Source organism: Triturus cristatus, chromosome 1_2 (genome assembly GCF_964204655.1).
Source record: "Triturus cristatus chromosome 1_2, aTriCri1.1, whole genome shotgun sequence".
In the NCBI taxonomy this organism is placed as follows: Eukaryota; Metazoa; Chordata; class Amphibia; order Caudata; family Salamandridae; genus Triturus; species Triturus cristatus.
Window position 1 is genome coordinate 1,198,018,138 of NC_140580.1, and position 288,358 is coordinate 1,198,306,495.

At 48.4% G+C, this 288,358-nt stretch overlaps 1 long non-coding RNA gene across 1 annotated transcript; it reads left to right on the forward strand.

The window, feature by feature from the left end:
• Positions 1 to 11,946: 11,946 nt before the first annotated feature.
• LOC146869032 (uncharacterized) lies at positions 11,947 to 211,374 on the forward strand. The gene is made up of 5 exons (XR_014965476.1): positions 11,947 to 12,052; positions 12,477 to 12,537; positions 210,553 to 210,616; positions 210,710 to 210,936; positions 211,035 to 211,374. It is a non-coding gene; the product is annotated as an uncharacterized LOC146869032 (long non-coding RNA).
• The last annotated feature ends 76,984 nt before the right edge of the window (positions 211,375 to 288,358 follow it).

The window sequence follows — 288,358 nt, forward strand, 5'->3', positions numbered from 1 at the left end:
GTTTTTTATTTCTAAGAAAGATGGGAAACTCAGAACTTGTATTGACTACCGTGCCCTCAATCAAGTCACCAAGAAAAATCGTTACCCTCTGCCTTTGATTGCGGAACTTCTGGATCAGGTCAAGGAGGCTCGTATTTACACTAAATTGGATTTGGGGGGGCCTACCATTTGGTTAGGATGGCTGAGGGAGATGAGTGGAAGACTGCATTTCGAACTCGCTTTGGCTTGTTTGAGTACTAGGTCATGCCCTTTGGCCTGTGCAACGCTCCCGCTGCCTTTCAGCACTTTGTCAACAACATACTTCGAGAATTCTTGGATCGTTTTGCTGTCGTGTATATCAACGACATCCTCATTTTTTCTGCTAACATCGATGAACATGTCATCCATGTTTGTGCCATTTTTAAAAGATTGTTGGAAAACCAACTTTTTGTTAAGTTGGAGAAGTGTGTCTTCCATGCGAGTCGAGTGGAATTTTTGGGATTCATTTTGTCACCGGAAGGTGTGTCTATGGATGAGTCCAAGGTGAGAGCAGTTAAAGATTGGCCTTCTCCTCGGAATGTCAAAGAGGTTCAAAGATTTCTGGGCTTGGCCAATTTTTGTCGACGCTTTATTCATAATTTTTAGGCTAGTCCCATCACTCGATTGTGAAAGAAGAAAGAAAAATTTGTTTGGAGCATGGAAACCGAAGAGGCCTTTCAATTACTTAAAGACACTTTCACTTCTGCACCGGTTTTATTGCATCCTGTTTTAGGGGAGCCATTTTGTGTCAAAGCAGATGCTTCTAATTTGGTTATTAGAGGAATCCTATCGCAAAGACATAAGGAGACTGGTCAACTTCATCCGGTATCTTATCTATCTCGTAAATTGACCGCTGCTGAGATCAACTATTCAATTGCTGACAAGGAGTTGTTGGCTGTAAAAGATGCATTTCAGGAATGGAGACACTATTTACTGGGTGCAAGACATGAAATCACAGTTTTCACCGATCATCGAAATTTACAGTTTCTGAAGTCAGCCAGAACTCTCACCCCCAGACAGTTAAGATGGTCTCTCTTCTTCGCAGATTATAACTTTTTCTTGACCCATAAGCCAGGATCAGCCAATGAAAGGCAGACACCTTGTCTCGTCTGAATACAGAGGAAGGGAGCGAAATCTCCAAAGAAGGACATATCATCCCCGAAGAAAAGATTGTTGGTACAATCTTGTACTCCGAGTTTGAAGACAAGCTCCAAAAATGTCTTTCTGAAGCTGAGTTGCTAGATTGTGTCGAAGTTGGAACCGACAGAGAAGTCAAGAAAGGAAAACCTTACTATATGGGAAAACTCCATGTACCAAATGAAGAGTTATGCCTTGAAGTCATTCAACTGTGCCATGATAATCCTTTAGTGGGACACAAAGGAGTGAAAAAGACATTGGATCTCATAAAACGAGAGTTTTGGTGGCCAAACATGTGCAGGATGTGGCATCTTGCATATTGTGTGTCAAGGGAAAGGTCAACAGACAGGCTGTGCAAGGGATGCTTATGCCTCTCCCCGTGGCCCCTTATCCGTGGCATACTGTCTCAATGGATTTTATAGTTGAGTTACTCTCCAGTCAGGGGTATTCTACTATTTGGGTAGTTGTGGATCATTTTTCCAAGATGAGCGATTTCATTCCGCTAAAATTCATCCCCAATTCCACGCAGTTGGCTACTTTATTTACTCAACACATTGTAAAATTTCATGGGATCCCGAAGGTGGTGATTTCAGATCGTGACCCACAGTTTGTTTCACGCTTTTAGAGATCCTTTCGGAAAAGTTTAGGAGTGGATTTTCGGTTATCTACCGGTTTCCATCCCGAGACAGATGGACAAACTGAGAGGGTGAATCAAGATCTGGAGCAGTTCTTGCGTTTGTATCTTATGGATGAAGAGGGGGAGTGACCATCTTTGATTTGGGAAGCAGAATTTGCCTATAACAACTCTGTACACTCCTCCACTGGTTATTCCCCTTTCTTTTTGAATTCGGGTAGATATCCTAATATGTTTGTGGGTAAACCCGATAGTGATGTGCCAGCTGTTGAGGAAGTAGTTCAGGATTTGCAGAAGGCCTATCAGATGGCTACTGAAAATGTAGTGAAAGCTAAAGACTCTTATACAAGGCAGGCAGACAAGAAAAGGACAGAAAATCCAGTTTTTTAGTGTAGGAGAGTAGGATCTGCTTCTTATGGTTACCCCCATTTTTTGCTGATGTTTCACTGTTTTTCGACTTTAGTCTGGTTGGGACCCTGCTATTCACTAGGACCATAACACTCCTAAAAGACCCACTTTTATCTATTTTAATTACCCAGACAGACCCAAAAATAAAGGGAAACTGGGGATCTGCCTGAGGTATTTTATCTAGTTAACCCCCTCTGTCTTTAACATATTAAAAGCACTCCCAACACTGTGGTCGAGCCCACCCGGACTTCTAGGGGTCTGGGTGACCCGATGATGAAGAATGACACCACTAGGGTGTGTGAGGGTAACTTAAAGAAATACTTATCTCCCCCACGATCATGGTTGGATTAGGCACAACCTTTATTTCAGAATCTTTCACTTTCCTCTTTCCCTCAGATTTTTGGATCCTTCTCTAGGTCCATTAGAGTATTTTTTTTGTGAATATAGCCACTCCTGGGAAGCCATTTAAAATGACACAACAGGTCTGCTACATCAGCCTGTGTAAGGTGGTGTATGCACTCCTTACTGAGATATAGGTTACCTATATCTCTTCATATCACTGCACATGTAAACCTATCAGTCACCCATATGGCAGGCCTTAACAATCCTGAAGGCAGGGTGCTGGATTTCATGTGAAAGGGTGCCAATGCATGAGCAGAGCCCCTCTGCAGCTTTCGTAACCTTTATTCCGGGATTGTTTGTGATGCAGTGTGAGAAAGTGCCATCTTTCTTGCATGGTATGCCCCCACTTTTTGCTGAATTGCTGAATGTACTTTGACTGAGTGTGCCCTGGACTCCTGCCAATCAGGTACAAAAATAACTACAAAATATCAGCAATGCAGGTGATGTTTCCTGTTCTTTATTCCTGTATGTCTCCAGGCTGAAAGATCTCTTAAAACAATGGCAGCCGACACGTGTTTCGTCGCAACATGGGTAGTATCCCGCAACTTTTTCAAGGATGCAGCAGCCTTGAAAAAGTTGCGGGATACTACCAATGTTGCGACGAAACACGTGTCGGCTGCCATTGTTTTAAGAGATCTTTCAGCCTGAAGACATACAGGAATAAAGAACAGGAAACATCAACTGCATTGTTGATATTTTGTACTTATTGTTGTACCTTGATCTATCACTTGTAAAGTTACTGTTTGGACGAGTGCTGGGGATTTGCATATAAACCTTGAAAGTTTTTGTTGACCTTGGTCACAAAGATTGAATTTTGAGGAGGTCAGTGGTTCTCCACACCCTGCGAGCACCGTCACCCAGATATAGATATCTTCATTACTTATTAGTGATTTTCTTCTTAGTGGCGCCCATATACCTACAAATATACCACTGTAGCTAGCTCTGATCCTGCCAATCAGGTGCCCAGGGCCTATGTTCCTTCCCTAAAACACAAAACACAAATTGGCAAACCCTGGCCACATGTCAGCCCCTGGTAAATGGTACCCTAGGTACCCAGGGTCTTGTGACCAGGGAAGGCCTCTAAGGGCTGAAGCACTCATTGTGCCACCCTTAGAGGCCCTGTACCCTTACACACCCACACTGCCCTTGCAGGCTGAGTGTCTGGATACAAGACAAAACAAAGAGTCGACATGGCACACATCCCTGTGTGCCATGCCCACCACCTACACTGCCATGGCATACATCAGCCACCCCTCTAGCTGGGTGCCCTATGGCAATGGTGTGGGCACAGGAGCAGGAGCCCTGTGCCCCTACAGTACCCAGGTCCATTCCTGGGCACTGTAAGTGCAGTGCTGCCATTTAAGAGTATATGGTGCTGGGAGCTCGTCAAACACGAACTCCACAGCACCATAATGGCAACACTGAAGACTGAAAAGTTTGGTATCAAACTTCTCAGCACATTAAACCCACACTGATGCCAGTGTGGGATTTAATGTAGCAAGCACCCCAGAGGGCATCTTAGAGATGCCCCCTGAAACCTAACCTACAATCCACGTCTGTTCTGAGGCTGCCTAGGCTGCCACACAGCAGACATGTTGCTGGACCCCTGGGTAGGAGAGACCCATCTCTCCTGGGTCTGCAACAATGCACATCCTGGGCAAGGTGCTAAATCTCCTCCCCAGGGATGGGCATGGGGAAGCTTCAAAGGCATGCTGCCTCTGTGAGCTTCCCCAAGCCACTGCAACCCCCCACTCTGGCGGGAAGCTTGGCTGGAAACCCAAAATAAGGACAGGGTCTGTGCCAGCCTGCCAACCCCACCCCTCAGGTGGGGAAGGCGAGGTGAAGCACATCTCCGGGCTTTCGCCATCTTGAATATGGGAAGCCCTGCCCAATCAGGACTAGGCTACTGCCCCCCTCCCACAGGAGAGAGGCAGGATAGGGGGTGTACCCACCCCAGGATAGGGACCCATTGGTCCCTGCTCTTCACCTACCTGTAACACCCCTAAATCTAGTATTTAGGGGCACCCTGAACCTTCCTTCCCCAGATTCCAAAACCTGAAGAAGAGCTAGAAGAAAGAAGACCTGCCCTGCAGCTGCTAAGAAGAGGAAGACACCAACTGCTTTGGCCCCAGCCCTACCGGCCTGTCGACCCTCAAACCTGCTCCTGCTCCAACCCGGCATCTCTTGTGGCCAGCAACCTTACAAACCCCGGAGGACCTGACTACCTTTTGACTCTCAACCCCTGGGAATCCCATGAGTAGAGGCTCTACTCAAAATCTACTTCTAATCCCTGGCAGCAGCCCGGAACCGCAAACCCTTCACACTCTGCACCCGCCAAACCTGGCCTGTGCCGGAGTGAACAAAGACCACGAGGACGACCCCACGGCGACTGTGACCCCAAGTCTGGCACCCAAGGACCTCCCTCGACACTCCTGAGAAGCCTGCAGCCTCAGAACCAGGTGCCCCCCCAACCGATATAAACAGAGGGTAAAATGTCCCGACACCAAAAGGCCCCCCTGCACCCGGCGCCCTGCGGCCCCCTGTGCCCAATCCCAGGGTACCTAACTATCCTCCAACTACCCAACTTACCTCTCGAAGTGGTGGTGGCACCTGAAGAATCTTCGTCCCCAAGCTTGCAGTCTTTTTCTAAACCGGAGATCTCCCATTGAAATCAATTGAGCGCCGGAAGGCTCAAAAGCACCCTGCACCCAGCCGCCCGAGTGGCCCTGGCAGTGCAACCTCTACACCTATCTACTTCCCCACTTGCCCTGAGTAAGTGACCTGGAGCCCAGCTCCCACAGCCGCGTGGCCTGCTAGTTAGCAGCCACCAACCAAGGCCCCCCTACCTCTCATAGGATAAAATTGGGCCTAACTCTCTCTGCATCCGGCCGCCCTTGTGCCGCTGAGGGTGAACCAACTGTACCTTCCTGACACTGGGAGACCCCTGAGTCTATGCCCAGAACCTTAACTCTGCCAGTCGAGTACTTACCTTTAAACCGATAACTCAATTTTCTCCATAGGGTAACATTGACTGGCTTTTCCTGAAATTTCTTCTAAGTGTGGACTTTTCAAAACTTAAAATATTCACCAAAAATCAGCCGAGCAACGAAAACAAAAATACTCACCTACTCTAAGGTGGGTTCCCAGTGCTGGATCTTGGTGCCCAGCACTGACTCTGAAAAATACTTACAACTGTACTTACCAGTAACCCAATTTTCTCCCATAGGAAATCATTGACTGTTTTTCTGTGAAATTTCTTCTGTCAATTTCTGCAAACTTTAAAAATTCGTTAAAAATCGTATAATTTCTGAAAATGTAATTACTTACCTGTTTTGGATAAAGGTCCCAGTACTGAGTCTAGGCACCCAGTACTGGATTACAAAAGTAACGAGAACATACTATACCTGCAACTTGAATTTTCTGCCATAGGGAATCATTGACTGTTTTCTATGAAATATTTTATAAGTGTCAGCTTTTAAAATAGCACAATATTGTCTAAAAATCATCACAGTAATTAAGTCGACTTTTATCACTTGATTCCAAGTATTGACCCAGGACTGAATCTAGGATCCAGTCCTGGAATTCCAAAAGTAATCCTAAAAGTAATCTGTGGCAAATAACTTGAAACTTCCATTGAACTCAATGCATTATTGTGTTTAGAATTGTGTTACCTATTGCAACCACTTGTAACTTTCTACAAAAGTCAATTGCATATTGCAAAAGTATTTATATAAACCATCTCATTCTGAGAAAGTATATTTTAATACCTATTGTTGGTTCTAAAATAAAACAAGCATATATTTTTTATATATAAACCATTGGCCTAGAGTTCAGTTATTGAGTGTGTGAGACCATTTGCTGGCTGAGTGTGTGCAACAAATGCTTTACACTGTCCTCTGACACTGCCTTACTGCTCGACCAAGCTACCACTTTAGAGAGTAAGGTTATATCTAACTTTAGCCTCTGCCAAACCTCTGGGGACTGTGGACTCTGTACACCCTGTACCTATTTGGGAACAGTATATACAGAGCCACTTTCTCACATGCAGCCAAACCATATACTCTTAAGTGCATTATAACCTCGCGGTAAATGCTAACTTTGGAATGGCTGCATGGAAACATGTCATGTTTGGTGTCAAACACCTTAGAATCATACCCCCACACCAGTTGATTCCACCCTACTAGAGGGAGAAACATTACAGCACCGGTATACTCGGTACCAGCTTAACAGACCCTGGCATCACAAAATGGATGCTGCCAGCCACAGACATGAGTCTGCCCTCCTGCTGCTGGACGAAACTCTGGCAAGGGAGGCCTGGACAATAGGTTTCCTGTCACAGGGAGGTGTAACCACCTCCCAGACAGGCTTTAGTGTACTGGGGCTGGGTGGGTGCACTCCAAGAGTGCTTTGATGTCTGCACTGTGGGCACATTTGGTGTCCCTGTGCATAGTCCAGCTCAAACTGGTTGCAGGGGCTACCAGCCCCTGCTCTGGCGTGAAACTGGACAAAGGAAATGGGTGTAGCCACCCCTCTTTCCTGATCCTGCCATAGGTTGGTCCCCAGAGTTTGTCCCACCCCTTCCTTGGGTATAAAGTAGGAACCCCTGACTACAGGACTTTAGATTTACCTAGACAAAACTCTGCTGCAGAATCCCAGAACTTCTGCTATCTACACGACGTTGAATGACCGAAGAATCTCCCTTGGAGTAAAGGAGTTACTCCCCTGCAAGGCAGGCACCAAAGATGCATCTGTCCGGTTTGCATCGACGCTGCTCCCGAAGGACACCGACAATTTTGCAACACAGGAGGTGGGTTTCCAAGCTTCCCTGAGGCCGATCCATGCTCTCAGCAACTCTGAGATCCAAAGCCCTTGTAGGAACCGTGCAACTCGAACCCCTAGACACCGCAACCATTTGCAGCAGCATATGCTTCTTGGGGATCCCTGAGGCTGTGCTTTGGGCTACTTATAGTCCAGACCCTGAGCAGTGATTCCACTGAAGATTGCTGGCCTACACTCCTTGAGTGACCAGTGGGCTGGTATCTAGTGATTCCACTCGAGGTCCCTTCGCAATTCCTTGTCCGTCAACTTGTGGGTCCCTGAGAATGGTACTCCTACTTTCAATGGGCTTTCCTGATTGCTCTAGACGTGCCCACACTCTCCATCACTTGGGGAGTCCACAGGACGTTGCTGGTCTACACCAAAGCCATTTTCTTCTCACCTTGTGGGTTGCAGTTGCCAAGGCTTGTTGGTCTCCAATCTGGAAACTGACCCCCCCCCAGCACTCGACATCCTTCGTGGGACAGCTTGCCTGTGGATTGTGGTTGTTGTCAACACCTCCTGGTCCCCGTGGCAGTGGAGTCAAGCTTCACCTCTTCGCACCTGAAACACCCGACATCGGTGGGCATTTGTCTATCGTGCCCCTGGTCACTGGCAAGTGATCGCACCGGACACTTCTACTTTCCATAGCAGAAGCACTTTGCAGCACATCGCCACTGAAATCAACGATGATTCCCGACACCATTTGACACCTATTCACCCGGCTTCCCTGGGTGAGGTAACATGAGTAATCCGGTGCTCCTGTGGGTGCTGGCCCTAGAACTCCCTAAGTCTAAAGGGGGTTGCTCAAATTCCTCTTCTATGTGTCCTTATTCTTTAAAATTCCAACCGCGACTTTCCTATTGAATTGTACGGGGCTCGCGGCTGTGTTCTCACACTGCACACGTCCCCCGTTGGTCTCCTGTGTGTAGGAGAGTAGGATCTGCACTTATGTTGCCCCCACTTTTCTTCTGATGTATACACTGGTTTCTGACTAAAGTCTGGCTGGGTCCCTGCTAATCAGGGCCCCAGTCTCACTGATCTCTCTAAAACAACTTGGTGTGCATATTAGATGCACTAGTGATTGGATACTGTGGTACCTTATGAGACCCTAGTATATGGTACCTTAGGTACCTAGGACATTGGTACTTCACAGGCCTACCAGGGGCTGCAGCATGTATTATGCCACCCCTGGGAAGCATTCACAATCTGACACCACAGGCCTGCTACTGCAGCCTGTGTGAGGTAGTGTTAGCACTCCTCACAGAGGTATAGGTTCCTATATCTCACCATACACACACATATAAACCTATCAGTCACCCCTCTTGCAGGCCCTAACAATCCTGAGGGCAGGGTGCTTGGTTTACTATGTGAGGGGGTGCTTCTGCATGAGCAGGACCCCTCTGCAGCTGGCAGAGTCTATTCTCTGCTGCTGTTTGTGGATGCGGTTAAACCATATACTCTTAAGTGCATTATAACCTCGCTGTAAATGCTAACTATGGAATGACTGCATCAAAACATGCCGTGTTTGGTGTCAAACAACTTGGAATCATACCAACACACCAGTAACTGGTGTGGGAGTATGATCCCACCCTTCTAGAGGGAACGACATGTACCCACTGTACTAAACGGTAGAAATCTTCTAGAGCCCTGGCATCACAAAATGGATGCCACCAGCACAGACACTGGGCTGCCCTCCTGCTGCTGACCGAAACTCGCAGTGGAGGAAGCCCAACAAAGGGTATCCTGTCACAGGAAGGTGTCACCACCTCCCAGACAGGATTTAGTGTATTGGAGATGGGTGGGTGCACTCTTAGAGTGCTTTGAAGTCCTGCACTGGGGGAGCAGTAGGCTCCTCTGTGCATATGCCAGCTCAAACCGGTTCAGTGGCTACCTGCACCTGCTCTGGCGCGAAACTGGACAAAGGGAAGTGGGTGTAACCACCCATTACCCTGACCCTCCTAGAGGAGTGGTCATAGAGCTAGTCCCTCCCCTATCTTCACTATAAGATACCAAGCATTGCCAATGCAATTCAGATTAACCCTGGACGACGCTCTACAAAGAAGAATCCTGGCCCTTCGATGTTCCACTATCTCTGGAAGACTGAAGAATCTCCCTTGGAGTCAAGGAGTGACTCCCCTGCTTGGCAGGCACCAGTGACTTTGATCAACGGTTGCAAACTTCACCGCTCCTGCCGGAGTCCGAAGTCCCTGCGTCCCCTGAAGCAGGTTTCCTGACCTCTCGACGGCCATTTTGAGTCCCCAGCAAAGCTGTGGCATCTGGACCCCACGAGTGATGAGGAACAACAATACCAGGGAACCGTGCACTGATTTCAAGTGCAAGCCCTAAACAACGTTCTATGAACTTGTGCTTTCGACCATCTATAGTCCAAGTCCCTAGCAGGTCTGGTACCAAAAATCAGCAGCCTACCCCGTCCCGAGTGACCGTGGGCTCCTATGGAACTTTTCCTGTAAAGGCGTCTTTGCAGTTGCTTGCCTGTTGGTTGGTGACTCACCCGAAGACTTTCTCATCAACTTCAAGGGCTCTCCTGATTGCTCCGGGCCTGCCCTCACTTACCCTTGCTGGGTAAATCCATCAGACCTTGCTGGTCTGCATCACCGTCAATCTTCACTCCACACGAGACTTGCAATTGCCAAGGTTTGTTGGCTCCAATCCATTTGTCAATACTGTCATCAGCTGCAGACATTATGGGACCCTCTGAATCCAGCTGCTGGTCATCGTCAATCTCTCCTGGACCTCGTGAGCGAAGAGACAAATCACCATCGACGACCTGAAACGACGCAACATCAGTGGTCATCCATCCTGCTGGCCACCGGTCACTGGCAAGTGACTTTGAACACTGTCCCCTCAATTTTCAGGTCCTCTTCAACTCCAATCCATCTTCGGATTCCAGCGGACACCTCTCCAGTCGTCACAAGCAGCAAGTCTTCAGTGATCTCCATTGAAAACAGCATCGCGACCTGACACCAAAAGACACCTATGCACCCGGCTTCCGTGGGTGAGGTAACTTGTGCACTCCGGTGCCCAAGTGTGTGTTGGCCCTCGAAATACTTACCCTGTAAGTGGCTTGCTTGTTGACTTCTCCGAAGTGCCCTAAAACTTTAAATTACAAACCGCGACTTGTGCCATTGAAACCAATAGGAAACCCGCGGCTGTGTTTAGACACTGCACGCGTCTCCCGTGGGCTGATTACTTACCTGCTAACACTGCAGAAGTGAAGCCCCAGCGATTCCCAAGGCACTAGGCCTTTTCATTTTGCAAGTCGAGTTTGTTAAAACATTTTCTTAGTATATGGTCTGGTACGCCCCTAGGGCTACAGCCATATTTGTGCTTAATTTATTGAGAAGTGTTGACATTTGAATGTGTATCTGGGTTCTAATCTCATAAAGAGATTAGTAGAGTGTATCTAAGAATAAATACATATATATTTGATATATATATACCTGTGTGGTGTCCTTTTCATGTGGTAATTCAAGAGATTATAAGGTAAAACAAGCTGCTTTACATTCCTCAGAGACTTAGCCTGAAGGCTGCTCTCCACAGCTACCACTAGGATAGCTTTCTTTAAAAGGTTGTCTTAAACCTATCTACCATAAGAGTCGAATTGGACTGGTGCAAGGTGGCCACTATAACTAGTGACCAGCATATGCCAGGCCAATTTCTCTCATTGGTGGGCAGCATGTGGGATTCCAGCTTGCCATTGTTTTACCAGAAAATCTCTATTTGAATTACTAACTGAAAACCACTAAAGGTACTCAAGGTACATATAAAGTCAAGCTAGTATCAATAAGTTCTACTGAACTTAGAGCTGTTGGTGAAGGCCAATACACGCATGACGAAACACTACTTGGAACAGGGTCATACTGAGAATGATCTACAGTGGGTGGTTATTGATAAACCCAACTATGACGTTAATATGGGCCCTTTGGAAACCGTATTATTTCGTCGGGAACAACGTGGGGTGTTCCGTACTAAAAGCCACATTAGTGGCTTGAATGAAGAAATCCCATGGGGCTCTTTATAACCTTCCTTGGTCTATCAATCTCTGACACGAATTGCTATTTGCTTGTATTCTACAGTTCGTTTTACTTTATGAACTTATAAGTCATTGTGATCCCATTTGACCTATATAGAAAATATTGAATACATATTACGACCTTTTTTCATATTTGATGATCAGGATGGTATATTTGGCAGTTTTATCACAATTTCTCTTGTGTGATTGGGATAAACTACAATTCCCAAGTGCCCCGTGACCCGTTAATAAGAGCCTGCACTTCCGGGTACATTTTGACATCGTGGGCATTAGAGTAAATTGTTCTGAGGATTTATACACACTTGGTTTCCATATTCGTCTTTTATGTAGAATATATTTTAAAACTCTTTTCTCTATTTGCTTAATGGGACGTTGTTATCAGGTTTTACTATAAGAATTCCTTGTTGTGCTGTGATAAACTACACTACCCAGGTGCCCCGTGACCCGGAAGTGAGATCTTACACCTCCGGTTGCATCTCGACATTGCAGGTAGCAGTGAAACGCTAAAAGGGATTTCTACACACTTGGTCTTCCCCCTTTGGAGTGTTGCCACGCATAGCCTTGACACCGTTTATCGCCAGGTAAATGGAGGGGTGGCGGTTTACTGTAACCCGTATTTAGAGGACGTCCGTATTTTACAGGTCTATTGATATTCAGGATGACCTCTGAGGTGCTATTTTATTTGTTTGCTATGTTGTTTGTTTGTTTTTTGCAGATAGTTTTACAGGTACAATTTCCTGGGTTTTGGTCGATGTTATGTATATTAGAGACTCAGTTTTGAGTACTCGTATATAGTGAGGACATTTTCGGTCTTCCCCCTCTTTTTTAAAAACACATTTATCATTAACCAGGTTATCATTAACCAGGAGATAGATGATACGATGTTGTTCATCCGTATACAACATATTGAGGTTATGTCTAGATGTGTGGACATCTTGTTAACATGATCTGGTGTGAAATGTGACTTGCCGTTTCTCATGTAATTTTTATTGATTCTACTTTTAGAAAACTGTGATCTGAGAGCACACTCCCCATAGGGAAGAGGTAAATTAACATTACCCCCTAGGTGAGTGTTTTTTGGTTTTGGTTTTGTTCCTTTTTATTTGAGGCTTTATTTGTTCAGAGTGTTGTATATTAATGTGCACACTTTCTAAGCTTTAGAAACCACGTGCGAAATGTTATATTCACGTGGTGTTGGGTGCAGGGAACTTTGCAATAGTGTCTATATTAATCATGTTACATATATGTATTTTTTGTAGACATTGTACCTGACTGAAGCTGGTGTCTTTGTCCAAGATTCACCATATCCAATTAAGTATGGTTTTCTTTGTTTTCATTATTCGGTTCAAACACAGAGTGACAACATCATAGGTCCTGATGAATGCCGTGAATTAATATTCAAACTGGCAGAAACATGTTGACCACTGATAAATAGGATATTTTTTCAGTCCTTTATCATATGCTTTTACCTTAGCCCATGGGGACTATTATTTTTAAAAAAATTGTCACCCAGGAGCTAATTTTAATGCACTTTTTTGTTTTGTAATGTGCACTCTGTCCCTTACTCCCGTTGCCTAAATTGGTTACTCTGAAAAACACCTCACACTCCTCTCATTCTGTTGAAGAGAGTTGTAGCCCACACTGTCTACCTTGCGGTGGCAGTGTGCAAGAGGGGATCCAATGATGAAGCATGTCACCCTTGGGTGAGTGAGGGTTCTCGTCTTTATAAACTAAGACTTCTGACTCTATTGCGTTTTTTTCTCTGCTAATAGACACAGTAGTGACTTTCTTAGGTCACTATTATTTCACCACCCTTGTGAGATACACGGTGAAGGGATAAGCACACCCTTGCTACAGCTCAAGCTAGGTCCAGTAGGCCTCAACTAGTGTAGGTAGTACAACACTGCACAACACTAGTATGTCTCACCAAGGTGGAGCCAGTGGGTCCACCTCATCTCAGTACAAAGATATAGCCTACACTGAACTGAAGGCCTTATGCTTTGAAAGACAACTGAGGGTGGGCAGGAGTCCCTCATCACAACACCTGATAGATCTGTTAGTAGCAGATGACCTGAAACAAGCTCTAGGAGCAAGTGGGTCTGCATCAGGGAGTGGGTCAGCCATAGGCTCTGGGTCTGATGATGAAAATCAAGATAACCTGGAGTCTGTGATTGAAGGGCCAGGCCCAGAAGGGTCTGAAAGGAATAGAGGAACTCTCCCTAAGAGAACTGACAAAGTGGGAAAAAGGCCTAGGACCCTCTCAAGGGACTCTGACCATTCATACCACTCTGGCAGAGAATCTGTTCACCAGAGGAACTCCACCTATCCCAGGGAGTCCTCCTCTGAAAGAAGGTTCAAGATGCTCCAGTATGAGGAAGCTAGGCTTGCCCTCAGAACCAAGCAATTGGCCTTAGATAGGGAAGCCTTCGAGCTCCAAATAGCTTCTAAGAAACAGGGGTTAGATACCCCTGGTGGCAGCAACAGTGTCCCTAGAGGCAGATATTACATTCCAGACCATAGGAACCAAGGTTGTTCCTCCCTACCAGAGTGGGGATGATATCCACAAATGGATAACTGCTATGTAGAGGGCCTGTAAAGTTCAACAGGTCCCCCAGACGCAGTGGGCAGCAATCTTGTGGCTCTCCTTTTCAGATAAAGGTAGAGACAAGCTCCTCACTGTTAGAGAAGAGGATGCTAATGATTATGAAGCCCTGAAGAGTGCTTTGATAGATTGGTTTGGCTTAACCACTGAACAGTACAGGTTGAAGTTCAGAGACACCCAGAAAGCACAGACTCAGGATTGGACTGACTTTGTTGATTGTGCAACCAAGGCTCTAGAAGGTTGGCTGGTTGGTAGTAGAGTAACTGACTTTAAGGGATTGTATAATCTTATAATGAGAGAACAGATCCTTAATAATTGCCAGAACCAGTTGTTGCATCAGTACCTGGTGGACTCTGATCTGACCTCTTCCCAAGAATTGGGAAAGAAGGCAGACAAATGGGTCAGAACCAGGGTGAGGCAGAAAAACCAGAACCAAGGTGGTGACACTAAGAAGCAAGATCCTAAAGGCTCAGAGAAAGGTGGGGATAAATCTAAAGATCAGAAGTCTTCACAATGGCCCCAAAAATCTGCAAGTGGTGGGGAGTCACAATCTGCAAAGGGAAAAGGACAAAAGAAGCCCTGGTGCAAATTCTGTAAACAGAAAGGGCACTGGACTTCTGACTGTACAAAGTCTAAAGACCAAACCACCACCACTCCAGTCCCTAAGGCAACTGTTCCCCCTAGTGCAGTCATTGGTGGAAGTAATACTCAGAATAAGGGTGTAGTAGGGTTGACCCTGGGTTCTGATGTGGACTCTGGCCTAGTCAGAGTACCAACACAGGCATTGCTAGTTTGTGAGGGAGACCTTGATATGTCCTTCCTAGTGAGCCCCAGTAATCTGGGCAAATACAAACAGCAGCCTATTATAAATGGCAAACAGGCTTTGGCATTTAGGGACACAGGTGCTAGTGTCACCATGGTGGCAGAGGACCTAGTGGACCCTGCACAGATCATCCTGGGTTAACTGTACCAGGTAACCAATGCAAGCAACACCAGGACCAACCATAGCCTGGCAGTTGTGAATTTCTCCTGGGGAGGGGTAACTGGCCTCAAAAAGGTAGTAGTCAGTGCAGACCTCCCTGTCGAATGTTTGTTGGGCAATGATCTGGAGACTTCAGCCTGGTCTGAAGTAGAATTATGGACTCATGCTGAGATGTTGGGCATACCTGCAGAGGTATTTGCTGTGACCAGGTCACAAGCCAAAATGCATAAAGCTGAACCAGCTCTGGATCCTGAAACTATGGACCAGATGCTACCCAAGAGGAGGAGCAGTAGGGTTAAGGCTGGGCCTTCCCCTCTGTCTCAGATCTCAGATTCCCCTCCTGAGGGAGGAGAAGCAGAGCCTGAAGAAGGAACTGTCCCAGAGTAACTTGAGCCTGGTCAGGTTGAGTTCTTGGGGGCAGGGGGACCTTCCAGGGAAGATCTGAACAAAGAGCAACAGTGCTGCCCCACTCTTGAACCCCTCAGACAGCTGGCTGCTGCTGAGGCTGCTGGAAGTGCTAGTGGGTCCCATAAGGTTTATTGGGATGAGGGGCTCCTATATTCTGAGGCTAGAGATCCTACCCCTGGAGCCACCAGGAGGCTGGTAATTCCTCAGAAGTTTAGGGGGTTCCTCTTGACCCTAGCACATGACATCCCATTGGCCGGACACTTGGGCCAAAACAAGACCTGGGACAGGCTTATACCACATTTTCATTGGCCACACATGTCTGAAGACACCAAGGAGTTTTGTCGCTCCTGTGTCACCTGTCAAGCCAGTGGTAAGACAGGTGGCACAACAAAGGTCCCCCTGATACCACTACCTGTGGTGGGGGTTCCCTTTGAAAGGGTAGGGATTGACATTGTTGGTCCCTTTGACCCACCAACTGCATCTGGGCACAGATTTATACTGGTGGTAGTGGATCATGCCACCAGGTATCCAGAAGCTATACCCCTGAGGACTACCACAGCTCCTGTGGTAGCAAGAGCCCTCATTGGAGTTTTCTCCAGAGTGGGGTTCCCTAAGGAGGTCATCTCTGACAGAGATTCTAACTTTATGTCAGGATATCTAACTGCAATGTGGAAGGAGTGTGGTGTAAACTACAAATTCACTACTCCCTATCACCCACAATGCAATGGGTTAGTTGAGAGATTCAACAAAACCCTAAAGGGAATGATTAAAGGACTTCCAGAGAAGCTTAGGCGAAAATGGGACCTTTTACTTCCCTGCCTTCTGTTTGCATACAGGGAGGTTCCTCAGAAGGGGGTTGGCTACAGCCCTTTTGAACTTCTGTTTGGGCACCCTGTTAGAGGACCATTATGTCTGGTGAAGGAGGGATGGGAGTTACCTCTCAAACCTCCCAAACAGGATGTAGTGGACTATGTACTTGGTCTCCGCTCCAGGATAGCAGAGTATATGAAGAAGGCCACTAAAAACCTTGAGGCAAGCCAAGAACTCTAAAATGCTTGGCATGACCAAAAGGGTGTCCTGACTGTTTACCAGCCAGGCCAGAAAGTGTGGGTGTTGGAGCCTGTGGCCCCAGCAGCTCTCCAGGACAAATGGAGTGGCCCCCATACAATTGTTGAAAAGAAGGGAGAGGTCACCTACTTGGTAGATCTTGGCACTCCCAGGAGCCCCCTTAGGGTGCTCCATGTCAACAGACTTAAGGCATATGTGGACAGGGCTGACATGAGCTTGCTCATGGCAACTGATGAGGACCAGGAGGAGGAGAGTGACCCTCTCCCTGACCTGCTCTCACAGAACCCTGATGATGGGTCAGTTGATGGTGTTGCTTTGGCAAGCAGCCTCACTGAACATCAACAAACTGAATGTAGACAAGTGCTACATCAGTTTAGACATATGTTTAGGCTGACCCCAAGTCAGACTTCCTGGTGCACCCATGAGGTGGACACTGGAGACAGTCTGCCTGTAAAGAGTAAAATCTACAGGCAACCTGACCATGTCAGGGACTGTATCAGGACTGAAGTCCAGAAAATGTTGGAGCTAGGTGTTATTGAGCCTTCAGATAGCCCTTGGAATAGCCCAGTAGTCCTTGTTCCAAAACCTCACACCCAGGGTGGTAAGAAAGAGATGAGGTTTTGTGTTGACTACAGGGGCCTCAATGCAGTCACCAGGACTGATGCCTACCCAATACCAAGGGCAGATGAACTAATAGACATTTTGGCCTCAGCCAAGTATCTCAGTACATTTGACCTTACAGCAGGCTATTGGCAAATCAAGTTAGCTGATGATGCCAAGGCTAAAACAGCATTTTCGACCCCTGGTGGGCACTATAACTTTGTGGTAATGCCCGTTGGTTTGAAGAATGCACCTGCCACATTTCAGAGGTTGGTGAATAAAGTTCTGACTGGTATGGAAACCTATTGCTCAGCTTATCTTGATGATATTGCTGTCTTTAGTTCCACCTGGCAGGATCACCTGGTCCACCTCAGGAATGTACTGGAGGCCCTGCAGAAAGCAGGCCTCACTATCAAGGCCACTAAGTGCCAGATAGGGCAGAGTCAGGTTGTGTACCTGGGCCACCTTGTGGGTGGAGGCCAGGTTCAACCATTGCAGAGCAAGATCCAGACCATAATGGAATGGGTAGCTCCAACCACCCAGACACAGGTGAGAGCCTTCTGGGGCCTGACTGGGTATTACAGGAGGTTTGTTAAGGGATATGGATCTATAGTGACCCCCTTAAATGATCTGACCTCCAAGAAAATGCCAAAAAAGGTTCAGTGGACAGCTAGCTGTCAAAAGGCATTTGATGACCTCAAGCAGGCAATGTGCACTGCCCCCATCTTACAGAGTCCAGATTACAAAAAGAAGTTCATTGTTCAAACAGATGCTTCAGAGCTGGGTGTGGGAGCTGTACTGTCTCAACTTAATGATGAAGGTCAAGACCAGCCAGTAGCTTTCATAAGCAGAAGGATGACCCCTAGAGAGAAACGTTGGTCAGCTATTGAGAGGGAGGCCTTTGCTATGGTGTGGGCCCTGAAGAAGCTGAGGCCATACTTGTTTGGCACTCACTTCATAGTTCAGACTGACAATAAGCCCCTCCTATGGCTCAAACAGATGAAAGGTGAAAATCCTAAACTGCTCAGGTGGTCCATTTCCCTACAGGGGATGGACTATACAGTTGAACATAGACCTGGGACCCAACATGCCAATGCAGATGTACTCTCGAGGTATTTCCACTTAGAACATGAAGACTCAACTGGTCAAGGTTAGTTTAATGTCCCTTCGTTTGGGGGGTGGGTTGTGTAGGAGAGTAGGATCTGCACTTATATTGCCCCAACTTTTTTTCTGATGTATACACTGGTTTCTGACTATAGTCTGGCTGGGTCTGTGCTAATCAGGGCCCCAGTCTCACTGATCTCTCTAAAACAACTTGGTGTGCATATTAGATGCACTAGTGATTGGATACTGTGGTACCTTATGAGCCCCTAGTATATGGTACCTTAGGTACCTAGGGCATTGGTACTTAACAGGCCTACCAGGGGCTGCAGCATGTATTATGCCACCCCTGGGAAGCATTCACAATCTGACACCACAGGCCTGCTACTGCAGCCTGTGTGAAGTAGTGTTAGCACTCCTCACAGAGGTATAGGTTCCTATATCTCACCATACACACACATATAAACCTATCAGTCACCCCTCTTGCAGGCCCTAACAATCCTGAGGGCAGGGTGCTTGGTTTACTATGTGAGGGGGTGCTTCTGCATGAGCAGGACCCCTCTGCAGCTGTCAGAGTCTATTCTCTGCTGCTGTTTGTGGATGCGGTTAAACCATATACTCTTAAGTGCATTATAACCTCGCGGTAAATGCTAACTTTAGAATGACTGCACCAAAACATGTTGTGTTTGGTGTCAAACACCTTGGAATCATACCCCCACACCAGTAACTGGTGTGGGAGCATGATCCCACCCTTCTAGAGGGAACGACATGTACCCACTGTACTAAACGGTAGAAATCTTCTAGAGCCCTGGCATCACAAAATGGATGCCACCAGCACAGACACTGGGCTGCCCTCCTGCTGCTGACCGAAACTCGCAGTGGAGGAAGCCCAACAAAGGGTATCCTGTCACAGGGAGGTGTCACCACCTCCCAGACAGGATTTAGTGTATTGGAGATGGGTGGGTGCACTCCTAGAGTGATTTGAAGTCCTGCACTGGGGGAGCAGTAGGCTCCTCTGTGCATATGCCAGCTCAAACCGGTTCAGGGGCTACCTGCCCCTGCTTTGGCGCGAAACTGGACAAAGGGAAGTGGGTGTAACCACCCACTACCCTGACCCTCCTAGAGGAGTGGTCATAGAGCTAGTCCCTCCCCTATCTTCACTATAAGATACCAAGCATTGCCAATGCAATTCAGATTAACCCTGGACGACGCTCTACAAAGAAGAATCCTGGCCCTTCGACGTTCCACTATCTCTGGAAGACTGAAGAATCTCCCTTGGAGTCAAGGAGTGACTCCCCTGCTTGGCAGGCACCAGTAACTTTGATCAACGGTTGCAAACTTCACCGCTCCCGCCGAAGTCCCTGCATCCCTTGAAGTGGATTTCCTGACCTCTTGATGGCCATTTTGAGTCCCCAGCGAAGCTGTGGCATCTGGACCCCACGAGTGATGAGGAGAAGCAATACCAGGGAACCTTGCACTGATTTCGAGTGCAAACCCTAAAGAACGTTCTACGAACTTGTGCTTTAGACCATCTATAGTCCAAGTCCCTAGCAGGTCTGGTACCGAAAATCAGCGGCCTACTCCGTCCCGAGTGACCGTGGGCTCCTGTGGAACTTTTCCTGCAAAGGCATCTTTGCGGTTGCTTGCCCGTTGGCTAGTGACTCACCTGAAGACTTTCTCATTGACTTCAAGGGCTTTCCTGGTTGCTCCAGGCCTGCCCTCACTTACCCTCGCTGGGTAAATCCATCAGACCTTGCTGGTCTGCATCACCGTCAATCTTCACTCCACACGAGACTTGCAGTTGCCAAGGTTTGTTGGCTCCAATCCGGTTGCCGACACCGTCATCAGCTGCAGACGTCATGGGACCCTCCGAATCCAGCTGCTGGTCATCATCGATCTCTCCTGGACCTCGTGAGCGAAGAGACAAATCACCATTGACGACCTGAAATGACGCAACATCAGTGGTCATCCATCCTGCTGGCCACCAGTCACTGGCAAGTGACTTTGAACATTGTCCCCTCAATTTTCAGGTCCACTTCAACTCCAATCCATCTTCGGATTCCAGCGGACACCTCTCCAGTCGTCACAAGCAGCTTCCGTGGGTGAGGTAACTCGTGCACTCAGGTGCCCAAGTGTGTGTTGGCCCTCGAAATACTTACCCTGTAAGTGGCTTGCTTGTTGACTTCTCCGAAGTGCCCTAAAACTTTAAATAACAAACCGCGACTTGTGCCATTGAAACCAATAGGAAACCCGCTGCTGTGTTTAGACACTGCACGCGTCTCCCGTGGGCTGACTACTTACCTGCTAACACTGCAGAAGTGAAGCCCCAGCTATTCCCAAGGCCCTAGGCCTTTTCATTTTGCAAGTCGAGTTTGTTAAACCATTTTCTTAGTACATGGTCTGGTATGCCCCTAGGTCTACAGCCATATTTGTGCTTAATTTATTGAGAAGTGTTGACATTTGAATGTGTGTCTGGGTTCTAATCTCATAAAGAGATTAGTAGAGTGTATCTAAGAATAAATACATATATATTTGATATATATGCCTGTGTGGTGTCCTTTCATTTGGTAATTCAAGAGATTATAAGGTAAAACAAGCTGCTTTACATTCCTCAGAGACTTAGCCTGAAGGCTGCTCTCCACAGCTACCACTAGGATAGCTTTCTTTAAAAGGTTGTCTTAAACCTATCTACCATAAGAGTCGAATTGGACTGGTGCAAGGTGGCCACTATAACTAGTGACCAGCATATGCCAGGCCACCTTCTCACACTGTGTCACTGCCTTGGGTGGTTCCTTGTGGTCCCAGCGATTCTAAATGCTCTAGGCACTGTGTCTAGTCAAGTCGTGGTTCTTATACCACTTTCTTAATATATGGTTTGGTCTCCCCCTGGGGCCCATTGTATATTGTGCTATTTACTGTCGTTTAATAACTGTATTATTGTGTGCCTTGCTCTCTAACTTCATAAAGAGGTTAGTAGAGAGTGTTTAGAAATAAACACATATATTTTATATATATACCTTGTGGGGTTCTCCTTTCATTTAGTTATTCAAGAGGTTATAATCTGGAAAACCAAGCTGCTTTACACTCCTTCAAGACTTAGCCTGAAGGCTGCTCTCCATAGCTACCACTAGGATAGCTTTCAATAAAGGTTGTCTTTAACCTATTCATCAATAAGGGTTGTTTGGACTAGTACAAGGTGCCCACTAAAACTAGTGAACAGCATATACCAGGCCAGCTTCGCACATTGAGCCTGGAGATGAGGTTTGGATCTCCACTCGAAACATGAGATTAAAGGGTAACAGGAAGTTTCAACCTAGATTTGTGGGTCCATATCCTGTGGTTAAGATGGTAAACCCAGTCAGTGTAAAGATTAAACTTCCCAGTAAACTTAAAATACATCCTGTGTTTCATGTATCCTTAATAAGCAGAAATCCACCAGAATTAAGAAAAGATGTACTTCCAGCCCCAGTTCAGGTGATGTCAGAAGAAGGATATGAAGTAAAGAGAATCATTGATTCCAAGTTCAAGAAAGGAAGGTTATTTTACTTGATTGATTGGAAGGGATTCGGTCCTGAGGAGAGATCATGGGAACCCAGTTCTAGTGTTCACGCCCCTAGATTGATCCGGGAATTCCATAAAACCAATCCTAAAAAGCCAAAAAAAGGAGGTGGAGGGTTCTTGGTGGGGGGTCCTGTCAGGACTGGGCATCTCCATTCCCTTGTACAGTCATCATACCCTAGTTCCAAGCTAAAACAGGTTAAAGTCAGGAAGAAACCCCTACTTACGTGGAGACAATTAGTGGCACAGAGTTTTCAGGCTTATTAGACAAAATATCCTTTTACCACTCTCGGCGGAATACCAACATGGCGGCCACCATAGTGTAGTAGTTAGCGTTCTAGTTCTTTTGGGAGAAGACTGAAGTTATGCGGTCTCGCGCTCCTATTGTGCTGCGCACTTCAACCGCAGGGGCGGCTGGTGACATTTGAAAATGGCGGGGCGTAAAAGTGCTGGAGGAAACATGCAAAACTCACGTTTAACATGGGCTCCTATGGCAGCTCTTTCCCTTCCTCGACTTTGCCAAAAAACACCCTTCCCATCGATCGATTCCTCCCAAACTTCCTGCACACCCATCAATTCCACCTCCCTGCCACTCACAGCAGCCCCGTTCCTGTCGATCCACTGGAACCCCCTAAAAAACACTTCTCCACGCACCCCAACACCGCCCATTGGATAACATTGCAATCCGGGCCTTCACAAAAAATGCTCTTTTTTCGCACTTCCACTACTTCGATCATCTTCAAACTCACTGGAACACTAGTTGCAGCCATTCCCAAGAATCTCAGCAAGAATTACACAAATCCATCCACTGGAAGGGGTACGACTTTTCACCCAAAAACAAGCCCCCCGCAAACCCACAAAAACACCCCAAAATCAGCCAAATCTGGATGGAATTTTGCAAAACCACCCTAAAACCTTTCCAACACCATTATGCACGAACCTGAATCGGGCCCTGATCCCTAGACTCCGGGAACCCTAGCAAATTTCAACCCTAAACCCTAAACACCACCCCAACTCTACCACGTAACCCTAAACACCACCCCAACCCTACCACCAGCAGCGGGAGAACTGAATTAAAATAAAAACAAAAACTTACCTGACCGCCTCTGCTCCTGGTCCGCATTGGCGCCTCTGCCCCCTTCAAACCGGAACACCACGTCAGCACTGGAGTGGCAACCCCTCAGCCAATCCTGGCGCTGCTGCAGCGCCAGGATTGGCTGAGGGCACAGCTTACGCTACGCCCGCCGCCTGCCCATTAGGAGACCGAGGGGCTCCTAATGGGCATGCGCAAGGCAGTAAAAATACAAGTACGCATGACTGGGCACGGGCTAAAAATTACTCTCCATGCCCACCCATGCGCACTTGTGCTGCCTTTCCCTGGCTTGTCTGACAATGCATGTCAGTCAACATGACGCCGGACCGCCCACGGTCTGACGTCATGCTGACTGACATGCATTGTCAGTTCTCCCCACCCTCAGCGTCTCTGAACTTAAGTAAACTAAGTTCAGAGACACTGAGGAGGGAGCTGCGGGCACGGGCGGGTGCGGGGGCGGGGGTCGGTGCAACGCCCCAACGCCCCAATGGACGCACCGCGCCTGTTCAACCGTCAACTAAGGAGGAGTAGCGGTGTTGTTCTTTGGCTCTTCGTCTTGGGTGACAGAAAAGTTCCTGTGAGGAGCGGTCTGTTTCTTATTTCTTCAGCCTTCCGTGTTGCAGTAAGGAGGGCAGTTTTTGGGCCATTTAGAGTTTTTTCCGTCGCTGGAACCACAGGTATTTTTTGGAATATTAGTCTCTCCATTGTCTGGAGAAGCTACTAGAGCACCAGCTAAGCAACCAATTTGCTGGAGTTATTTTCGTGAACATTCTAAGAAACTATCTTTCAGCTAAGCGTACTTAGGCACATTAATTACTACTAATCCTTGTAGTCTTCTCAAATGAGAACTCACCTGAGAACTTACAAAATAATATTGTAACCTGCATTTTTGAGACTGTCAACTAGAGCTCTTTAGCACACTCTCTTTGGGTTGCGAATGCTAACAGCGCTACAATAATCATTCTACTTCTACTAACTGAATAATTCATCTCAGCGTTCAGTGAAGTAGATATAAATATATATATTTATACTTACCATCATAATCTTCAATTCGATTCCTGCAGAGTGCGGAGCAGTAACTACAAAGAACAAACCAGACTGTGACTAATTACTGACAAGAATAACAAAGCATAATTTTGCAAGGAAATTACAAATAACACGACTAATAAGAGAGGAGCAAAATCCACTGTTTTTACAGGTAAAAGAAACAGTTAGAACCCTGGAAGGGAAGATTAGATTTAGAGAAAGGTCTGGTTGGGAAGGGGCAGTGGGAAGTAGTAATTCTGTGCTTTGTATTTACAGATGTTAGGAAGACCGCAGTCAGGTATTCCAGTAAAAGTGGCACCGCAGTGGCAGTCTCTCTTTACTATTTCCAAAACGGGGTACAGAGTTCCTCAAGTACAGGAAGGAAGAGATAAGGATAAAGGTGGAGGCAAGATTCAGCCACCAATTAATTATCAAGAAGTAATCAGTGGAAGGCCAGGGAAGCTCCCTTGGTGGGACTAGAGCTCTCACACACCCAGCGAGCTGGGTGTCATGCTTCATCATATGAGCACTGCCCCTCGTCAAGTCGGCGCTGCAATCCTTGACGGGCTCCCGAAACCGGGGCTCTTTACCGGGGATCTTTTGTTCCTGCCGATATGTGCTTGGGGGTGAGGGGCCTAGTGTAATGGATGTAGCAGGAAATGGAAGTTAAAAAAGGTTAGTCAGTCCTAATAATGCTTTATTCAGAAGGTAGACTACCCTATTAAAATGGTGTAGAGTGGCTAAGTCCTAGAAATGAGGTGTCTAGACGTGAAGCTCTACTCTAAATGATCAACATGTTTCTTGCCATATATGTCTGGAGGATCAGGGCAATTCATCAGGATCAAAGGCTGTCTACATAAAAGTGGAAATGTGAACTCTACATACCACGTCCTAGGTTTCTGACCTGTAAAGATAAAATAACAACGTGAAGACTAAAACCAATATCATCTCTTCGTCTTGTACAAAAATTGTCAAGAATGGTGTTGCAAGAATCACCGTGCAGGACGTGAGTAAAACAGAGTAGTTATTGGTGCACTATTTCAAAGGACCAGTGAACGTGAGGGGGGGGGGGGGTTAAAGTCTATAGCTATTAATTAGCTGGTGATGCTCTAAAGGACAAAAGGGAATCACTCACCTAGTGCGTTGACTAGACAAGCTAGCAACGGAGCTGGCGGCTGTAAAGGACACCAATTGGGTCCTGGAATAAATGGGTACAGGAATTAATAACGTGGTTTGTAGTGATGCCGACAAGGCTTAATATAGAAGTCAGCGTCTCACGCAATAGTTACACAATGGTTCCATCCAACCCAAGACACGTCCTGACTCAATTCAGAACAAAACGGACCGGAGCCCAGGATCAAGGGTCTACCGTGGTTCAAGGTAACCGGCATGATCGATTTAGGGGGAGAAGTGTCATGAGGTCGAGGTAGCCTTCAAGTGAATAAGGTATCGGGAGTCTGGGAACAGAATGTACTCACCAGCGTCGAAGAACGCTTATCCGGAAGACCTACCTAAACCGCCAGGGACCGGGGTGGTGAGTAGCGTATGCCACCACGGCTAGATATACTCAAAATGAAAGTAAGCGTGACGTGCTAACAATGCGCCGTCACGTGGCGTGGTGACGTGTTGAGTTGCTAAGTGATAAGCAAGGACGCCGGGGCGTGGAGGAGTGTACGCCTCCATGGAGTCTTAGTTAACGTCAAATAGGACGTTACAGGTTGCTAGGTAACGTGAACGGAGGCGTCACGATATAGTATTGTAGTGAGGGGGACCTCACAGGGTACGCAGACCCATTCACAAGTAGTAGTGCAAGATGTTCGGCATCAGGTGTGTGTAGATGCCACACTCCGCTAAGTTACGCCAAGGAAACATATGTATTAAGCGATTGGACCAGATTGTGTGTGAATGGGATCCTATAGCGTATCTAAAGTTGATCTATGGTGGTGTCAAGTACTGCAGTGGTTTCGGAAATAACGTCGTGATAAACCACTAAAAAAACAGTGTCACTATCTTAATGACTGGTGTGTAATCGCGGTGTAGACCAAAAAATGCCACAGTCGCTTGTTAGGGATGCGCAAAATGTAGTGCAGGACTGTGTATTGTGTTCGGTCTAACTACAGGTCTTAGGAGTAATAAGCCAGATATCGTGTGGACTGTTAGCTCAGTAGACTATACAAGTAAGAGAAAGGTAGTAATATCATATTAGGAAGACAAGGTGGTATGGGCCATTAATTCACTGTCAATGATAGTTGGAATAACTGGCCTTGGTGTCTCAGTGTCGACGTATGCATAAGTTTCTCAATCTCCCGGTGGCAGCATCCAAATTATGGAATGGTACTCCATGGGATGTCGTCATTAAGGCCTACAGTGTCGCATGAAAGTCTATGCACCCATCTTTGTTCAAGCCTGTACAGAGTGGTTTTAGAAATCTGAGTGTGGGATTCTAGTATAACCCAATGTAATGAATCAGGGGAATGATGTGCCTCCAAGAAGTGCCTGTAAAGTTTGGTCGTAGTGCGTTGGCAACGTATGCTACTCCTGTGCTCTATTATGCGAGTTTTGACTGGTCGCATGGTCATACCTATGTATTGTAACTCACAAGGGCAAGTGATCAAATAAATACATTGTTTGGTGTTACAATTGGTATGTTTCTTGATACTCCATTTGAAATTGGCACGTAGTGTGACTTCCTTGGTAGTTGTAGTGAAATCACAGACAGTACACGTACCGCAGGGAAAATGACCTTTGACCGGTGGTAAGCCCCAGAGTGTAGTCTGTGATGGGATAACATTTTTCTTCGGTCTAGTGTGAATCAACATGTCTCGCAGGCTACAAGTCCTTGTGTAGGCAAATCTGGGTCTTGGTATCTTTAGGTCTCCTGTATTAAGAATCCCCCAGTGTTTCAGAATGATTTTCTTGGTCAGAGCGGAGTTGGGTGTGAAGGAGGTGACACATGTCATAATGTCCTCGGGTGGTTTGTGGTGTACCTCTAGAAGGGACTCTCTAGGATTGTTGAGGGCCCTCTTCATTGAGTCTTTAATCACCTTGTGAGGATAACCCCTAGTCATAAGGTTAGTTGCTAAAGAGGTAGCTTCTACCTTGTAATCTTTAGTTGATGTACAATTACGTCTAATACGTAGGAATTGGCCAACGGGAAGATTATCTCGAAGGGCTTTGGGATGGTGGCTTTGGTATAGAAGGAGGCTGTTGCAATCTGTGGATTTTTTAAATAAGCTTGTCGAAAGCTGTCCCTCCAATAGCTTGATGTTTAGATCCAAGAAAGCAACTATTGTGTCTGAGATGGTGTGGGAAAACTTCAGGAAAGGGTTCTGTTGGTTGATCCACTGTACAAAGGTGTCACAATTATCAGTGGGACCACTCCAGAAGATTAGAATATCGTCAATGAACCGTTTCCAGAGGACTAGATGTTGATGAAACGGATTGCGATCAGTGTTGATGATTTGTTCCTCAAAGGCTGCCATATAGAGGCAGGCCAGGCTGGGAGCAAACGTACTCCCCATTGAAGTACCTTGGCATTGGTGGTATAGTTGCCCCTGATATTCAAAAAAGTTTTCAGTCAGTGCTACGGAAGCAAGGTCCATTACAAACGTGACCGGAGTTGGGGAAGACCATTCCACTGAGTTTAAGGCCGTTTCTACTACTGTAAGGGTGTCACCCTGAGGGATATTCGTGTAGAGGGCCTCTACGTCAAGGGTTATAAGTAAGTTGATGCAAGTGGGGTCTTCTATTGAATCAATTATTTTGAGGATATCTGTCGTGTCTCTGATGAACGATGGTATGTTCCTCACCATGGGTTGAAGGAAATGGTCCACATATTTGGATAAAGGCTCAAGTATTGAGCCAATCCCTGAAACTATGGGTCTCCCTGGGACCAGACTGGTACCTTTGTGTATTTTGGGCAAGGTATAGAAGTATGGGGTCCTAGGTTCTGTGGCATTCAAGAACAAGAAGAACTAGTGGTTAATTTATCACAACGTGGTCTGTCAGACCTCGAGACATCACTACTACAGAAGGGGTTAGGTTTTGTACCCACCCCTAAAACTGATAAGTTTAGAGATGTTTGTGAGGTTCAGAAATTGTTCCGCAAAATAAGACTACGGTCATACTTCTTGGACAAGCCAACCAACCAGGAGGAAGACTCAGGATTGAGTAATCCATCCACTTTTACACCTCACAATGCCATGATCCCGGTCGAAATCTTAACTTTTGAGAAGGCGGTACTGAAGGACTTAGCCTTATCTCCTTCCCCTACCCCTTTCCACAACTTATCTAAGAACGAGATACAAACGGCAAACACTCTCGCCAGTGACGAATCTATAATCATCAAACAGGCGGATAAGGGTGGAGCAACTGTGATCCAATCTAGAGATGACTATGATGTGGAATGCAAACGACAACTAAACAATGATAGGTACTACGCCCCTATCTCCGTTGATCCAACACCTCGCCTCGCTAATACCATTTCGATATTAGTTCACGAGGCACTTGCCAATGGGTGGACATACAAGAAAGAAGCAGCATTCTTGAATGCCACAGAACCTAGGACCCCATACTTCTATACCTTGCCCAAAATACACAAAGGTACCAGTCCGGTCCCAGGGAGACCCATAGTTTCAGGGATTGGCTCAATACTTGAGCCTTTATCCAAATTTGTCGACCATTTCCTTCAACCCATGGTGAAGAACATACCATCGTTCATCAGAGACACGACAGATATCCTCAAAATAATTGATTCAATAGAAGACCCCACTTGCATCAACTTACTTATAACCCTTGACGTAGAGGCCCTCTACACGAATATCCCTCAGGGTGACACCCTTACAGTAGTAGAAACGGCCTTAAACTCGTTGGAATGGTCTGCCCCAACTCCGGTCACGTTTATAATGGACCTTGCTTCCGTAGCACTGACTGAAAACTTTTTTGAATATCAGGGGCAACTATACCACCAATGCCAAGGTACTTCAACACTGATCGCAATCCGTTTCATCAACATCTAGTCCTCTGGAAACGGTTCATTGACGATATTCTAATCTTCTGGAGTGGTCCCACTGATACTTGTAACACCTTTGTACAGTGGATCAACCAACAGAACCCTTTCCTGAAGTTTTCCCACACCATCTCAGACACAATAGTTGCTTTCTTGGATCTAAACATCAAGCTATTGGAGGGACAGCTTTCGACAAGCTTATTTAAAAAACCCACAGATCGCAACAGCCTCCTTCTATACCAAAGCCACCATCCCAAAGCCCTTCGAGATAATCTTCCCGTTGGCCAATTCCTACGTATTAGACGTAATTGTACATCAACTAAAGATTACAAGGTAGAAGCTACCACTCTAGCCACCAACCTTATGACTAGGGGTTATCCTCACAGGGGGATTAAAGACTCAATGAAGAGGGCCCTCAACAATCCTAGAGAGTCCCTTCTAGAGGTACACCACAAACCACCCGAGGACATTATGACATGTGTCACCTCCTTCACACCCAACTCAGCTCTGACCAAGAAAATCATTCTGAAACACTGGGGGATTCTTAATACAGGAGACCTAAAGATACCAAGACCCAGATTTGCCTACACAAGGACTTGTAGCCTGCGAGACATGTTGATTCACACTAGACCGAAGAAAAATGTTATCCCATCACAGACTACACTCTGGGGCTTACCACCGGTCAAAGGTCATTTTCCCAGGTACGTGTACTGTCTATGATTTCACTACAACTACCAAGGAAGTCACACTACATGCCAATTTCAAATGGAGGATCAAGAAACATACCAATTGTAACACCAAACAATGTATTTATTTGATCACTTGCCCTTGTGAGTTACAATACATAGGTATGACCATGCGATCAGTCAAAACTCGCATAATAGAGCACAGGAGTAGCATACGTTGCCAAAGCACTACGACCAAACTTTACAGGCACTTCTTGGAGGCACATCATTCCCCTGATTCATTACATTGGGTTATACTAGAATCCCACACTCAGATTTCTAAAACCACTCTGTTCAGGCTTGAACAAAGAAGGGTGCATAGACTTTCATGCGACACTGTAGGCCTTAATGACGACATCCCATGGAGTACCATTCCATAATTTGGATGCTGCCACCGGGAGATTGATAAATTTATACATACGTCGATACTGAGACACCAAGGCCAGTTATTCCAACTATCATTGACAGTGAATTAATAGCCCATACCACCTTGTCTTCCTAATATGATATTACTACCTTTCTCTTACTTGTATAGTCTACTGAGCTAACAGTCCACACGATATCTGGCTTATTACTCCTAAGACCTGTAGTTAGACCGAACACAATACACAGTCCTGCACTACATTTTGCGCATCCCTAACAAGCGACTGTGGCATTCTTTGGTCTACACCGCGATTACACACCAGTCATTAAGATAGTGACACTGTTTTTTAGTGGTTTATCACGAAGTTATTTCCGAAACCACTGCAGTTCTTGACACCAGCATGGATCGACTTTAGATACGCTATAGGATCCCATTCACACACAATCTGGTCCAATCGCTTAATACATATGTTTCCTTGGCGTAACTTAGCGGAGTGTGGCATCTACACACACCTGATGCCGAACATCTTGCACTACTACTTGTGAATGGGTCTGCGTACCCTGTGAGGTCCCCCTCACTACAATACTATATCGTGACGCCTCCGTTCACGTTACCTAGCAACCTGTTACGTCCTATTTGACGTTAACTAAGACTCCATGGAGGCGTACACTCCTCCACGCCCCGGCGTCCTTGCTCATCACTTAGCAACTCGACACGTCACCACGCCACTTGACGGCGCATTGTTAGCACGTCACGCTTACTTTCATTTTGAGTATATCTAGCTGTGGTGGCATACGCTACTCACCACCCCGGTCCCTGGCGGTTTGGGTAGGTCTTCCGGATAAGCGTTCTTCGACGCTGGTGAGTACATTTTGTTCCCAGACTCCCGATACCTTATTCACTTGAAGGCTACCTCGACCTCATGACACTTCTTCCCCTAAATCGATCATGCCGGTTACCGTGAACCACGGTAGACCCTTGATCCTGGGCTCCGGTCCGTTTTGTTCTGAATTGAGTCAGGACGTGTCTTGGGTTGGATGGAACCATTGTGTAACTATTGCGTGAGACGCTGACTTCTATATTAAGCCTTGTCGGCATCACTACAAACCACGTTATTAATTCCTGTACCCATTTATTCCAGGACCCAATTGGTGTCCTTTACAGCCGCCAGCTCCGTTGCTAGCTTGTCTATTCAACGCACTAGGTGAGTGATTCCCTTTTGTCCTTTAGAGCATCACCAGCTAATTAATAGCTATAGACTTTAACCCCCCCCACGTTCACTGGTCCTTTGAAATAGTGCACCAATAACTACTCTGTTTTACTCACGTCCTGCACGGTGATTCTTGCAACACCATTCTTGACAATTTTTGTACAAGACGAAGAGATGATATTGGTTTTAGTCTTCACGTTGTTATTTTATCTTTACAGGTCAGAAACCTAGGACGTGGTATGTAGAGTTCACATTTCCACTTTTATGTAGACAGCCTTTGATCCTGATGAATTGCCCTGATCCTCCAGACATATATGGCAAGAAACATGTTGATCATTTAGAGTAGAGCTTCACGTCTAGACACCTCATTTCTAGGACTTAGCCACTCTACACCATTTTTAATAGGGTAGTCTACCTTCTGAATAAAGCATTATTAGGACTGACTAACCTTTTTTAACTTCCATTTCCTGCTACATCCATTACACTAGGCCCCTCACCCCCAAGCACATATCGGCAGGAACAAAAGATCCCCGGTAAAGAGCCCCGGTTTCGGGAGCCCGTCAAGGATTGCAGCGCCGACTTGACGAGGGGCAGTGCTCATATGATGAAGCATGACACCCAGCTCGCTGGGTGTGTGAGAGCTCTAGTCCCACCAAGGGAGCTTCCCTTGCCTTCCAATGATTACTTCTTGATAATTAATTGGTGGCTGAATCTTGCCTCCACCTTTATCCTTATCTCTTCCTTCCTGTACTTGAGGAACTCTGTACCCCGTTTTGGAAATAGGCTTCTGGGGCATGTACATTGGACCTCCTTAAATAAAGCCCCCTGTCCCCCCTTTTTGGATTGTTAGTCTCTCTATACTCCCATTACCCTTTCCCACCTCTTGAATGTGAGTTGATTTTATTCAGCTGCAGTGGAGTTTAGGAGTTGGGAAAAGTTCTTCTGATCCTGTGGAAGCAAGGTTCAGGTACACGGCTCTGACACCCACTTTTTGCTGATGCATCACTGTTTTCGACTTAGACTGGGGTCATGAATAGCAGGATCCCAGTCAGTCTATCTGCTTTCTCCTCTAAATTGATTTCATGTACTTTAGGTACTCTTCAGATTGGATACTGGGGTACCCTTATCAGTCCCTAGTATATGGTACATCATGTACCCAGGGCATAGGTACCCCAGAGGCCTCCCAGGGGCTGAAGCATGTATGGTGCAACCCCTGAGAGGCCATTCAAAATGACACCACAGGTCTGCTTCTGGAGCCTGTGTAAGGTGGTGCATGCACCCCTTATTTAGATATAGGTTCACTATATCTATTGTAAATCACTGCACATATAAACCTATCAGTCACCCCTATGGCAGGCCTTATCAATCCTGAAAGCAGGGTTTTGGGTTTTATGTGACAGGGTGCCCCAGCATGAGCAGGGCCCCTCTGCAGCCTTTGGAACCTATTTTCCGGGGTTGTCTGTGATGCAACCAACCATATATATTTGAATGCATTATAACCTCGCGGTAAATGCTAACTTTAAACTGGCTGTTTAGAAACATTTCATGTTTGGTATCAAACACCTTGGAATCATACCTCCCTGCCAGTAACTGGTGGGGAAGGTATGATTCCACCCTTCTAGAGGGACTTATGTGAAACACCAGTACACCTGGTTGCAGCTTTCTCAACCTGGGCATCACAAAATGTATGCTGCTAGCCACAGACATGAGTCTGCCCTCTTGCTGCTGAGCCAAGCTCGAGCAGAGGAAGGCCTGACAATAGGTTTCCTGTCACAGGGAGGTGTGACCACCTCCCAGACAGGCTTTAGTGTATTGGAGCTGGGTGGGTGCACTCTGAGAGTTCGAGGGTACCCTGTATTTACAAACGGGCAGTACTTCTATGGGTAGTACCTTCGCTCCTAGTGTGGCAGGACTCTATGTCTACGACTTTGAGAAGAAGTTCATCCTGACCACATCCAACCCCTTCTCTAGAAACATAACACTATGGCGCAGGTACATCGACGATGTACTCCTAGTATGGAATGGACCCCAGAATGTTCTCAATGAATTTTTCTTATGGATAAATACCTGCGATGACCATCTCAGATTTACTCACTGTAGTGACACCCAGTCCTTAGTCTTTCTGGACGTTGTGATCACTATAGAGAACGGGGCCCTTGAAACCCGCACACACTACAAACCGACTGCGAAAAACAATTTACTTAGGTTTGATAGCTTCCACCCTAGGCCCCTCAGGGAAAACCTCCCTTTCGGACAATACCTCAGAATTAGGAGAAACTGTAGCAAGAGCTCTGACTTCCGCTCCCAAGCTAATGACCTGTCACTCAAATTGTCAGACAGAGGATATCCCGAAAAGATATTGGCAACTTGCAAAAAACGGGCTGCTAATCAGAACCGTGAGGCACTGTTGGAACCCAATCTGAAACAAGTGATGGACACGCCTCTTACGTGCGTCACCACATACAGTACTATCTCGAACCAGGTCACAAGGACAATCAACAAACACTGGAACATCCTGAATACAGGCAAGCTAAAATGGTAAAAACCCTTTTTCTCTTTCAAGAGAGCAAGGAGTATTAAAGATGCATTGGTACACACCAGACCAAAACAACCAGAAACACCAACAAGATGTACTGTCCTTAATTCATGGGGACTACCTAACATTACAGGTCATTTTCCATGCGGTGACTGTAGCGTGTGCCATCTCACCACAGCCACAAAAACACTATCCCTAGAACCTGGCAGAGAATGGTCACAAAGAAAACATACAAACTGTAACACCACTAATGCAGTATATTTAATTACCTGCCAATGTGAACTTCGTTACATAGGGATGACAACAAGGAAAGTGAAGCAGAGGATCTGTGAGCACAGGAGCACTATTAGATGCAAAAAACAAACCACGCGTCTAACAGAACACTTTCTTCAACACAATCACACACCCAACGATATGCGTTGGACGATAATTGAAACTGTGACTGGTACCAACACACAGAAATATCTGTATGAAAAAGAACAACGCTGGATACACAGATTGTCCACCCACAAACATGGTATGAACGATTGCATACCTTGGAACTCTGGGCTGAACAAATAACCTCATTGTGCCTTGTAATTTTAACTGAATTACTGTTTTCCTCTCTGTAGCATTCCTCCTACGTGTGGAAGGTCCTATTCCATGTAAATATATGTTTAATAATCACTCTTGACTCCCTTTATTTTCTCACCTATGACTAGCCATTCACCGGCAGAAATCGACCTGTCGCTTTAAAAATTGTCTCCTCACTCCAGGCCACGCCCACTAGTCATGTGACCAGGAAGTGAGGAGTATTTAGTTGAAGCCTTGCTGCCCATTCAGTAACATCCGGGCGCCTGGGGGAAGCACAGCAGGTTTGTGGCAGGCAGTCGGTGAGCTGAGGTAAGAGTATGTAGGGAAGAGCTGGTGGCCACGCACACGTGAGGCACTTAGAGTTAAGTGTTCTGACCATTGCCGCCCGTGTTTTGTGTTTCTTGTCCAACAGTAATGCAGCACCGTCTGTCTCCCTTATGAGCCCATGACACGATTCGAGTAAGAATCGCGAGTGAGTCTTGAGTCGTTTCCTTTTTCCACCGTGTTCTGTTTTTAAATAATTTCCTTAGCGCACGCATGTCACAAATAGAGTTTTTTTCACGTGCGTCTTTGTCCGCTCTATAGAATCACACATCAAGTATACTCACAATTGCTGTGTAGCCGTAAGACACCCACGATTTCCACAATGATTTAGTGGGTTGATGCTAATCTCGCATAATATGGAACGAATGCTCGGTTCCAACAACCAATGGTAATTACATGGGGCGCATAACTCAGAATGAGGTGATTATATGCGCACAAATGAGAGTTCACACGGAAATGGGCACTGTTCATTCTAATACTAAATGGATCATTTTCTGATTGCCCAGAACTGTATGTGCTTTTTTCAGGTTCATCTGTACACAGAGGACTCCTTGAACCCTTTTTACCATCTTCGCAAGTATATGTAGGTGGCACACAGACGCTCCAGGGTTGGATGCACCTTAGTGCGTGTAGACCGCCCGGTGTGTCGATAGGTCCTGACGAAAACCTGTGATTATACTCTAAGGTTGAAACATGTAGACCGTCAATATTTGGATAATACTTTAGGTCAAATTAAACCTACATTAGTATTACACTTCACCACTTTTTTAATCGTGACCCTGCTGCTCCATATTAAATTTGTTAGGGAGTACAGTAGGATTACTTTTAACTTTATTTCACTCACTCACACACGTCACTTACACGTACTGATATAATAACAAACCTGCTCCGCTGTAATCAGGCGTGGAAGCACACCCGAGTGGTATTCGACTGCTCGGGTGGACCCCGATGATGAAGCATGTCACCAACCAGGTTGGTGAGTGAGGGGTTTCATAAAAAAGAAATATTTTCTCTTTTTACTTCTCTGAGAACTCTCTAACAGACATAAGGTCTTTACCTTCTCTCATTTAAGGATACCCCCTTCTTTGTTTATTTTGTGTACCTCAGGGGACTGGGAGTACCCCTTACAACTTAGTTGTGAAATCCCTTTCTCTCTCTTTTGTTATATTGCACTCTGAGAGTGCCAGAAATTCTGCTCTGGGGGCACATTTGGTGTCCCTGTGCATAGTCCAGCTCAAACCGGTTGCAGGAGCCATTTGCTCCTGCTTTGGCGCGAAACTGGCAAAGGACATGGGTGTAGCCACCCCTCTGTCCTGACCCTCTCATAGGTGGGTCCCCAGAGTTTGTCCAACCCGTTCCTTGGGTATAAAGTAGGAACCCTGACTACAGGACTTTAGATTTCACCTGGGCTAAGCTCTGCAAGCAGAAACCACATACTTTGATGGTCTACACTGTGCTGGATGGCAGAGGAGTAAAGGAGTTACTCCCCTGTAGCAGCAGGCACCTTAACGCATCTGACCGGTTTGCATCTCCCGAGCTCCTGAGGACTCTGAAGATTTCTGCAACACAGGAGGTGGGTTCCCGAGCGTCTCTGAGGTCGATCTGTTCTCTCAGCAATCCTGAGTCCAGTATCCCCCGTTGGGACCGTGCAACCCGAACCCCTGTGCACCGTGTACTTTTGCAGTAGCATATGCTTTTTGTCAATCCCTGAAGCTGTGCTTTGGGCTAAGTGTATTCCTTACCCCGAGCAGTATTTCCACCGAAGATTTCTAGCCTACGCTCCACGAGTGTTCCGTGGGCTGGTATTTCGTGATTCAGCTCGAGGTCCCTTCGCGATCCCTGGTCCATTGGCCTGTGCGTCCTAGCAAGGGTCACTTTGAATTTCCTTGGGCTTCCCTGGTTGCTCCAGATGTGCCCTGGCTCCCCATAGCTTGGAGAGTCTCCAGGACCTTGCTGGTCCTCACCGTAACTTGTTTCCTTTACCCGCATGGGTTGCCGTTGCCAAGGCTTGTTGGTGTTTAATCCGGACACTGACCCCCCAGCACTCGGCATCCTTCGTGGGACAGCTCACCTCCGGACTTTGGTCAACATCGACATCTCCTGGTCCCCGTGGCTGCAGAGTCAAGCATCCTCTCTTCTCACCTGAAGCACCCGACATCGGTGGGCATTCGTCTATGGAGCCCCTGGTCACCCTGAAGTGACCCAGACCCTGTCCCCTCTGCTTTCAGGTTCTTCTCACCTCGGATCCAGGCTTGGATTCCACCGGACACTTTTCATCTTCCCGGCAGCAGCACTTCTTCGCATCACGCCATTGAAAATGACAAGGGTTTCCGACACCATTTGACCCTATGCACCTGGCTCCTCTGGGATAGGGAACACGTGTACCTCGGTACTTACAAGGTGTAGGAAGGTGGAATCTGACTGTATGGATTCCCACAGTTTTTGCCTGGTGTTTTGCTGGTTTATGACTTAGTTGGACTGGGATCCTGCTATTCAGGCCCACAGCCTAGCTGCTTTCTCTGTAAAATGGTTTCCATGTACATTAGGTACATATCTAATTGGATTCTGGAGTGCCTTATAAGCCCCTAGTATATGGTATACTATGTACCTAGGGCATAGGTACCTCAGAGGCCTACCAGGGGCTGAAGCATGTATTATGCCAACCCTGGGAAGCACTCCAAAATGGCACCACAGGTCTGCTACTGCAGCCTGGGTAGGATGGTGCTTGCACCCCTCACTGTGGTATAGGCTACCTATATCACTACCATTGCACACACATATAAAACCTATAAGTCACTCCTGTGGCAGGCCTTAACAATCCTGCAGAGTGCTTGGTTTTTATGTGAGAGGGTGCCCCTGACTGAGCAGAGCCCCTCTGCAGCGTTCGGATTACCTCCTCTGATGCTGTTTTTGGTGCAGCCTGACCATATACTCTTAAGTGCATTATAACCTCTCTGTAAATGCTAACTTTGGGATGGCTGCACGGAAACATGTCGTGTTTGGTGTCAAACGCTTTGGAATACTACCCCCGCCAGTTCTGGCAGCGGGGGTAGCATTCCACCCTTCGAGAGGGAGAGACATGTTTACACTGGTCTAACCCGGTAGGACATTCTAAAGCCCTGGCATCACAAAATGGATGCCTCTGCCACAGACACGGGTCTGGCCTCCTGCTGCTGACTGAAACTCCGGCAGGGGAGGCCTGGACAATAGGTTTCCTGTCCCAGGGAGGTGTAACCACCTCCCCAGACAGGCAGATGTGTATTTGGGCTGGGCGGGAGCACTCTCTGGTGCTTTGAGGTCCTGCACTGGAGGCATACTTGGTGTCTCTGTGCATAGTCCAGTTCAAACCGGTTGCAGGGGCTACCTGCCCCTGCTCTGGTGCGAAACTGGACAAAGGAAATGGGTGTAACCACCCCTCTTTCCAAACCCTCCCATAGGTAGGTCCCTAGAATATGTCCAACCCCCAAACTTAGTATAAGTATGGGAACCCAGTCCTTGCGACTTTAGATTACCTTGGATGAAACTCTGCAACATATATCCTGGACCTTCGACGTTCTACTTTGCTTAGAAGACTGAAGAAATCTCTCTTGGGGTCAAGGAGTGACTCCCCTGCATCATTGAAGCTTCCGCCGGACGCCGAAGTCTTTACATCACTAGAGGTGGATTTCCAGACTTCCCCGAGGCTACCCTGAGTCCACAGCAAACCTGAGGCCCATGGCTATCGTGGGTGATGTGGAACCGTGACCCCTGGACACCGTGAACTTTTGCAGCACCATTATCTTCTGGGACTTCCTCGAAGTTGTGCTTTGGGCTCTGAGTAGCCCCAGCCTTGAGCACCTCCTGCATCGAAGATTGCTGGCCTGCACTCCACGAGTGACCCGTGGTCCTGTTTCAAGTGCGTCCGCTTGAGGCTCCTTCGTGATTGCTAGCCCGTTGGCTAGTAGGTCCCCACAAAGGCAACTCCTCTTCTAATTGGGCTTTCATGGTTGCTCCAGACGTGCCCCGACTTACCCTCACTGGGTGAGTCCATCAGACCTTGCTGGTCTGCACCGCAGTCCTTTCTCTGATTTCCAGTGACTTGCTGTTACCAAGGCTAGTTGGGTCCAATCTGGTCGCCGACACTGCAGCACTCGACAGACTTCGTGGGCCAGTTCGAATCCAGCTCCTGGTTGTCATCGGCACCTCCTGGACCTCGTGGCTGAAGAGTCAAGACACCCATCAACTCACCTGAAGCACCCGACATCTGTGGTCATTGGTCCATCCTGCCCTCGGTCACTGGCTAGTGACCCAGACTCTGTCCCCTCTGCTTTCAGGTTCCTTCCATCCTAGATCTAGGCTTGCATCTCTTTAGACACTTCTCCTCTTCACGCCAGCAGCACTTCTTCGCCAGCTTCCATTGAAATCGATGACGCGACCCGACACCAAAATACACCTATGCATCCAGCTTCCCTGGGTGAGGTAACACGAGTACTCCGGTGCTCCCGTGGGTGCTAGCCCTAGAACTTCCTAAGTCCAAAAGGGTTTGGTCCTAACTCGATTCTAAGTGTCCCTAATCTTTAAATTTCCAACCGCAACATTGCCCATAGAGGCTAACGGAAACCCGCGGTTGTGTTTACACACTGTACACGGCCCCCGTGGGTCCCCTGTGTCACTACCTTGGGTGGTCCCTTGGGGTCCCAGTGATTCTACAGGCTCTAGGCCTTGTGTCTAGTTCAGTCGTGGTTCTTATACCACTTTTTTGGTATATGGTTTGGTACGCCCCTAGGGCCCAAACGTGTATTTGTGCTATTACTGTTGATTGCGAACTTGTAAATTAAGTACTTCAAACTCCAGCCTCATAAAGAGGCTAGAGGGGTGTGTTTTTATCTTAAATACATATATTTTAAATATATACCTGGTGTGGTTGTATTTTCATTTGATCATTCAAGAGATTATAGACTGGTTTACATTCTTTCAAGACTTGGCCTGAAGGCTGCTCTCCATAGCTACCACTAGGATAGCTTTCAATAAAGGTTGTCTTTAACCTATTCACCATAAGGGGTTGTTTGGACTGATGCAAGGTGCACACTATAATTAGTGGACAGCATATATCAGGCCAACTTCTCACACAAGGGTGCTGGCCTTAGAACCTTCTATGTTCCAAAGGGTTTGCTTGAAGTCTTCTCCGAAGTGTCCGTAAACAGTAATTTTCCAACCGCGACTTTCCCATAGAGTTGTACGGAGCTCGCATCTCTGTTCTCACACTGCACCCATCCTCCGTGGGTTCCCTGTGGTACTCCTTTGTGTCCCAGCAATTCTACGTGCTCTAGGCACTGTATCTAGTGAAGTCGTTGTTCTTATACCATATTTTTAATAGATGGTTCGGTCTTCCCCTGGAGCCCGCTGTGTATTGTGCTATTTACTGTCGTTCCATTGATTAAGTAGTCTGGGTCTTGTGCTCTAATCTCATACAGAGGTTAGTAGAGAGTGTTTAGTAATAAATACATATATTTTATATAACACTTGTGTGGTTTTCCTTTCATTTGGTCATTCAGGAGGTTCTGATCTGGTAAAACGAGCAACTTAGCTCCACCCTCACCAGAGACAACCACACCTGGACAACTGATGCCATCGACACAGCCAGAGAACTCCACACCTGGATCTCCAACTGTGCAGATGAGTTTGCCCCGCTACGCAACCCCGACAGTCAACGCCCCAGGAAAGTCGCTTGGTTCACCACCGCTCTCCAAAAAGCCAGACGCACCTTCAGATGCCTGGAGAAGAACTGGAAAAGCACCAAGACAACCGAAAACCACACCACCTACAAGGAAGCCATGACGGACTACCACAACCAGATCAGAGCCACCAAGAGGAACTTGATCCACAACAAAATCCTGTCCAACTCCACCAACTCCAAGGAACTTTTCAGTGTCATACAACCCACGCAGTGAAGCCACAGAGATCACCCCATCTCAAGACCTCTGCGACAAGCTTGGAACCTATTTCCACCTCAAGATCAAAAACCTCTACGACATCTTCATCGACCATCCACCAGGCGCCACAGACGGCCCCCGCCCCCCAGAAACACCAGCCAGCCCACCATCTCCAACTGGACACCGATCACGGCCGAAGACACCGCCTTGACCATGAAAAGTATCCACTAGGGGGCCCCCACCGACCCCTGACCCCCTGACATCTACCACAGAGCCACGGCCGCCATCGCACCCAAACTACAACGCACCATTAACACCACCTTCAAAACAGGCACCTTCCTAGACGACTGGAAGCGTGCAGAAGTCAGACTCCTGCTCAAGAAGTCCTCAGCTGACCCCACTGACCTCAAGAACTATCGGCCCATCTCGCTCCTCTCCTTTGCAGCCAAAGTTGCAGAGAAAACAGTCAACAGGAAACTGACACGATTCATTGAAGAGAACGCCGTCCTTGACTCGTCCCAATCTGGATTACGAAGCACCCACAGCACAGAGACCGACCTACTCGCCGTCACAGACGACCTCAACACCCTGCTGGACCAAGGCCACTCCACAGCCCTCATCCTACTCGACCTATCAGCGGTCTTCGACACCGTCTCCCACCATACACTAGTCGCCAGACTACACGACGCAGGCATACAAGGAACAACCCTGGACTGGATCCGATCATTCCTCACCGGAAGAAGCCAAAGGATCAGACTCCCACCCTTCCTCTCCAACTTCACGAAAATCACCTGCAAAGTCCCACAGGGTTCCTCCCTGAGCCCCACCCTCTTCAACATCTACAATGCCCCCCTCTCAGCCATCGTCCGACAACACGGCCTCAACATCGTATCCTACGCCGACGACACCCAGCTCATCCTCTCCCTCACCAAAGACCCCACCACTGCCAAACTCAACTTCCAGAAAGGAATGCAAGATGTCACAGTCTGGATGACCAACAGCTGCCTGAAGCTCAATACTGAGAAGACAGAAGTCCTCGTCCTCGGTACCACCCCTTCTGCATGGGACAGCACCTGGTGGCCGACCGCCCTCGGAAGCCCCCATACCCCCTCAGACCACACCAAGAACCGCTGCATCGTACTCGACTCATCACTCACCATGAACTGACAGGTCAACGTCGTCACCTCCAGCTGCTTCAACACCCTCCGCATCCTCCACAATACCTTCAAGTGGATCCCCTGAGTCAAGGAAGACAGTCACTCACGCACTCATCACCTGCAGACCGGACTATGGAAACGCACTCTGAACCGGCATCAACAAGTTCCTGCTCCGTAAACTCCAGACAATACAGAACACCGCCGCCAGACTCGTCCATGGCATCCAGCGACGCAAACACATCAGGCAACACCTACGAAGTCTCCCATTGTTCCCAGTGGAGGAAAGAGTCACTGTCAAAATCCTCACTCACACCTACAAATGCCTACACAACAACGGACCCAAATACCTCAATGACAGAATCAACTTCCACGTACCCAAAGGAAACCTCCGATCTTCCTACCTCACACTGGCCGCGCATCCACAGAGCCAGAGCAGGTGGAAGATCCTTCTCTCACATTGCAGCCAAGACCTGGAACAAGCTACCGGCAGACATCAGATGCGCCCCCTCCCTGAACACCTTCAGGAAGACCCTCAAGACCTGGCTCTTCGGCTAAACAGATCTGCGGACCTACCCCCTCAGCGCCTTGAGACCCTTACGGGTGAGTAGCGTGCTTACAATTCCCTGATTGATTGATAAAGAGTTCCTGGGGACACGGATGCAGTTTAAGAGCAGCTTGCAGGAGTGAGACAAGAAGAGGTCCTTGAGACGCAGACGCAGTGTACGATTAGCTCGCAGGAGTGAGATAGGACGATGTCCTGGAGATGAAGTTTAAGACCAACTCGCAGGAGTGAGACGGGAAGAGGTCCTGGAGATGCGGATGCAGTTTAAAAGCAGCTCACTGGAGTGAGATGGGCTAAGGTCCTAGAGACACGGACACAATGTAAAAGCAGCTCACAGGAGTGAGACAGAAAGAGGTCCCAGAGACGCGGATGCAGTGTAAGAGCAGCTCACAGTAGTGCGAAGGGATGTAAATATCAAGGTACTTATAGAGCACACTGTCACCAGACGGCCACCTTGCAGTGTCGCCTTTTGCGGTTTCCTGACGCTGATACTCATACCGCTGTGGAACCCCTCCTGGCTTTCCCTGTGAAGTGTCCACTCCTGGGCACCCCCAGGGTGAAGCCAGGCATCCTTAGCGCTGTTGGGGCCAGTGTGGAGGCTAAGCAAGCTATTGCCCAGAGTTGCAGCGTGGGGCCTGTGATTAGAATAGGCACCGAGGCGAGAATAGACAGGTCCGAGGAAATTGAGCCCGAGCCCCGCCGAGGCGGGAATCGAACCCTGGTCCCTGGCCAGAACTCTGCTTCAGGGTCTGCCGCTCTACCCATTGAGCCACACTCCTCCACAGATAAGGGATAAGGGAGACATGGATGCAGTGTAACACCATCTTACAGGAGTGATATGGGAAGAGATCCCAGAGAAGCAGACACAGCGTAAGGGCAGCTAAAAGGAGTGAGACTGGAAGAGTTCCTGGAGATGCAGAGTAAGACCAACTTGCAGGAGAGAGACGGAAAGAGGTCCTGGCGACGTGGATGCAGTGTAAGAGCAGCTTTCGGGAGTGAGATGGAGTAAGGTCCTTGAGACGCGGATGCAGTGTAAGATAAGCTCACTGGAGTGAGATGGAAACAGGTCCCAGAGACGCAGACGAAGTGCAAGAGCAGCTCACAGGGGTGAGACGGGTAGAGATTCCGGAGACACAGTGTAAGAGCAGCTTCCAGAAAAGGTGCTAGAAATGCGGATGCAGTTTAAGAGCAGATCACAGAAGTAAGACGGGATCAGGTCCTGGGGACGCGGAGCAGTGCAAGAGCAGCTCCCAGGAGTGGGGCGGGAAGAGGCGGACACAGTGTAAGAGTAGCACGCAGGAGTGAGACTGGAAGAGATCTGGAGACGCAGACGCAGTGTAAGAGCAGCTCGCAGGAGTGAGACGGGAAAAGGTCTTAGAGACACGGACACAGTGTAAAAGCAGCTCACAGGAGTGAGACAGGAAGAGGTCCCGGAGAAGTAGACACAGTGTAAGAGCAGCTCACAGGAGTGAGACGGGAAGGTGTCCTGGAGATGGGGACGCAGTGTAAGAGAAGTTCGCAGGAATGAGATGGGAAGAGATCTTGGAGACGAGGATGCAGTGTAAGAGCAGCTAGCAGGAGTCAGAAGAGATAAGGTCCTGGAGACAAGGACGAAGTATAAGACCATCTTACAGGAGTGAGATGGGAAGAGATCCCAGAGAAGCAGACACAGACTAAGGGCAGCTAAAAGGAGTAAGACTGGAAAAGTTCTTGGAGATGTAAAGTAAGACCAACTCGCAGGAGTGAGGCTGGAAGAGGTCCTGGAGATGTGGAAGCAGTGTAAGAGCAGTTTGCAGGAGTAGGACAGGAAGAGGTTCTGGAGACCTGGACTCAGGAGTGAGACAGGGTATGGTCCATGAGACGTGGATGCAGTGTAATATAAGCTCACTGGAGTGAGAAGGGAAGAGTTCCTGGAGATGCAGAGTAAGACCAACTTGCAGGAGAGAGACGGAAAGAGGTCCTGGCGACGTGGATGCAGTGTAAGAGCAGCTTTCAGGAGTGAGATGGAGTAAGGTCCTTGAGACGCGGATGCAGTGTAATATAAGCTCACTGGAGTGAGATGGGTAGAGGTCCTCGAGACGCGGATGCAGTGTAAGAGCAGCTCACAGGAGTGAGACGGGTAGAGATACCGGAGACACAGTGTAAGAGCAGCTTCCAGGAGTGGGACGGGAAGAGGTCCTTGAGACGCGGACACAGTGTAAGAGTAGCACGCAGGAGTGAGACTGGAAGAGATCTGGAGACGCAGACGCAGTGTAAGAGCAGCTCGCAGGAGTGAGATGGGAAAAGGTCCTGAACACCGATGCAGTGCAAGAGCAGCTCAAAGATGTGCGGCGGGAAAAGGTCATGGGGACCTGGACGCAGTGTAAGAGCAGCTCAGAGGAGTGAGGCGGGAAGAGGTACCAGAGATGCGGAGGCAGTGTAAGAGCAGCTCGCAGGAACGAGACTGGAAGAGGTCTTGGAGATGCGGACACAGTGTAAGAGCAGCTCGCAGGAGTGAGATGGGAGAAGGTCCTGGAGACCTGAACGCAGTGTAAGAGCAGCTCACAGGACTGAGACAGGAAGAGTTCCTGCAGACATGGATGCAGTGTAAGAGCAGCTCACGGAAGTGAGACGGGCTAAGGTCTTAGAGACACGGACATAGTGTAAAAGCAGCTCACAGGAGTGAGACAGGAAGAGGTCCCGGAGAAGTAGACGCAGTGTAAGAACAGCTTACAGGAGTGAGACGGGAAGGTGTCCTGGAGACGGGGACGCAGTGTAAGAGCAGTTCGCAGGAATGAGATGGGAAGAGATCTTGGAGACGAGGATGCAGTGTAAGAGCAGCTAGCAGGAGTCAGAAGAGATAAGGTCCTGGAGACAAGGACGAAGTGTAAGACCATCTTACAGGAGTGAGATGGGAAGAGATCCCAGAGAAGCAGACACAGACTAAGGGCAGCTAAAAGGAGTAAGACTGGAAAAGTTCTTGGAGATGTAAAGTAAGACCAACTCGCAGGAGTGAGGCTGGAAGAGGTCCTGGAGATGTGGAAGCAGTGTAAGAGCAGTTTGCAGGAGTAGGACAGGAAGAGGTTCTGGAGACCTGGACTCAGGAGTGAGATAGAGTAAGGTCCTTGAGACGTGGATGCAGTGTAATGTAAGCTCACTGGAGTGAGACGGGAAGAGGTCCTGGAGATGCAGGTGCAGTGTAAAAGCAGCTCACAGGAGTGAGACGGAAACAGGTCCGGGAGACGTGGACAAAGTGCAAGAGCAGCTTGCAGGAGTGGGACCGGCAGAGATCACGGAGACGCAGTGTAAGAGCAGCTTGCAGATTTGGCCCTGGAGACGCGGAGTAGTACAAGAGCAGCTCCCAGGAGTGGGATGGGAAGAGGTCCTTGAGATGCGGACAGAGTGCAGGAGCAGCTCACAGGAGTGAGACCTGAAGAGGTTCCAGAGACGTGGACGCAGTGTATGAGCAGCTCAAAGCAGAGAGACGGAAAGAGGTCCTGGAGACCTGGACGCAGTGTAAGAGCAGTTGACAGAGATGGGAATAGGTCCCAGAAACATGGACATAGTTTAGGAGCAGCACAAAGCAGTGAGACGGGAAGAGGTCCTGGAGACCTGAAAGAAGTGTAAGGGCAGCTCATAGGATTGAGATGGGTAGAGGTTGCGGAAACATGGGCGCAGTGTAAAAGCAGGTAGCAGCAGTGACACAGGTAGAGGTTCCACAGATGCGGATGCAGTGTATGAGCAGCTTACAGGAGGAGTTAGATGGGAAGAGGTCCCAGAGATACAGAAACAGTGTAAGAACAGCTCACAGGAATGAGACGGGAAGAGGTCCCGGTTGTAGGAGAGTAGGGTCTGCTTCACATTGGTACCCCCACGTTTTGCTGGTGTTTCACTGTTTTTCGACCTTAGTCTGGCTGTGGCCCTGCTAATCAGGCCCACAGCCTAGCTGCTTCCTCTCTAAAATGGTTTGCATGTACATTAGGTACATATCTAATTGGATTCTGGAGTGCCTTATAAGCCCCTAGCATATGGTATACTATGTACCTAGGGCATAGGTACCTCAGAGGCCTACCAGGGGCTGAAGCATGTATTATGCCACCACTGGGAAGCACTCCAAAATGGCACCACAGGTCTGCTATTGCAGCCTACATAAGGGTGTGCTTGCACCCCTTACTGTGGTATAGGCTACCTATATCACTACCATATACAGACACATATAAACCCATAAGCCACTCCGATGTCAGGCCTTGACAATCCTGAAGGCAGAGTGCTTGGTTTTATGTGAGAGGGTGCCCAAGCATGAGCTGAGCCCTTCTGCAGCTTTAGGAAATACTTCCTTATAGCTGTTCTGTGATACAGCCATACCATATACTCTTAAGTGCATTATAACCTTGCGGTAAATGCTAACTTTGGGATGGCTGTATCAAAACATGTCGTGTTTGGTGTCAAACGCTTTGGAATACTACCCCCCCACCAGTTCTGGCGGCGGGGGTGGCATTCCACCCTTCTAGAAGGGAGAGACACGTTCACACTGGCCTAACCCGGTGGGACTTTCTACAGCCCTGGCATCACAAAATGGATGCCTCTGCCACAAACACGGGCTGGCCTCCTGCTGCTGACCGAAACTCTGGCAGGGGAGACCTGGACAATAGGTTTCCTGTTCCAGGGTGGTGTAACCACCTCCCCAGACAGGCAGATGTGTATTGAGGCTGCGCGGGAGCACTCTCTGGTGCTTTGTTCAAACCGGTTGCATGGGCTACCTGCCCCTGCTCTGGCGCGAAGCTGGACAAAGGAAATGGGTGTAACCACCCCTCTTTCCAAACCCTCCCATCGGTGGGTCCCTAGAGTATGTCCAACCCCCAAACTTAGTATAAGTATGGGAACCCAGTCCTTGCGATTTTAGATTACCCTGGATGAAAATCTGCAACATATATCCTGGACCTTCGACATTCTATCCTGACTAGAAGATTGAAGAAATCTCCCTGGGGGTCAAGGAGTGACTCCCCTGCTTGGCAGGCACCAAAGAAGCAACTGACCGTTCTGCATTGCTGAAACTCCCGCCGGACGCCGAAGTCTTTGCATCACCAGAGGTGGATTTCCAGACTTCTCCGAGGCTACCCTGAGTCCACAGCAAAGCTGAGGCCTGTGGCTATTGTGGGTGACGTGGAACCATGACCCATGACCCATAGACACTGTGAACTTTTGCAGCAACACTATCTTCCTGGTCCTCCTCGAAGTTGTGCTTTGGGCTGCGAGTAGCCCCAGCCTTGAGCACCTCCTGCACTGAAGACTGTTGGCTTCCACTCCACGACTGACCCGTGGGCCAGCTTCAAGTGCGACCGCTTGAGGCTCCTTCGCGATCACTAGGCCGTTAGCTAGCAGGTCCCCACAAAGGCAACTTCTTTTCTAATTGGGCTTTTCTGATTGCTCCAGAAGTGCCCTGACTTAGCCTCACTGGGTGAGTACCTCAGACCTTGCTGGTCTGCACCGCAGTCCTTTCTCTGAATTCCAATGACTTGCCGTTGCCAAGGCTTGTTGGGTCCATTCTGGTTGCCGACACCGCAGCACTCGACAGACTTTGGGGGACAGCTCGAATCCAGCTTGTGGACTTCGTCGATATCTCCTGGACCTCGTGGCTGCAGAATCAAGACACTCATCAACTCACCGGAAGCACCCGACATCTGTGGGCATTGGTCTATCCTGCCCTTGGTCACTGGCTAGTGACCCAGACTCTGTCCCCTCTGCTTTCAGGTTTCATCCATCCTAGATCCAGGCTTGGATCTCTTCGGACACTTCTCCTCTTCACGGCAGCAGCAGTTCTTTGCAGGCTCCCATTGAAATCGACGACGCAATCCCACACCAAAAGACACCTATGCACCCGGCTTCCCTGGGTAAGGTAACTCGAGTACTCCGGTGCTCCCATGGGTGCTAGCCCTAGAACTTCTTAAGTCCAAAAGGGTTTGGTCCTGACTCGATTCTAAGTGTCCATAATCTTTAAATTTTCAACCGCGACATTGCCCATAAAAGCTAACGGGAACCCGCGGTTGTGTTTACACAGTGCATACAGTCGCCGTGGGTCCCCTGTGTCACTACCTTGGGTGGTTCCTTGGGGTCCCAGCGATTCTACAGGCTCTAGGCCTTGTGTCTATTCCAGTCGTGGTTCTTATACCACTTTTTTGGTATATGGTTTGGTACGACCCTAGGGCCCAAACGTGTATTTGTGCTATTACTGATGATTGCTAACTTGTGAACTAAGTACTTCAAACTCCAGTCTCATAAAGAGACTAGAGGGGTGTGTTTTATCCTAAATACATATATTTTGAATATATACCTGGTGTGGTTGTCCTTTCATTTGATCATTCTAGAGATTATAGACTGGTAAAACAAGCTGCTTTACATTCCTTCAAGACTCAGCCTGAAGGCTGCTCTCCATAGCTACCACTAGGATAGCTTTCAATAAAGGTTGTCTTTAACCATTCACCATAAGGTGTTGGTTGGAGTGATACAAGGTGCCCACTAGAACTAGTGGACAGCATATATCAGGCCACCCTCTCACATTGGTGTGCAGCGTGTGGGGTTCCAGCTTGCTATTGTTTTACCAGATAATCTCAATTGAATTGATCAACTGAAAACCACTAAAGGTACCTGAGGTACATATAATATCAAGCTTAGCTACAGTAAGTTCTACTGAACTTAGAGAGTTGTGTGTTAAGGGATAGCACACCCTTTCTACAACTCAAGAGAGTTTAGTAGGCCACACTAGTGTTGGTTGTGCAATACACCACACCACATTAGTAATGTCTAACCAGCCAGGAACCAGTAGGTCCCTACCAGGAACCAGTGAGCTCCTTCCCTATAAATATGAGGATCTCTCCTTTGCTCAGCTTTGGGCCTTATGTTCCATTAGGAAGCTGAAGACAGGCAAAAGTCCATCCGCCCAGCATCTCATAAAGATACTTAAGCTGGATGATATCACAGGGCCTAGTGGGCCTGATGGGGTAGACAGTGTGGGTGGGGGAGCACCTGAGTGTGGGCCTAGGGGTGGAAACTCCCCTGACCCTACCTCTGATGCTGACCAGACTGGTGACAATGACCAAACTCTGGTGAACCCAGATCTCCTGAATGAGGATGAGGAGGATGACAATAATGCTCCTTCCTTTATCCCTCCAGGTAGACTTGACAACAGGGCTAGAAGGGATAGATCTCTGTCAAGGAGATCTGTCCAGTCTAACTCCTCTATAGGTACCTCTATCTCTTCTCACAGAGGGAGGGAAACCTCCCAGGAGAGGAGAGAGGGACTGCTGAAGTATGAGCAAGACAAGTTCAACCTCAGAAAGCAGCAGATGGCCTTAGATAGGGAAGGCCTAGAGCTCTACAGAGCTAGTAAAAAGGAGGGACTAGAGTCCCTTGGTGGCAGCAATTTCCCTAGAGATAGGGAGAGGTCTTATGACCATAGAAACCTAAATAAGATTGTCCCTCGCTAAAAGAGTAAGGATGACATTCACAAATGGATAACTGCCTTGGAGAGGGCCTGTAAAGTACAAAAGGTCCCTCAAGGGCAGTGGGCAGCAATCTTATGGCTCTCCTTTGCAGACAAAGGTAGAGATAAGCTCCTCACTGTAAGAGAAGAGGATGCTGATGATTACCAGGCCTTGAAAAGCGCACTAATAGATGGGTTTGGCCTAAACACTGAACAATACAGGTTAAAGTTCAGAGACACCCAAAAGGCACAAAATCAAGACTGGGTTGACTTTGTTGACTGTGCTGCTAAGGCTCTGGAAGGTTGGTTATTGGGCAGTAAAGTGTGTGACTTCAAAGGATTGTACATTCTGATAATGAGGGAGCAGATTCATAATAACTGTCAAAATCAGCTGTTGCACCAGTACCTGGTAGACTCTGATCTGACCTCTCCCCAAGAATTGGGAAAGAAGGCAGACAAACGGGTCAGAACCAGGGTGAGGCAGAAAGTACAGAACCAAGGTGGTAACCCAAAGAAGCAAGATTCCAAAAACTCTGATAAAGGTGGGGACAAGGGTAAAGACCAGAAGTCTTCTCAAGGGCCCCAAAAATCTTCTTCAGGTGGTGATTCACAGGCTAACAAAGGGAAAGGCCAAAAGAAACCTTGGTGAAAAATCTGTAAGCAGAAAACTCACTGGACCAGTGACTGCACCAAGGCCAAAGAAAATACTCCAGCCCCCACCAATGCCCCTAAGGTACCTGGTCCCCCTAGTGCAGTTACAATTGATGGTGGGAATACACAGAATAAGGGTGTAGTAGGGTTGACCCTGGGTTCTGAGATGGACTCTGACCTAGTCAGAGTACCAACTCAGGCTGTGCTTGTCAGTGATGGGGGCATGGATATGTCCCCCTTTGTGAGTCCCAGTAACTTGGGCAAATACAGACAGCAGCCTTTAATTAATGGAGTAGAAGCTTGGTCATTCAGGGACACAGGAGCAAGTGTCACAATGGTGACAAAAGATCTTGTGGATCCTGGGCAGATTATAATTGGTGAAATGTACCAAGTGACCAATGCTAGCAATGTCAGAACAGACCATTCTCTGGCAGTTGTTAACTTCTTCTGGGGAGGGGTAACTGGCCTTAAGAAGGTTGTGGTAAGTGCCGACCTACCAGTATAGTGCTTGTTTGGCAATGATCTAGAGACTTCAGCTTTGGCTGAAGTGGAGCTCAGGACACATGCAGAAATGTTAGATATCCCTGCTCATGTCTTTGCTGTGACCAGGTCACAGGCTACAATGTCTAAAACTAGACAGACCCTGGATTCTGGAATAATGGACCAGGTGCCTCACAAGAGGAGGAGCAGTAGGGTTAAGGCAGAGCATTCCCACCTGACTCAGAATGCTGATCAGTCACCCCAGGGAGATGATCTTGAGCCTGAAGAAGGAACTGTCCCAGAGGAGCTTGAACCTGACCAGGTTGAGTTCTTGGGGACAGGGGGCCCTTCCAGGTCTGATCTGAGCCAGGAGCAGAAAACCTGCCCCTCTCTTGAAACCCTCAGATAGCAAGCTGCTGATGAGGCTGCTGGGAATGCTAGTGGCACCCATAAAGTTTATTGGAATGATGGACTCCTATACTCAGAGAGTAGTGACCCCAAGCCTGGTGCATCCTGGAGGTTGGTTATACCTCTGAAGTTTAGGGGTTTCCTATTGACAGTAGCCCATGATATTCCCCTAGCAGGACACCTGGGCCAGAACAAGACTTGGGACAGAATTGTTCCTCACTTTCACTGGCCCCACATGTCTGAAGACACAAAGGAGTTTTTTCGCTCCTGTGTAACCTGTCAAGCCAGTGGCAAAGCAGGTGGCACTACAAAGGCCCCCCTGATACCACTACCTGTGGTGGGGGTGCCCTTTGAAAGGGTAGGGATTGACATTGTTGGTCCCATGGATCCCCAAACAGCATCTGGGCAGAGATTTATACTGATGGTAGTGGATCATGCCACCAGGTATCCAGAAGCAATTCCCCTAAGGACCACTACAGCACCTGTAGTGGCAAGAGCTCTCTTGAGTGTGTTCTCAAGAGTAGGCTTTCCTAAGGAGGTAGTATCTGACAGGAGCATACTTCATGTCCAGTTACTTGACTGCTATGTGGAAGGAGTGTGGAGTGAACTACAAGTTCACCACACCCTATCACCCACAATGCAATGGTTTAGTTGAAAGGTTCAACAAAACCTTAAAGGGCATGATCAAAGGACTCCCAGAGAAGCTTAGGCGAAAATGGGACCTGCTCTTGCCCTGCCTTTTATTTGCATACAGGGAGGTGCCTCAAAAGGGGGTTGGCTACAGCCCATTTGAACTTTTGTTTGGACACCCTGTCAGGGGTCCATTGTGTTTGGTGAAGGAAGGATGGGAGTTACCTCTCAAGCCCCCAAAGTAAGACATAGTGGACTATGTACTTGGTCTCCGCTCCAGGATGGCTGAGTACACGAAAAAGGCAAACAAAAACTTTGAGGCTAGCCAGGAACTGCAAAAAGCCTGGCATGACCAAAAAACTGTACTGACTGTTTACCAGCCAGGACAGAAAGTGTAGGTGTTGGAGCCTGTGGCCCCAGCAGCCCTCCAGCACAAATGGAGTGGCCCCCATACAATTGTTGAACAGAAAGGAGAGGTTACCTACTTGGTAGACCTTGGAAACCCTAGGAGTCCCCATAGGGTACTTCATGTCAACAGACTAAAACCATATTTTGACAGGGCAGACATGAGCTTACTCATGGCTACTGATGAAGGACAGGAGGAAGAGAGTGACCCACTCCCTGACCTGCTTTCTCAACCCTGATGATGGGTCAGTTGATGGTATAGCCTTGGCAGGCAGCCTCACTGCCCAGCAGCAAACTGACTGCAGAAACCTTCTCAGCCAGTTTAGACATATGTTTTCTCTGACTCCAAGTCAGACCACCTGGTGCACTCATGAAGTGGACACTGGGGACAGTCTACCTGTGAAGAATAAGACCTACAGGCAACCTGACCATGTCAGGGACTGTATACGGACAGAAGTCCAAAAGATGTTGGATCTGGGTGTGATTGAACCCTCAGTTGGCCCTTGGGCTAGCCCAGTAGTCCTGGTACCTAAACCTCACACCAATGGTGGGAAAAGAGAGATGAGGCTCTGTGTAGACTACAGGAGTCTCAATGCAGTCACTAGGACTGATGCCCATCCCATCCCTAGGGCAGATGAGCTAATAGATACTTTGGCCGCAGCAAAGTTTCTAAGCACATTTGACCTGACAGCTGGCTACTGGCAGATCAGACTAGCTGATGATGCAAAGCCAAAGACAGCATTTTCTACCCCTAGTGGGCACTATCAATTTGTGGTAATGCCCTTAGGTTTGAAGAATGCACCTGCCACTTTCCAAAGGCTGGTGAATCAAGTCCTTACAGGCCTGGAAGACTTTAGTGCAGCATATCTAGATGATATTGCTGTCTTTAGCTCCACCTGGAAGGATTACCTGGTCCACCTGAGGAATGTTTTGGAGGCCCTGCAAAGGGCAGGCCTCACTATCAAGGCTACTAAGTGCCAGATAGGGCAAAGTCAGGTTGTGTACCTGGGCCACCTTGTAGGTGGAGGTCAGGTTCAACCATTGCAGAGCAAAATCCAAACCATAATGGAATGGATTGCTCCAACTACCCAGACTCAGGTGAGAGCCTTCTTAGGCCTGACTGGGTACTATAGGAGATTTGTCAAAGGGTATGGATCAATAGTGACACCCTTGAATGACTTAACTTCTAAAAAGATGCCCAAAAAGGTTCAGTGGACAGCTAGCTGTCAAAAGGCATTTGATGACCTGAAGCAGCCCATGTGCACTGCTCCCATTCTGCAGAGTCCTGACTACTCCAAGAAGTTCATTGTCCAAACAGATGCATCTGAATTGGGGGTAGGGTCTGTACTGTCACAATTGAATGATGAAGTTCAGGATCAGCTAGTAGCTTTCACAAGCAGAAGGCTGACCCCTAGAGAGAAACGTTGGTCAGCCATTGAGAGGGAGGCCTTTGCTGTGATTTGGGCTCTGAAGAAGTTGAGGCCATACTTGTTTGGTACTCCCTTTTTTTGTTCAGACAGACCATAAGACACTTTTATGGCTAAAACAAATGAAGGGTGAAAACCCCAAACTGCTTAGGTGGTCCATTTCCCTACAGGGGATGGACTTTACAGTGGAACATAGACCTGGGAGTAGCCATGCCAATGCAGAGGGACTCTCAACGTATTTCCACTTAGAACATGAAGACTCAACTGGTCAAGGTTAGTTTAATGTCCCTGCGTTTGGGGGGGGGGGGTGTGTAGGAGAGTAGGATCTGCTTCCCCCACTTTTTGCTGGTGTTTCACTGTTTTTCTACCTTAGTCTGGCTGTGGCCCTGCTGATCAGGCCCACAGCCTAGCTGCTTCCTCTCTACTATGGTTTGCATGTACATTAGGTACATATCTTATTGGATTCTGGAGTGCCTTATAATCCCCTAGTATATGGTATACTATGTACCTAGGGCATAGGTACCTCAGAGGCCTACCAGGGGCTGAAGCATGTATTATGCCACCCCTGGGAAGCACTCCAAAATGGCACCACAGGTCTGCATCTGCAGCCTGGGTAAGGGTGTGCTTGCACCCCTTACTGTGGTATAGGCTACCTATATCACTACCATTATACAGACACATATAAACCTATAAGCCATTCCTATGGCAGGCCTTGACAAGCCTGAAGGCAGAGTGCTTGGTTTTATGTGAGAGGGTGCCCAAGCATAAGCTGAGCCCCTCTTCAGCATTCGGAAATCCTTCCTTATAGCTGTGATACAGCCATATCATATACTCTTAAGCGCATTTTAACCTCGCGGTAAATGCTAATTTCGGGATGGCTGCATCAAAACATGTTGTGCTTGGTGTCAAACACTTTGGAATACTACCCCCCCGCCAGTTCTGGCGGCGGGGGTAGCATTCCACCCTTCTAGAGGGAGAGACATGTTCACACTGGTCAAACCCAGTAGGACTTTTACAGCCCTGGCATTACAAAATGGATGCCTCTGCCACAGACACGGGTCTGGCCTCCTGCTGCTGACCGAAACTCCGGCAGGGGAGGCTTGGACAATAGCTTTCCTGTCCCAGGGAGGTGTAACCACCTCCCCAGACAGGCAGATGTGTATTGAGGCTAGGCGGGAGCACTCTTTGGTGCTTTGAAGTCCTGCACGGGGGCACACTTGGTGCATAGTTCAGTTCAAACCGGTTGCAGGGGCTATCTGCCCCTGCTCTGGCGTGAAACTGGACAAAGGAAATGGGTGCAACCACCCCTCTTTCCAAACCCTCCCATAGGTGGGTCCCTAGAGTATGTCCAACCCCCAAACTTAGTATAAGTATGGGAACCCAGTCCTTGCGACTTTAGATTACCCTGGATGAAACTCTGCAACATATATCCTGGACCTTTGACGTTCTATCCTGACTAGAAGACTGAAGAAATCTCCCTTGGGGTCAAGGAGTGACTCCCCTGCTTGGCAGGCACCAAAGAAGCAACTGACCGGTCTCCATCGCTGAAGCTCCCGCTGGATGCCGAAGTCTTTGCATCACCAGAGATGGATTTCAAAACTTCCCCGAGGCTACCCTGAGTTCACAGCAAAGCTGAGGCCCGTGGCTATCGTGGGTGACGTGGAACCGTGACCCCTAGACACCGTGAACTTTTGCAGCAACACTATCTTCCTGGTCCTCCTCAAAGTTGTGCTTAGGGCTCCAAGTAGCCCCAGCCTTGAGCACCTCCTGCACCGAAGATTGTTGGCCTCCACTCCACGAGTGACCCGTGGGCCAGCTTCAAGTGCAACCGCTCAAGGCTCCTTCATGATCACTAGCCCGTTGGCTAGCAGGTCCTCACGAAGACAACTCCTTTTCTAATTGGGCTTTTCTGATTGCTCCAGATGTGCCCTGACTTACCCTCACTGGATGAGTCCCTCAGACCTTGCTGGTCTGCACCGCAGTCCTTTCTCTGAATTCCAGTGACTTGCCGTTGCCAAGGCTTGTTGGGTCCATTCTGGTCGCTGACACCGCAGCACTCGACAGACTTTGTGGGACAGCTCGAATCCAGCTCGTGGACATCGTTGACATCTCCTGGACCTCCTGGCTAAAGAGTCAAGACACCCATCAACTCACCGGAAGCACCCGACATCTGTGGGCATTGGTCCATCCTGCCCTTTGTCACTGGCTAGTGACCCAGACTCTGTCCCCTCTGCTTTCAGGTTCCTTCCATCCTAGATCCAGGCCTGGATCTCTTCGGACACTTCTCCTCCACTGCAGCAGCAGTTCTTTGCAGGCTCCCATTGAAATCGACGACGTGACCCGACACTAAAAGACACCTATGCACCCAGCTTCCCTGGGTGAGGTAACTCGAGTACTCCGGTACTCCCATGGGTGCTAGCCCTAGAACTTCTTAAGTCCAAAAGGGTTTGGTCCTGACTTGATTCTAAGGGTCCCTAATCATTACATTTCCAACTGCGACATTGCCCATAGAAGCTAACGGGAACCCGCGGTTGTGTTTACACACTGCATACAGTCCCCGTGGCTCCCCTGTGTTACTACCTTGGGTGGTTCCTTGGGGTCCCAGCGATTCTACAGGCTCTAGGCCTTGTGTCTATTCCAGTCGTTGTTCTTATACCACTTTTTTGGTATATGGTTTGGTACGCCCCTAGGGCCCAAAAGTGTATTTGTGCTATTACTGATGATTGCTAACTTGTGAACTAAGTACTTCAAACTCCAGTCTCATAAAGAGAATAGAGGGGTGTGTTTTATCCTAAATACAAATATTTTTAATATATACCTGGTGTGGTTGTCCTTTCATTTGATCATTCAAGAGATTATAGACTGGTAAATCAAGCTGTTTTACATTCCTTCAAGACTTAGCCTAAAGGCTGCTCTCCATAGCTACCACTAGGATAGCTTTCAATTAAGGTTGTCTTTAACCATTCACCATAAGGGGTTGGTTGGAGTGATACAAGGTGCCCACTAGAACTAGTGGACAGCATATATCAGGCCACCCTCTCACACTGGTGACGGGGACGAACTGTAAGAGCAGTTCGCAGCAGTAAGACCGGAAAAGGTCCTGGAGTAGAATATGAATTGTACCTATATAAGGGCATAAATCGGGAAACCTATATACGGAATCTAAATCTACACACAACACCCACTCCAGTTTCGTATGAACGACATTACTAAATCCTAAACATACTAAACATGTCTAAAAGAGAGTATTGCATGATTATCTAAAACATGCTAAAACATATCTAAAAACATATGTCCTAAAAATGCATTACAAAACCATTGCTATGCATAAGGTGCTGTACATATTAAAGCAATGTTACATTCTTAGCATAAGGTCACATTGGAATGCGAAATGAATGAACCATAAATATATACACATAATGAAATGGCTTGTTGATACAGAAGAAAAAAGGCCGAAACCATTTCATATCAGGTTACATAAATCAAATATTGTATATGACAAGGTGGCATAATGTCCCTGGAAGATATTCAAAGAATTCTGTTCTTTATGAATAGTTCTACTATAAGCAGATTACTGTGCCAAAAATGAGAAAAATAGAAATTTGGAGAAAAAAAAAATAATCATAGGAAAAAGTTCCAAAGTTAGTCCCTTGTCTGAAAAGAATGAAGGCCAATTCAGAGTGTCTTCAGAACACTGTGTGCCTGAATCAAAAGTCATTGTGCGTGAGCCTGGAGAAAACGTGAAATCTTCTAATCCTGTATTCAAACTTCGTCTACGGTTGTAGGTGAAAGTTGGAATACCTTGTTTAGAAATTAACTGCACATAGATGTGAACTATTGCCTTCAGCATTGGTTGCATCAGCAATGTTCGAATCGGATGTTACCTGCATGCTTGATGTCTCATCTCGTACCTCAGCAGTAGCAATTTGCGTCTGTGAGATCTCAATGAATGCCGTCATCAGGATTGGTAGCCGCTGGGGACAACACAGAGCATGGGCCGTAACCTGGTCCAGCAGAGTATCGATATCCGTAGACATGACTGATGGGAGTGTTAGACAGATGTCTAGCACGCATTCTTCACCGCAGAGCAGGCAGCGTAGAACAGGTAAGATGCAATCTTGCCAGATTGGTCTGAATGACAGAAACCATGTGGTGTTTAATTCTCGTAGACGAGGTAAACCCAAAATTTGGACGATGCGCTCACGACACTTCATCTCCAATAGAGCTCTCTCCATGGTGAATTGGATGTCGATATTGAGTTGGCTTGCTATATCGTAGCAGTAGGAGCAAAAATAGGATCCCTGTAACGAGTGCTAAACGGAGCGGCAGTCCGCCAAACACAGAGTGCACGAAGTTTAGAAAAATTCTGAGGACTGCTTGAAAAGGTGCTAACAATCCTGCACACACGGTCTTAAATACATGTACAATACCGCTCGTATCAGACATGTTTAAGATATGATCTAACATTTCTGAGAAATGTACAGGGCAGTTTGCATACAAAAGGGTATGTATCTCCGCAGAAATCCTTGCGACTTGGAGATCATAGGTTTTTCTGGCCGAGGTCAGTGGCACTGTTTTTTGTAAAAGAATGGCTTTCATTTTGCTTAGAGTATCAATTTGTATAGAAGAGATGTTCAGTGAAGGCCATAAAGACGACTCCCTGACTGTATCTATTTGAGGAAACAAGACTTGCATACAGCAAGTGACCCTGGATGTAACCGTTACTAGATATGGGATACGTGGCAACATGCCGCATCAGCTGTGATCATTCAACATAATGTAACTCCCGTTAGAAAGTTGGCCAAAAATTGGATTAATCACTGCAGCCGGTGAACCTTGCAGGTGACAGGATAAGTTTGTAGTGGAACCGTCACAGGCCCCGTATAAGTTAATACCCTGACAAAGGAGTGAACCGCTTAGTGTGTGTTCACAGTTTTCACCGCCAAGAAACACTTCACATTCCATACTCCAACATCTATCGGTGTAAGGTAAATCCCAGGATGTCTTGATGTATCCTTTACCCAACCTTTCATATTTGCTAACTGATATATGTTTTAGGCAATATTGAAAATGGAAAGTTGTAACAGGAAGAGTTATTTTACCATGTATGATCCACTCAGTAGCTAGTTTTTCTGCCAATGTGAATGGTAATTTCTCCACTTTTTCAATGCTCAGTATAGTGTAGTCTGCTTCCCTTTGTGCCAGTTTGATCTGTTTATCAGTGAGATTGAATTATGAAAACAGTGACGTCGAGTTGATTAAACGCCAAGGCACATAGCCTGCACGCACGTTTTGTAGCGTCCAGCCCAATAGCATGATAGAACGTAGCTGAGACTGACCATGTTGCAACATGACCAAGTCTTGTTCCATGATGTCTATGACAGAAGATACAATGCTGTCCAATGAATATATTCTGGACGACAGAGTCGTTAACCCATTGTCTACTACAGAGAGAGTTTTCTCTAAATTAATACGATCAATTTCTCGTATTCGTTCTGCAGTGTCTGCTTGGGTAACCTTCCATGCTTCATTATAAGCTGCGTAGATACCGGCATATATGAAACGTTTTTGACGCGGTTTTCTTGGTCCTAGCAAGAATTCCCTAAGGTCTGCGCCTTCTTGAAGTAAAGTTAAGTGTTGTTTTACATCCTTCAGTGTAGCTTTCTGTAGCCAGTCAAGACAAAGTTTCCCTACACTGTATGTTGTTACAACCCCTGGATGCTGTCTTCGAACAGAGCGTGGGTCTGGCCTATTGACAGGTATTCGTGTCTGTGGGCCAGAGCAACCATCTTTTCCATTCTGGATCTGATCTGTTGTGATGCAAAATATTATGTACCTTGACCTCCCCGTGTGTCGTGCTATTACTTGCAGGTGCAGGTATGGACAGAGTGTTCATGTCTTTTATCTTGGCTAACCCAAGGCATGACGTTTGCTGGACAGTGTCATTCAAAAACATAATTTGCTCAGGGATGATACAGGCTCTAAACAAAGCTTCTACCACCTGGACTTGCCAATCTTTTGTACCCCAGACAGTCTTTGTCTCAATGTTGTCTCTCCAATAGTCGTAAACCTGTCTAGACAGTTGGGCAATAAAGGTTGCAGAATAAATCTGTTTTGTATTTGTTAACATATTTTTTGTTCCTGTCTTGTTCACATTTTTAAAGTAAAACGATTCTGGACTTGATAAGTTGAAACCTGAAAAATATGGAAACTTCATTGCAAATGTTTTTGAACTACCCTTTTGAGGTGTAGGACAATGTTCCCATTGGTTATACAGAAATACATTTCTAGGTGTTGCAGATTTATGCAAGAAATGATGACCATAGTGGTTATAACAATACATTTGTTCATAGTCTGATGAACCTTTTAAATATTCATGATTTGTGAATACTATAGACATCTCTAGATCAGACATCATGTTATTAACAGTCTTGAAGTCCCAATCATCAGAAAAGGTACTAGAGGTAATAAAGTCACTTAATGAAATCTTGAATAAGTGTGGAATCTTTAAATGTTCCGACGGCCCAAAAATGTCATATTCAGTTTGGTCCCAAACTATACCATCATGTATAGGAACGGCTGTGATATTCACTGCTGACAAGTCTCTTGCTTCATGATGGAATGATTTGTGTGGCTGGAGAAGTAAGTTCACTCTTTGACTTGCTGTGTCCATTTGAATATATCTTCCACTTATCAGCATACCCAGAGTTATTACCAGAGCTAACCAAAGTAGAAAGAAGAATATTCCCAAAATAATCCATATTTCAACCCATGGTGAAACTAGATAAGTCTTTTTCAGGAGATGTAAAAAGTCTGTTGCTTGTTCTTTGAAAGTTCTTTGTGCCGGCGTTGTTTCAGGTTCGCTGGGTTCCTCAGAAAATGTATCAAAGTTAATGAAATAGCCAGAGGCAGTTCTGTCAATGGTTGGAATTGCATCAGGATTTGTTGAAATCGCTGGAACCAGTTGATCACTTGTTACTTCGTTGTAGGTGTATCAGGACGAACGGTTATTTGGGTTTCAAGAGGGACGAGTTTCTGGCATTTTTGCTTAGTCCTTTATTTCTCACTGTAGAATCTTCAAAGGTGATGAGTCTCTCAGTTTGAACCTCTTGGATTGTAGCTAGAGGAGTGCGTCTGCTACATTGGCGGACTCCACTTGGCCTACTGCTTAGTATCGGCCACATAATGTGGTTTGTTCAGGTCGATGGACACAAATCTTTTCTCCTTTTTACCAGCAAGGGGCGGCAAAAGTACTGTTCTTGATCCGTGAATTGCTAGGACAGGTACTGGTTGTCTGTATGAAGGCCCAAATTCCTTCTTATCCGCGATCTTTTCTGTGACTAGATCACCAACTTTTGGGATCCAGACAGGCCTTGCTGGGACAGCCGGTTTTTCCTCAGTGATGGTTGGATTCAGGATCACGTTGCTGTGTTTTGTTCTCAGTTCATTTAAGTCCTGTAAAACAGCCAAACGATCTTTGATATCAAATTTCTTATTTTCCATCCCTGTGCCTTGCATATCAAGGTCCGGTCCCAACATTCTAGTTCCAAATAGAACTTCATATGGAGTGACACCCCCTAGAGAACTTCTTGGCAAGTTATTAAGTGCGCCTTGGACCCCATAAAGGTGTTTAACCCACCCATGACCCGAACCTAAAACCCTAGCTGTTATAGACTGCTTTATGTCCCGTTTTTTTCTTTCCACAACAGAATTTCCCTCAGGATGTAATAGAGAAGAATACCGCAATGCTATGCCCAAACTGGCCATGGCTTCTTTGTAAGCCCGAGAGCTAAACACAGGACCATGGTCAGAATGTAGTGTGTCAATTGCGTATGTGCCGATAAAGACTCGCAAATCTTTTATAACAGTTCGAGCGTCAGCCGAGCACTGAGGCCGCATCCACAGGAACCTAGACTTAGTGTTTGTGGGATTGCATTTATCCAAGAGGATGCCTGCATGTAGATAGTCTAATACTATCTAATAATGGTGTCTGAACTGGGCTGGCTATGTAATCAGGTATCTGGTGGCGTCTTGTACTGCGATCTCTATTACAGTCTATGCAGTTATTGATGAAGATATGAATCAGTGTATTGATTCCTGGACACCAGTACATCTCTTTTAGATCTAAAATTGTTTTAGAGATCCCCTGATGTGTCAGACCCTCTCCCAGATGAGCTTCGTAAATCAAAGCTGCTCGTCGTTCCATGTTTGGAATTACTTTGTCCCGCACTCCAGGGATTTGAGCAAATGGAACGCTGTTCACATCAATTATATATGAGTATTTGAGTGGAAATTCTTTAGGTAACGCTGCACCGCTGCCTTTGCTTGAAGCATTGACAGCCAGCACTGTCTATTTTCGTTTTTGAACGAGTGATTGCAGCTACGGAAGCCGTTTGCACAGCCCCTTTTGCGGCTTCATCAGTCAATGAATTCCTTTCAACGTGAACGCCATCACGTTGATGACTCAGCTTGTGAATCACGTGAGTGTTTTGTAGTCTGTTTCGCAACTGAACTACTTGTTCCCAAAGCATCTTATGCTTGATTGTGCCACCTTTTGCATCTTTGAAACCATTTTAAAGCCAATTTTGTAAATATTCATTGTAAGATTGAACACAGTAAAAAGAATCACACACTATGAGTGTGGGGAATTCGCGGTCCGTATTTTCAAGTGCCATCTTGAATGCTTGTAGTTCAGCTCACTGAGCTGTACAATCTCCTAGAGATTGCGTTTTTGTGACCATTGGTCTAAATTTGCCATTGCGCATACAACCTTTAATGATCGCGCCTGCTGCACTGTAAGCTTGTATACTCCTCGTTGCGGGTTGTGCAGATCCGTCAGTATAAATTATAAATTCGTACTGATCAAGAGGGAGAATTTCAATAGGCAGAGGACATTCATGTTCGTATTGCAGGAATGCTTGTGTTTTCAAATAAGGATCAAAAACATATTCAACATCAGTTGCAGCAAGAGAATTAACCCACTGTATCCATCTTGGATGTAAAGCTTTTGCATTCAGAATGCTCGCTTTAGTAACTGCCTCTAAGAGTGGTACAGGAGTCACAACCATTATTTGTTTCCCCTGTGCTAGGGCTCTTTCTTTTGCTACAGCGGTTTGAACTGCTGTCAGAATTTTTTCTGTCGATGTAAATTTCATTTCTGCCTGCGTATACAAATGTGATTTGTATGCAATTGGTACTTTTTTTCCTTCGTTAAAAGTTAAGTAGGTGAATCGTCATTGACCCGTCATGATTCGGATCACTAAGTTGCATACGTTTACGCGTGTTTGCAAGTGTTTTGTTGCGAACATGTCTGTTTGAAGTGAACGCAGAATTTCTGTGTGTTCTTGTGTCCATGTTGTGGCTTTGAAATCAGGTTTGATTAATTCGTAGAGAGGTTTAACCCTCTCTGCGTAGTTTAGAATGTAAGTTCTTCCAAAATTCAGGAAACCTAGATTCAACTGTAAGTTTTTCAGCGTTTTTGGAGGTTAGAGCAGCGCACACTTTTCTAAAAAGTTCACTGCCAGGCTTTTGCCTTCACTTGAAAGTTCATATCCTAGGAAAAGGATGTTGAGATGGGCAAATCTGGACTTTTTAAAGTTGAATTTGTAACCCTCAGAGGCGAAGCCCAATATAATGGTGTTCACCCTGTTCAAGTCCAGGTCATCGTCTGTCAGATGTATATCGACGACATATGACAATGCCTCGTCATCATAAATTTGTAGTAACTCTGTTACTCTTCCTGAGAATAACCCCGGGCTGTTCTTGAACCCCTGTGGGAGTCGACAAAATTGACGCTGGGTCCCCATTATTGAGAAAGCGGTCAAATATCTACTTTCAGGTGCAATATTTTGACAAAAGAAACAATTTGAAATGTCTAATGTTGTTTTGTACTTTTTTCGCACAATGTTATTCATTAATGCTGTACTGTGTGCATTTTGCACTGCAAATATTTTACAACATGAGTTTAGGTGTCTGTAATCCAAAAATAGACGATATGTATTGTCTGGTTTGGAGACAGGAAACAAAGGATTTTTCATTGATGAGGTGCCTGTTTCAATTACCCCTTGGTATTCAAGTTGATCTAAGATCTCCCGGACCTGTTTTTTATCTTCTTGCTTAACTGGGTACTACCTTTGTGCAGTTGGTTGATTTTTTAACTGGATTTTGTGGTGAGGTGAGTCCTCATCCCATCCTTCATGATTCTTATATAATGCTGGAGCCTGGGACACTGCCCATTTCCTGGCATAAGTATGTTTTAAATGTATTGGAACATGGTTGGAGAAAGCTGGCATAATGATGTCCTCGCCATATGGGCACTCCCTGACAAATTCTGGTGGCCAGTCTCGTTCTGCTAGAAGTATATCATAACCCCTTGAAAGATGTTCCCAAAAGAGTGCTTTCACTTTTCTTGGTATGTCTCCCTCCATCCGGAGTGTTATTTCATATAACCTATGCGGAGAACTAATCCTGGTGTCTGCAGTTTCAACTTGAATGTCCTCATTCATGTCCACTGTCTTCAGAAGCCCCTTCAGGTTCTGGCGAGCTACTTTAACTTCTGCTGCACTATCCAACATTGTCTGAGCCCATTCTCCATTCTTGTGTTATGTTCTCAGAATCCTCGGCATGTCTGATCTTCAGACCTGCTACCTTCTTTTTGGAGAATTGAGGTTTTGGTTTGTTTTTCCGAACGTATTGATCGTCTTTGGACTTCACGCGTTCTTCTTTGTTCTCTGACCATCCTCTTCTTTCAGCTGTCTGTGATGATATCTGAAAGGTACGAGGGGAACGTGTATCAGTATCTTGATATCTGTCAGGTTTTCTCAAATTATCCCTATTCCTGAGGTTGTACCTCCTTTCAGAGGGCTCCTTTTGAGGAGACCTACCTCGGGAATGACAGCGCTTTTCTCTGGAAGGCTGTTTGTTATTTTCCCACTTCTTTTTAGAAGAGGTAGGAGTGTTTTTAGGAAAGACCTTATCAGGATTTTCAGACAGTTGTGGTTTAACTGGTTTCCCTCCCAAACTGTCTCTATCTAATTCTTCATATGATTTTTCAATTATTCTGGCTAGTTCTTGTGGTTGTTCTGTTACATCAAATTCCCTTAATTTCTGGCGGATCGCCACTGATGCTGCTTCTCCTTTAATTTTAGATAATATTATTGTTGAGACCTGGTCAAAATTTTTAAGTAACTTCATACCTAAATTCAGTGCAGGCTCTGCCCCGTATTCATTTTGAATCTGTTTCAGGACATCGGGTATTACCGCCATAGATGGAACACCATGTGTTTTTGTGTAGATAGCAGCAAAGACTGTGCCCCAAGTGGTGCAGTCTTCCCGATGTGGTGTGATCCCCATTGGTAGACAGATTATTAGAATTCTGTGTTTCTCATAAGGGCTAGTATTAGGAAATACTGCTTCGATTTGAGTAATTGTTTGAGCTATCCAGAATGGAATTTGTTCACGTTTTGTGGGCATTTTACCCATGACTGTGTGTAAAGTCTGTGGAGTAATTTTTTATGTATTCCCCTGATGAGGGGCTGGATTTTGAATGGTTAAAGGTGGTTGGACTGTGAAAGTCTGCATGAAATATTGAACTATTTGTCTGTAGATTTTGATCAACTCCTTGAGTTGAGCAAGTAAATCTACGTCTGACATTTCTTCAATGTCAGGATGAGGTGTGTAGCCGGCTAAAATCGGCCATGTAGCTCCTGGTCTACCTAGTGGACCGAGCCTGGTAATGTGAGTGTAATGTTTTAGGGCGCCTTTAAACCAGAGATTATGCTCCTGGTATGTGAGTGGAATTTCAATATCCTCAAAAGGAATATATTCCTCCGGTGGATCTTCTTTGTAGAAGTGAAACATTTTAGTTACTGGATTTGATTCTGGGAATACTATCCATGGATAGAATACCTTTGTCTGGTGAGATTCATGTGCCTCTATAACAAAAACTGCTCTACCACCTCTTGGTGTTAGGCCATGTTTTATAAGTTTTAGAGTGATGGCTCTAAATTTGGATGGATGATTATAGCATCCTCGTCAGATTCTTGAAATCCAGTATGATTAAAAGCTGCTGTGACTTGGTCAGCCACAGCTCCACCAGTATCGGTGTTTGTGCCGTTTTCGGGCATTGTTTAATGAAAGTTTTCAGAGCAAGTTTCAAGTGAACAAAGATAAGGTGCACAATATTTTGGAACACTATCCTTCAACGTTGAACAAACCAAGCAACTAATACATAGGATTTTTGTCCTACTCAGCTATGGCGGATATTATCCCTACCCACTCCAGACGTCTTATGGAGTATTATGAGTAGAGGGTCTCTGAGAAAAGCACGACTGAGTTACTTCAGTATCTAGCGTTAAATTAGTGCCTTACCAAACCGTTGGGCGACATGTAGTGTAGTTCCTATATCCCTGATAGGCTCTGCCCATTGGAATAATATACACTATAGATTTGACATAGGACTGAGGTCAGTATGTCTCTATCGAGTACATTAAACTTAATTACTTGTGTGTGCCAGCTAACTCAGAGGTCACTAGAAACTTCTCGAATATACAAGAAGGGATTCGTTTCTGACAACCGCATAAACATGACAACTTTGTTTCCCTTAGAGTCGGAACAATCTCAGAACCGTGGAAACAATAGATAACAGTTTCACTCAGTCAATCGTGCATGCTTCGTTTCTACAGAGTTACAGAGAAATAGAGAGATGGGCGTTTCAATAAAAAGGGTTTATTGAACAGTCTTATTTCTCATGCAAGAGAGATGAACTGCTACAATCGTAAGACAGGCTACGAAGTACCATATATACAGAGTTAGCAGTAAGATAAAATAATACTGCAATAGCATGGATTGTAGCTATGACATATATTCATAAAATACATACATAAATAACACAAGCTAAAATGTGATACTCATCTGATGCTTCTAAATTGTTCTACCCCAGTGTACCTAACCTAAGTGTAGTATGGGGTAAGAAGTAGGTGCTGTTTTCTAAAGTATAGCTAGCAATAGCTATAGTTTTGCCAAGAGTTGCCAAAAGTTTCTCTAAGATCTAGTCTGCTCCATACCTTGAAATGTGCGAGGTTGGAATCTCTTTTCCGGGACTCGATATCTAACACCCCGCAAGGGGTGTCAAAAACACTGGAGCTGGATTCTCTGCGAAGAGGATGACAGCGCCTGGTCAGTGCGTCAGGCTGGAACTCGATTTCCTTCTGAACTTGCCGTGGCGAACCGCAAGTAGGCAGTCAAGCTGGATCGTGCCTGAACCGTGGTTTGCCAGGGCAAGTGCAGGTATATTTATACCTTGAAGGTGTTGAGGAATGCCTGTATTGACGTAAAAGTCGGGCATCGGAACGTCATGAATGAACCCCTAAGGAATAGATGTTCATGCATACTAAATGAGTTCTTGGAGAAATCAATTTCCAAGCACGGGGAAATTCCTAAAGGCTTAAGAGTCTGGTTTTCCAAGAACTCGTTGTGACGTGGATGGACAGATGTAGGAGACCATGCCTGTACTTGGTTAGCATGGACAATGCCTAAATAAGGGCTGGATTTCCTATGCCTAAATAAGGGCAATATGAATTGTACCTATAGAAGGACATAAATTGGGAAACCTATATACGGAAGCTAAATCTACACACAGCAACATGGATGCAGTGTAACAGCAGTTTGCAGGTGTGAGACAGGAAGAGGTCCCAGAGACGCAGATGCACTGCAAGGGCAGCTCGCAGGAGTGAGACGGGAAGAGGTCCTGAAGATGCAGTGTAAGACCAACTCACAGGAGTGAGACGGAACAAAGTCCTGGGGATGTGGATGAAGTGTAAGAGCAGATTGCAGGAGTGAGACAGAAAAAGTCCTGGAGACATGGACGCAGTGTAAAAGCAGCTTGCAGGAGTGAGACTGGAAGAGGTCCTGGAAACGTGAACGCAGTGTAAGAGCAGTTTGAAGAAGTGAGACAGGAAGAGGTTCTGAAGACATGGACGCAGTGCAAAAGCAGCGCACGGGAGTGAGACTGGGATAGGTCATGGAGACATGGACTCAGGGTAAGAGCAGCTCGCGGGAGTGAGACGGAAAGAGGTCCTGGAGATACAGGTGCAGTGCAAGAGCAGCTCACAAGAGTGGGACAGGAAGAGGTCCTGGAGACGCGGCTGAAGTGCAAGAGCAGCTCACAGAAATGAGGTAGGAAGAGGTCCCCGAGACACAGATGCAGTGTAAAAGCAGCTCGCAGGAGTGAGACGGTAAGACGTCTCGAACATCAGACGTAGTGTAAGAGCATCTCACAGGAGTGAGATGGGAAGAGGTCCTGGAGACACAGACATAGTGTAACACCAGCTCGTAGGAGTGAGAAGGTAAGAGATCCTGCAGACGCGGACACAGTGTAAAAGTTGCTCACAGGAGTGAGACGGGAAGTGGTGCCAGATACGTAGATGCAGTGTAGGAGCAGCTCGCAGTAGTGAGAGGGAAAAAGGTCCTGGATAGGCAGAGGCATGTAAGAGCAGCTCGCAGGAGTGAGACCAGAAGAGGTGTAGGAGATGTGGATGCAGTGTAAGAGCAGCTGGCAGGAGTGAGACAGGGTAAGGTGATGGAAACGTGGACCCACTGTAAGATCAGCTCACTGAAGTGAGACTGAAAAAGGTCCCGGAGATGCCCATGCAGTATAAGAGCAGCTTGAAGGAGTGATAAGGGAAGAGGTCCAGGAGACCATATGCAGTGTAAGAGCCGCTTGCAAGAATGAGACAGGAAGAGGTCCCGGAGAACCAGATGCAGTGTTAGAACAGCTCACAGGAATGAGACGGCAGAAGGTCACAGACACGGATTCATGTAAGGGCATCTTGCAAGAGTGAGACGAGAAGAGGTCCTGGAGACAAGGACACAGTGTAAGAGCAGTTTGCAGGAGTGAGACCAGATTAGGTCCAGAGACGCGGATGCAGTGTAAGAGCAGCTCGCAGGAGTGAGATGGGAAAAGGTCCTGGCGACGCGGATGCATGTAAGCGCAGCTCTCAGGAGCGAGATGGGAAGAGTTCCTGGAGACGCGGACGTAGTGTTAAAGGAGCTCTCAGGAGTGAGAATGGATATGGTCCTGGAGACGCAGTCGCAGTGTAAGAGCAGCTCGCAGGAGTGAGACAGGAAGGGGTCCCGGAGACGCGGAGGTAGTATAAGAGCAGCTCGCAGGAGTGACAAGGCAAAAGGTCCTGGAGACGCGGATGCAGTGTAAGAGCAGCTCGCACGAGTGAGACAGGAAGAGGTCCCAGAGACGCGGACGCAGTGTAATAACTGCTCGCAGGAATCAGAAGAGAAGAGGTCTTGAAGAACAGAAGTAGTGTAAGAGCATCTCACAGGAGTAGATGGGAAGAGGTCCTGGGGACACGAACGCAGTGTAACACCAGTTCGTAGTAGTGAGAAGGGAAGAGATCCAGCAGACACAGAAACCATGTAAAAGCACCTCCCAGGAGTGAGACGGAAAGTGGTCCCAGCGACGTAGATGCAGTGTAAGAGCAGCTTGCAGAGTGAGATGGGATAAGGTCCTGGACATGCGGACAAGCTGTAAGATCAGCTCATAGGAGTGATACGGGTGCTATACAGGTGCCATGTTCTGATACGGGAAGAGGTCCTGGAGACCTAGACTCTGTGTAAGAGCAGCTTACAGGAGTGAGACGGGAAGAGGTCCAGGAGACCATATGCAATGTAAGAGCAGCTTGCAAGAATGAAATGGGAATAGGTCACAGAGATGCAGATGCAGTGTTAGAACAGGTTGCAGGAATGAGATGGGAAACGGTCACGGATACGCAGATTCATGTAAGAGAAATTTACAGGAGTGATATGAGATAAGGTCCTGGAGATGTGGACGCAGTGTAAAAGCAGCTCACAGGAGTGAGATGGGATAATGTCTTGGTGACGCGGATGCATGTAAGAGCAGCACTCAGGAGTGCAACAGGAAAAGTTCCTGGAGACGCAGACGTAGTGTAAAAGGAGCTCGCAGGAGTGAGAAGGGATAAGGTCCTGGAGCCATAGTCGCAGTGTAAGAGCAGCTCACCAGACTGGCACAGGTCAGAGTCCCGGTGACGCAGAGGCAGTATAAGAGCAGCTTGCAGGAGCGACGAGGGAAGAGGTCCTGGAGATGCGGATGCAGTGTAAGAACTGCTCGTGGGAGTGAGACAGGAAGAGGCCGCAGACACACAGACGCAGTGTAAGAGCAGCTCACAGGGATGAAACGGGATAAGGTCCTGGAGACGTGGACGCAGTGTAAGAGCAGCTCGCAGGAGTGAGATGGGAAAAGGTCCTGGAGACGCGGACGTAGTGTAAAAGTAGCACATAGTGATGCCCGCACTGTAAAGACTGCATACCGCACAGAAGGCTTGTTCAGATGCATGTTCTGTCAGGAAGCTTGTTCTGCACTGGCAGCGTCTGCTGTACAGGTGTCTTGTTCTGTACAGGTGTCGTGTTCTGTCAGGAAGCTTGTTCTAAACTGGCAGCTTCAGCTGAACAGGTGTCTTGTGCTGTACAGGTGTTTTGACCTATACAAGTGGCTTGTTATCAATCAATCAGGGGGTTTAAAGCACGCTACTCACCCGTTAGGGTCTCAAGGTCCTGGTGGGTCAGGGGTGCAGCTCTGGTTCAGCCGAAGAGCCTGAAGGTGTGCATAGTAGGGGGGCATCTGATGTTGACTGGAAGCTCGTTCAAGGCTTTGGTTGCGAAGTAGGAGAAGGCTCTTCCACCTGCTCTGGTTCTGTGGATGCACGGATGTTTCTGCCAGGGCGAGGTCGGCGGAACGGAGGTTCCTTTTGGGTACGTGGAAGGAGACTCTTTCATTGAGGTGGTTGGGTCCGATGTTGTGGAGGGATTTATAGGCGTGGATGAGTAGCTTTAAGGTTACTCTCTTCTTGACGGGGAGCCAGTGGAGGTCTCACAGGTGTTGGGTGATGTGGTCATGCCGCAGGATGCCGAGGACGAGTCTGGCCTCGGTGTTCTTGATGGTCTGGTGTTTGCGTAGCAGGGATTTGTTGATTCCATCGTAGAGGGTGTTTCCGTAGTCCAGTCTGCTAGATATGAGTGTGTGGGTGACGGTCTTTCTGGCTTAGGGGGTATCCACTTGAAGGTCTTGCAGAGGATGCGGAGAGTGTTGAAGCAGGTGGAGGCGACGGCATTGATCTGTCGGGTCATGTTGAGGGAGGAGTTGAGTATTATCCTGAGGTTCCAGGCGTGGTCAGTGAGAGTGGGGGGATGCTGCCGAGGGCGGAGGGCCACCTGGAGTTGTCCCACGCAGAGGGGGAGGGTCTGAGGACTAGGACTTCTGTCTTCTCCGAGTTGAGTTTGTGTTGACAGCTTGTTCTACACTAGTGGCCTGTTAAACCCTGACAGCTTGTTCTGCACAGATCTCTTGTTCTGTACAGGTGCCTTGTGCTGTACATGTGTATTCTTCTGTACAGGCTCCTTGTTCTGTACAGGTGTCTTGTGCTGTACAGGTACCTTATTTTGTACAGTTGTCTTGTTCTGTGCAGGTGCCATGTTCTGTACAAGTGTCTTATGCTGTACAGATGTCTTATGCTGTACTGGTGTCTTGTTCTGTACAGGTGTCTTGTTCTGTACAGGTGTCTTGCACTGCAGAGACAAGTGGTTAGGTACTGGCAGCTTTTGTACAGGTGTCTTGTTCTACAGTGGCAGCTGGTTAAGTACTGGCAGCTTCTTCTGTAATGGTGTGTTTTTCTGTACAGCTGTCTTGTTCTCTGCAGGTGCCCTGTTCTGTACAGGTGTCTTGTGCTGTACAGGTGTCTTGTGCTGTACAGGCATCTTGTTTTGTGCAGGTGCCTTGTGCTGTACAGGTGCCTTGCGCTGTACAAGTGCATTGTGCTGTACAGGTGCCTTGTGCTGTATAGGTGTCTTGTATTGGAGAGGTGTCTTGTGCTGTACAGGTGCCTTGTGCTGTACAGCTGCCTTGTGCTCTACAGGTTTCTTGTTCTGTACAGGTTTCTTGTTCTGTACAGGTGTCTTGTGCTGTACAGGTGTCTTGTGCTTTACAGGTGCCTTGTGCTGTACAGGTGCCTTGTGCTGTACAGGTGCCTTGTGCTGTACAGGTGCCTTGTTCTGTACAGCTGTCTTGCACTGTACAGGTGTCTTGTTTTGTACAGGGGCCTTGTTCTGTACAGGTACCTTGTGCTGTACAAGTGTCTTCTTCTGTGCAGGTGCCTTGTGCTGTTCAGGTGTCGTGTTCTTTACAGGTGCCTTGTGCTGTACAGTTGCCTTGTTCTGTACAGGTGTCTTGTGCTGTACAGGTCCCTAGTGCTGTACAGGTGCCTTGTGCTGTGCAGGTGTCCTGTTTTGTACAGGTGCCTTGTGCTATACAGGTGTCTTGTTCTGAACAGGTGCCTTGTTCTGTACAGGTGTCGTGTTCTTTACAGGTGCCTTGTGCTATTCAGTTGCCTTGTTCTGTACAGGTGTCTTGTGCTGTACAGGTGCCTTGTGCAGTACAGGTGCCTTCTGCTGTGCAGTTGTCGTGTTTTGTACAGGTGCCTTGTGCTGTACAGGTGTCTTGTTCTGAACAGGTGCCTTGTGCTGTACAGGTGTTGTGTTCTGTATAGGTGCCATGTTCTGTACAGGTGCCATGTTCTGTACAGGTGTCTTGTGCTGTACAGGTGTCTTGTGCTGTACAGGTGTCTTGTTCTGTACAGGTGGCTTGTGCTGTACAGGTGTCGTGTTCTGTACAGGTGCCTTGTTCTGTACAGGTGCCTTGTGCTGTACAGGTGCCTTGTTCTGTGCAGGTGCCTTGTTCTGTACAGCTGTCTTGTTCTGTACAGGTGTCTTGTTCTGTACAGGTGTCTTGTGCTGTACAGGTGCCATGTTCTGTACAGGTGCCATGTTCTGTACAGGTGCCGTTTGCTGTACAGGTGTCTTGTGCTGTACAGGTGTCTTGTGCTGTACAGGTGTCTTGTTCTGTACAGGTGTCTTGTGCTGTACAGGTGCCTTGTGGTGTACATGTGCCATGTTCTGTACAGGTGTCTTGTGCTGTACAGGTGCCATGTTCTGTACAGGTGCCTTGTGCTGTACAGGTGCCTTGTGCTGTACAGGTGTCTTGTGCTGTTCAGGTGCCATGTTCTGTACATGTGCCATGTTATGCACAGGTGTTTTGTTCTGTACAGGTGCCTTGTGCTGTGCAGGTGTATTATGCTGCACATGTGTCTTGTGCTGTACTGGTGCCATGTTATGTACAGGTGCCTTGCGCTGTACAGGTGTCTTGTGCTGTACAGGTGCCATGTTCTGTACAGGTGTCTTGTTCTGTACTGGTGCATTGTGCTGTACAGGTGTCTTGTGCTGTACAGATGCATTGTTCTGTACAGGTGTCTTGTGCTGTACAGGTGCCTTGTGTTGTACAGGTGTCTCGTGCTGTATAGGTGCCATGTTCTGTACAGGTGCCTTGCGCTGTACAGGTGCCTTGTTCTGTACAGGAGTCTTGCTCTCTAAAGGTGCCTTGTGCTGTACAGGTGCCTTGTTCTGTACAGGTGCCGTGTGCTGTACAGGTGTCTTGTGCTGTACAGGTGCCATGTTCTGTACAGGTGCCTTGAGCTGTACAAGTGTCTTGTGCTGTACAGGTGCCATGTTCTGTACAGGTGCCTTGTGCTGTACACTTGTCTTGTGCTGTACAGGTGTCGTATTCTGTACAGGTGCCTTGTGCTTTACAGGTGTCTTTTGCTGTTCAGGTGTTGTGTTCTGTACAGGTGTTGTGTTCTGTACAGGTGCCTTGCACTGTACAGGTGTCTTGTGCCGTACAGGTGTTGTGTTCTGTACAGGTGCCTTTTGCTGTACAGGTGTCTTGTGCTGTACAGGTTCCATGTTCTGTACAGGCGTCTTGTTCTGTACAGGTGTCTTCTTCTGTTCAGGTGTCTTGTCCTGAACAGGTGCCTTGTGCTGTACAGGTGTTGTGTTCTTTACAGGTGCCTTGTGCTATTCAGTTGCGTTGTTCTGTACAGGTGTCTTGTGCTGTACAGGTGCCTTGTGCAGTACAGGTGCCTTGTGCTGTGCAGTTGTCATGTTTTGTACAGGTGCCTTGTGCTGTACAGGTGTCTTGTTCTGAACAGGTGCCTTGTGCTGTATAGGTGTCGTGTTCTGTATAGGTGCCGTGTTCTGTACAGGTGCCATGTTCTGTACAGGTACCTTGTGCTGTACAGGTGTCTTGTGCTGTACAGGTGGCTTGTGCTGTACAGGTGTCGTGTTCTGTACAGGTGCCTTGTTCTGTACAGGTGCCTTGTGCTGTACAGGTGTCTTATTCTGTGCAGGTGCTTTGTGCTGTACAGGTGCCGTGTTCTGTATAGGTGCCATGTTCTGTACAGGTGCCATGTTCTGTACAGGTACCTTGTGCTGTACAGGTGTCTTGTGCTGTACAGGTGTCTTGTTCTGTACAGGTGGCTTGTGCAGTACAGGTGTTGTGTTCTGTGCAGGTGCCTTGTTCTGTACAGGTGCCTTGTACTGTACAGGTGTCTTGTTCTGTGCAGGTACCTTGTGCTGTACAGCTGTCTTGTGCTGTACAGGTGCCTTGTGCTGTACAGGTGCCTTGTGCTGTACAGGTGCCTCGTGCTGTACAGGTGTCTCGTGCTGTACAGGTGCCATGTTCTGTACAGGAGTCTTGCTCTCTACAGGTGCCTTGTTCTGTACAGGTGCCGTGTGCTGTACAGGTGTCTTGTGCTGTGCAGGTGCCATGTTCTGTACGGGTGCCTTGTGCTGTACAGGTGTCTTGTGTTGTCCAGCTGCCATGTTCTATACAGGTGCCTTGCGCTGTACAAGTGTCTTGTGCTGTACAGGTGCCATGTTCTATACAGGTGCTTTGCACTGTACACTTGTCCTGTGCTGTGCAGGTGTCGTATTCTGTACAGGTGCCTTGTGCTTTACAGGTGTCTTGTACTGTTCAGGTGTTGTGTTCTGTACAGGTGTCGTGTTCTGTACAGGTGCCTTGCACTGTACAGGTGTCTTGTGCCGTACAGGTGTCGTGTTCTGTACAGGTGCCTTTTGCTGTACAGGTTCCATGATCTGTACAGGTGTCTTGTTCTGTACAGGTGTCTTCTTCTGTTCAGGTGTCTTGTTCTGAACAGGTGCCTTGTGCAGTACAGGTGCCTTGTGCTGTGCAGTTGTCGTGTTTTGTACAGGTGCCTCGTGCAGTACAGGTGTCTCGTGCTGTACAGGTGCCATGTTCTGTACAGGTGCCTTGCGCTGTACAGGTGCCATGTTCTGTACAGGAGTCTTGCTCTCTACAGGTGCCTTGTGCTGTACAGGTGACTTGTTCTGTACAGGTGCAGTGTGCTGTACAGGTGTCTTGTGCTGTACAGGTGCCATGTTCTGTACAGGTACCTTGTGCTGTATAGGTGTCTTGTGCTGTACAACTGCCATGTTCTGTACAGGTGCCTTGTGCTGTACAAGTGTCTTGTGCTGTACAGGTGCCATGTTCTATACAGGTGCCTTGAGCTGTACACTTGTCTTGTGCTGTACAGGTGTCATATTCTGTACAGGTGCCTTGTGCTTTACAGGTGTCTTGTGCTGTTCAGGTGTTGTGTTCTTTACAGGTGTTGTGTTCTGTACAGGTGCCTTGCACTGTACAGGTGTCTTGTGCTGTACAGGTGTCGTGTTCTGTACAGGTTCCTTGTTCTGTACAGGTTCCTTGTTCTGTACAGGTTCCTTGTTCTGTACAGGTTCCTTGTTCTGTACAGGTTCCTTGTTCTGTACAGGTGTCTTGTTCTGTACAGGTGTCTTCTTCTGTTCAGGTGTCTTGTTCTGAACAGGTGCCTTGTGCTGTACAGGTGTCGTGTTCTTTACAGGAGCCTTGTGCTATTCAGTTGCTGTTAGACCTGGCCCCTTGGCGTGAGTCTCCCTTCCACTTTTTGTCACTGTGCCTCATGGGTTTTTATGGTGTTGGCCACTCAGAGCACTGTGCCACTGCCAACCAGTGCCACAGAGCAACTGCTCCCTATGTAAAATGTATATGATGGTTGGATTCCATGATTGGCTTATTTGGTTTACTATCAGACCCCAGTAAAATGCACCAGAAGTGCCAGGGCGTGTAAATACAAATGCCGCTGGTGGGCTTGCAGCACTGGTTGTGCCACCCACAGAAGCAGCCTGGTAAAATGTGTCTAGGTCTGCCATTGCAGAACCTGCGTGCAGACTGGTACTGACATGTTGACTGGGCAAGTGCACACACTTGCCAGTCCCTAAACCTTCTCTTAACTTCATATTAGTCACCGCTATGGCAGGCCCAAGGGCAGGGTGCATTGTAAGCATAAGGTAGGACACACCATGATGTGTGTGGCATGTCCTAATAGTGAATTACAGCCATTTTCGTTTTTCACTATTGTAAGGCTACCCTGTTCTCATAGGCCAGCATGGGCTGTTAAGATTCTTACACCCTATGATCCTAACAGGCCCAGGGAACATGGTAGAAAATCGAGTTTGGTATGCCTGAACTCAGAATAATAAGGTACATCTTTTAGTAAGGTTTATTTTAATATTCTGCGTTTGCAAATGCCACTTTTAGAAAGTTGGCCTTTGCTTGCCTAACCATTTCAGCCCGCCTCTGCGTGATGTGTATCTGCTGTGTGGCTTGCGTGAGTGACAGGGCTGGGGAAACCCAGATGGGCAGGGCTAGGTAGCCTGGTGGTGAGTAGGATGATTGACAGGTAGATGGGTGGGAGGAGTACACCTGGACTCTGAATAGGACTGTGCTCTGCCACCACAATGCCGGGAAAAAAGGCAATAGGAACAGCCCGCATTGTTATTGCCCGATTTCTCTCATCGATGTGTCAGCGAAGGTGTTAGGACGGGTGGTTCTAAATCGATTGATCGATTGGGCTGACGAACAACGGGTTATAAGTGATCTACAATTTGGTTTTAGACCTGGAAAATCTACTACCGATCAATGTCTCAATCTGTATCTGATCTCAGCCAAATACACATTAGTTAAGCAAGGAACGATGTATTTGGCGTTCATGGACCTGACCGCGGCCTTCGATAGAGTTAATCGAGGGAAATTGTGGCCGATTATGGGCGGGCTGGGTGTGGATCCAGGGATTATTAACATTTTAAAATCATTACATTCACACACCACGGCAGTGGCCCGACTAATCAGGTGGGGAATATAACAGAACCCTTCCCGTGTTCCAGTGGGGTCAGACAGGGTTGCATATTAGCTCCTTTTTTGTTCACACTATATATAAACGGTCTGGACCGGGAGTTAAGCATGCTACAGGTGGATACCCCTAGGATAGGTACTCGGGGAATCCCGGTTCTGCTCTATGCAGATGACGCTGTACTCTTAGCTCGTACCCCTAAAGGTTTGCAGGTTTTAATTGATGGGTTCGTGTCATTTATGGAGAATTTGGACTTATCGCCTAACCTGGCAAAGTCATATGTAATGGAGGTGGGGAAAAAAACAAGCAAACCCTATAAGTATACAATTGGATCGCATCAGTTAGGAAAGGTACAGTCCTTTTCATATCTGGGGATTTTATTTGATCATCAATTAAATTTTAAATATCTAATTGAGGATAAGTGTCGGGTAATGACCAGCTGTACTGGATCCATAATGAGCTTTGTGCACAGGTTAGGTCGCTGGTCCCCTGAACAGATACTAAGATTATATAGTGCTATGTGTTGGGCTAAAGCTCTGGATGGAAGTGAGGTGGGGTGCTTTACCCAGGCTACACAGATGCAAATTGAAGAAAACATATATTTTAGGCGTCTGTTAAAAGTACCTCAAAGCACGCCAGCCCACATCGTGCATGAAGAACTGGGTGCCCGATACAGCAGCGACAGTATGGCAGTCAAACCTTTAGTCTGTTGGATAAAGATCTGGGCAAACGAGGAGGCGGCTTTTAGTAGGCAGGTTATAGAAGATTGCCTTTCCCTGGACCACGGGCTAAAAATTCCCTGGCTTAAATATGTGAAGGAGACTCTGGAAAAAATTGGTTCTGCGATCTATTTGCCAACCCTTCTAAAGTGGGTATGAAAGACAAGTCTTTGGTTAAGGACCAGTTTTTTAAACATGCATTAACGCTCTGAGAAAACACAGAGCTGGCCAAGCAGTCGGTCAGGGAACACCTAGTAGTTAGGTCTGTCAGAGGCATTGAACCACACCTGTCTTGCATAAACAGTGCTCACAACAGATTTTTAATGACTCGCTTCAGGTTGGATCTCTTGCATCATGTGTTGGCGGAACCGACACGGTTCACAACTTCCATAGAAATGAAGGGGCCCTGTGGCTGCGATCATAGATCTCCTCAGGACACCCTTCATTTCATTTTATGATGCCCTTTTTTCTCTTACCCTAGGAGATTCTTCCTGAAGGGAATTCTAAAGAAAGCCAGATTTAAACAGGCACGGGTGGCACTGTTATTTTTAAAACTGGCCCCAGATACTCTTACACTGTTTTGTATTGTAAACTTTTTAAGGGCTGCATTTAGACTAAGGAACACAAGGGGTAATGGTAACCTGTAGCTTCTCTGTTATAATTACCTATTGTTTTATGAATGATCTTCATAATTAGAGATGAATTGGTTGGATATGTGACAAGGGTTTTTTTTTTAACGTTCAGATGGAAATTGTATCACATGGTTTGGAAAAAGAGGGTATTTATTAATTTTTAACTTGTACCTGTAACCAGCCTTGATAAATTTGGTTGCTTTTATGGTATTTTTATATATCGTATAAAGTTCTATGAATGAATGAATAGGACGATTGACAGGTAGATGGGTGGGAGGAGTGCACCTGGACTCTGACTAGGACTGTGCTCTGCCACCACAATGCCGGCTCCGCCCCCTGTGGAGCGTCTGATGACTCTGCCCTGCACCCTGAATGAAGAAGCCTGCATCGCGTCAACAAAGTGCTCCAGAACTGGACTGAACTAGGCAAGGGCCCCCCTGGCCTGGGAGAACAAAAGAAATGTAGTATAAATGTAAGAGCCCTGCTCCTAAGAAACTAGATCCTGCTACAAGACTAACCTCTGCCTGAGGGGAAGGAACCGGGAAAGCTGTAGGAGGAGTACTGTCCCTGACCTGGGGGATTGGCCTGCAGTGGTTGCCTTGCTGCTGAAGGAGAGGAGAAAGATTGTTGATAAACTTTGCTTCAACTTGTGCTGTTTAAGGTCTCCAAGGGCTTGTGCTGAGCTTGCCCCCTGAACGAAGTCCCAGGACCAGTGGACTTCACCCCCCTTGAGAACCGCCGTTCTCCCCGTGAAGCTGACGCCGTGAAAAGTGTGCTCCTCTCAACTCGGCGCGTACTTTGGCAAGACTGTGCCCCCCTGCCCGGCCCGAGCACCGCGACTAAGGCCCCTCGAGCCATAGCTCGCAACGTAAAGGAAGGACTTTGTGACACTTGCTATTTGCCCCTCTCCGCATCGTACCCCTTGTGCGTGCCCCCCTACCCTTGCTGAGGGCAGGCTGTGGTGTGTAGAGTGGTGGGTATGAACATTGTAGATGAGGCCAGGAAGCTTCTAACAAGGAAAAAACGCCATGGTAATGAAATTTCCCCGGGCTGGTTCGATAAACAATGCACGAAGGCTCACACTCAATTAAAAAAGGCCTTGCATAACACACCGAGGTGCAGGGACGAAATAAGGAAGGCAAGATCCCTATACCAGCAAGCACAACAAAAGCGCAGGGCATCTCTAAAAAAGGAGCTATGGGCAGCCTTACATGAGGCCTGCATGAATAAAGATAATATTGGCTTCTGGAGAGCGGTTAATGCCCCTTTCTTTGATAACAGAGAGACCGACATTGTAGATATGGCGATCAGTGGCGATATGTGGGTAAACTTCTTCTCGGGTCTCTACGGGGAAGAGCCCCCGGATGATAGAACCCGCGATACAACCACACATGGAATGGATGCTTTTATGGATTGTTGGCCATTTCCTTTAAATATTAACATTACACTAGAGGAAGTCACTAAGGCTATAATCGATAGTGTCCCTGGAAAAGCACCAGGCCCGGATGGCATTCCGGTGGACGCCTACAAATCTAACTTAGGCTTGTGGGCTCCACTTTTAACAAATGTACTAATCAGTTGCACCCGCCACGGGCCAATTCCCACTTGGGAAGACGCCATAGTGATACCAATATTTAAGAAAGGGAACAGGAATGAGCCGAAGTGCTATCGCCCAATATCCCTATTGGATGCTTTTATGAAAATGGCAGGCAGGGTCATTTTAAATAAGCTGGAGACGTGGGTCCAAGAGACAGGTGTTTTATCAGTGTTCCAATATGGCTTTAGACCAGGCCTAGGGACGATAGAACAGGTTCTGAACTTGTCCTTGATAATTGATAAATACACCAAAGCTAAGCAGGGTAATCTTTTTCTTACTTTCGTGGTTTAAGCTCCGCGTTTGACTGTGTTAAACATGCCATGCTGTGGGACACCCTTAAACATCTGGACTTGGACCCGTCCCTGTTGTCGTTCATAAGGGAACTATATAGGGGGCAGGTGCAAGGGTACGGTTTGGGAATCAGGGAGAATGCTCAGCCAGGTTTCCCATAAAAAGAGGGGTAAGACAGGGGTGCATTCTTGCCCCCCTACTCTTCTCCCTCTACATAAACAACTTGGGACAGTACCTGAGTGAATTCCAGCATGATTATCCATCTATCAAGGGCATTCCCGTTCCCATCCTACTGTACGCAGATGACGCAGTTATCATGTCACGGACACAGTTGGGCATGCAAAAGTCGGTTTTTAATTTTGTAACCTATATGTCTGAGCGGAGTTTAAATGTTAATATTACTAAGACCTTTACTATGAGCTGTGGGCTAAAAACGAAAAAGTCATGCGTCGTTTTTATTGATGGCAAAAAACTTTCAACTACAGACAAATTTTCATACTTAGGCCTAACTGTGGATAGGGGAGGCTCCTGGGTAACAGCTAGAAATAATAGAAAGCTGGCCATGATGAGAGCTATGGGAGCTGTCACTAATTTTGCTAAAAAACTAGGAGGGAGACCTGTCCCAGAATTATTGACTATTTATAAATCCAAATGCATCTCAACGGGCACATATGGGGCAGGTATATGGGGCATTGAAAACGTGGACTATTTACAACGTTGTGAAAATTCTTTCCTGCGTTACCTATTGGCGGTTCCTAGCTCGACAGCCACCTATTTGTGCCATAGGGAACTTGGCCTAGCATATATTTCTGACATTATAAAGATTACTCCTCTCTTGTTATGGCATAAAATATGGGTCTCGAGGGAGACGGGTTTCAACAGGGATGTGATAACAGACTGTTTAAAGCTGAACGGGGTGGCAAAACTACCATGGTTTAGTTTTATAAAGAACATGACACAGGCGATTGGCCACCCTGAATACTTTTACAACCCCAGTTGCCTGGAATCCGTCTCCAGGAACTCCCTTAAGACACACTGCATGAAACATCTAGAGAATGAATGCTGGACCATGGAGAGCAAGAAGAAAACTGTTATGGCAAACCACCTGATGTGTACCTCTATAGGTCTACAACCCTACCTAATAGTGGTACAAAGCAGCTTTGCTCGTATGCTTCTGGCCCGTTTCCGCAGTGGGTCTCTTTTTTAGGTTGGTTACTTTTCCGGAGGCCAATGACTGGTCTAAACGTCATCCAATATGCCCCTGTGACGACACTTCCATCTTGACGACTATGCATTGCACTTTATTTTGTAAATATTATGCTGTCCCAAGGAAAATATTTGTATTGCCTATACTGAGAAGCTGGAAGCTAAAACAATGTAGACTAGCCTTCCTAAAATTACAGATGCTGGAAAATGAACTAGTCATTGCTGCCATCTCCTCTTTTTTAAAAACCATTTTAAGATTTCGAAATACCATGTGAAAAGGAAAAAATTAGCAAATTTAAGGCGCGTCACCAACTCTCTGTTTTTAAATATGTATCTTTGTTTTTATAATTGATTGTATTTTTTAGCTTAGCATTGAATATCGTTTAACCTTGAATAATTGTACATATGACTAAATGTGTTTTACCTTGTGCTTTCATGATTTTATGATCTAAAATTTAATAAAGCTATTTTTGATTTGATTTGATTTGAGTGGTGGGTACGCGGCTCCCCCCGGAGCGTACTGCCTGCATCGCATTGCGCTGAGAACAAAGGCGCCGCTCTCAAGGTACGGCTCGAACGCCGCTACGAAGAGCCAGCGCACCGTACACCCGCATTGTCCCCCTGAGCATCGCGACTGAGGCCCCCTTCGAGGCGTAGTTCGCACCGCAATTGAAAGGACATTGCGCCGTACAAACGCGCTGGGATTCACCGCATCGTCCGTGACGAACTTCTGAAAGATAAAGGTACTGTGCCCCCTTCGCACCGTAAGGTGTACGCATCGCCCGGAGCGTCTGCAAACGCTTGTGAGCCCCGCAAGCCTCTTCCAGTCATACGAACCGCACGACGCGCACGAAGCGCACAGAACTCCTGAAATAAGCTTAAACTCAAGAACTACTTATTGCAAAGTATTGTGGGCCCGTCTTAACGTTATTGGGTTTTGTGCTAAATCTGCTTATACATAAAAGTTATTATTGCCCAGTGTGGAGTCCATTTGTGGGGGTGTCATTGAATTGTTGTATGTGGTCCCAAATGCTTAACCATTACGCCTAAGATAACGCCTTGTCTGCTCGCGCCAAGCTGCCTAGAGGGTGAGCAGGGGTTATTGTTAGAATGTAACCCCTTACCCTGACTGGAGGAAAGGTTCCCTGCTTGGCACAAGTACCTACATTGGTGGTCAGCGGTGAGGATTCTGAATTTGCATTTGTGATTTATGTACAGCAGTTTTTTGTAACGCCACATAGTGAGTTCAGACCCATAACGTAGCCACATACTTTTTTTAATTTTCGTTTTGCTGGAAATCGCCATTGTTGGAAGAAACCATGCCTGATTCAGTCATTGTGGAGAGAGCAGCATCTGTCGTCTCTGAAATTGAGGATGTTGAATGGGAAGAGGAGAGACTAGAGAGCTACGCCAAGGCCCAGCTGAAGGGCTTCTGTAAAAAGTTCAAAGTTACCATTGTTGGATGTAAGCTCAAGGCAGATCTACTCAAGGCGCTGAGTGCCTGGATTGAGTCAAGGGCACCTGGAGATGTGGTAGTTGTTGAACCAGCAGAAAGCGTCCAGAGTTTTGGAAGAGGCCTGTCGCCAGGAGAGTTGGCAGACAGAAAAGAAACCAGGATGCATGAAATGGAGATGGCAAAACTTAAATTGAATGGGCAACTGGAGCTGGAAAGCAAAAAGCTGGCTCTGGAAGAGAGAAGAATCCAAATGGAGCATGAAATGAAGTTGAGAGAATTAGATCTGAAAGCTAAAAGTTTAGAGTCTACTCCCTCTGGTGGCAGCACACCGTCAGTGCAGGCAGAATCAAGAGTGTACATACCCAAGGATGTGGTAAAGGAATTTTTTAAGAATGATGACATAGGGCAGTGGTTCAAGGCCTATGAGGTAGCCATGTCTTCCCACCGGGTCCCTGAGAAACATTGGGGAGCGGGGTTGTGGGGACAGTTCCTTAGTGAGGGGAGGGACACATTGCTAGACTTACCTTCAGATGTTTATAATTCTTATCCCCATATGAAGGCAGCATTGATGACTAGGTATGGGTTGACCCCTGAGTTGTATAGACAAAGGTTCAGGGGTTGCACAAAGATTCCTAACAGCCTGTATGTGGAGTATGTAACTTTTTTTGCAGAGCACTGGATGGTTGGGTGAAGGGTAGCAAAGTTGATGATTTTCAAGGGCTTCCTGATTTAATGGCATGGGAGCACTTGTCCAGTAATTGTTTTCCTGAGCTACACCAACACCTGATTGATAGTAGGCTGATTAACCCTAGAAAGCTTGCTGAGGAGGCGGACCGCTGGGTCAGTACCAGGGTCCACAAGGGTCACGTGGGAGATTCTGCCAAAGGTGGGCAGGGTCCCCAGCAGAGGAGTGGAGGGGACAGGGGTAACCAGAGGGAGTTCCCAAAAGGGCCCCAAAGTAATCCCCAAGAGAACCAAGGGAAAGGTTCTCAGCCTCCCCCACCCCAGAAACCGACCGGGGCCCCAACAGGTCCACCTGTTCAAAAGGGGCCCATAAAATGTTACAAGTGTGGTACCATAGGGCATTATGCCTCTGATTTAAAGTGTCCTTTGTTTGGTAAACCAGCACCCCCTGGTGCCCCACCCCGGCAGATGGCTAGTGTAGCCTTGGGGGAGGAGAAGGCAGTCCAAGGTGGGTGAGGTCCCGCAGAGACGTCACTTGTCTCATTAGGAGACTGGGAGATGGTCCCCCAAACCCAGCTGCCTGATAACACTAAGAAATACAGGCAGTGGGTGACCCTTAATGGCCATAGGGTGGAAGCTCTGAGAGATACAGGAGCCAGTGTGACAGCTGTCAAGTGTCACCTGGTGTCTCAAGAGCAGGTTGTCCCAGGAGCATTCTATCCAGTTGTTGCCGCTGACAACACAGAGAGTCACTGCAAGGTGGCTCAGGTTCCCTTTGAGTGGGGCGGGGGGTCTCTGGTACTCTTCAGGTAAATGTGAGGCCCGCCATGCCTGTAGACTGTCTGTTAGGGAACGATTTGGAGAGCTCACCTTGGGCTAAGGTGTAGCGGAGTGCTCACCTGGAGATGTTGGGTATGCTGGATTGGGCGTGTGTCACCACATGGTCCATGGCAGCAAGTAGAGGTACTCAAGAGGTCCTGGAGCCTGAGAGGGAGGCCCAGGGACCGGCCTTGAAGAGAAGGGGCAGGGGTGCGGGAAACCGGCCCCTGAAGTTCCCACGGCCCAGGAGGAAGCAGACCTTGAGGGGGATGCCCTGGAGCCTGCCGGGGAACAGATAGCTGAACTGGGGGACCTGCCTGAGCTGACCCATTGGCAGCAGGAAGGAGGCCCCTCCAGGGAGGACTTTTGTAAGGCACAGAAAGAATGCCCTTCTCTCGTGGGTATGCGGCAGCAGGCTGCAGACCAGGCCGCAGGTGATCAGTCTGGGTCACATTTCATTTACTGGGAGAACGACCTCCTATATAGAGAGCCTAAGGTTGCTGAGCCTGGGTCAGCCCGTGCGCTGGTGGTACCCCAGGACTTCAGAGCCTTCCTACTGGGGTTGGCTCACGATGTGCCATTGGCAGGACATTTGGGGCAGGGCAAGACCTTTGAAAGGCTTGTCACCCACTTTTATTGGCCTCAAATGCGCAGGAGTTCAGACACTCACAGCAGGACCTGTCAGACTTGCCAGGCAAGTGGAAAGAGTGGGAGGAAGCAGAAGGCTCCTCTCCAGCCATTCCCTATGGTCGGTACCCCATTCCAGCAAGTGGGGATTGACATTGTGGGGCCCCTGGACCCCAGGACAGCCATGAGCAACAGGTTTATCCTGGTCCTGGTGGACCATGCCATCCGGTACCTGGAAGCCATCCCTCTGAGGACAGTGACGACCCCCGTGGTGGGACGTGCACTGATGGGAATTTTCTCTAGAGGGGGATTCCCTCTAGAGGTGGTGTCTGACCGGGGTACCAATTTCATATCCAAATATATGAAATCCCTTTGGCAAGAGTGTGGTGTAACCTACAAGTTCACCACACCTTATCACCCCCAAGGAAACGGGTTGGTTGAGAGATTCAACCGTACCCTCAAGGGCATGATAATGGGTCTGGAAGAACCCATGAGGTGTAAGTGGGACATCCTCTTGCCATGCCTTCTCTTTGCGTATATTGAGGTGCCACAGAAGTCTCTAGGGTTCAGCCCCTTTGAGCTCCTGTATGGCCACCCAGTGAGAGGACCTCTAAGTCTGGTCAAGGAAGGCTGGGAGCAATCTCCCAGGAAACCTCCCTAGAAGGTATATAGCTACATGGTGGCCTTCAGGAATCAGACTAGGCGATTCAGGCAACTTGCTGAGGCAAATCTGGAAGCCAGCCAGGAGGAGATGAAGTGTTGGTACGACCAGAATGCCACTCTGGTAGAGCTTCAGCCTGGACAGAAGGTGTGGGTCTTGGCCCCGTGGAGCCTTGTGCGCTCCAGGCTAAGTGGACCGGTCCCTTTGAGGTTGTGGAGCGCAAGAGTCCAGTCACCTATTTGGTGGACTTGCGGTCTCCAAGGAACCCCTTAAGGGTCCTTCATGTCAACCGCCTCAAGCCCCACTTGGAGAGGTCCCAAGTGGGCATGCTCTTGGCAACAGATGCTGGGATGGAAGAGGAGACCGAGCCTCTTCCTGACCTCCTGTCAGCCCAGGAGCAAGATGGGTCAGTGGATGGTGTCATCCTCTCTTCCGCCCTGACCCCTGAGCAACAGAATGATTGTCGCCAATTGCTGGGGCAATTTTCTGATCTGTTTTCCCTGGTTCCCGGTGTCACTGATTGGTACGTCCATGATGTGGACACTGGGGATAGTACCCCCGTGAGGCACAAGGCCTACAGGGTGACTGAAATGGTGAGGACATGCATCAAGGAGGAGGTCTCCAAGATGTTTGCACTCTGGGTAAATGAGTCCTCCAGCAGTCCTTGGGCCAGCCCAGTGGTCTTGGTCCCAAAGGCTGCAGCGCCGGGAGCCACACCCGAACTCCGGTTCTGTGTGGACTACAGAGGACTCAATTCAGTCACCAGGACTGACGCACACCCCATCCCCAGAGCTGATGAGCTCATAGATCGGCTAGGGGCCGCCAAGTACCTCAGCACGTTTGATTTAACGTCTGGGTACTGGCAGATCGCCTTGACCGATGGGGCCAAAGAGAGGTCAGCATTTTCCACCCCAGATGGGCACTACCAGTTCCGGGTCATGCCCTTCCAGAGGTTGGTCAACCAGGTGTTGGCTGGGCTGGATTCGTTCAGTGCAGCCTACCTGGATGACATCGCGGTGTTCAGCTCCACTTGGGAAGAACACCTGCGCCACCTCTGGGAAGTGTTGATGGCGCTGCGCAAGAAAGGCCTCACGATCAAGGCGAGTAAGTGCCAGATCGGGCAGGGTTCCATGGTGTTCTTGGGGCACCAGGTGGGGAGCGGCCAGGTGGCGCTCCTCCAACCCAAGATAGAAACCATCCTGAAATGGGAGTCGCCCAAAACCCAGACGGAGGTGAGAGCCTTCCTAGGTCTCACCGGGTACTACAGGAGGTTTGTCAAGGGGTATGGCAACATGGTTGCCCCCTTGACAGCGCTGACTTCTAAGAAGCAGCCCAGGAAAGTGATTTGGACTGACACCTGTCAGAAAGCTTTTGAGGCCCTGAAAGCTGCTATGTGCACGGCGCCCGTGCTCTTGGCTCCCAACTTCTCCAAAGAGTTTATCGTTCAGACAGACGCTTCAGAGCATGGTGTGGGGGCTGTTCTTTCAATAGATTAATGAAGAGGGCCTAGATCAACCAAGCAGGAGGTTACTTCCACAGGAACAGAGATGGAGTGCTATTGAGCGTGAGGCATTTGCTGTGGTCTGGGAACTGAAGAAGCTAAGACCCTACCTGTTTGGCTCTCACTTCCGAGTTCAGACAGACCACAGGCCCCTCAGATGGTTGATGCATATGAGGGGTGAGAATCCAAAGCTGTTGAGGTGGTCCATTTTCCTACAGGGTATGGACTTCACGGTGGAACATCGCCCTGGGACAGACCACACCAATGCTGACGGTCTGTCCAGATTTTTCCGCCTTAGTGATGAGGAACTCACTGGGGTAGGGTAGTTCTCCCCACTTTTCAGCTGGTGGGGACACGTGTTAGACCTGGCACCTTGGCGTGAGTCTCCCTTCCACTTTTAGTCGCTGTGCCTCATGTGTTTTTATGGTGTTGGCCGCTCAGAGCACTGTGCCACTACCAACCAGTGCCACAGTGCAAGTGTTCCCTATGTAAAATGTATATGATGGTTGGATTCCAAGATTGGCTTATTTGGTTTACTATCAGACCCCAGTAAAGTGCACCAGGAGTGCCAGGGCGTGTAAATACAAATGCCGCTGGTGGGCTTGCAGCACTGGTTGTGCCACCCACAGAAGCGGCCTGGTAAAATGTGTCTAGGTCTGCCATTGCAGAACCTGCGTGCAGTCTGGTACTGACATGCTGACTGGGCAAGTGCACACACTTGCCAGTCCCTAAACCTTCCCTTAACTTCATATTAGTCACCCCTATGGCAGGCCCAAGGGCAGGGTGCATTGTAAGCATAAGGTAGGACAAGCCCTGATGTGTGTGGCATGTCCTAATAGTGAATTATAGCCATTTTCGTTTTTCACTATTGTAAGGCTACCCTGTTCTCATAGGCCAGCATGGGCCGTTAAGATTGTTACATCCTATGATCCTAACAGGCCCAGAGAACATGGTAGAAAATCGAGTTTGGTATGCCTGAACTCAGAATAATAAGGTACATCTTTTAGTAAGGTTTATTTTAATATTCTGCGTTTGCAAATGCCACTTTTAGAAAGATGGCCTTTGCTTGCCTAACCATTTCAGCCCGCCTCTGCGTGATGTGTATCTGCTGTCTGGCTTGTGTGAGTGACAGGGCTGGGGAAACCCAGATGGGCAGGGCTAGGTAGCCTGGCGGTGAATAGGATGATTGACAGGTAGATGGGTGGGAGGAGTACACCTGGACTCTGAATAGGACTGTGCTCTGCCACCACAATGCCGGCTCCGCCCCCTGTGGAGCGTCTGATGACTCTGCCCTGCACCCTGAATGAAGAAGCCTGCATCGCGTCAACAAAATGCTCCAGAACTGGACTGAACTAGGCAAGGGGCCCCCTGGCCTAGGAGGACAAAAGAAATGTAGTATAAATGTAGGAGCCCTGCTCCTAAGAAACTAGATCCTGCTACAAGACTAACCTCTGCCTGAGGGGAAGGAACCGGGAAAGCTGTAGGAGGAGTACTGTCCCTGACCTGGGGGATTGGCCTACAGTGGTTGCCTTGCTGCTGAAGGAGAGGAGAAAGATTGCTGATAAACTTTGCTTCATCTTGTGCTGTTTAAGGTCTCCAAGGGCTTGTGCTGAGCTTGCCCCCTGAACGAAGTCCCAGGACCAGTGGACTTCACCTCCCTTGAGAACCGCCGTTCTCCCCGTGAAGCTGACGCCGAGAATAGTGTGCGCCTCTCAACTCGGCGCGTACTTTGGCAAGCCTGCGCCCCCCTGCCCGGCCCGAGCACCGCGACTAAGGCCCCTCGAGCCGTAGCTCGCAACGTAAAGGAAGGACTTCGTGACACTTGCTATTTGCCCCTGTCCGCATCGTACCCCTTGTGCATGCCCCCCCACCCTTGCTGAGGGCAGGCTGTGGTGCGTAGAGTGGTGGGTACGCGGCTCCCCCCGGAGCGCACTGCCTGCTCGCATTGCGCTGAGAACAAAGGCGCCGCTCTCAAGGTAAGGCTCGAACGCCGCTACGAAGAGCCAGCGCACCGTACACCCGCATTGTCCCCCTGAGCATCACGACTGAGGCCCCCTTCGAGCCGTAGCTCGCACGCAATTGAAAGGACATCGCGCCGTACAAACGCGCTGGGATTCACCGCATCGTCCGTGACGAACTCCTGAAAGATAAAGGTACTGTGCCCCCTTCGCACGGTAAGGTTTACGCATCGCCCGGAGCGTCTGCAAACGCTTGTGAGCCCCGCTCGCAAGCCTCTTCTAGTCATACGAACCGCACGATGCGCATGAGGTGCACAGAACTCCTGAAATATGCTTAAACTCTAGAACTACTTATTGCAAAGTATTGTGGGCCCTCCTTAACGTTATTGGGTCTTGTGCTAAATCTGCTTATACATAAAATAGTTATTATTGATAAACCCAGTGTGGAGTCCATTTGTGGGGGTGTCATTGAATTGTTGTATGTGGTCCGAAATGCTTAACCATTACGCCTAAGATAACGCCTTGTCTGCTCGCGCCAAGCTACCTAGAGGGTGAGCAGGTGTTATTGTTAGAGTGTAACCTCTTACCCTGACTGGAGGAAAGGTTCCCTGCTTGGCACAAGTACCTACCTGGGCCAAACAGAGAATCTGGATTCTAACAGTTGCCTTGTTCTGTACAGGTGTCTTGTGCTGTACATGTGCCTTGTGCTGTACATGTGCCTTGTGCAGTACAGGTGCCTTGTGCTGTGCAGTTGTCGTGTTTTGTACAGGTGCCTTATGCTGTAAAGGTGTCTTGTTCTGAACAGGTGCTTTGTGCTGTACAGGTGTTGTGTTCTGTATAGGTGCCATGTTCTGTACAGGTGCCATGTTCTCTACAGGTACCTTGTGCTGTACAGGTGTCTTGTGCTGTACAGGTGTCTTGTTCTCTACAGGTGGTGTGTGCTGTACAGGTGTGTTCTGTACAGGTGCCTTGTTCTGTACAGGTGCCTTGTGCTGTACAGGTGTCTTGTTCTGTGCAGGATTCTTGTGCTGTACAGCTGTCTTGTGCTGTACAGGTGTCTTGTTCTGTACAGGTGTCTTGTGCTGTACAGGTGCCTTGTGCTGTACAGGTGCCATGTTCTGTACAGGTGCCTATTGCTGTACAGGTGTCTTGTGCTGTACAGGTGCCTTGTGGTGTACATGTGCCATGTTCTGTACAGGTGCCTTTTGCTGTACAGGTGTCTTGTGCTGTACGGGTGCCATGTTCTGTACAGGTGCCTTGTGCTGTACAGGTGTCTTGTGCTGTTCAGGTGCCATGTTCTGTACATGTGCCATGTTCTGTATGGGTGTTTTGTTCTGTACAGGTGCCTTGTGCTGTACAGGTGTATTGTGCTGTACATGTGTCTTGTGCTGTACTGGTACCATGTTCTGTACAGGTGCCTTGTGCTGTACAGGTGTCTTGTGCTGTACAGGTGCCATGTTCTGTACAGGTGTCTTGTTCTGTACTGGTGCATTGTGCTGTACAGGTGTCTTGTGCTGTACAGGTGCATTGTTCTGTACAGGTGCCTTGTGCTGTACAGGTGTCTTGTGCTGTACAGGTGCCAAGTTCTGTACAGGTGCCTTGTGCTGTACAGTGCCTTGTGCTGTACAGGTGTCTCGTGCTGTACAGGTGCCATGTTCTGTACAGGTGCCTTGCACTGTACAGGTGCCACGTGCTGTACAGGAGTCTTGTGCTGTACAGGTGCCTTGTGCTGTACAGGTGCCTTGTTCTGTACAGGTGTCATGTGCTGTACAGGTGTCTTGTGCTGTACAGGTGCCATGTTCTGTACAGGTGCCTTGTACTGTACAGGTGTCTTTTGCTGTACAGCTGCCATGTTCTGTACAGGTGCCTTGCGCTGTACAAGTGTCTTGTGCTGTACAGGTGCCATGGTCTGTACAGGTGCCTTGCGCTGTACACTTGTCTTGTACTGTACAGGTGTCGTGTTCTGTACAGGTGCATTGTGCTTTACAGGTGTCTTGTGCTGTTCAGGTGTTGTGTTCTGTACAGGTGTCGTGTTCTGTGCAGGTGCCTTGCACTGTACAGGTGTCTTGTGCCGTACAGGTGTCGTGTTCTGTACAGGTGCCTTTTGCTGTACAGGTGCCTTGTGCAGTACAGTTTCCATGTTCTGTACAGTTGTCTTGTTCTGTCCAGGTGTCTTGTTCTGTTTAGGTGTCATGTTCTGAACATGTGCCTTGTGCTGTACAGGTGTCGTGTTCTGTATAGGCGCCATGTTCTGTACAGGTGCCATGTTCTGTACAGGTACCATGTTCTGTACAGGTACCTTGAGCTGTACAGGTGTCTTGTGCTATACAGGTGTCTTGTTCTGTACAGGTGGCTTGTGCAGTACAGGTGTCGTGTGCTGTACTGGTGCCTTGTTCTGTACAGGTGCCTTGTGCTGTACAGCTGTCTTGTGCTGTACAGGTGTCTTGTTCTGTACAGGTATCTTGTGCTGTACAGGTGCTTTGTGCTGTACAGGTGCCATGTTCTGTGCAGGGGCCTTTTGCTGTAAGGTGTCTTGTGCTGTACAGGTGTCTTGTGCTGTACAGATGCCTTGTGGTGTCCATGTGCCATGTTCTGTACAGGTGCCTTTTACTGTACAGGTTTCTTGTGCTGTACAGGTGCTATGTTCTGTACAGGTGCCTTGCGCTGTACAGGTGTCTTGTGCTGTTCAGGTACCATGTTCTGTACAGGTGCCTTTTGCTGTACAGGTGTCTTGTGCTGTACAGGTGTCTTGTTCTGTACAGGTGTCTTTTGCTGTACAGGTACCTTGTGGTGTACATGTGCCATGTTCTGTACTGGTGCCTTTTGCTGTACAGGTGTCTTGTGCTGTACAGGTGCCATGTTCTGTACAGGTGTCTTGTGCTGTACAGGTGTCTTGTGCTGTTCAGGTGTCATGTTCTGTACATGTGCCATGTTCTGTACAGGTGTTTTGTTCTGTACAGGTGCCTTGTGCTGTACAGGTGTAATGTGCGGTACAGGTGCCTTGTGCTGTACTGGTACCATGTTCTGTACAGGTGCCTTGTGCTGTACAGGTGTCTTGTGCTGTACAGATGCCATGTTCTGTACAGGTGTCTTGTTCTGTACTAGTGCATTGTGCTGTATAGGTGCCATGTTCTGTACAGGTGCCTTGTGCTGTACAGGTACCTTGTGCTGTACAGATGTCTCGTGCTGTACAGGTGCCTTGTGCTGTACAGGTGTCGTGTGCTGTACAGGTGCCATGTTCTGTACAGCTGTCTTGTTCTGTACTAGTGCATTGTGCTGTACAGGTGCCATGTTCTGTACAGGTGCCTTGTGCTGTACAGGTGTATTGTGCTGTACATGTGTCTTGTGCTGTACTGGTACCATGTTCTGTACAGGTGCCTTGTGCTGTACAGGTGTCTTGTGCTGTACAGGTGCCATGTTCTGTACAGGTGTCTTGTTCTGTACTAGTGCATTGTGCTGTACAGGTGCCATGTTCTGTACATGTGCCTTGTGCTGTACAGGTACCTTGTGCTGTACAGGTGTCTCGTGCTGTACAGGTGCCATGTTCTTTACAGGTGCCTTGTGCTGTACAGGTGCCTTGTTCTGTACAGGTGCCGTTTGCTGTACAGGTGTCTTGTGCTATACAGGTGCCATGTTCTGTACAGGTGCCTTGTGCTGTACGGGTGTCTTTTGCTGTACAACTGCCATGTTCTGTACAGGTGCCTTGCGCTGTACAAGTGTCTTGTGCTGTACAGGTGCAATGTTCTGTACAGGTGCCTTGCGCTGTACACTTGTCTTGTGCTGTACAGGTGTCGTGTTCTGTACAGGTGCCTTGTGCTTTACAGGTACAGGTGCCTTGTGCTTTACAGGTGTCTTGTGCTGTTCAGGTGTTGTGTTCTGTACAGGTGTCGTGTTCTGTACAGGTGCCTTGCACTGTACAGGTGTCTTGTGCCGTACCGGTGTCTTGTTCTGTACAGGTGCCTTTTGCTGTACAGGTGTCTTGTGCTGTACAAGTTCCATGTTCTGTACAGGTGTCTTGTTCTGTACAGGTGTCTTGTTCTGTACAGGTGTCTTGTTCTTTTCAGGTGTCTTGTTCTGAACAGGTGCCTTATGCTGTACGGGTGTTGTGTTCTTTACAGGTGCCTTGTGCTATTCAGTTGCCTTGTTCTGTACAGGTGTATTGTGCTGTACAGGTGCCCTGTGCAGTACAGGTGCCTTGTGCTGTGCAGTTGTCGTGTTTTGTACAGGTGCCTTGTGCTGTATAGGTGTCTTGTTCTGAACAGGTGCCTTGTGCTGTACGGGTGTCGTGGCCTGTATAGGTGCCATGTTCTGTACAGGTGCCATGTTCTGTACAGGTACCTTGTGCTGTACAGGTGTCTTGTGCTGTACAGGTGTCTTGTGCTGTACAGGTGTCTTGTTCTGTACAGGTGGCTTGTGCTGTACATGTGTCGTGGTCTGTACAGGTGCCTTGGTCTGTACAGGTGCCTTGTGCTGTAAAGGTGTCTTGTTCTGTGCTGGTGCCTTGTGCTGTACAGCTGTCTTGTGCTGTACAGGTGTGTTGTTCTGTACAGGTGTCTTGTGCTGTACAGGTGCCTTGTGCTGTACATGTGCCATGTTCTGTACAGGTGCCTTTTGCTGTGTACAGGTGTCTTGTGCTGTACAGGTGTCTTGTTCTGTACAGGTGTCTTGTGTTGTACAGGTGCCTTGTGGTGTACATGTGCCATGTTCTGTACAGGGGCCTTTTGCTGTACAGGTGTCTTATGCTGTACAGGTATCATGTTCTGTACAGGTGCCTTGTGCTGTACAGGTGTCTTGTGCTGTTCAGGTGCCATGTTCTGTACATGTGCCATGTTCTGTACAGGTGCCTTTTGCTGTACAGGTGCCATGTTCTGTATAGGTGTCTTGCTTTGTACTGGTGCATTGTGCTGTACAGGTGTCTTGTGCTGTACAGGTGACTCGTGCTGCACAGGTGCCATGTTCTGTACAGGTGCCTTGTGCTGTACAGATGTCTTGTGCTGTTCAGGTGCCATGTTCTGTACATGTGCCATGTTCTGTACAGGTGCCTTTTGCTGTACAGGTGCCATGTTTTGTACTGGTGCATTGTGCTGTACAGGTGTCTTGTGCTGTACAGCTGCCATGTTCTGTACAGGTGCCTTGCGCTGTACAAGTGTCTTGTGCTGTACAGGTTCCATGTTCTGTACAGGTGCCTTGCGCTGTACACTTGTCTTGTGCTGTACAGGTGTTCTGTTCTGTACAGGTGTCATTTTCTGTAGAGGTGCCTTGCACTGTACAGGTGTCTTGTGCCGTACAGGTACCTTGTTCTGTAAAGGTGTCTTTTGCTGTACAGGTGTCTTGTTCTGGGCAGGTGTCTTGTTCTGGACAGGTGTCTTGTTCTGTACAGGTGTATTTTGCTGTACAGGTGTCTTGTGCTGTACAGGTAGCTTGTTCTGTACAGGTCCTTTGTTCTGTACAGGTCCCTTGTGCTGTACAGGTGTCTTGTTCTGTACAGGCCCCTTGTTCTGTATAGGTGTCTTGTTCTGTACAGGTGTCTTTTTCTATACAGGGGTCTTGTTCTGTACAGGTGTTTTGGGCTGTACAGGTGTCTTGTTCTGTACAGGTCCCTTGTTCAGTACAAGTACATTGTTCTGTACAGGTGTCTTGTGCTGTACAGGTGTCTTGTGCTGTACAGGTGTCATTTTCTGTACAGGTGTCTTGTTCTGTACAGGTGCCTTGTGCTGTACAGTGCCTTGTGCTGTACAGGTGTCTCGTGCTGTACAGGTGCCATGTTCTGTACAGGTGCCATGTTCTGTACAGGTGCCTTGCGCTGTACAGGTGCCACGTGCTGTACAGGAGTCTTGTTCTCTACAGGTGCCTTGTGCTGTACAGGTGCCTTGTTCTGTACAGGTGCCTTGTTCTGTACAGGTGTCGTGTGCTGTACAGGTGTCTTGTGCTGTACAGGTGCCATGTTCTGTACAGGTGCCTTGTACTGTACAGGTGTCTTTTGCTGTACAGCTGACATGTTCTGTACAGGTGCCTTGCGCTGTACAAGTGTCTTGTGCTGTACAGGTGCCATGTTCTGTACAGGTGCCTTGCGCGGTACACTTGTCTTGTACTGTACAGGTGTTGTGTTCTGTACAGGTGCATTGTGCTTTACAGGTGTCTTGTGCTGTTCAGGTGTTGTGTTCTGTACAGGTGTTGTGTTCTGTACAGGTGCCTTGCACTGTACAGGTGTCTTGTGCCGTACAGGTGTCGTGTTCTGTATAGGTGCCTTTTGCTGTACAGGTGCCTTGTGCAGTACAGGTTCCATGTTCTGTACAGTTGTCTTGTTCTGTCCAGGTGTCTTGTTCTGTTTAGGTGTCCTGTTCTGAACAGGTGCCTTGTGCTGTACAGGTGTCGTGTTCTGTATAGGCGCCATGTTCTGTACAGGTGCCATGTTCTGTACAGGTACCTTGAGCTGTACAGGTGTCTTGTGCTGTACAGGTGTCTTGTTCTGTACAGGTGGCTTGTGCAGTACAGGTGTCGTGTGCTGTACTGGTGCCTTGTTCTGTACAGGTGCCTTGTGCTGTACAGGTGTCTTGTTCTGTGCAGGTGCCTTGTGCTGTACAGCTGTCTTGTGCTGTACAAGTGTCTTGTTCTGTACAGGTGTCTTGTGCTGTACAGGTGCTTTGTGCTGTACAGGTGCCATGTTCTGTGCAGGTGCCTTTTGCTGTAAGGTGTCTTGTGCTGTACAGGTGTCTTGTTCTGTACAGGTGTCTTGTGCTGTACAGATGCCTTGTGGTGTCCATGTGCCATGTTCTGTACAGGTGCCTTTTACTGTACAGGTTTCTTGTGCTGTACAGGTGCTATGTTCTGTACAGGTGCCTTGCGCTGTACAGGTGTCTTGTGCTGTTCAGGTACCATGTTCTGTACAGGTGCCTTTTGCTGTACAGGTGTCTTGTGCTGTACATGTGTCTTGTTCTGTACAGGTGTCTTTTGCTGTACAGGTGCCTTGTGGTGTACATGTGCCATGTTCTGTACTGGTGCCTTTTGCTGTACAGGTGTCATGTTCTGTACAGGTGCCTTGTGCTGTACAGGTGTCTTGTGCTGTTCAGGTGTCATGTTCTGTACATGTGCCATGTTCTGTACAGGTGTTTTGTTCTGTACAGGTGCCTTGTGCTGTACAGGTGTATTGTGCTGTACATGTGTCTTGTGCTGTACTGGTACCATGTTCTGTACAGGTGCCTTGTGCTGTACAGGTGTCTTGTGCTGTACAGGTGCCATGTTCTGTACAGGTGTCTTGTTCTGTACTAGTGCATTGTGCTGTATAGGTGCCATGTTCTGTACAGGTGCCTTGTGCTGTACAGGTACCTTGTGCTGTACAGGTGTCTCGTGCTGTACAGGTGCCTTGTGCTGTACAGGTGTCGTGTGCTGTACAGTTGCCATGTTCTGTACAGCTGTCTTGTTCTGTACTAGTGCATTGTGCTGTACAGGTGCCATGTTCTGTACAGGTGCCTTGTGCTGTACAGGTGTATTGTGCTGTACATGTGTCTTGTGCTGTACTGGTACCATGTTCTGTACAGGTGCCTTGTGCTGTACAGGTGTCTTGTGCTGTACAGGTGCCATGTTCTGTACAGGTGTCTTGTTCTGTACTAGTGCATTGTGCTGTACAGGTGCCATGTTTTGTACATGTGCCTTGTGCTGTACAGGTACCTTGTGCTGTACAGGTGCCTTGTTCTGTACAGGTGCCGTGTGCTGTACAGGTGTCTTGTGCTATACAGGTGCCATGTTCTGTACAGGTGCCTTGTGCTGTACGGGTGTCTTTTGCTGTACAACTGCCATGTTCTGTACAGGTGCCTTGCGCTGTACAAGTGTCTTGTGCTGTACAGGTGCCATGTTCTGTACAGGTGCCTTGCGCTGTACACTTGTCTTGTGCTGTACAGGTGTCGTGTTCTGTACAGGTGCCTTGTGCTTTACAGGTGTCTTGTGCTGTTCAGGTGTTGTGTTCTGTACAGGTGTCGTGTTCTGTACAGGTGCCTTGCACTGTACAGGTGTCTTGTGCCGTACCGGTGTCTTGTTCTGTACAGGTGCCTTTTGCTGTACAGGTGTCTTGTGCTGTACAAGTTCCATGTTCTGTACAGGTGTCTTGTTCTGTACAGGTGTCTTGTTCTGAACAGGTGTCTTGTTCTGAACAGGTGCCTTATGCTGTACCGGTGTTGTGTTCTTTACAGGTGCCTTGTGCTATTCAGTTGCCTTGTTCTGTACAGGTGTATTGTGCTGTACAGGTGCCCTGTGCAGTACAGGTGCCTTGTGCTGTGCAGTTGTCGTGTTTTGTACAGGTGCCTTGTGCTGTACAGGTGTCTTGTTCTGAACAGGTGCCTTGTGCTGTACGGGTGTCGTGGCCTGTATAGGTGCCATGTTCTGTACAGGTGCCATGTTCTGTACAGGTACCTTGTGCTGTATAGGTGTCTTGTGCTGTACAGGTGTCTTGTTCTGTACAGGTGGCTTGTGCTGTACATGTGTCGTGTTCTGTACAGGTGCCTTGGTCTGTACAGGTGCCTTGTGCTGTAAAGGTGTCTTGTTCTGTGCTGGTGCCTTGTGCTGTACAGCTGTCTTGTGCTGTACAGGTGTGTTGTTCTGTACAGGTGTCTTGTGCTGTACAGGTGCCTTGTGGTGTACATGTGCCATGTTCTGTACAGGGGCCTTTTGCTGTACAGGTGTCTTATGCTGTACAGGTATCATGTTCTGTACAGGTGCCTTGTGCTGTACAGGTGTCTTGTGCTGTTCAGGTGCCATGTTCTGTACATGTGCCATGTTCTGTACAGGTGCCTTTTGCTGTACAGGTGCCATGTTCTGTATAGGTGTCTTGCTTTGTACTGGTGCATTGTGCTGTACAGGTGTCTTGTGCTGTACAGGTGACTTGTGCTGTACAGGTTCCATGTTCTGTACAGGTGCCTTGTGCTGTACAGATGTCTTGTGCTGTTCAGGTGCCATGTTCTGTACATGTGCCATGTTCTGTACAGGTGCCTTTTGCTGTACAGGTGCCATGTTCTGTATAGGTGTCTTGTTTTGTACTGGTGCATTGTGCTGTACAGGTGTCTTGTGCTGTACAGCTGCCATGTTCTGTACAGGTGCCTTGCGCTGTACAAGTGTCTTGTGCTGTACAGGTTCCATGTTCTGTACAGGTGCCTTGCGCTTTACACTTGTCTTGTGCTGTACAGGTGTTCTGTTCTGTACAGGTGTCATTTTCTGTACAGGTGCCTTGCACTGTACAGGTGTCTTGTGCCGTACAGGTGTCTTGTTCTGGACAGGTGTCTTGTTCTGTACAGGTGTCTTTTGCTGTACAGGTGCCTTGTGGTGTACATGTGCAATGTTCTGTACTGGTGCCTTTTGCTGTACAGGTGTCTTGTGCTGTACAGGTGTCTTGTGCTGTACAGGTGCCATGTTCTGTACAGGTGCCTTGTGCTGTACAGGTGTCTTGTGCTGTTCAGGTGTCATGTTCTGTACAGGTGTTTTGTTCTGTACAGGTGTTTTGTTCTGTACAGGTGCCTTGTGCTGTACAGGTGTATTGTGCTGTACATGTGTCTTGTGCTGTACTGGTACCATGTTCTGTACAGGTGCCTTGTGCTGTACAGGTGTCTTGTGCTGTACAGGTGCCATGTTCTGTACAGGTGTCTTGTTCTGTACTAGTGCATTGTGCTGTATAGGTGCCATGTTCTGTACAGGTGCCTTGTGCTGTACAGGTACCTTGTGCTGTACAGGTGTCTCGTGCTGTACAGGTGCCTTGTGCTGTACAGGTGTCGTGTGCTGTACAGTTGCCATGTTCTGTACAGCTGTCTTGTTCTGTACTAGTGCATTGTGCTGTACAGGTGCCATGTTCTGTACAGGTGCCTTGTGCTGTACAGGTGTATTGTGCTGTACATGTGTCTTGTGCTGTACTGGTACCATGTTCTGTACAGGTGCCTTGTGCTGTACAGGTGTCTTGTGCTGTACAGGTGTCTTGTGCTGTACAGGTGCCATGTTCTGTACAGGTGTCTTGTTCTGTACTAGTGCATTCTGCTGTACAGGTGCCATGTTCTGTACATGTGCCTTGTGCTGTACAGGTACCTTGTGCTGTACAGGTGTCTCGTGCTGTACAGGTGCCATGTTCTTTACAGGTGCCTTGTGCTGTACAGGTGCCTTGTTCTGTACAGGTGCCGTGTGCTGTACAGGTGTCTTGTGCTATACAGGTGCCATGTTCTGTACAGGTGCCTTGTGCTGTACAGGTGCCTTGTGCTGTACGGGTGTCTTTTGCTGTACAACTGCCATGTTCTGTACAGGTGCCTTGCGCTGTACAAGTGTCTTGTGCTGTACAGGTGCCATGTTCTGTACACGTGCCTTGCGCTGTACACTTGTCTTGTGCTGTACAGGTGTCGTGTTCTGTACAGGTGCCTTGTGCTTTACAGGTGTCTTGTGCTGTTCAGGTGTTGTGTTCTGTACAGGTGTCGTGTTCTGTACAGGTGCCTTGCACTGTACAGGTGTCTTGTGCCGTACCGGTGTCTTGTTCTGTACAGGTGCCTTTTGCTGTACAGGTGTCTTGTGCTGTACAAGTTCCATGTTCTGTACAGGTGTCTTGTTCTGTACAGGTGTCTTGTTCTTTTCAGGTGTCTTGTTCTGAACAGGTGCCTTATGCTGTACCGGTGTTGTGTTCTTTACAGGTGCCTTGTGCTATTCAGTTGCCTTGTTCTGTACAGGTGTATTGTGCTGTACAGGTGCCCTGTGCAGTACAGGTGCCTTGTGCTGTGCAGTTGTCGTGTTTTGTACAGGTGCCTTGTGCTGTACAGGTGTCTTGTTCTGAACAGGTGCCTTGTGCTGTACGGGTGTCGTGGCCTGTATAGGTGCCATGTTCTGTACAGGTGCCATGTTCTGTACAGGTGTCTTGTGCTGTACAGGTGTCTTGTGCTGTACAGGTGTCTTGTGCTGTACAGGTGTCTTTTGCTGTACAGGTGCCTTGTGGTGTACATGTGCCATGTTCTGTACTGGTGCCTTTTGCTGTACTGGTGCCTTTTGCTGTACAGGTGTCTTGTGCTGTACAGGTGCCATGTTCTGTACAGGTGCCTTGTGCTGTACAGGTGTCTTGTGCTGTTCAGGTGTCATGTTCTGTACATGTGCCATGTTCTGTACAGGTGTTTTGTTCTGTACAGGTGCCTTGTGCTGTACAGGTGTATTGTGCTGTACATGTGTCTTGTGCTGTACTGGTACCATGTTCTGTACAGGTGCCTTGTGCTGTACAGGTGTCTTGTGCTGTACAGGTGTCTTGTGCTGTACAGGTGCCATGTTCTGTACAGGTGTCTTGTTCTGTACTAGTGCATTGTGCTGTATAGGTGCCATGTTCTGTACAGGTGCCTTGTGCTGTACAGGTACCTTGTGCTGTACAGGTGTCTCGTGCTGTACAGGTGCCTTGTGCTGTACAGGTGTCGTGTGCTGTACAGTTGCCATGTTCTGTACAGCTGTCTTGTTCTGTACTAGTGCATTGTGCTGTACAGGTGCCATGTTCTGTACAGGTGCCTTGTGCTGTACAGGTGTATTGTGCTGTACATGTGTCTTGTGCTGTACTGGTACCATGTGCTGTACAGGTGCCTTGTGCTGTACAGGTGTCTTGTGCTGTACAGGTGTCTTGTGCTGTACAGGTGCCATGTTCTGTACAGGTGTCTTGTTCTGTACTAGTGCATTGTGCTGTACAGGTGCCATGTTTTGTACATGTGCCTTGTGCTGTACAGGTACCTTGTGCTGTACAGGTGCCTTGTTCTGTACAGGTGCCGTGTGCTGTACAGGTGTCTTGTGCTATACAGGTGCCATGTTCTGTACAGGTGCCTTGTGCTGTACGGGTGTCTTTTGCTGTACAACTGCCATGTTCTGTACAGGTGCCTTGCGCTGTACAAGTGTCTTGTGCTGTACAGGTGCCATGTTCTGTACAGGTGCCTTGCGCTGTACACTTGTCTTGTGCTGTACAGGTGTCGTGTTCTGTACAGGTGCCTTGTGCTTTACAGGTGTCTTGTGCTGTTCAGGTGTTGTGTTCTGTACAGGTGTCGTGTTCTGTACAGGTGCCTTGCACTGTACAGGTGTCTTGTGCCGTACCGGTGTCTTGTTCTGTACAGGTGCCTTTTGCTGTACAGGTGTCTTGTGCTGTACAAGTTCCATGTTCTGTACAGGTGTCTTGTTCTGTACAGGTGTCTTGTTCTTTTCAGGTGTCTTGTTCTGAACAGGTGCCTTATGCTGTACCGGTGTTGTGTTCTTTACAGGTGCCTTGTGCTATTCAGTTGCCTTGTTCTGTACAGGTGTATTGTGCTGTACAGGTGCCCTGTGCAGTACAGGTGCCTTGTGCTGTGCAGTTGTCGTGTTTTGTACAGGTGCCTTGTGCTGTACAGGTGTCTTGTTCTGAACAGGTGCCTTGTGCTGTACGGGTGTCGTGGCCTGTATAGGTGCCATGTTCTGTACAGGTGCCATGTTCTGTACAGGTACCTTGTGCTGTACAGGTGTCTTGTGCTGTACAGGTGTCTTGTGCTGTACAGGTGTCTTTTGCTGTACAGGTGCCTTGTGGTGTACATGTGCCATGTTCTGTACTGGTGCCTTTTGCTGTACAGGTGTCTTGTGCTGTACAGGTGCCATGTTCTGTACAGGTGCCTTGTGCTGTACAGGTGTCTTGTGCTGTTCAGGTGTCATGTTCTGTACATGTGCCATGTTCTGTACATGTGCCATGTTCTGTACAGGTGCCTTGTGCTGTACAGGTGTATTGTGCTGTACATGTGTCTTGTGCTGTACTGGTACCATGTGCTGTACAGGTGTCTTGTGCTGTACAGGTGTCTTGTGCTGTACAGGTGCCATGTTCTGTACAGGTGTCTTGTTCTGTACTAGTGCATTGTGCTGTACAGGTGCCATGTTCTGTACAGGTGCCTTGTGCTGTACAGGTACCTTGTGCTGTACAGGTGTCTCGTGCTGTACAGGTGCCTTGTGCTGTACAGGTGTCGTGTGCTGTACAGTTGCCATGTTCTGTACAGCTGTCTTGTTCTGTACTAGTGCATTGTGCTGTACAGGTGCCATGTTCTGTACAGGTGCCTTGTGCTGTACAGGTGTATTGTGCTGTACATGTGTCTTGTGCTGTACTGGTACCATGTTCTGTACAGGTGCCTTGTGCTGTACAGGTGTCTTGTGCTGTACAGGTGCCATGTTCTGTACAGGTGTCTTGTTCTGTACTAGTGCATTGTGCTGTACAGGTGCCATGTTTTGTACATGTGCCTTGTGCTGTACAGGTACCTTGTGCTGTACAGGTGCCTTGTTCTGTACAGGTGCCGTGTGCTGTACAGGTGTCTTGTGCTATACAGGTGCCTTGTTCTGTACAGGTGCCTTGTGCTGTACGGGTGTCTTTTGCTGTACAACTGCCATGTTCTGTACAGGTGCCTTGCGCTGTACAAGTGTCTTGTGCTGTACAGGTGCCATGTTCTGTACAGGTGCCTTGCGCTGTACACTTGTCTTGTGCTGTACAGGTGTCGTGTTCTGTACAGGTGCCTTGTGCTTTACAGGTGTCTTGTGCTGTTCAGGTGTTGTGTTCTGTACAGGTGTCGTGTTCTGTACAGGTGCCTTGCACTGTACAGGTGTCTTGTGCCGTACCGGTGTCTTGTTCTGTACAGGTGCCTTTTGCTGTACAGGTGTCTTGTGCTGTACAAGTTCCATGTTCTGTACAGGTGTCTTGTTCTGTACAGGTGTCTTGTTCTTTTCAGGTGTCTTGTTCTGAACAGGTGCCTTATGCTGTACCGGTGTTGTGTTCTTTACAGGTGCCTTGTGCTATTCAGTTGCCTTGTTCTGTACAGGTGTATTGTGCTGTACAGGTGCCCTGTGCAGTACAGGTGCCTTGTGCTGTGCAGTTGTCGTGTTTTGTACAGGTGCCTTGTGCTGTACAGGTGTCTTGTTCTGAACAGGTGCCTTGTGCTGTACGGGTGTCGTGGCCTGTATAGGTGCCATGTTCTGTACAGGTGCCATGTTCTGTACAGGTACCTTGTGCTGTATAGGTGTCTTGTGCTGTACAGGTGTCTTGTTCTGTACAGGTGGCTTGTGCTGTACATGTGTCGTGTTCTGTACAGGTGCCTTGGTCTGTACAGGTGCCTTGTGCTGTAAAGGTGTCTTGTTCTGTGCTGGTGCCTTGTGCTGTACAGCTGTCTTGTGCTGTACAGGTGTGTTGTTCTGTACAGGTGTCTTGTGCTGTACAGGTGCCTTGTGGTGTACATGTGCCATGTTCTGTACAGGGGCCTTTTGCTGTACAGGTGTCTTATGCTGTACAGGTATCATGTTCTGTACAGGTGCCTTGTGCTGTACAGGTGTCTTGTGCTGTTCAGGTGCCATGTTCTGTACATGTGCCATGTTCTGTACAGGTGCCTTTTGCTGTACAGGTGCCATGTTCTGTATAGGTGTCTTGCTTTGTACTGGTGCATTGTGCTGTACAGGTGTCTTGTGCTGTACAGGTGACTTGTGCTGTACAGGTTCCATGTTCTGTACAGGTGCCTTGTGCTGTACAGATGTCTTGTGCTGTTCAGGTGCCATGTTCTGTACATGTGCCATGTTCTGTACAGGTGCCTTTTGCTGTACAGGTGCCATGTTCTGTGCAGTTGTCGTGTTTTGTACAGGTGCCTTGTGCTGTACAGGTGTCTTGTTCTGAACAGGTGCCTTGTGCTGTACGGGTGTCGTGGCCTGTATAGGTGCCATGTTCTGTACAGGTGCCATGTTCTGTACAGGTACCTTGTGCTGTATAGGTGTCTTGTGCTGTACAGGTGTCTTGTTCTGTACAGGTGGCTTGTGCTGTACATGTGTCGTGTTCTGTACAGGTGCCTTGGTCTGTACAGGTGCCTTGTGCTGTAAAGGTGTCTTGTTCTGTGCTGGTGCCTTGTGCTGTACAGCTGTCTTGTGCTGTACAGGTGTGTTGTTCTGTACAGGTGTCTTGTGCTGTACAGGTGCCTTGTGGTGTACATGTGCCATGTTCTGTACAGGGGCCTTTTGCTGTACAGGTGTCTTATGCTGTACAGGTGCCTTGTGCTGTACAGGTGCCTTGTGCTGTACAGGTGTCTTGTGCTGTTCAGGTGCCATGTTCTGTACATGTGCCATGTTCTGTACAGGTGCCTTTTGCTGTACAGGTGCCATGTTCTGTATAGGTGTCTTGCTTTGTACTGGTGCATTGTGCTGTACAGGTGTCTTGTGCTGTACAGGTGACTTGTGCTGTACAGGTTCCATGTTCTGTACAGGTGCCTTGTGCTGTACAGATGTCTTGTGCTGTACAGATGTCTTGTGCTGTTCAGGTGCCATGTTCTGTACATGTGCCATGTTCTGTACAGGTGCCTTTTGCTGTACAGGTGCCATGTTCTGTATAGGTGTCTTGTTTTGTACTGGTGCATTGTGCTGTACAGGTGTCTTGTGCTGTACAGCTGCCATGTTCTGTACAGGTGCCTTGCGCTGTACAAGTGTCTTGTGCTGTACAGGTTCCATGTTCTGTACAGGTGCCTTGCGCTTTACACTTGTCTTGTGCTGTACAGGTGTTCTGTTCTGTACAGGTGTCATTTTCTGTACAGGTGCCTTGCACTGTACAGGTGTCTTGTGCCGTACAGGTGTCTTGTTCTGGACAGGTGTCTTGTTCTGTACAGGTGTCTTTTGCTGTACAGGTGCCTTGTGGTGTACATGTGCCATGTTCTGTACTGGTGCCTTTTGCTGTACAGGTGCCTTTTGCTGTACAGGTGTCTTGTGCTGTACAGGTGTCTTGTGCTGTACAGGTGCCATGTTCTGTACAGGTGCCTTGTGCTGTACAGGTGTCTTGTGCTGTTCAGGTGTCATGTTCTGTACAGGTGTTTTGTTCTGTACAGGTGTTTTGTTCTGTACAGGTGCCTTGTGCTGTACAGGTGTATTGTGCTGTACATGTGTCTTGTGCTGTACTGGTACCATGTTCTGTACAGGTGCCTTGTGCTGTACAGGTGTCTTGTGCTGTACAGGTGCCATGTTCTGTACAGGTGTCTTGTTCTGTACTAGTGCATTGTGCTGTATAGGTGCCATGTTCTGTACAGGTGCCTTGTGCTGTACAGGTACCTTGTGCTGTACAGGTGTCTCGTGCTGAACAGGTGCCTTGTGCTGTACAGGTGTCGTGTGCTGTACAGTTGCCATGTTCTGTACAGCTGTCTTGTTCTGTACTAGTGCATTGTGCTGTACAGGTGCCATGTTCTGTACAGGTGCCTTGTGCTGTACAGGTGTATTGTGCTGTACATGTGTCTTGTGCTGTACTGGTACCATGTTCTGTACAGGTGCCTTGTGCTGTACAGGTGTCTTGTGCTGTACAGGTGCCATGTTCTGTACAGGTGTCTTGTTCTGTACTAGTGCATTGTGCTGTACAGGTGCCATGTTCTGTACATGTGCCTTGTGCTGTACAGGTACCTTGTGCTGTACAGGTGTCTCGTGCTGTACAGGTGCCATGTTCTTTACAGGTGCCATGTTCTTTACAGGTGCCATGTGCTGTACAGGTGCCTTGTGCTGTACAGGTGCCTTGTTCTGTACAGGTGCCTTGTTCTGTACAGGTGCCGTGTGCTGTACAGGTGTCTTGTGCTATACAGGTGCCATGTTCTGTACAGGTGCCTTGTGCTGTACGGGTGTCTTTTGCTGTACAACTGCCATGTTCTGTACAGGTGCCTTGCGCTGTACAAGTGTCTTGTGCTGTACAGGTGCCATGTTCTGTACAGGTGCCTTGCGCTGTACACTTGTCTTGTGCTGTACAGGTGTCGTGTTCTGTACAGGTGCCTTGCACTGTACAGGTGTCTTGTGCCGTACCGGTGTCTTGTTCTGTACAGGTGCCTTTTGCTGTACAGGTGTCTTGTGCTGTACAAGTTCCATGTTCTGTACAGGTGTCTTGTTCTGTACAGGTGTCTTGTTCTTTTCAGGTGTCTTGTTCTGAACAGGTGCCTTATGCTGTACCGGTGTTGTGTTCTTTACAGGTGCCTTGTGCTATTCAGTTGCCTTGTTCTGTACAGGTGTATTGTGCTGTACAGGTGCCCTGTGCAGTACAGGTGCCTTGTGCTGTGCAGTTGTCGTGTTTTGTACAGGTGCCTTGTGCTGTACAGGTGTCTTGTTCTGAACAGGTGCCTTGTGCTGTACGGGTGTCGTGGCCTGTATAGGTGCCATGTTCTGTACAGGTGCCATGTTCTGTACAGGTGCCATGTTCTGTACAGGTACCTTGTGCTGTACAGGTGTCTTGTGCTGTACAGGTGTCTTGTGCTGTACAGGTGTCTTGTGCTGTACAGGTGTCTTGTGCTGTACAGGTGTCTTGTGCTGTACAGGTGTCTTGTGCTGTACAGGTGGCTTGTGCTGTACATGTGTCGTGTTCTGTACAGGTGCCTTGTGCTGTAAAGGTGTCTTGTTCTGTGCTGGTGCCTTGTGCTGTACAGCTGTCTTGTGCTGTACAGGTGTGTTGTTCTGTACAGGTGTCTTGTGCTGTACAGGTGCCTTGTGCTGTACATGTGCCATGTTCTGTACAGGTGCCTTTTGCTGTGTACAGGTGTCTTGTGCTGTACAGGTGTCTTGTGCTGTACAGGTGTCTTGTGTTGTACAGGTGCCTTGTGGTGTACATGTGCCATGTTCTGTACAGGGGCCTTTTGCTGTACAGGTGTCTTATGCTGTACAGGTGTCTTATGCTGTACAGGTATCATGTTCTGTACAGGTGCCTTGTGCTGTACAGGTGTCTTGTGCTGTTCAGGTGCCATGTTCTGTACATGTGCCATGTTCTGTACAGGTGCCTTTTGCTGTACAGGTGCCATGTTCTGTATAGGTGTCTTGCTTTGTACTGGTGCATTGTGCTGTACAGGTGTCTTGTGCTGTACAGGTGACTCGTGCTGTACAGGTGCCATGTTCCGTACAGGTGCCTTGTGCTGTACAGATGTCTTGTGCTGTTCAGGTGCCATGTTCTGTACATGTGCCATGTTCTGTACAGGTGCCTTTTGCTGTACAGGTGCCATGTTCTGTATAGGTGTCTTGTTTTGTACTGGTGCATTGTGCTGTACAGGTGTCTTGTGCTGTACAGCTGCCATGTTCTGTACAGGTGCCTTGCGCTGTACAAGTGTCTTGTGCTGTACAGGTTCCATGTTCTGTACAGGTGCCTTGCGCTTTACACTTGTCTTGTGCTGTACAGGTGTTCTGTTCTGTACAGGTGTCATTTTCTGTACAGGTGCCTTGCACTGTACAGGTGTCTTGTGCCGTACAGGTGTCTTGTTCTGGACAGGTGTCTTGTTCTGGACAGGTGTCTTGTTCTGGACAGGTGTCTTGTTCTGGACAGGTGTCTTTTGCTGGACAGGTGTCTTTTGCTGTACAGGTGTCTTGTGCTGTACAGGTAGCTTGTTCTGTACAGGTCCCTTGTTCTGTACAGGTCCCTTGTGCTGTACAGGTGTCTTGTTCTGTACAGGCCCCTTGTTCTGTATAGGTGTCTTGTTCTGTACAGGTGTCTTTTTCTATACAGGGGTCTTGTTCTGTACAGGTGTTTTGGGCTGTACAGGTGTCTTGTTCTGTACAGGTCCCTTGTTCTGTACAAGTACATTGTTCTGTACAGGTGTCTTGTGCTGTACAGGTGTCTTTTTCTGTACAGGTGTCTTGTTCTGTACAGGTGTTTTGTGTTGTACAGGTGTCTTGTTCTGTACAGGTCCCTTGTTCTGTACAGGTCCCTTGTTCTGCACACGTGTCTTGTGCTGTACAGGTAGCTTGTTCTGTACAGGTGTCTTGTTCTGTACAGGTGTCTTGTGCTGTGCAGGTGTCTTGTGCTGTGCAGGTGTCTTGTTCTGTACAGGTGTCTTGTTCTGTACAGGTGTCTTGTTCTGTACAGGTCCCTTGTCACATATAGGTGTCTTGTGCTGTACAGGTGTCTTGTGCTATACATGTGTCTTGTTCTGTACAGGTCCCTTGTTCTGTACAGGTGTCCTGTTCTGTACAGGTGTCTTGTTCTGAACAGGTCCCTTGTTCTGTACAGGTGTCATGTGCTATACAGGTGTCTTGTTCTGTACAGGTCCCTTGTTCTGTACAGGTGTCTTGTTCTGTACAGGTGTTTTGTGCTCCACAAGTGTCTTGTTCTGTACAGGTCCCTTGTCACGTATAGGTGTCTTGTGCTGTACAGGTGTCTTGTGCTATACAGGTGTCGTGTTCTGTACAGGTCCCTTGTGCTGTACAGGTAGCTTGTTCTGTACAGGTCCCTTGTTCTGTACAGGTGTCTTGTGCTGTACTGGTGTTTTGTGCTATACAGGTGTCTTGTTCTGTACAGGTCCCTTGTGCTGTATAGGTAGCTTGCTCTGTACTGCTGACTTACTGTATACAGGCAGCTTGCTAAGCACTGACAGGATCTGCAGTACAGGTTTCTAGGTCTGTACAGACAGGTTGTTGAGTACTGGCAGGGTCATCTGCACAAGTGCCTTGTTCTGTACAGGGGGCTTCTTTTGCACGGGTGCCTTGTTCCGTACAGGGAGCTTGCCCTGTACCGCCGGCCTGCTCTGCACAGACCCCCCTTACACAGGCCGAGGCCAGCTTCCCTCTCTCTGCAGCTTCCCGGCACAGTGGGCCCAGTCATGGCGTTACCCGAGGTGTGGTTCTATCACTCCAGAGTTATTTCTGGAGAAGGGGCTGGGGCTGCTGTGGGTGTTGGGAGCCAGAACTATAATTATATTTTTGTGGCTGCCCCGCAATGTTGACATCTGCATTGGAGAAAAAGAGCATCTCTGTGTTTCGCACAGAAAAGGGGTTCCGAAGCCAGGCCTGGAATCCTCCATAAGTGTGGACTGGATACATAAACATGCAATATTTGTCGAACTGCCTGGAAAGCATTCCTCTGCATTTTACGAAGCTTTGCTATGAAACTACTTCTGTGTCTGTTAGTTTAGAAAGGCAAGCGCCTGTCAGGGGGAGTCCTAAAAAATGTCCATCACTGGACTATACATTCACCTACTTCAAGCCGCTTCAATCCATCACTATACCATTCATTCATCTACTTCAAGCCGCTTCAATCCATCACTATACCATTCATTCATCTACTTCAAGCCGCTTTTATCCATCACTATACCATTCATTCATCTACTTCAAGCCGCTTCAATCCATCACTATACCATTCATTCATCTACTTCAAGCCGCTTCAATCCATCACTATACCATTCATTCATCTACTTCAAGCCGCTTTTATCCATCACTATACCATTCATTCATCTACTTCAAGCCACTTTTATCCATCACTATACCATTCATTCATTTACTTCAAGCCGCTTTTATCCATCACTATACCATTCATTCATCTACTTCAAGCCGCTTTTATCCACCACTATACCATTCATTCATCTACTTCAAGCCGCTTTTATCCATCACTCAACTCTACATGATTCTTCTCCAACCTCGTCGCCACTATCCAAAATTAAACACAAAAATAATGTTCAGAGACAAGTTATGCGCCAGTATCGAGGTGGGCGGAGCAGGGGTGGGATTTTCTGCACATTGTAAGTAACTAAATACTAATTTCCCGAGGTGACGGAAACTCCTCTTTTTCAGTCAGTATTTAACACACCAGATTCCTCATGTTTTGCCTGTTTTTGGGGCATGCTTTCCCAATTAACTGTGCCAGGTTATTACTTGCTAAATCTGTCAGGAGAACACTTTTATTTCACTGCTCAGAATTCTCCTGTTTGTGCAGGGATTGAAATGCATCTCCTCAGTCCTCACCTGGACGTCAGGCTCTTGACTCCCTGCTCAGTCCTCACCTGGACGTCAGGCTCTTGACTCCCTGCTCAGTCCTCACCTGGACGTCAGGCTCTTGACTCCCTCCTCAGTCCTCACCTGGACGTCAGGCTCTTGACTCCCTGCTCAGTCCTCACCTGGACGTCAGGCTCTTGACTCCCTCCTCAGTCCTCACCTGGATGTCAGGCTCTTGACTCCCTCCTCAGTCCTCACCGCTACATTAGGCTCTTGACTCCCTCCTCAGTCCTCACCTGGACGTCAGGCTCTTGACTTCAGTCCTCTTCTCCACGTCAGGCTCTTGACTCCCTCCTCAGTCCTCACTGCTACGTCAGGCTCTTGACTCCCTGCTCAGTCCTCACCTCCACTTCAGGCTCTTGACTCCCTCCTCAGTCCTCACCGCTACGTCAGGCTCTTGACTCCCTGCTCAGTCCTCACCTGGACGTCAGGCTCTTGACTCCCTGCTCAGTCCTCACCTGGATGTCAGGCTCTTGACTCCCTCCTCAGTCCTCACCTCCACGTCAGGCTCTTGACTCCCTCCTCAGTCCTCACCTCCACGTCAGGCTCTTGACTCCCTCCTCAGTCCTCACCGCTACGTCAGGCTCTTGACTCCCTGCTCAGTCCTCACCTCCACGTCAGGCTCTTGACTCCCTCCTCAGTCCTCACCGCTACGTCAGGCTCTTGACTCCCTGCTCAGTCTTCACCTGGACGTCAGGCTCTTGACTCCCTCCTCAGTCCTCACCGCTACGTCAGGCTCTTGACTCCCTGCTACGTCAGGCTCTTGACTCCCTGCTCAGTCCTCACCGCTACGTCAGGCTCTTGATTCCCTCCTCAGTCCTCACCTCCACCTAAGGCTCTTGACTCCCTCCTCAGTCCTCACCGCTACGTCAGGCTCTTGACTTCCTTCTCAGTCCTCACCTCTACGACAGGCTCTTGACTCCCTCCTCAGTCCTCACCTCTACGTCAGGCTCTAGTCTTGACTCCCTCCTCAGTCCTCACCGCTACGTAAGGCTCTTGACTCCCTCCTCAGTCCTCACCTCTACGACAGGCTCTTGACTCCCTGCTCAGTCCTCACCTGGACCTCAGGCTCTTGACTCCCTGCTCAGTCCTCACCTGGACCTCAGGCTCTTGACTCCCTCCTCAGTCCTCACCTCTACGACAGGCTCTTGACTCCCTCCTCAGTCCTCACCTCTACGTCAGGCTCTTGACTCCCTCCTCAGTCCTCACCGCTACGTCAGGCTCTTGACTCCCTCCTCAGTCCTCACCTCTACGACAGGCTCTTGACTCCCTCCTTAGTCCTCACCTCTACGTCAGGCTCTTGACTCCCTGCTCAGTCCTCACCTCCACGTCAGGCTCTTGACTCCCTCCTCAGTCCTCACCTCTACGTCAGGCTCTTGACTCCCTGCTCAGTCCTCACCTGGACCTCAGGCTCTTGACTCTCTCCTCAGTCCTCACCTCTACGTCACGCTCTTGACTCGTCAACGAGAATCCCTGCCCGGTAGAGATAGACAAGATTCCAAAAGCGCTTTGGGCTGTACAGTTGTTGGGAAAGCGCTATACAGATGCACATAACATGGCAATACAACAGATGACATCGTCATGGGCGTCTGGGGTGGTTTCTAGACGAGTTCTGCTGATACGTCGCTCATTTCCAGTGACTGAACACCAGTGAGGGCTCTGTTGGCTCGAGCTAGCCACAGAGGCAGAAGCCCACTGCCAGAATGTGTGGAAGAAGAGCCCCTGTGGTCAGATGTGTCCAAAGAAAGGATCAGTTTCATAGAAAGATGATCTGCAGCTTGTTCCAAACAAAGGAGGTGAAAACAGAGACGCCTCGAAAAACGATGGATTTTCACAAGAACGTTGTTTTATCAACAAGGCCCACAGCTAGGCACACCATTACATTTGTTCTTCAGAAAAAAAGGAATCTGACCATAACGGGCCTATGATGGGAAGGAGGCAACGGACCCTCCTTGGAGATAAACAACAACTCATGTCCATGCAGCCTGGTAATCTCAGCCCGACCACTACGGTGCTCATGCAGCCTGGTAATCTCAGCTCTACCATCCCTATGTCAATGCAGTCCGGTAATCTCACCCCGACCACTATGGAGTTTATGCAGCCCGGTAATCTTAGCCCAACCACTACGGTGTTCATGAAGCCTGGTAATCTCAGCTCTACCATCCCTATGTCAATGCAGTCCGGTAATTTCACCCCGACCACTACGGTGTTTATGCAGCCCGGGAATCTCAGTCCGACCAATACGGTGTCCATTCAGCCTGGTAATCTCAGCTCTACTATCCCTATGTCAATGCAGCCCGGTAATCTCAGCCCAACCACTATGGTGTCCATGCAACCATGCAATCTCAGCTCTACGACTCCCATGTCCATGCTGCGGGGCAACCTCAGCTCTACCATCCTTATGTCCATGGTCTGGTATTCTCCAACCTACCACCCCTATGTCCATGCAACCCGGTAATCTCAGCTCTACGACTCGCATGTCCATGCAGTCTGGTAATATCTGCTCTACCATCCTTATGTCCATGCAGTCTGAGAATCTAAGCCCTACCACCCCAATGTCCATGGAGCCTGGTAATCTCAGCCCTACCACCTGTGTGTCCTTGCATCTCATTAATCTAAGACCTACCACCCCTGTGTCCATGGAGTCTGGAAATCTCAGCCCTACCACCCGTGTGTCCATGCAGTCTGAGAATCTAAGCCCTACCCCCCCAAAGTCCATGCAGCCTGGTAATCTCAGCTCTACTATCCCTATGTCCATACGGCCCTGGAAACTCAACCCTACCACCCCTGTGTCCATGCAGTCTGGTAATCTCAGACCTACCACCGGTGTCCATGCAGTCTGGGAATCTCAGCCTTACCACCCCTGCGTCCATGCAGTCTGGTAATCTCAGACCTACTAACCCTGTGTCCATGCAGTCTGGGAATCTCGGCCCTACCACCCCTGTGTCCATGCAGTCTGGTAATCTCAGACCTACCACCCTATGTGTCCATGCAGTCTGGGAATCTCAGCCCTACCACTAAGGTGTTCATGCAGCCCGGTAATCTCAGCCTGACCACTACGGTGTCCATGCAACCCTGTAATCTCAGCTCTACGGCTCCCATGTCCATGCAGCGGGGCAACCTCAGCTCTACCATCCTTATGTCCATACAGTCTGGTAATCTCCAACCTACCACCCCTATGTCCATGCAACCCGGTAATCTCAGCTCAACGACTCGCATGTCCATGCAGTCTGGTAATCTCTGCTCAACCATCCTTATGTCCATGCAGTCTGAGAATCTAAGCCCTACCACACCAATGTCCATGGAGCCTGGTAATCTCAGCCCTACCACCCGTGTGTCCATGCAGCGCAGTAATCTCAGACCTACCACCCCGTGTCCATGCAGTCTGGAAATCTCAGCCCTACCACCCGTGCGACCATGCAGTCTGAGAATCTAAGCTCTACCCACCCAATGTCCATGCAGCCTGGTAATCTCAGCTCTACCATTCCTATGTCCATACAGCCCGGGAAGCTCAACCCTACCACCCCTGTGTCCATGCAGTCTGGTAATCTCAGACCTACCACCCCTGTGTCCATGCAGTCTGGGAATCTCAGCCCTACCACCCCTGTGTCCATGCAGTCTGGTAATATCAGACCGACCAACCCTGTGTTCATGCAGTCTGGGAATCTCAGCCCTACCAACCCTATGTCCATGCAGTCTGGTAATCTCAGACCCACCACCCCTGTGTCCATGCAGTCTGGGAATCTTGGTCCTACCACCCCTGTGTCCATGCAGTCCGGTAATCTCAGCCCGACCACTACGGTGTTCATGAAGCCTGGAAATATCAGCCCAGCCATTCCTATGTCCATGCAACCCGGTAATCTCAGCTTTTCGACTTGCATGTCCATGCAGCCTGGTAATCTCGGCTCTACCATACTTATGTCCATGCGGTCTGAGAATCTAAGCCCTACCACCCCAATATCCATGGAGCCTGGTAATCTCAGGCCTACCACCCGTGTGTCCATGCAGCACGGTAATCTCAGACCTACCACCCCTGTGTCCATGCAGTCTGGAAATCTCAGCCCTACCACCCGTGTGTCCATGCAGTCTGAGAATCTAAGCCCTACCACCGCAATATCCATGCAACCCGGTAAGCACAGCTCTATCATCCATTTTTCCATGCAGCCTGGTAATCTCAGTTCTACCTTCCCTATGTCCATGCAGTCTGAGAATCTAAGCCCTACCACCCCTATGTCCATGCAGCCCAGGAATCTCAACCCTACCACCCCAGTGTCCATGCAACCCATAATCTCAGCTCTACCATCCCTTTTGCCATCCCTATTTCCATGCTGCCTGGTAATCTCTGCCCAACCACCCGTGTGTCCATGCAGCCCGGTAATCTCAGTCCTACCACCCCTATGTCCATGCAGTCTGGTAATCTCAGCCCTACCACCCCTGTGTCCATGCAGCACAGGATATCTCAGCTCTACCATCCCTGTGTCCATGCAGCCCGGAAAGCTCAGCCCTACCACCGCTGTGTCTATGCAGCTCGGTAATCTCAGATTCACCACCCCTATTCCCATGCAGCCCAGTAACCTCAGCTCTACTACTCCTGTAGGGGTTAACAAAGGCACTCCAGCCCCAGACTCCAAACCACCCTAGGCATGGCAAATGACAGCAGTGGTAGGAACGGTGGGGGAGGGGAGGACAAAGACACCTGAAGAAATGACTTGTAGGTGAAAAGTACGAGGACTGGGGGTGTGTGACTGTGAAAGGTGGCCTTCCTAAGTGTGCCTGAACTAGCACAGGCCTGTCCCAAAGCACCTTGCAGCCAGGCCCATGAGGCGTCAGTGCTTTTAACTGATGGTCAGTCCCACACTAGCAAAGGCCTGGTCCTAGAGCACCTAGGCAGCTAGGCCTATGACACGTTAGCACCTCCGGCCGATGGTCAGTCCGCACACTAGCAAACGCCTGGGCCTTAAGCACCTGCAGAGTCAGGCCCATGCGGCGCTAGTCACCATCAGCTGATGGTCAGTCTGAACATTAGCAAAGGCCTGGTCCGAGAGCACCTTGCAGCCAGGCCTATGACACGTTAGCACCTCCGGCCGATGGTCAGTCCGCACACTAGCAAACGCCTGGGCCTTAAGCACCTGCAGAGTCAGGCCCATGCGGCGCTAGTCACCTTCAGCTGATGGTCAGTCTGAACATTAGCAAACGCCTGGGCCTTAAGCACCTGCAGAGTCAGGCCCATGCGGCGCTAGTCACCTTCAGCTGATGGTCAGTCCGCACACTAGCAAACGCCTGGGCCTTAAGCACCTGCAGAGTCAGGCCCATGCGGCGCTAGTCACCTTCAGCTGATGGTCAGTCCGCACACTAGCAAACGCCTGGGCCTTAAGCACCTGCAGAGTCAGGCCCATGCGGCGCTAGTCACCTTCAGCTGATGGTCAGTCTGAACATTAGCAAACGCCTGGGCCTTAAGTACCTGCAGAGTCAGGCCCATGCGGCGCTAGTCACCTTCAGCTGATGGTCAGTCTGAACATTAGCAAACGCCTGGGCCTTAAGCACCTGCAGAGTCAGGCCCATGCGGCGCTAGTCACCTTCAGCTGATGGTCAGTCCGCACACTAGCAAAGGCCTGGTCCTAGAGCACCTTGCAGCTAGGCCTATGATACGTTAGCACCTCCGGCTGATGGTCAGTCCGCACACTAGCAAACGCCTGGGCCTTAAGCACCTGCAGAGTCAGGCCCATGCGGCGCTAGTCACCATCAGCTGATGGTCAGTCTGAACATTAGCAAAGGCCTGGTCCCAAAGCACCTAGGCAGCCAGGCCCATGAGGCGTTTGCGTTCCCAGCTGATGGTCAGTCCGCACACTAGCAAACGCCTGGGCCTTAAGCACCTGCAGAGTCAGGCCCATGCGGCGCTAGTCACCTTCAGCTGATGGTCAGTCTGAACATTAGCAAAGGCCTGGGCCTTAAGCACCTGCAGAGTCAGGCCCATGCGGCGCTAGTCACCTTCAGCTGATGGTCAGTCTGAACATTAGCAAAGGCCTGGTCCGAGAGCACCTTGCAGCCAGGCCCATGAGGTAAGGTAATACCTTATTGTACAGTTAATTAAAACCATTACAAATCTTCAGCAATATACACAGTTTTGTGCTCAAGAAAGAACCTGACAAATTGCGTTAATATTATGAGAGACCATTAAAAAGCAGTTAGAAAAGGTAAAACATAAACAGCGAATACAGCACAAATGTAACCTCAAAGCGGACTCATATCTCTTCTGACAGCGAGAACCTTGCGGGGTTCGCCCCCTGCAAGGATTGGGGTAGCTTGCAACCCAATTCTATCCGGCTAGTTATTGAAACCCATGGCGCAAAGGGGCAGCAAAAATAACATAACCCACCGCATACTCTAGCGCTTACTTCGTTTCAAGCCAACAGAAAATGATCACACGTGCCCCACAGAAAGAGCCTGTATTAAGACAACAAGGGGCATATCAACAACAACCGGCGATAATTATCGCTGAGCGCACTTAGCGCTCGGATAATTATCGCCGGTTAGCGCCGATTTTTATCGCTGGGATAGCGAGCTATTAGCAACGCTTATCTCATCGGCGATAAAAATCCTAGCGCTAACTGGCTAACGTGAGATTATCGCTGGAAACCCAGCGATAATCTCACGCAATGTGGCGTTAGCTTGTTGATAGGGACTCACAAACTTAGCCATGATATCCACCTTCCATAGGATATCATGGCTAAGTCAGTCCTGAAGCAGGCGCAAGGAAAGTAGCGATAACAGGGGTTATCGCTACTTTTCCTGACGCTATGCTTCATAGCGTTAGTCTTCCTGATAGGAGAAATGTCGCTTAGCGACATTTCTCCTGTCATGCCAGGTCAGGAACGCCCACTATGCATCTCATTGGAGATGCAAAGCTGGGCGTTCAGAATACAGACGCTAATGCAAGGTCTCATGCGTTAGCGTGACCTTGCTGATTAGGCGATAAAGTTATCGCTGCTTTTCGGCTGAAAACGGCCGCAAAAGCGGCGATAATTTTTTATCGCCTGCTTGTTGATATGCCCCCAAGAGTCATAAAAATGCCCTTAAACAATGAACAGAGTTGGTTGCTCAAAGAGCGAGAGTTTCAGAAGGGCATCTAAGCCATACTAACTTAGGGGCTTTTAGCGTGAGGATAATTATCGCCGGGTGACGTAAAAAATTATCGCCACTTTTGCGGCCGTTTTCGGCCGAAACGCGGCGATCATTTTATCGCCTAATTAGCAAGGCCACGCTAACGTGTGAAACCTTGCTTTAGCGTGGGGATTCTTTACACCCAGCTTTGCATCTCTAATGAGATGCAAAGTGGGCGTTCCTGACCTCACATGACAGGAGAAATGTCGCTAAGCGACATTTCTCCTATCATCAAGCCCCACGCTATGAAGCATAGCGTCTGGAAAAGTAGCGATAACCCCTGTTATTGCTGCTTTCCTTACGCCTGCTTCAGGACTGACTTAGCCATGATATCCTATGGAGGGTGGATATCATGGCTAAGTTTGTGAGTCCCTATCAGCAAGCTAACGCCAAACTTCGTGAGATTATCACTGAGTTTCCAGCGATAATCTCACGTTAGGCAGTTAGCGTGAGGATTTTTATCGCTGAGGAGATAAGGGTTGCTAATAGCACGCTATCTCAGCGATAAAAATCCACGTTACCCGGCGATAATTATCCTCACGCTAAGAGCACTGAGCGATAATTATCGCCGGGTGTTGCTGATATGCCCCTTAGATTTTAGGCTCTCTACCATTGACTCTTCAAATTTAGAATTTATGACAATGATACTCGATGAGGACCAGATTTCTCACTAGTCACTTGTTGCCGCCGGATTACTTTTTGGCCTCCTAGTGCGCAAAGATTAAGCTGGATGCCAAAACTATCCCTCCTAATTCTTTGCTGATGCGAGGAGGAGCCTTCTCACTGAGGATTATGGCGCTATATTCCACTCTGCGGCCAGACCATTTTGACTTATTGGACATTCTTTCACCTTATTAAGGTGGGCTTCTACAGCTTCAAGGAATTTTACCATCCGGCAGCTCAGTTGGATGTGGTCGCCGGAGAAGCATGCCAGCACTGCTTGCCTGCAGGACCTTATCCGGTTTTTAGGTCTCGCCTGAGCCAGCGCTTTAGCGCTGCTCTCGCGAGAGCTTTTGTAAAAGGGGATCTGGAAGTGCAAACTAGTGCTTTTCAGGCCTCCAAATACAGTGCATGTGCGCTGGGTGCGCGCACCATTTGGCAGCCTGAAAAGCACTGCCTGATCACTTTCGCGGACACAGCCACCATCTGTCTCCTCCTTCACGGGTCATTAAGTTGCATTCTCCTCTGCCTCTGCCCGATCACTTTAACTTTCACTTTCATGGCTTGGCTTGTTTAGGTCTCGCCTGAGAAAGCGCTTTAGCGCTGCTCTGGCGAGACTTATAGTAAGCGAGTTTTGGAAGTGCAAACAGTGGCTTTTCAGGCCTCCAAATACAGTGCATGTGCGTCGGCCGGGCGTGCGCACCATTTGGAGGCCTGAAAGCACTCGTTTGCTTTCACTTTCGCGGGCCGCACGGCCGCTTTGATGTGATCGCGATTACTTTCACACACGCACATACCCTACCACGGTCAGTCATTCCCTCGTGAGTTTAGCAGAGTGCACTTATGGATGTTTAGTGTATTAATATACTAAGCATCTTGCCTTTAGCTTTGCCTTTTGCGACGCTGCTGGTTTACAGTTTTTGCAGGCATACACAGCACACTGTCTCCACTTGCAATAACCTTCGGTTCTCCATAAGCCAAAGTTTTACACAAATGTAATGAAGCCCTCAGGCGCTCTCATTAACATCAATTAACAAGTCGTTGTGACAAAGCTTTACAGGAACCAGACCAGCGACGCCACGTCAGCAGCAGGCAGACACAGCACACCGCCTACTACACTTTCTCTACCATCCTCCTCTCCCGTCCGTAGTTTGCTTCCTTCCAATATGGCCATATCTCCACACACAACGTAAAGTACTTTCTCTAACATCCTCCACTTTCCTGTTCCCTTTCTCTCTCTTAAAACCCCTATTTACCCTCAAACTGCTTTTTTTTTTTAATGAACAAAAAAAATGAAGTTCTCCTTTGTTCCACGTCTCACCTCAACTAAAGCGGGCATACACAAAAACACGACTTGCACGTTTAAAATTACCATGGCCATACGAGCCAGAGGCCTTGTTTTGTGACTGTATTTGACTTTATATAAACTTAATTCCTGGTACGTCATTGCAAATGTATACTGCCCAAAGGTTTTACTCTCCTAGAGTAATGCTGGCTACTTTCTTCTGGAAAGGATTGTAAGGAGGGAACTTGCAGCAGAGATGTGGAGTGGAAAGACAGCCAACATGCAAAGATTTGTGCGTGCCTTTTCAACCGGTCGAGATGAGTGAATTTCGGGAAATATTAATACTTATATTTACTTTCGAGTCTCTTTATTTGGTTTTATAGATGGGATAGTATATATTCGTCCAGAGGCCTTTATCTGAACATCCATCATGTATCTCATAAGCAATTAACAGTTTTGAAGCTGGGGGGTCGTGTGGGGGGGGGCAAACCAAGTCTAACCTCTCCCTACCCCAATCATGAATAACAGAAAGCAGAATGTACCGGCCCAGGCGAGAGGCCAAGAGCCTGATTACAGTAAGTGGCCCATGTCAGATGTGATAATTATGTCATCCGATGAAATCCGACACAGATGTTTGGAATTTTCACCTGTTTCAACTTTTTGGGGAATAACTTGCAGATTGTGGCACTCCATGCACCAAAACCCGCGTATCCTGATAAATACCAGCCCTTTGAACTTAGTTATTACAAGTGCGCGGCAAACTTCACACCACCCTGTGCAAACATGGATTTGTGTAGGGATGGCAATTTAATGGGCCATTTGTAATCGGGACCCGAGTGCTGTTGAGTACGAGAGGAGGGAAATGAACAAAGAATAGAGGATGCTCGTTGCTTGGATGACGTGCAGCTTCCTAGTTACCTCCTGCGCAGGTCTCCCCAACTGTGTCCGATGATTCTGTAGAAGCAAGAGAAAGATGAAGGTCGGAGGGACTCTCTATGTCAGTTGCACAGCTGAAGAGTGTGGAGAAGCTAAGAAAAGGTGCTTTAACCCCCAAAGGTAGTCTTTTAATGGCCCTATCCAAAATATATTTAACAAGCATTGGCATTGCCAATAGGTCTCGCCTTTAGGACCTTATAAGTGTTTAGCCATGCTACAACCTTTCAACAATAAATGTCATTTATTCTATTTTTCTGTAGCACGTACTTGGTCCAATAAGACGTCAGCACACTTTACATGCTATGGGAGACTGACATAATTGTATAAATGTAAATAGTTACTTATGGTATTATAGTAAGATACCGCTTGCCTCTTCAGAAAGCGATATAGACAATAGATTCAATACTACAGGAGGGATTATAGTCTCGGAAGGGGCGCTGTTATTACTAACCATCTTTTAGTGGTTCGGACAAGAATGCACTTTTTCCAACGGATAGTCTGGAAGAGAACTCATATGGCATTGCAAAATCCCGACTAGAAGGAAAAGAGGAAAACGCTGCTCCAGAGCGTGTTTGCAGTACCTGCGCGCACCCTTCGACCAGAAGAAAACCGCACCGTCAATTTCGGGCAGTTTAAAGGTATAATTCGGAATCCTCTATCACATATAAAGTCAATGAGATAGTTTGAGTGATTAATGCGTTTGCTGCGGAGATCTGCATATGCAGTTCAGGTGACACATTTGCTGCAAGCAGGGCTTACTCCGTACTTCATGCTTCTGCCGTCGACGGAGCTCTATGGAGATGACTGGTACTAACATCTGGATGCAGTGTTCGGAAGCCCCGAGGTTAGGCGCTACATTAAGCATGTTATTAGGCGGCAGCCTCCATTCTTGGTACCCAGGGAAGTGGTCTGTGTGACCTCTGCAGTAAAGTAACACATGGTGTTGACTTGTTCGGACAGTGCCTGGTGCCTGTCCCTGGCGAGGATGTTGTAGTTGACGGCACAGGAGCATTGCTGGCATTGTTCACATGCCTGCAGAGAGAAAGCATCCCCGTACCAGGTGGTGACAAACCCCCTTTCACTTGTGATGGATGGTATGCCCCTGCTGCAGGGGCAGCTGCAGTCCTGGACGGCGGCTCCGGCTCCGCTGACCTCTGTGTAACACTTGTGAGTACAGTAAAGGGTTGGTGTAGGATCAAACCAGGCCCAGGCCCTGCCTGTCTATGCTCAAGGCCACCTTTAGGGGGCTTCATCAGGGGAGCACAGCGTCAGACTCTGCCCCAGAATTCAAATTTTACCCAACAGTGACACAATCGCAGCCCTCCCCAGGCAACTGGAGAGCTCAAATCACCAGCATCCCTAACCGGTCTGTGGAGGACGGACCATTAATGCCAGGTCAAGATAATATTGTCAGAAACCCTATTATGTCACTTGCCTGGACTATTACATCAATGGCTGTGACTATCTTATCACTTGCCAGGACCATCGCTTTCATAGACTGGACTATGAGGTCATTAGCCCAGACCATGTCATCTTTGCACAAACACTAATGGTGCAGGAAAATGCACCACCATTGGCGAACATCCCAACACAGCCAGGCATCACCAGCTGCAGACCTACTGACCACAAACTAGTGACCAAAACAGGTTGACACAAACCATAGTAGAACAAGCATTTGCAATGCAATAGGTTTCGCATTTGCAAAAGTTTAAGCTATTGGCATTGTTCATGACAATGCCTTTTTTAATCTATTTTATAAAACAAACACATAAATAAATGCCATTATCATTTACAATGCCAATAGCTAGTGTTGCATTATTATTAGCAATGCCAACTGCTCAGACTTTTATAATGCGAGACCTATTGCATTGCAAATGCTTGTTATTAAAAGACGGTCTCAAAAGGGTCCGGCGTTCTTATAGTAGGTTCCTACAGACAGTGTACTATGTTTTCATCGCCGTTACCACAGAGATGGCACCTGGCTGGTGTTAAAGGGCGTAGCCAAGGGGACAGATGTTCTGCGGAGGGCAACAACACTAGGCGAGATTTCAGAAACTTTTCTTTTGTCTTTCTAGAGAAGCTAGTCTGAAGATATATATGAGGCCCATATTTGGTGTAAGACTGTATAGTGAGCCGGCCATGTGCACGCTCCGCCAGAGACGCTTTGTCCTCCAAGAGTAGATAGATTTAAGACAACCTTTTAAAGAAAGCTATCCTAGTGGTAGCTGTGAAGAGCAGCCTTCAGGCTAAGTCTCTGAGGTATGTAAAGCAGCTTGTTTTACCTTATAATCTCTTGAATTACCAAATGAAAGGACACCACACAGGTATATATATAAAATATATATGTATTTATTTCTAGACACACTCTACTAATCTCTTTATGAGATTAGAAGTCAGGAACATATGCACAAATCAATGTTTCACAACAAATTAAGCACTTATATGGCTGGGGCCCTAGGGGCGTACCAGACCATATACTAAAAAAGAGGTATAAGAAGAACAACTTGAGAAGGGAGAAGGCCTACGGTCTTCAGAAGCGCTAGGGCCTCACTAATCCACCCAAGGCAGGTAAGTAAAGGAACCACGGGAGACGCATGCAGTGTGAGAACACAGCCGCGGATCCCAATAGACTTCAATTGTGCAAGTCGGGGTTGGAATTTTAAAGTTCTAGGGTACTTCAGGAGAGTCTACAAGCAAGTCACTTACAGGGTAAGTAGTTCGAGGACCAACACACACAGGAGCACCAGAGTGCATGAGTTACCTCACCCAGGGAAGCCGGGTGCATAGGTGTCTTTTGGTGTCGGGTTCGTGGTGTCGTTTTCAATGGGAGCCAAAGAAGACTTGCTGCTTGTGAAGACAGGAGAAGTGTCCGGTGGAATCCAAGGCTGGATTCAGAAGAAGGAAGACCTGAAAGCAGAGGAGACAGTGTTCAAAGTCACTTGCCAGTGACCCGGGGCCATGAAGATGGATGCCCACAGTCGTTGGGTGATTTCAGGTGATCACGTGTGTCATGACTCTTCAGCCACGAGGTCCAGGAGGCGTCAACGACAACCAGGAGCTGGATTCGGAGTGTCCCACAAAGTCTGCAGCTTACTGATGTGTCAGCAATGTAATTGGAGCCAACAAGCCTTGGCAACAGCAAGCCTCGTGGAAAGTGAAGAAAGTCAGCGGTGCAGACCAGCAAGTTCTGAGGGACTCACCCAGCGAGGGTAAGTCAGGGCAGGCCTGGAGAAACCAGGGGAGCCCTCTGGTTTGGTAGGAAAGTCTTCAGGGGACCCACAAGCCGGCCGGCAAGGGATCGCAAAGACGCCTCATGAGGATTCACTTCACAGGAGCCCACGGTCACTCGGGACAAGGTAGGCCTCTGATTTTCAAGGGAAATCCTGCTGGAGGCTTGGACCACATGTGGTCCAATGCACAAGTTCGTAGAACGTCGAAGGGGTTGCACTTGACAATAGTGCACGGTACCCGGGTATTGCTGTTCCTCGTCACTCGTGGGGTCCACTCGCCTCAGGTTTGCTGGGGACTCACAATGGCTGTCGAGGTCAGGAAATCCACTTCCAGACTCCGGAAGGAGCGGGAAAGTTTGCGACCGTTGATTCAAAGTTTTGGTGCCTGCCAAACAGGGGAGTCACTCCTTGACTCCAAGGGAGATTCTTCCGTCTTCCAAAGGTAGTGGAACATCGAAGGTCCAGGATTCTTCTTGTAGAGCGTCGTCCAGGGATATCTAGTTTGCAATGGCAATGTTTCCCTATCTTATACTAAAGGAAAGGGAGGGACTAGCTCTATGACCACTCCTATGGGAGGGTCAGGGGAGTGGGTGGTTACACCCACTTCCCTTTGTCCAGTTTCATGCCAGAGCAGGGGCTGGTAGCCCCTGAACCGGTTTGAGCTGGCATATGCACAGAGGAGCCTACTGCTCCCCCAGTGCAGGACTTCAAAGCCCTCTAGGAGTGCACCCACCCAGCCCCAATACACTAAATCCTGTCTGGAAGGTGGTGACACCTCCCTGTGACAGGATGCCTATTGTTGGGCCTCCTCCACTGCGAGTTTCAGTCAGCAGCAGGAGGGCAGCCCAGTGTCTGTGCTGGTGGCATCCATTTTGTGATGCCAGGCTCTTTCAGATTTCTACCGTGTTTCCACAGTAGGTACATGTCTATCCCTCTAGAAGGGTGGGATCATACTCCCACACCGGTTACTGGTGTGGGGGTATGATTCCAAGGCATTTGACACCAAACACGACATGTTTTGATGCAGCCATCCCAAAGTTAGCATTTACCGCTAGGTTATAATGCACTTAAGAGTATATGGTTTAACCACATCCACAAACAGCTACAGAGAATAGACTCTGAGGGCTGCAGAGGGGCCCTGCTCAGGCAGAGGCACCCCTCAAATGTAAACCAAGCACCCTGCCCTCAGGATTGATAGGCCCTGCCTTAGGGGTGACTGATAGGCTTATATGTGTGTGTAAGGTGAGGTATAGGGAGCCTATACCTCAGTGAGGAGTGCTAACACTACCTCACACAGGCTGCAGTAGCAGGTCTGTGGTGTCAGATTGTGAATGCTTCCCAGGGGTGGCATAATACATGCTTCAGCCCCTGGTAGGCCGGTGAAGTACCTATGCCCTTGGTACCTAAGGTATCATATACTAGGGGCTCATAAGGTACCACAGTATCCAATCACTAGTGCATCTAATATGCACTCCAAGTTGTTTAGAGAGAACAGAGAGGCTGGGGCCCTGATTAGCAGGGACCCAGCCAGACTATAGCCAGAAACCAGTGTAAACATCAGAAAAAAAGTGGGGGCAACATAAGTGCAGATCCTACTCTCCTACATTGCAGTATAATGATGTCAAATCTTTGCAAATAAGTGTTTAATTCCGAGTCCGAAAGCTTGTCCCCTAGGCCATTGATATTCCAGGAACACAGGTTAAATGTATTGAGCCTGTTCCCGGCATTGGCTCAGATTGTCATTGATTTTCAGTTTTAACGTTTATGGTCCTAGAAAGCCAACTCCAGTCTTGAGGGATTGGGCTTTTTGCGGGAAGTAATCTCTTATTGTTGTGCTGCTCTCTGTAATGTAAGGTCTCGGGGGAATTACTGCGGGCCCTTCGCAGTACCGAGAGAGAGCGGGAATTCCAGTTGACCTGTCCTTTCTCATTACGTTGCTGACTTTCAAGTGTCATAGGTTGACGGTATCTTGGTTTTAAAAATGATCGAAGCTTTATACCCAAGGAGTCAAACTTGTTTTTTTCTTTTAACAGTCTCTTGGCTAATTGTGCAGTGGCCCATACTGTTTTTGTTGCTTCCACCCCTGAGTGTTCCGGTAGTTCAATGAATTCTACTGACTCGAAGTTGCTGGTGGATATATTTTTTAGGCTATTGATAAACTTTAGTAGGCGTAATATGTTCCCCCTAGTTCAGGTATCTATTGTGCCCTTTGATTTATACTCCGGGAGAAACATTATTATAGGACTGCCTGTTTTCTCCCTCTTGTGTACTGGACTATTCTGCGCGGTAATATAATCGTCCTCTGAGCTCTGGCATTCCTCAGTTAATTCTCCCTGTTCCTGAGTGCTCGTTTTGTTCACCCGCGTTGACTCTGAGCCGGTGGTACTTAATGCCGTTTTGGCCCCTTGTGGGTTGCCTCGGTGGCATCCCTCTTCATTTTTTTGAGTGGCACTGATGGCAGGCTTTCTGCTTTGGGTTGTCTTTTTTTTGTTTTTTTTCCTCGCTTCCTGGTTTGAGGTTTCTCTTACGACGTGATCTATATCCACTTCATTGCTCGTCTGGACAGGCATATCTTGGGTTGGATACAGTATCGTATCCCCAGTGATGTTATTCTTGCCCTAAACTAATACCGGGGTTTTTCTCTTTTGGTCACGACCCTTCCTTCTCTGCTTTCTCCCCAGTTTGACAGAATAGGAATGTTCTGGCGAAATCTCATTTTGCGAGGTTTCGCCTAATAACATTATGTTCGTAATTGGTGATGGATGAGTTCCTTTGTTCTGTTGACTGTTATTTGAACCGGACTTTGACATATCTACGGTTTCCCTATGCAGCTGTAATTCTTGAGTCAACATTGGAATTACCTGAGTTAATACCTGTGTTCCTGCTGTCAATGGTGGCCACATTTCGCCTCTCGTCTGTGCAGGTCCTTCCGGTGGTTTGGTTTCTGCAGCCTCCCTAATATCAGAGAGGAGGTTATCCATTGCCGATGGGAGTGTTGCCAGCTTATCCACGATTGTTATGGAATAGTAGTTAGATTGTATAAGTTGGGTCTCCACTTGTGCCGCTTGTGCTTTTCTGACCAAATTATTGAGCTCGGCTAACTTCTCGTTAATACTGGCAACGAAGTTTGACAGGGAGTTAATGACAGATAGTTGAAGATCCATCTTGTCCGACTGATATTGGATGGCATTTATGGACATTTGCATTGTGTACAGAAGAGATGACCAAATGTCTTCTTTTGCTTGTGGTGTTTCCCTCCCGGAGTTTGGTTTTGGTGCGCTCTTATTCCCGCCAGGTGGTTCCCCCTGGGGGGGTGCGTAATAGGACTCTACCAATTCTTCCCACTCCGATGGAGTGAGATACGAGGTTTCAAAGCCTGAGCCCTGAGACGGTATAGATGATGTAATAACTGGAGTGGCGAGGTGTAGAGCATGAATTTGGCTTGGTCCACAGCCTGGCTCGACTTGATCACGATGCTTCTCAGGATGTCGATCATTTATTTGAGGTGCGAGCCGTTCATGCACTGTGATTTCCAGTGTGATTGGTGTATTTAGTGACCTCCCCTCTATCGTGTCAGTCACTTTGGTGAGTACTCTCTTTCCCTTTGCATGTTCTTGCAGCACCAGCTTGTCATCTAATGTTGGAGATGTGTTCTTACTAGGCACTGACTCTCTTTGAAGTGGAGAGTCACCATGCTGCAGATGTTCTATAATTATTGTGTCACCCATGTCCTGCAAAATGTGGTTCCTGGGCGTGCTGGGTACTAAAGCCTCTTGCCCCTCTTACCTCTCAGTGTTTCCAGGCGGACCTTGTCCTTGCCCCCCTTCTGATGGTTCGCCAGGTGCAGGATTTTCACGACTTGGAGGGTTCTTCTCCCATTGTCTTGTTCTTGCGGGTTCGGCGCTTATGATAGAATTTTGGCACTCGCTTTCATCACCATTTTGCTCCCACACCCGTTGACCTTGAACTTTAGATTTAGCTTTGGGTCTAGTTTTGGGTTTGGGTTTAAATCTGCCTGCTCCTGACTGCATTCTAGTTCCTGCACCTTCTGGCTCAATGGAGCGGCATTTTCCAGTCCCTTATTCGTCTCTTCTTTATTCGTGTGGGCTGCTCCATCCGCACGGCTCCCCCTTCTCCAAATTCGCCTAATTCCCTCTCCCTCTCAGACCTCTCTCTCTCTCAGACCCCGACTGCGATTGCTGCTTCAAAGGATAAGCACTTCTAGGTTGCAGGGGAGTTGGCAGGTTACTTACATTGTGACTTTTCGAACAGAGGGCTGCGCCTGCGTCTTTGATGAATGAGAACTTCGTATAGATTTTGGGTTGGAAGCCGGACCTATTCAGAGCAAGTGCGCTTGCAGTCCCTCTCACCTTGGTATGCGACGAAGATTGAGGGCTTGTGAATATGGGTGAGATGAGGAAACTTCTCCCTCCTCCCCTGGTCATTCTCGCTGACCTTCATTATGTCCTTCTTGAGCTTTTTGTTTTATCCTCCTAGCTTTCTTAGTTGGATTAAAAAGCGCCATGTGGTCCCTTAACTTCCCTGACCTTATTGCTTTTACTCTTTCCTTCTTGTTCCTTCTTTTCTTTTCTTTTCCCCTTTTTTTTGTTGAATCCTGACAGTCCTGATGGTCTCCCCTTGCCCTCGTCCTTTACTTCTAGCCGCCTCTATTCACCTCCAATCAATTACACGTTTTTTTTTCTCCCCACTTGGAGATACACAAAAGTGCCACGAGTATGCCGCCTGCCAGTGACTTGCAACGGCTGTAGGGCTGTATAGCGGTAAGACAGCTACACCGCAGGTTCGGCCAGGATTATACCTCCAAGAAAGAGAGCAGGGAACACTAGCGAGCCGCAAGCCGTGCCCGACCTAGTTGGACCGCTTCCGCGGACTCGCCTGGGCACAACACTCAGCGGCCCCCGTTAATGAGGTTGTGCTCTCACTCTCCACGCCTTCCTGCAGCTTCCCATTTCCCGCACAATCCTCAGGAATCCTCAGGAACCGCCAGAGACTGTAAGCCCGAGCACCTCGACCAGAGCTCCCAACAGGACTCTGGGGGGGGACTCTAGGTACTCTGGGGGAGGCACCACCTGCTCGCCTGCTGGTTACTCACACTGGCTCCCCCGCAGTCCGCAGTCTGCCAACGAAATGCCGACCTGCTCCACTCCATGACTCGTGACTCCCGGTACTGCTTCTTTCTCCTCGCGCGTTCGTACGGCGTTTAGCGTCCCACGTGATCTGTCATACTAGTGTCAGGCCTGGAGCTGAGAGGGTTAGATTCCCCCGATTGAGGCTACAACCCAGCTGTCAGGCTAGGCAGGGAAGAGGGAGGCGTAGATGCGTTTCTGTGAGATCGCTCTCCGCCTTCCTACGATTCTTGATGGTTTAGATTTATTTTCCCCCCTTCAAGATGGCCGCTGGTCGGTCCACCTTTTCCCTATTGTTTCTCTCAGGTCGAGTTGCAGTGTTTCAGTTTTGAGGTTGCGCGCGCTGTTACAATACGCCGCGCACTTCAACCGTCAAATTCTGTGGAGAGGCGGTGTTCGTTATGAGCTCCGTCCTTCACGGGGTTTTTTCCGGTCAGAGTTTGGTAGAAATTAGTTTCTGATAGTCGCACCCAGCAGAGATTTCCAAAGGAGTTGCCCAGAGTGTCTGAGGAGGGACAGGCAATCCGAACTCGTCAGATGTCCTTCGCTCAACAGAAGTAAGGAGTGAAAGAGGCTGGTCGTGAGAGAGTATGGCATACTGAGAAGTAAGTGCAGCCCTCTCTCATATTTTCTGTTTTTCGACTACAACCAGTGATTAAACCCAGTGACTCAGTAGTTTTGGAAATCGAAAGCAGTCAGACAGTGAAGAAAATTTGAGTCCTGCATTTTGAGTCTCATCATCCATCTGTAGTTTCTCAGCAGAGTTAGCGCCAGTCAGCTTGAATCAAATTCCGCTTTCCTGAGTAAAGAAAAGAAAAGAAAAGAATAGGAGACTTTGGAAGGAGTATTGATTAAGGAAAAGACTTTCACAGCTTGTTCCATGTAATGCAATTATATATATATATATATATATAAGGGTACTTACCAACCAGCATCCATCCTAGGAGTACAGGAACCAGAAAGAAGATCTAGTCTGCATACTCACCACAACAAGCTCTTGTTCTTCTATAAAGACAAAACATCCTTGTGGAGGTAGACAGGTAATGGTAGTCAGAAAGAGCTTGGGTGGGGACTCAGGGAAAGGACAGGGTTTACATGTGAATCTCATTGCAGGAGTTGCTGCACGCTGTCTGTACAGCCCCCCCCCTCTTCCACTAAAGAGTACTCAGCAGAAAGATTACAGAGAGCAGCTACCCACTGTGTCAGGACAGGTAATTGCGTGGAATGACTTTAATTGATATTGCTTGAGTTAGTTCGTAGTAGAGCTGAAGTTGAATAACTCTCGTTACAGGGTTCTAGACGACGGAGTTTCGAGGCCAGTCCAGGAAGAAGACACAGTGCAGTCTCTCTTGTCTGTCCAATTCCCCTTTCCCCTTCACTGCTGCTTGTGAGCCACTGAGTTCACAGTAGCGGAGTGGGGGAGTGGAGATCCAGCATCTGCTCCTGTGGAAACCGAACTTTCTGCATTAGGTACTTGACAGATTGAAGTGCCATAAAAACAGATTTCCACCTGAGCACGATGGCTGAGGGAATTGACGTTAAGGCTCTAGCCACAGTATTAGATAGTATCCAAAAGCAGTTAAGTGATACCATGGAAGAGAACAAGTCTCTGAGAGAAGAGGTTAGGAAGTCAGCCTTAGATACCAGTTATTTGCGCCAACAGTTTGAAGAGTTTTCCGGGGGGACCCGTCCATCAGTCAAAGAAGATAAGCTCCCCTCTTTTGATCCTGCCCCATCTGCGGCCGAACTCACAACGCAGGTGATCCACGCAATCTCACCAACTATTCCATTGGCAGCTCCAGAAAGATATAGTGGGGACCCAAACAAGGCCCAAATTTTTCTCACACAATGTTCCTTACACTATCTCTGTCGGCCCATCATTTTGAAGGAAGATCAGTCTAAGGTGGTGTTCATGCTGTCGTACCTGAGTGGAGATGCCGCCGCCTGGTCCATGCCTTTGGTGAACAACAATGATCCCATTCTATATGAATTTGAAGGATTCAAAAGAGAATTTTTACGGATTTTTGATAGACGGTCCATCTCTCAATCCACGGATAATGAGTTATTAGATCTGAAGCAGGGGAATCGAGAATTAGTTGCATATTTGGCGCACTTTAACAAATTAATTGTAGAAACAAATTGGCCTGAAGCTAAATGAGCGGCAATTTTTTATCGCGGTCTCAAGGATGAGATCAAAGATGGTCTTTCACAGATTCCAAAACGTCCCACGGAGGTTTCTGAATTAATTGACTTAGTTCTTCAGATTGATCAGCGTCAAGGCGAGAGGAAGAACGAGAGGCGAAAGGAAATTAAGTATATCCCTCCTCGTTTTGACAGAATGAAAACAGAAGGATCCAAGTCTAAGGAAACGGCTTCAGAAGACGAACCAATGCAGATTGGTTCAGTTCGAGGACCCCTGTCAAAGGAAGAAAGAGAGAAGAGACGTCTGGGCAAGCTGTGTATGTACTGTGGGAATTCTGGTCACTTTGTGAAGGAGTGTCCAAAGAAACCAAAGAACAATTCCTGGGTAAAAGATCGGCTCCACCAGTAGAAGGGGTTGCCCTGGTGGAAGCGAAGGAACAGCCAACTCCAGATCCGAAATTAGTGGCAAATACCTTGCAATCTTCGGCCCCCCATTTACTTTTATCGGTTCAAATAAGATTTGGAGGTCAGATCAAGGAAGGAATTTCGGTCATGATCGATTCAGGGGCCACGGGAAATTTTTGTGACATTGGTTTTGCTAAGACTCTTGGAATCACCTTCGTGAGGAAGGAACGGCCGGAGCCGGTCCGAGCAGTAGATGGAACGAGTTTGTCCTCCAGACCTATTGTCTATGATTCAGAGGAGATCTTGTTGTGTGGACCCGGACAACATTTTAGCTCGTTGCAATTCAGTTTGATCGATGCTCCGCAATTTCAATTTATCTTGGGTCTGCCCGGGCTCACGGAGCATAACCCTCAAATCGATTGGGCCCGAAGATCCATTCGCATGAATTCAAACTATTGTTTGCAACATTGTTTTCATTCCAACCCTGAATCATCAGCAGCTTCACAAGCTTCACAGTCCCAATTTTTAGCAAGCATTCCAAAGTCCATTTGTGCTGTTGAGACTCAAGAAGTTCCACAAGATTATGAAGATCTCGCCCCAGTGTTTGATGAAAGAGAAGCGGAACGTTTACCTCCCCATCGAGAGTATGATTGTCGAATTGAGCTGGAGCCGGGAGCCTCTCTGCCCTGTAGTCGAATTTACGCGCTGTCGGAAGCAGAAAATGTCCATCTTAAGGATTATCTGAGTAGATATTTGGCCTCATACGCCCTTCACAGTCTCCGGTTTCGTCTCCACTCTTCTTCATTCCGAAGAAGGATGGCCAGTTGAGAACTTGCATAGACTATCGCGCCCTCAATTTGGTGACCAAGAAGAATCGTTATCCACAACCTTTGATTTCAGAGCTCTTGGATCAAGTAAAGGGTGCTAAGGTATATACTAAATTGGATCTGAGAGGCGCCTATCATCTGGTGCGCATGGCTGAAGGAGAAGAGTGGAAGACGGCCTTTCGCACTCGTTTTGGGTTGTTCGAATATCAAGTCATGCCATTTGGGTTATGCAACGCTCCAGCCGCTTTCCAGCACTTTGTAAATGATGTGTTGCGTGAATTTTTGGATCGATGCGCAGTGGTGTACATTGACGACATCCTCATTTTTTCAGCCAGTTTACAAGAACATATCCAGCACGTCAGATCCATTCTGAAGAAGTTGCTTGAGAACCAACTTTTTGTCAAACTGGAAAAGTGTGTGTTTCATTCCACACAAGTAGAATTTCTGGGATTTGTTTTGTCCCCCAATGGAGTTTCCATGGATGAATCAAAGGTAAGGGCCATCAAGGAGTGGCCCTCCCCGAGTTCAGTGAAGGAAGTTCAGAGTTTCCTTGGCTTCGCCAATTTTTACAGGCGTTTCATAATTAACTTCTCAGAGCGAGTTTGTCCCCTCACAAGATTACTCAAGAAAAAGACTAAGTTTGAGTGGAATGTTGAAACAGAAGCAGCATTTAATGAACTCAAGAGAATTTTTGTATCTGCTCCGGTGCTGCTCCATCCGGATCCTGGAGAACCTTTTTTTGTGGAAGTAGATGCCTCCAATTTGGCCATTGGAGGAATCTTGTCCCAGCGCCATAAGCAGACGGGCCAGTTACATCCTGTAGCCTTTCGTTCAAGGAAATTAACAGCTGCGGAAATCAATTATCCCATCGCGGATAAGGAACTGCTGGCAGTCAAGGACGCGTTCTTGGAATGGAGACATTATTTGTTGGGTGCCAGGCACGTGGTGACCGTTTTTACGGACCATCGGAATCTTCAGTTTTTGAAATCCGCTCGTACCCTTACTCCACGTCAATTGAGATGGTCTCTATTTTTTGCAGATTATGATTTGTTTTAACTTACAAGCCTGGAGCAGCAAATGGTAAGGCGGACGCTTTATCTCGTTTGAACGTGAGTGAAGAGGTCAAGACTATTGAAAAAGGAGTGATTATTCCGGTTGATCAAATAATCGGAACTCTCACCTACACAGACATTGAAATGAAACTACGTGATTCTTTGTCATAAGAAGAGGTGGGGAGTTGGACTGGCAAGGGCAAAGAATTTCAAGTCAAAGAAGGTAGGCCCTATTATCAAGACAAGTTGTTTGTGCCAAATCTGGAACTGCGAAGGCAGATCATAGAACACTTCCATGATGAGCCACTGGCTGGACACAAGGGTGTGAAGAAAACTATGGAGCTGATTCGAAGAGAGTTTTGGTGGCCGGCTATGGAAGCTCAGGTGCGGCAGTATGTAGCCACTTGTGAGTTGTGTATCAAGGGAAAGACTCCAAGAAGGGCTCCTCAAGGTCTATTACAGCCATTGCCTTTAGCCCCATACCCTTGGCATACCATTTCCATGGATTTCATTGTGGATCTCCCGTCCAGTGGAGGTCTATCGGTCATTTGGGTGGTGGTGGACCATTTCTCTAAAATGAGTCATTTCGTCCCTTTGAAAGCACTTATCCAATGCTACACAGCTGTCCAAACTGTTCACACAAAAACATTGTAAGGGCACATGGTATCCCTAAGACAGTCATTTCAGACCGGGGCCCTCAGTTTGTCTCTCGTTTTTGGAGATCCTTTTTGAAGAGGTTGGGTGTTGACTCTCGTCTGTCCACCAGCTTCCATCCAGAGACGGATGGACAGACGGAAAGAGTTAATCAAGAATTGGAGCAATACTTGCGCATGTTCCTGATGGATCAGGAAGGAGAGTGGCCAGACCTGATTTGGGCTGCCGAGTTCGCTTACAATAATGCCTAGCATGCTTCTACTGGGTACTCCCCTTTTTATTGGAATTCGGGTAGACATCCAAACACACTGGTAGATAAAGAACTCAGTAATGTCCCAGCAGTGGAAACGGTAGTACAGGAATTACACTTGGCTTACCGATCAGCTTCCCGAAATTTGTCTAAGGCTAAGGTATCCTATAAGAAGCAGGCAGACAAGAAGAGGCGCCCAAATCCAGTTTATGAGAAGGGAGATCAGGTCTGGGTTTCTACTCGAAACTTACGCCTGAAGGGGAACCGGAAGTTTCAGCCAAGGTTTGTGGGCCCTTTTCGGGTAGATCGTATGTTGAATCCAGTCAGTGTAAAGGTTAGTCTTCCTCCTAGGTTGAAGATTCATCCGGTTTTCCATGTTTCCCTGCTCCAGCGAAGCCCAGAGGGATGTAGAGTCAGGAAGTCTCCCTCGTCTGTTTGGGTGCAGGGAAGTGAGGAATTTGAGGTGAAGAGAATTCTTGATTCTAGGCTACAAAGAGGGAAGATATTCTACCTAGTTGATTGGAAAGGCTATGGTCCAGAAGAGAGATCCTGGGAGCCCCTATCCAATATCCATGCTCCACGTTTGCTCCGAGAGTTTCATCGCACTTACCCTACTAAACCCAAGGAGGAGAGGAGAGGAGGGAGGTTTTGGTGGGGGGTACTGTCAGGCCTGGAGCTGAGAGGGTTAGATTCCCCCCGATTGAGGCTACAACCCAGCTGTCAGGCTAGGCAGGTAAGAGGGAGGCGTTGATGCGTTTCTGTGAGATCGCTCTCCGCCTTCCTACGATTCTTGATGGTTTAGATTTATTTTCCCCCCTTCAAGATGGCCGCTGGTCTGTCCACCTTTTCCCTATTGTTTCTCTCAGGTCGAGTTGCAGTGTTTCAGTTTTGAGGTTGCGCGCGCTGTTACAATACGCCGCGCACTTCAACCGTCAAATTCTGTGGAGAGGCGGTGTTCGTTATGAGCTCCGTCCTTCACGGGGTTTTTTCCAGTCAGAGTTTGGTAGAAATTAGTTTCTGATAGTCGCACCTAGTGCGTCTGTCTTCCGGTCCCTTGGTGGGATTTAGTCGAGTATTCCTCCAGCAGAGATTTCCGAAGGAGTTGCCCAGAGTGTCTGAGGAGAGACAGGCAATCCGAACTCGTCAGATGTCCTTCGCTCAACAGAAGTAAGGAGTGAAAGAGGCTGGTCGTGAGAGAGTATGGCATACTGAGAAGTAAGTGCAGCCCTCTCTCATATTTTCTGTTTTTCGACTACAACCAGTGATTAAACCCAGTGACTCAGTAGTTTTGGAAATCGAAAGCAGTCAGACAGTGAAGAAAATTCGAGTCCTGCATTTTGAGTCTCATCATCCATCTGTAGTTTCTCAGCAGAGTTAGCGCCAGTCAGCTTGAATCAAATTCCGCTTTCCTGAGTAAAGAAAAGAAAAGAATAAGAGACTTTGGAAGGAGTATTGATTAAGGAAAAGACTTTCACAGCTTGTTCCATGTAATGCAATTATATATATATATATATATATATATATATATATATTACCTACTGGCGGTCGCCAGTAGGTAGTTATAGTTAGGACCACGTTTCCATAGGAAAACCTCAACATTCTATTTTGAATAACTTTGGCGCCGGTCGACGAATCCTCGCGAATTTCTCAAAATAGGTGGGGCGCTACGCTCCGCTCCTACCCTGAAAGTCTCGGGGGGATTCGTCAAGCGGGGGCTGAGATAAAAGGGGGGTCCCAAAACGCGTTTTTCCCATGCATTTTTCCATAGGACCTTTAGAACGAGCTACAGCCCGAACGGCTGAACAGAATTACTAGAAATTTGGCAGAGAGGTAGTCCGTAGGTCAAGGAAGTGCCTTTTGTAGGTTTGGTGTAAATCAGTTCAGTTGATTTTGAGAAAATAGCCTTTAAATCAATATATATATCTGAGCCAGCTTACGGTACGCTTACCGTACGCTTACGGTAAGCGTACGGTGGCGTGCGCGAGCGCGATTCTGATTGGCTCTTAGATCTTAGTAAACATTCGAATCGGCCGAAACCAGGAAGCGGCGGCCGCCATTTTGTGTATTTCACTCTGAAAAAAAAGAGTGAAAACAAGGAAAGGGGGCAATGAGGAGAGTTACAGACCCCCTAACAATTGTAAGGGGGTCAAAGAAGGACAGAAAAGTACAAAGAAAACATTTATTGATTTTAAAAAAAATCACGGGGTACGCGTACGGTAAGCTCACGGTAAGCGTACGGTAAAAAAAATAAAAATAAATAAATGAAAATCAGATTTAAGAGTTTAGAAATTAGGGAGCTCTAAAAAGAGCTGTTGTGTTTATGGAGTCATTTTTTTAGTGGTACCTACAAGTAAGTACCGATGCAGAGTCTAAGGTTCAAGAGGAAGACTCTGTTCCCTTCATCATTGAAGTGCACACCATCTCCTCTATAAATGTCTTGCATGTCGTAACGCAAGTTGTTGTGGTAAATGGCACCCATACCATAGTCACGGAGGAAAGCAGAAACAGATTTGTTGACGTGCTTTCTTGCTTTGTCAATCTGTGGACAGAAATGATTGGACCAGTTCCATTTTTGCCTTTGGCATATGTTGGAAAACACAAAGGCAGTTTTAGGGAAAAGTGAAAACAGTTGTGCAAAGGTGTCCTTCATAAGCATTTCCAGACCTACCCCAGTCAAAGTGCCTAGGTCATTGCCACCACAGTGCACTATTATGAGGTCAGGGTGTTGGATTTGCATGAAGGATTTCACCAATGGCATCAATTGGTGCCACTTTAACCCTCTCTGACCAATCCATTTAATGTCTACATTTGGCAAAGCAAGGTCTCTCACCATATCTGTTTTCTCTGCAAACTTTTCACTCCAGAAGACATAGCTGTGCCCTACAATCCACACTGTGAACATCTTCAAAGGAGAACTGGATGCACTCAGGAGGTGTCTTTCAGTAGAATGGCAATATGAAAAGAAAGACAGTTTGGAAATGGAGGCATACATATTTTTTACAAAACAAAAAGAACTGATTGGCTGTTTCATACCATTCTAGAAAAAAAACTAGGCTGTATGTGAAAATTAATAGAAGCATGTTTTGTATTGGTACAAAAAAATGTGTAACCAAAGAACAGTACTATGGATTTGCAGTTAGGTTTGAAAAGTCAAGCACTCTTGCTCTGTGGAATTGAAACATTGTGTGTCGAACTTCTGACCTAACTGCACACAGCAGTGTTCCATGAGCTGTTGCTATGGTAGCAGGTAGAAGTCAAGTTGGGGGAAGGGTACTAGGCAGAAGTCAAGTTGGGGGCAGGGTACTTTTGGAAAAGGGTTGGTTTTCAACCAATAGAAATGTGTCATTACATTTGAAAAAAAGGGGGAAGCACTGAGATTTGAAACTTACATGTATATGTGTGGAAAAATAGAGGGAAAGTTTGCCATTATCTGGTTCTGCTGAGAGAAGAGAGGTGTACAGAACAGAGATCCTGGCTCTGATAATCTGCTGTTTGAGTGACACATTTCTTTCACAACTAACTAATTTTAAAGGTGAGTTTACAGTTTGAGAGGGGATGTATGTGGTAACTTAAGAAATGAATAATAGAAATGGGAATTGTTTTTGTTGTAGTTACACATGGTGGATTCATAATGTGTCAGTCTGTAAAAGAGATTTTCACTTGGCCCGAAAAAAAAAGAGCAGTAAGTGTGCTTTCAAATTGGCAAAGAAATTTCGTTTTGGCACTAATGTGAAAACATGACTCTGTGTGCATAGAAGAATTATAGGCAGAAATTTAAAATGTAAATATGTGTACTGTATTATAAAATGGTTTAAAAATATTAATACTTTTTTCTTTTTTTTCAGATCGATATAGAAAATTTTCGTAAACTACAACCATTTTAAAAACTATTTTTTAAAAAAACAAATGAATAAATATTTTTTTGAGTAAGTAAGGTAAGTCAATAGTAATAATTGTAGTCTCTCAAGGACCTTGTAATGTGATAAATGATTTTTAGTGTTTTTTTTAAAAAATAAAAAAAAAGGTACGCTTACCGTACGCGTACGGTAAAAAAAAAAAAAAAAAAGTTTTTTAAAAAAAATGTAAAAAAAAGATGAAAGATAAGGTTGGCTCTTAAAAGAACCGTTGTGTTCATGCAGGGACAGAGGAAAGGAACCATGGGAAAATCATTCAAAGCTACAAATGTGCTGATCTATTTTGTTATTCACTAGGGAAACACTGGTCTCCCTATAACAAATTAGAGCTTTACAAAATGTGCAATGAATATCAACCTTCCGAAATCGAGGGTTCATTTCCAGAGGGCCAGCAAAAGGAGATTCTCCCCCCACAGATGAAGGGCTCACCTGAGCTGCAGAAGAAGGAGTAAGCTCTGCAGGTGATGGTCCAGGCTGAGCTGCTGTGGATGTACTGGCTCGTCTTTCTGAAGAGTTACCTCCAAAAAGATGACCATGTGTCCTTTTGTGTACATCCTTGAGGTGCCTCATCATGGTGTGATTCCCAAAGGAATACTTCTTGTCAGGTTTACCTCTAGAAAGTACACGCTTACACAGCTTGCAAGTAACTAAAGGTGCATTCACCTTTTGCTGGCCTTCTGGAAAAGTAAAATAATCCCAAACATAAGAAGGTTTTACTTTCCTCGCTCTCTGCCTCAAGACAGTGCTGCTGGTGCTAGCCTCACTCTCAGAAGAGCTCTGCTGTTCTGCCATCGTATCCCAAAGACAAACCAGCTCCTTCTCCCAAGGGATCACAAGCAGAAATGAGGGGAATGGGTGTGGTGTAGGAGAGTTCTAGAACTGAAAGTAGTTTCAACCAATCAAAAGTTGTGTTTCAAGATCACATGACCTACCGTACGCTTACGGTACGCTTACGGTGCGCTTACGGCAAAAAGTACGCGTGCGCGTAAAAAAGACACGCGCTTGCGCACATGCGCATAACAGTCATTTCCCGGCACTTCCGCGTAACGTGCGCGTGTTGCGTAAGCGCGCACGCGTCCCGCGCGCAGTACGCGCGGCTACGCAAAGTGCGTAACTATACGCAAGCAGCGTAGATAGATTACGGACGTTGCGTAAACCGTACGCTTACCGTGAGCTTACGGTACGCGTACTATAAAAAAAAAAAAATAAAAATCAGGAAATAAATTTTACATGTTTATTTTAAAAAAATATATATAAAAAAAATATTTAAGGATTTTAAAAATTAAAGCATAGTCTTTATAAAAGATAAGAAAATTAAAATAAAAATATGTTTGAAAAAAATGAAGAATATAAAAAAAAAATAGCATTTAAAAAACCTTGCAAATTCACTGAAAAAACCATGGGTTTCACACACGTTATAGTTAGGAATTAGCATTTAAAAAACCTTGCAAATTCACTGAAAAAACCATGGGTTTCACACACGTTATAGTTAGGAATTAGCATTTAAAAAACCTTAGAAATTCACTGAAAAAACCATAGGTTTCACACACGTTATAGTTAGGAATTAGCATTTAAAAAACCTTAGAAATTCAGTGAAAAAACCATAGGTTTCACACATGTTATAGTTAGCTGGACATTTTACTCGTAAAAAACCAATGAAATTGCCCCGTTATAGTTAGTTCAGCTAACTATAACTCGCGCGCCCGCAATGCACTGCTGATGACGTCACATATTACATCACTCATGACATGGTCAGTGACATCACTCATGACATCACTGATGACATCTCAAATGACATCACTGATGACATCACTGATGACATCATCTAGTGAATGTGTGTTATTCTGAAAATTAAATATGTTTTATATATGTATATCTCATGGTCGATGGAAGAATAAATGGGTATATAAGTGTCTAAATGGATGATTTGTTTTTGAAAAATTGATTGTGTAACTGACTGATTAAGTGTATCATAGTGAATACATGGCTTAGTGAATAATGTTTAAATATGTAAATATCTGTATCAGTCTCTCACTTTGTGTATAAGTGGCTGCATGGGTTGGTGAGTAGCTACATGGGTGCCTATTTAGGTTATTAGTTGTTTTTTTGAGTATCAGTCTGAGTGTCTGCATGGTTCGGTGGGGGGTATTACGTAGTGCATCGGTGCATGAATGAGTGACTCACTGTTTGTATGTGTTGAACACAGCATGTGTGCAGGACTGTATGGGTGGATGAGTGTGTGTATGGGTGTGTTAGTGAGTGAATGACTGTCTCAATAGTGTCTTCAGGAGTAACTACATACGTTTTAAACTAGTATATGTGACTATTGGTGTATATATGTGAGTATATGTGAAAGTGAGAGATTGAAAGAGTTCCTGTATGAATAAGTATGTGTTTCTATAAGTGATTGTTTAAAAGACTAAGTATGTGTAAGTTTCCGTAGAAGTAAGTGTGGTGGTGTGTGTATAACTGTATATGCAAGTAAATGTATGTTTGATTCTTTATTAGCATGAGTGACTATGTGTGTGAGTAACTCTATGGATGAGTGGCATTGTGTAACAGGATGTATAGATGTATGAGTACATATGATGAGTGAGTACATGTATGAGTGACTGTATAGGACTGTTGGTGAATGAGTGGATGTGTATGTGGATCTTAGAATTACTGAAGAGGTTGTTGTAACTGGTATTGGTATGTCCATTGTTTTGAAATTTTTAGTCTCTATTTTTGAATGTGTGTATCAAAGCTTATATTAAGGTGAGAGGAGGTCTGCCACTCTATCACAAGGATGATGTCATCAGTGATGTCATCAGTGATGTCATTTGAGATGTCATCAGTGATGTCATGAGTGATGTCACTGACCATGTCATGAGTGATGTAATATGTGACGTCATCAGCAGTGCATTGCGGGCGCGCGAGTTATAGTTAGCTGAACTAACTATAACGGGGCAATTTCATTGGTTTTTTACGAGTAAAATGTCCAGCTAACTATAACATGTGTGAAACCTATGGTTTTTTCACTGAATTTCTAAGGTTTTTTAAATGCTAATTCCTAACTATAACGTGTGTGAAACCTATGGTTTTTTCAGTGAATATATATATATATATATATATATATATATATATATATATATATATAAGGGTACTTACCAACCAGCATCCATCCTAGGAGTACAGGAACCAGAAAGAAGATCTAGTCTGCATACTCACCACAACAAGTTCTTGTTCTTCTATAAAGACAAAACATCCTTGTGGAGGTAGACAGGTAATGGTAGTCAGAAAGAGCTTGGGTGGGGACTCAGGGAAAGGACAGGGTTTATATGTGAATCTCATTGCAGGAGTTGCTGCACGCTGTCTGTACAGCCCCCCCCCCCCTCTTCCACTAAAGAGTACTCAGCAGAAAGATTACAGAGAGCAGCTACCCACTGTGTCAGGACAGGTAATTGCGTAGAATGACTTTAATTGATATTGCTTGAGTTAGTTCGTGGTAGAGCTGAAGTTGAATAACTCTCGTTACAGGGTTCTAGACGATGGAGTTTCGAGGCCAGTCCAGGAAGAAGACACAGTGCAGTCTCTCTTGTCTGTCCAATTCCCCTTTCCCCTTCACTGCTGCTTGTGAGCCACTGAGTTCACAGTAGCGGAGTGGGGGAGTGGAGATCCAGCATCTGCTCCTGTGGAAACCGAATTTTCTGCATTAGGTACTTGACAACTAGGCCTGTGAGGCATTAGCGCTGCCAGCTGATGGTCAGTCAGCACACCAGCAAAGGCCTGATCCCAAAGTACCTCGCAGCCAGGCCAATGAGGTGTTAGCACCTCAAGCTGGTGGTCAGTCCGCACACCAGCAAAGGCCTGATCCCAAAGCACCTTACAGCCAGGCCCTTGCAGCATTAGTGCCTCGAGCTGCAAGTCAGTCTAGACACTAGCAAAGGCCTGGTCCCAAAGCGTATACGCAGCCAGGCCCATGAGGCGTTAGCGCTGCCAGCTGATGGTCAGTCCAAACACTAGCAAGGCCTCATCCCAAAACTCCCATGCAGCCGGGCCCATGAGGCGTTAACGTTCCCAGCTCATGGTCAGGCTGCACTCTAGGAAAGGCCTGGTCCCAAAGCACTTATGCAGCTAGGCCCATGAGGCGTTAGCCACCTCCATTTGATAGTCAGTCAGCACACTAGAAAAAGCCTGGTCCCAATTTGGTGGCAGCCAGGTCCACGAGGCATTAGCACCTCGTACTGATGATCAGCCACACACTAGCAAAGGCCTGGTCACAAAGCACCTATGCAACCAGGATATGCGGTGTCAGCCACCTCCAGATGATGGTCAGCACACACACTAGCAAACGCCTAGTCCCAAAGAACCTACGCAGTCAGGCCCATGCAGCGTTAGTCACCTTCAGCTGACGTTGAGTCCGCACACTAGCAAAGGCCTGGTCTCAAAGCACCTAGGCAGCTAGGCCCATGAGGCGTTAGTGTTCACAGCTGATGGTCAGTCGGTACTCTACCAAATGTCTACTCCCAAAACCACCTTTCACTGAGTCCAATGAGGTGTTAGCACCTCGAGCTTGTGGTCAGTGTGCACGTTTGCAAACGCCTGGCCTCAAAACACCTTGCATCCAGGCCCATGCAACGTTAGTGCCTCCAGCTGATGGTCAGTCTGCACATTAGCAAAGACCTGGTCCCAAGGAACCTACGTAGCCAGGCCCATGAGGTGTTAGCCACCTGCAGCTGTTGTCCAGTCCCCACATTAGCAAAGGCCTCATCCCAAAGCACCCACGCAGCGAGGCCCATGAGCCCTAGCTGCCTCCAGCTGATGGTCAGTCCATACACTAGCAAAGGACTGGTCCCAATGCACCTACGCAGTCAGGCCCATGCAGCGTTAGTCACCTTCAGCTGACATTGAGTCCGCACACTAGCAAAGGCCTGGTCTCAAAGTACCTACGCAGCCAGGCCCATGAGGCGTTAGCCATCTCAACCTGTTGTCCAGTCCATACACTAGCAAAGGACTGGTCCCAACGCAAGGCCCATGAGGCGTTAGCACGTTGAGCCGATGTCAGTCCGCACACTTGCAATGGCCTGGTCCCAAAGCACCTACGCAGCCAGGCCCATGAGGGGTTAGCACCTCGAGCTGATGTCAGTGCCACACTTGTAATGGCCTGGTCCCAAAGCACCTATGCAGCTAGGCCAATGAGGCATCAGCGTCTCCAGCTGATGGTCAGTCAGCACACTAGCAAAGCCCTATTCGCAGAGCACATATGCAGGTAGGCCCATGAGGCGTTAGTGCCTCGAACTGATGGTCAGGCCACACACTAGTAAGGGCATGGTCCCAAAGCACCTATGCAGCCAGGCCTGTGAAATGTACCCGCCTCCAGCTAATGGTCTGTCCACACACTAGCAAAGGCCTGGTCACAAGGCACCTATGCAGCCAGGTCCATGAGACGTAGCCACCTCCAACTGATGGTCAGTGCGCACACCAACAAAGGCCTGGTCCCAAAGCACTTACACAGCCAGGCCCAGGAGATGATATCCACCTTCAGATGATGGTCAATCCACACACTAGCAAAAGCCCGGTCCCAAAGCACCTTGTGAAGGCACAGCTCCTATTCTCAGAAGAGCTCGATTCCACAGGAGCGAAAAAAGGACCCCTACTCCCCCAACAGGCAGTGCCCAATTGAGTGTATAGACAAACTCAATTATGGACTACTCCCTCTCGGGAGAGAAGAGACAGGAAAAATGGACCACCAGAGGCAGGAGGCAACTGCAGTACTCCTGCACTGCGAGCCAGGGCTCGTCAATACTGAAAACCGACTTCTGCATAAACACAAAATAATAAAGAAGGGAAGGGAACAAACGAACGTGAATCAAACCCTGCTACCGAACAGAGTATCCATTCAACCCTTCCTTCCTCCCCTTACACGTTCTTTGTGTATGGCCACATACTCAAAAAAAATATAGATCCTCCGAAGCAAGAAGTTGATTACACTCCCAGAACTCTTGGAAACGTAGCAACATATCATAAATGAAAGAGTGTCTCTTCCGTAGATTGTAACAGCCAAACGCAAATAATATCTTCATCGGTGCACGCAGCACTGACCTCGTATCTGCTCGTTGCAACTTATAAATCAAAATGGCAGCTTCATTAGCCCCCACCTGTTATCCAATCAGAAAACGGGTTGTATCCACAAAAATAAGGGAAGAGAAAGAAACATGTGATGAATGGTCGTTCTGACAAAGAGCGTCCTACGCCGCAATGCGCGAGTCCCTCGACTTGCTAAGGCGCGAGGCGACGTCTTAAAGAGGCTCCATAAACTTATCAAGAGATGTGGGGGGATTCTTGCTCAGGGAGGGCATGAACAAGGATGGGTGGGCCACGAAGATGAATGGGCAGTGGTACAAAGTTTTGCTGAAATCTAATATTTGAGGTACTTACATTGTCAACTTTTGCCATTTTAACACCATTAACAGCATCTGACAAGGTACTTCGCTTACCCTGCTTCGCTTCTGGCTTTGCGGAAGGGGCAGGGGCAGCATGTAGATTGGCTGGCAGCCTGCTTCTGGTCATGTGCAGCAGCAGAAACATTCCTGCTGCCACACATCTCTTTACAGCTTATCAGGTTTAAAAAAAAAAATTTAAAAAAAAATAAAATTGTCAGCTTTGCAGTTTGCAAAGCACTGAAGTTTAAAAATGCAGTGTAATAAGCCCTCTGACCACTTTGCACACCCCTACCTAATAAAATAATTCAAGCTTTACAATTATTTATTCTCTTTTGCTATGCACATGTTCATTAAAAAAGTTATGGTTTTGACAAAAGTGCAAAACCAAGGAAGCCATTCTAACCTTTGGAGGTCTTCCCTGTAGTGGTAATACTTCCAGCATTCACATCTCTCACTTAATGGAAGAAGTAACAACATGCTTGATCTGCTAGTATTGAGTTGTCAAGTTGTTTTGTAGCGTGTATTTGGTTTGCAATGTGTAAATGGTAATTAACGCGTACCAAGCGATTAAAGCAGCTTTATTCAGGAAAACAATCCTACAGTGCCCTGTACTAAACAAACATGCTTAGAATAGACAACACTATACTGTGCAAAAAAGTGTCTGCTGAGTCACTCATGTAAAAAAATGAGACTTTCACAGGAGTTAAGGGTACAATAAGTCTCTTCTGTGAGAGTGTGTTAGAGTGCTCAAGATATCTGTGCCCTTCATTTGTGCATGCAGCAGCTACTATCCCTGCTGACATCACACGTGTTCCCAGGCCTGAAAGTAGCCTATGTCCTCGGTTTAATCAGGACCAAATTTTGGCGCCGGCACCCAAAAGCAAGCGGCCCAACTTTTCAGATCGCAACCTTTCAGTAAGCATTGCTTGGATAAAATCCACGAGTGGGAAGGGTATGCCCAGACGCGGGTCCCGTGCTCTCCATGCCACTGGAATCAAGCTATCCTGGCTGAAGCGGGGTGAAACCCCGAAACCGGTCCTAGGATGATTGTTTCCAGTCGAGGGAGGACCTGGCCTGGTAGTTCGGACTGGACTGTTCCCATGAGGCACAGGGTCAAGACTGATTTGCATATGGCTGGGTCCAAACTGGAATGGCATGGTGAGCAAAAAAAACGATGGATTTAGGCCAAGATCTCTGTACTGGGGTGAATGTGTGACATTGTTATGCATTCTGTCCATCAATAGTTCTTTTTCCCTCTTCTTTTTGCATTCTTCTTTCTTCTTTCTACTTCTTCTTTTTTCTTCTTCTTCTTTTTGCATTCTTCTTTCTTCTCGTTATTTTCTTTTTGCACTTCTTTCTTTTTTCTTTTTGCATTGGATAATATCAGGGAGAAAATTTGTGGAGACATTTGAGATAAATTACATTTTTCAAATGTTCTAGAACCATTAGCATTCTCCACTTGCTGGAAACACTATTATTTCTCTGTAGCTCACTCACACATCTTCCAACGAATCTGTCCCTGAAACAGTTGCTCACTCTTAGATCCTTTAAGCTCTTACTCACCCTTTGATCTCTGAATTCTCTCTCTGGTCCTAAAACTCCTGGTCATTCTTATAAATCATTGCTTGGCTCTGACCAACATGACCCCAGAAGCTCATGCATATGCTCTTTTTCCGTAGGCTTCTGTTCACACTTAAAAACCCATGGGTGCTGCTCGTCCTAAGGCCTTCAGACTCTTGCTCTTCATTAGGTGGTCTCTAAACGACCCACTTATTAAAGAGACCCTTTAACTCATTTCCACTCTCTGGTCCTCTGATACTCCTGCTTAGGCCCAAATCCTTAAAGTTCCGGCTCACTCTCAGGGGCCTTTAAATCTAGCTCATCATCTGGTCACCTGATTTCCCTGTTCACCGTCAGACCCTGTAGCTCTTGCTCACTCCTACCTGGAAGCTCCAGGACATCCTCATTTCCCTGAGGATCATGTTTACCATGAGATTCCATAAAATGTATATATCCGTATAGCTTCCTTGATGTTTTGCTCACCCTAAGGGCATGAGGTGTATTGTCAACACCAGAAGGCTGAAGCTTCTGCTCACGCTCAATCCTAACTGTCAGCATTGGGGGTGAACATATGCTTTAGAAGCATAGCTGAGTTTAGGCCCCTGAGCCTCAATCTCACCCTCAGGGTCCAGAGGTTTATGCTTACTCTAAACTGCCCGAAACCCAGCTCACTCCAAGGCCTTCAATGCTATTGCTTGTTCCAATGGCTATGGCTCACCGGAGGTGCCAAGCTTCCTGCTCAGTGCCAGTTACTTGTGCTGCCTGGCCATGCTCAAGTGCCCAGAGGTTCCTACTCAGGGACATCTATAATTGATGACACGGTCAACCTTAGACCCCTGGGCACATGTCATCCTCAAGTTGCTGAATCTTCTTCTCAGTTTCACCTACCAGAAGATCTTGTTTACCTTCCTATCACTAACGTTCCTGGCCACCCTGAGGTCTCCTGATATATCTGCCCACATTTCATAATACAGAAAACTCACTGCTAAACTTCAGGCTTCAGTGGCTGTACACATCCAAGTCTTTCATGGCCCCTTTTGGTTGCCACACAGAAGTCTAACTGAGTGTGATGTTTTAGGGGTATAACACAGCTTGGTACTTGGGTCATCTATACTGTGAGAAGAGACATAAACTGAATCTAAATTGACATGCTTGAGGAAATCACTTCAACTACAGATGTTCTTTTCATCTTAATATAGCACCTGTGTCCTTGCTCTCTCTTTTGTTCCCCCACAAGTATGAACAGCCCTTTACTCCTGCTGCTAGGGTTTATCCCTCTGCCCCCTTTCTTTACTCTCTCACTTCACCTGCACTCTCACGTTCTCACTGACCACATCTATTAGATATTCTATGTTTCTGTATGTCTGTGAATATTTCATACTAACTTTGCCTTCTATCTCCCTCCCTCTGTCTTCCTCTCACTCTACAAACCCCTGTATCTATTTTAAGACCCTTCTTTAATATAGCCCCAACCATTTTTCCGTCTCTCTTACTATCCATCCCCATTTCCATTGCAGCTGTACTATTTACCTCTCTCTCTCTTAGTCTTAATTTCCCCCTCTTTCTCACTCGTCTGTCTCCCACATACACTCTATAGGTTGTTATTTTTCTACCTCCCATGTCCTTATTCCCCACTCTCTCAATTTCTATTGCCTCGATAAGTTTTACTTCAGGTTGGTCTTGAAAACTCTCCTTTTCTTCAATTGTGTTTTCTCATGTCAGCCACCCTAATTTCCCTCTAGCCCCTAAACTTGTTTGTGTCCTACACCTAATGTTATATTTCGTTCTGCCCAATTTACTGAGTTGCTGCTGTCAGTAGCTACCTGCGTTATCAAACCTTGACCTTTGCAGAAGACATTAAAAAGATCCCTGTCCTTATAAGTGCTTTCAGTTCTGCATGTTTTCAAAGGTTATGCAGGAAAGTGGAGGGAAGTATGTGTTATTGTTGAGTGGTGTGGGAAAAACTCACCGATCTCTGGAGGAATTGTTAGATACAGTGGAGAATCCACAGGTGGCATTTGTTTTACCATTGTGTCTCTTTCTTGGAGGCATAGTATCATATTAGCCTTTTCTTGGTTTCTACTCCTGATTTGGCACTTCCTCTAGGTGTCGCCAACCTCTATATCAAGCTGTAGACTGCTGGACCGTCACAATAAGAAGTGTGTGTGAGGCCTTGATTCATCCTTTCCTTATTATTACTGACCAGGAAACTGCTAACACCCTCTTCTGCATCCATCCTTTGGTTTGTCATTCACTATTATTTTTCTTCCTTTGCCATCGCCCTTCTCTCCACTTTTTTTCCCACCCTACCTTTACGAATCTCTTGTTCTACCATTCCCTCCACTTAGTCTGCCCTCACTTCATCTATTCCTTGGCTGTTTCCCTCACTCGCTTCCTCCTCTCTCACTCCTTCATTGTGCTGATCTATAGTTATTTCCCTCCCCTCTAGCCTCTTTCCTCTCTTCTCTCGTCAATGATTTCGCCCTCTTTCCTTTCTCCCTCTCCATTTGTCTCTACTCCCCACTCCGTCTCATATTTCCTTTTGTATCTGTCTCTCTCTTTATCCCTTCTCTGCTCTTACCTCTCCTTTTGCCCAAACATAGAGTGTGAATTAATTTTTTCAGTGCAACATTGTCAAAATCGAATTTTCCTTTTACCCATATATAATATCTAGTCATATTTTTTAGGTCGAGCCTGGGCAGCGTATGCGCTGCTCTGCGAGGCATGCTGTATTCAGGTATGGACTAGAAGCTCAGCCCATTTTCCACCCATCTTTGTAATTGGCTCCTGTCACTGTCCTTTGTAGATGGTGGCTTTTCATTGGCCAAAAGGTTTATTAGTCTCTCCTTAGTACTCCCTCTCTTCTGTTGTTACCTTCCATGAGGACACCCCCTGTTACATGTGTAGTTGTTCGGGACGTTTTATTTACAGTCAGTGAGCACTACTTTCTTAAATCCCTTTCTCCTATATCATGGCGACATGCTGACCTGCAACTGCTTGCTTTTTAAGCAGCATGGCACCGAAGTGCCAGCTTCCTACAGATCTGTTAATCTCTTAGCTGCCCCCTCCCTCTAATAGGCCCCCCTTCCTGCCTCCTTAGCATGTCAATATCTATTACTGGCTGTCTCTCCAACCCCAGTTTACGTTCTCAAGTGCAGCCCACGGTTAGAACCTCACCTAGTATTGAGTCTCATGCCCCTGGATTGGCACTGCCTCCGGACTTGTATTTTCTCCCACTCTCCACCTCATCTTTTCCTTCCCCTTAACACTGCAATCTGACGCATATCACACCTCTCACCTGTCCCTTGCCTCAATGCTTCCCAAACAGAGGACAGCTTCTTTGAAATTGAAAGCGTCTTCTCAGTCCGAGGTTATTCTTTTAATTTGCCACACCTACCCTTCGTGGTTGCTATGCAACTCTAAGCTATCGCTAAGCACAGAGGTTTTCTTCTATGGAGGTGTTGGGACTACCATGTTAATGACAGTAAGAACATTGTTGACGTAATCGAGTGCTTTTCGTGCTAACGCAGAGCAGCCAGTTTTACTGCTTCACAACAGCAGCCATAGTGACCACACCGTCATCCGCTTCATTCAACACGCATGCACAGACGTCACCCAAGGATTACACTGACAATTTCATTGTGGGTGAAGAACTGCTGCAGGTTTATTTCATACAACATAAGTATGACGATAAATGGGTTATCTTACGGGCGATCCAGGGCAAGCAGCCCCTCGCTGCTCCGCCCGCCTGGTGAGCCGGCACGCACGGTGGGTCGATGCCCGGCAGTGCGGCACATATTTATTTTCAGATCATCCACTGGGTCACGTGATCTGTTTCCTACTCCCGCCCCTTCTGACAGGGGCGGAGCGTGTTGTGGCACACCCCCGGTTGGTCAGGCCCCCCAACCGCCCGAAGAACTAACGGGGCGCCGTCGCGGTCTTCCCAGAACCCCCTTCGGCTCGTGGACCTTGGCTCGGGCACCCTTACTGTGCCGGACAGGGGTACCCTTACTGTACCGCCTGTCGCAGAGGTACCCTTACTGTACCCGTCTGCCTCCAGATCGCCCTGTAACTCCGCCACAGCTCTGGGGAGGCTACCGTCGCTGCCAGAGCCCCCCCTTCCTCCCTTTGCTGTTATATGTGCCCTGCCCCTGCGAGCCAGCTTATAATGGGCTAAATTTGGGGTCCTGTTCTGTAACCCGTAAAAGACGGCATTAATTTGCAACATTACTCAGAAGCCCAGGGCAGACGAACAAAGGATGTCTTTTGGCCCCACTGCCGTAAGCTTAGGCGTGACTGGTGTTCCTAACCTTCTAAGCGATGCCACAGCAGATCATCCTAACGTAATTATGGGAAGATCTAGCACCTGCATATGGAGCCAGAACTGAACCATAGCTGAATTCTTCAATCCATCGATTCCCTTCATATCCTAGCACGAAGGTTTTAATTTCCACTCTATCTACAAAGGTGATGTATTGATAGCGTCAGGGTTCCTGAGTTGCTGCGGCTACTGCGAGGATTGCATGATTTCTCGGCTGGGCAAAACATTTTTAACGCAACTGCTAATCGGACGCCTTTATCATGACTCCGGATAAAGCCAATATGACTGACTGAGCTGCCGAGGAATACATCTCTCGGCTCGGGGACCCAAATTTGTGAATGTTTCCCAACTCCCTGGCTCTAAGAAAGGCTGAGCGAGAAGAGCAACACCTAAATCTGTTTCTCAGGCTGGGAAATATGGGATTGGTAACAAGGCATAGGTGAATTAGGCACTTATGGACCTGCAATCTTATTAAGATTTTTCAATTGGCCAAATTAAGTGCCTTCCTGGCTTGTAATTGTGTTCCCAACAGCCACAGCACAACAAGCAGGGTGAAGGTAGCGTGTGAGTCAGCCACTTTACCTACGTATATAAACACAAGCTGACATCACGGGCATATAAATTACTTCCTTTCACATGGTATTATCCTATTGTTTACTGCAAACTGACCCATATCTTAGCAACATCTCCTCGTTTTTGCCTTTCTACTTGCAAATTAAGCTACATTAAATTGGACGATAGAGTCTTATACTAGTCCCGCTGTCCATCCCAATCTTTTCTTGCTCTCCACTGGGACAGCGTATCCAATTGCCTCACTTGTTGAATAGAAGCTAGCTTTCGGACTTTATTGCTGCTGGAAAGGGTCAATAGGTTTGCCTACAGTCCTTGTTATACCGGTGTTGCTGTGCTATAGGTAATTCGTGGCACCGCCATAGTGGCTTGAAAATGAAACGTCTTATTTTATCAAATGATTTGTTGTGAGCCCCAGTTATGATTTCGTTCATATCTTCATAGTTGACAGTGTCTCTATCTTGCCAATACCTGGGTCACGTCCGCCTTAAATGACGACATTACATCTGGCTTTTCCGCTAGCCTTGCCCATTAACCTGTCAAATGTCTGTGGAGAGCAGCACATCTCTGGTCATGCTCATGGTCGCTCTCTGCTCTCTCAATTATTAATATGTATCTGAGGGCATGCCATACACGGGTGTCTGGTTGAAGTATGCACAGGTCATTGACACTCTCCAACGTGCGGTGCTGTGAACCGTTTGAAGTAGTTCATCAGATTCAGCCAGCCACCCCCTAGGTGGAGGCTTGCACTCCCAGGCTTGAGAGAAACCTTACCCCAGCTGTTTTTTAATAGCAAGGCAAAGATGAGAGACCGTAGCATCTCCTGACTGAAGCGTTGAACTTACAATAATAACATTGGTCGCTCAATTTCTGTGTTACACCTTTCCACAAGCTGACCATTGCATCATGGTTGAGACTGGGATTTAGGCTGAACCTTGACATATTTGTACACCTGCTGCCAGGGAACATATATCTACCTATATACCTGCCCTTATCCTGTTGCACCACTTGGGACACAACTTCGTCCCTTCGTACCCACCGGCATGGAACTAATGCCAACGAGATTCCCCCCTAGTACCGGATAATCCTAATAAATGCTGCATTTTGGGACAAAGATACCAGGGAATAAATGCAAAGGGGGGCTCTCGAGTGCGTGGGAACCCATGTCATTGCGATTAGTAACAGTTGCTCTGTTCGAGCTAGAACATGCGACTTTATTCATTTAATCAATTAATCTGCAAAGCATGCCATTCCCCAACTTGGACATACACACAACCGCCTCTAGTGTCCTGCAATACCAGCTATTCCGAATCTGGCTGACGAAAACTACCATTGGCCAAAAGCTAAACTAGTAAAAACTATACCATATGTTTCTCAAAACGCTTACCATAAACCGTAATGAGTACAGACTCGTCATAGATCACCCTGGCCCCCCAAACCTTTCCCAGGGAACTGGAGAGAAATGAACTCAATTGCGCAGGGCATGAAATACCAGAAGTTACTGATGACGACGTTTCCATGACCACACTCTCAGATGCATTTAATTAGTTATATAGCGCCACTCCTACCAGTGTAGGGTGTCCGCGACTTTGCATCTCACACAAAATCCGCCGAGCCAATCAATCATATGCATATGAATCAGTGTATAGGAAAGGTGACCTGAGCCAAAGGACTCAAAGTGTAGGCGATTCATGGCCTTCCCCACTGGCAGGCAGTATAGTTTAAGGCTGCTTGGAGTGGAGAAGCACAAGCTCGGTCGAGTCAGCCAAATTAACCCTCTTTGCAACACTAATCAATGTTCTAATGATGTCTGCTTAGTGGTGTGTATGCAGCTCTAGGATGAGCGTTCGTAGCTCACTGTTGACTATTAGGGCTGTAAGATATACATTGCAAGTGACAAAAGGGTGCCTCCTTTGAACACAGTAACCTGCTGACCTCTATACATCATACGCACTCTGAAAATCTACTTGGCACACGTTCTTTGCAGCGGGCATATTTAACCCTCTGCACTACTACACTGAAGTCAAAACCTCCACTATACAAATTCTTGATCTTTCTCCAGGAAGGTAACGAATCACACGAGTTATCCTGACATTCATGTGGGGCCTGGAATTGCCGCGGAAAGAAACGCAGCATCAGGTGCTTCAAAGCAGTATCTAGATCAACATTAAAGACACCAACATATCCCGCCTCTGCGTGCTGGGCAGCAAAAGGCAACCATTCCAGTACGTATAATCTAGAAGCACCAAAATGTGTATGTACGACAAAACCAGTGCAAACCGTCTTTCAGCAAACAAGAGCCTCAGAGGAGTCCTCCGGCGGACATTGCAAGCGCACCTCCACATTTCCATAGTACAATGCAGACACACAGGTAGTGCCGTCCATGACATCGCGCCCGGTCCCAAACGGGGGTGGGGGGGGGAGGGGCATGGCAGCATTCACGCAATGGCGGGGGCTGGCCCGAGCTCCGCCGGTTGCACCAGCACGAAGCAGCGCCCCACGGCTGGCGGAACCCATCACCAGTTCCAGAAGCCCGACACCCGTGCACGCCAGCGGCGGCCGCCCGAAGCCGCGGCGGCACCCATGTCCCCCACGCCGCGAGGCTGGTGCCTGCGCAAAGCGGTTCAAAGCCCCGCATGCGGACTCATAATATAGAGCGCCAACCCGACTTGCAGGAATTGGCGGCATTCTTGTGCCCATACAATCTAAGCATCGCGCATCCACCCTGCTAGGCAGCCACCAACCTGATGCCTAATATATCGCGCAAATGAGGTATTGGAGCGCTTTACGTGTTCATCGCCGACATAACAGGACTTGGCGGCGATTTTGTGCACATACAATTGATGCATCGTGCATCCGCCCTTGTATGCAGCCAACCAACCTGTTGCCTACTATATGCGGCCGCTCCCAAGCCAACTAACGTGCGCGAAGGTATTGGAGCGCTTTACATGAGCACCTTATTTACATTACACATTTCGTTCACGTGCTATAACGGCACTCACTGTGACCCAATAGCGTATGGCACGGGAGCGAGGCAGACGCGCTACACGCGCACGACTTTTAATGTTAATGAAGAGTGCGGGCATCGATCCCGCTACCTCTCGCGTGCAAAGCAATTGCTCCACCATACGGAGCAGCTTCCCCTGCGTCGAAACCCAACCCCGAGGATCGCGGCCAAGATTCCCGCACCTTTGGCGGTGGTGCGGCCAGGGCACCCACTTCGTCATGGCGATTACATCAATTGACAATTTAAGCAAATTCCATGTAGAGTGCGGGCCTCTATCCCTCTACCCCTCGCGTGCTAATCCAATGCTCGTCCATCCGGAACTACTACCCATGAGTCGAAGCCCCACCCGGACCCTACTCGAGGCACGGGGGATTAAATGATTTGCTCTGGATCACAGGATGTAGACGCGACCACGAGGCTCGCAACCTGCTGTACCGCACCCGAGGTGGCCACGCAGCAGCCGGACCACCACCTCATAAGGGGATTACATGATTTCAAAATGTATGCCCATATCCTCTTAACGGAGAGTGCGGGCTTCGATCCCATTACGTCTCGCGTGCGTGCAAGTATTCGAACCTACGCACTACTTCATAACCGGCCCCCACTCGAGGCGGTGGGGGGGGGTTGAAGATTTGCCCAAGATCACCGGATGAGGACACGACCTCGCGGCTCGACCCCTGCTTACTCGCACCAGAGGCGGCAGCGCAGCCCGCGGCCCACCTCCTCGCCAGGGAGATTACGTGAGCTCAACTTTTATGGCAGAGGCGGCAGCGCAGCGACGAAGTTCCTTAAACAGTAATACGCGCCAACAAGTAAGGTCCTGAATCGCCTAATGAGCGGGAATATGATCACAATCGAAATCTTGCGAGCAATGCCTACACATGCGCTTATAGCTAGCAATCGTAGCTTGCATTCATCTAGCGCCAACACGACCCGAAGGAATTGACGCCAAATTCGTGTGGCCAGGCAATCTATGCCGCACGCATCCGTCCATGGGAATGGAGCGCCTTACATGAGCACCGTATTTACATTACACACGGCACGGGGAGCACAGTACCCCGTTACCTGCTCGAATGACCCTGATCTTGAGCACCGCATTTACCCTAAACATCGAGGGAACAGTGGCGACCCACCATTACCGCCGCCCAATACATACAGGCACTGCCCCCATATATTGCATCAGCCTTATTCCATCAAACGAACTGTCTGACTGACGTCGAGTGGGATTATTATCTCCCGACCAGCAGATTACAGCAGATGTCAGTGATGGGCGTTTAACCACTTGTGGTTTTAGCGTCTAGGAGTAGCTCCACCGTAACGATCAGCAGGGGGAGCGACGCTGCCCCCCCCTCCCTCAGGGGTACACATGCTGATGGAAGAGTCAGGGACCTTCACCGCTAAGCCACAATGACTCGGGTTACCCCCGCTGTCGGTTATGGGGCCTGCGCCGCAAGCTTGATCCTTGCCGCGCTGACGCGACGATCACCCCCATCGGAAATTCCACGTTGCGCCGTGCTTCCCCGAGACCGGGACCACGGCTGGCGAAGCGTACCTTCAGGAAGCACCCAGATTGCACGACACCACAGCAACCTCTGAGGATACAGTGTGCTGTGTTCCCCGCGTGCCTGCAAGGAAGCTAAGCGGGCCTGGGTGCATAATCAGGCAAGCGGTGTGTGCTTTGCTGCCCAAAGGGGGGGGGGGAGTATCGGTAACAGCAGCAGTGTTATTTGACCCCGTTCCACCCCCCCATGCGCGCCTCACTGAATGTGGACGCGACCTCGCGGCTCGCCCCCTCTGTATTCCTGCAGCAGAGGTGGCAGCGCATGCCCTTCCCCCCTAGTTCCGGCAATAATATCTGCTGCTCGGTTGACGCCACCTCCACCGGAGGGCGGCGCCGATCTACCCTGGTCCCGGTAATGGTGCGGACATTATTTCATGCGATATTCGCTACCCGTTTTGTCTGCACAGTGCCCAGATTACCTCAATATCATGAAAAGACGTGACCCAAAGCACGCACCAGAGTCTCTAACGCCCAGGAGCCGGCAGGCCCAGGGCCCATCTGTCGACACAAAGGGGCCGCAACTGCCCCCTGCGAGGCCCACACCCACAACCTCCGCAACGGTCCGTCCAATATAAATCAGTGCGATTTTACCCCCATGGCCACCTCCCCAACCCCCCATGCCCCTATCTTGCATCCCCTCCGCCCGTGGCCAACCTCGCCACAGGGCCCCGTCACCCTGGCACTGCCCAGGGACAGGGCCGGGGCGGAGTGGGTGCTGCAAGACTCACCACAAAGTGGGGTTGAGGCGACGACGATCAAGGGGGCCGGAGTCACACGAGGACGGCGAAGGACGACGGACCGATGCTGGTGGGTGAGGTAAAAGGCGAGGTGGGCGACAACGCGTGTCCGGGCAGGAGCGGCGCGCAGGAAGCAGAGGAGGAACTGGGCGAGAGGGATGCCTATGTAGGGGGGGGCTAGCCTCGCCCCCCTAACGGCCCACCTCCACCTACACACTCATTGGGAGATCTCCGCCCTGGGCGCGGCCTCGCGCGCGAGGCAGAAGAAGGGGGAGGGGGAAGGCTGCGACGGGCAGCCACTAGAGAGCTGCCCTGCTGATGTCCCACTGCGTGGGACGCGGGCAGCGGCATTCTGCGCAGCAGGCATCTGCACCTTGAGTGTAACATGGGATGACGTCCCAGTGATTCCTTCATTTGCTGTAGGAAGAGCCGCCTGTGATTTTCACCAGCATCACTGTATTCCAGGAGCATCACTCGCTCAGCCTAGCCAGTCATGAGAACCATTATCCAAGACAATATTTGCGAATCACACTCAAAAGTGCTTTCCAGGACCATGAATTATTTGTTCACTGCAGCCTGTTGTTCCTGTGAAAGATCCAAACGTCAAACAGCGTGTGTGTAACTGCACTGATTCGCTTGATTTTAACTACATTACAGTTTAAACTTTATGTGGCAGATTTATGTTCCCTGGCGCATCCCTGCAAATCAGCATGGATGCGCCAGGGAAGATGCGTCACGCAAGTTTGCCCTTGCGCCACCGCAGATGCGCCGCATTTACAATCTGGTGCATCGTGGCGCAAGGACAAGCAGATACGTGACGCATCTGCCAGCGTAAGGTTGGCGCAGTGCTGAAGTTGCGTCGCAAGCGCGACGCAACTCCAGCACTGTTCCAACCTACCCTATCCCTAACATGGTGCGTCAAGCCTTACGCCTGCTTCAAGCAGGCGCAGGGTTTTGACGCATCAGCGTTGGGAAAGTGACTCAGTGAAATCTTATAGATTTCACTGAGTCACTTTTCAGGGGCGTTTCGTAGCAGGAACGCCCCTGAGTAGAAACGCCCACATGAAACCTGACGCAGGTTTCATGTGGCGCAGGGCTTTACACCGTGACGCATCTCCATAGATGCGTCACGATGTAAATGGGGCGCAACATGGCGCAGGGTTTACGCCGCCACTGCGTCACAAAAGTGACGCAACGGCGGCGTAAAAGTGGCGCAAGTCTGATATAAATCTGCCCCTATAAGTCTTGCAGGGAGGGAGGTTCAGGGAGGAACTGAGGAAATGGAGAGAATGACGTAAAAAGAAAAAAAGGTGCGAGAGAGAATTCACAGAAGGGATAGTTTATAGAATAAACAATACTGCGAAAAGCATTTACAATGCAATATGGAATTGTAGATGACAATGCCTTTTTAATAAGTTAAGAAAACCTACTAAGTACAGAGGGCCATATCAGCAACGGCCAGCGATAATTATCGCTTACCGTGCTTAGCGATAATTTTCTTATCGCTGGCTATCTCTGCTTTTTATCGCCCTGGTAGCGCGTTATCATCAACGCGCTGCTCCAGGGCGATACAAATTCCAGAGATAGTGATGTTTTCACCGTTTTGCAGGGAACATCTCTGGTTTTCCAGCGATGTTCCCTGCGAAAGGGCGATAACCTTGCTGATACGACCCTGTGGTCGTATCAGCATAATTAGGGGTGGCTTAGTCAGGATTTTAGCAGACATTAGTTTTTGAAGAAAACAGCAGTTTTTTCCAAAAATTAACGTCTGCTAAAATGCAAGGGCATCCTTGCTGATGGCACAAAGACGCGTTATTGCTCTCCTGACATGTAGTGTATGTCAGGAACGCCCAAGTTTGCATCTCATTAGAGATACAAAGGTAGGTGTAGTGTAAAAGGGTGCTAACATGCGAATACGCATGTTAGCACCCTCTTGCTGATAGGGCATTGGTTTTATCTCCACTTTTCTGGCTTTTAAAGCTAGAAAAGCGGAGATAAAGCCCTTGATGATATGCCCCAAAGTGCATAAATATGCCCAGCTTGTAGGTTTTCAAAACACATAAATAAAGGGCAGTGTCATTTACAATGTCAATAGCTCAAACTCTCGCAAATGCGAGGCCTATTGCATTGCAAAAGCTTGTCTTTAAATGTAAAGTTACTTCAGTCCTTAGTGTTTGTTCTGAAGTTCCATCACTCTTAGCTGTGTACAGCGCCCTCTCCAATCTATAAATGGATGGAATTGCATTAGAATGAAACTTCCAATCTAAATCTGGCATGTCACTGCACAGATTTTAAACCAAGGATGTTGGCACTACCTCCGCCTCCTTGCCCCCCTCCCCCCCTTTAGCTTTTCTAGCCGATCGTTGAGGCCTGCAGCTGGGACTAAAGGCAACTCCCCCGCCTATGGCTTGGTAATTGTGCCGCTCAAATGCACCAGCCGCTCCCCAAGGAATCAAATTCACCTCCTGGAGCCTCAGATGGGCGGAGATGCACCATGCTGTTCCTCCTCTGCCAGTCCATTGTCATTCGGCCCATGACAATAGACCGGCTAAGTTTATGGCTTGCAGAGAGTCCCACTGTAGCAGCCTTTCAGGTTGTGCACAAGCAGGAAAGCTGGCCGAGATATGTGCAGCTGGTTTTCCACTTCTGAATGGCCTTGGGTGGGCCTGGATCTTATTTGGGTGGGCCGGGCCCACCCGGCCCACCCTCTAGAACCGGGCCTGTTAACCAGTATGACAAATGTTCATGTTCCGTACTTATGAAGGAACCTGCTATATAAAAGGAAAATAGAATGCCAGCCGGGCACACACACGCCTCCGGAGGGATATGGGTACGCACATAGAAAGGGACTGACTCGATATATATTACTGCCCCTTCATAGCATTGTTTATGGAAAAATATTGAAAAATAATGGCACAGGATGATTGGCGAGGGCGCACCGGATACTACCAAATGGAGAATAAACCAATTAGAATCATAATGTCCTTACCCCCACCTGTGGTGCTACTGTCCAACCCTCCCCACAAACAAATATACCTCTGAGTGAAAGGATCTCCATTGTGCATTTCTTCGTCCATTGAAGTCCCCTCTTGGGGGGCCAGATAGGACCCCTGGCCGACTCAGGACTTTGAAAGCGCTGCAGGAGAAAGGGAGATAAGAAGGCACTCAGGTGGGCTTTGGTAGCGAGCACCGTCTCCCTAGTCCCGATTAATCTCTTCACGGTGTACATAGCGCGTCACGGATATCCGGACGCTACTGGAGGCTATGACATCACCATTGTCCTTTATTACTTATAATTGCTTCATGTAATTTATCTAATACTGGTTAGAATCGTTAATGTCTCGTTCCAAACACGTGCTTGCACTTGAAGTACAACAAACACATTCAAACCAAAAAAACACAAAGGACAATATTTAAATGTTTGCCTGAAGGATACGCAGTGGCCGTGTATTAATCTCCATTAGACAATAACATTTTCTTCGAACATTTAATCGTTGCAGAAGGCATTAACAGTTAATCTATTGAAGAGCAATTAGTACACAGTTTAACTGGCGTGCAGAGACGTGCCTTATCCCCATTGAGAGCATGGGGTTATTGGCCAACAAGCGCGGACTTACAACTGCGTGCGGGTTCCTGCCCTGAGAAACAAGCGGAGAACAGAAACCACGTCATTCAGAAGATATGACCCCCGCCCTCTAGAATTCAACATAATGAAAGAACTCAAGCAACCACATTAGTATTAACGCGCACTTTTATAAAATTAGCAGAGGCGTGGTAGCACCGTCTCTTTTAGGAACGTCAGTTACCCCTGAAACATTGGTCCGCTGCTTTGTATTCAGGTCCTCTTAATAAGCCTGCTTCCAGCGATGTACCCCGTTATACTAACCATTGCCTAAAATGGCCAGATCAGACAGAGATGGGTATGACGCGAGTCACCACGAAGATGCAGTGTGAAATCATGAAAAATGCAGATACCAAAAGTTAAGCATGCTTAAAACTTTCGTAAAAATATACACCCCACACAATCACTTTTCAGATTAGCGTGTTTGCTACTTGACGGCGCTACCGGCAAACACGACCACTGTAGTACCAGCCATGGAGCGCACAGGCCACCTGGAAGAGGGCGGCTTTGAGCCAAGCGCGTGGAGGCACTAGTTTAACCACATTCTCCCCGAAAACCTACTACGCTGAGACGACGTCATGTCAGAGAGCACCCGTGCGCAGCATTCATCGATTCCCAATCCTCTACACACAGAGCAAAGGAAATCTGAAAAAGATTACAGAGCGCCAAGCGAGAGGGAAACAAAAAAGGGTGTCTATCTGTTTTCAATTATCGCACCGGATAATTCAAAACAGATGCCGCCCGTGCGGGTAACCGCAAGCATTAGGCAGTGGGCGTCATCATTGGGACAAATAGGTGGGACAGAAAGACGCCTTTGGCCAATTGCGTTCTGTCTTTTTACAAAGACGCACGCAAAGGCCAATGGAATGTCAGGACTTCGAGCACGAGCTTGCTCTCTCGTGTGCGAAGTGCTGGTCAGCTCCAAGAGGCCGTATCCTTAGCGCAGCGCATGCGCGCTGTGCTAAGGCTCGACCTAAAAAATGACACCGAAGTCGAATGGATTTTACCTCCTCGAGAACCCAGACAGGAAAACCAACTGGAACTGCTGGTAACAGGAACGGAAGGTGGTTGAATCAATTGGAGGGGCGTGGTCTAATCTCCAAACAGGAAAGTAAGCCGAGCAACGCTATCGTCTTGAAAATCTCTTAAATATTCATTGTCCATCATGTAATGAGGCCGCGTCAGAGTTAGTGATTATACACAAAGAAGGTCTTTCTCTATTACTAATTTTGTAGCTTGTCAGAATGGTGCATCTTGGTTGTGGTAGTTGCATAAGGATTTGTTCCAAGCGAGTGCACAAGAGGCTCGAGTTGTTACAGTTCTCCCTCCCAATGGCCTATTTATGGGGCGAGGTTTTGTGGGGTTAAGTGCATGGAATCTATGCACTAAAAGAAGGGCATGAACGTGGTCAGCAGGTTCCCATGACTTATCCTTGGGAGCATAGCCCACCCAATCAACTAGATCCAGGATGCGTCTGACTTCATATTCTTGTTCTCCTTCTGTACTCACTGGTGGGGGAGGGGGTTCAGAGCTGATAAGGGTTCACAGACTTTCAATAATGAAGTATGAAAGACGGGATGGATTTGTACTTCTTGTGGTAAGTCTAGTTTCATGGTGACAGGATTGATTAGTTTAATCACTTTGTATGGCCCTATATATCAAGGTTGTAGCTTTCTGGCTCTCGCTAGTCTGAGATTCTTGGTGGCTAACCATACCTGCTCCCCTATTGTATAAACAAGAGCAGGCCGCCAATGTTTATCAGCTTGTTATTTCATGTTATCTTTAGCATGTTGTAACTCCTGTTTGGCATTATCCCAGATCTTTAAGAGAATGGAGTGGTGTTCCTTAACTGCAGGTATTTGAGCCATTTTCACAGGCACGTGTAGTGGTAAGAACTTGGGATGATAACCATAAGAAAAAAAGAAAGGTGAAATTTTGGTTGCAGAATGTGTGGTGTTGTTATATCCACATTTTGCCAAAGGAAGAGCCTGAACCCCATTGCTGGTAGTAGTGCTTAACAAACACCATAAGTACTGTTCTAGGGTTTGGTTTGTTCATTCAGTTTGGCCGTCAGTTTGAGGATGATAGACCGTGGAAAGTCTGGGGTCTTTGTGTAGAGCCTTACACATCCCTTGCCAGAACCAGGAGACGAACTGCGTTTCCCAATCTGAAATAATTACAGAAGGTAATCCATGGATTCTCACAGTTTGTTCAATAAATACGATTACTAATCCTTCAGCTGTAGGAAGTTTCTTAAGTGGTAAGAAATGAGCTATTTTTGTTAGTAGATCAACTACTACCAGGATCGTAGTAAAACCCTGAGTTACAGGAAGATAAGTTAAAAAATCCATACTTATGAAATGCCAGGGAATTTGGGGAATGGGCAATGGCTGTAATAACCCAGCAGGGGCACAATGCTAGGTCTTCTGTCTTGCACAGGTAGGACAAGCCTTAACATACTCACTTACCTCCCCAGGGTTTACCTCCAGAGGAAGTTTGTGACACCATTGTATTACCAGTTGGCAAAGCTCAGCTGTAGGTACAAAGAGGCGATTTTCAGGATAGAACTGTCCCTTTTCTATTGTGTTACCGGAGTCTTTAAACGAGTCCAAGGGATCAAGTGTTGCACAGGCTAGTATCAATTTCTCAAAGAAAACTTTGGAGTCATAGATCTTTATCTCAGCTAAGGCAATCACAATTTGTCTCGGTATTATAGGAACTATAGGCTCCATATTAGTGTTGTTTTCTTTACCTAAACGAGAAAAAGCGTCTGCTTTGCTCTGTCTTTCATCTGGTCAATATGTAATGATAAAATCATACTCACTAAAGAATGAAACCCATCTCATCTGTCTAGGTCTGGGCACTCTGGCGGACTTAAAGAACTGCAAATTTCTGTGGTCGGAATAGATCGTAATAACGTGTGGAGACCCTAACAGATAATGTATCCATTCTTGGAATGCAAGTTTAATAGCTAACAGTTCTCTTTCTCCTTTGGTATAATTCTGCTCTGCTGGAAGAAGTGTTATAGAAAAATATGCTATAGGATGCAAACAACCAGTCTTGTTGTCTCATTGGGATAACACCCTCCCTACTGCATACTGTGAAGCGCCTGCCTCCAAATAATAGGGTTGTGTACTGTCTGCACGTCGTATAATAGGAGCAGAAGTAAGCCGGTCTCTTGGAGTTTTAAAAGCTTTTTTGGCTTCCTTGGACCACACAAACTTAGTACCTTTCTGTAGTAACCTAGTAATAGGTGTAATGATGTCTGAAAAATGATCAATGAACCTTCTATAAAAGTTTGCAAACCAAGAAAAGATTGTACTTCATGCACGGTACTGGGACTTGACCAATTCAGTATAGCCGAGAGTTTAGTGGCGTTCATGTGAATTCCTTCTGGGGATATGACAAAACCAAGAAAATCTACTTATGTGGTATGAAACATACATTTGTCCAGTTCTGCAAAAAGCTGGTTCTCTTGGAGGCGTTGTAGGATCTTTGTAACATGATTAACATGTTGTTCTTCTGACTATGAGTATATCAGTATATCATCAATATACACTATCACAAAAAGGTCTAGATAATCTCTTAGTATCTCATTGACAAAAAACTGAAAGTCTGCTGGGGCATTACATAAGCCAAAGGGCATAACGCAATATCCATAGAGACCAAATCTAGTGTGAAATGCAATCTTCCACTCATCTCCCTCCCTTACCTGGATCAAGTCATAAGCACCTCAGAGATCGAGCTTGGTAAACAACTTGGCTCCTCGTACCTGATCCAGACGTACCGAAACAAGAGGAAGAGGTGATTTAGTCTTAATTGTTACCTTGTTTAGTGCTCTCTAATCCAGACAAGCTCTCAAGCCGCCTTCTCGTGTAGGTATGAAAAACAGAAGAGACAAAACAGGTGAAGTGGAGTGTCTTATGAAGCCTTTCTGTAACATGTCCTGAGTTTACTCTCGAAGATACTCAGTTTCAGGCTCTGTTAGGGCATAAATTCGACTGACCGGAAATTCAGCTCCAGGAACCAGATCTATTCTACAGTCACAGGATCTTTGGGGAGGCAATGCTATAGCTTTTGTCTCATGAAAGACCTCCATATATTCAGAATATACAGCTGGTAAAGTGGGGGTGCTCAGCGTTCTAGTTACAGCACAACACAGTGGAGCTTTCCATTCTACGGCTTCATGATAGCAGAGCAACATACAATAATGGGATTTTAATATGACTTTGCGAGATGTCCAGTCAATATATGGATTGTGTAGTTGTAACCATGGAACTCCCAAGATGGCCCCCAAAATTGGGTGTATCGATTAAATCAAATCTAATCACTTCAGAATGCCCGTTTTCACATGACACTACTATATCTGAAGTCTGATAAGTAATCAACCCACAGGTTAATTCAGAGCCGTCTACTGCTCTTACAGTTTCAGGTTGAGATTTAGGGATAAATTCCACTTCTAAAGAATTAGCAAGAGTGAGCTCTAAAACATTTCCAGTTGCTCCGGAATCTTAGAGAATAGATAAAGATTTTCTGTGCTGAGAAGGCATGATCAAGGTAACCGATATGGGGAAATGTTTGGGCACTCGTTCTCTAGTGTTGGCTAGGTACTGAGAGATCTCATAAGTTCCTGAACTTGAAAGACCGATCTCCTGTTCTCTCAAGTTTGCTAGTTTCCGACTGTGTTGAATAACTAGCTTTCACGACGGGTGTCTTAAGCATTGGTCTAGGTTTCACAGGGCATTCCTTAGCATAATGTCCCGTTTCCCACAGTATAGACAGAGATTAAGTCTTCTTCTCTTATTTCTTTCCTCCACAGCCAGAGGTCCTCGAATACTACCAATCTGCATGGGTTCACTAGTTTCTTTTGCATCTTTTATTTGTTTTTTACCTCCATGAAACAGGACCAGATGTGAAAAGTCACCCCTTGATTCCTCTCCTTTTCTCTCACCTAGTCGGGGATCTAGTTTCACCACTAAGTCACTAAGGGGCATATCATCAAGGGCATTATCGCCGCTTTAGCGGCACTTTTTGCCACTAAGGCGGCGATAATCTTAATGCCCTATCAGCATGGGCACGTTAGCGCGTGTTTCCATGCATTTTCACCCTTACCCTGAACGCCCAGCTTTGCATCTCTAATGAGATGCAAAGTGGGCGTTCCTCCCCCAATTAACGGGAGAAATGTCACTAACCGACATTTCTCCTATTATCAAACCTCCCGCTAACTGGCATGGCGATAAGAAAAGTAGCGCTAACCGTGCTTATCACTACTTTTCTTACACCTGCTTTTAATCTGACTTAGCCATTATATCCAATGGACGGTGGATATAATGGTTAAGTCTACCCTCCCCTTTTATCAACGCCGATCGTTGTACGATTATCGCTGGTATTTCTATCGCTTTTGAGATAAGCGTCACTGATAGCGCGCAATCTCAGCGATAGAAACCAGCGATAGCCAGCGATAATTATCCTAGCGCTAAGTGCGCTAAGCGATAATTATCGCCGGTTGTTGGTGATATGCCCCTAAAAGAGGGACAATCCTCACGGCGATCTACGATTTGACATAATATGTAAAATAGAGAGGTTCTTTTATCTTCAGGCCACTGTTTCTGCCACCATTCGATTGAAGGTTGTAATATAGGTAAGCAGATCCTTAGATCCTTGTTTTAGGCTCAGTAGTCCGTTATCACTGGCCTGCATATATGTGTGTCTAGCAAACACTCCACATCTTTTCCTTGAGCCGGTTAAGATTATACAAGAGGGATCATCGTTTTCTACTAGTGACACTGCCCAAAGTGCTGCATTTCCCACTAGATATGATATCACGCATGCCACTTTAGCCACATCATCTGGAAAAGAAGCGGATCTACAAAGAAACTGAAGATGGCGTTGGTTCATAAACACACTATGTTTGGTACTATACCCATTGAACCTCTCTGGCATGGCTAAAGGTACTGGACTAGGTGTGACAACAGTCAAACTAACAGGCTGTGCTCCAGTCCCCCCAGGTATAGGTGTTGAAGTAGCGGAGGGAGGGGCGATGAAATGTGCAGGGTGTATATAACTCTATTTGTTCTTTAAGGTATAAGCCTGTTGGATGGAACTCAGTGTGTCTATGGGTTTTGACTTGGTCATCACCCCAGCCCTCCCAGCCTTGACATTCACCTGACACTGTTTCAAGACATAAAAGGGATTTTGCAGCTCAAGAAGCCAAGCCTCGTGATACTTCGCCGGCCTCGCGCCCGGTCCTCACTTGACATGTTTACAGCACGAGGCTCCCACGGACCAGGCTTTGCTGGCACCGACTGCCTGTAATTAGGGACAGCAAACATGCGCCGAGGTGTTCCGGCACGGATTAGCATTCGCATGAATGGGGCTTTGATCTGTGCTGAGCCCCCCTGCACACCCACGTGTGAAACCCCAGCAGGGGCTTGTGACATGCAGGGAAAGCCAACCAGCCCTGCAAAGAAAGGCCTGTTTCATCCGCTCCCATAAAGGGCGGGATTCACATTCTTTCCATGAATTGACACCATAAGATCCCGCCCAAAGTTTATGGATCACACATTTATCACCTACATACCAAGGCAGGACACGCAATCATTTATTTACACTTATACGTTTACGTCGCAGCCTCCTGCTGGTGACCCACAAAAGAGCTTTTCCCTCTGGGCCCACTTCATAAAAGCAAACTGGTTTTGCCTGTTTTTTTCAATGTAAGTTTAGTAATGGATGTGGGCCAAGAGATCTGCCAGTCTGTTTCTAGTATTTCATAAATTTGCTTTTGTAACTCTGTATATTTTCCTCAATTATCCAAGGAGGACCCGCATGACACAGCGATGCAACCACTGGAGCGCATGCCGAGCTCTCATCGTCTGTATGTGTAGACCAACCCAACATATCACTGTTTGATAGGAAACAAAGATACCTTCAATCCACTTCTGTCTGAGAACCTGACAGAGCGATGCCTCTCTGTGAGTGTCAAGCTCCAATCCACCTGTATCAGAGGACCCAGCCAACATATACAAACCTCGGTGTGAGGAAACCTGAATCCAATCACCTCCGTCTGAGGACCCACGGACACAGCGATGCCCCTCTGGAGAGCATGTCTGGCTCTAATCCATCAGAAGCTGACGACCCACCCAACATATACAAACCTCGTTGTAAGGAAACCTGATTCGATCCACCTCCGTCTGAGGACCCACGTACACAGCGATGCCCCTCTGGAGGGAGTGTGTGGCTCCAATCCATCTGAATCTGATGACCAACCCAACATATACAAACCTCGTTGAATCCAATCACCTCCGTCTGAGGACCCACGTACACAGCGATGGCCCTCTGGAGAGCATGTCTGGCTCCAATCCACCTGTATCTGAGGACCCACCCAACATATACAAACCTCGGTGTGAGGAAACCTGAATCCAATCACCTCCGTCTGAGGACCCACGGACACAGCGATGGCCCTCTGGAGAGCATGTCTGCCTCTAATCCATCAGAAGCTGACGACCCACCCAACATATACAAACCTCGTTGTAAGGAAACCTGAATCCAATCACCTCTGTCTGAGGACCCACGGACACAGCGATGGCCCTCTGGAGAGCATGTCTGGCTCCAATCCATCTGAATCTGATGACCAACCCAACATATACAAACCTCGTTGTAAGGAAACCTGAATCCAATCACCTCTGTCTGAGGACCCACGTACACAGCGATGGCCCTCTGGAGAGCATGTCTGGCTCCAATCCATCTGTATCAGAGGACCCAGCCAACATATACAAACCTCGGTGTGAGGAAACCTGAATCCAATCACCTCTGTCTGAGGACCCACGGACACAGCTATGCCCCTCTGGAGAGCATGTCTGCCTCTAATCCATCAGAAGCTGACGACCCACCCAACATATACAAACCTCGTTGTAAGGAAACCTGAATCCAATCACCTCTGTCTGAGGACCCACGGACACAGCGATGGCCCTCTGGAGAGAGTGTCTGGCTCCAGTCCATCTGAAGCTGACGACCCACCCAACATATACAAACCTCGTTGTAAGGAAACCTGAATCCAATCACCTCTGTCTGAGGACCCACGGACACAGCGATGGCCCTCTGGAGAGAGTGTCTGGCTCCAGTCCATCTGAAGCTGAAGACCCACCTAACTTACCAATACTTCATTGTAAAGAAAGCAGACTCGATCCACCTCCAACTGAAGATGCATCCAAAAATGATGCCCCACAGGAAAGCGTGTCCAGCTCTAACCTGCATCCGAGGACCCACCCAACATATCAAACCTTCATTGGAAAGAAAGCCGGCGTCAACCCATCTCTGAGGACCTACCTGACGCAGTGATGCTCCTCTGAAAAGAGCACCTGGCTCCAATCCAACTGTACCAGAGGACCCAGCCAACATATTCAAACCTCGTTGTAAGGAAACCTGAATCCAATTACCGCCGTCTGAGGACCCACGGACACAGCGATGCCCCTCTGGAGAGAGTGTCAAGCTCCAGTCCATCTGAAGCTGATGACCCACCCAACATATACAAACCTCGTTGTAAGGAAACCTGATTCGATCCACCTCCGTCTGAGGACCCACGGACACAGCGATGGTCCTCTGGAGAGTGTCAGGCTCCAGTCCATCTGAAGCTGATGACCCACCCAACATATTCAAACCTCGTTGTAAGGAAACCTGAATCCAATTACCGCCGTCTGAGGACCCACGGACACAGCGATGCCCCTCTGGAGAGCGTGTCTGCCTCCAATCCACTTGTATGAGAGGACCCACCCAATGTATACAAACCTCATTATAAAGAAAGCCGGTTTCAACCCATCTTTTTCGAAAGACCCACCGACACAGGAGGCTCCTCTGGAGAGCGCGTCTGGCTCGGATTCGTATTTGTGGCAGGCATACTTACACCATAAGGGAACACAAGTAACTAGACTCAATAACCTGAAGGTTCAGCTATTTAAAAAAACAGGAACAGGTCTGTAACTTACACTTTGAAAAGAACAGAAATTAGCATTGACAAAACAAAAACCAGAGGGGCCCATTTGCCACTTTATTAAAGATGGTGCCCTTCCATGCAGATTTCTGCTTGAAAAGAGCGTGCGATGGGTGCTGCTGTGAGGGTTCCACCACAACACCCGTTGCTTCTTGGGGCTGCTCCAGATTTACCAGGATGAGTTAATCTGAGGCAGGGCCAAAAACTAACGCCATGCAGAAGCAGGAGTTAGATTGGCGCAATGAGGAGAAATAGTCTTATTTCCCCTCGTTTTTGCTTTTTCTATGTGTGCTGCACCATTAATGATTGTTTGTGTGCAGGAAGGTGTCTCTTCTTGCACATAAACAACCATTAAATAATGGCGATTTGCTACTGCTGTGTGTGCTGCAGAAGTAGCAAATCACCATTACTGATTGTTTATGTGAAGGAAGAGACACCTTCATGCACATAAAAAATCATTCCGTGCAACGCAGCCGCTCTTGCACTATAACACAAGGGTGTCTGTGTAGGAACTCAGCTGCTATTTTTAGCGCCATTGCTAGGGAGAACACAGTGATGGGCCGAATCTTTGTAATTACAGTGCATCCCTGCGTTTTGGAAATGACACAGTGCGGCGCTGCCAAATTTGATGCAGCGCTGCGCTACACCATTTCCTTGTCAATATGCCCCAGAAGGTCCTAGTGCACCCTCGGCCTGAGTGTGAACAATAAACACAATTCTTGTGAGTTGCGATACTTTTAATAGCATTGTTTATTTAATTTTATTTTACGTTTTTGTAAAGTAAGGACCTTTTTCCTAGGGGCAATTAGCGTTTTTCAAACGGTAAGAAGTTTTATAGTTCTACAAATGTATTACATATGCACAGAAGATATATGTTTCCAAAAGTAGCAGCCTCGGCAACCCCAATGAGTGTGACTTTCACACATCATGAGTGCACATATGCAGGTATGCACAAAAAACCTACAGACACATTGACGCAGATCACTCGTAAATGCACATATGCAGGTATGCACAAAAAACCTACAGACCCATTGACGCAGATGACTCGTAAATGCACATATGCAGGTATGCACCTAAAACCTACAGACCCATTGACGCAGATGACTCGTAAATGCACATATGCAGGTATGCACCTAAAACCTACAGACCCATTGACGCAGATGACTCGTAAATGCACATATGCAGGTATGCACCAAAAACCTACAGACCCATTGACGCACATGACTCGTAAATGCACATATGCAGGTATGCACCAAAAACCTACAGACCCATTGACGCAGATGACTCGTAAATGCACATATGCAGGTATGCACCAAAAACCTACAGACACATTGACGCAGATGACTCGTAAATGCACATATGCCGACAGCAATTCACCGACAGCCACCTACTCACCTACAGCAACAGACAAACAGGCATCTTACTCACAAGCCTAACAGTACCCATACCCATAGGTCACTCGACTTACACTCACCCGTGCACACAGGGCCAGATTTATGCACACTTTGTGCAGGGTTTACATCAGAAAAGTAATGCAAACCAGTGTAAAGTGTAGAGCTGGGATTTATTTTCCTGAGTAAAACTTGTTTTGTTCTGGAAAGTAGCCCTAAAGAAAGTCAAAATAGTGCAACGCTGTACTTTGCCTCACTTTGCGTCAGGGTGGCATATCATAGGTGTTAGATAGAAAATCCCATGTAACTTCCCATGGGTTTTTATGGCAAAGTCCTATCTACTAACATTTGCAGACAGCGCTTCACACAAAAAAATAATACCTCTTTGTGAGGCTGGTGATAATTTCGAGAAATGTTTTTATTTAATCTAAATAGTTCCAATTTTGCTTGGGTACTGCACTGTCCGGCACACATACAAAGTGGTAAAAGTGTAGCACTCTGTCTAAGCATAGGATTCTGTATTGGAAGGGTGCCCTTCCAGTCCAAACCTATGCTTGCACAATGGTGCAAGGGTCTGTGTATGTTGGCACATGTAGGTGTTGCTGTTCTACTCTGTACCGTTCATGCACCGCAGCAGAGCAACTTTGTTGCTGTGCTCCGTTTAAAGTTAGTAAACCTGCCTCATAGATTTAGAGACCTGGAAAGCATGATGTGCTAGGAAGGCCACCTCTAGGGGACTCAGTTATGGTGATTTGTTGTAGGGCAGCGCAGGAACTCACCTTGCTGCGCAGCCCTACACCATAGTGAAAGGAAGGAATGTACCGTATTATCCAATACACTGCATTCCTGTCCTTTCCCCCTGTGCTGGCGCCGTTTCGGCAGCCTAGCGCCAATACAGGCCCCCCCTGCACAATGATGCAAGTGTGCCTGTGTTGTCGGCAGGCTTGTTTGTGTGCAGGAAGGGGCACCTTCCTGCACATAAACAATCCTGAGAAACTTATACTCTTTCTATGCAGAATGCAGCACACATTGAAAGAGGAAAAAACAAGGAGAAATAAAGATATTTCTCCTAGTTGCACATCCCCTGGGGCGGCATAAGGTTTGGATGCATTGCAAGGAATACATGGTTTTGTTATTCTGGGTAAGCATCAAAATCCATGGGTGTTTCGTGAGAACACCCACCGCAACCCCCATGGAACTCCTCCCGAGCCCAGAGTAAGGTAACGCCGTGATTTGCGCAGCCGCGCCTTACTCCGTATCTATGAGGCCATGGAGGGTCACGCAGGGTGGCTTTGCGCTGCCGTGCCTTACTCCGTATCTATGAGGCCATTCAAAGCCACGCAAAGAGGCTTTGCGTGACCTCGTAAATATGATTTTGAGGTTTGTGCTGCTGGAGAGTCACAACACGCGGCCCAACGGCAGCGAAAGGGGCTCGTGAATATGCACCACAGTGTTTAGCTGTGACAGTAAAGTTCAAAAGGGAAAACTGGAGACAGGAATTTTAGAAGAAGCCCCGTAAATGGAAAGATCTAGCCGCAAAATAGAGCTGTTGTCCCGATGTTGGCCAACTCATTAAAGGAAGAAGGAGAGAAAAACTTATTGCAGGAGAAAGAAGGAATGAGCAGAACAGGATAAAAAGGGGAAGGGCCAACGATGTGTGTTAGAGGTCAGGGGCATATTTACAACAAATGGCACAGGGCAGCACCACACCTTTGTGTGAGTTCCTGCTCAATCCTTGACTTCTACTGATAGAGGAATGCATGGCTTACCTTCTGTAAAGCTCTCAGACGGATGCTCCAGCCACAGATGTGTGACTTCTGAATCTGCCCAGGTACCAGACAGGATATAGCTCTAGCATGGCGACAGGTGGCCGCACTAACTTATACCATTGCGGCCCTGTCCGGTTCCAGATAGGACAACACTGAGCCACATACCGGTGCCACGCTGCGTGCTGACATCAGTTTAATCATTAAATATTCCCTGCCAAAGACCCCAGAGTAGAGCCACCTGAGCTGATCCTTCCCTGGCAGTGTGCAACTGTTATAAGACCTTATTTGCAGCCACAAATCTGTTCCACAGAAGAGGTATGTGGGTGGGTGGTAAGTTATTGGAGATTCGCTGGAGCGTCCACACGGCAGAGCAGTACCAATGCTGAGTAACTTAGAGGCATTTTTTTATTTTTTTTTCAAGTTCAAGATTTATTCTAGTGTTTAATCTTTTTAAAGCCATTGCACTAAAAACATTCATGAAAACCTTTTGTGCACGTATTTCACAAAGTTTTAGAAATAAGTATGAATATAAGAGAAAATGCATAATGTCATCTCATTAAAATACATAATGTACTTCACATTTCTCTCATGCAACAGAACAATGGCAAGAGATGTTTCTTTATGGTCAGAACAAGAAATAAAACAACGTCTGTTTTCTTTCAAGATTTTCGTGTAAGATGGGATTCATTTGTTTCGTCAAGATCATTGTTCATGACTAATTTTACTACTTTCCTTGAACCCCAAGTTTCTTCTTGATGGGGGGCCGTCATCAATCATTTAGTTTGAGATTACTAAACTTTTGGTCGGTTTGCAATCAAACTTGTCTTTGCATATGTGCTTTTTGTGATACTGGTCCTTTATTTGATCTATTTCTTTTGAATTAAGTTTTAAAAATGTTACCCCTCTGCAGACAAGTGAGAGTGAGATTTCCCCAGCCGAGTTGTTACCGCTTGCCTGCAGGTACGGATTTTTAATGTTGTAAAATTTGTTTTCAATAGTTTTTGCCTTTCTAATCCAAACTTTGGGCACACACAGAGAATATGCATTAAAGACTCTTTCTTATATTTGCACAGCTGACATTCTTTTTTTTATTAAACCTTTATTACAGAATGCAAAAGATATACAAAGATGGGCCTACAACCTTCAGGCCGGCCGCTAGCAAACAGTGAGAGCGTAAAATACAATCATTAAACATAAGCGGCAAGTGATAAAGGTCCCAGAAGTCGAGGGAAACGTTGGCGGCCACACCGGTCGGACCCCCCAAATGACGGTTCCATTTTTTATAAGAAACCACAAACAAATCCACAAGGCAGCAAAAGTCAAAGCAGCATTATGAGCTCCCCTGGGGAGGACCCTACCGATCCACAGGAATAGGGGGGGGGACAGGCCGGGACAGAAACAAAGTAGACACAATGCCCAGAACCAAGGTGACAAGCAGACTAGGGAGACTGGGCCACTGCCAAGTCAGGCGTCAGCGGCGAGGTACAAATCCCGCCACGATAGGAGTTCCAGGGGCCCCACACCTTCACCCATTTCCCAGGCTTACCTCTCGCCACATACACTACCTTCTCCCGAAACATACACCAATCCATGTTGTCCTTCCACACGAAACCGTTGGTGACCTCTGGGAGCCCCACAATTGTGCTATGTCACGCTTGGCCACCATATATCCCAGAGTCACCCACCACGTCTGCGGCACCGTATAATCAGTCGGCTCCCACACATTTAGCATACATCTCCTAGCCTCGGGAAACAGCACCACATGCGTGACCGCTTGCAACACCGCATGTACACCACGCCAGAATCGCGCCACCTCCGGACATTCCCACAAAATATGGATAAAGGTCCCTAACAAACCACACCCACGCTTACACAGTCCGTCCACGGCATATCCCATACGCATCAGACCCGGCCCCGAAACATAGACCCTGTGGAGTATTTTGAGCTGGACGAAGCGAAGGCGGGCCGGTATGGCCACCTCTTTCGGGGAGGCCACCGCAGACACCCAGTCCTCGTCATCCAGCTCCAAGCCATCGGCGACCCATGCCTCACGAAGGCCAGTCAGCAGTCCGGAGCGATCGTTGATGAGCTTTTTATAAATCAATGAGATAGTGCCATCCGGTACATGCCCATCTAGCACTCTATCTTCCAGAGGGGAGCACTCCGGTATGGAGGCAACACCCGGGAATACAGAACACAGCGCGTGACGAACCTGTACATATCGGAAGTACTCCCTGTCCTGCAACTGGAATTCCTTCTGCAGCACATCGAACGTTTTGAATCCCCCCCTCGTCCAGAGATCGCCCACCCTGCTGATGCCTATCATGTCCCACTTCTCAAAGCCTTTCGAGGTCCACAAGCAGCCCAGTCGCTCAGATGCATACAGTGGCGTCGCCCGGGTCAACCGATCCTTCCACCCCATAGCCAAGTTTGCCGCGTGCCACACCCGTACCGCGACCCGCGTAGGGCCCTTCAAACGTGCGTCGAGCGATGTAGAGTAAAGCGCACGATTATAGTCACCACCCGGCAGTAACAGTTTGTCCATTTCAAAAGCCGGGTTAAAGGCGGGCCCATAAAGGCCGTGGTTTATCGCAGCCAGCTGGGAGGCCCAGTAATACCGTTTGATGTCTGGGAGGGCGACCCCCCCATCATACCACGGGAGCGTCAGCTTCGCGAGGGCGATACGCGGCCTCCCATCCCAAAACAGGTGGCGCTGCAGACCCTCCACCTCCCGAAAGTAGCGCGCCGGGACGACGTCCATCGTGTTTTGTAAAGCGTATAAGAAACGTGGCAACGACATCATCTTAAACAGTGCCGCACGGCCGAGCGGCGAGAGCGGCAAGCGCCTCCAACGCGCCACATCCTCCTTCAAGCGCTGGAGGGGGGGGAGTAAGTTCTGTTTATATCGGGCCGCAGCGTCCAGGGTAATAAAGATACCCAGATACTTAAATCCCTGCGGAGCAACCTGGATAGGACAACCCCGCGGAAGGATAGGAGCCTCCCCAGAGAGGACATACACACAGGATTTAGCCCAGTTGATAACTAAGCCGGAGTTGCGGCCGAATGAACGCAACACATCCACTAAAACAATCAGTGATTTGCACGGGGAAGCAAGGTACAAAAGAATATCGTCCGCGTAAAGGGATACGCGATCCTCATACTCGGGGGTCCATCGGAGACCACGAATCGAAGGGTGCCACCGCAGCCACTCCACCAGGGGCTCCAAGGCAAGCGCAAAAAGGAGCGGCGACAGCGGGCAGCCCTGCCGCGTGCCCCTGCCCAGCTCAAACGGCGCCGATACTCTGCCATTCACCGCCACCTGCGCCAGCGGTCCGGAATACAGCAGTTTCACCCAGCCAATGAATCCCGGGCCAAACCCAAACTTAGCCAGCGTCGCCCAAATATATGGCCACTCAAGCGTGTCGAACGCCATAGTGGCGTCCAAGGACGCCAAAATGGCTGGTTCACGTATGAACGGGACCCTCGCGAGCACCCCGTGCAGACGCCGCAAGTTAAGCGCGGTGTTGCGATGAGGGATAAAGCCGGACTGGTCCTGGTGGATCAGATCGCACACCACGCCAACCAGCCGATTAGCCAGCACCTTGGCGAGAATTTTCGGCTCCGCATTCAACAGCGAAATGGGTCTGTAGGACGTGACCCGATCCCGCGGCCTCCCCTCCTTATGAATAACCACAATAGTGGCAAGACGCTGGTCCAGCGGGAGGGAACCCGCCGACCGGGCCACGAGGAACATAGCGCGGAGATGCGGAGCCAGCGTATCCGGTCGTAATTTGTAGAATTCAATGGGAAGGCCATTAGGACCCATGGCCTTGCCAGAGGCGACCGAACGTATGGCGAGGGCAATCTTCTCAGATGTCGGGGCCGCGTCCAACGACAATTTATCCTCCTCCGAAAGGGAAGGCAGCGCAATGCCTTTAAGCAGGTCATGGGAATCCTCTTCCGAGCGGGAAGATACCGGGGAATACACCCCACGGAAATACTCAGCGAAACATTCAACAATTTCCTCCGGCTCAGTGACACACACACCATCCAGTCTCTCAATCAACGGGACAACTCGACTCGCTCTCTCCTTTTTATCCAGCCACGCAATCAATTTACCAGCCTTATCACCCACATCATACAGTCGCCCCTGTTGCTCTCTACTCAGGCCCCTGGCTGCCTCCGTGACTAGGGCCTTGTAGTCCGCCTGTTTGAGTCGGAGAGCATGCAGTTTATCATCCGTTACCCCACACTCCAGATCACCCTCCAACTCAGTTATCTCAGATTCGATACGGGTCACCTCCTCCCGTTCGCGCCTCCGGGAATGGGAAATGAGGGACAGGGCCTCCCCCCGGAGTACCGTCTTAAACGCCTCCCACAAAGAAACCGCAGACGACTCAGACCCCACATTGTCTTCAAAATATCGCTCAAGAGATTTAACCAAATCAGCGCGAATTGTGGGGTCACGCAGGTACCAGGAATTAATCGGGACCACCCTCCCCTCCCCCCTCGGGACAATGTCAAAGTACAACAGGAGCGGGGAGTGATCTGAAATACCCCGAGCCAGATGTCGTACCTCCCCGACCCTCCCTGCCTGTGCTGCTGGCATCAGAACATAATCAAGCCTCGAAAGACTACCATGAGCCCCGGAATGAAAGGTGTATTGTATCTGCGTAGGGTGTTTCAGCCGCCAACAATCCACCAGCCCCAGGGTATCCAAGAGGCCAGATAACCAAGCTTGGGCACGGGGGAGATCCCTGGGAGGGTGACGATCCTCAGTTCCGGAAATTACAGCGTTAAAATCCCCCCCAACCACTAGAGTTCCCTCCGGCAGGCCAAGAAGAAGGCGCCCCAAATCTGCAAAAGTAGTTGTCTGCAACCCTGGCGGGACATAAACAGAAACCAAAACAATCACTTTACCCTCCAATCTACCCACCATAGCCGTGTATCGTCCCCTATCATCATGGAGCACCTCATCAACCTCCAACGGGAGCGAGGTTTTAACCATAATGCCCACACCCCTCGAACCAGATGTGAAGCCCGAGTGGGCTGCAAGGCGATAGCCCCGTCTGTTCATGGCACGAAAGGAGTTTCCAATGAGGTGTGTTTCCTGCAGAAATACTATATCGAGTGAAATTCGTTTTAAGAACTGCATGACCACTCCCCGTTTTATCCTGTCCCCCAGTCCATTGACATTCCAGGACAAAAGGCTCAGTCCCCTACCCCCCATCATAGCCAAAACCGATCAATCTCCCCCCAGAGAGCACTTTAGTGATAGCACAACAATACTTCTGCCTTGTGGTACAAATAAACAATACCCAACCCCAACCCAACATCCCAAACAAAACTCCCCCCTCCCTGCACCCCCTGCATGAGCCCAAATAGCCCCCCCAACTTGCAGTGTGCCTGTCGCCCCTGTGTAAACTAAACTACAAAGACCCCCTAGAGGAGGAAAGAGAACCCCCTCGAGACACAGCACCACCTCCAACGGAGGGGAAACAAGACACAACGGTCAAGAAACCCTAAGCCTGGCCGAAAGGTGGCATCATCAGGAATGAGCCCCAGTGTCAATGCCTCATACCCGGTCCGGTGGGCACTCTCCTCCCGCCGCCCCCATCCCATCCCGATCATGTCCCCCAGACAAAGTGTCCAACCAGACCCTCGGGACGGTCAAAAAAGTGAGTGCGACCATCAGCCTCCACACGCAGCCTGGCCGGGAAAAGCATGGCGTATTTTAAGTTCATGTCTCGAAGCCGCCGCTTAACGCCCATGAAACTCAGTCTCTGATTCTGGACCGCCTGCGTGAAATCAGGATAAAAGTTCACCTCCATGTTCTCCAGCTTAAGCGGCCCTTGCAGTCTGGAAGCTTGCAAAATCGCATCCCTATCCCGAAAGTTGAAGATACGGGCAATAAGAGGCCGCGGAGGAGCTCCGACCTTCGGTCTGCCACCAGGAACTCTATGTGCCCTCTCCACCGCGAAGAATTTACTCAGTCCTCGAGGCTGGAGATGGGTAGAAATCAGGTCCTCCACAAAGAGATCCGCCGCCGAGTCCTCCCGTCCCTCGGGCACTCCGATGATGCGAATGTTATTCCTCCGGGCCCTGCTCTCGGAGTCCTCCAGGCGCCGATCCGTGAGCGCACTTGCCTGCCGGAGCCGGCGCACCTCCGTCTGAAGGGCCGCGACCTCAGTCGTGAGGCCCGACGCGGTATGGGCCAAGGAGTCAACCCGGTCATTTGTCTTAGATAGATCTGCTCTAACAAGGTTGACATCGATGAGGACCGCATCGAGTTTGTGCGCCAAGGTGTCGAATTGTTGGCCTACTGAGGTCTTCATCTCAGCAATGGCGCCCATGACGTCCTGCAAAGTCAGATCCGTAGGCAAATCCGGGGCATCCGGGGGACACTCGGAAGACTTGTGCAATCCGCCGGGAGACCCCTTCGGGAGGGTGTAGCGATCCATAATGTTGACTTGAGGTGCGGTGCCACGCCGGGTCGATTTGGCCTTCAGCCGATCTCCATCCTGCTTCGTGGCCATCGTCGCGTATGTCGCACCCCCGCCAGTCACGCAGTGGAGAGCAAGCAATCAAGGCCGTGAGCCCCGGGGGTCACCTCAGGAAGGCGGAGCGGGTCCCCGCAGTCAGGCAGGCAGGGTCCCCCAGCGAGGCCACCACCACACAAAGAAGCGCCGTAGTCCCACTCGCGATGACGGCAAGGGGACTCAAAAGCGAAAGTGAAAGTGTGGGGTACGCGACTCGCCCGGCCCGCCGTTGTTATTCACTTCGCCACTGGGTCACCCCCAAACTCGAGTCCGGGGTCAGGAGAGAAGAAGGCCGCAAACTTCAGTCGATGCTCACCCCGGCCCCCGGGGTCCGATTCAGAAACGGAAAACGGGTACCACCTCGGCTCAGGTTCACCGACACAGTCCCCTCAACCGATTCAGGATGAAGACAGGATAAACGTAGGAGGTTGCGGAGGTCCTCGGGAGCCTCGCACCTACGCGGCCATCTTGGTTGCGCGCTAGGCTCCTCCCCCACAGCTGACATTCTTGATTTTGAAACTGATATTTTCAATTGGGAGCGAGATCTTTGATTTCCCACATGCCGTAACGGAATTGCATGAACTGTTCTTTTATGTTCAGTGAGAAATGAGCTGAGAGGTATTCCTGAGGCTGCCCCTTTTTATAGGAATTGATCACTGTCCAGGCGTGGCATCTTCGTGTGAGGATATTCTTGTCAGTTGTATGGGACAAAATTTTGGTTGTGGCTTTAATTGGCTGATAAAAAGCTGCTTTTTCTATACTCGCCGTCCAAACTTCTTGCACGCATAATTCCTCGATTCGCTTCATTAGGTAAGATCCCGGGATCCTTTTTTATCGATCAGTTTTTGTTCTTCTGTTTCCTGCCAGCACAAGCTGTCAATAGTGTCTCTTTCAGATGCAACGTCTCCAGAATATTTTAACAAATGCTGTTTTATTTTGAAATGTTTGATTTATCAATCCAAACTCAAGACGGAATTGGGCCGGAGAGGCCGATTTTGATACATTAAAAACTGATTTGTATACTCTTGTTTGAATTTTGCTTTGGATGGTTGCTTCACAACCCTTCATCATTTCTGTGCTGTACGTAACTGTTGGCATTAACTGGGCATGCATTACGGATAGCAGGTGGCCAAGGGGCTGGCAGCTCAATTTCCTTTTCAGCAGCTTAAAACCATCGGTTAGCGATTGGGCTTCTGCCGTCATAGCTGCTGAGTGCTGTTTGTACTTCATTTGATGTTGAATCCTATATATTGAAATGCTTTGGCTACCTCAACTCTTTTTCCTTCCAAGAATCAGGTGTGTGACATGTATTTGCAGTCTACCAGTCAAACCACTTTTGTTTTTTGCAGATTTAACTCTAATCTTTGTTTGTCCTTATACATTTTTAGAGTCTTCATACTGCGTTGAAGTCCTATTGGCATTTGGCTTAGTAAGACGATGTCGTCTGCATACTGAAGACATCTTCTTTCCTCATGAGCCAAGTATGGCGGGTGGCAGTTGTCTTTCTGAAGTGCTTCTGCAAGGTCGCAAGATACAAATTAAACAGGCTTGGGGCTAACACTCACCCCTTAATCCGTTCCTTGTCTCTATTTTGTTTGACGCTCGTCTGCCATCTCCAATTTTAACCTGCGCCCAGGTTCCTGCGTATAACTCTATAATAGCCCTCAGCAAACAGCTGTTAATTCCCCATTTAGCTAATTTTTGCCATAAGAGCCTGCGAGGCACTCGATCGAATGCAGACTTAAGGTCTACAAAACAGGCAAAGAGCCGGGTCTTCTAGTGTTCTGCCTTTTCAGCAAAGAACGTTAATGCAGTTAAATTTGTTGATGTTCCCATCCTGGCCCTAAATCCTGTTAGGAACCATGGTATAATCTTATTATCCTCTGTCCAAGATTTCTGGTGCGCCAATATTCAAGAGACGTAGAGCTTCGCTTCTATGTCTATTAAGGCTATAAACCTAAATTTATTGGTGATGACAGATTTTCGCTTTTAAAAACTTAATTTAGAGGCATATTTACAAGAGCTTGTCATCACAAGAACGTCACTTTTTGTGACGTTCTTGTGATGATAAACCCTTCAACTTATTTACAAGGCGGCGTTAAGCCACTTAAGATGGCTTAATGCTGCCTTGTAAATAAGGCCCCCTTTCACTCTACACTTGGTGTGAAAGGGGCAGCCAATGGGTGTTGCGGTGTGCGTTCTGCCACAACACCCATTGATTTTTACGATGCCCCCTATTTACAAGGGATGCGTAAATATGGGGAAGCTCCAAAATTAAGACCAAAAATAACACGGTCTTAACATCACGAAGCAAGGAGAAATTAATAATTTCTCCTCGTTTTTGCTGTTTCTATGTGTGCTGCATTGTGCAGCACACATAGAAACAGCAAAAATGAGGAGCACCTTTCTGCACATAAACAATCATTTCCTTAACAGTGCAAATGTGCCTGCGCTGGTTCTAGGCAGCAGAATTTAACATTAGCGCTAGGGAAAGAGCAGGGATGTGGCGTATCATTGTAAATACGGTGTATCCCTGAGTTTTCAGAATGGCGGAGCACGACATTAGCAATTTTAGCTTGACCTCGCGCTCCACCATTCTATTGTAAATCTGCCCCAAATTCTTCTGATGGATACTTCCAATTGCAGAGACTCTACCATATGAATAGTGGGGGGTGGAACTCGCGGAGTTTCACGCTTCAAGATTCTGTGAAGTTCCACCAATGTGCAGAGAATATGCACTTTGCGCTGTAATTTAGTGTCAGTAGCGTGTGCGGCACTAAGAAATCAGTGCGAACAGCACCCTGCATTGCGCAAGAGTGCACGGCCATTCGAGTTGATTTTGCTACCGATCAAATCGAAAATCTACTCGAACATCTACTCAAGAGGCAGCCCTCTGACCGTGACTGCTTGCGACCTCTCACATTAGAAAATCACGCTAAGGGATGCCAAATCTGACTTGTGCTCCCAAATTGCTTTTTCTGGTGGCTTGCAGGAGAAAAATTCTGCCATGTGGGGATTGGCGGAATTAGTCAGGAACTTCGTGTTAAAGAGTAACGTAGAATGACCAAAATTTTGCGAATTCAGCGGGCAGAACGAAACAACTGGGGAGTTGGCAGTGCGCACAAACCAAGATGGCCGCTGCGCCTTGAGCTCCGTCCTCACCTCCTTCGCCGACGAGTTTATTCCGACGATAGGGGCATTGTTAAGGCTTCGTTTTTGCCCCCAGTTGTTCCGTTGTGGTTGCTGCAGCGTTTGGCTCAATGTCAGAGGTCTGGTGCCTCCGTGGGAAGTGCGGTAGGCGTTTCTTAGCTTCTCCTCACAGAGGGCTCCTGCTCTCCTCAGCATTCTCCAGCAGCCTTCCACGCAGAGGAGGCGGACTTAACCCACTGGGCACCTCCTCTCTTTAGAAGCCTCAGCCTTTCTAAAAGGGGTTTTCGTCCCGCCTCTTGTTTGCCACAACTTTGCTTTCCTGGGAAGGATTAAAGGGATTTTTGTCCTTTTAGTCTCTATTGCAGCTTATTGTCACAGTGTACTAAGTTATTTTGGAGCTGATTTTCTGAATACTGTTATGTTTTTTAATATCCTGCCAAGGCTTCTTACCACACTGCAGACTTTGGTTATTTTCAGTGTAATTAACTTTTCTCTTCCTATTGTTTGCTCCTAGTTTTACCAGTATTTAGTCCAAAATGGGTCCAAATAAACTCAGACAAGCAAAATTTGGAGGAAATTCAAGCTATTCATACCAACACGGACACAATTTCCTCAGATATAAAAAATATTCACAGAGTTATGGCTTCCTTATCGACCAGAGTTGCTGACAATGAGATTAGAATTTGTGATAATACTGCAGCCATTACATCTATGGCTCCACTTCCTACTCAGGTTGCTTCTCTCCAACGTTCCCTACTTGATTTTGGAAAATAGAAATAGACAATACAATTTACGCATATTTAATGTTCTTGAAGGAGTTGAAGGTCATAGTTATCGTCTTTTCATGGAAAATCTTCTCCCTAAACTCTGAAATATTAACTTTCCAGAGCGCTTTGAGATTGATAAAGCCCACAGAATACCTTCAATTCGCAAACCCCATTAAAGTCAAACCACGACAAATCATTTTTAAAGTTCTGAGGCATCACCATCTTCTTATACGAAAGGCTGTCCGAGAGATCCCTTCTCTCCTAATTGAAGAAAACAAAGTCTTTATTAATCAGGACTTTGCAAAAGAGACTGTTCAAATACGACGCCAATTTTCAGATCTGCGCCCTCATCTGCGAGAAGCTGGCTACAAATATGGTCTTTTTGACCCTGCGGTCATGCGCATCTGGGAAAATGACATTTCTAAGTCTTTCGCAGCTCCTGCTGTTTTAATAAAAATATTGGATCAACATCATCCTGTTCTCATGGACTCTCAGCCTTCCAGATATGCGGGCTGATGATAATAATATTTTTTGTACCCCGTCACTGTAGGTTGTTACTCACTTTCTTTGCAGGCGCATATTAATGGTGGTTTTTCTTGCTTCGTACCTCCGTCTTCAATGTTCTATTGGTATGAGGTCCTGGTGACTGACCTCGCTTCATGTTGTTTGTCTTTTTTATATGGGCTCCTGTCTTTCTCCTGTTACTTTTCTTACTTATAGAACAATATGTCTGGACCACAAAAGTTCATTGTTGCTTCGTTAAATGTGAAGGGTCTCAGACACCCAGTAAGGCAACGTAAAATTTTAGAATATTTACACAAGTCTAAGGTAGATATTTGTTTTGTTCAAGAAACTCATGTTAATGACAAAATATTGCACACTATATCTAAGGGTTGGGTAGGGCTTATAGTTTCCTGTCCTGCTGCAAAACGTAACAAGCATTGGCATAGCCAATAGGTCTCGCTTTTGGGACCTTATAAATATTTAGTTAAGCAGCATAATATCCTTGGTGCAACAACATCAACCGTTGCATGGCTAAACACTTATAAGGTCCCCAAGGCGAGACCTATTGGCTATGCCAATGCTGGGAGACAAGCTACAGAAACAATAATGTTCCCGGACACAGGAACTTTTTAAATGTACACCATGTGTTATGGGCAAACTCTTGGTGTGTCACGGACTTGAGTTATGTTGATACTTGAAATGAATTCCCAATGTGGAAGTCAATTTCCAATACTTGCATAAACTGAAGACAAGTCCTACATGCCATCAGACATGGTGGACTTATCAAATCAGCCCCCTTTTCTCCCATCCCCTCAAACTTCCAGCTCCCACCCCGAAGTGGCTCCTGCTTTGTAGATGGGTATGGTTTGAGCGAAAAATGTCTGCCCCATTAGCGGACTAGGAAATTTGGTGGACCGGATGCTGCGAACATGGGTGAGTCACTGCCTCCGCCACAACTGCAGTTCAGTTGTGAAACTGAACTGAAGTTTGTATGACTAACACAGTACTTCATTCGAGAGAGAGAAATACAAGTATGATTTGAGTGCCCCGTAGAAAGATGGGTAAGAAAGAGCACAGCTGCCAGGCTCCCTACCAGTTTTTCCACGCACTGCCTCCAGCCCTGAACTTTTCACCTACACATCATTCATTTCAGATGCGTTAGTCTAATTTGTTCAACTAAAGCAAAGTAACACTACCAGGAGGCATTAGCCTGTCACACAAACACCCAGCACTGGAAACCGTGCACGTAATGACTGGAGGGGTAGTCATCCTAACGACACAGCACGTGTGCTGCTAGTAAACATATATTTTGCAATTGTTTCATTGGATTCCGTATGTTTCAAATATTCTTGATGTTCAGAAATGCACCAAATTAGACCAGATTGAGGAAAGGAATATTTCTAAGAAGCTTTTGTGGTGGTCATGTGACACAGTTAACTGATGAAAGTAAGTACATGAGAGTCAAATATATGGAGGAAGGCCCTGGAATGATAACTCAGAGTCTGGGCTGTTGCTGGGTGTTTCATCAGATGTTTAAAAAACATAAATAGCAAATGGCAACTCAATTTTTCACTTAAGAAAATGTTTTAACTGAATGATAATTAGTTACGCAGTGGAAATCCAAAAGGGGCCCTAGGGTATGGCAGCTCTGAAGAATATGGCAGGTTATGTTATGTTAAATGAGCTTATAAAGGCTTTCTTTGCTATAAAATCCTTCCTTTCTGTTACCAAATTGGTCGATTTTTGGAGATTGGAACACCCTACTGACAAAGATTTTACTTTTTATTCTAATGCTCACTCCTCTTTTTCTACAATTCATTACTTATTGTCCTCACGTAATTTATTTCACATGATTAGTGAATCAGTTATACACCCTATTACGGTTTCAGACCATGCATTAATTTCTTTTTCTTTATCTATCTCCGATCCCCACATTCCTAATAAAAGATGGAGAATGAACTCGGAAATAGTTCTTAACCAACCAATTCTAAAAAAATGGCCTCAGCTATTACTGATTATTTTTTTAATAATAAGTCTTGTGACACCTCCAAAATTATACATTGGGATGCTTTTAAAGCTTACATCCGTGGAGTTTCAATTTCTATTATGGCACACGAAAATAAATCTTTTTATTCCCACCTCAACAAATTAGAGACACAGATTGCATCAGTGGAACGACTTTTTATTACATCTAGAGATCCACAATATAAATCCCAACTTCAGAAATACCGCTACGAATATAATTGTATGCTTAGTAAATGAGCAGGTTTACTTATTTCAAAAGAAAAATCTAATTTTCATTTGAATTCCAACAAATCTGGTCGCCTGCTAGCTAACTATCTGCGCCTCAAGCGTGACAGAGTTTAAATTCCAGCCATCAAAACGAATAATGGTACATTGGTGACGGAGGTTGAAGATATACTGAAAGAGTTCCTTTCCTTCTACTCTTCTTTATATCACGAACCTCTTGTCCCTCACAACAAGGTTATTAATGATTTTCTTAATTCCTGTCGATTGCCTCAGATTTCTGATAATGATAGAGCAACCATAGATAACCCTCTTGACATTAAAGACATTTTTGCAGCAATTAATGCATTAAATTCCCAAAAAACTCCTGGCCCAGATGGAAGTCTGGCTGAATTCTATAAATGCTATCAGGACCAACTATCCCCTTTTTTACTTTCCCTTTTTATGGAGTTTCAGCGCACTTCCATGAAGGGGGGCTCTCTTAATGAAGCCACTATAATTGTTCTTCCTAATCCTTAGAAAGATCATACCTTAGTCTCAAATTTTCGGCCCATCTCTTTAATCAATCAGGACTGTAAAATATATGCAAACATTTTAGCAAATAGATTATCACCCCTACTATCCAACATTATACAACCTGATCAAATTGGCTTTATGAAAGGTAGACTATCTGCTGATAATACCCGGTTGCTCTGTCATACATTATCCCTTGCCAAAGAATTCAGTGGTCCAATTGGTGTAATGGCCTTAGATGCAGAAAAGGCATTTGATAAGGTTAATTGGCAATTTTTATTTAAGACTTTAGAAGCATTCTGTTTTGGTCCTATTTTTATCAATATGATTAAGGCATTGTATTCAGCCCCCTCAGCCTCTATTCTAGTCAATGGTTTTTGCGTCTCCCCATTTCGGCTGTATAGAGGCACTCGGCAGGGATGTCCTCTTTCCCCTTTACTTTTTGTTATTGCAATAGAGCCCCTCTTATGGTGTTGTTTTGAAAGATACTACCATTAAACTTTCTGCTTACGCTGATGATGTCTTATTATATGTTACTGACCCTCTTACCTCTATACCTGTTATCCTTGATATTATTCATAAATATGCTGAGATTTCTGGTTACTCCCTGAATACTAATAAGACAGAATATTTTCCATTAAATGCCTTTTGTAATTCTACAATGTTGGAGAATACTGATATAATTTGGTCTCCAAAAAAACTCAAAAATTTAGGGATAATTTTTACTGGTTCAGTTAAAGATACAGTTGAAACCAATTGTTCTGCTATTTTAACTAATACCAAAGAGGAACTTGATGGATGGTCTAATGTACATCTAAACTGGTGGGGACGCATTGCAGCAATTAAAATGTCTATAACTCCACAAATTCTATATCTATTCTCTATCTTACCCTTCTCCTTCCTGTCCACTTTTTATGCTAAATTACATAAGTTATTTACTAAATTCCTCTGGAATAATAAGCCCGCACGCATTAGTCTTAAGACTTTACAACTGCCCAAATGTGAAGGTGGGGTTGGTCTTCCAGATTAAAAAATATATCATTTTGCATTCCTTGTGGCACAATGTTCTTTATGGTTCCATACTGTTCCCCCCTCTAATGCACCTAAATGGTTTATCCTGGAAAAAAATATTTTGGCTCCATACCCTTTCATTGCATTTCTTACCATGGCCAATGGCTCTTTTGGTAAGTGTTCCCCTATTCTTGCCCTCTTTAAAATTGCCCTTCTGTCATTTGATAGTAGTGTTTCTATTACTCTGTCTTCCGCTAAAAAAGTTTCTCTTTGGTTCAATCCTAAACTCCAATATCATAAGCATATTTCTTTCTGGAAATTATGGATTACTGCTGGTATTTTCTTTGTTGCAGACATATGTCAATATGATATGTTTTACTCATTTGATGTTATTCAAGCTAATTACAATCTGTCCTTGTGAGAGCTACCCAAATATACATTACTATGTAATACGATTCTTAATGCTTACCCGCAACTACTTTCTATGTCTCAGTCCTCTGGTATTGAATTTTGTATTTCTGTGTTCAACCATTCAGGACATATAGCCTCTAAAGTATATAACAAATTTACCACTTCAAAGTCCTCCTTCTCACATTTGAATCAAAAATGGTCACCACACTTAAATCTTCATTCACCTAGAATAACCTGGAAGGCCTTTTGGATTCCAACACGGTTAATTATCTTCCGGCTACCCTTATACAAACTAATATTTACCTGCTTTATCAATGCCTTTGGACTCCAGACAAATTATTTAAAGCTAAATTTCTAGATACTCCAAACTGTTGGCACTGTCAATCTGGTACTGGTGACCTACAACATTTATTTTTCATTTGTTCTATTATTCATCAGTTTTTATTTGAAATATGTCATATTATTACCCAGATCCTTAAGATCCAAAAAACTCTATCATTTCATGTTCTAATTCTCAAATCCTCCCTTTTTAAATCCATATTATCCCCAATGGATTGTAAATTGTTGGATTTCCTTATTTCTACTGTAATCAAATCTCTTACCTGTTCTTTTGGAAAGACGCTACTTCACTTTCTGTTAATGCATGGTGGGAATGGATTATTTTTCTTAGGCGTGGGCAATGCTTGTTTCAACACTCGCATAAAGATTCCTCTTCTTCTAGGTCTACGATGTGGTCCAGTCTAGACTTCTACATTATTACAGTTCTGCAATTTAGAATACTTATTTCAATTTGTATTAAATAATCTTTGCTTACTGTAGCCCTTTTTTTTGGCTTATATTATTATTTATATCTCGTATGCACTTTTGTAATGCTGGTATAGGTATTCTATTTCATTATTCATGACTGTTTTTTAATTCTTTTTTCTTATAATGTAATATGTTCCCATACTATACGGTTCGGTATTATTCTTTGTATTGTGTTTCATATTTATGAAAAATTCCTTCAATAAAACACACACAAAAAAAAGAACGAAACATCTGGTTCACTCATATGTATGAACCAATACCAAACCAATCACCCACCTCTAAGGATGTGGGGCTAGAGTGTGGATGCCACACCAGGAAGTCCTGAATGACAGAGCGGGCAATAAAAAAGCCTTTTTTCAGACTTGAGAATCGATGCACTCATTCCTGGTGAAAGTATTCACAGAAACCCATGAGCCTACTGGCCGGTGTCTAAAACCCAAATGCCTCGAGCTGCGGCAGTAGTTGCAACCCTAGCTGTGGTGGAATGAGGCCTAAGGCCGTCAAGTGGACCCTTCCTGGCAAGGGCATCATGCAGTTTGATGCAGGTGACAGTCCAGCGGGATAAGGTCTGGATTTCTTTTCCTTCTTTACACCAGTGAACCCAAGAAAAAGCTAGTTATTCACCTGGGACTCCTTGTCCCTATGAATCTAGGAACCAAGAACACACCTTGGATACAAGCAGTGTAACCCTTCTTCTTTAGATGGACGCGACAGAGAAAAGAACATACGAAGAATGACGATCTGCCCCACATGGGCAGGTGACTCCACTGTTGGGAGAACGGATGCACATGTCCTAAGCAGCAGTTGGTCAGGAAAAAAGGTAGTACATGGAGGCTGAGCTGAGAAGTCTGCAGCTCACTGATGCGACACACAGAAGTGATGCCAATGAGAAACACAATGGTCAGAGTTAGAGGCTGAAAGGAGCACACATCAAGAAATGTAGAACGAAATGGAGGTCCTGCTGCAGCATACAAAAGAGACGGCTGAAAACATGTTAATGCTTAGAGCAGAGGTCTTCAATCTGTGGGGGGCGACCCCCACGGGGGCTGTGGAGGCCTGGGAAGGGGGTCGCCCATCCCCAGCTTCACTTGTGCTTTCGCTTTGGAAAAAGATAGCCGTGCTGGGATGGCATCGCTGAGATGGAAAAAAAGAAAAGATATGTTAAACATAACATATCTAAACAGCAAAAGAAGCTCTTCTAAATCTCAAGAATGACTCTACTATAACAGTAAAACAGGCAGACAAAGGGGGCTCCATTGTGGTTTGGGGCACCCCGGAGTATACTGACCCCACGTGGGAGCTGCAAGGGGAACTCTTCTGCATTCGCAAAACTGTCTATGAAAAAGGTTTTGTGGGGAAGAAGGAGTATGAATACTTACAGAACAAACACCCCAGGATTCCATTGTTTTATGTGCTGCCAAAAGAACACACAACTGAAACCCACCCGCCAGGGAGACCAATGGTCTCGGGGTGCGAATCCTTCTTGGAACCGATCTCCAAGTTTGTTGATTCTTTTCTAAAACCCTTTATGGTGGAAGTTCCATCCTTTCTTCAAGACACGACAGACTTTATTAAAAAATTGGATTCAATGCAATTTGTGGAAGAGAAACATCTGTTAGTGGCATTGGACGTGGTGTCCTTATACACTCAAATTCCGCAGGACGAAGGCATAGCCGTATTAACCTCGTTTCTAGACAATAGGACAAGACCAGTCCAAGTACCCACAGATTTTATAGTAGAGCTGGCCAGCTTTGCATTAAAGAAAAACTATTTCAATTTCAATGGTGAATTTTATTTCCAAGTGAAAGGTGTAGCAATGGGGTGTCCCCTCGCCCCAGAGCTAGCAGTACTTTACATGGCGAAATAGGAGGAGAATTTCATCTATAACAACAATCCCTTTATTCATTTTATAGGGAGCTGGGTACGTTTTATAGCCGACATTTTTAAGGTGTGGACAGGAGATGAGGAAAGTCTTTTAAGTTTTCATGGCTGACTGAATAGTAGGACAGAGGATATAAAATTCAGCTTGAATCATTCACACAAAAAAATGGCGTTCTTAGATGTGGAAGTCTATGCAGCGGGCGGAGGCTTGGCTACAACGCTATATAAAAAGCGCACAGATAGAAATAAAGCACCACACTCTTCAAGCAATCATCCAAGAAGTCTAAAAGAAAATGTGCCGTATGGCCAATTTCTAAGGATAAGGCGCAATTGTTTATTCAAAGATGAATACACGTTACATGCCAACAATCTAATGGGCCGCCTAATAGACCGAGGTTACCCCAAAAAATTGCTAAAGAAAGCATGTAAAAGAGCATGGTGGACCCCACGGGAAACACTGTTGGAGCGAAGAGTGAAAACGCCAGTGGACAGAATATTGTGAGTGACGAGGCTTTGTCCAAATTCCAATCTTTTGAAAAAAGTCATCTGCCAAAATTGGCACTTTGTAAAGAACTTGGAGCAATCATTAACTGCAGGGCCACTGTTTGCATTTAGAAAAGAGAGGGGCATCTCAAATCAGATTGTCAGAGCTGCATTGCCAAAACAAAGGATAAGTACAGTACGGGATTATGTTGGCCTACCTCCTGTCACAGGACATCATAAATGTGGTACTTGCGGCTGTTGTGATCCCACAGAAGAAGGTTCACTGTTTACCCACAATTCAATTCACTGGAAACATGAGCTTTTCACGAATTGCAAATCAGAAAACGCTGTCTATGGGATTTGTTGCCCTTTTAATAAACTTGATGTCGGCAAAACAAACCAAGAAATCCGGCTCAGGATCACCCAACATACGTCGAGGATACGCAAGAATGTTGAGACTGCTCCTTCAGTGAACCATTGGGGACTACACGCACATTCTGCACAAGAAAGGAAATGGACTGTTCTATCCAAAGTGGAACCTGATAACCGTGGAGGAGACTTGGAATTAAAGCTAACACGAAGGGAGGCAATGTTAATTGTCAAGTTCAACACTGCAGTGGACGGACTTAACAAACTGTCGGAAATACACAAGTTATGAGACATCCATTGCTGCAAATATGTGACTGCATGTACCTACCAATAAGAATTTTACGATGGAATTCTTGCGGAAAGTTCAAAGAATCAATTGAAACATCTAGATTATGCTTTGAATCCCGCCTTGTTATAGTGATAGAAAAATCCATGCCAGGTTTTCAGTGTCCGCAATGAAGGATTCACCACATTGCCAACTTAGCTCTTGGTACTATTTTCAATTGAATTTATTTCCAATGAACGGGTTTCTTTCTTCTTTTTTACAAGGACATGCAAAGGGGCACATAAATCTAAACAAAGAACTACAGCTCCCAGCATGCCGGTTTTTACGTTAGGCGGGATCGAGTCAGATCAAAATCACTTCCGCTTAGTGACCACACCGTCATCCGCTTCAATCAACACGCATGCATAGACGTCACCCAATGATTACACTGACATCTTCTTTGTGGGTGAAGAACTGCTGCAGGTTTATTTCATACAACATAAGTATGACAATAAATGGGTTATCTTACGGGCGATCCAGGGCAAGCAGCCCCTAGCTGCTCCGCCCGCCTGGTGAGCCAGCACACACGGTGGGTCGATGTCCGGCAGTGCGGCACATATTTATTTTCAGATCATCCACTGGGTCACGTGATCTGTCTCCTACTCCCGCCCCTTCTGAGAGGGGCGGAGCATGTTGTGGCACACCCCCGGTTGGTCAGGCCCCCCAACCGCCCGAAGGACTAACGGGGCGCCGTCGCGGTCTTCCCAGAACCCCCTTCGGCTCCTGGACCTTGGCTAGGGCACCCTTACTGTGCCGGACAGGGGTACCCTTACTGTACCGCCTGTCGCAGAGGTACCCTTACTGTACCCGTCTACCTCCAGATCGCCCTGTAACTCCGCCACAGCTCTGGGGAGGCTACCGTCGCTGCCAGAGCCCCCCCTACCCCCATAGGTGTTACTGATGTCCCTTGCTAGCTAGCGCCTCTTGTACGTCGAGCAGGAACATGTCCATCCCTACCCTGGACAGGTGCACCCCATCCATCTCGTAGTACCCCTCAACCTTCTCTTGGATCAGTGCATGTCTGATGAAGCCCATGCCTCTACGCTCCATACATTTCTGCATGGACCTATTGACCCTTCTACGTGACCGCTCTACTGCTGCCGGGGACCTGGCCCCTCTCCAAATCCTGCGGGGGACAATTTCAGACCACCAGACTTCGCATCACCCCCCGGCCTGGCTAATGGCCGGCAAGTCAGTTTGCATAGACATGAGCAGGGCCCTTCTCCCCCTGGAAACCAGGTCATTACCCCCTAGGTGTAAGATAATAACGGAGGGCAGAACCCCTACAACTGCCAGGCGCTGTTCAATTATGCCCCGGGCTTCACTCCATTTCATTCCCGGGGAGCCCAACCACACGAACTGTGTATTAGCAAAATTCTGCGACCAGTTCCTGTGTGCTGCCCAGCGTTCCAGCCTCGTTATGTAGGAGTGTCCCATCAACCAAACCTGGTGACCTGTCAATGAAACGATGAAGCAGCTTTTAGGTAGTCGTATCTTTATTACACACAAAATTCGATACGTTCATCCAACGGAACAAGAAACCCAGGGCGGGAATGGTCGGGTCTGCACATACAGCATTAAGGGCGAACATACCTCTTAAAACAATCCGACTCCCACCGCCCCACCCCTTTTACTCCTTCTGGGCCCAGGCCGGCTTTGGCCGCTGAAGTAGCAGCGCCAATTCTGAAGGAGTGCGAGGAGAATCTGCGCCCACTCCCCGCTAGGCCAGCCTTAGCCAGAGTGGCTCCCAGAATACGGTCGAACTGAAACTTGGTGAGGGGGGATCCATCCGCATGAACCAGGAAAGGACCCGGGGACGCTGGGCGCAAAGCCAGGTATTCCCTGACCATGTGAACCGGGCAGTACCTGTTGTCCCCTAGGGTCTGTAACACAACTGTCTTCCCCCTCCCCGCCTGGTCTGTCTTTGATCTGCGAATCCGCAGTTCCAGCGATGCATTGAGGGCCACATCCGCAATCCCCAGCGCGGAATCAGACAGGTCAGCTTTCGATTTTGCCACTAGCTCGCTGACCCTAAATGCGCCAAAGAATGCCAAGCAGAAAGCCGTTGAAAACAGCCTGGCTTTGAACGGGGAGAAAGTAATCAGGGGTACCGCGTCCAGGAGGAGCTGAAGGTCTATGAATTCAATGGGTGCCCTGGTGTCAGGTTGTCTAACCTCCTCCCTGGCCCAGCCCTTCAGGGCCGCCCTAATCTTGGATGACCCCGTCGGGTCGACACTCCCATCTAACCTGGCGTCATGGCGCACGGCTGCCAGGTGACCACAAATCCATGAGTGTGATCTGCCATTCTCCTTGGCCCATACCACAAAAGCCTCTACCTGGTCCTCTGCCCCCAAGGCTGAGCAACCCAGCGCCTCCACTACCGCTCTGAACGTTGCTAACTGTGAGTCGTACTTCCTCCCCGTCGCTGGCGCCAAGGACCTCTCCCCCATCTTCCTCAGTCTCTCCCCCACTGAAGCAAGCGCCAGAGGTGGTCCGGGAATGGTGTCATCTCCGCCCTTGCCCGCGGCCAGGCCTCTCGGAACCGGAGCCACTGAAAGCGAGAAAGAGCGTCAGCTGCCACATTCCGTACACCCGCGATGTGCCGCGCCCTAAACTCGACGTTGCTGCGCAGACCCTCCTTGACTAACTCCCTCAGCAGACTCAAGACTAGCGGGCACGAGGCAGTAAGGCCGTTGATGGCGTGCACCACCGCCATGTTGTCTGACCAGAAGACAACCTTCATGTTGCTCAGTGTGGCCCGCCAGAGATGCAGCGCTACTAGAATTGGGAAGAGTTCCAACACTGCAATGTTCTGTGTCACCTTCTTTTTTCGCCATGCATTGGGCCACCGCATCGCGCACCACTCTTCCCCCAGAATCACACCAAAACCTTCCCTTCCAGATGCATCAGAAAACAAGCAAAGCTCCTGACTGGCTATCCACGGGGCCCTCCAAATCACCGTCCCATTAAAACCAATGAGGAATTCCGCCCACATGGCGAGATCAGCCTTCAAGCCGGCGGTCAGTCGTACAAAATGGTGCTTCTGAGTTACATTTGCCGTGGCCCCTGCCAGCCTCCTTGAGAACACTCTGCCTGCTGGAATCACTCTTGCTGCAAAATTCAATTTGCCAATCAAGCTCTGGACAGCCCCAAGGGTCGCTTTGTCCTTGCCCAACAGCGCCTGGATATCCTGCAACAAGCCCAGTACCTTATCGGCGGGGAGCCTCGACTCGCCTTTTACCGTGTCTAGCTCCACGCCAAGAAAGGTCAAGACCTGTGCCGGCCCCTCGGTCTTACCTGGGGCAAGGGGAACCCCTAGAAACTCTGCCAGCTCCTCAAACCGACTCAAGCCTACCGCACACTCGTCCGACCCACCCGGACCGAAGAATAGGAAGTCATCCAGATAGTGGGTCACCTGCGTGATCCCGTGAAGGTCCCCCAGGGCCCACTGAAGGAACGAGCTGAAGGCTTCGAAGTAGGCGCAGGAGACAGCACAGCCCATCGGCATGCAGCGATCATAAAAGAACTGCCCCGCCCACTTGAAGCCTAGCAGATGTTGACTGGCTGGATGCACCGGCAGCAGGCGGAACGCAGATTCAATGTCCGCCTCCGCCAACCACGCCCCCTTCCCTACTCTCCTGACCATGTCAATGGCCATGTCCAGGGAGCAGTATGCCACGGAACAAATCCCCTCGTCCAGCCAGTGGTTCACAGAATTTCCTTCAGGGTACGAAAGGTGGTGAATTAAGCGGTATGCGCCCTGTTGTTTTTTCGGCACCACTCCCAGTGGTGACACCAAGAAATGGCCCAAGGGCGGGCTGCTAAAAGGCCCAGAGACCCTTCCTTCTGACAACTCCTTTCTTACCTTTTGGTCCACCACCCCGGGCATGTCCCTAGCTGACTTCAGGTTCTGTGCATCTCTGGACTCCAGCGGCCCCTTGTAGGGAATCCTAAAGCCATCAATGAACCCACCCGCCAGGAGGGGCCTGTCCCGAAGCAGTGGATAACGCCTAATTAGTGGGAGGATATTTTCCAGGATGATGGGTGAAGGACCCTTAACGGGGCCGGGGCGCTCTGTGGTGAAACCAGAAATGCAGGGGACGGAACAGTTGGAGGGGAGGACTGACGGAGGGGGTGGCCCTTGTGTGGTCTCGTAGTCGTTGGGCGTCAGTCCTGTTGGGTGCAGCGGGCTGTGGTGCGCTCTGGCTGGGGGGGCAGGAAGTGGCAGGGTGTTGTGCGCCGCACTTGCTGCAGTTATGTGCGAATTTACATGACCTCCCCCAGGTGCAGTTTCCCCCGTTGTAAAGGCGGCATGTCCCTGAATTGAATCGCTTGCCCTGCCGCTGCCCCCGCCCCCTGCCACCGCGAAAAGGCTGCTTAAAGGGGCGCCTGGGAAACTGATCCCTCTTTCTGTCAACTGCCTCCCCTTGCCCCTTATATACCTGATCCTTCTTATCCCGGGTGGGTCGGCACATGTGTTCTACCCAAAGCTGAATCTCCTTCTGGTCCCACCCCAGGTCCGGGCATATGGCCATTCTTTTCCTGAAATCCTGGTCGTAATAGAACCAACCCAACCCCCCAGAGAGCCTGGCCTCTTCTTGGATCGTGCTGGCATACTGCATTAGGGCCTCACTCTGTTCCGGAAATTTCTGCACTACGACAGCTGCCAATATATTAAATGCGGATGTCCAATTTTCGATCGTCTTGTCCGGCCATCGCTGATACCTGACCCTTTCTTCTTCCTTACGCCCCATCTTTCTTGTGTCCACCCCTGCTGACCCATGCATAAGTAATGTCAGGATGTCTATATACTCTCGCCTCCATATCCCTTCTTTGGCGGCCTGTGGTACCAACCATGCCAGGGAACAGCGGCCTGATGCCAAAGGCGCTTGGGTGACAAGGGGCTTGGGAACCTGGGCCAACCCCTCCCCTCCTGACGCAGCACAACCCGGTGCCACGGCGGGAGTAGACTCAGCAGCAACAGGGGTAGAGGGCGTAGCAGCCGCCGGTGTGGGTGGCGGAGACGCCAGCGCGCTGGCTGTGGAAGTACTCGGTGCATTACTTGTGGAGGGACCTGTGTCCCCTAGAGGTGGCAACCCCGGGGCTCCCCCAGGCTCACCATTGCGCTGTTCCACGGTTGTACTCTGCCCAGCCCAGACTTGGAGCACGGGTGCCTGGGCTGGTGCGGGCCCCGACGCTGCGGGCAATTGTGGCGGTGCAGCCAATGCGTCCAGGCGGCTTTGAAAGACCGACATGAGGCCAAGCATCTGGTCCATGGCTTTACCCATCTGGGCCATGTCAGTCAGTCCTGTGGCAGAGTCGTGCACCGGTGTTGTTGCGACTGCCGGGAGGACGGTACGTTGTGCGGTCGCTTGTCGTTTCCTGGCCGGAAGGGCCTCGGGCATGTCTTTGGATGTGGGCTTACGCACCCTAGTGGACCTCCAGGGCTCTGACCCCGAAAGTCCTGGGGCTCCCTCGGATGGGGGGGGGGTTACGACCACGCCCGAATCCTCCACCCTGCGACCCTCAAGGAAACCTTGGGCCCACGCCGTGCCCTTCTCACGGGCGAACGCCATAAAGTCCGCCCAAACCCCTTCCTGTGGTGCGCTCGACTGCGTCTCCTCGACCGACGTCTCTTGGGAGAACAGTGGACCCGGTGTCCCGATATTCTCCATTGCAGGAGGGCTACTCCGAGATCACAGCTAGCGCGCGTCCCCTTTGCGCCTTCTCCTTGGATCCTGGCCCTACGTTCGCGGGCTGTCCCTCACTGAATCTGTAATTGGGGAAAGGAGCGGAGTTAGAGCGGACAGAGAAGCAATGCACTAAATATACCCACAACCACATCGCTGGTAACCCGACACACTCATGCACCGCGTTGCCTGGGTTGTACTGGGTCGCAAAACTGCCCTCTCAAGGCCAAGATAAGAACATCTGTGAACACCCTTATGCGCAGCCTGGCCTTTGTCAGACCTGGTTTGTTGGCCGTACCCATGGAATTAAAACAGTACATGACCTCCCCCAGCGGCCCAACCCCCAGCCCTGGCTACCCCACGCTCTGCCCGAGCAGGGGCCACGTGACTGCAGGCTGCCCGCCCGCGGCGGTCCGGGCCCGTGACCCTCAGGTCCGTGAGCGCGCCACATCGTTCGGTACCCTGAGGTAGATGTAGCTGGCAAGCGAGCCTTCTTATCGGATGCGCATAGATCTGTAGCGCGACTCAACCCGCAGGTATTACGCAGTCAGGAATGGGAGGGAGCGCGTTTACTGGCCAGAATCACAGGGTGTGGACGCGACGTCTAACCAACCCCAACCCTACAGGGGGGGGGGTCCAATTAATGCGCCAGACCGTTGAAGACCCGTGTGGATGTAACAGAAGAAGGCGCCTTCTTATTATTGTTGCGTGCGATATAACGCGTGAAACCAACCAGCCGGTCTAGGCGCGCTTTTCACAAGCATCGTATTTACATTACACGTTCAGGCACTAGGAATGTTCACGTACTGTCCCGCAACACAGGGAGTGGACGCGACGTTAAACCAACGCAAAACCCCCCAGGTCTATTTAAACGCGCCACGACGTTGATGGCCCGTGCAACCTCTGCGGGAAAAAGGAGCATTCCCACCACTGTTGCGTGTCTATCTACATATCGCGGACCCAACCCGCCGGCATAGGCGCGCTGCAACGATCACCGCACCACCGCAACACATTCGGTTACTGGAAGGGGTCGCGCGCCGTCCCGCAACACAGGGTGCGGACGCGACGTGCAAACCAACACGCCCCCCCCCCGAGGTTAATCAAAACGCGCCACAACATTGATGGGCCGTGCGGCTTCAACGGGAAACAGGAGCACTCCCATTGCCGTTGCATAGCAACAACGCGAGTGGGGCCAAACCCGCCGGTACCAGCGTGCTTAAACCGATAAACCTATCCACGCCACCCATCCAGGTACGGGAAGGGGTCACGTCAATGGCCCGGGGCACAAGGAGTGGACGCGACGTCGCAACCAACACACAAACCCCCCCTTGACTATTCTAACGCGCCACAACGTTGATGGCCCGTGTAGCCCAACGTGAACAACGAGCATTCTATTGTTGTCGCGCCTTGACAGACAGCGCGCGAGCGTGACCGCCGAGACCTGCACGCCTCAGACAACCACCGCACTTGCATACACACTCGGGTGCCGGAACGGAGGCACGCCATTGGCTAGAAGTCCCTCGATGTGGACGCGACGGCCAAACAGACCCCCCACTCTCGAGGTCCGTCCACGCGCTACACCGTCCGCTGGCCTGTGCAGTCTTCGCCGCGCCCGGGTGCATGCATCGCCAGTGCAATGCGTTTTGCCATCTAGCGCGACTAAAGCAGGGATATCGGGGCGGCTCACACGATCCCCGTACCTGTATTACAAATTCAGGCTACAGGACGGGTCAGGTTGTCTGGCCAACAACACAGGCTGGGACAGGACGTCCTGCAGCCTCACAAACCTCCGCGCCCTGTAGACGCGCCATAGCATTCGATGACCCGCGCTCATTTCGGGGAATAACAGGGCATTCTTAATTTGTTGCGTGACGTAAATAGCGCGATCCAAAACCCGTGTCGGATCGATTTCACTACCGCGCCTTCACATTACACGTACTGCTACGGGCGGGGGGTAAAGTCATTGGGCAGGGAATGTACATACTGCCACACTGTGTGAAGGCCTGCTGATGCCATGCGAGCATCGGCTCGCGATGCGCCACATCAATCAGTGGACGCGACGCCCACCCCGATACCCGACACCCACGAGGCCAGCCATGTTGCGGAATCAGCCCGACGTGCGCTGGGTCGCGCATACCCTCTAGGGCCTTGAACCTTTCGATGGACCCCAGGAAAAATGGCCGCGCATCGTGTGGGGGGAAGGGGGGGCGGTGCCTACAAACACGCGTACAATTGGACGTGAAACGCACCTGCAACTCGCAACATACTGCCCAGTCCAATACTGGACATCCCGTTACCCTGCCACCCCGCAATCGCGCCACGAAAAATGCCCCCCCCAGCAACACCCGCATTGCCCCGCAGGGACACGGGCCACTGCTTGCGCCCCCCACACCCATGGCCAACCGGGCCACAGGGCCCCGTCCACCTGGTCATGCCCAGGGACAGGGCCGGGGTGGGAGAGGTTAGCAAGACTTACCGAAAGATGATGAAATCCCGAAAAACACGACGACGCTGAAGGGGGGGGGCCCCCGATCGATGTACCGCGGTGCAGGCGGCAGGAAATACGCGTGTCTGAGCAGGAGCGGCGCGCAGGAAGCAGAGGAGGAACTGGGCGAGAGGGACGCCTAAGTAGGGGGGCTAGCCTCGCCCCCCCAACGGCCAGCCTCCTCATACACACTTATTGGGAGATCTCCTCCCTGGGCGTGGCCTCGCGCGCGAGGCAGAAGAAGGGGGAGGGGGAAGGCTGCGACGGGCGGCCACTAGAGAGCTGCCCTGCTGATGTCCCACTGCGTGGGACGCGGGCAGCGGCATTCGAACGGGACCTGTTTCCAGAAAACGCTCAGGTCACTCGTGAAGATAGATACTGACGAGCCATTCACACCCAAAGGTATGTCACAACAAGCATTTGCAATGCAATAGGTCTCGCATTTATAAGAGTTTGAGCTATTGGCATTGTAAAATTACAATTCCTTTTATTTATGTTTTGGTTTTAAAACAAATAAAAGGCATTGTCATTTACAATGTCAGTAGCATAAACTCGCGAAAAAGCAGTGTGCGGCGTGCAGCAGTGTGCGGCGTGCAGCAGTGTGCGGCGTGCAGCAGTGTGCGGCGTGCAGCAGTGTGCGCCGTGCAGCAGTGTGTGGCATGCAGCAGTGTGCGGCGTGCAGCAGTGTGTGGCGTGCAGCAGTGTTTCGTGTAGCAGTGTGAGGCATGCAGCACTGTGTGGCGTGCAGCGGCGTGCAGCAGTGTGCTGCGTGCAGCAGTGTTGTGCAGCATGCAGCAGTGAGTAATGCAGCAGTGTGTGGCGTGCAGCAGTGTGCGGCGTGCAGCAGTGTGTGCCGTGCAGCAGTGTGTGGCATGCAGCAGTGTGCGTCGTGCAGCAGTGTGCGGCATGCAGCAGTGTGCGGCATGCAGCAGTGTGCGGCTTGCAGCAGTGTGCGGCGTGCAGCAGTGTACGGCGTGCAGCAGTGTGTGGCATGCAGCAGTGTGTGGCGTGCAGCAGTGTGCGGCATGCAGCAGTGTGTGGCATGCAGCAGTGTTTCGTGTAGCAGTGTGAGGCATGCAGCACTGTGAGGCGTGCAGCGGCGTGCAACAGTGTGCTGCGTGCAGCAGTGTCGTGCAGCATGCAGCAGTGAGTAATGCAGCAGTGTGTGGCGTGCAGCAGTGTGCGGCGTGCAGCAGTGTGTGCCGTGCAGCAGTGTGTGGCGTGCAGCAGTGTTTCGTGTAGCATTGTGTGGCGTGCAGCAGTGTGCGGCGTGCAGCAGTGTGCGGCATGCAGCAGTGTGCAGCGGGCAGCAGTGTGCGGCATGCAGCAGTGTGCGGCGTGCAGCAGTGTGCGGCGTGCAGCAGTGTGAGGCGTGCAGCAGTGTGTGGCGTGCAGGAGTGTGTGGCGTGCAGCAGTGTGTAATGCAGCAGTGTGTAATGCAGCAGTGTGCGCAGCAGTGTGTGGCATGTGGTAGTGTGCGGCGTTCAGCAGTGTGAGGCGTGCAGCAGTGTGAGGCGTGCAGTAGTGTGAGGCATGCAGCAGTGTGCAGCGTGCAGCAGTGTGCGGTGTGCAGCAGTGTGTGGCATGCAGCAGTGTTTCGTGTAGCAGTGTGAGGCATGCAGCACTGTGTGGCGTGCAGCGGCGTGCAGCAGTGTGCGGCGTGCAGCAGTGTGCTGCGTGCAGCACTGTCATGCAGCATGCAGCAGTGAGTAATGCAGCAGTGTGAAGAAGTGTGTGGCATGCAGCAGTGTGCAGTGTGCAGCAGTGTGTGGCATGCAGCAGTGTGTGGCGTGCAGCAGTGTTTCATGTAGCATTGTGCAGCGTGTAGCAGTGCGCGGCGTGCAGCAGTGTGCGGCGTGCAGCAGTGTGAGGCGTGCAGCAGTGTGTGGCGTGCAGCAGTGTGTGGCGTGCAGCAGTGTGAGGTGTGCAGCGCGCAGCAGTGTGAGGCGTGCAGCAATGTGAGGCGTGCAGCAGTGTGTGGCGTGCAGCAGTGTTTCATGTAGCATTGTGCAGCGTGCAGCAGTGTGCGGCGTGCAGCAGTGTGCGGCGTGCAGCAGTGTGCGGCATGCAGCAGTGTGCGGCGTGCAGCAGTGTGAGGCATGCAGCAGTGTGTGGCGTGCAGTAGTGTGAGGCGTGCAGCAGTGTGCAGCACGCAGCAGTGTGAGGCGTGCAGCAATGTGAGGCGTGCAGCAGTGTGAGGCGTGCAGCAGTGTTTCGTGTAGCAGTGTGAGGAGTGCAGCAGTGTGAGGAGTGCAGCAGTGTGTGGAGTGCAGCAGTGTGCGGCGTGCAGCAGTGTGTGGTGTGCAGCAGTGTTTCGTGTAGCAGTGTGAGGCATGCAGCACTGTGTGGCATGCAGCGGCGTGCAGCAGTGTGTGGCGTGCAGCAGTGTGCGGCGTGCAGCAGTGTGCGGTGTTCAGCAGTGTGCTGTGTGCAGCAGTGTCGTGCAGCATACAGCAGTGAGTAATGCAGCAGTGTGCAGCAGTGTGTGGCATGCAGCAGTGTGCGGCGTGCAGCAGTGTGCGGCGTGCAGCAGTGTGTGCTGTGCAGCAGTGTGTGGTGTGCAGCAGTGTTTCGTGTAGCATTGTGTGGCGTTGTTGGAAGGGCGTTCTCCGGGGGGGCTTCGGAATACGTTCCTGACCACCCTTTGACCCACCTCTCCCAGAGTTAGGCCGAGCAATGGCGGGGAGGCCCTTCCTAGGATCGTACATGCTGTGCTTACACTATTTGACAGAGGGACACCACACAGTAGTTCTTAGTAAGACAGTATACTTTATTGATGGTTTCAGGGGATCTTTATGATCCGAGATGCAGCTGTTGAATCAATGCCACAAGCGGCGGCGGTTTCGTGATGAGGGTATTGGGGTAGCGGGACAGTCTTTTAGATCAGTGTCTCTGCGGAGTATCCTTCGCACAGCTCTCAATCCTCGAGCTGGGGGATTTGGGTTCACTCGGCAATCTCCGCTGATTCTCCTGGAGGGGAGCGCCGCGAGTCTCTCAGCAGGCACAGGTGGTTTCAGATTCTCGGGAGCCGCGACGGCGTCAGCAGGGCTCAGATGGTTTCAGAGTTCGGGGAGCCGCGACAGCGTCAGCAGGGCTCAGATGGTTTCAGAGGTCGGGGAGCCGCGTCAGCGTCAGCAGGGCTCAGATGGTTCCAGAGTTCGGGGAGCCGCGACAGCGTCAGCAGGGCTTAGATGGTTTCAGAGTTCGGGGAGCCGCGACAGCATCAGCAGGGCTTAGATGGTTTCAGAGTTCGGGGAACCGCGACAGCGTCAGCAGGGCTCAGATGGTTTCAGAGTTCGGGGAGCCGCGTCAGCGTCAGCAGGGCTTAGATGGTTTCAGAGTTCGGGGAGCCGCGACAGCGTCAGCAGGGCTCAGATGGTTTCAGGGTCAGGTAGCGTCCTTGGGTTCAGAGATCGGTCGAGCCGCGACCAGGTCAGCAGGGCTCTCGTAGGTCCAGGTCTTCTCTGCCTCCTGTCCCTTCAGCACCCCTTGTTATATTCCCCCTCCTCTTTGAAGTCCGGAGTCCTCGCAGAGAGGGGTCTGGTGCCTGGGGGCGGTGTGTCGGGATTTCCTGCCGCTCGGCCCTTTGATCTGTTCTGGTTGGTCTGGGAGGGACTCCAGACGCCCAGCATGCGAGGCGCCCGCTCACCGGGGGCCTGGTGGCCCATCGAAACCCTCCTTGGGGAGGAGATCAGAGGTGTGACAGGGACGGCGTCTCCCGGTCTTGCTTGGGGGTTTCCCTCTCCCTCGGCTGGGCATGCGTGGTAGTGTCTTGGGTGTTGCTGGGGCCCCGGCCGGCCATCGGGTTGTTGGGCCATGGTGACCGGAAGTCTGTAATACCGGGGATCAGGTGTGGTTGCAGGGTTGCTTACTGGTCGGGAGGGTCCACGCCACAAGGCCGGTCTCACACGTGCCCCCCCCCCAGCTGAAAGGCGGGGAGAACTACCCATCCACTTGGGGGTTCTCCTCGCTGAAGCGGAAGAATCGGGACAGGCCGTCAGCGTTGGCGTGGTCAGTCCCGGGGCGATGCTCCACAGTGAAGTCCATCCCCTGGAGGGAGATTGACCATCGTAGCAGCTTGGGGTTTTCTCCTCTCATTTGCATCAGCCACCGTAAGGGTCGATGATCCGTTTGAACTCGGAAGTGGGTTCCGAACAAGTAGGGCCGCAGCTTTTTGAGGGTCCAGACTACTGCGAAGGTCTCTCTTTCAATGGTGCTCCACCGTTGTTCCCGAGGTAGTAACCTTCGGCTGATGAAGGCTATGGGCTGATCTATGCCTTTGTCGTTGAACTGTGAGAGGACTGCCCCGATGCCGTGCTCCGAAGCGTCCGTCTGGACCACAAACTCCTGAGAGTAGTCGGGGCTTTGAGTACCGGAGCAGTACATATAGCGGCTTTCAAGGCGTCGAACGCTTTTTGGCACGGGGGAGTCCACTGTACTTTCTTCGGGTGCTTTTTGGAGGTTAACTCTGTGAGGGGGCCTGCGATGCTGCCATAGGTGTTCGGTCCATTGGGAGGTGTATACTGCTATGTCGTCTAGGTACGCTGCGCTGAACCCCTCGCCCGGCCAAGACCCTGTTCACCAGTCGCTGGAAGGTGGCCGGGGCATTTTTCATCCCAAAAGGCATAACTCTGAAGCGGTAGTGCCCATACGGGGTGGAGAAGGTGGACCGCTCCTTGGCTCCCTCAGTGAGCGCAATTTCCCAGTATCCCCAGGTCAGGTCGAAGGTGCTGAGGTAGCGAGCGGCCCGAGGCGGTCGATGAGCTCGTCTGCGCGGGGGATAGGGTGAGCGTCCGCTCGGGTGACCGCATTGAGTCCCCGGTAGTCTACACAGAATCTCAGCTCGGGGGCGACACCAGGGGCTGCTGCTTTCGGGACCAGTACTACCGGGCTGGCCCATGGGCTGTCGGAGGGTTCAATCACCCCTAGGGCTAACATCTTAGCTACTTCGGTCTGGATGCAGGTCCGGACCCGGTCAGGGACTCGGTAGGCTCGGTGTCTTACCGGCGGGCTGTCTCCGGTGTTTACGTTGTGGACACACCAGTCGGTGACCCTAGGGGTGAGGGAGAAGAGGTCTGTGAATTGTCTCAATAGCTGGCGGCAGTCGTCGGACTGTTGGGGGGTGAGGGTGGACGAAAGTCTCACCCCCTCTACGGAGCCATCTTTCTCTTTAGCACACAGGGGGTCCGGAAGGGGCTCTGTGTCTTCTTCAGTCCCATCGTCGGTGGCCAGGAGCAAACTCAACTCCGTCCTCACGAAGTGGGGTTTGAGGCGGTTCATGTGGAGGACCCGGAGGGGGTTCCAAGGAGACTGAACATCAACTAGATACATGACTTGACTCTTCCGCTCGACCACTTTGAAGGGTCCAGTCCATCTGTCTTGGAGGGCGCAGGGTTTCACCGGGGCCATTACCCAGACCTGTTGGCCCTGCTGAAACTCGACCAGCGTGGCATTCTGGTCATACCAGCGCTTCATCTCTTCTTGGCTAGCCTCGAGGTTTGCCTCTGCGAGCTCCCGGAACTTCCGGGTCTGGTTGCGGAGCACCAGGATATAGCGGAATACATCGGGAGGGGTTCCTCGGGGAGCCGTTTCCCAGCCCTCTTTGACCAGGCTCAGGGGTCCTCGGACGGGGTGTCCGTAGAGTAATTCGAACGGGCTGAACCCCAGAGACTTTTGGGGAACTGAGGAGGACGTCCCATTTCCGGCGAAGGGGTTCTTCGAGGCCCATGATCATCCCTTTCAGGGTCCGGTTAAATCGCTCGACTAGGCCATTGCCTTGGGGGTGGTATGGGGTGGTGAATTTGTATGACACCCCGCATTGTTGCCATAGGGACCTCATGTACTTGGAGATAAAGTTCGTGCCACGATCACTCACGACTTCGCGAGGGAACCCCCCGCGGGAGAAGATCCCCATCAAGGCCCGGCCCACCACGGGGGCCATCACGGTGCGGAGGGGAATGGCCTCTGTGTAGTGGGTGGCATGGTCCACCAGGACGAGGATGAACCGGTGGCCCTGGGCGGTCCTGGGATCCAGGGGTCCCACGATGTCAATCCCTACCCGCTCAAAAGGGGTACTAACAACGGGGAAGGGTTGTAGCGGAGCCTTGCGCTTCCCACCACTTTTTCCGCTGGCCTGGCATGTGAGACATGACTTGCAGTGGGCCTCTACATTCGCTCGCATTTTGGGCCAATAGAAGTGGGTCACCAGGCGATGATAGGTTTTGTCTTGGCCTAAGTGTCCTGCCAGGGGTACATCATGGGCTAGGCCTAGGAGGAAACTTCGGAAGCGCCGGGGTACCACCAGTACCCGGGCCGATCCCAGCTCGGCCGACTTCTGTTCGCTGTACAGGAGGCGGTTTTCCCAATATACTCAGTGGGTTCCGGACTGGTTGCCTGCTGCCTGGGCTTCGGCCTGCTGTCTGGGTCCAATGAGGGAAGGGCAGGTGGCTTGTTCCCTGCAGAATTCTTCTCAGGAGGGACCTCCCTCGCAGGGCCAATGGGCCATCTCGGGTAGGTCCCCGAGCTCGGTCAGTTGCTCGGGGTCTGGATGCACTGACCCGTCATTGGGAACGGGTTCTTCTTCCGGAAGAGGGTCGTCGGGCTCGGGTAGCGCGTCTGGTCCTCGGGGACGGCGACTGGGTTCAGGGGTAAGGCCTCAACTCCCTCGGGGGAAGGCGATCGGGCAGCCATGGAGCGCGTGGTGGCACATACCCATTCGGGTAGGCCCATCATCTCCAGATGGGCTCTTCGTTCCACTTGTCCCCACAGGGAGCTCTCGAGGTCGTTGCCCAGGAGGCAGTCTACTGGCTGGAATGTTCGGACTGCCACTCTCAATTTACCGGTGACTCCCCCCCATTCGAAGGGTACTAGGGCCATCCGGCAGAGGCTCTCAGAGTTGTCCGAAGATATGACTGGACAGAAGGCGTCGGGCAGGATCTGGTCTTCGGATACCAGGTGGCAGTGGACCGCTGTGACACTCGCCCCGGTGTCGCGGAGGGCCTCGACTCGGTGGCCGTTGACCATCACTTGTTGTCGGTATTTTTCCGTGTTGGCGGGTAGGGGTGTTCCGGGGACCATCTCTCGGTCTCCCAGGGAGACCAGGGCCATGGCTGCTGGTTCCCACTCTTTGGAGTCTTCCATCTCTTCTCCTAGGGCTACGGAGGCCATTTGTCGGGCTGGTGGGGCTGTCGCTGCGGGTCGTTGGTACATGGGACACTGGGGGTCACTGGCATAGTGTCCGGTCTGCTGGCAGCGGAAACAGGTGATCTTGACTCGGGGTCCCTGCCTCCCCGGGGGCCCTGTGCTGGCTGGAGGTGGGGCTGGAAAGTGCGGGGTTGGCCTCTGGGGGGACTATGCTGGGAGCCCACCTGGGATTCCCTTGGTCGGCCTTGGTTCCCTCCGCCCCTCTGGCTGGGGGGTCCCTGACTGTGGCGACCGTAGTCTCCCACGGGGCCCCGGGAGGCCCGAGTGTTCACCCATCGGTCAGCTTCGACCGCCAGTTTCCGAGGGTCAGTGAGCTTGCTGTCCAGGAGGTGCTGGCGTAACTCCACAAAGCAATTTGCGGACAAGTGTTCCCATGCTATTAGGTCAAACAGTTCCTCAAAGGTGGAGACCTTGCTGCCCTTGATCCACCCGTCCAAGGCCCTGCTGTAAAAGTTCACGTATTCCACCCACGTAGTCTCTAAACCGTTGCCGGTACATCTCGGGGGTGAGTCCATATCTGGCTAATAGGGCCTCTTTCATGTGGCTGTAAGAATTCAGCACCGTGGAGGGCAGGTCCAGCAGGGTATCTCTCCCCTCGCTCAGGAACCGGCCCCACAAGCCAGCCCCCCAATCCTTCTGCGGAACTCGGTGGGAGGTCATGGAGACATGGTAGGCCTTGAACCACTGCTGGATGTCGTCGTTCTTGTAGTATTCCTTCACCACATCCTTGGGGATGTGGACCTTTGGTTCCACGGCGGAGGAGGTCGGTGGGCTTCCCCTGGTTCTGGACTCCTCACTTTTGGCCTTGAGTTCGATCTCTTTTAGGCTGCGTTCATGTTCTAGTTGAAGTTTTCTTTCTTCGTGTTCTCGCTGGCGTTTCTTTTCCTCGAGTTCCCCTTGTAGGCGTAATTGTTCTACGGCTAACTTCTTTTCGGCCAATTTTAGCTCTCCCTCTACTTTTAGTTTGGCTAGTTCTAGTTCGTGGTTGCGGCCCCTCTCTCGGTCCGCTAGCTCTTCCGGGGATAGGCCCCCCTCTGGGGCGTTGCTCTTTACCGGGATGCTTCGTGGTTCGGTTGGCGGCTCTCTTTCTCGGGCGTCTCCTTCGGTTTGGGGCAGGGAGGCTCCTGCCTCGACCCAGGTTTTCAATGCTTCCTGGAAATCTTCTTTAGTGCTTAATCCGGTGGTAGCGATTCCAAGGTCTTTGCAGATCTGTTTTAGTCGATGCGTATAATATTCCAACCGGTCCTCTCGGAACGTCGGGATTGTGTTGGTTCCTGCGGTACTCATGGTGGTTTCTCCTTCCATCTCCTTCCGGTATGCGTCAGCCGTTTACTGTATGATCTCTAGGTGTCGGCTCGGATCCCGTCGTCTGCCACCAAATGTTGGAAGGGCGTTCTCCGGGGGGGCTTCGGAATACGTTCCTGACCACCCTTTGACCCACCTCTCCCAGAGTTAGGCCGAGCAATGGCGGGGAGGCCCTTCCTGGAAGGGTCTCGTTCCTAGGATCGTACACGCTGCGCTTACACTATTTGACAGAGGGACACCACACAGTAGTTCTTAGTAAGACAGTATACTTTATCGATAGTTTCAGGGGATCTTTATGATCCGAGATGCAGCTGTTGAATCAATGCCACAAGCGGCGGCGGTTTCGTGATGAGGGTATTGGGGTAGCGGGACAGTCTTTTAGATCAGTGTCTCTGCGGAGTATCCTTCGCACAGCTCTCAATCCTCGAGCTGGGGGATTTGGGTTCACTCGGCAATCTCCGCCGATTCTCCTGGAGGGGAGCGCCGCGAGTCTCTCAGCAGGCACAGGTGGTTTCAGATTCTCGGGAGACGCGACGGCGTCAGCAGGGCTCAGATGGTTTCAGAGTTCAGGGAGCCGCGACAGCGTCAGCAGGGCTCAGATGGTTTCAGAGGCGGGGAGCCGCGTCAGCGTCAGCAGGGCTCAGATGGTTTCAGAGGCGGGGAGCCGCGTCAGCGTCAGCAGGGCTCAGATGGTTCCAGAGTTCGGGGAGCCGCGACAGCGTCAGCAGGGCTCAGATGGTTTCAGAGTTCGGGGAGCCGCGACAGCGTCAGCAGGGCTTAGATGGTTTCAGAGTTCGGGGAGCCGCGACAGCGTCAGCAGGGCTCAGATGGTTTCAGGGTCAGGTAGCGTCCTTGGGTTCAGAGATCAGTCGAGCCGCGACCAGGTCAGCAGGGCTCTCGTAGGTCCAGGTCTTCTCTACCTCCTGTCCCTTCAGCACCCCTTGTTATACTCCCCCTCCTCTTTGAAGTCTGGAGTCCTCGCAGAGAGGGGTCTGGTGCCTGGGGGCGGTGTGTCGGGATTTCCTGCCGCTCGGCCCTTTGATCTGTTCAGGTTGGTCTGGGAGGGACTCCAGACGCCCAGCATGCGAGGCGCCCGCTCACCGGGGGCCTGGTGGCCGATCGAAACCCTCCTTGGGGAGGAGATCAGAGGTGTGACAGGGACGGCGTCTCCCGGTCTTGCTTGGGGGTTTCCCTCTCCCTCGGCCGGGCATGCGTGGTAGTGTCTTGGGTGTTGTTGGGGCCCCGGCCGGCCATCGGGTTGTTGGGCCATGGTGGCCGGAAGTCTGTGATACCCGGGATCAGGTGTGGTTGCAGGGTTGCTTACTGGTCGGGAGGGTCCACGCCACAAGGCCGGTCTCACAGGCGTGCAGCAGTGTGCGGCGTGCAGCAGTGTGTGGCGTGCAGCAGTGTGTGGCGTGCAGCAGTGTGTCGCGTGCAGCAGTGTGTGGCGTGCAGCAGTGTTTCGTGTAGCAGGTGCGGCGTGCAGCAGTGTGCGGCATGCAGCAGTGTGTGGCATGCAGCAGTGTGTGGCATGAAGCAGTGTGTGGTGTGCAGCGGCATGCAGCAGTGTGTGGCGTGCAGCTGTGTGTGGCGTGCAGCAGTGTGGCGTGTAGCAGTGTGCGGCGTGCAGCGGTGTGCAGCAGTGTGAGGCGTGCAGCAGTGTGCGGCGTGCAGCAGAGTGCAGCGTGCAGCAGTGTGCGGCGTGCAGCAGTGTGCGGCGTTCAGCAGTGTGAGGCGTGCAGCAGTGTGAGGCATGCAGCAGTGTGCAGCGTGCAGCAGTGTGAGGCGTGCAGCAGTGTGAGGCGTGCAGCAGTGTGCGGCGTATAGCAGTGTGAGGCGTGCAGCAGTGTGAGGTGTGCAGCACTGTGTGGCGTGCAGCAGTGTTAGGCATGCAGCAGTGTGAGGCGTGCAGCAGTGTTTCGTGTAGCAGTGTGCGGCGTTCAGCAGTGTGAGGCGTGCAGCAGTGTGAGGCGTGCAGCAGTGTGCAGCGTGCAGCAGTGTGAGGCGTGCAGCAGTGTGCGGCATGCAGCAGTGTGAGGCGTATAGCAGTGTGAGGCGTGCAGCAGTGTGAGGTGTGCAGCACTGTGTGGTGTGCAGCAGTGTGTGGCGTACAGCAGTGTTAGGCATGCAGCAGTGTGAGGCGTGCAGCAGTGTTTCGTGTAGCAGTGTGAGGCGTGCAGCAGTGTGGGGCATGCAGCAGTGTGCGGCGTGCAGCAGTGTGTAATGCAGCAGTGTGTAATGCAGCAGTGTGTAATGCAGCAGTGTGCGCAGCAGTGTGTGGCGTGCGGTAGTGTGCGGCATGCTGCAGTGTGCGGCGTGCAGCAGTGTGTGGCGTGCAGCAGTGTGTGGCGTGCAGCAGTGTGTGGCGTGGTTTGTAAACAACAAGAAAAGCGGACATCAAAGGAAGGGTGGGAGGGAACGAGCATATGGGGTGTGAGTTATAACGAAAGATCTGGCGAAAGCAGTCTGCTGCTTTCAAGTAGATGCCAGATGCCAGCTTCGCGCTTGAATGCCTCACATGCACTGGCCATAAACCGCATTCCTAAGGTCTTGTGCCCCTTACTAAATCTCTCTGAATGCGTGAGGCGGCGCACGAGCAGGAAGTAGCTGGTGGCAAATGGAATGCGCGTGGTTGTGCGCGTAACCGCCACCCGATCCGCCTGGGAAGCCTTTGGGAGCATTTTCGGAATCCCCTACATAAGTCTCGCTGCGTGATCGCTTAGGCGATAGCCAGGCGAGACCTAAAAACGGGGAAAGGTAGAGCTTGGGAGGCCGAACCACAGATAGATGCACTCGAATGAAGGGCATTGATATACCGGCATTTAGGGGCATATTTACAAGGCGGCGATAGAAAATTATCGCCGCTTTTGCGGCCGTTTTTGCCCGAAAAGCGGCGATAAATTTAACGCCTAATTAGCAAGGTCACTCTAACGCGTGAAACGTTGCATTAGCGCACCTATTCTTAACGCCCAGCTTTGCATCTCTAATGAGATGCAAAGTGGGCGTTCCTGACCTAACATGACAGGAGAAATGTCGCTAAACCCCACGCTATGAAGCATAGCGTCAGGAAAAGTAGCGATAACCCCTGTTATCGCTACTTTCCTTACGCTTGCTTCAGGACTGAGTTAGTCATGATATCCTATGGAAGATGGATATCATGGCTAAGTTTGTGAGTCCCTATCAACAAGCTAACGACACATTTTGTGAGATTATCGCTGGGTTTCCAGCGATAATCTCACGTTAGGCAGTTAGCGCTAGGATTTTTATCGCTTTTGAGAAAAGCGTTGCTAATAGCACACTATCTCAGCGATAAAAATCCACGCTAGCCGGCGATAATTATCCTAGCGCTAAGTGCGCTTAGCGATAATTATCGCCGGTTGTTGCTGATATGCCCCTTAGTTTTATACGAAGAACGTCGGACTATTAGCATTCAACTTTACTCTAGAGGATTTACTGTCATGTTTGTAAATGTTCTGTCCATTTAATCATTTTGAGGTACCCGCTAAAACAAACTTGTCTTCCCTTGACAGGAAACAAGGCGTGACGTACGTCATATATTACGCTTGGCGTCGTGGTGCAGTCAACCACTAAAAGGTAGGGCTGCTCTCGGTATGTTGCCTCTGTTGTGCACACTTATTAGTCAATTGGATTCAAGTCCCTTGAACCCCCATTTTGTTTGAATTTTAGAGAAGAGCTAGGATTCCAGCTGAAACTTCCAAAACCATTGGACACCGATGAAAATCATCCTTCACTTTGTCATCGTAACAAAATTTAAGATTCACTTTCCTGCAGTATTTATACTCATTCAAAGAGTAGTAGCGGCACATGTGGTTATGAGATTATTGTTTTTTCAGATAAAACTTGTTGAGAGTGTGGTGCACGGATCGGCTGATCCAGCGGCATTATAAATTAAGGTAAGATATTCACTCTAGGAGGGGTTGAACAAAGAGAGGAGGGCATTATACGTTAGATAATAAAAGTAGGGACACTGTGTCATTTGTTCTTTTCACAGCTTTCTGGTCCTGAGGAGAACCCCGTAGTCGGAGGGGTTCGAAACGCGTCGACCTTTTTTAGTGGCCAATTGTTTGTTTATATTTTGTGAAGAATCAAAAAGCTTGGACTCATTCAAATTGGTTTTGTCTTTGGCCCATTTTTTGATGTATAAAGTTTGATTTAAAAAATTTGGAAACATTTTGAATAAAGGGCTGGGTATGGGTTGTTGGTTCATATGGGAAGTGTGATCTGGAGTGTAGTTTGTAAGGCGTGGTAAAAGGCTTTGGTGTGAATGGTTTTTGATATGAATGCAAGTCAAATAGTGTGTTGAAAGAAGAGTAGTGGTGTGATTAGGCTGAAGAATGTATGTGTAAAGTTTTAATGATATGAAATTGTGTTTCTTGAACTTGTTTTTTTGTCTATGGTTCAAAAATAAATTTTGACTAATTTCAATAGAAATTGAATTTCTGTGAAGACATTGTTTCTTTCAATGTTCCGGTTCTGAAAGGTGAATAATGGATCAGTACTGGCATTTCTATGTTTATTGCGGGATGGCATTCTGCAGCATACATGGAAAAAGAAAACCCCCTTTGTGAAGGTAGGTGCCCCTTCCTGCCCAGGTTGGTGCCAGGCAACAATTTTGTGCCAACATAAGGGGAAATGACAGGAATATACAGTATTTCATAAATACGATGCATTCCTGCCCTTTCATATTGGCATAGGACATCGCAGCAAGAAGACTTGCACTGCTGCCCTACACCAATTCCTCATAAATGAGGCCCTTCGTTTTTAGGTACACCTTTGACTACACCCCCATGCTGACTGACCTTTGGTTTGCTAAACACTGTTTAATTTTATTCCCCCAACGTAAAAATTATTTGCTGTGGGACTTGGGGGCGTTTATGGTTGTTGATAGTTGTCGATGATGAGTACCAGGTTCTAGACATTTTTGTCAAGAGGGGGTCCTTACCCCATAAAAACCTTTGACAAGGGGGTCTCGGCATCAAAAGGTTTGAAGACCTCTGCATTAGAGCACTCACAGCAAAGCCTTTCCCGGGTCAAAGCTAACACAAACAAATCAGCCAATCTAAAATGTAGGGGGGACAACTTGTTTTGTGTTGCACCTGGTGAAAATCTTAGACCAACAACCTGAACAAATGGATTAAGTGAAAGAATGGTAAGCAGCCAAAATAGCATCAGCCACTGTAGACAGTAGATACAATCCTCTTAGTTGGGTCCACTAAACGTCCATTCATGAAGGTGTACGTTTTGGAAGTTCAGGTGCAGCACCTTGCCTTGCTGCTGGTATGACAGGTCCTTCTGAAAAGAAGTTTGAAATGCTCAAATTGAGCACTTTGGATATCTAGAACCTTCTGGCCCGAACAGGGCTACCAAATTATTTGTGCAAGTCAACTGTGCATGGTCTCACGGGACTTTCTTCAGGCCCCACACGATGTGTGACAGAGGTAGAAACACTTATAAGTGCCTGGAGTCCCATCAAAGGCAGAACACTTCTCCTAGAATCAATCAAGTGGATTTATATATGGCTGCTAATCACCCGAGAGGGTATCTAGGTGCACAGGGGTCTTGATGGTTCAGGTGATTCAGTCGAGCAGCCATGTCTTTAGTGCTCTCTGGAATTCCAGTAGAGAGGTGGAGGTCCATAGCTGCAGAGGCCGTTTGTTACAGGTCTTCACTGTGAGGTAGGAGAAGGAGCATCCTCCGCTGTTGCTTCAGGGAATGTGGCAGGTGTGGGCAAGTGAGAAGGAGGTTGAGCCTAGTTGTCTGGTATGTTGGTGGAGGTTCAGGTGATGGTTGATGTAGGCTGGTTCTTGATTGTGCAGTGCTTTTTAGGTGTAGATCATCAGTTTGAATTGACATCTCTTCTGTATGGGGCGCCAGTGGAGTTTTCTGAGGTAGGGGATGATGTGGGTTTATCTAGGTAGGATGAGGATGAGTCTGGCAGCAGAGTTCTGTATGGTCTGGAGTCTCTGCAGAAGGTTTGTGGTGATCCCAGTATAGAGTGTGTTGCTATGGTCTAGTAGGCTGGTGTTTAGGGCTTGAGTGGCAGTACACCTGGCATTCGGGGGAGCCATTTGAAGACTTTTCATAGCATGGAAGTGTGCGAAAGCAAGCAGAGGCGACTGCGTTGATCTGGGACTTCACTGTCAGTTTGCTGTCTAGGATTATGCCGAGGTTTCTGGCGTGATCGGTCGGTTTGAGTGATGGTCCTTGTTGGACCTGTCAGCCCTAGGGTGGTCTCCCCATCTATTTTTGATCGCGCCTCATTTTTTCCACCCTCATTTTTATGTTGGACCTAGGTCTTTAGGCGCATTTTCATTGCCAATCAGTGTTAAGGTGCAGGTGCTCCCTTCTCCCAAGATGGCTGCCACAGGCCCCTGCTACTGCAGAGTGGTCTTCATTAGTAGCACCCTAGCTGCCAGGAGCTGGCTGGAACCCCACAACATTGTTGCGACACCAGCCCGCCTTTTTTGTCCCATAGGTAGAATGGGGAAGCTCCTGGAATGTGCTGGAACCTTCTAGAAGGGAGGTGTGGTTTTTACTTTTGCCGCCTTGTATAGAGGTCACCTGACCTAGGGCTACTTAACAGAGGGAGGGAACTTTTTCTAGTTAGTTGGCCCGTGGGAGTAAAGCAGACCTGGGGAAAATCCACACAGGAGTGTAGGCGGTAGGGCCTAGCCAGGGACTTATGCCTCTGAAAGTGACAGGACTTAGGTACTGCCTTTTAAGTGAGTGAGGGATCCTGTACAGCCCACTGATCTAGCCCAGTGATAGGAGAACCCAGGGGCCATCTGCTAAGCTTGACTAGGAAGGAACTAATCACCAACTCAGTCCCTAACCCCAAGGACCAGAACCCCCCCAAGGGCGCCAGTGACATCTGCGCCACAAGAACTGAATGCTGAAACTTCATGCCAGAACTGAATGCTGAAGCTTTATGCCAGAACTGAATGCTGAAACTTCATGCCAGAACTGAAGGCTGAAACTTTATGCCAGAACTGAATGCTGAAACTTCATGCCAGAACTGAATGCTGAAACCGATTGCTGAACTGCTGGGGATCAACCAGGTACTAGCGCTGTGACCCCTGCGCTCCCTGACCTGGCCTGAGATTCCCTGCATCAATCCACGTTGAGCGCTGAGTGCTACCGCTTAAGTTGACCCCCCCCCTTTGCGAGGGGACCTGAAGCGTGCTCACCGCCGCGGCCCGGAGGCCTGAAGTGTGCGCCCTCATCGAGTCGGGGCCCGCGGAGAAGCCCGGGGCCCTGTCGCTGCCGTCGCAGCTGCTGTCGGAGGCGTGAGAGGCTGTGACCTGTCCCCCGGCTGCTGAGCGCCTTGATTGCGGGCCCGGAGACGTGACGGACGCCGCCGCAGGGAAGATCCCCCCCCAGGACACCGAGATCGAGGTAACCCCCGGGAGCTGGGAGGTAGCGTGGCCGTGCGGAGGCCTGGGACTCACCCCCCTGCTCCCCGGGAGGCTGGTGGAAGACCCGGTGAGCCCCCTGTCGATCGGAAGCGGCACCGCACCCCGAGACTCTGATTCCTCTCCGCGGGATTCCCCCCTGGCATCGGAGACCTTGATTCCCCTCCGTGGGATTGCTCCCCTTGCTGCTAGACTGCCGCGTACAAGGGGACCAAGTGCCTACGGCCTGAGTATTACGAGTAGCGCTGTATTCTTAAGTTCTGCTCACCAATGCTGGATGCCTGATTATTACGAGTAGCGCTGTATTCTTAAGTTCTGCTCACCAATGCTTGATGCCTGATTATTACGAGTAGCGCTGTATTCTTACGCTCTGCTCACCAATGTTTAATGTTTGATTATTACGAGTAGCGCTGTGTTCCTGAGTTCTGCTCTGAAGTGCCCCATGCTGGATTATTACGAGTAGCGCTGTGTACGTAAGTTCTGCTCTGAAGTGCTTAGTGCCTGGGTATTCCGAGTAGCGCTGGGTCCTCAAAGTCTGCGCTTAAGCGCTAGTAGTCTTCCATGTGTGGCGCTACATTTTCCAGCCCTATTTCAAAGCGCTGATAATCGCTAGATACCGCGCAAGGTACCCACGGCAGGTTGAAACGCTAGTGGTGGGAGGGGCGCAGCGCGCTGGTTAACCGCTGTGTTTACCGCTCCCCCAGGTTCGCCAGGTATTGCCAATGGAACTATGATGAATTGCTGTTGAGTCTGATGCTAATGTATTCAGGTACTGCCTATTGCATCATAATGAATTGCTGGTGAATCTGACGCTAACGTATTCAGGTACTGCCTATGGCACCATAATGAAATGCTGGTGATTCTAATGTCAAAGTATTCAAGTAATGCCCATTGTCATCTCATGAACTGCATTTGCATTGAACTGCTTAGATAAACTTGTTTGATTTTCACTGAACCTCCGGTGTGGCGTCCATTATTGTGTGCGGTTCCTGCTTCAGGGGATGAGTGTGTTGTATGGTCGCTTTACACATAAGCCTTTGGGTGCCCAACCGCTCGAGTCACGTTACCCCCTTAGGGCCCGGTGACCCCAGGTCTTACAGTCCTAGTTCCGAGGGTCACCAGGAGTCATTCCAGGGGTTACTTTTGTTGCTGAAAACCAGCACTTCCGTTTTGTCCATGTTGAGCTTCAGGCAGTTATCTTTCATCCAGTTGGCAACACTCGTCATACACCTGTGAAAGTTGGTTCTTGTGTTGGCGGGATCATCTGAGAGTGAGAGGACGATCGGGGTGTCGTCTGCTTAGGATATGTTGTTTAGTCCGTGGGATCTGACGATGTTGTCCAAGGGGGCCATGTAGGTGTTAAAGAGGGAGGGGCTGAGAGAGGATCCATGAGGGACACCATAGATGATTTCCTTGGATTCGGTGATGAAAGGAGGTAGATGGACCTTCTGCGTTCTTCTAGTGAAGAAGGAGGCAATCCACTTGAGGGCGTTTACTTGCATACTGATGTTATGCAGTCTTCTGATCAGGGTGTGATGAGATATGGTGTCAAAGGCTGCTGTGAGGTGGAGGAGGATACCCTTAAAGAAACTCCTGAGTGGCAGAAGTTGGACAAATAATATGTTCAGAGGTAGTGAATAGGTTTACCAAGGCTACCCAGACTGGACAAGGACCCTCTGTGCCACCTATGCGTCCAGATGCCACTCGTCATTGCCAATATGACACCTGCTGAGCTTGCCTGTCCTGATTTTCTGGGACCCCACCAGGTGATTGTCAGGGAAAGCCTATGAACTACCAACCATTGCCAAATCTTGACAGCCTCCAAACAAAGGGTATGAGACCCCACTTCACCCTGCTTGCAGCATTGCCACCTGGCGGTCATTTTGTCCTTCAGCACTTGTTTTGACCTGCCACTGATAGAGGGCAGAAATCTTTTAAGAGCATGCCAGATTGCTCACAGTTCCAAAAGATTCATGTGGGGGCACTGCTGGCACTGCTGCATATAAGGCCAGAGACCTCGAATCTCCAACTTGTTTAATTGACCTCCCCAGCCCAGAGATGACAGATCCATCACCTTTGTGAGCTCTGAAGAGGGCAAGGAAAATTGCTTGTGACACGTCACATTGGAGTCTGTCATCCACCATCAAAGTTTTCCTGCCACTTAGGGCCCGATTCCGATCTTGTTCGGAAGGCCATCCCCGAGCCGTCCGGAGACGGACCTTTCAACCGACTCGTACTTGGACCCGGTTCTACCAAACGACGCAGTAGGATGCCCAAAACCCTTACTTACCGAATGACTCAGTCACTCCGAATCCGTCCTCATTTTCCAAACGAGAAGCCTCCAGAAACGCAGAACGGAGTTGTCTGGAGTCATTTCCAAAGCCAATTCCGAACACCCAAGTACAATGCGTACTTCCCATTCGCCGAATCGGTCACCACAACCAACACGTCAGAGCATCTGGAAGGGGACTGTTAGATTTGGGGGTCTCTAGTTGGCAGAGGTAGGTACCTTTGTCAAATAGGGACCCTTCCGTCTAGTCAGGGTAAGGGGGTACACTCCTAAAATAACCCCCGCTCACCCCCTTATAAGCTTGGCATGAGCAGACAGGCTTATCTCAGAGGCAGTGTGTAAAGCATTTGTGAACACATGCAGTAACTCAATGACAACATTACAGATGGACACCACACAAGTTGTATATTAAAAATAAGTATTCTTTATATAGACTTATCACAAGACCACAAACGACACAAATCCATAACACTGTACTTAAAATGGTTGCATTAGCTTAGTACTGTTTAGATGTTAAAATGCAACACTTTGAGTTCAATGTACCTTAGGATGCGTAACGCTATACAACGAAAGTGTTGCAGGGAAGGTGATGCGTTGGTTCCCTACACCCAAGAAAGGTGATGCGTCGGGTCCCTACTGCTGCGTAGGGGATGCGTCGGTTCTTCTCTGCGAGGGGAGGTGATGCATCGGTTTCTTAATGCGCGTTTGTGGCGATGTGGCATGCAACGCCGTGATGCAATGAAGATCCGGTACAATGCGATAGAGATGGCATCTTCTACTTGATGCGACACGATGCTGACGGCGACAGGCCCTGCGACACGCTTCTCGGTGATGCTGCGGCGTCTGATGCAATGTCTATCCTCCTCTCCGGTGATGCAAGATGCTTCGGCAACGATGCGAGCCGCGACAGGCCCAGCGACATGCTTCCCGGTGATGCGGCGGCATCTGATGTGACGTCGATCATCTTCTCCGGCAATGCGAGATGCTTCGACAACGATGCGAGCTGCGACGGGCCCTGTGACACGCTTACCGGTGATGCGGCGGCATCTGATGTGACGTCGATCCTCTTCTCCGGCGATGCGAGATGCTTCGGTGGCCCTGCGATGACTCAACGATTCTTCCCAGCCACGACAGGCTCTGCGACACGCTTCCCGGTGATGCGGCGGTGTCTCATGTGACGTCGATCCTCTTCTCCGGTGATGCGGGGCGCTCCCATTTTGTGAAGCGACAGCGGCAGTTCGGCAACACGCTTCTTGCTCGTGAGTCACGATTCCAGCTCCTTGCGACACGCAGTCCCTCGGAAAGCCTCGCACAGCAGCAGGCACTTCCAAAAAACCCTTGGGGAGCTGGTTGGTGAAGTCTGTTGTCCCTGAGACTTCAGCAGGAGGCAAGCTCTTTTCTCAAGCCCTTGGAGATCCTTCACAAGTTGATTAAAAGTATACACAAAGTTCCTTTCACCTCTCTTTGGCAGTCAGGCAACCACTGCAGGCCAATCCCTCAAGCTTAGGGATAGTCTCTCCTCAGTCTCTCTGGTTCCTCTCCTCAGCAAAGGTTTCTTCTTGTTTCCCAAAGTGATCTAAAGTTCTTGGGTTTGGGTCCCAATATTTACCTTTACCTAGTCCAAACCAGTTCTGGTCAGTCCTGGAGCACTCTGTTTGCATGACTCCATCTTTCCTTTCACAGTGGAATTCCCTCCCTCCTGACCTCCGTGCCCAACCTAATCTTCTGGCATTTCGAAAATCCTTGAAGACATGGCTGTTCCCATGAGCTTCTCTCCCTCTCTTTCCATCAGTACTTGTTCAGCGCTGGGACGCTCACGGGCAGCTATGCGCTCTAGAAATCCGATAACATAACATAACAGTGCAGGGCAGAGGCATCAGACACACCACAGGAGGTGGAGCCATCATTGTGGAGGGAAGGCACAGCCCTATTCAGGTCCCAGGTGCCACTCCTCCCACCCATCTACATGCAGATCTTTCTATTCAGCCCTGTGCTGACTCACCCTGTCTCCTGGAATTCCCCAGCCCCTGTCACTCAAACTCCAGACAAGGAATACACATCCAGGCTTGGATGGTTAGACAAGAAAATACCTACTTTCTAAAAGTGGTATTTTCAAACACAGAATGTTAAAACCAACTTCACTAAAAGATGCATTTTATCATTCTGAGTTCAGGCATTCTAAACTCGAATTTTTACCTAATTTCCTGAGTCAGTTAGGATATAAGATGTAATAATCAAACTGCCCATTCTGGCCTATGGGGAACAAGTAGCCTTGCAATAGTGAAAAACGAAAATGGCGTAATTCACTATTAGGACATGCCACACACACCAAGGCATGTCTTACCTTACACTTACAATGCACCCTGTCCTTGGGCCTACCATAGGGGTGACTAATATGCAGAAAAGGGAAGGTTTAGGGACTGGCAAGTGGGTGCACTTGCCCAGTCAGCATGGCAGTACCAGACTGCACACAGGCTCTGGAATAGCAGACCTGAGACATACTTTTACAGGCTGCTTCTGTGGGTGGCACAACCAGTGCTGCAAGCCCACCAGCAGCATTTGGTTTACAGGCCCTGGGCACCCCTGGTGCACTGTACTAGGGTCTGACAGGTAAACCAAACCAGCCAATCATGGAATCACTAATCCATACATCAATTTACAATAGGGAGAGGATATGCCCTTTAGCACTGATTAGCAGTGGTAAAGTGCCCAGAGTCATAAAATCAACAAAAACAGGTCAGACAAAATACAGGAGGAAGGCAAAAAGTTCAGGGATGACCCTGCAAAAAGGGCCAAGTCCAACAGGAAGTATTTCAGCTCCGCGCCACCACACGAATCCCGCAAACGAGACGATGCAGCCATGTATCCCATTGCGCATGTCATCCCATCTTTGAGCACTACTACAACTGCAACCGACGCGGTCGTCGCAGAAGGTAAGTTTTTTTTTATTTATTTTTATTTTTTTTATTTCTTTATTTAAATTTGAAAAATAAGACGATACAAAGTGAGCGGCTGTGTGCTCAACAGATATCCAATGGAAAGATACATCACGACACTTCAGTCTCCTAGATGATAAGTACCATAGAAGTAAGGCATCAGACATCAGGTCTACATTTACCAACCCATCATCCCCATCCATCCGACCACAAACAGGAAAATCTCGGACCAAGGGCCCATATCCAGAGGCTTAAAGTCATCCCCATCATCCGCCCACATATCCGCAGCAGTCAACATTCGTCCAAGCAACATCGCAAGACCCATAGCACGGAGGACCACCACGCCACCTCCATCCCATGGCCCCCCCACTAGCGGAACTCTGGCGTAACATAGTCTACCCCACTCCTGTGGGAACTATCCCAGAACTCGAGTGTGGTGGGAGTGAGCTAGGCAGGCCTGCGACATATGTTTTATACGGGCCCCAGATGTCCTTTGGTCGCGCTACTATGGGGAGGAGACTGGAGTAGATCTCGCTATTCGTGCTACAAAAAGCCATGGAAGTAAGCCACGTCTTGGCCGTGGGAGCCGTCCTACCCCCCCAGCGCTTGGCAATTTCCCGCTTGGCGAGCAGTAGACCCAGAGAGGCAAGCCTGCGAACATTCTTAGGAAAATTTACTGTATAACCCAACAATGCGACCTCGGGAGCGGGAGCCAGTGAAAGCCCCAACATCTCTTCCAGGATCTTGTATACCTGCGTCCAGAATTATTGCAGTCTCGGACACGTCCAGGACATGTGTGCAAAATCAGCATGCGGTGCAGAGCATTTCCAGCATATGTGTGGCCGCGCGGGGTCGATGGAATGGAGCCTATCGGGGGTCATATACCAGCGCCGAAGAAATTTGTAATGGAGGAGTTTATGACGACTATTCAATGATATCGTGTTAGTGACCTTGCAACAAGCTGTCCATTGCTCGTCCGTAATAGTCCTACCCAAGTCAATCTCCCACTCCTCCCGTGCCCGGTCATTCGCACAGGGGACCAAAGCTGCACACGTCTTGTACAGTTTAGAGACAATATGGGCCCCTGTATCTTTATCTATGAGGACAGTGAGGGGTTCAAAGGAAGCCGGCTCTAGGGGGAACCCCTTAATTTCCGCCCTAGCCGCGCAATAGAGCCGGCGAAGAACGAACCTGTCCATGAATGTGGCCTCACTGAAGCGCGCCTCCTCTGACACCGAGAATATGTGCCCTCCAGGGTATAAATCCCCAAACTTGGTAAGATTAAACTTAATTAAAGTTCGCTGCACCAGCATCTCGCCCGTTCCCGGCAACAACCCTGGGTTGGGAAGCGGGAGAGAAGAAGAATATAGGAGAGGTTGAGCTAAGTAGCGAGAAAATCTATTCCAGGCCCAGCTGGTGGTGGATACCGTTTGAATATCCACTGGGCTCCTGGGGACCCCCCTGGGCAATACCACAGCCAAGCGACCAGGGAGAACAAAGTCCGCCTCCGGGCGAAGAAACGGGATCCGAGCGTCAGGATGGTACCAGGCATAGGCGTGTGCACACTGAGCGACCAGGTAGTATAAATACAGATCCGGTACTCCGAAGCCGCCCCTATCATGTGGGAGCGTGAGAGTCTTCCAGCGGACCCGGGGGTGTTTCCCACCCCAGACCAGTCTAATCAGGTGGGACCGTAGAGTGGTAAAGAAGGCCCGGGTGAGAGGAACAGGGATATTATTAAAAAGATACAAAAATTTGGGGAGGACGACCATTTTAATAGTGGCTATCCTGGCTGACATGGAGAGCGGGAGCCTCAGCCATCCATCCACCTGCGTCTCCAGTTTTGCAATCGCGCGGCCATAATTAAGGCGGACAATTTCGTCCGTGCTCAGATGTATCTGTATGCCCAAGTAACGTACCGACTCAGAGCACCACTCCAACGGGAACTCACACTGCCAGGGGGAGGTGCCGCTAGTCAACGGGAAGATGATGGATTTATGCCAGTTTATGCCCAGTCCCGAGTGGCCACCGAAGCGAAGGATCTCACGAATCAGGGGGGTAAGATTGTCCCGCGGTTCTCTGACATACAGTATAGTGTCATCAGCATAGAGGGAGGCCAACAAGGGGCCCGTCCGGAACTGGAGCCCCCTGTGGAGGTGCCGCTCCTGGAAATGCCGAATTAAGGGGTCCATGGCCAGAATGAACAGGAGCGGTGAAAGCGGACAGCCCTGTCGCGTACCGCGCGTTAGAGAGAATGGGCGGGATAACGTACCATTGATACGCAAACGGGCCGTGGGGCGACTATAGAGGAGCCGAGTGGTGGCGAGGAAGTTTTCCGGCATACCCATGCGTTCCATGACGGAAAGAAAGAAAGGCCGTTCTAAGGAATCAAAAGCTTTTTCAGTATCGAGGAGGATCGCCGCAGCAGGTGTGGCCGGATTAATTCTGTGCAGAACCGTGAATAGCGTCCGCAGATTCAAGGACGTCGAGCGACGGGGGACAAAGCCCGATTGCACGGGTGATATAATGAATTCCATCAATTGGGAAAGCCTGTTGGCCACTAGTTTGGCCAAGATCTTATAGTCGACGTTTAAGAGGGAGAGGGGCCTATACGACCCACACAGCGCCGGGTCCTTGTTCGGTTTCGGGAGCAGCACTATGACCGCCTCACCAAGGGTAGACGGGAGGGACCCTCGCTCCAAGGCCTCCGCGTACACCTCTATAAGCTTGGGCACAAGCAGATCAGTGAAGGCCTTGTAAAAATCCCCGGAGAAGCCGTCGAGGCCCGGGGCGGAAGAGCCACGAAGCACCTTAATCGCCCCCCATACCTCCGCCACCGTTATGGGCTCCGCCATGAACTCCTGCATACCCCTATCCAGGAACACAAGAGCGATTTCTGATAAGTAGGCCTCTCGAGAGGCAGAGGAGTCGCCCAACTTGGTCGTATATAAATCAGTGAAGTAGGCTAGGAATTCGTCCCGGATCTCAGCGGGCGTTGTACGGAGCGTGCCGTCCACGCCCCTCACCTCGATTATAAGGGACTTACTATACGGCGGCCTCAGGGCCTGCGCCAGTGTGCGCCCCGGCCTATCCCCCTCCCCGTACCTACGAGCAACATGGTATTTCCCCAGATATAAAATCTCCCTGTCCGCGGCCTCCCGGTAGTCAGTCAGCAGGCGCAGTCGCCTGGAAAACACATCGTCAAAGGGCGCCCGCTGCGCCTCAGCGTCAATCGAGTCCAGCTGCGTCTCCAATTGTGTGATTGTCGTGTGTAATGCCTTTAGAACCCCAGCATGTTTAGCTATGCAAATCCCCCTGATATAAGCCTTGAACCCCTCCCAGAGCACTGCCCATGTGTCCACCGAACCAGTATTGATCGTGAAGTAGTCCTCTATCGCTTCGGAGACCTCGTGGACAAACAGGTCGTCCAAAAGCGCTCTCCCGGGGAATCGCCACTGCCGTTCAAAACCCTCAGGCCGGGGAACGTCCAAACACAGTAAGACCGGAGAATGGTCTGAGTATGTTCTGGGGAAAGTCTTCAGCGCACGGAACCAGGGGGACAGACCCGGGGACAGGAGCCAGTAGTCAATCCTGGTCCAAGTGTTGTGTTGCCCCGAGAAGTGGGTATAATCAGTGTTGCCCGGATTGCGCCTGCGCCAGATGTCGGTCAGAGAGAACCGACGGCAGAGGTCTAAGAGTGCGCGCCGCGCCCTAGGCTTAGAATCAGTGGCCCCAGAAGTACTGTCCAGACCCACATCCAGCAATAAGTTAAAATCGCCGCCAAGGAGAAGACTAGCAGGTTCAAGAGTCGCCAGCTGGGCAGCAAGCGCATAAAAAAATTCCGGTGAATCAGTGTTAGAAGCATACACACAGACAAGAGTGACCGAATGACCCATCAATACCCCTCTCACAATACAGTAGCGCCCCTCCCTGTCCCCTAGGAACGTCTGGCAGTGAAACGGGACTCTCTTGTGAATCAGCACCGCGGTGCCTCTAGCATAATTACTGAAATTGGAAAAGTAACGGTGAGTGCCCCACGAAGCCGCAAAGCGGGTGTCGACCGAGGAGTGTAGGTGTGTCTCTTGAATAAAGGCAATGTCAACTCGGTGCCGATTTAAGTAGTGTAGTATCTGTTTGCATTTACGCTGGTTGTTTAGGCCCCTGACATTCCAAGTCATTAACGATAGGTTGATAGGAGTTACATTCAAGCCTATGTGAGCCATTGATGCCAGTCAGCCAGTAATGAGAACCAGAAAGATGTAGTGTTCCCGTCTACCAGTAAAGTCATCACACACACAGCCATGTCAAGAAGATCAAAAATGCCAACCCCAACCCCCCTCCACCCACCCAGCCAAATCACGCAAACATGAGGCAACCCCAAACCTAGAAGAAAAAAACATAGCTCCAAATAGTAATACCAAGTGAAAACAAACAGAGAGTAACAGAGCATCATAACCATCAGTAGTCCCAACGGTTTCAACCAAAGGGGGGTGACGACGACCCGCAATCAACCCAGCGCTGCAAAACAGGTATACACCAAGTGTTCCTCAGTCCCCAAATAGCAAGAGTTCAATAGGACAAAGATAAGACACATGTGTTGTCTCAGCCGACACCGGAGTTCGCAAACAGGTCCTGGCTGACCGCCGATCCACTGCGCGGGGGAGACCGTCCATCCTCATCCCCCCCCCGGAGGGCCTCTGTGCGGCTTGTAGTTGCAGCAGAATTCCTGCACCTCAGTGGGATTGTCAAAGAGCCGAGCACGGCCATCGATCTCGACCCGCAGCCGGGCCGGGTAGAGCATGCCATATTTTAGGCCTAGATTTCGGAGCGCAGCCTTAGCCCCCGCGTACTTCCCCTGCCCTCCTGGACCATGGCGGTAAAGTCAGGGTAGAATGAGAGTCTCGAGCCCTGCCAAGTGACCTCGCCCTTCTCTCTGGCCAGCCGCAGGGCCGTATCGCGGTCCCGGAAGTTCATAATACGGGCAATAAGCGGGCGAGGCGGGAGCCCAGGGTTAGGCCTCGGCCCCAGGGAGCGGTGTGCTCTCTCCACCACAAAGCCCGGAGTGAAGGATTCTCTCCCAAAAATGTCCGCCAACAGTTGCTCCACAAAAACATCCAGTCTGCCAGTAGCCGTGGATTCCGGAACCCCAGTGATCCGCACGTTGTTGCGCCGACTGCGCGATTCCAAGTCCTCGTTCTTGATGGCCACCTCCTTCAATATGTGTTCCACTCTGTCCACCCGCTTGGTGTCCTGCACCGCTCTATCTTCCATGGCCGAGATCCGGGCCTCAGCCTCCACCAAGCGCTTGTCGTGGGCCTGGATCTTGGCCCCCATAGTTTCCAACGTTTTATCCAGGGCATCAAAGCGACCATCGAGGGCTCTGAAGCCAGCACGCATCTCTTGAAGCCAGTCAGGGGATGGGGCACCGGTTGCCGGACCACCGGACGCGCTCTCGCCAGGAGCCGGCATGTCAGGGCGGCACACCGTTGGCTGCTCAGGTAGTTTTCCGAACGGCAACGTTTTCTGCTTCGGGTCTTTGCGTCCCATGCCCCCGACGGCCCGACGGCCACCAGCCCGCTGTTCTTAGTGCAAAGTTGGCCCAATTATGGTGCAGTGACAGCCCGGAGGGGCCGCCTAATCCACGACCTATCAACTCAGATCTCCGGGCGATGCAGTACCCTCCGTGGCACCAGACCGGACTCGACTCCGCCGCACAGCAGGCCAAGGCCACCGCTATGGTAGGCGCGGCAGTGCGGCGACTCCTCCACCAGTCGGACCAGGGAGCGCCCGCATGAGACAGCAGGATCCAGAAGGAACGGAGGAGCAATCTCAGTGACACCACCAGCAGCCTCGGCCCGTCGTTGTATGACAGGGCGAAGGTGGACCGCCAGCCCAGACCGCAGAACACAGGACTCACCCAGAGAGGGCCCAAAGACAGGGGCAGAGACAGCCCGGGCACAAGGCCCAGCGCAGAGTCCAACTCGTCCCCCCCCACCGCCAACAGGCCGTCCCACCACCCCTCCCCCGGCCCCCCGACCGAAGTGGCCCAGGGCCCCAGGGAGGAAACAGTGAGCGAGGACGCGCCCGCAGCGCAGGGCAACAGCCGAGTGCCCGGTCAGCCCCAGACCCGCAGCAGCGCCGGGAGAACAGTAGACCCCCGCTAGTCCGCACCCCGGCGCTCAATACCCCCCCCTCCGCCCCCCCCCGGGTACCTGTCTCCCAGCCGCCCGCCGTCCACGCACTCGTGTCTCCGATCTCCGAGTCAGTCCGCCATCTTGGGCCTCAGGCCGTCGAGTCCTCCGCCGGTCGCCCCAGGTACACGAGGGGCCCGATCTGCATCACGGCTCGCTCCGGGGCCTCGGGAGGATCAGTGGAGGTGTCCGGCGTCCAGCGCCCGCATCAGGAGGGCGGGGAAGGCAGCATAAGCGCCGGGTCGACGGCGGACTATCAACGCCGCGCGGCCATCACAGCTCGCGGCTTGGCCACGCCCCCGCAGAAGGTAAGTTTGACACCTACCCATACAGAATTACGTAACTACTCCGCGAAAAACAATACAAGAGAAAGCAGGGGCACAACTACAGCCAAAGGGGGGTAGAATACTTCCAGCAATATAGTGTCAAATTGGTGGTTGTGGGGCAAATACCACTAGCAATGTAGGGCCAAATTGGGAGGGGGACAAATACCCCCAGCAATGTAGAGACAATTTGGGGGTTGGGGTGCAAATATCCACCTCAATGTAGAGACAATTTTGGGGTTGGGGGAAATACCTCCAACAATGTAGAGACAATTTTGGGGTTGGGGGTAAATACTTCCAGCAATGTAGAGACAATTTTGGGGTTGGGGGCAAATCCCCCAGCAATGTAGAGATAATTTTGGGGTTGGGGGAAAATACCCCCAGCAATGTAGAGCCAAATTGGGGTTTGGGGGCAAATACCCACAGTAATGTAGAGACTATTTGGGGGTTGGGGTGCAAATACCCACAGCAATGTAGAGACAATTTGGGGGTTGGGGCAAATACCTCCATCAATGTAGAGCCAAATTGGGGTTGGGGTAAATCCCTGCAGCAATGTAGAGCCAAATTGGGGTTTTGGGGGCAAATACCTGCAGCAACATAGAGCCAAATTGGGGTTTGGGTGGAAATACCCACAGCAATGTAGAGACAATTTTGGGGTTGGGGGGCAAATACCCCCAGCAATGTAGAGACAATTTTGGGGTCGGGGCAAATCCCCCAGCAATTTAGAGATCATTTTGGGGTTGGGGGACAAATACCCCCAGCAATGTAGAGACAATGTTGGGGTTGGGGGCAAATTCCCCCAGCAATTTAGAGACAATTTTGGGTTTGGGGGCAAATACCCCCCGCAATGTAGAGACTATTTGGGGGTCGGGGTACAAATACCCACAGCAATGTAGAGACTATTTGGGGGTTGGGACAAATACCTCCATCAATGTAGAGCCAAAATGGGGTTTTGGGGCAAATACCCCAAGCAATGTAGAGACAATTTTGGGGTTTTGATGGAAATACCCGCAGCAATGTAGAGACTATTTTGGGGCTGGGGAGCAAATACCCCCAGCAATGTAGAGACAATTTGAGGGTGGGGATAAATAACCCCAGCAATGTAGAGATAGTTTGGAGGTTGAGGGACCAATAGCTCAAGCAATATAGAGACAATTTGGTGTTGGGGGCAAATACCTTCAGCAATGTAGAGCAAAATTGGGGTTGGGGGGGCAAATACCCACAGCAGTGTGTCCTTCATTAATGTAACTGGTGCTCATGCAAAGTGCCTCAATACCTCTGGTTGGAGTACAAGCTGCAGAAAACAGCAACAAAACAAAGCCTAAGGTTACTTTGCAGGAAATTCATTCTCACACTGTGGGAGAAAATGTAAGTGCCAACTGGAAGGAATGGGCAGAGTGGAATGCAGGAGCACTAGGGACTGTTGAAAAACCAACAAAGCCTCATCATTTCGTAAATGGTCCCTTAAAAACCTGTAAAATACTGGGGGGCTGTTGCTCAAAGACGTCAGACCAGACACCCACAGCAGCTTGTTAAAGATGGCAGGTATTGCTGTTAGCAGGAGCCAAAAGCCATTTTGTTCCTGGCAGCCATTTTAGTTAGCCATGTGCTTTCTCCCTCTTTCAGAGCCTTGCACATGCTCAGAAAGGTTTAGCTGATAGAATGCAACTGCTCCTAGTATAGAACTGTCAGGCTATTCTTGCTGATGTAAGGAGAAATATCTCTCCTCCCACTTTGTTGAGCAAGCAAATTTTGTATACCCATATTAGTCAATAAGCATGCTTGTATGTGCCAGGACCTCCCCTTGGTTTTATGCTGACTATGTAACCTATGCATATATAAGGCCCCTGTTCTCTGTACTCCTTAGAATGTCTCCTACAGTGGCCTGAGGGTACTGTGTGACGCAATCTCCCTAAAGTGAGGTTAATAAAAAATGTTTTCTTGATATTACAACTTCCGTGCCAATCTCTTCTTTGTTGGTTTTAAGGACCAGGTGTATCAGTGAACCCCTTAGAAGGTTTTTATTTCTTCAAGCTCAAGAACTGTCTGTGTGTGGGGAAGCTGTCTCAGCCTGGGCTGGGGGGAGGGGCTAAAGACCATAGAGCCCTATGGGCATTGAGTTAGTTTAGAAACTGTTCTGTGTAGGCTTGGATTGGGAATGCGGCCAAATAGGCATTGGTCGATGGGCCGGTACACCAGGGTCACCTGTGGGCCACGGTTTTTGGACCTTTGTAAACCACACCAAGAGATTGACTTACTTCCACAGTCACCACCAGGCCACTGCAATGTGGTGCCAGTATGTTGTCCGCTCCACAACTGTGCTGTAAATTCAGGTTGGGGGCCAGCCTTTAGGACATACTCACCTTGGCGCCCTGCCTCGCGTGCCCCAACAGAAGCAGTGTTATCTCCCCTAACCACCCATCACTGTCGGGTCATGACCGGTGCAGGGAGGTTGCGTTGCATGTAGTGGCGAGTTTCATTTGGACAGTCTAACCTACCCCACACCCCCTTGATCAGCAGCAGTGTGTTCTTTTATACATCCCTTGCCAGGGAAATGCACAGAGGCTACAATGAAAGGGATGATCACGGAATGTGTGCCAATGACTTTGAGAGTGCCCAAACATCATTGGGATCCCAATATGACCCTGGTTCCATAGCATGATGTGTATGTCCAATTTGAATTTGAATAATTTATAAAGCGCAACTAATGCCTATGGGCATCTTGGTGCTATAGATAGAGAGAAATAGATGTAGCAGATGTTAGAACCGAGTCTAACTGATGGCAGGTGCCTTCTACTCCTGCGGGAACAGCCAGATCTTTAAGGCTTTTCTGAAAGTAAGTAGGGAGGGAGCAGCTTTTAGTGTCAGTGGATGGCTATTCCAGAGCCCTGCAGTGACCCTAAAAAAGCTCTTACCACCCCAATTGGTTCTCCTAAATGAAGAGACAATCAGGTTCATAGCGGAGCCTGAGGGAAGAATCCTTACTGGGACGTATCAGGTGAGCTTATCTCTAAAGTGGACTGGTCCCAATCCATGGAATGATTTATAGGCCAGACAGAGCGCTTTAAATCTACATCGTTGTTTAACTGGTAGCCAGTGTAGTTTCCTGATGGCTCCTCTGGCCGATTCATGTCTAGGGATTTCAAGAAGGAAGCGGGCAGCAGCGTTTTGCAAAGTTTGGAGCCTCTTTATGAGTCTCACTGTTAAAGTGAGATAAAGGCTGTTGCAGTAGTCGATCCTTGTTAGAACTCATGCACGTATAGCTGCTTGCAGAAGTTCCGGAGGCAAGAATGTTTCAATCTTTTTTATAAGCAGCAACAAGAAAAATGCGGCTGATGTCATTTTATTTATTTGGTCCTTGAATTTCAGTTCTTTATCTACCATGACACCTACATTTTTTATTTGTTTGAGGGTTTAGGAAGTGAGTCACATTCAGGTGGCCTCCAGTCCGGCGTCCAGAGTGAGGGGTTGTTCCCAAAGAGGATAACCTCAGATTTAGTGGCATTCAATTTAAGGTAGTTTTCGTCCATCCACTTGCTCACATTGCTCATGCATGTTCTGAGTGCCAGGCCAGAACTATATTCAGGCTTTGCCAGTGACACCCCAATTTGGGTGTCATTGGCATAAGACGCCAGAAGAAAACCCGCACGTTTGATGATTGATGTGAGAGGTGTGACATATAGATTGAATACTGTTGGGCTCAGTGCCGATCCCAGGGTGACTCCACAGGGCAGGGAGAAGGGTCTAGATGGAAACTTGGTCATCGCCACAGTATGTTGTCTGTTTACCAAGAAGGATTGGAGGAGATCTTATGCTGTGTCCTTTATCCCCATGCTGCACAGACAGTCAACCAAGATCTTGTGGCTGACTGTATCAAACACTATGGAGAGATCCAACACTTCCTGAATGTCCTTCGTATCAAGGCAGACACAGAACTGCGATTTTTTTTGAACCAGTGTTGTGTTTCGTCCAGAAGAGGTTTTCCTCTAGGTACTGTGAAAGTTGATGGTTCATTACTTTCTCCGCTAATTTGGCAGCAAAGGGAAGTCTTGAAATTGGGCAGTTGTTGTTTAGGTCCAATGCATTGAGATTGTCTTTTTTAAGCAGAGGCAAAATGGAGGCAAGTTTCCAGTATGATGGAAAGGTTCTTCCTGGAAACATGTTTTTCAAAATATGGCCATGGTTTTATGCCATATTGACCTTCCGGTAAGTCGCTCCCTCCCCCCCCCCCCCGCTGCAGCTCCGCCTGCACCCCCGCTGTAGTGTCCTGCTCGCTGCCGAAGTCGAGGCCCTCCACCACCCGCAGGCTTCCACCTGCGCCTCATCCCTGGTGGCCAGTGGTGGCCTTGGTTTGTATCCGCTCTACTCTGCGTTCTCTGCCTGTCCTCCTCTGTGCCCCTCCGCTCGCCGCTCTGTTCTGTGCCCCATTGCTTGATTCTGTGCCCCGTTTTACTCTGCTGTTGCCCCCTTTTTATTTTGTGCCCCGTTTTTCTCTGACGTCGCCCCCTTGATTCTGTCCCATTCCCGAGATCGCCCCGCTCCTCTTCCCTGCCCCAGCCGCTGCTTCTCCTGCGGACCCGCCCCCTCCGCGCCCATTCGCTGCCCCTGCTAAACACACCTCCCGCCTCCCAGCTGCTCCTCCCTCCCCTCCTCCCCATATATGGCAGCCGCTGTGCGGCCGCGCGCAACGGGCGCGCCTAAGGCAAGCCCGTCTGCGCCCGTCCGAGCCTGGACCACGCCTAGCGCCAGAACCTCTGCCCCCCGCAGCAGCCACGAAGACCACCGCCGCTACGACGCCAACACCCTCGTCGCTCTCAACCCAGGAAGGACCCACACCTGCTGCAAGGCCACCCCGAAGCGCACCCACGCTGACCTCCACCGACTACATCCTTCTCGGAGACCTGAACTATCATCTGGAGAACAACAACGACAACAACTCCTCCACCCTGATCGACAACCTCGCCAACCTCGGACTGAAACAGCTCGTCATGACGCCGACCCACATCGCCGGCCACACGCTAGATGCCATCTTCTCCTCAAGACCTCACGTCACCTTCAGCCACACCTCCGAACTCACCTGGACAGACCACCACTGCATCCACTTCTCCTTCCTGTAGGAGAGTCGCATCGACTGCATAGTTGCCCCCAACTTTTTGCTGATGTTTTGACTGTTTTATGACTCTAGCCAGGCTGTGGCCCTGCTATCCAGGACCCCAGCCTATCTGCTTCTTCTCTAAACTGATGTGAGTACCCTAGGTACCTACCAAATGGATACTGAGGACACCATGTCAGCCCCTTGTAGATGGTACCCTAGGTACCCAGGGCATGAGTCCCTCAGAGGCCTACCAGGGGCTGCAGCACTTGTTGTGCCACCCCTGGGACAGCCATACAAACTGACACCACCAGACCACTACTGTAGTCTGGGTAAGGTGGTGCTTGCACCCCTTACAGGGCTATAGGTATCCTGTATCCCACTTAATACAACACATATATCCTCATAGGTCACCCCTAAAGCACGCCTTGCTAATCCTACAAGGCAGGGTGCTGAGATATGTGTGAGGGGGAACCCCTACCTGAGTAGGGCCCCTCTGCAACCTTCGTAAAACTATTGCTGGGTTGTTTGTAGTGCAGCCATACCATATACTCTTAACCGCATTATAAGTAATCGCGATAACGTGATAACTTAAGAGTGGCTGCACAGAACCATGTCGTGTTTGGTGTCAAACATGTAGGAATCATACCCCCAATCCAACCATGGGAGTGAGGGCATGATTCCCCCCTGCTAGAGGGGCGATATGGTAAAAGCGGCAAATTTTAGACACCAATTTAAAAGTGCACACGTAGTACAAAATGTATGCTACCCGCCACCCACACGACTCTGGCTGCCTGTTGCTGGGCAGAACTCCAGCCACGGCAGCTGGACAATAGGAATCTTGTTGCAGGGAGGTGCTCCCACCTCCCCAGACAGACTATGTGGATTGGAACTGGGTGGGTGCACCATAGGATGTCTTTCAGACTTGCACGTGGGCTTCTCCAGTGCCTACTTCTGCATACACTGCCTCAAACCGGTTCAGGGGCATCCTGTCCCCTGCCCAGGCGGGAAACCACAAAAAGGGGAGAGGGTGTAGCCACCCTTTCCCACCTGAACTCTCATTGGTGGGCCCTGATCTGGACACTCCCCTAATCTTTGGATAAAGGTGAATACAGGGTCCCCAGAGCCTCAGATTATTCTTGGACTTTACAGACTTGAACTTCGACTTGCTGCCACACAGCTGAATGAAGAAATCTCCCTTAGGGTAAAGGAGTTCCCCCCTGCTTGGCAGGCACCTGAAACACTGCAAGTGACCTGGTTGGAACTTCGCTGCTCCTACGGACATCGACGACTCTTTCCTACCTTGAGGTGGGTTTCCAAGCATCCCAGAGGCCAGTGAGTGTGCACAGCAAAGCTCAGTACCGTGGATCCCGTGGGTGCCAAGATCCCCAATACCCCAGGACACCAGCCACCTCTTGCACAGCACACGAACCCGATGAGTGGGGAAGTTGTGCTTTGGTCCATTATCGAGGCAATCTCTCAGCATCATCTGTGCCAAAGATCGATGCCCTAGCCCGCTCCGGCGACCCGTGGGTGCATCTTTATGCATGCCAAATTGCTCCCTCCTGCGGTCCCTTGTCTCTCAACTGGTGGGCCCTGGTGGAGGTCCAGCTTCACTTCCAAGAGTTCCCCTGGTTGTTCCAGGCCTGCTCTTCAGTCTCCTTGCTGGAAATCTTGCTCAGACCTCGTGGATCTGCACCAGTAGCTGTTTTCTGATTCTTGCGTGGGTTGCGGTTGCCAAGGCTTAGTGGATCCAATCCGGACACTAACACCGCAGCGACCCTCATCCTATGTGGGACAGTCGCCGTCCAGAAGCTGGCTTTCCTTGAAGCCTCCTCGACCCCGTGGCTGACGATCCAAGCTACCCATCTTCCACCTGGAAACACCCGACATTGAAGGGCTTTTTCTCCTGAGCCCCCTGATCACTGTGCCGTGTCCCAGACTCTGTCCCCTCGGCTTTCAGGTCCTTCTCTTCAAGATCTACATCTTCAATCTTCACAACTTCGACGACGCTTCTTGCTAGCAGCAGTTCTTCACGTTTTTCCATTGAAAATAATCCCGCGAGCCGACATTGAAAACGACCTTTGCACCGGCTTCCCTGGGGCAGGTAACAGTGGTACCTCGGTACTCTCGTGGGTGTGGGCCCTTCAAAAGCTTAACTCTAAACTCTTGAACTTGAACTCCTGCTAGAAGTGTTTTTAATCTTGTAAAATTCAACCGCGACATTCTCCATAGGCTTTAATAGAGATCCCGACATTAGCTTCTACCACTGCACGCGTCTCCCGTGGGTCCGCTTCCTCACTACCTTGGGTGGTTTCACAAGGGGCCAGTGACCCTAAATGCCCTAGGCATTGTCTGTAGAATTGTCATGGTTCTTATACCACTTTTTTGATATATGGTTTGGTCCCCCCCTGGGGCCCTATGATTCCAGTGCTATTTATTTTAACTATCAATGCTTGTTTGAATTGTATCTTTACCTCCAGCCTCATAAAGAGACTAGTGGGATTATTCTTAGAATAAAGACATATATTTTATATATATACCTGTGTGGACAACTCTTTCATTTGGTTATTCAAGAGGTTATCTATGGTAAAACAATAAGCTTAACACTCCTTCTAGACTTAGTCTGAAGGCTTCTCTCCACAGCTATCATTAGGATAGCTTTCTTTAAAGGTTGTCTTTTAACCTATCACCATAAGAGTCGAATTGGACTGGTGCAAGGTGTCCCCTATAACTAGTGGACAGCATATGCCAGGCCAACTTCTCACACTTCCAAAAACCCCTCACACACCGCCGCACCCCACAGACCCCACGCCGCTGCTGGGGCAAAGTCACTGAAGAACAACTACAGACAAGCCTCGCACTCGACCCTCTGACCAACTCCACCAACCCCGATGATGGTGCACTCACCCTTGAATGCTGGATGAACGACTGCGACAACACCGTAGCCCCGCTAAAAAAAACCACCAACAGAGACACCAGCAAAAGAGTCAGCTGGTTCACTCCGGAACTCCTCAACTCAAAGTGCACCTGCTGGAAATTGGAGAACATATGGCACAACGGCAAGACGCCGTAGAGCCGCGCCGCCCACAAAGACGCCATCCGCAACCACCACCACCTCATCAGGACCACCAAAAGGACCTCCTTCACGGACCGCCTTGACAACAACGCACACAACAGCAAGGAACTCTTCACCATCGTGAAGGAACTCTCCAACCCCAGCTCCAGCGCCAACGACATCCTGCCATCGCAAGCCCTATGTGACTCCCTCGCCACCTACTTCCACCGAAAAATCACCGACATCCATGATAGTTTCAAACCCCGGACAACCCCTGCAGACCTCACCGCACCGGACCCACCGCAACCCACCGCCCACGACACCCTGACAACCTTGGCCAACGTGAGCATCGAGGACACAATCAAGACCATGGGCACAATCCACCCCGGATCCCCGTCCGACCCTCTCCCGCACCACATCTTCAACAAAGCCAGCAACTCCATTGCACCCCACCTGCACAAAATCATCAACCTCTCCTTCGAGTCCGCCACCTTCCCCGAGAGCTGGAAGCACGCCGAGATCAACGCCCTACTGAAGAAACCCAAGGCGGATCCGAGCGACCTCAAAAACTTCCGACCCATCTCCCTGCTTCCTTTCCCAGCAAAGGTCATCGAGAAGATAGTTAACACCCAGCTCACCCATCACCTCGAATATAACAACATCCTGGAACCGTCCCAATCAGGATTTCGCAGCAACCACAGCAACGAGACCGCTCTCATCGCCGCCACAGATGACATCAGGATCCTTCTAGACAACGGTGAGACGGAGGCCCTCATCCTCCTGGATCTCTCCGCCGACTTCGACACCGTCTGCCACCGCACACTACGCACGCGACTCCAAGACGCAGGGATCCGGGAGAAGGCCTTGGACTGGACCACCTCCTTCCTCTCCGGCAGAACTCAGAGAGTCCGCCTCCCCCCGTTCCGGTCCGAGGCCTTCGAGATCATCTGCGGTGTCCCTCAAGGATCTTCCCTCAGCCCGATGCTGTTCAACGTCTACATGGCTGAACTCTAACAAGACCGAGATCCTCATCCTCGGGTCCAACCCCACAGCATGGGACGACTCATGGTGGCCCGCAGCACTGGGGACCCCCCGGCCCCCACCGACCACGCACGCAACCTGGGAATCATCCTCGACTCAAAACTCACCATGACCAAACAAGTCAACGCAGTCTCCTCCACCTGCTTCAACACCCTCCGCATGCTCCACAAGATCTAGAGATGGATCCCGACAAACACGAGGAAAACAGTCACCCAGGCCCTAGTCAGCAGCAGACTCGACTACGGAAACGCCCTCTACGCCGGAGCCTCATCCAAGCTCATCAACAGACTGCAGTGAATCCAGAACGCCTCTGTACGCCTGATCCTGGACGTCCCGCGCCGCAACCTCATCACCCCCCACCTGAGGAACCTGCACTGGCTCCCCGTCGACAGGAGAATCTCCTTCAAGCTCCTGATCCACGCACACAAGGCACCCCACAAGACCAGACCAGCCTTCTCAACAATCGACTCTCCTTCTACGTACACAACAGGAAACTCCTTTCTGCTGACCCCGCCCTGGCCACGGTCCCGCGCATCCGTAGAACAACTTCCAGAGGCAGGTCCTTCTCCCACCGCGCCGCCAGGACCTGAAACACCCTCCCCCTCTACCTACGACAAACCGAAGTCCTGCTGACCTTCAGGAGACAACTCAAGACCTGGCTCTACGACCAGTAGCAATAGCCCCCCCCCCCCCCACCCCAGCGCCTTGAAACCCTTACGGGTATGTAGTGCGCTTTACAAATTACAAGGATGATTGATTGATTGAAGCCACTTGCACAGGGATCATGTGCATTATCTTATGGGGACAGGGGTCTTGTGGCACCCCAGACTTGCAAATTAGAATTAATTTGGCAAAGTGATCTTCTAAAGGGGTCTTAAAGGTGGAGAGTCTGCTTTCACCAGCAGAGGCAGCTAGGGGATGTTATAATCATGTATGTACAGTCAGACTAACTACTAGGAGAAACACACATTTGACGGAACAGGAATGCCCATAGTCACAGTTATGTATGTATCACAAAGTGAGTGCATGAGTCCACCACAACACACAACGAAACTTTGGAGGGCAACAGAACCTCAATGTACTCAAATGTTTGTCCTCAGAGACATATTCACTGGCACCATGCCCGCACCCACACCCATCTGTGATATAGGCTAAATCCTAAGATCTGAAATGCATACAAAGACCCCTACATCTCATGTCATAGGAAGTCACATTGAAGGAAGTGACATCATTCATCCATATTAACTTACCATTTCACAAATACCCTAGAGGAAGTACATGGTTTACTCTGGATAGCTGCCAAAGAATATACAACATGTATAAATCACACAGGAAAGTGAAGTCAAAATCAATAGCTGATCAACCAAGTAGCAAGACAATACATTCACCCAATCAGATGGATGGCCTAGTCCTAGCCTATTTACCATCTCACACCTCTATTTACCCGATGCACAAATTGTTGACAGAGCAATACATGTGTTCAAACAACAAATTGACTACTACAGTCCACCCAGTACTTACACTCCCCCATCAGACCAATCACACAGCCCCACATCCTGTGTCATGATGAGTACATTAGTGTCAGAACTGGTCATCATAGGGAGACACAACCAGAATGGGATGTTGGATGTGTCAGGAAGAACAACATGGGAAGGCACCAGCACAGATCCAGAGCAGGACTCAGATAGATGAATCCTTTACATACAATCACTAACATGCACACAGGTCAGACGGCACGCACACCATACTCAAATACATAAAGGACACAACTATCTTGGGGCAGACTATGATTTGCCAGGCCAGGTCAACACACACCTTGTGGACCCGGGTCATTCAAATACCACTGTTCACTCATGGATGGTTGCCTGACAACTGAACATCTGTGGAAGGTGATCCATAATCAGCAACATCTGCTGGCTTGTTGACAAGCAACAGAGGAGGCAGGAAACAAGTTGTCCTGACTTATCCCACTCTGTGTTCATCACAGCTTGTCATGCGGCAAAGTAAAATCAACCCAGTTGCTAAATCAGAATTGGTGCTGCGTTTGAGCATCTGTCAGCATGGCTAACATCACAGCCTGCAACTGAACCAGTGTCTATTGATGACATAGGGATGCACCTGTCTACAGCAAAGCCCTTAGGAAATTGGCCCAGACAACATACAAGTTTCCAGACACAGCCACTCAGTAATGATTTAATTGATTGTCACACAAACATGAAGTTGTTGTGTCTCAGTCATCAGTGAAATATTTGGAGACAAAATCCAGCAGGAATGTGGAAAATACATGGGCTGACAACAATGTAGGCTACAGTCATCATGTGTGGACTGGGTGCGCAGCACACAACGCCCAATCTGTGTGTCTAAGGTCATCTCCTGAGCATGTCATTCACACTAATTCAGCATCGACCTACTCAGGCTGTGGCATGTGCTGATAACAAATAATTCCATTCTGAATGTGCAGATTGTGTACTGCAGAGTTGTAGGAGTACACATGAGTCTCAGGACGTAGGTTCCACTGACAGTGTTGGAGGGACCACACTACAGCACATTGTGTAAGCTGAGCTGCCACCATTGTTGAGGATGCTGGGGCGGGCTTAACCTGTGGCTCTGAGACACAATTGACATAGACATCCTCAAGCCAGGAGATATGGGTACACCTTGTGAGGATGAGGGATATGTGCAGAATGTATCTTGCTCTGTCCACATTTGGTCATGAAACACTGCGCCTTTTATATTTAACAACGTCAAGGAGACCCTCTAGTAAGACATATTGCCCTCTGGCTCTGTGTCACTTTTCAATGTGGTAAATGGAACCTCATATGGACCAACACAGAAACCTACACTTTCCAAACTAGATTCCAGTGTGTAAAATACATTAACAATGAAAACACTTATGGAACTGGGTGTAATGTTCCGGTGTCACATGGGTTTTTTGTGACAGCGCACCGTATTTACAGTAGCACAACCAGAGATATCATTGCAATGAGTCCCTCTCCCTTGATGTCCCCATACCTCTGACATTCCAAGTCTGAGTGACATCAGTTCACATGTGTGCGTAGTCTCCTTGGAAGTGTAGGGATGCGTTTCAGGAGTAGTCTGACCCCAGGTGGCCCAACAACACACATCTTTGACTTATCACTTGGGGGGAAATAGCCATCCAAGCAATGGACTGCCATCCAAAGTTTCTGCATCATGACAGTTCAATATAAGCAATCAACACCTCTATCCCAGGGCTATGTACAAAATAAAGAATGATTAATCAGTGACAACATCGACTTACAAAGGATAACTCACCACTCATGCCCACACACAACTCAGACAAGGCAAAGCTAGGTGGAGGCAACTTGTTCTGTGAGGACAATAGGTTTTGCATATGCCACTGCACTCAAAACGGACATTCCAACAATCAGTCATGAACATTCAGAGGCAGACAGCAAGCTGCAGAAAACACATACTACATCCTCATATTTCATCGGCCAACTGTTTTTGCCTACTTACATACACATTATCAACAAAAAAGTACATTTCAACATTTCCTCTTGGCCTGCATAATCTCTACTTGTGTGGGTATGACCCCTCTCACGTCCACCTCAAAGTACATGCTCATCTCTCAAAACTATCAGACACACACAAGCACGTCATAAGCCCCCTCTGATGCATTTTTCTGAGAAAGCATGTCTGCCCCACAAGCTCCTGCCTTGTACTCAGACTCTTCCTAAATGAATCTCAATATCTCACACCGGTGCTGCCCTTCTTACATCCACATCTACATTCACAGCACCACTCTTCATCACTATGTACACAACACCTCTCACATACATGACGTGTACACAATGTACTGTACTCATCACCTCATCAGCAAATATCAAGCGTTACATGTCAAAAGGACCACTCTCGCAACTAGTTGCATCCTCAATAATGTCTTAGACTGCACTCATTTAACAACGTGCAGTATCATAGCCCACTTAGACATGCTCACTTAACACATCAACACATCTCACAACAAGATACTTAGGGGCATATTCTCAAGAACGTGTGATAATCATTGTAAAAGTAACTTAACGCAACCTACAACATCGCTGTCTATCGCGGGAAATTTACGCCGTGTTAACCAAGTATTCACAACACGGCGGTACCATGCAATAGTCACCAGATAACGCGTCAAATGGGCGCTTTAAAATCAACACCACGCCGCAAAAATGCGAAACACAAACGCAAAAAAAGCTGCGATAAGGCCAATCGCGATACAAAAAGCTGCGAAAACCAGCCACAGGCCTGCAAATCTGACGCGTCTGGCGGGAAAATCCACTATACAAGCAGAACAAGAAAAACACACCAGAAACAATCCAGAGTGTGCAGCACAGCACCATGGATGCACCCTGACCGAGCGCAGAGGCCAACGAGAACCCCACAGGTCCCACAGACCACCAGCAAGGTACAACGGGGTCGGGGAAGGCCAGGGAGAAGAGGGAGAGGAAGACGGGGTGCAGTCCGCAGCAACACAAGAACTGTAGCGTAGTTCCTATTTCCCTAATAGGCTCTGCGCATTGGAATAATATACCCTAGAGATTTGGCATAGGACTGAGGTCAGTATGCCTCTATCGAGTATATTAAACTTCATTAATTTGTACCAGCTAACTCAGAGGCCACTAGAAACTCCTTGTAAGCAACAAGGGAGTAGTTTCTGGCAACCGCATAAACATGCCAACTTTGTTTCCCTTTAGAATCAGAACACTCTCAGAATCGTGGAAACAACAGATAACAGTTTCACTCAGCTAATCGTGCCTGCTTAGTTTCTTCAGCGTTACACAGAAATAATAGACGGGCGTTTCAATAAAAGGATTTATTGAACAGTCTTGTTTCTCGTGTAAGAGATATGAGCTGTTATAATCACAAGACAGTATGCGAGATATATTATGTACAGCGTAAGCAGTAGAAAGAAATAATACTGCACTAGCATTATCTTTTAGCTATGACACATATATTCATATACATAAATGACATAGGCTAAAAATGCGAGTACTCCTAAGATGCTTCTCTAACTAGTTCTACCCCAGTGTACCTAACCTAAGTGTAGTACTAAGTAAGAAGTAGGGGCTGTATTCTATAGGATGTTATTCTGTAGTTTAGTATAGTATGCCAAGAGTCCCTCTAGGTTCTAGTCACCTCCATACTTTGAGAATGAGAGAGGTGGGAATCCCTTTCCGGGTCTCGAACTCTAACACTCCGCGAAGGGAGTCAGAACACTGGAAGCTGGATTCTCTGCGAGCAGGGATTACAGCGTCTCTTGTCAGTGCGTCAGGCCAGGACACGGGCTCCTCTAAAGTAGAGGTCTCCTCCTTACTTGCCGTACTTGTCGTGGCAAGGGAAGGTATATTTATACCTGGAAGGTACTTAGGAATGTTTGCATTGACGTAAAGTCGGGCAGAGGAAGACGTCTTGAATGAACCCTTAAGGAATAGCGGTTCATGCATAATAAATGAGTTCTTGGAGAAATCAATAATCCTGGGCTAGGGAAACTCCCAACAGGTTAAGGGTCTGGTTTCTAAGAACTCGTTGTGACGTTGGGGTGGGCGGATGTAGGTGACCATGCCTGTATTTGGATAGCATGGCTAATGCCTAAATAAGGACTGGGATCTTATGCCTATATAAGGGCAATGCGAATTGTGCCTATATAAGGACATGATTCAGGAAAACCTATATACGGACACCTAAAGCGGAATACAACACCCACTCCACTTACGAATTAACAATAGTAATAAATGCTAAACAATAAAATGCTAAACATTTAAAACTGAGTACCACATGTTGCTAAAAACATTTGTAAAAGCATACTAAAAGAATTTCTCTATTAAAAAAACTTTTGCTAGACATGAAATGCAAAGGTACTGTACATAGTAAAGCAATGTTTCATTCTAAGCATATTTTGACAGTAAATGCTAAATGAATGAACATAAATATATACATATGACAAAATGGTTCACAGTTATTCAAAACTCAAAGCCATTTCATGTCATGGTACTTAAATGAAAGTGTGGTAAATAAAGGTGACAATGTGTCTCTGGAAGTTTTCAAAGAAGTCCATTCTATATGAATAGTTCTACTGTAAGCAGATTAAATTGCTGTGAAAATTCAAATTTAGAGAGGAGAAAAAAAAACCATAAATTTTTGGAAAAGTTCCAAGGTTTGTTTTTAAAATATGGAGGCCAAATTCATAGCTTTCCCGGTACACTGTGAGGCGAATCAAAAGTCAATGTATGGGTCTGGTGAAAACATAAAATCCTCTATTCCTGTAAACAAAAGCTCGTCTACCGATGTTGGTGATAGTTGGAATACCTCGTTTAGAAAATTAACTGCACATAGATGTGAAGCATCGCCTTCAGCATTGGATGCTACAGCAATGTTCGCATCCGTTGCTGCCTGTGTGCCTGTTGATCCATCTCGTAACTCAGCAGTAGCAGGAAGCATCTGTGAGATCTCAACGAATGCCGTCATCAGGATTGGTAGCCTCTGGGGACAACACAGAGCATGGGCTGTTATCGGGTCCAGCAGAGCATCGATATCCGTTGGCATGACTGATGGGAGTGTTAGACAGATGTCTAGCACGCATTCTTCACCGCAAAGCAGTCAGCGTAGAACAGGTAAGATGCAATCTTTCCAAATTAGTCTGAATGACAGAAACCATGTTGGATTTAATTCTCGTAGACGAGGTATGCCCAAAAGTTGCACTATGCGCTCACGGCACTTCTGTTCTAGGAGAACTTTCTCCAAGTTGCTGGGAGTGATGCCAGTGGATAGTCTTGCCATAGCGCAGTACTAGGAATAAAAACAGGATTCCTGCAACGAGTGCCAGAATTAAATGGTGGACCACCAAACACCGAGTGCACCAAGTTTGGTATGATTCCGAGGACTGCCTGAAAAGGTGTTAACAGTCCTGAACATATGGTCTTAAATACATGTACAATGCAGCTCGTATCAGACATGTTTAAGATACATCCCATCATTTCTGCGAAATGTATAGTGCAGTTTGTATGTAACAGAGCCTGTATCTCAGCCGAAGTCCTTGCAATTTGTAGATCATAGGTTTCTTTGGCCGAGGTCAAAGGCACAGTTTGTAACAAAAGCATGGCTTTCAGTCTGCTTAAAGTATCAAAATGTATAAAAGAGACATTCAATGAAAGCCATAGAGGCGACTCCCTGACTGTTTCTATTTGGGGGAACAATACTTGCAAGCAACAAGTAACCCTGGAGCTAACGGCTAACGGTTAACAGCTATGGGATTCCTGGCAACATGCCACAGCAACTCTGATCATTCAACATGAGGTAACTCCCATTTGAAAGTTGGCTAAACGTTGGATTAATCACAGCTGGTGAACCTTGCAGGTGGCAGGACAAGTTTGCCACTGAACCATTACAAGCCCTGTGTAAAGAAGTGTCCCGACATATGAGTGAACCGCCTAGTGCATTTTCACAGTGTGTACCGCTTAGAAACACTTCACGCCCCCCACTCCAACATCTGCGTGTGTAAGGTAAATCCCAGAATGTCTTAATGTATTCTTTACCCAACCTTTCATATTTGCCTGCTTGCATTTGTTTGAGGCAATACTGAAAATGGAAAGTTGCTACAGGCAGAGTTTTTTTGCCATGAATGATCCATTCTGTAGCTGGTTTTTCTGCTACCATAAATGGCAATTTTTCCAGTTTTTCAATGATCAGCACTGTATACTTCGCTCCCCTTTGTGCCAGTTTGATCTGTTTTTCAATGAGATTGTATTCTGAAAACAGAGACGACGTGTTGATAAAACGCCAAGGTACATAGCCTGCACACAAGGATTGCAGTGTCCAGCCTAATAACATAATAGAATGTAACTGAGATTGGCCTTGTTGCAACATGGCTAAATCTTGTTCCAGTATGTCAATAGCAGAGGATACAATGTTGCCCAGTGAATATATTCTGGATGACCGAGTCGTTAACCCATTATCGACCACAGCGAGAGATTTCTCTAAATTAATGCGATCAATTTCACGTATTCTTTGTGCAACCTTCCATATTTCCTTATAAGCAGCATAAATGCCAGCATATATGAAACGTTTTTGACACCATTTTCATGGACCTAGCCAGAAATCCCTAAGGTCTGCGCCTTCTTTAAATAAAGATAAGTGTTGTTTCACATCCTCGAGTGTAGATTTTTGTAGCCAATTAAGGCATAAGTTTCCTACACTGTATGTTGTTACTACCCCTGGATGCTGTCTTTGAACATAACGTGGGTCTGGCCTATTGATAGTAAAACCCTGTATTCTATTCAGGAATCTTTCTTGACAGATGTTTGTCTCTGTGGGCCAGAGCAACCATTTTTCCCAATCAGGATCTGATCTGTTGTTCTGTAGAATTGTGTCTACTGTGACCGCTCCCTGTGTAGTGTTATTACTTGCAGGTTTTGGTACAGAAGGTGTGTTCATGTCTTTGATCTTGGCTAATCCAAGGCACGATGTTTGTTGGACAGTGTCATTTCAAAAACATTATTTGCTGAGGGATGATGCAGGCTCTAAACAAAGCTTCTATCCCCTGCACTTGCCAATCTTTAGAACCCCAGACAGATTTTGTGTCAATTGTGTCTTTCCAAAAGTCAAACCCTTGTCTAGACAGTGGGGCTATAAAGGCTGCAGAATAAATCTGTTTTGTATTAGTTAACGTATTTTTCGTTCCTGTAAAAGGATTCTGCATTGGATGTATTGTACCCTGAAAGATATGGAAACTTATTTGCAAACGTTTTTGAACTACCCCATGGTGGTGTAGGAAAATGTTCCCATTGGTTATACATAAATACATTTCTAGGTGTTGCAGTTTTATGCAGGAAATGATGACCATAGTGGTTGTAACAATAAAGCTGTTCATAGTCTGATGAACCCTCTAAGTTTTCATTGCTAGAGAATGCAACAGACCTTTCTAGATCAGACATCATTTTATTAACAGTCTCAAAGTCCTAATAATCAGAATAGTTACTGGAGGTAATAAAGTCACTTAATGAAATTTTAAATAAGTGTAGAATCTTCAAAAGTTCCGACGGCCCGAATATATAATAATCGGTTTTGTCCCAAACGATACCATCTTGTATAGGAACGGCTGTGATGTTCACTGCTGACAAGTCTCTTGCTTAACGATGGGATGATTTGTGTGGTTTCAAAAGTAAGTTCACATTTTTACTTTCAGTGTCCAAATAAATATATCTTCCATTTATCAGCACGCTAAGAGTCATTACTAAAGCTAGCCAGAGCAGAAAGAAAAATATTCCAGAAATTATCCATAGTTCAATCCATGGTGAAACCAGATAAGTCTTTTCCAGGAAATGAAAAAAGTCTTGTACTTGATCTTTGAAAGTTCTTTGGGCTGGCGACGTTTCAGGTTAGCTTGGATCCTCAGAAAACGTATCAAAGTTAATGAAATAGCCAGAAGCAGTTCGGTCAATTGTTCGAATTGCATCAGGATTCATTGAAATCACTGGAACCAGTTGATCACGTGTTACGTTTGTGTAGACAGGTGTATCTGGATGAACTGTTACTTGAGTTTCAAGAGGGATGAGTTCCATAGTATTGTTGCTTAGTCCTTCATCTCTTACTGCTGAATTCTCGATGGTCATGTGTCTTTTAGTCTGAACCTCTTGGATAGTAGCGAGAGGAGTGCGTCTGCTACTTGGTCGGAGTCCACAAGGCCTATCTTTTCTCCTTTTTTCCAGCAAGGGGCAGCAGAAGTACTGTTCTTGTTCCGTGGGTGGCTAGGACAGGTACTGGTTGTCTGTAAGAAGGACCAAATTCCTTTCTTCTCTCTGACTAGATCCCCAACTTTTGGGATCCAGACAAGCCTTGGTGGGACAGCTGGATTTTCCCCAGTGGTGGTTGGCTTCAGGAACACGTTGATTTGTTTCGATCTTAGTTCATTTAGATCCTGTAAAACAGCCACCTGACCTTTGATATCAAAGGGTTTATTCCACCACTGTGCCTTTACGTTCGAGATCAGGAACCCACATTCTTGTCCCAAATAGGACCTCATATGGAGTGACCCCCCCTAGAGAACTTCTTGGCAAATTATTTAATGAGCGTTGGGCACCATAAAGATGTTTGACCCACCCATCACCCAAACCTAGTACTCTAGCTGTTATAGACTGCTTTATGTCCCGGTTTTTCCTTTCCACAACAGAATTTCCCTCAGGATAAAACGCAGAGGAGTACCGCAATGCTACACCCAAACTGGCCATGGCTTCTTTGTAAGCCCGAGAGCTAAACGCAGGGCCCTGGTCAGAATGTAGTGTGCCAATTGTGTATGTGCCGATAAAGACTCGCGAATCTTTTATAACAGTTTGAGCGTCAGCCGAGCGCTGAGGCCACATCCATAGTAACCTTGAGCACGGATCCACTGCGACCATTATATATTTATAGTTACCGTCCCTTTGCAAGGGACCGCAGTGGTCCAGGTAAACACAAGCTAATGGTTTGTCTGAAATCAACAGGGGTGTCTGCACAGGATGTTTCACTATGGAGACTTTCATCTGTTGGCATATTTCACATTCCAAAACATAGTTTTTGGTCTGTTTCCTAATGCCAGGCCACCAATATATTTGTTTTAGTAAAGAGACTGTTGCAGAAACACCTGCATGGGCAGAGGCTTTCCCTTCATGTGCTGCTAGGATCAGTCGTAATCTATGTTCCATGTTTGGAATCACCCTATCCCCCACTCAAGGGATTCGAGCAAAAGGAACGTTGTTCGCATCAATTACATAAGAGTACTTGAGTGGAAATTTCTTTGGTAACGCTGCACCACTGCCTTTGCTCGAAGCATTGAGAGCCAACAATATCTCACTGTCTATTTTCGTTTTTGAACGAGTGATCGCAGCTACGGAAGCCGTCTGAACTGCCCCCTTTGCGGCTTCATCAGACAATGAATTCCCTGTAACGTGAACGCCATCACGTTTATGACTCAGTGTGTCAGGTCCGAGCAAGACAAGCCCTGTAGTGCTCTTAGATCAAGTCTGTTGGGTAAAGTGGAATACAGGAGCAACCGATTAAAACCTCGCAGAGTAATATCTCTGCAAGTGATGCCCAGATTATTTCATAATCTATTTGATTCAATTTGGCGAAATTCCAAGATGGCCACCCATACAGTCCTGCACACATGCTGTCTTCAACACATACAAACAGTGAGTCACTCATTCATGCACCTATGCACTACGTAATACCCCCCACCGAACCATGCAGACACTCAGACTGATACTCAAAAAAACAACTAATAACCTATATAGACACCCATGTAGCTACTCACCAACCCATGCAGCCACTTATACATAAAGTGAGAGACTGATACAGATATTTACATATTTAAACATTACTCACTAAGCCATGTATTCACTATGATACACTTAATCAGTCAGTTACACAATCAATTTTTCAAAAACAAATCATCCATTTAGACACTTATATACCCATTTATTCTTCCATCGACCTTGAGATATACATATATAAAACATATTTAATTTTCAGAAAAACACACATTCACTGGATGATGTCATCAGTGATGTCATCAGTGATGTCATTTGAGATGTCATCAGTGATGTCATGAGTGATGTCACTGACCATGTCATGAGTGATGTAATATGTGACGTCATCAGCAGTGCATTGCGGGCGCGCGAGTTATAGTTAGCTGAACTAACTATAACGGGGGAATTTCAATGGTTTTGTACAAGTGAAAAGTCCAGCTAACTATAACACCTCGGAAACCTATGGTTTTTTCAGTGAATTTCTGAGGTTTTTTAAATGCTAATTCCTAACTATAACATGCCTGAAACCTATGGTTTTTTCAGTGAATTTCTGAGGTTTTTTAAATGCTAATTCCTAACTATAACATGCCTGAAACCTATGTTTTTTTCTGTGAATTTCAAAGGTTTTTTAAATGCTAATTTCTAACTATGCCTACAGAGATAGGACATGTGAAGAAAGAAGAAAAAATGCACAGAAAGAAAAAAAATAAGTGCAGAAAGAAGCAACAGAAGTCCTCAAAGACGAAGAAAAGTGCAGGAAGAAGGATAACGTGCAGAAAGAACAAAAAGAAGAGCAGAAAGAAGCCTTGTTGCAAAATCATCCTGTACCCTCAACTTTTTCAGACGGATACTGGTGGTAACTGAGTCTGACTAACCAGTCCTAGAGCCAGTGCTATGTTAAAAGACACTTAGAATACAGTGAAAACACCTACATACACTAGGGAACATTATGCGTTGGGGTCCCCCTGTGATTAGCATGACCTCCTCTGTAAGCCCCTAGTATATAAAATAGGGCAGGGGGATTAAAACTACCTCTTAAAACAGGCCACAGGGCGTTTTTGCACACGTTAACTCAGGCCCCGTCCCCTCCCTTCACCACTGTGTAAACATGCCCTGTGTCCGTTTTTAGTTGGGAGATTAAGTTCATTTGAATCCTGAGGGTCCCTAGGGTCCAACTAGCCCACTAGGTACCTCCAATAAGTGCCACAGAGCTGCGTTGCAGAGAGGTGTAAAAAGTGGCACGGCCTGGACCACCTCTCTGCAATGCAGCTCAGTGGCGCCTACTGGAAGCACTTGGTGGGCTAGTTAGCCCCCAGGGGCCCTCAGTATTGAAGGGAAATTATATTCCCAATTTAAAACGTGCCATAGTGCGTGTTTGCACACGTCACCTCAGGCCCCGTCCCCTCCCTTCACCACTGTGTAAACGCGCCCTGTGGCTGTTCTAAGTTGAGAGATTAAGTCCCCTTGAATCCTAAGGGTCCCTAGGGTCAAACTAGACCACTAGGTACCTCCAGTAAGCACCACAGAGCTGCGTTGCAGAGAGGTGTAAAAATGGGCTTGGCCTCAGAACACCTGTCTGCAGCGCAGCTCCCTGGCGCATACTGGAGATGCCTGTTGGGCTAGTTGGCCCTCAGGGACCCTCAGTATTGAAGAGGAATTAATTCCCCAACTTACAACTCGCGAGGGGGCGCGTTTGCAGAGTGTTGCAAGGAGGGGGCGTGGCCTCCGGCACGATGCCAGTCTTTTATTTATTTTAATTTTTTAAGAAGGGGGGCTGTGTGGTTCCCCTTCTTATTCTAATTTATTGGCCCTGATGACCCCATCCCCCAGGGCCTGTCTCCTAATTATATTTTTTTGACCCCAATCCCCAGGGCCGGCCACTGTTTTTTATTATTTTTAAAAAATATATATTTATAGACACACCTAAGACATGCTGGACAAACCGTACGTACCTATCACCATGACGATTTCCGTGATATTCATTAAAAGGCGACTATGCATACAATGAATCCACGTGGAATGTATTTACACCACTAGTGAAGCTCTGACATGTCTGATGCCCTACCGTGCCTAATCCCGGTAGACACCCTTGTCGTTTATTTATACAAACATGGGTAGCTATTGACGGGCACATTTAATACACATGCACACCAAGCCATTCAAAGGGGATTCGACAAAAATTCGACCAAAACTATGCAAGAAACCCCCCTCACGGTTAATAAAACACACATCCACTGCCGGATGTGTAATACTTTTTATTTTACTCTCTGGAAAGGGGATGAACATCACTTGAGAGTCACAGCGCGCTCCTGGCAGAGCCCAATGCTGTGTTACACCCACCATTGCCTGCTGAGTGCCACACACCTCTGTGTTGTATTCCACTAGCTAGTGCATATGCTATGACACTCTCTAGCCCATGTGCACTGTAACACCACCCCGTGAATATGTCATGCCACACTTGTCTTCGCACGGGTTATATTGCCCCATCTAACGTGCCTTCCTCGATGCCTATGTTATAACGCACAGTGCTATGCCATACATATTACAATATGGGATCCATATCTTTGTCACAGTGCATATGCAACGTTACACTCCCCAGGACATATTTTATATTACAACTTTAGAGACTAGTTAGGTTACACAACACTGCCCTGTGCATATTATACTCCAAGGCGCATATCGCATAGCACGCGCTAGTGCCTGTGCTATCTCGCGCTCTCCAATGAATCTGTCATTGCGCAAAATGTATTGCATATTATATTTCACGCCCGGTTCATCTTATATCACACTTTTTGGTGCATAGTTTATACCATACACTATATCTAGTTTTCATTTTCAATCGTGCTCTCAGGACTATGTTCTATATAACACTGTGTTCACCTACCCTTTTCACGGGCATTACATTTTGCGATAGGGGGTGGAGGGTCAGGGGGTGTTTCTGCCAAGTGAGCCCGGAGTCACAGTCACAAACGTCCTCTTCTTCCTGAATAAAAGTGAGATTATGCTGCATACTTGTTCATATTTTAAGTAGTTCGCACAGACACACGTTTTAAAAACAATAAAGTTCCTAATACCCGCCTTCTCTGAACAGTTAGCTTGCTGCCCCATCCCCCTCCTCCCTATCCTCTGTTGTGTGAATCCATGGACTAGCCTCCTCCCTCCTGCCATGCATGGTCTGATGTGCTGCCACTGCCCTCAATTTAGTATGATGTACCAGTCCACTCCTCCTGCCCTCCATTGCCCAATTCTATGCCCCATCATTGACCTCCTGCTTAAACTCTGTGCTTAGCTTGCTGCCCTATTCTCCTTCCCCCTGCCCTCCGATGTCTTTGTGCATGCCCCTGCTCCATCCTTTTTGCCCACCATGTTCCATGGACCTGCCACTCCTATCTTCTCTGAGTGTTCTGTTGAGCTGCCACTCCCCTCCCACCTGCCTAGCATTGTCAGATGACTGTAACCTGTCCCTGCCACCTCCACCCTGCCTGTCCACATGCCATGCCCCTACCCTCTTCCTCCTGTCCTACATGGTCCATTGTACTGCCACACCCTTCTGGCCTCCCTGGTCTGTTGTGCTGCAACTGCCCCTCCTGCCTGCCCCGTGCGGTCTGTTGTGAGGCCCCTTCCCCTGAACTTTCTTGTCTGTGCACAGGTCCTGACCCTCCCTTCTATCCTCCATCGTCCTTTGTGCATGCCCCTGCACCCTCCTTCTTGCCCATCATAGCCATTGTGCTGCCACTAACCCTCCCACTTGCCATGCATGGTCTTCTGTGCTGCCATGGCCCCTCCCACCTTCCCTGTGTGGTCAGTTAGCTGCCCCTGACCCCCTCCCACCTTCCCTCCATGGTCTGTGTGTATGCCATCATAGTCTCACTGTTGCTCTTCATGGTGTGTCTTGCTTCTAGTGCCCATCCTGCCTGACCTCCATGGCTATCTTGCTGCTCCTGCCCTGCCCCCTTGCCCCCAGCCCTCTGTTTACATGTGCAGACCCCTACTCCCTCCCTCCTGGCTTGTCTGTTCCATTGTAATGCCCCTGATCCGTCCCTCCTGCCCTTTATGGTCTGTTATGCTGCAGCTTTCTCTCCTGTCTGTCCATTATGGTCAGCTAGCTACCATTGCCTCTTGCCCCTCTGTTCTCTGTTGTCCATGTGCATGGTCCTGTCCCCTCCCTCTTGCTTTCTATGGATTGTTGTGCTGCACTCCCGTCCCGCATGCCCTGTGTGGTGTATTGTGCTGCTGCAAACCCTGATGCCTGCCCTGCACGGTCAGTTTGGTGCACCTCTCCATGTCCCTCCTGTCCTCTGTTATCCAAGTCCATGTCCCTACCCCATTTCCTTCCATGATCCAATGTACCATACTTGCGAACATTTTGAACTTGGTAAGAGGGAGATTTTGAAAAAAAACTGGGGTATTGATTTTCCCCTTTGAGTTACATTGAAAAAGAGGAGATTGTAGACAGGAGACAGATCAAATAAAGCCCATTTGAGCTTAAAGACATTGGACGTTTCCTGGCTGAATCGGGTCTGTTGGCATGTATGGTTGTACTACCATTGCCTCTTCCTTCTGCCCACAATGGTCTATTACATTGCCACAGCCTCTCTTGCAAGTCCTGTATTGTTGGTTTGTTCCCCCTGCCCCCCTTTCCACTGCCCTCCATAGTCTGTTGTGCTGCCACGGCCCTCCCTGCCTGCTCAGTGTGGTTAAATTGTTGCCTTTGCACCCTCCTACCTGCCTTCAATTTTCAGAGTCCGTGCCCCTGGCCTCTGCCTCTCAACAGTATCCTAATGAACAACTAGATTGCTAACATTCTATATTTATTACAAAAGTGTGGAACGCCTGACGTCATCTTGATGTAATCAAAACTGTAATACCTAGAGCATTTCCTTTAGAAATTACATATATGAGAGGGTCTTATTGGCATCAAAATTATGGTTAGTGCTCTAAAAGACTAAAATAAGGACATATTTTCTGAGTTTTCAAATAGCGACAAAGCACTTTTAAATTATTTGTTATTTTTATGTTTTTTTATTCAGTTGACCACTTGATTAAATGTTGCACTTAGGGGAGAGGATGTGGTGTTACTTCCAGAACTGCAGACTTTGCAACTGGGGAACCAGGTTGGAGTTTCTGCTTCAGCTCGACATTCTGTGATTCTGGTCAATTCACTTAGTCTCCCCATGTCTACAACCAAAATGAATTTGTTCTTGTGTGATGTAACCAATGCTCATGTAAAGCACTCCAATACCTGAAAAGTCTGCACTATACAACACTGCAAAAACACAAAATAATAAGTGTTTTGCACACTTCTGTCATTGGGCTATATTTGGGCTACATCTGGGTGATTTTGGGCTACATTTGGGCTCTTTTATCTACGGTGGCCATCTTGGGAGATTTATTTGTTATGAAGTTTCCTAATTTCCTCATGTACTGCAGTCTCCTCAGTAGGAAATGCTTTCAGTTTTTTACTTTGATTCCATCATGAAGGCATTCAGATATGTCACACATTTGCCATAAATTCTGAATGTTAGCACTCTAGTTGCTCATTAGATCACTGTAGTAAAACTACTGTTCACCATGGAAGTCTGCTCCTGGTATTAAAAGTGCATGTTTCAGTCTGCATGTCAGAATTTTTTAATGAAATAGAAGAGGATTTGAGAAGTCACTCAAAATGTTCCCTCATTTTCTTTCTTCAGCATTAATCATAATTTCTATGGCAAAATGAACCCCCTCATTGTGTTCCTTTTTAAATTAAATGTTTTAAGTGTTACCAGTTTATTCCAATCAAGATGGCTTCAGGTGTGCCATACTTTTGTCATAATGAAGACAGTAAGCGCTCTAGTTGTTTTTAAGAACACTCTGGGACATTCTGTCATTGGGCTATACTTGGGCTACATCTGGGTGATATTTGGGCTACATTTGGGCTCTTTTGTCTCTGGTGGCCATCTTGGGAGACTTATTTGTTATGAAGTTTCCTAATTTCCTCATTTACTGCAGTCTCCTCAGTAGGAAATACTTTCAGTTTTTTACTTTGATTCCATCAAGAAGGCATTCAGATGTGTCACATATTTGCCATAAATTCAGAATGTTAGCACTCTTTTTGCTCATTAGATCACTGTAGTAAAGCTACTGCTCACCAGGGAAAACTGCTGCTGGTATTGAAAGTGCATGTTTCAGTCTGCATGTCAGAATTTTTTAATGAAATAGAAGAGGATTTGAGAAGTCACTCAAAATGTGCCCTAATTTTTCTTTCTGCAGCACTAATCATACTTTTTATGGAAAAATGAAACCCCTCATTTTGTTCCTTTTTAAATTAAATGTTTTAAGAGTTACCACTTTAATCCAAGCAAGATGGCTTCAGGCGTGCCATACGTTTATCATAAGTAGGACTGTTAGCGCTCTAGTTGTTCTTTGGAACACTCTGGGAAGCTGCAGTAGAACACAAAGGAATCAACTGACAGTCTCTGCCCTTGTTGGATGTACATGTTTTACTGAGAATGTCAGACTTCATTCTCACATGACTGAGAAAGATAATGTGAATTTACAGAAAATAAGCTCTCAGTTTAGCTTATAGATCACCTTCCAAACCTCTGTGGGAAAAGCATGAGAAAATATTTTTCTCTCAATCATGATATCCCAGCAGAAGGCTTTTTCACATGGTGAAATCACCTTAGAACATACCACAATTCCTAAAATGAGTATGGTACCATCAACAAATGATTTCTAATGTAACTAAAGTCTTAAAACCTTCTATTAACTGCAATGCTTTTTAATGAGGTGCTATCATGTATATTGGTCCCAAGATGGCTGCCAACACTTCTTGGATGAAGTGCTGACAGCCAATCAGATCTCAGGATGAGATGTGCGGTTAGGCTCCGCCCACATATATATATGATTTTACTTTTGATTTTCTCAGGAACTACTGAACAGATTGACACCAGACCTGCAAAAGGCACTTCCCTGACCTGAGGACTACCTCTCTGCTAAATTTCAAGTAATTCTGTTCAGCCGTTCGGGCTGTACCTTCGACTAAAGGTCCTATGGAAAAATGCATGGGGAAAACGTGTTTTGGGACCCCCCTTTTTTCTCAGCCCCCGCTTGACGAATCACCCCGAGACTTTCAGGGTAGGAGCTGAACGGAGCGCCCCATTAGTTTTGAAAATTTCGCGAGGATTCGTCCACCGGCGCCAAAGTTATTCAAAATAGAATTTTCAGATTTCCTATGGAAACTCGGTCCTAACTATAACTATCTACTGGCGGCCGCCAGTAGATAATAAGTATACTTACCAACTACTCAACGAAGTTCAGCATCTTTTTTCCTGCACCATACCAGAAAAGAAGAGGGTTAATATTAAAAGAATACTAGTGGGAAGTTCAGGTAACATTACTGAATAAAGAAAAGATACACACTATTCCTACATTTCTTTGGAGAGAGTTTAATAAGATTTCTTTTCCACAGAATTCTATTAAGAAAGACAGTTCTAATAAGAATACATAGAATTCCAGCCCACGGTAGAATTACAAGAGAGTGGCAAGCCAATTGAGAAGGACAGGTATTTAAGTTTGTTTCTGGGTTGGAGAGGGAAATGTAGTAAAGGATTATTGTTACAAAACCCCATTTATCTTTTTAGGAGACAATAGAAGTCAAGCAAGACTCCAGTCCAACAGAAGCAGAAGCAGTCTCTGGCAGTCTCTCTTTGTCATCCCAATTCCCCTTTCCCCCTCTTTGCTAGTTGTGAACTTAGTTTGCGGTAGCGGAGTAGGGGATTGAGGATCAATCATCTGTTCCTGCGGAATCTCAAGTTCTGGATCAGGTACTTGACAGATTGAAGTGACAGCCCAAAACTTCCTCCCAAGCAGTATGGCTGATGGAATTGATCTTAAGGCATTAGCGTCAGTTTTGGATGGAATACAGAAACAGCTTAGTGAAACTATGTTTGAGAATAAATCCTTGAGGGAAGAAATTAGAAAATCTAGTCAAGAGACCCAATTTTTGCGTCAGCAGTTTGAAGCAATTTCTGCTGGTGCCATAGAAGGTTCTAAGGAAAATAAGTCACAAACGTTCACTCCAGCCCCATCTACTGCTGAGTTGACCACTCAGGTTATTCATGCAATTTCCCCTACCATACCTCTAGCGGCTCCTGAAAGATTCATAGGTGATCCACAAAAGGCCCAGATATTCCTCACCCAATGCTCTCTTCATTTTCTTTGTCGGCCCATTATTTTTAAGGAGGATCAGTCCAAGGTGGCTTTCATATTGTCCTACCTGAGTGGAGATGCTGCTGCCTGGTCTATGCCGTTGGTAAATAACAATGATCACATTCTGTATACTTTCGAGGAGTTTAAGAAAGAATTCTTACGCATTTTTGATCGAAGGTCCATCTCTCACACTATAGATAATGAATTACTCGATTTAAAGCAAGGCAATCGGGATTTTGTCCCCTATCTGGCTCAATTCAATAAGCTAATTGTTGAAACGAATTGGCCCGAATTTTTTATAGAGGTCTCAAGGATGAATTAAAGGATGGATTAGCACAGATTCCCAAAGGACCTACAGATATTTCGGAGCTCATTGATCTAGTTCTACAGATTGATCAGCGTCAAGGTGAAAGGAAAAGTGAGCGTCGAAAAGATTTGAAATACTTCCCTCCCCGTTTTGATCGAGTCAGGTCAGAAAATTCCAAGAAAGGAGATGCATTTATAGAGGAAGAACCCATGCAGATCAGTTCTGTGCACGGACCCTTATCCAAGGAAGAAAGGGAGAAGAGACGTATGGGGAAACTCTGCATGTATTGTGGGAACTCTGGACATTTTGTTAGGGATTGTACTAAGAAGCCCAAGAATAATACCTGGGTAAAAGCCAAGCTCCACCAGTAGAAGGAGTTGCTCTGGTGGAAGCTAATGACAAGTCAACTCCGGATACACAGTTAATTGCCAACACCTTACAATCTGCTGCCCCTCATTTAATTGTGTCTGGTCTGATCAAGTTTGGAGAAGCAGAAGTAGATGAGATTTCAGTAATGATTGATTCAGGAGCTACGGGCAATTTTTGTGACCTGAGATTCTCCAAAACTTTAGGAATTCAATTTATAAGAAAGGAAAGACCTGAAGCAGTGCATGCAGTTGATGGAACCAATTTTTCATCTGGTCCCATAGTGTTTGAGACAGAGGATATTTTACTGAGGGGACCCTAAAGTCATTGGAGTCGGTTAAGATTCAGCCTCATAGATGCCCCCCAATTTCAGTTAATACTGGGCCTGCCTTGGCTGACTGAACATAATCCGAGAATAGATTGGGCCAAGAGATCTATTGAGATGGACTCGGAGTTTTGTAAGCTGCACTGTCGAGAGTTAAATGACAAGGTCTCTTTGGTTTCTCCACCTTGGTTGTTGGCCGGCCAGTCAAGATCCATTTGTGTCTTGGAGACGCAGGAAATTCCACCAGAGTATCGGGATTTGGCCTTGGTTTTTGATGAAAGAGAAGCTAATCAATTGCCTCCTCATCGCGATTATGATTGCAGGATAGAATTGGAGGCAGGTGCTTCGTTGCCGTGCAGCAGAATTTATGCCCTTTCAGAAAAAGAGAACCAACATCTTAAAGAGTACATCGATCAGTATTTGGCAAATGGCTTCATTCGGCCCTCACAGTCCCCTGTCTCCTCCCCGCTTTTCTTCATTCCTAAAAAGGATGGAAAATTGAGGACCTACATAGATTATAGGGCTTTGAATCTCATCACCAAGAAGAACAGATATCCGTTGCCCTTAATCTCTGAATTGATGGACCAAGTTAAAGGAGCAAAAGTGTACACAAAATTAGATTTAAGAGGAGCTTACCATCTAGTACACATGGCAGAAGGAGAAGAGTGGAAGACGGCGTTTCGAACCAGGTTTGGGTTGTTTGAATACCAAGTCATGCCCTTTGGCTTCTGTAATGCGCCCGCAGCTGTTCAACATTTTGTTAATGACATTTTGAGAGAATTCTTGGATCGATTTGCAGTGATATACATCGATGACATTCTTATTTTTTCTGCCAACTTGAAGGAACATATCCAGCATGTGCGACTAATTTTGAAGATGTTGCTTGAGAATCAGCTCTTCGTGAAATTGGAGAAATGTGTCTTTCATTCGTCGCAGGTGGAATTCTTGGATTTCATCCTGTCTCCGGATGGAGTGGCGATGGATGATGCCAAGGTGAAGGTCATTAGAGATTGGCCATCTCCACACAATGTGAAGGAGGTCCAAAGCTTTATTGGCTTCGCCAATTTCTACAGGCTATTCATCCAGGTTTTTCTGAGAAGGTTTCTCCCCTTACTCGTCTTTTGAAGAAAGGAGTAAGATTTGAGTGGTCTGCAGAGATCGAGGCAGCCTTTCAAGGATTAAAGAGAATCTTTATCACCGCTCCTGTTCAAATGTGATTTGTATGCAATTGGTACTTTTTCACCCTCATTAAATGTTAAATAGGTGAATCCGCATTGACCCGAAATTATTCGGATCACTAAATTGCGTTTATTTACGTGTGTTTGTAGGTGATTTGTTGCTAACATGTTAGCTTGGAGTGAAAGCAGGATGTCTGTGTGTTCCTGTGTCCAATTTTTTGTTGGAAAATCAGGTTTGATTAGTTTGTAGAGAGGTTTAACCCATTCTGTGTAATTTAGAATGTAAGTTCTTCCAAAATTTAAGAAACCCAAGATGGATTGTAAATCTTTCAGCATTTTTGGAGGTTGGAGCAGCGCACACTTTTCTAAAAAGTTAGTTGCCAGGCTCTTGCCTTCACTTGAAAGCTCATATCCTAGGAAAAGGACAATGAGATGGGCAATTCTGGATTTTTTAAAGTTGAATTTATAGCCCTCAGAGGCGAAGCCCAGTTTAATGGTATTCACCCTGTTCAAGTGCCTATATAGGTCATCGTCTGTCAGATAGATGTCATCGACATATGACAATGCCTCATCATCATAAATTTGTAGTAACTCTGTTACCCTTGCTGAGAATAACCCTGGGCTGTCCTTGAACCCCTGTGGGAGTCGACAAAATAGATGATGTATTCCCATTATTGAGAAAGCTGTTAAGTACCTGCTTTCAGGTGCTATGTTTTGACAAAAGAAACCAATTGAAATGTCCAATGCTACCTTCTTTTTTGTGAATTGAGGTTTTGATTTATTTTTCTGAACGTGTTGATCGTCTTTGAACTTCACACGTTCTTCTTTGTGATCTGACAGTCCTCTTCTTTCTCATGTCTGTGATGATATCTGAAAGGTACGAGAGGAACGTGTATCAGTATCCTGATACCTGTCAGGTTTTCTTAAAGTATCCCTATTCCTGAGGTTATACCTACTTTTAGAGGGCTCCTTTTGAGGAGACCTACCTCGGGATTGAGAACGTGTCTCTTTTGGATTTTGTTTATTAGTTTCCCACTTCTTTTTAGAAGATGTAGGATTTTGAATATTAGAGTCCTTCTCAGGACCTTCAGACAGTTTTGGCTTCATAGGTTTTCCAACCAAGCTGTCTCTGCCTAATTCTGCATAAGATTTTCTATTATTCTGGGTAGTTCATGTTGATGTTCTGTTACATCAAATTCCCTTAAGCATTGGCGGATCGCCACTGATGCTGCCTCCCCTTTAATATTAGATAATATTATTGTTGAGACCTGGTCGAAGTTTTTCATTAATTTCATACCTAAATTTAGAGCAGGCTCTGCCCCATATTTGTTTTGAATTTGTTTCAGGATATCTGGTATTACTGCAATTGACAGAGCATCATGTGTTTTAGTATAGATGGCAGCAAAGAGTGTGCCCCAAGTGGTGCAGTCTTCCAGTTGTGGTGTGATCCCCATTGGTAAACAGATTGTTAGAATTCTATGTTTCTCATAAGGGCTAGTATTAGGAAATACTGCTTCGATTTGAGTAATTTTTTGAGCTATCCAGAATGGAATTTGTTCACTTTTCATGGGCATTTTACCCATGACTGCGTGTAAAGTCTGTGGAGTAATTTTTAGTGTATACCCTTGTTGAGGGGTTTGATTTGGAATGGTTATTGGTGGTTGGACTGTGAAAGTCTGCATGACATATTGGACTAATTGTCTGTAAATGTTGATTAACTCTTGTAGTTGAATAAGTAATTCCTCGTCTGACATATCTTCGATGTCAGGATGAGGTGTGTAGCCTGCTAAACTCGGCCAAGTTGGTCCTGGTCTACCTAGTGGACCAAGCCTGGTAATGTTTTTGTGATGTTTTAGGGCACCTTTAAACCAGAGATTATGCTCCTGGTATGTGAGTGGAATTTCAATATCCTCGAAAGGAATATATTCCTCAGGTAGTTCATCTTCTTTAAAGAACTGAAATACTTTTGTTACTGGATTTGATTCTGGGAATACAATCCATGAATAGAATACCTCTGTCTGATAGGATTTGAGTGCCTCTATCACGAAAACTGCTCTACCACCTCTTGGTGTTAGGCCGTGTTTTATAAGTTTTAGAGTGATGGCTCTTCGTAAGTCACCCTCATCGGTTTCATTTAAACCTGTAAAATTAAAAGCTGCTACGGCTGGATCAGACTCAGCATTATCCCCGTTAAGGGACATTGTTTTTGAAAGAATGTAGAACAAGTTTCAAGGAAACAAAGATAAGGTGCACAATATTTTTGGAACACTGTATCCTTCAACGTTGATCAAATCAAACAGCTAATATATAGGATTTTGTCCTATTCAGCTTTGGTGGATACTTAACCCTACCCACTCCAGACGTCTTATGGAGTATGTGAGTAGGGATCTCTGAGAAAAGCACGACTGAGTTACTCAGTATCTAGCGTTAAATTAGTGCCTTACCAAAAGTTTGGGCGCCATGTAGTGTAGTTCCTATTTCCCTAATAGGCTCTGTGCATTGGAATAATATACCCTATAGGTTTGGCATAGGACTGAGGTCAGTATGCCCCTATCGAAGGGAGCAGTTTCTGGCAACCGCATAAACATAACAACTTTGTTTCCCTTTAGAATCGGAACACTCTCAGAATCGTAAAAACAACAGATAACAGTTTCACTCAGCTAATTGTTCATGCTTAGTTTCTTCAGAGTTACACAGAAAGAATAGACGGGCCTTTCAATAAAAGGATTTATTGAACAGTCTTGTTTCTCGTGTAAGAGAAATGAGCTGTTATAATCGCAAGACAGTATGTGAGATATATTATGTACAGCGTAAGTAGTAGAAAGAAATAATACTCCGCTAGCATTATCTTTTAGCTATGACAGATATATTCATATACATAAATAATATAGGCTAAAAATGGGAGTATTCATAAGATGATTCTCTAACTAGTTCTACCCCAGTGTACCTAACCTAAGTGTAGTACTATGTAAGAAGTAGGTGATGCATTCTATAGGATGTTATTCTATAGTTTAGTATAGTATGCCAAGAGTCCCTCTAGGTTCTAGTCAGCTCCACACCTTGAGAATGAGAGAGGTGGGAATCTCTTTACGGGGTCTCGAAATCTAACACCCCGTGAAGGGAGTCAGAACACTGGAAGCTGGATTCTCTGCGAGCAGGGATGACAGCGTCTCTTGTCAGTGTGTCAGGCCGGGACACGGGCTCCTCTAATGTCGAGGTCTCCTCCTTACTTGCCGTACTTGTCGTGGCAAGAGAAGGTATATTTATACCTGGAAGGTACTTAGGGATGTTTGCATTGATGTAAAGAAGGGCAGATGAAGACGTCATTAATGAACCCTTAGGGAATATCGGTTCATGCATACTAAATGAGTTCTTGGAGATAGCAATAATCCTGGGCTAGGGAAACTCCCAAAAGCTTAAGGGTCTGGTTTCTAAGAACTCGTTGTGACATTGGGGTGAACGGATGTAGGTGACCATGCCTGTATTTGGATAGAATGGCTAATGCCTAAATAAGGACTGGGATCTTATGCCTATATAAGGGCAATGCGAATTGTGCCTATATAAGGACATGATTCAGGAAAACCTATATACGGACACCTAAAGCGAAGTACAACAGACCAGAATCACGGAGGTGACAGAACACTACCAGCAACTGTCCCACAATCAGACTACCTGCAATGCAGCCAGAGTGTCGAGGAGGACAATGGATGAGGCCAAGAGGCGCTGGCATGACCTGAAAACCTAAACCAGGCAAAAACCCGCTGCCAACAGGAAGGCAGCAATGGCGACAGGAGGTGGGAGTCCTGCACCACAATAGGAGCAGGCGGAAATGGAGGCCAGTCATCAGTGTGGAGTCGGTGCAAGGAGGTGGGAGTACGGACACAGCTCAAGAGGACCTGACACAACAACAATAGGATGAGTAACGACCAGGTAATGGGGGGACGGGGGGAGATGGGCACAATGGCACACATGCACAATCAAGTATAGCACACTGCACACCCACAATGACCCAGGATCATGTCCCTCATCCCCATGGCACACTGCAGCACACACTCATAGCAATCACAGCACATCCCATGACAATGTGGCACAAAGTGCAACACCGACACTGCAGAACAGGGGACACAACTGGGTCTGCTCATGCGCAGAAGCAGGCCAATCACATTGGACAAAGCAGGGAACTGTGAGATGCATATGCACGGGTACAACCTCACATCCGTCATGTAGTCCCAATGTCCACTCCCCCCCCCCCAAATTGCCAGCACCGCCCAAACAGTCACAATGTACACTGTCACACAGTCGGCATGTAAACAAGTCAAGTCAAGTTAGCTTTATTCGACAATTGTCATAAAAGCGTACAAAAATTAATATAAGTACAGAATAAAAAAACATGTTAAAATAGGTTTAAAACAATAAATAAGAGGTATTTGCAAAGAGATTGACATTTCAGGGTTAGGAATGATTTACCCAGCCAACAATTTACTCCCAATCACCCAAGCCCTTCCAAGAAATTTAGCAACAGATATGTAAATGAGTGGAATTTCAGTAGAACGCAGGATTCTCACTGCCCCCTTGGCATTCCTCGTGCCCAGCTGTCGGCACATTGGTTTTAACCAGGCCCGTCGCGGGATTACATAAGATGGGCATTGAAATAAGAAATGGTTAACAGATTCAATAAGTGTGGTACAACCCGGGCAATTAAGCGTGTTATTCGAGGCCCACCTAGATGAAAACTCTCTAACTGGAAGACTGCCAACTCTGAATTGGAAGTAAAGCTTCCTATCCAGAGGATTTGTGATGTCATCCCAAAAAGTTGCCAGGGAGATCGTGTCCTTAAATTTGAAAAATAGACCTGTTAATGAGAGCGGGGCTGTACTTCTATAGACACGAGTAGCCACCATTTCCCAATACAAGGCCTTCAATACTTTCTTAGGCGGGAACCTAGCATTTAGTGGATCCTCCCACAAGTCTTTTAGGCCCAAGTCTTTAAGCGACTCACATATCCTATGGAGCCACTTTACTTTGTGGAAGGTATCCAACTTAATAATATCCATAAGACCAAGAGCAAAGAGCCTAAGTTCTGGAGTGACCCATAAACGCCGCCAATACAATATTGGACGAAACGAGGCAATTAGTGCTATTGGTCTCATTCCTAAGTCATAAAACAAAGGGCACAAAGGAGTACTCTGAGGTAGTTTGGTAAGATTGCGTAAAAATCTATTTTCAGAAGTAGACATTTTGTGTAAGTTTTCAAATCCCCATAACTCAACTCCATAGAGCGCCGCACCAACCACTTTTCCATCATACACACGATGTGCAGGGTCAATTGGTTTAGTCAGAGATTGGATATGTTCTTTGCTCAGCGCAACAGAGAGTTGGGAATGTTTGAGGGTTGCCAAATCTATTTGCTTCTTCCATCCCAGATCGTGTTGGATACAAATACCTAGATAAATAAAATCTTGAACCTGGTCCAATGGCAGATTATTCATATATATTTTGCCCTTGAAAGATTTGGACTGGTTAAAAGTCATAAATTTTATTTCAAGCCCTCGAGCTGAGCAGAAATCCTCGAAAATACCTAAGGATTTCTGTAAACCACTCGGGGTTTTGGCAATAATAAGACAATCGTCGGCAAACATTAAAATAGGAATTTTAGCACCTGCCAATATGGGGGCATCTACGTTTGCATCAATTAATAAATTGGCCACATCATTGATATACATAGAAAATAAGGTTGGCGCAAGAACACAGCCTTGCCTAACCCCCTTCTGTACAGGGAATTGACTAGTCACTTGTCCTACACCACTCCACCTGATCTGTGCAAAATTATCCACATGAAGTCTAGCAATTAGGGAAAGTAGAGCAGGTGGCATACCCATTTTGTCTAAGACATCCCATAGAGATGCCCGAGGGACAAGATCAAATGCTGCCCTAAGATCAATAAAGGCAGCATATAGACTACCCCCCCCTAAGAATACGACCTTCCAATGGAGCATGGTGAAGTGCAGCACCTGATCAATGGTGCTTATTCGGGCTCTAAATCCTGCTTGTAGATGGGAGAGGATTGAATTTTCAGAAGCCCAATCCAACACTTTGTTCAAGATCAGCCTGCCTAGAATTTTTTGTATGGTATTGATCAGGCTGATTGGTCGATAGTTAGCGTGGAGGGACTTGTCCCCTTTCTTGAACACCGAGATAATTTCGGCGCCTTTCCAGGAGGTGGGAATCGGTGCACCTCTAGCGATCAAGTTAGCTAAAATTAGAATATAGTTTCCCCAGGATTCGCTATTACACAAGAAAATATCAGCAGGTACTCCGTCCATCCTGGGCGCCCTTCCTGGAACCACAAGTTTTAGGGCGTTAACGACATCACGCAAAGTGAAGGCTTCTTCCTTGTAAAAGGTAAATTGAAACTCAGGGGTAACGCACAATTCCGCTCCTTTAGCATAGAGGGACTCAAAATGCTCAACCCACGCTTCTTGCGAAACCCAGTTTTGGGGTTTGTCAGGATTACCCCCACTCCCCCACTTAAGGACAGACCAAAAACGTCTCATGTCCTTTTGGGCACCTGCTTCCCTAAGATCCTGCCATCTTTGATAGTCCCACGCTCGCTTAGATTTTAGAATTGCTTGCTTGTAGGCATATCTTGCAGAGCGAACTTTGAGACTATCACCAGTTTTTAGGGAGATACCCAGGTTCGCGCGAGCATCTCTACACTCTGCAGTGTACCATCGTGGGGAAGGATCATGCTTAATCTTAGATAGTGTGCATGGCCTCACAAAAATGTCTCTGAGTTCTAAAAAGAAAGATTCATGGATCGTTATTCCAGATATGCAAGGTGGTTCCGAGGCGCTCTGTTTATACTCTGCCCCGAGATCCCGAATAGCATGCTTTAAACTGCAAAAAATACGAGTAAGACTTTCTTGACTTTGAGCTACCTTGGGCCACTTAACGTGGCGCATATCATTTGCTATGACTACATCTTGATAAGTCTGAAGAGAAGAATCAAGGGGGACAGTAGGGTTCTCCCAAAACAACAACAATGAGCAAACATAAATGTCAACACATTGTCAACATGCATAACCCCTTCACATTTCAAAGGGACAAAAAAACACCTCCAGCAGGTCAAACCAGACAACCCATTAGTGATGCCGGAGACGACCACCACACCTCCGACACCCTAAAACAGGTCATGGACTTTTCAGGCAACCCACCCCCAGGAGCAGGGCAGCCAAGCTACATAGAGAAGACCCCAGCCCCTGCACAGACCACACAGCAGGAAGCACCCGCCACCACGGCTGGCTCCCAACACTTCACCGAGGCACACATCGCATTCCAATGCCAGGTGTCAGAATGCCAAACGGAGGTGGCCGAACAGGTGTGGGTGGGCTCAGAGCTCATGGAAACCAAAGTAGATCACATACGTGGGTGTTCAAGTCCCATCAGGGACCACCTGCACCCCACAAAGGAGACCCTCACTTTGACAGATACACATGCATGTGCACATGTCCTGCAATGAACCACGCCCAGAGCCACGGAATCATAATTCACATCCTGATGCTGGTCCTTAGTACGACGGCCCAGTCCACTCCTCTTATGTATTGAGTGGCTGATGACAAAGCTACATGTTCAAGGTCTTACCCGCTGTGTGCGGTGACGTGTCTGAGTCCGCTGTACACAGAACAATTTAATGTCGTAGGGCCCAGGGTCCTCATGCATACAACAAGACCACAGGGACACACGTATATATCATGTTGAACTTGTTACAGGTACGTGCGCTTGGCCCCTTTATTGGCAGGGCCACATGTACAGTGACGCCTGTGCTGGATGTGTCTGGGGTGAGTATAAGGCAGCCCACATGGAGTGCTTGGTGCTGGCAACAACTTGAACAGTGGACACCAGTGCAATGGAAACAGAAAACACCTGCATAACAGAGTCAACTGCTGAGCAACATGGAGGGAGCCGGAGCAAGGACAGCGGTCACCCAACATGCAAACCGAAGTGTCCAAGAGTTGCAGTGCCCTGAGGTTGGGATACTAGAAATGAGCGCGCTCATGTGAAGAAATTGCTAGGATTGTGTCCCTTTGGTTTAGACCTGATGCAGATGCAGTGGGGTGTGTTACTATTGCAAAAACTTCCTCATCAACGTCCCAGGTCTCCCACTCTGCCTGAGGTGACATTGCTGCGCAACCTCTCCACAGCACAAAACTCAATCAGTAACGGTCCATGGGTTGCGGTGCGCTGAGTCAGTGGCACCTGGAGTGCTGAGCAGGGGATCAGGCAGATGATGGCATCCACGACAGGTCTGAGCAACTCTGTTAGTCTGCCAGTACCACTGTTTCAACCCTGGCAGTTGGTGGATAGAGTTGGCCCTTGAGATGGTGGCGTGTGCCTCCTGCGGTGATGCGACGTCCAGCCCGGCCAGGACTCGATTTGATGTGTGGGCCCTGGTGGTCCGCAGTTGAGGCCAGAGGCAGCGAACAGCGCAGGGCCCCATGCACATGGCGTCAATGACCCCAGGACCACCATCACAGAGGTCATCCAATAATCATTCAGACAGGGTCCCTGACGTGAGCTGCACAGAGTTAGTGGCCCCGGATACACAGCGTTCAGCACAGGCACACTGCCATGGGACGGTGACTTGCGGTGCACTGAGGTAGCGGCACACGGACTGGGTGGGTCCTCATCGATGTCCAAGGTGAATGTGGCTGAGGGTTGCGGGGGACAGTGGAAGGTGTCCTCCAGGGCATGATGCAGAGGTCTGATGTTATTCGGAAGCAGCAAATGGAGGAGTGGAAAGCGACAGCCTCGTTGCCACCACCAATGCGGTGACAGCCACATGAGGATGAAAACGACCCCCTAGTCCATATAGTCAGACTGTTCCAATGTACGACCAGAGAGTGTCCATGAATGTCGGGGAACAGACTTAGTGGCACCGGGGCTGGAGGGGGTGCAGTCTGCGATGATGCCGGTACACTGATATGAACTCTGCCATTGCTAAATCAAGACTCGGTGACCTACTGGACCGCAGTGTAGGCCGGAGGCAGCGGTCAGCAGTGACCCACAGCCACGTGTCGTTGGCTCACGATGCACAGAGTTAGTGACACCAGTGCAGTTGTCGGTAGTGTTCGATCATCCCCGTAACGATGATCCTATTCCCTCCGGACTGCAACGCGTCATCCTCTTACGCCTCACCTTGCGTGCAATGATATGTATTCTGCCTTTGAATAATCGATCTCCAGTTCCAATTCTGTGACCTACTCGTGCGCAGCGTCGGCCGAGGGCAGTAGTCCACGTAGGCCCACAGACACATGCTATGCACAGAATTGGTGGCACCACATCGAAGGGAGTATAGCGACATAAACTCCGCCTTAAATAATGTTCACTGCCATGGTGTAATCAAGACTCAGTTCCAAATGTGTGACATACTTGTCCATAGTATAGGCTGAAGACAGTAGTCAGCAGGGGACAACAGACATGTGTCGTAAGAATGCCATGCACAGTGTTGGTGGCATCACATCGAAGGGAGTACACTGATATAAAATCTGCAATGAACATATGTACTCTGCCATCGTGTAATCAAGACTCAGTTCCAAATGTGTGACCTACTTGACCGTAGTGTAGGCCGGATGCAGCAATAGAGTACGTCAACGAGAAAGGAGTAAAGCGAGCCTGTGTCGTGGAGGCCGTGATAGTCTGAGAAGGCTGCCAAGGTCGCGGTCCTCGGGCATGGAGCTTGCACCGACACTTGGTGGGCCCTCCGTAACATACGCCGGTGTCGGCAGGTGATCAGTGTGGCCTGGCTGCGCAGGGGTGGGCCTGACGGGTTCGGGGTCCAGCGGACTGGGGTACGGCAGACGCACAGGATCGCAGGCAACTCCGCTCATGAGGATGGCGTCGGCCTCGTGGCAGGGTGAGAGGCGCTGCCCTGGCAGAGACACTGGGCATTCCAGAGGAGGACCACGCCCAGGGCTACATGCTTTTTATTCACAACCCTACTCTGGCCTGGCATACGTTGGGCCATCCCACTCTGCTCACACTTACGGGCCGACGTAACAGGCAACATTTCCGTTAACTCCCCCACTGGCTGGGGTGACATGGTTGCGTCCACTGTCCACTACACTCCATACACCAGCGGTGTATGTCGCCATGGATATGGGTGTGTTATGCATATTGCGGTCTGTCCAGCACATCGCCGCCACTCTTGGCATTGTATAGTTTCCCAATCATGGTTCTCCTGCCTCCTTCACACATGCCTAGTTCCCACCTCTCCCCACATTCCACTATTGTGTGGCTGAGGTGCCATGTTGTTGATGGCTCATGTTCACTGCTTGCACGGGTTACCATTGTAAGTTGTTCTGTCGTGTCTGGTGGGTGGGCATGTTGTTTTGCATGTTGTATGTGATTTTGTGACGTGTGCATTGCCAGAGTTGAATGGTTGTGGAGTTGAGGTGTGTGGGGTGTTCATTCGGTACTTGACAACGGGCAGTGCATTCCCATTGGTGCCATCCTGGAAGCGCTGGTTGATGATGGACTGTCGGAGGATGAAGGAATCATGCACACTGACTGGGTATTTGGTGACGACGTTGGCGGAGATTTCACGGTGTTCAGATGTTACCTGCACATTGATGTGAGACATGTGCTTTCTGTTGCGGTGATTGTGTGCTGTGTCACCAGGGGGCACCAGTAGGACGTGTGTGCTGTGGATTGCCACCAACACGTGCGTGCATCCAGCTATGGCGTATTGTCTTTGCTTGGTCTCCAGCGGATCCTGCGCATTGTGGTGGACGTATAGATACTTGGGTACCAGGCTGATGATGGCATCCAGGACAGGTGTGAGGGACTTGGATGCTGCTGGCTGTGAGACTCCTCTGACTCTGGCAGGTGTTGGTTGGGGGGTACCAGAGGCCAACAGGTGCAGCACAGCCAGCAGCTTTGTGTGGGGTGGGATGTTTATTGTCCGCTGTGTTGGTGCCATCGGCCTGTTGAGCGATGAGGATCAGGATGCGTAGGATGGTTGTTCTTTTGAGCCTGTAGTGGCCAATGACATCCTCTGGTGTTAAGTCTGTGAGGCTGGTGCATTTCCTGTGGGTCCGCTGTCTTTGTCTGAACTGCCTCTGTGGTGGTCCGGAGGGGGAATCCGGGGAGGGCTTGTGGTCCTAGGTGTGGTGGCGGTGGGTGTTGTTGCCCTATTGGGGCTCCGGGCTGCATGTTCAGTTGCTCGGGGCATCTGTTGTTCTTCATGTTTGGTTTTGGGCTGTGCTCCCTTGGCTGCTGCCGGTTGTCGTCCGACTTTACACCAGGTCAGAGCAGGTGTTCATTTCCTGCTGATAACGTGCATTATCGCATGTTTCGTGGTCTTTTCGCCGATGTGGCCGGTCGCTGAGAATGTTGAGGAGTGGCGTTGTCGCGGCTTTTTGCACGGGAACGCCTACTCTGCATATCATTAGTGATAGTTGCCGCAGCCATCTGTGGCGATGTTTTTTGCGGCTGCTATCGCGGATAAGCTGGTGTTATGGGCTGTTGACACCAGCTTGTGAATGGGGTGATACATTTATCGCAACTTTGGCTGCGATAAAGGGCCGTTAACTCGGCGATACCTCCTTGAGAATATGGCCCTTACATTGCTCAATGAATATGTCCTCAGCCATTTGCATATGAGCAGACACCCACCATACTCTGTTTAAGTTCTTCAGATTGTCATTTCTGAAACAGATGCTTCCACATATTGGAATAAAAACATCTATCAACTGTACTACACCTCATATGTCACTGTTTAGCACCCTAAATTACCCAAATGATGTACACCCTTTACATTTATCCACTTTGCACCAAATGACAAGTTGAACCTTGTCTCACGTCTCACTGTGGCCCTGTCACGTGCACATATGACTTACATGCTACATACCACCATTGACGTATGCACATCAACAACTATCCTCACTCCTTTGAAATGCCTAGTCACAGTCATCTCTCACGGACGAGGCACAGACTGCAGCTCTCATCTCCTGACAGAATAAAAACCTTGTCTAAGTGGTTCAACACCAATCACATCTACCTATTCATACCATATCTTGCACAGGATTTAACAAGTTGCATACTCCGAATCACATCATTCGATCTGTAAACACCCACATTGGGTGAATGTTGATACCTCATGTCTCCTACACAAGATCTGCCTATGCGCTCAACTCAAACCCCTTACACTCTGACAATCACTAAATTTGTCCTGCCACCATGACGTAAGAATCTTCATTCCAAGCCAAAATTTGAATACTAGTCACTCTCACCTTCACCCTTGTTTAAGAAAGCTCAGTACATGCAACATGAACCCTTGATAATACATATGCAGCCAGGACGCATATTTCCATCAACACATCCTCCCATGTCTGGCAACTAAGAACATGGTGGAAACTCCCGAACTTGGAGCATCTGCAAAGTAGACAGACACACATCCTTTCTGTGCACTCACTGTCCACTTGCCTTACCACATGTAGCACTTGGCAATCCAACAGACAGCACAGCACTTATAGTTCAGCTGGGTGTGACATGGAACAGCATCAATCATAGCTTAAATTAACCTGATTGCCAGTCATCCACAAAAGACAAATTACACATAATTCATATGCTCAACTTCAACTGATGTTTGTTTGTAAATATGAAATCCAAGATTGGCCAATCCATAAACACTATACATGTAATGTCACCAAGCAAAAGCAGGATGGCATGACTGACTTGTATATGAGTAAGCAATGGACTAGTATTAAGACAACACCCACCTTGCCAACAAGAATCCCTGCAGTAATTGGATTCCAGTTGAGGCAACAGGGTCGGAACACTGTGGGAATACTACTCACCTTACACTCACCATGGTATCAAGAAATGGATCAGATGAGTTCATAGCCATGAAGGGATTTTGCCCACAGTGGCATTACACGTGAAGAAAGGTTGTCATTGCCACTATTCTACAAGATCTGAAGAAGACACAGAGATGGGTCCACCACCATCAAGTCACATACAAGTATTGTTACATCACTTGTGTGCATGGGTGTGTCCAAAGTCACTGCCATGTAGTTAAACTCTATGTGTATCCAGGTGTATTGATGAGACAGGTGTCTTTCTGCACATCACAAACATGTGCAGACCCCTGGCCCCCGCAGATGCCAGCCCACCCGCCGGACCTACGCTGCCGCCACCCTCATCGCACTCAACACCGGCCGGACCCCAGGTTGCTGCCGAGCCACCCCAAGATGCACCCACGGACCCTTCACCTGCCAATCCTGCAAGTTCGCCTGCATCCGGACCCGTACCGCACCCGCCAAGCCGATAACCGGAAGCAACCACCTGAAGTGCATCCTGCTCAACACCCGCTCCGTCCACAGACATGCCGTGGAACTCTGGAACCTGCTCGACACCACATCTCCAGACATCGCCTTCCTTACAGAAACCTGGATGAACGCCTCCTCAGCGCCCGACATCGCCATCGCCATCCCGCACGGCTACAAGATCACCCGGAGGGACCGCATCAACCAGACCGGAGGAGACATCTCCATCGTCCACAAGAACACCATCCGCATCACGACCAACTCCGACGACACCCTCACTGCCGCCGAACACCTTCACTTCCAGATACACACCGACCCCAAGACCACACTCAGAGGCACCCTCATCTACAGACCCCCAGGACCCCGCGCACAATTCAGCGAAGAGATCGCAGACTTCACCAGCCCACACGCCCTCCCCTCCGCTGACTACATCCTCCTAGGGGACCTCAACTTCCACCTGGAGAACAACAACGACAACAACAACACCACCCTGCTGGACAACCTCGCCAACCTCGGACTCAAGCAACTGGTGAACACCCCCACCCACTACGCCGGACACACGCTTGACCCAGTCTTCTCCTCCAGCAAGTACATCTCCTTCAGCCACTCCACCGGACTCCACTGGACAGACCACAGCTGCGTCCACTTCAGCTTCAGAAGAACCACGACTCACCAACACCCGCAACAGGTTCCCCGCAGGAGCTGGAACAAGATCACCACCGACCAGCTCTCCACATCACTGAACCAGAACCCTCCTGCCAGCTCAACGGACCCCAACCAAGCAGTCAACAACCTCACACAGTGGATCACCAACTGTGCTGACGACCTCGCACCTCTGAAAAACCATCCCATCAGGCCCAACAGCAAGAAAGCCTCCTGGTTCAACAACGACCTCAAGAACTCCAAGAAGAACTGCCGCACCCTCGAGAAAGCCTGGCGAAAAAACCCGACCACAGACAACATGACCGCCTTCAAGCACGCCTCCCGCAAACACCACCAGCTGATCCACACCTCCAAGAGGACAGCATTCAAAGAACGACTAGACAACAACGCACACAACAGCAAGGAACTCTTCAGCATCGTCAAAGAGCTCTCCAACCCCAGCGCCGGAAACAACGACATCACTCCCTCACAAGACCTCTGCGACTCATTCGCCTCGTTCTTTCACCACAAGATCGCCGACATACACAACAGCTTCGGCGCACAGATCACGAACCCAACCACCGAACCGACGCCTCCCAACACCACCATCCGCGCCTGGACCCCGGTCAGCACCGAAGACACCATCCACATGATGAACACCATCCACTCCGGATCACCAATCGACCCATGCCCCCACCACGTCTTCAACAAGGCCGACTCCGTCATCGTACCCCAACTCCGGGACATCATCAACTGCTCCTTCAACACCGCCACCTTCCCAGAGAGCTGGAAGCATGCCAAACTTAGCGCCCTCCTGAAGAAACCAGCAGCAGACACCACCGACCTCAAGAACTACCGCCCCATCTCGCTCCTCCCGTTTCCTGCCAAAGTCATCGAGAAGACCGTCAACTCGCAGTCCGGCTTCCGAGCCAACCACAGCACCGAGACCGCCCTCATCGCAGCCACTGACGACATCCGAGCCCTGTTCGACAACGGGGAAACAGTGGCCCTCATCCTCCTGGACCTCTCCGCAGCGTTCGATACTGTCTGCCACCGCACCCTAGTACAGCGCCTCAGCAACATCGGAATCCAAGAGAAGGCACTGGAGTGGATCATCTCGTTCCTCGCCGGAAGAACCCAGAGAGTCCGCCTCCCCCCGTTCAGATCCGAGGCCACCGAAGTCATCTGCGGCATACCACAAGGATCATCACTCAGCCCCACCCACTTCAACGTCTACATGAGCCCCCTCGCAGCCATCGCACGCCAACACAACCTCAACATCATCTCCTACGCCGACGACACCCAGCTGATCCTCTCCCTCACCAACGACCCAGCCACCGCCAGAACCAACCTACACGAAGGGATGAAAGACGTAGCCGAGTGGATGATGAACAGCCGCCTGAAACTGAACTCAGACAAGACGGAAGTCCTCATCCTTGGACCATCACCCTCGGCCTGGGACGACTCCTGGTGGCCCCCTGCCCTGGGCAGCGCACCCAAACCAACGGACCATGCACGCAACCTGGGCTCCATCCTGGACTCCTCCCTCTCGATGACAAGACAAGTCAACGCCGTCTCATCATCATGCTTCAACATCCTACGCATGCTCCGAAAGATCTTCCGATGGATCCCCACCGAAACCAGGAAGATGGTCACCCAGGCACTCGTCACCAGCCGACTGGACTATGCAAACACCCTCTACACCGGAACCACAGCCAAACTACAGAAAAGACTCCAACGCATCCAGAACGCCTCCGCACGTCTCATCCTGGACATCCCCCGACACAGCCACATCTCCGGACACCTGAGGGACCTGCACTGGCTCCCCGTAAGCAAGAGAATCATGTTCCGACTCCTCACCCACGCACATAAGGCCCTCCACAACCTGGGCCCCAGGTACCTCAATGACCACCTGACCTTCTACACTCCCACCCACCAGCTACGATCGACCAGCCACGCCCTCGCCGCCGTTCCATGCATTCGAAGAGCCACCATGGGAGGAAGATCCTTCTCCTACCTGGCAGCCAAGACTTGGAACTCCCTCCCCATCCACCTCCGCCTGACCCAAGACCACCTCTCCTTCAGGAAGCAACTCAAGACCTGGCTATTTGAGCTGTAGCGATCCCCCCTCCCCCTAGCCCCTTGAGACCCACCGGGTGAGTAGCGCGCTCTACAAATTTCTTGATTGATTGATTGATTGAGCATGCTTCGCCTAAACTGTGCACGTTTAGACACTTGCACTATGTTAACAAATGAAAGCATGACCTATGTGTAAGTGTGTTTTAAAAATGAAAAGGTTTGTGACTACATGTCACACTCTTAGCCAAAACTGATGTTAACGACTACACCCAGGTCTTTAATACATACTGTCAAAGTGCTCATACTCCACGGACCTTATGCAATCCGTGCCATACTAACATCATTGTATACGTGAACTACTAATTGTACATGTTATACAGTTAACTAAAAAACTATTTGGTGGCCGCAGAAATTTGAAATAAAAAATGTAAACATGCTTTATTCAGCATCAAAATGAAGATAAATAATTAGCGAAAGGCCATTGGCCAGTCCATCAATGTTCATGGGTTTTATGGGCCTAAACATCATGCCTATTGACTCTTGCCTGCACAAGATCTGCTAGGCGACACCTCCCCATGGGAGGGGCATCTAAGGGGCTTACCAGGCACCAAAGGGGACAAACTAATGGGGACTGGGTTGTGTTTTGGGAGGGATGGGAGCAGGAGCGGTGTCAAGGTCCACTGCAGGGGTAGATTCTGATTGAGGGTGGGAGGCTCCACTGCAGTCATTGGCTCTGATTGAGGGGGGGAAACTGTGGCGGTAGGGGCAGATGGAGGTGGGGATGGGGTGGCCTTAACTATTTTGTGGATTTTGAAAGGTTTGAGGGGTGTGTCAGGAATGGGGATGGGAAAGGTCTTTTTAGTGAGGGTTTTTTTTGTGACAGAGGTACTGGGCAGGTCTGGTAAACTATGGGTTGCCGGAGCTGATTTTTTCTTGTGAGACCAGGGGATTTTCTGGTGGGGGTTTGTTTAGGTTGTTCCTTCTTGAGGGGTAGGCAGATGCTGAATTTAATGGGAACAAGGTGGGGTGCCAGGGCTGAGGGGGGAACAGGAGAGGAAAGAGTAGGAGTTGTGGGGGCAGAGGGTTATGAGGTATGCGGAGTGTCTGTGTCTGTCGTCATGTCCCTGGTGGATAGTGTGCTGTCTGTCTTCTGAGTGTGCATGTGTGTGGTTTGCAACTTATGTCTGTGTGTTTGTGTACTGCGTGTGGATGTTGAGGTGTATGCATGTGTGTTTTTGAGTGTGCTTGGGTCAGGGTGGGTAGTTGGGACAGTCGATGGGGAAGAGGTAGGAGCGGGGAGGTACTGCTGGAGCAGGAACACTGCTGCCGACAGGGTGGAGGCCTGAGCCTGATTGGATCTCTGTAGAGCAGACATGTCCGAGTGAATGCCCTCCAGGAATGACAACATTTGTGTCAAAAGAGTGGTATGTGCATGGAGGACTTTCAGCACGGATGTCTGCCCCACAGAGATCTGCCCCAGGATGTCATTGGCCTCTACACTGAGGGCATCAGGGGAGACACGGGGTGATGTGCCTGGCCCAAAGGAGACTGCTCCCCTGCCACGGGATTGGCCACGGACAGTGCGATGGGTTGCAGCTGGGAGGGAGAAGATAGTAGTGGTAGTGGACTCTGAGGTTGAGGATCCAATCACTGTTTCTCCCACCACCACATGAGAGTCTTCACTGGAGCTGTGATCTGCTTCTGCGCCTGCTGATGGAGTTGCAAAGCTGCCCCCAGTGAGGCACCCCTCACTCTCTCCGTCACTGGGTCCCTCCTCCAATGACTCATCACTGGACCCAGACTGACGTACTGCTCCCACCACATCCGTGGTACTGTCTCCTCCGCTGGCCACTGATGATGCTGTGACCAAGAATGAAAATTAATTACATAAGTCATCCATAAGTACTTTACACAAAGGTAACATCACAGATGTTCACAGCTCCAAAAAAAGACATAACATTGAGTTGTGCTATTAGCTCTTGCTACATTAACATACATGGCACTGGTCAGTCTGACAGTTAACCATTGCTCAATCACACATGATGTGATCAGCAACATTGGGTGTATCAACATCAAATTACATATCCACAAGGTCGACTAATGCACTATGCAGCAGGGGGTGTTTTGTCTTGTGCTCATGACCGTCTTGTGTCCTGACATACCGATTTCCTCTCCTACAAGGGAGTTTGGCCATCACAATGGGAATATGATTCTCAGATTTGAATTGAGACATGGTACACCCTCTGCCATCCTTAGTCATCAAATGGAGAACCATCGGCTCTTATGTCCCAGCTCGAATGTCTTCCTTGTCAAACATTCACATTGAATGAATCGTGTCATACAGACACAGTCTTTGATCCCATTAGTCCTGTAACATAGCTTATCCACTGTCAGGTCACACATCTGACTCTTATTACGGAGACACCAAGGCAGAACGCATAGCTAGGGTGACCGGCACACCACCCACTGTCCTATGTCATCTATGCACAGTGTCATGTAGAAGAATCTGAATGTTTTGCATATTGAAAACAGTTCAAGTTTCACAGATGTGAAAAATGTCTACAAACTTCCAAGTCTGATGACTGCATCTTCACAATGCTTCCGGTGGAACACCATTCCACTGGCACGTCTGGGTGCATTGACTTAGAGACTAGTGTTACTGAACCAACATCCGTCATGAGTCCAGTCAACCCTGGGTACCGATCCTGTCTAGACTGCACAAGTCCCCATTTTTGTGGGCCAAGTCTGACTGTCCTTCACTTCGATTAGATATATTGCACACTTTGTACAGCTGATATTGCTCCTGTTTAACATCTCATTTTGGTAACTAACTCCAAATTGATGCATATTTGACATCTCTGAATCTGACAGTGGTGCATGAAACACATGGTTTGTGTGAGAAGTTGGCCAGGTATATGATGTTCACTAGTTAAAGTGACCACCTTGTACCATGCCAAGCAACCCTTATGGTGTGGTTGTAAGTCAACCTTTTTGCACTAGCTGCCCTAGTAGTAGCGTAGGCTAAGCAGTCTTTGAGGCTAAACTCGTTAAAGCGTGTTAAGCAGGCTGTTTTACCATATGTAACCCCCTTTTATACCAATGAAAGGACACCACACAGATATATATTCAAAATATATATGTATTTATTACTCAAAGTATCCCCTAGACTCTTTATGAGCACAGGAGCACAAATCGTTAAACAAGAAAGTATTACAATATACAGAAGTTGCACTTTATATGGATGGGCCCTAGTGGCCACTCAAACCATATACTAAAATAGTGGTATAAGTACCACGAACAGGAAAGGGAAAAGGCCTAGGGCCTCTAGAATCACTGGGCCTACAAGGAGCTAACTTCAGTTAGTGACCAGGAGGTCCACGGATCGCGTGTGCAGTGAGGAAAGTTACACGCGGGCTCCCATAGGTTTTCAATGGGTGCGTAAAAGTTCAAAAGTTACTGCTAGAAGGGTCTTCTGGATGGACTACGAACTTAAGACTTAAAACACAGACACTAGAGATGTTTCTCTACACTTGGGCACCGGAGTGCCAGCTTTACCTCACCCACAGGAAGCGGGTGCATAGGTCTCGAAGTGCGTCGGGTTTCGTCTATCTCTTCAATGGAGCCTGATGAGAAAGATGCTGCAGGCGGTCGGTCCAGAAGAGATGCGGTGGATCCAAGAGTGGATCGGAGGTGTAGAAGACCTGAAAGCAGAGGGGACAGTGTTCACAGTCACTAGCCAGTGACCGGCGTGGCACCAGGTAGGTACCAGGCGATGTCGGGTGCAAACAGGTGATGAGGTGTAGCTTGTCTCCGCAGCCACGTGGTCCCTGAAAGTTGACGATGTCCAGGAGTCAAGTCACAAGCTGTCACACGCAGGCTCTCGCTGTCGGCGGTGTCGGCGACTCGAAAGAGGCAAACAAGCCTTGACAAAGGCAAGAGTTGTGGAAAGTAAAGAAAGCTGATTGTTCTGACCAGCAAGGTCAGAGGGGCTGCTCCTTTGGAGAGCAGCTGGGGCCAGTCTGGAGCAACCAGACCAGCATCGTTGATTTCAAGTTAGGTCGCCAAAATGGCCACTAGCCAACGGGCCAGGGACCGGGCAGGCGCGTCAAGATGCAAAGTGCAGAGGGGCCCCACGCAGATCGTGGAGATGCTGGAGGGCTCACCTTTGGTGCAGATGCTGCTCGGGTGTTGGGCTTCTCAGGACCCAAAGCACAACGTGGAGGGAGCCTCTGTTGTCGCGCTTGCAGCTTGTCGTCGGTCTTTCAAGATGGCCGGCTCCACGTGTCTCGGTGCCTCCACGGGTTCCTTCTTTGCAGGGACTGTGGATCGGGCTGTGAGAAGTCTGGAGGTCCAGGTCTTGTTGGGCTCTGGGCTCGGGCTCCGGCGGGAGGCGGCAGCAAAGCAGACGTTGAATAGCTGGTTGGTGCTTGCGTTAGCAAGTTGGTCACTCCCTGACCATAGGGGAGATTTCCTTCTGTCCTCTGTGCAGCAGAGCGTCGAAGTTCCTGTCTTCTTCTTGTGGTTCAGTTGATTCCAGGATGTCTGAAGTCTTAGGACACAGCTCCTACCTTTAAGCGGATTCTAGGGGCCGGACTACCTGCTAGGTCCCTCCCTAAGGGTGGGACCAGGAAGGGGGGTGGTTACAGCCCCAATCCTTTGTCCAGCTCGCCCCAGGTCCGGGGCTGGTGTGCCCCAGGACCGGTTTGAACTGGCAAATGCACCGAGGCTCCTTGTGAGCCTCAGGCATGTCTGTTTCCTTTCAAGCCCTACCTGACCAATACACAAAATCCTGTCTGGGGTGGTGCTCGCACCTCCCCTGGCAGGAAAACCTTTGTCCACGTCTCCCAAGCTGGAAGGACTCCCAGCAGCAGGAGGGCAGACTTGTGTCTGTGGTGGCAGCATCCATTTTGTGGAGCTGAGGCTATGTCTGATTTTACCCGGGTTTCAGGTACTGTACATGTCGTGTCCCTCTAGAAGGGTGGAATGCTAACCCCGTCACCAGAATTGGCGAGGGGTTAGTATTCCAATTCGTATGACACCTTACTCGACATGTTTTGATAAAGCCAAACCAAAGATAGCTTTTAACCGCGAGGTTCATAATGCACTTAAGAGTATATGGTATGACGATATCTGGAAACGGTAGAAGGAAGTTGTTCCGACCACTGCAGACAGGCTCAGCTCATGCCAGAGCACCATCTCACATGGAACCAAGCACTCTGCCTTCAGGATTGTTAAGGCCTGCCATAGGAGTGACTTATAGGTTACCAGGTGTCCCATTTAAGGTTAGGTATAGGTATACTACACCTAAGTAAGAGGTGGTTACACCAACTTACCCCAGCTGAGTGATCAGCCAGTTGTGTCAAATTTGTTAGGCCAGGCCAGGGGTGGCATAATACATGCTTCAGCCCCTGGTAGGCCTTAGATACACCAATTCCCTGGGTACCTAGTGTACACTGGTACAGGGGCTCACAGGGTGATCCAATTCCAATAGGTTATGCACCTAGGGTGCACAGTGTCAATTTAGTAGAGAGAACAGCAGGCTGGGGGTCTGATTAGCAGGCCCACAGCCTCAATATGTCAAAAACCAGTGAAGCAAAAAGCAAAAATTTGGGGTGACCATAGGATAGCAGACCCTACTCTCCTACACAACCCCCCCCCCAAACGCAGGGACATTAAACTAGCCTTGACCAGTCTCGTCTTCATGTCCTAAGTGGAAGTACCTGGAGAGACCATCTGCATTCCCATGGTCTGTACCTGGCCGGTGCTCCACTGTAAAGTCCATCCCCTGTAGGGAAATGGACCACCTAAGCAGTTTGGGGTTTTCACCCTTCATCTGATTTAGCCACAAGAGGGGCTTATGGTCGGTCTGAATCTTGAAGTGAGTGCCAAACAAGTATGGCCTCAGCTTCTTCAGGGCCCACACCACAGCAAAGGCCTCCCTCTCAATAGCTGACCAATTCTTCTCTCTGGGGGTCAACCTTCTGCTAATAAAAGCAATGGGTTGGTCTTGACCATCTACATTAAGTTGTGACAGCACAGCTCCCACACCCAACTCAGAAGCATCTGTTTGGACAATAAACTCTTTGGAGTAGTCAGGACTTTTCAGGATAGGTGCAGAGCACATGGCCTTCTTCAGGTCATCAAATGCCTTTTGACAGCTTACTGTCCACTGAACGTTTTTGGGCATCTTCTTGGATGTCAGATCATTAAGAGGAGTCACAATGGACCCATAGTTCTTAACAAACTTCCTGTAGTACCCAGTCAAGCCCAAGAAAGCTCGAACTTGAGTCTGGGTGGTTGGAGGAGACCAGTCCTTGATGGATTGTATCTTACTCTCCAGTGGTTGAACTTGGCCTCCACCTACAAGGTGGCCCAAATACACAACCTTACTCTGCCCTATCTGGCACTTAGTAGCCTTGATAGTGAGGCCTGCCTTTTGCAGAGCCTCAAGTACCTTCTTCAGGTGGATCAGGTGATCCTCCCAGGTGGAGCTAAAGACAGCAATGTCATCAAGATATGCTGCACAAAAGTCATCCAACCCAGTAAGGACTTGATTCACCAACCTTTGGAAGGTGGCAGGTGCATTCTTCAGACCAAAGAGCATCACCAAAAATTGGTAGTGCCCACCTGGGGTTGAGAATGCTGTTTTGGCCTTGGACTCCTCAGCTAACCTGATTTGCCAATAGCCAGCTGTCAAATCAAATGTGCTCAAAAACTTAGCAGAAGCCAGTTTATCTATGAGCTCATCTGCCCTTGGAGTAGGATGTGCATCTGTCCTAGTGACAGCATTGAGTCCTCTGTAATCCACACAGAACCTCATCTCTCTCTTGCCATCTTTGGTGTGAGGTTTGGGGACCAGAACCACTGGGCTAGCCCAGGGGCTCTCTGAGGGTTCAATGACACCCAATTCCAGCATTTTGTGTACCTCAGCCTTTATACAGTCCCTGACGTGGTCAGGTTGTCTGTAAAGTTTGTTCTTCACAGGCAGACTGTCACCAGTGTCCACCACATGGGTACACCAGTCAGTTTGACTAGGTATCAGTGAGAACATATGTTGAAATGATTGTAGAACCTGTCTACATTCAATCTGCTGATGATCAGTGAGGTTGCCTCCAAGGGTCACTCCTTCAACTGAGCCATCTTCAGGGTTCTGAGACAACAAGTCTGGGAGAGGGTCACTCTCTTCCTCCTGTCCCTCATCTGTAGCCATGAGCAAGCCCATGTCTGCCCTGTCAACATATGCTTTTAACCTGTTAACATGGAGTACCCTGTGGGGACTCCTGGGAGTTCCTAGGTCCACCAAGTAGGTAACCTCTCCCTTCTTTTCCAGGATTGTATGGGGTCCAGACCATTTGTCTTGGAGTGCTGCTGGGGCCACTGGCTCCAACACCCATACCTTCTGTCCTGGCTGAAACTCAACCAAGACAGCCTTTTGGTCATGCCAAGCTTTCTGTAAGGCCTGGCTTGCCTCAAGGTTTTTGGATGCCTTCTCCATATACTCAGCCATCCTGGATCGGAGACCAAGTACATAGTCCACTATGTCTTGTTTAGGCTTTTTGAGAGGTAACTCCCATCCTTCCTTCACTAAACACAGTGGGCCTCTTACAGGGTGCCCAAACAACAATTCAAAGGGGCTGTAGCCAACTCCTTTTTGTGGGACCTCTCTGTAAGCAAACAGAAGGCAGGGTAGAAGGATGTCCCATCTTCGCCTGAGCTTTTCAGGTAATCCTTTGATCATACCCTTTAGGGTCTTGTTGAATCTCTCAACAAGCCCATTGCATTGTGGGTGATAAGGAGTGGTGAACTTGTAGTTGACACCACATTCCTTCCACATAGCTGTCAAGTATCCTGACATGAAGTTGGTACCTCTGTCAGAAACCACCTCCTTAGGAAACCCCACTCTGGAGAATACTCCCAGCAGGGCCCTGGCCACAACAGGAGCTGTAGTGGTCCTAAGGGGAATTGCCTCTGGATACCTGGTGGCATGATCCACTACCACCAGTATAAATCTGTGCCCAGATGCAGTGGGAGGATCCATGGGACCCACTATATCTATGCCCACTCTTTCAAAGGGGACCCCCACCACAGGTAGTGGTATTAAGGGGGCCTTTGTTGTGCCACCTGATTTGCCACTGGCTTGGCAGGTCACACAGGAGTGACAAAACTCCTTGGTATCTTCATTCATGTGAGGCCAGTGAAAGTGAGGGACAAGCCTGTCCCAAGTCTTGTTCTGGCCTAAGTGTCCTGCTAGAGGAATATCATGGGCCAAGGTAAGAAGGAAGCCCCTAAATTGCAGAGGTATAACCAACCTCCTGGTTGCACCAGGTTTTGGGTCTCTAGCCTCTGAATAAAGGAGCCCATCATCCCATTACACTTTATGGGTACCTTGAGCATTGCCAGCAGCCTCAGCAGCAGCCAGCTGTCTGAGGGGTTCAAGAGATGGACAGGTTAACTGAGCCTGCCTCAAGTCAGCCCTGGAAGGTCCCCCTGTCCCCAGAAACTCAACCTGATCAGGTTCAAGCTCTTCAGGGACAGTTCCTTCAGGGTTCTCTAGATCATCTTCCTGGGAAGGCTTATCATCACTTGGAGGCAGGGGGGAAGGCACAGCCTTAACCCTCCTGTTCTTCTTCTTGGTAGGTGCTTGGTCCATTGTTCCAGGATCCAAGACCTGTGGTTCAGTAAGGCACTTTTTGGCCTGTGACCTGGTCACAGCAAGGACATGTGGTGATATACCTAACATCTCTGCATGTGTCCTGTACTCCACTTCTGACCATAGAGAACTCTCTAGGTCATTGCCCAACAAACATTCTACTGGGAGGTCTGCACTAACCACAACCCTTTTGAGGCCAGTTACCCCTCCCCATGAGAAGTTAACAACGGCCACACTATGTGAAGTAGTGGCATTGCTGGCATTGGTCACCAGGTAATTCTCACCTGGTATGTACTGTCCAGGATTCACAAAGCCTGGTGTCACCATAGTGACACTGGCACATGTGTCCCTGTAGGCTTGAGCCACTTTTTCATTTATTAAAGGAGTCTGTCTTTACTTGCCCAGGTTGCTGGGGCTCACAGTCAGGGACAAATCCATGTCCCCATCACAGATCAAGACTGCCTGTGTCAGGGTTCTGTCTAAGTCAGAATCTCCTTCAGTTCCCATAGTGATTCCCACTACACCCTTTGTCTGGGGACCAACACTGCTAACAGTAGTACTGGGAGCAGGTGCCTTAGGGGCAACAGTGTTGGGGGCTCCACCCTTCTTACAATCACTAGTCCAGTGAGTTGTATTCTTGCAAGATTTGCACCAGGGTTTCTTTGGACCTTCTTTCTTCTTCCCTTTAGGCTGGGACCCACCCTCGTTAGTACTAGTTTGGGGCCCTGTTGAAGACTTCTGGTCTTTAGATTTCTGATCTCCACCCTTTTGGTCTGTTTTCTTCTGATCACCCCCTTGGCCCTGGTTCTGGTTCTTTTGCTTAACCCTGGTTCTGACCCATTTGTCTGCCTTCTTTCACAATTCTTGGGGAGAGGTCAGATCTGAGTCAACCACGTGTTGATGCAGTTGCTGGTTCTGACAGTTATTTAAAATCTGTTCTCTCATCATCAAATTGTACAATCCTGTATAATCAGATACCTTACTTCCCAGCAACCAACCCTCCAAAGCCTTAGTGGCACATTCAATGTATTCAGACCAGTCCTGAGTCTGTGTCTTCTGGGTGTCTCTGAACATTAACCTGTACTGTTCAGTGGTTAAGCCTAACCCATCAACTAGGACACTCTTCAGGGCTCTGTAGTTTCTGACATCCTCCTCTCTAACAGTGAGGAGTCTATCTCTGCCTCTTCCTTCAAAGGAGAGCCATAAGATTGCTGCCCAATGGTCTTCAGGAACCTGCTGCACTTTGCAGGCTCTCTCAAGAGCAGTCATCCACTTGTGGATATCATCCCCACTTTTGTAGGGGGGCACAACCTTGGACAGGTTCCTATTGTCAAAGACCCTATCTTTGTCCTTAGGGACAATGCTGCCACCAGTGGGTATAGACCCACTCTCTCTAGGTTGCCTAGCCTTACTCAGTTTCTCTTCCATCAGAGCTACTTCTAGCTCCTGTCTCCTGATTCTCAGCTGAGCTTCCTGCATTCTGGCCTCATGTTCCCTCCTCTGAGAGGTGGTCATCCTTCTTCTGGAGTGACCTTGAGAGCCTCTAGAGGCATGAGAAGCATTAGATTCACCTGAGTGATTCCTTTGCCTCCCCAGCCCCTGGTTAAGTCCACTAGAGAGATCCAATGGGATGATCCCATTGTCAGTCCCCAATAGCCTTAAGGTAGCTGGGCCACGTATAACACTTGGCACTGGGCTAGTTCTCCCTTCATCCCCACTACCTTCTGTATCAGTACCCTTATCACTTTCATCCACTGTAGTATGATTCTCATCTAAGTGGTGACTATTGGAAAGGGGTACCTCAGTAGCATCTTCAGAAGGGGGGCCTCCTGTTCCAGTCCCTAAGGGGCCTAACTGGGAGGCTTTCTTGAGAGCTTTCTGATCTTCATCAGCTTGTAAAAGCTCTCTGAGTTCAGCAGAGGTAGGATTCTTGGGCTGTTTAAGGCCCCTGATATTTGCCAACTGCCTGAGCTCATTTTGATTTAGGGTAGCAAAGAGAGTTGGTGCCCTCTGGGGGTCACTCTCGACAGAGATGGGTACCTTGGACCCCTCTGCCCCCTCCATTGCTCTTAAGTGTGGGTGGATGTGTTGCAATCTACCTACACTTGGGTTTTCCTACTAAACCTATCTAGTAGTTGTAGTCAGGGTGTGCTACTCCCTTTTCTCTACAACAACTAAGTTCAGTAGAACTTAAGTATATCTAATCTTGTTTTATATGTACCTACAGGTACCTATGTGATCTTTCAATTGGTAACCAAGAGATTACGATGGTAAAACACAGCAAGCTCAAATCCAACCGCTGCTCACCAATGTGAGAAGTTGGCCTGGTATATGATGTTCACTAGTTAAAGTGACCACCTTGTACCATGCCAAGCAACCCTTATGGTGTGGTTGTAAGTCAACCTTTTTGCACTAGCTGCCCTAGTAGTAGCGTAGGCTAAGCAGTCTTTGAGGCTAAACTCGTTAAAGCGTGTTAAGCAGGCTGTTTTACCATATGTAACCCCCTTTTATACCAATGAAAGGACACCACACAGATATATATTCAAAATATATATGTATTTATTACTCAAAGTATCCCCTAGACTCTTTATGAGCACAGGAGCACAAATCGTTAAACAAGAAAGTATTACAATATACAGAAGTTGCACTTTATATGGATGGGCCCTAGTGGCCACTCAAACCATATACTAAAATAGTGGTATAAGTACCACGAACAGGAAAGGGAAAAGGCCTAGGGCCTCTAGAATCACTGGGCCTACAAGGAGCTAACTTCAGTTAGTGACCAGGAGGTCCACGGATCGCGTGTGCAGTGAGGAAAGTTACACGCGGGCTCCCATAGGTTTTCAATGGGTGCGTAAAAGTTCAAAAGTTACTGCTAGAAGGGTCTTCTGGATGGACTACGAACTTAAGACTTAAAACACAGACACTAGAGATGTTTCTCTACACTTGGGCACCGGAGTGCCAGCTTTACCTCACCCACAGGAAGCGGGTGCATAGGTCTCGAAGTGCGTCGGGTTTCGTCTATCTCTTCAATGGAGCCTGATGAGAAAGATGCTGCAGGCGGTCGGTCCAGAAGACATGCGGTGGATCCAAGAGTGGATCGGAGGTGTAGAAGACCTGAAAGCAGAGGGGACAGTGTTCACAGTCACTAGCCAGTGACCGGCGTGGCACCAGGTAGGTACCAGGCGATGTCGGGTGCAAACAGGTGATGAGGTGTAGCTTGTCTCTGCAGCCACGTGGTCCCTGAAGGTTGACGACGTCCAGGAGTCGAGTCACGAGCTGTCACATGCAGGCTCTCGCTGTCGGCGGTGTCGGCGACTCAAAAGAGGCAAACAAGCCTTGGCAAAGGCAGGAGTCGTGGAAAGTAAAGAAAGCTGATTGTTCTGACCAGCAAGGTCAGAGGGGCTGCTCCTTTGGAGAGCAGCTGGGGCCAGTCTGGAGCAACCAGACCAGCATCGTTGATTTCAAGTTAGGTCGCCAAAATGGCCACTAGCCAACGGGCCAGGGACCGGGCAGGCGCATTGAGATGCAAAGTGCAGAGGGGCCCCACGCAGATCGTGGAGATGCTGGAGGGCTCACCTTTGGTGCAGATGCTGCTCGGGTGTTGGGCTTCTCAGGACCCAAAGCACAACTTGGAGGGAGCCTCTGTTGTCGCGCTTGCAGCTTGTCGTCGGTCTTTCAAGATGGCCGGCTCCACGTGTCTCGGTGCCTCCACGGGTTCCTTCTTTGCAGGGTCTGTGGATCGGGCTGTGAAAGGTCTGGAGTTCCAGGTCTTGTCGGGCTCTGGGCTCGGGCTCCGGGCTCGGGCTCCGGCGGGAGGCGGCAGCAAAGCAGACATCAAATAGCTGGTTGGTGCTTGCGTTAGCAAGATGGTCACTCCCTGACCATAGGGGAGATTTCCTTCTGTCCTCTGTGCAGCAGAGCGTCAAAGTTCCCGTCTTCTTCTTGTGGTTAAGTTGATTCCAGGATGTCTGAAGTCTTAGGACACAGCTCCTACCTTTAAGCGGATTCTAGGGGCCGGACTACCTGCTAGGTCCCTCCCTAAGGGTGGGACCAGGAAGGGGGGTGGTTACAGCCCCAATCCTTTGTCCAGCTCGCCCCAGGTCCGGGGCTGGTGTGCCCCAGGACCGGTTTGAACTGGCATATGCACCGAGGCTCCTTGTGAGCCTCAGGCATGTCTGTTTCCTTTCAAGCCCTACCTGACCAATACACAAAATCCTGTCTGGGGTGGTGCTCGCACCTCCCCTGGCAGGAAACCCTTTGTCCACATCTCCCAAGCGGGAAGGACTCCCAGCAGCAGGAGGGCAGACTTGTGTCTGTGGTTGCAGCATCCATTTTGTGGAGCTGAGGCTATGTCTGATTTTACCCGGGTTTCAGGTACTGTACATGTCGTGTCCCTCTAGAAGGGTGGAATGCTAGCCCCGTCGCCAGAATTGTCGAGGGGTTAGTATTCCAATTCGTATGACACCTTACTCGACATGTTTTGATAAAGCCAAACCACAGATAGCATTTAACCGCGAGGTTCATAATGCACTTAAGAGTATATGGTATGACGATTTCTGGAAACGGTAGAAGGAAGTTGTTCCGACCACTGCAGACAGGCTCAGCTCATGCCAAAGCACCATCTCACATGGAACCAAGCACTCTGCCTTCAGGATTGTTAAGGCCTGCCATAGGAGTGACTTATAGGTTACCAGGTGTCCCATTTAAGGTTAGGTATAGGTATACTACACCTAAGTAAGAGGTGGTTACACCAACTTACCCCAGCTGAGTGATCAGCCAGTTGTGTCAAATTTGTTAGGCCAGGCCAGGGGTGGCATAATACATGCTTCAGACCCTGGTAGGCCTTTGATACACCAATGCCCTGGATACCTAGTGTACACTGGTACAGGGGCTCACAGGGTGATCCAATTCCAATAGGTTATGCACCTAGGGTGCACAGTGTCAATTTAGTAGAGAGAAGCAGCAGGCTAGGGGTCTGATTAGCAGGCCCACAGCCTCAATATGTCAAAAACCAGTGAAGCAAAAAGCAAAAATTTGGGGTGACCATAGGATAGCAGACCCTACTCTCCTACAGTTTGCAAAGCCATCAAGTAGGAATAGTCAAGTGTCATGTCTTCTAGGATAGTCTCATCATGTATACCCCATTTTTACATACATTGTCCCATCCAAACAACCATATCAATTCTAAACAGGTGACCTTTTACCTAGTAGTACCTAGTAGCTCCTGTCTCCTCAACACCAGGCTCTAAGTATTCTATCATAATCCCTATACCTGACGTACATAAACATATTCCCAGGCACGGCAGATTTATTCTGTATTAGGGTCACCACTTTTTCCTCCTTGTCCAACAGCCAGCTGTGCATGATCACACTTGTTTAGAAAAGCATCTGTGATAGTTTTCAAAACCTTTATGATTGTTTTTAAAACATTCATGGTTGTTTTAAAAACATATTGATTCTAGAAAAAACCCTGGAGTGACCACTTTAGTATAAAAGACCCTCACTCCCCCCTTCAAATTAGAGTAGAATTCCTTCCAAGCTGAGGCAGGGGTCCTGCATGCCAAATCTTCGACACAGTTGGCTGACATCCCTTGCGGGTTGTCATCCTCAAACGCAGGGACGGGGTCCTTTGTTCTAAACCCTCAGGGGAGGGGGCTGGTTCATCCCTAGGGGTTTCTTGGCTACAGATACACATAGCTATACACATATACACCTGCACATCCAGGTTAGGCTAGGTACATTTAGGCAAATTACTTAGGGTGTGCATTTTAGGAAAATGCAAGTGCTACTGTTTTTATCTGAACTGTTTATGTTAATCTTCTTAGCACTACGGTAGAAATGTATCTACTATTTACTATATAGGTACTAGCAATCTCTTTCGTATGCTTCTGTCTCCTGATTGTCGCAGGACATATGTTTTATACCAGGTTGTCTCTAGACCAATAAATTCTCATTGAAACGTCCTAATTGCTCTCCTATGTATTTTCAGAGAGAAAGCAATCAGTTTTGTCATGTACAGTGGTTGCCATAGACTACCTACACCACTGTATAATACAAGGGGTGATAGTGGCACTGTAGAGCTAGCTGGTCTAACTGCTGACATATCCTGTGGGCATGTGTGGAAGTGGTTGGGACACCAAGCCCTCAGTTTAGGTCATCCAAAACGCACAGGTCCTGGGGGGACTCCTAGGAACTACACGACACAAGAGCATTTGCACACATGTCAACTGTTGTGAATGTGCACCTCACATCGTACCTCACAACTGCAGCCATGTTGAGACCAATGACCACCTGTGTTTGACACTGAGGGCCTTATTTATGGGCTTTTGCCGTAGGGTAGCACCGCAGGCCCTATGGCAAAACAAAAGGGCAGGAATGCGCTGTATCTATATGATAGAGTGAATTCCTGTCCTTTTTCCCTGCACCAGCACACATTGGGCTGCCGTGTGCCAACGCAGGCACCTTTGCACCATGGTGCAAGGGTGCCTGCATTGCGGTAATGATTGAAGAGACCCTTACTGCACAAAATCAATCCATTCAGGCGCTTTCCTTTTTCTATGTGTGCTGCAGAATACAGCACACTTATAAAAATGAA